General features: G+C 43.0%; 2 protein-coding genes across 2 annotated transcripts; one reads left to right on the plus strand and one right to left on the minus strand.

Annotated features, from left to right (window-relative positions):
- Nucleotides 1–32,746: 32,746 nt before the first annotated feature.
- On the minus strand, nucleotides 32,747–230,343 carry fibcd1b (fibrinogen C domain containing 1b). Its single transcript, XM_077231061.1, has 9 exons — nucleotides 229,468–230,343; nucleotides 175,128–175,211; nucleotides 165,676–166,155; nucleotides 130,410–130,569; nucleotides 129,226–129,362; nucleotides 95,458–95,554; nucleotides 44,560–44,739; nucleotides 35,287–35,551; nucleotides 32,747–35,053 (listed from the first exon to the last, which is right to left on the minus strand). The coding sequence occupies exons 1-9, from the start codon at nucleotides 229,537–229,539 to the stop codon at nucleotides 35,047–35,049; spliced, it is 1,482 nt and encodes a 493-aa protein (XP_077087176.1). The 5' UTR covers nucleotides 229,540–230,343; the 3' UTR covers nucleotides 32,747–35,046.
- On the plus strand, nucleotides 157,196–157,969 carry LOC143738920 (uncharacterized protein C14orf93-like). Its single transcript, XM_077230991.1, has 3 exons — nucleotides 157,196–157,288; nucleotides 157,387–157,505; nucleotides 157,634–157,969. Exons 1-3 carry the CDS (start codon nucleotides 157,240–157,242, stop codon nucleotides 157,931–157,933), a joined length of 468 nt encoding a protein of 155 aa, XP_077087106.1. The 5' UTR covers nucleotides 157,196–157,239; the 3' UTR covers nucleotides 157,934–157,969.
- Nucleotides 230,344–288,358: the final 58,015 nt, after the last annotated feature.

Genomic DNA, 288,358 nt, shown 5'->3' on the forward strand with positions numbered 1-288,358 from the left:
GCTGCACATTTTTCAAATGCTAACACACAGATTAAAAAAAATAATAATACTGATAAAAGCATTCAAATCAGAATGATGGCAAACTTTGTGCATTTCTGTAGGAATTATATTTAAATATAAAATCTTATCACAATAGTTACAATGAAACTAAATGAATGAATATTCCAAACGCAAATATATTGTGACACATTTCTCAAAACTAAAGTCACTTTTTCAAAACTCTCTTCACACAGTGATCACACCATCCGTCTATATGAGCTAAACTGTGGATCACCGATTTGAACAATGTCATCGGATGCATTTTGTTCCATTTACGTCGGTCTTATTATTTTTTGTTGTTAGGTTTTGAAAATAAGTTTAACAGTTTTAAAAAGAGTACGTAAACGTGCAAATTATCCTGTATAGAACATAAAATTCAGTAAGTGTTTGTGTTTAAGTGAGAAAATAATTCATGTAAATGGAACAAAATGCATCCGATGACATCAAAGCAGTGATCCACAGTTTAGCTCATATAGGCAGCCCCGTCTCTGAATCAGAAGGGTTAGATATAAGTACTGAATAATTACATAATTTGATATTTTTAGGTATTTTGCTTGTAGTGAAAACCAACCTGTGCATCTTGTCTAATCTGTGTAGATTTTATAAAGTGCAACCATTTTCTTGGTCATTGAGTCAACATTTTGTAATTTACAAACACAAAAACGCCACACATAGTCTCCATTCAAGGAATTGTGTTGATTTAACACAGCACCTCAATAAACCGAAATCCCATGTGCTTTTGAGGGCCTAAAGCTCTGCAAACATCATTAACACTAAGCAAACCTATAAGAAAAATATCATCCTCTAAAACACACACTTCAGTCAATAGCTCTGGGTCCATGGAGACAAGGAACTCATTTTGCCTCAAAGTGACTGAGCAGTCTACATCAATAGTCATTTTCTTAATAAATAATGAAATGATTGTTGATATAGAGACTGTTTTTGAAGACCTATAATCTCAAACACCTGGACTCTTTGTCTTGGTCTTTCTGACAAACAAAAGTACCTTTGTCGAAACACAATTGTAAATATACAATCCTCTATGATGTCTTATGATTCAGCCTCAATTATGGCCCCTCTAGAACAACTACACCGCTTTACAACTATAGGACAGGAAGAGCTAAATAAACTTATCATTGCATCGAAACCAACAACATGTTTATTAGATCCAATACCCACTAAACTACTGAAAGAAGTGTTACCTGTAGTCGAAGGGACTCTTCTTAATATTATTAACTCGTCTTTATTTTTAGGTCATGTTCCAAAAATATTCAAGCTGGCAGTAATAAAACCTCTCATTAAGAAACCGCAATTAGATCCAAATAACTTAGCAAATTACAGACCCATCTCAAATCTTCCATTTATGTCTAAAATACTAGAAAAAATTGTGTCCGCTCAATTGTGCTCTTTCTTACAAGAAAATGATATCTATGAAAAATTCCAGTCGGGATTCAGACCGCATCATAGCACAGAAACTGCGCTAGTTAAAATTACAAATGATTTACTTTTAGCTTCTGACCAAGGCTGTATCTCAATACTAGTTCTACTCGATCTAAGCGCTGCGTTCGACACTATCGATCATAAAATACTCCTGGATCGACTACAAAACTACACTGGTGTTCAGGGACAGGCATTAAGCTGGTTTAGATCTTACTTATCAGACCGTTACCATTTTGTCTGTCTAAATGGGGAAAAATCAAAGATAACGTCAGTAGACTATGGAGTGCCGCAAGGATCTGTGTTAGGCCCTCTGCTATTCTCAATATACATGCTGCCACTTGGTAATATTATAAGAAAACATGGAATTAATTTCCACTGTTATGCTGATGACACTCAATTATATATCTCATCACGACCAGATGAAAACACTAACTTATCTAAATTGACAGAGTGTCTAAATGATATAAAATGCTGGATGACGTGTAATTTCCTGCTATTAAATTCAGATAAAACGGAGGTACTACTTATTGGTCCAAAAAACTACCCACAAAATCCCTTACAATACAACTTTAATTTAGAAGGATGTCCTGTTACTTTATCCACTACAGTAAAAGACCTGGGTGTTATACTAGACCGCAACTTGACTTTCGAAAATCATATTTCATATATTACAAGAACAGCCTTTTTCCACCTTAGAAACATTGCTAAGCTACGCAACATGCTATCTGTTTCTGATGCAGAAAAGTTAGTTCATGCATTCATGACCTCGAGACTAGATTACTGTAATGCTTTATTAGCTGGTTGTCCTGCATCCTCAATCAACAAGCTACAGTTAGTGCAAAATGCAGCTGCTAGAGTTCTTACTAGATCAAGAAAATATGATCATATAACTCCTATTTTATCATCTCTACACTGGTTACCTATTAAGTTACGTATCAATTACAAAGTATTCCTACTGACCTATAAAGCCCTAAATGGTTTAGCTCCTGCGTATTTAACAGACCTTCTATCGCCATACAATCCATCGCGCTCTTTAAGATCACTAAATTCGAGGCTTCTGGTCATTCCTAGGATATCTAAGTCCACTAAAGGAGGGAGGGCGTTCTCGCATTTAGCTCCTAAACTCTGGAATAGCCTTCCTGATATTGTACGAGACTCAGACTCGCTGTCCCAGTTTAAAACTAGATTAAAGACGCATCTCTTTAACCAAGCATTCACTTAATGCTTAACCTTTGATACTGCTGAATCAGTTTGAATGCATTAACATTATGAACATCAGCTATGCTAATTATTTCCCATCTGCCTTTCTGCTGTTATCTCGGGACGCTAGTCCCGAGGTAAATAGCGTTCGTCAGCTCCAGTTTGTATCCAGCCTCTCACGGAGACTTCAGATGCCCCAACGCCTGTGAAGAGACGACTCGACGCCTGTGAAGAGACAACTCGACGCCGGCGATATGTTATGCCATAAATTAATACTTGATTAACTAACTGTATTTTTCTATGTACATTTCCGAAATGCAATTTCTGTAAAGCTGCTTTGAGACAATGTGTATTGTGAAAAGCGCTATACAAATAAATTTGAATTGAATTGAATTGAATTGAATTGATATGGGAACTAAAGCCTGAGCTGTGGAATGCTGTTGGTGTTGACAGGAGACCATCGGTCTCTCTCTCTCTCTCTCTCTCTCTCTCTCTCTCTCTCTCTCTCTCTCTCTCTCTCTCTCTCTCTGACGGAAAACGTCAGATTTTCATGTCCCATTTAAATGAATCCTCGCTTTTCAGTTAAAAAGGAATGATGGGACACAAAAGCAGATATCTTTTTGTCCGTATAATGAAATTCAGTGGGGTTCAAAAAAACAACAACACTGGGACATTTTTCAAAATATCTTTTTTTGGGCCCCACAGTCATACAGGTTTTTAACAGCATGATTTGTTGGGGGGAACTATCCCTTTAACATTTTAAGTGCTGACAGGCACCCTCTATGCTGATTTTCCACTTTGTGATGCTTATTTACTGAAAGGAGACACAAATGAATGACAGTATGTTAATGATATGATCAAAACCTGACAGCAATCAATCATGCAGTCAAGCACCCATGCTGGCATTACACATCACAAGCTCACGAAGATGGATGAACAGGCGCACTAACCTTTCCACTTTGTTTCCATTCACTTTCCATTTGTAGCTGCCATCGCTATGCTGGTCACGAGGCAAACTCGCTTCCACTCTTCAGTTCTTCCTCTACCAACTGTGAAAAGCCTACAATGTTCCAGCGTTTTAGCTATCGTCCTTCAGGACCTCAGAAACTGACACACATAAACGTGTAACAGAATTAAAGATATTTAGAGCATTCAAGAGTGTAATGCAGAGGGATGGAAGGCGCCCAATAGAGCAGAAAGAATGAATGAGTATTTAGCTTACTATTTAGTCATTTAGCTGGTGCTTTAAACCAAAGCAACACTTATAACCTGTGGCGTCTCCGGCTTTTTTTTTTCTAGTAGAATAGAATCAATCAGTTGACTAACTCATCATGATATCCTGCACAAATAACACTATAGCTAAGTCATATTAAGCAAAAATGTTGGATTAAGCATTGACATTTTTCTCATTGGCCTAAAGTGGTTCATAAGTAAATAATGAGATAACATTATCTTATGAACAAAAGTCTAACAACAATCACAAAGGAAACATACTAAACGTAAATGACTCACCAGTGAAATTCACTATAAATTGCAGTTGTGGCACCAGTAGGCTCAGTCACTTACAGTTTGTTTTGGATTTTCTCACGTGTGTTTCCCTGTCTGTGTTTCCATCCACAATCTGTTCCCATGGACACTGATTACCTCCCTCACACCTATCAATCTTCTCTTTGTATTTAGTTCCTGCCTGTCTTCTGTTCAGTGTCCGGTATTGTTCGTGTGATTCACTCTGTCGTGTTTACACACTGTCTAACCTGTTTGTCTGTCTTCTGTGCATCGATCATTAAAGAAAGTGTTGAAACTACGTTCTTCGTTTGTATTCCCTGAACCACCCCGTGACAAGTTGATTGTTTATTTGTGCAAACTTGGAAATGGTATTGAGATTTGGCAGTTCATGCATGAATTCATTTTCATTTGAAATCATAGGATGTTTAACCTCTCTCTACCCATGGTATTTTATTTAAAAATGGTATTATTTTTCTTTCAAATGAAGCACTTTACCATGTTTACATGCACAATACTCTTAATTAAAATACATTTAAATAAATCAATAGACAGTCAGTAACAGACTAATATTTAAAAAGTTTACTGGCTGACATTTCCAAATTCATTGTTTATCTGCTATTGGTAAAGACATGAATGAGAAGAAGAAAGAATACATTACTGAAATGTACAGTAATAAATGACATAAATGTTCCTTATGTTTCCTTCTTCTTATGATTATTTATATTCATATAATAATGAGGAACGTATTCTTGAGCACCAAATCAGCATTTTAGAATGATTTCTGAAGGATCATGTGACACTGAAGACTGGAGTAATGATGCTGAAAATTAGCTTTGCCATCACAGAAATAAATTGCAGTATTATTGTATTTTTTATCAAATGAATGCAGTCTTGGTGACCATAAGAGACTTTTTCAAAATATTTCCCAAAACCTTTAAATGGTATAGTATGCTGTATAGCCTATAGTTTGCACATATTTGTTCAAATGAACTGATAACCATATGCAATGCATTAACCATTGCACCATCTGCCCTAGTGTAGAGACGCCATTACTTATTACTTTCTAAATTAATTTTGGGTTAAGTGCCCTGTTCACGCCCCCTTGATGAGTTTGAACCTACAACCTTTCAATTACCACCCCAGTTCAATAGGCTACAATACAGCCCAATAATAATAATAATAGTTTTGTGAGGTATTATCAAAAATATGCTGTTCAAATGCATGTAATCCTACACTTGGTCTGTGAGTCACACATCTGCTTATTAACAGGTCTGCATATTTTCACAGTCACACAGCGAATGTTCAGCTAATGACAAGAAAAGCGCATCAGTGGGGTGATGAAAAGAAAGGAGGAAAGAGGATTGGAAAAAGTTGTGATGGACACATTCCTCTCGTTAAAGGAAAACGAAGTGAGCGCAAGCAAGAGAGAGATGGGATTGTGACAGGGGAGATGAAGGGGGGATGTCACCCCAGGAACATCAAACCTGGCCATGACAGCTGGAGACGGATGCTCAAATAGCAGTCGTGTCACACTCACACACACAAATGTATATACACTTCACTTTTCATCTAAAAAGTGCAAGGAAGGTGAAGTCTCAGACATCTTTATGTGCACTTTTTTCCCTCGAACTGTTATACCTGGTGCAGCAGACAGCATTTTATGCCCCATGCAGATAAATCTGTACTGATTTCAATTACTGTAATTAATTTGTGTGGAACAATATTCATTATTACACCTTATTTTCATTTTAGTTTATTTTTGATGAAAATATCCAAATTATTCAATATTTTGTCATGTCGTAATACATTTTTTAGTAAATTCTGCCTCAAAATGAAATCTGCTTTGAAAATAAAGTGCACAAATAAATTAACAACAAATATTTTAAGCTGTACAATAAACTGTAATACACTACAATGGTAAAAAGCAAAAACAAATTTCCATTGTATGGACAGAAAACAATGGAAGTTAATAGAAATCAATACTATTATGTTGCCACTGAACAAATTGTAGACTTGATTTTGGTAACAAATTAAATTTTGAATAATTGTGTTATTGTGGTTCTTGTCTTTGTACAGCGGTTTATTACAGCAGTTATTATAAAGCGAGTCATTTAGCAATAGCATACACTTTTATCTAAAGTGACTTACAGTTCACTTATTACTGGGACAGTCCCATTGGAAGCAACCTGAGGTTAAGCGCCTTTCTCAAGGGCACAACGGTGATTGCTCATGGACTAGTCACTGTGGATCAAATCATCAGCCTTCTCTTTACATTCATTTAACCATTACACAAGACAACACTGTGGCGAGGGGGGCGTGGTTTAGCAAGGTCTGTAGCGGGAGAGAGAGGAGGGAACCGAGTGGTAAGTAGGTCAAGTGCAAATGACGAACACCTGTGTCTGATTAAAGTAATTGGCGTGGAGAGACAGCATAAAAGCCGGCTGGTATGAGAGAGCGAGAGAGAGAGACTGAGGACTCGCCGCTGTCACCAGAGAACCTGTTGCGCTATTCTGCCTGTTCAAATGTCTTTTGTCTGTTGTGTGCTGTGTCGCCAGAGCGGGACGGTGAATGCGCGTTTAGTGCGCCCTTTTGTTTTGTTCTTCTGGGTTTCTTATTTTAATAAAAGTGAGTCCCAGTCGACCCCTGTCTTCTTCCTTCCAAAATCCTGAACCCCATCACACTGGTGCCGAAACCCGGGAAGGAAGAAACACGCCACCGCCGTCATGCAGTCTCCGCCAGGAACGCCATTTGCGGACATTATTCAATCACTCGCGGGACTTCATCAAGAACAACATCAAGCCCTGCTGGCCACGACGGAGGAGCAGGAGCGTCGGTTCGAGGCACTCCTCTGAGCCCAGCTGGATAGACCCGTGGGTTCGGGCCGCCCCATCATCTCCAGCCACGGCCTCGGCACCACCCATGCCTCTCAATAAGATGGGAGTGCCTATATAAGGCCTGGGGCTGGCCGCCCGCGGACTGGCCAATCCGGCTCATACCTTTGCTCTCAGGAGAGGTTCAGGTAGCCGCACAACAACTGCCAGCCCAGAACCTCCTGGTCAATGGAGACCTCAGGTGCGCCATCCTGCAGCGGGTAGGCCGGAGTCCCGAACAACATTGCCAACGGTTCTGATAAATGGACCTCGGGGAATCTGGCGAACCCTTCGTCATGGCACAGCAGCTCTGGGACTCCTGCCGCAAATGGATGATGACCGACGGAAGCGACGTCAAGGGAATCATCAACAAGGTGGTGCTGGAGCGGCTCCCCAGGAAGACCGTGCAATGGGTCCAGTGCCACTGCCCGACGTCACTGAACCAGGCCATCCAACTGGCGGAGGACCAGATGGTGGCATGCCCAGGGGTCTCTCTCTCTCTCTCTCTCTCTCTCTCTCTCTCTCGTCCCATGTTGTGTCCCCTGTGTCTCCCTCTAGACCTCTTCTTCTTCCCAGGTCCCGAGGGGGCTTCCTGCCCAGGCCGGCACCCCGATGAAGGACTGGGCCTGCGGCAGAGCCGGTTCCTGGGCCCAGAGCTCCGCCTAGGGGGTCAACGTCATCCACCGGCAGCGCCTCTTCATCCCCAGTGCCTCCGCTCTCTTCACGGCAATCCCTTGACCCACTTCCCGCCACTAGGGTGGCGGAGAGGACTGGGCCGGCCTGTTGGCAGTTCGGGGACCCTGGGCATTTTGTCGACCGGTGCCCGGTGATGGAGGTGGGGACACTGGTCAGGGTCCCCGACACACCGCAGGCTGCCCTCGATGAAGCTGGCCTGTACCAAATACCAGTGAGTATAAAGGGGGGTACGTATCAGGCTTTGGTGTATTCAGGTTGTAACCAAACCTCCATCCATCGAATCCTGATTTAACCAGAGGCATTGGATAATAGCCGCATGGTTTGGGGTACAGTGTGTGTATTTCCGCCAAGAGCGTGGCGGGCGCACTGTTTCAATTAATCTCCCGGGTGGGAATCCCAAGAGAGATTCTCACCGACCAAGTTCATGTCATGAAATATTTGCGAATTTTATGAATTATTGGGCATTAAATCGATTCACATCAGCATCTATCACCCACAAACAGACGGCCTGGTGGAACGATTTAATCACACGTTAAAAACAATGATTCTAAAGTTTGTGCGGGAAGATGCCAAAAATTGGGATAAGTGGCTAGAACCCCTCTTGTTCACTGTATGCGAGGCCCCCCAAGCCTCCATGGGGTTTTCCCCCTTCGAGCTTCTCCATGGGCATCAGCCCCGCGGGGTGTTGGACGTCCTTAGGGAAACTTGGGAGGAGAGACCTTCGAATAGTAAAAATTAAATTCAATATGTCCTGGACCTGAGAACAAAACTCCACACTTTGGGGCGGCTCTCTATGGAGAATTTGTTACAGGCACAAGACAAACAAAGTTGGCTGTACAACTCGGGGACTAGACTACGCGAATTTGCACCAGGAGATAAAGTGCTTGTATTGTTCCCTACTTCTAGTTCTAAATTACTCGCGAAGTGGCAAGGGTCCTTCGAGGTCACACGGCGAGTTGGAGATCTCAACTAGGGATGGCCCGATACCATTTTTTTTCAAACCGATACAAGTACGAGTATTTACATTTGTGTACTTGCCGATATCGAGTACCGATACCGATATTTCTACCGCAAAAGTAACTATAGGCTCCCAGAAAAGAAGACAGAAGACTATTTTAGAACACAGGTTAGAAGACTGTTTTTATTTTCTTCTCTGCTTGTTTTAACAAGTCTAAAAATAAATAATAATGAGTAAAATAATAAATGTATTAACACACAAACCACTGTTAATTTAACATAAAAGCAAGCAGTTACTGCGTGCATGGTCTGACATGACTGAATGCGCCCAAACTGCGCTCCCTTAATAGTCTAATTCCTGAAAAGCTGACAGTTCATCGTGATCTCACACATCTGTTATTATCAATGAAGCTGACTGCACAATGAATCTTTCATAATATCCACACTTTGTTTGTTATAATTAGAGGATTTGCCAGCATACAGAATTCAGCACTGAACAAAAAAGTTTTGAGCAGTGAGGGGAGTCTATCTTAAATGCTTCTGATTAGCCATTGCGTTCAATAAATCAACACACATGTCTGTGATTGGCTACATCGCTCAACGCTGCAAACATGTTATGAATAGAAACTCTGGCCTGTAAATCGTTTCTATTTTGTTTTAGTTGTTCTTCTTGCTTTTCTGCAACAGATGAATGAAAATCTATTAGTTTTAATATGTTGTATTCATAGATATGTCTAGTTTGCGGGAGTCCCGCGAATCGTTTTATTCTCCCGGAACCCGCACACACAGAGTGAGTGCATTACCGCCCGCGCTCGCGCTCGGCCATCAGATCTAGTGCCGCGCCGCACTCTTTTGCGTTGGGAGTGCACGTCCCTATGCCTCAGTTCACCTCGACAAAGCACTCGCGGCGGCCAGTTTCGTTTCGCAAAATGTACGTGGTATCGGGGCATGGTATCGGCGAATTTTTATGAGTACGAGTACGAGTATATGAGGACAGTATCGACCCGATCCCCGATGCCAGTATCGGGGCCAGATATCCCTAATCTCAACTATGAGGTAGTCCAAAACAGATAGGGATGGGGCACATCAAATTTACCACCTCAACCTCCTTAACCCTTTCACACGTAAGTTTAAAATATTCTAACTGATCCCCCAGCGTGAGTTTTTCAAGGCGGCTGTTATTTAGAACTTTTCGCTTTAATGTTTCCATGGTGACGCGTCATTGCTTGTCACGTGACACCGCACAACCACAACACAGCGCTGAATTAATGATGATCTGCTTTTATGTACTTTTTTCTTTTTTATTAAAAATATTCAAAAATGTATTAGCAATACCATGAAACACTGATATTCCGATTGTCAAATATGTGCAAGTGGATGTGTTTTGCTGTTTAAACACCTTCACAACGGTCGTGTTAGTTGAGCTGTATGCGCGATGGGCGGCGCCATGTAAGTTTGTTTCACAGTTCAGAGAATCGGATCTGTTGGATTTACAACATTTCAATTCCTCCACTTCTCACGAAATACATGAAAGTAAGTGGATGGTGAACTGGGAGAAGAATAGGGTAAAATGTAAAGCTACTTACACAATGTGTATCTGATATGAGTAAAATGTGTCGTCTTATAAATGTCTTAATGGAAAGGATTATTATTGCCACTTCCATAGACATCAGTGTGTATTTTACAGACCCTCCTTTTACAGACTAACCCTAACTCAAAATCATTGTTTTGCAAGTAGTACATATGTGTATTTAAATGTCTGAAACCTAAAATAATTATTATGTGGTTGAAAACACTCAATAGTTGTGATATATGACAGCACTGAGTGCGTCTGTCTCTGGCTCAGCGCCAGCCAATGCGCAAAAGCACGTTTGCATTTAGCAGTTGATCACGTGATGCACTGACTGTTCTAATCACACCGGTGTGATCGTACGCTCCAGGGACCAGCCAAGACTGATCACACCGGTGTGATCGTATGTGGACAGGTGCGTCCCCAAATTGATAAGACGGCAGCAGTTGCAACCTGACCGAGACCCAAGACCAAAAAGAAGGTTAGACAGTTCCCGGGGCTGGCGGGATATTACAGAAGGTTTGTACCGAACTATTCGGACCTGGCCAGGCTGCGGACTGATTTAACTAAAAAGGAAGTACCAGATACGGTCCAGCGGTGAGCGGTGACAGCGGTGACAGCAGGCTTTTACCCAGATAAAGGCTGCTTTATGTGGCGGACCGCTCTTACATGCTCCTAACTTTTCTCTTCCCTTTATCCTGCAGACTGACATGTCAGAGGGATGGGTACAGTCCTTTCCCAGGAGATAGAGGGTGAAGAAGCCGGTGCTGTACATCAGTCGTAAGCTCTCTAAGAGGGAGACTATGTACAGGACCATCGAAAAAGAGTGTTTAGCCATCAGATGGGCCGTTCTCACCCTCCGCTATTATCTCTTGGCACGCCCTCTGTTCGGACCATGCTCCCCTGCAGTGGCTCCACCGCATGAAGGATACCAACACACGGATTAGCCGTTGGTATCTGGCTTTACAGCCTATTAAGTTCCAGGTGGTCCACAGGCTGGGTGCAGAGATGACTGTGGCTGACTTCCTCTCCAGGAGGAACGGGGTGGGGGATCGGTTTAGCGAGGTCTATAGCGGGAGAGAGAGGAGGGAGCTGAGGGGTAAGTAAGTAGCTCAAGTGCAAATGACGAACACCTGTGTCTGCTTGCAGTAATTGGCGTGGAGAGACCGCATAAAAGCCGGCTGGTACAAGAGAGTGAGAGAGAGACTGACTGAGGACTCGCTGCTGTCACCAGAGAACCTGTTGCGCTATTCTTCCTGTTTAAACGTCTTTTGTCTGTTGTGTGCACAGAGCGCCCTTTTGTTTTATTCATTTGGGATTCTTATTATAATAAAAGCGAGTCCCAGTCACGCCAACCCATGTCTTCTTCCTTCCAAAACCCTGAACACATCACAAACACCTTGCATTCTGTTTTGACATTCATAGAAACAAACATATACTATAAAAAAAAAACAAAAATATAAAAAAAACATTACTCTCTCCCAGTAGGGCTGTTGTTGCAATGGTTCTGGTGCGCTGAGGCATAAAAAGGTTCAAGATGGACTAGACTGCTCACTGGAGTGGTAATGACAGCTTTGGTTCTCTGCACCAGCATCAGAGCTGCCAGTGGGTGGCAACGCTCTAAACACATGCAATGCTGCTGACACTGAGAATAAAGCAACTAAATCAAACACGGTTAAGTCTAAGAGTCAAAAAGTTACTGTGCTTGTCTGCACATATACAGTAGATACGCTCACACACATACGCATACAGGAACTAAGGATATTTAGTTTCTAAAACCTGGCCTAGAGCTCACTTCAGTCATTTTTTTGTCCTTAATGACATCCTTCTTATGGAATCGATGAACAACGGAACAAACACCTAAAACTCATTGCACCTAATCTGAATTCTCTGTTCATGCACCAAGAGTCCTCCAGGAATGTTACAACACTGAGCACTGAGATGCCAGTCTCGCATAGTAAGACATTTGTATAAACTGCAAAAGGTCTGACCACACTTCCAATTCGGTTCCACTTTTACCGGCCACAATTTTGAAAGAAACACAGGCTGCATTTATTTAATCAACAATAATATTGTGAAAGATTATTACAATTTGAAACAGTGGTTTCTACTTGAATTTATTCCTGTGATGACAAAGCTGATTTTTCAGAATCATTACAACAGTCTTCAGTGTCACATGATCCTTCAGAAATCATTATAATATACTGATATGGTGCTCAAGAATAATTTCTTCATTATTATATGATTATAAATAATCTTTGTTATAAATGTTGAGAACAGTGCTACTTACTGAAACCATGGTTTTCAGGATACTTTGATGAATATAAAGTTCAAAAGAAAAACATTTATTTGAAATAGAAATCTTTTGTAACATAACTTTATGTATTTTGTAACAACTTTTGTAACATGTCTTTACAGCCACTTTCTATCAATTTAATGCATCATTGCTGAATAAAAGTATTCTTAAAACGTGTTTATCCTTAACTCTGGAAGCTGTTTAAACCCAGCCAAGCAATATTTTTAATGTATTAGATTTACATTCATCACCATTGTATTATTATTAACATTTTGATTATTCAGTTTATTAATCATTTGAATGTGTGAACGAAAGTTTGTTAATAACTCTGTAACCCTGTCAATTTTGCACCAATAAGTCCTGAAATGACCTTTAATGCAAACACTTAAAACTAGAGTAAAATGCAATATCTAGTTCGTCACTAGGTGGCAGTGCACAATGAAACGTTCTTCTTCTGCTGTTTCTGGCATTCACATTGTCTTAAAGAAAAGCCTGGGAAAACAGGAGCCAGAGCAGAAGTAAATATTAAGATTGAAATTGTTTTAGAAAACGAAATATATCCTCGAGGTTGAACTACATTGAAAATTAGACAACACCTGTTGTAAAACAAAGTTATCTCTTGGATTACAGTGGATAAAACAAACAGTCAGGCTATCTACAATAGCAGTGGATGTTACCTAACAGACTGTTTTTTTTTAGCCTTCTTCTGGTCCCGGATCCCTGGTGTTCTTTCCACCGAAGCTGGATTCCTCTCTGCTCGTCCTGGTGCCTGGTTCCCTGGTCCACTGCCTCGACTAACAGCGCTTCAACGGTTCCATTGGGTTGGTTGATATGGACGCTAAGTATTGAAGGGGTGGTTGGACAGTTAAAATATTTGAGTGCAATCAAGGGTAACAAATTTTTCTTTGGAAGATTTTCCCTTTTGTTTTTATTTCATGAGATCTCAAAAACAAATTGTGGCTGATTTGTTAACATCAATGGTACTAATGCCGTGTGAACTAGAAATAAGAAAATAAGAAAAACAATTTAAATAAGAACTACATCCAAACTTTAATTTATTGTCCTGTGCTTCCTTTGGAGTGGAATCTATGGGTCTTTTGACGATATGATTAGTACATAACCGACCTCCACATCGAATCTTGATTTAGATAACTCTCACAATAGGTTCTTAGCCTGCCTATAAGCAGAACTACCACCGGAGAGTTACAGTTGTGGCGAGCCAGAGCCAGGAGGTTGGTAGAGTGTGTAAAATAAACTTCACCCTAAGCTGAAGTACACTAAGATCGTGTTTACTGCAAGATGGATCTTTGCAATCAGTTTAATGTGCATGGGCCTTGTTGTCTATATGTCACAGCCATAGACGAAGCCTAATCTGATGATGACATTACAGAGTTCTTTCCAGTTAACGGGGACATTAAGAAAGTAGTCAGAGTTCCCAACGACCCAGAACAACCCCGAGGCCGTGCACTCATTGAATACACAGCAGAGCGAACAATATCCAGACTCGACCCAGTACAACTAGGTAGCCTGCCCAGTCCCAATGATCCAGCAGTTACCTGGTGTGTCAAGACAGTCTGTGAGTTATGCCAAGAAGAACTAGGACGAGAACTCGCTCAGAAATGTTTAGCTGAATTGAGCTCTCTTGCTGAAATTAGTAAAGCTGGCTTTTGGGAAGCACTTCAAAGTGAACTGCAGATTGTCCAGCCCCAGACAGAACTTGCCCCTCCGCAAAGCCCAGATACTCAGCCACAGCCCTCTGAAAATCCTGTTGCTGTCTCCACAAATGGTAGCAGTGCAGATGGTGATATGCAAACCAACAATGATATTGCTAATTCAATTGATGCAGTCACCCGCAACATCCCAACTACTGCTACAAGGAGTCCATTTCTTGATGAAGGCACAGTTAACCCACCTCATGTCCAAAAAGTTATGGTTGAACATTTAATTCGCAGTGACTCCACACCGTCTAGCTACAGTCAAAGCAGGATCTGCACATTCTCGGGGCGGCTGCCAAAACCAAATGGAGAAGTTGATTATGATTCCTGGTGTACTCAGGTAGACTTACTTTTTAAGGACATGTCTGTCTCTGATTCACAGAAAGTAATGAGAATATTAGAGAGCCTCCTCAGCCCAGCAGCGGACATTGTTAAGCCGCTTGGGACGGATGCAACCCCTCAAGCTTACCTCACCCAGCTCGAGTCAGCATTTGGAGTGGTTGAAGATGGAGAGGAGCTATTTGCTACCTTCCTGGGCTCTAACCAAAACTCAGATGAAAAACCCTCTGTCTATTTGGGCCGTCTCCAGACTCTCCTCACCAAAGCCATAACCGGAGGGGGAGTTTCAGCTGCAGAGTCTGACAAGTACTTACTCCGGCAGTTCTGTAGGGGATGCTGGGACCAGAGTCTGATCATTGGCCTGCAGCTGGAACACAGGAAACCCAATCCCCCCTCATTCCCAGAATTGTTTTTGCTTTTGAGAACGGAGGAGGATAGGAGAGCAGTAAAGATGGATCGCATGTAAAAGCACCTTGGAAGCACGAAAGCCGCTGTACATGTTCATTCAGTTATGAGCATGCCGGTATTTGAACCTGAATCTGCCCCCACTACAACAAAGAAACACGAGACAGATTCTAAACTAGAAAAGGAAGTTGCAGAGTTGAGGATACAGGCTGCAAAGCTAATACAGCAAGGAAAGAAAGGAGAAAGGCATGAGGGAGTCCAGAGCCGTCCAGCCCAAAGTGAACCACCTGCTAAGACTTTAAGACTGAGTTTACTCGCTCAAGTTTCCAATAGAGACCCAAACCCCCAATCTCCGACACCACCTAAGCCCTGGTTCTGTTTTAAATGTGGGGTTGATGGCCACATCACTGCAAAGAGCACTTTTGAACCAAATCCAGGCCTCGTCCGGAAAAAGAATGCAGAGCTCAAAGAAAAACTAAGCAAATTCTGGGCCAAGCACGCAGCCAACAAAACATCTTTAAACTTCTAGAGGCTCCTACCTTGGGGCGACTAGGAGCTGAGGACAAAGAATGTCCCTAGCAATGACTCACAATGAGTGCTCTTCTGAAAGCAGTAGCTCTTCTGGCTGCAAATTGCCACCTAGACTTGTGGGACCTCGTTGCACTTCAAACATCTCTGTTGAAGACATGAAATGTGATGCCATTCTCGACACTGGATCCCAAGTAACAATTTCAGAGAACTTTCATTCTAAGTACATGCCAAACTTACCTCTTCAGTCGATACACAATCTTCTCAAGGTCGAAGGGGCTGGAGGTCAAGCAGTGCCTTACCTGGGGCACGTGGAAGTACACTTAACCTTCCCTGAGAATGTTACTGGAACAGAAGAGCAAATGTCTGTTTTAGCACTCATTGTCCCTGAAAACCAGTTCAATAGCAAGATTCCGGTCTTAATGGGCACAAATGTCTTGCTCAAGTTGTTCCAACATGGAATAAGTTATGACAAATCCAAGTTCCTCAGAAGATCAGACAGTTTTGCAGTACTACTCCAACATGTGGCCCGAGTGCTCAAAAGTGAAGCTAAAGCTTGTCTAGTGAAATTGCACGGAGAAAAGCCCATTACTCTCCGGCAAGACACAAAATGTATCTTTTTGGGGATGTTAGAGTCGGAAAAGCCAATTCCAATTTGACATTTGACGTTAAACCCGCTGCATCTTCCTTCCTGCCGGTTGGGTTGTTCATTCAGTGTGCCCTAATAAACATAAACACAAGAGCTTCAAACAAGATCCCTGTAGTCCTCAGCAACACCACAGATCACGCTGTCACCCTACCTCCAAAGTGTGTTATTGGTTAAGTGTCTGCAGTTCAAAGTGTAATGCCCATGACCTCCTCTGCACAAGTCGATTCACAAACATCAAATGGCAACCATTCATTCAAACTGGATGACTCCTCAATGCCAGAGAAGTGGAAGACACGCATTGGAGATAAACCGAACTCCATCCTTGAGGTTTTTGCGCTTGATGAGCTGTCATTTGGCCATACCATCGCCGTGAAACATACCATCCGTCTGAACGACGAGATGCCCTTCAAAGAAAGATCCAGGCCGATACACCCCAGTGATCGAGAAGCTGTCAGACAACACCTTAGAGAGCTTCTGGATGCTGGTATACTAAGGGAATCCGAGAGTCCCTTTGCATCCCCAGTGGTTATCGTGAAAAATGGAAAGATCAGACTATGCATCGACTACAGGAAGCTTAACAGCCGCACTATTAAGGATGCTTATGCTCTTCCTAACATCGAGGAGACGTTTTCTGCCCTGAGTGGAGCAAGGTGGTTCTCGGTGATGGATCCAAAGTCTGGTTATTACCAGGTGGAAATGGTGGAAGAAGATAAACACAAAACTGCATTCACATGTCCATTAGGTTTCTACGAATTCAATCGTATGCCGCAAGGTGTCACCAACGCACCTATCACCTTTCAACGCCTTATGGAAAAGTGTGTTGGTGACCTACATCTGAGTGAGGTTTTGTTGTTTTTAGACGATGTCATTGTCTTCTCCCAGACTCTAGAAGAGCATGAGGCAAGGCTCCTGAAGGTGCTTCATCGTCTCAAAAGCTATGGCCTAAAACTATCCCCAGAGAAGTGTTAGTTTTTCAAGTCCTCCGTGAAATACCTGGGCCATATTGTTGACGCTCAAGGAGTTCACACAGACCCAGATGAAGTATCAGCTCTGAAAGATTGGCCCCGCCCTGGAGACAGAGAAGAACTGAAACGCTTCCTTGTATTTTCAGGGTATTACAGAAGATTTGTGGAGGGCTACTCAAAAATCGCCAGGCCACTTAACGCTCACACCGCTGGGTATTATACACCTAAAAAGAGGGGTAAAGTTTATAAAACACTGAGACCGCCACAAAGAGCAGCACCCATGGTGAATATTAAAACAACTTACCCGCTAGAGCTTGTTTGCATGGACTACTTGTCCTTTGAACCCGACAACCGTGACATCAGAAACATACTAGTCATCACTGACCATTTCACCTGGTTCGCAGTAGCTGTGCCAACAAAAGACCAAAAGGCCAGAACTGTTGCTAAAGCTCTCTGGGAAAACTTCCTGGTCTGCTATGGGTTCCCTAGTCGCCTTCATAGTGATCAGGGGCGCGACTTTGAATCCCACACAATCAAGGAGCTTTGTTCACTGATAGGGGCCGAGAAAGTGTGCACCACCCCATACCATCCTCATGGGAATCCTGTGGAGCGCTTTAACAGGACCCTTATCAGCATGCTCGGTACTCTTGACGAGAAAGACAAACATCACTGCCGAGACTTTGTGAGGCCTGTTGTACATGCGTACAACTGCACCAGGACTGATGCAACAGGTTACTCACCGTATGAGCTGATGTTCGGCAGGCAGACGACTCTGCCAGTTGACCTCATACTTGGCCTCCTACTGAGACTCATACAACTAACTCAGAATATGTCCAAAACTTGCTCCAGAGAATCAAAGAAAACTATGCACTGGCTGTAGAGAACTTCAAAAAGTCTTGAGAAAGAAATAAGCACAGATTTGATGCCAAAGTGAAAACTGCTGAATTACAAGAAGGGGACCAAGTCTTGGTGAAGAATGTCAACCTCCGTAGCAAACACAAGTTAGCCGATAAATGGGAAAGGCCCATCCACATTGTTGTGAAACGGATTGACGGTGATTCTGTGTATGTAGCAAGGGCGTAGGTTTAGGGGGGGACGCTAAGTACTAGTCCCAATCAATATTTTGAGATGACAAATTTGTCCCCACTAATATTTAGCAAGCTCCTTTGAACTGCTATTTTGATATTTGCGCTGCATTTGGATCTTTGCGCTGCTATTTGGATCGATTCCAACGGCCAGGGCGACGACAGTACAAGATACGCCGTAATTTGATTGGCGGCGGGATATCTGACAGGCAGGCTACACGCGCGGGCCGGGACTACTTTTTGTGCTTGCACTCACTGGCAGCGAGCGGGTGGTGTGTGCGCGTGTGACGATGCTGACGGTAAGTTACCAGGGCTGTCTCTCTGCCTGCCGTATACAAAGGCCAGAGTAAAACATTTTAATATTCCGTTTTTTTGCCCCTTTTTGTACTTGTAGATCAGCTATGTCACCCAAGAAGAAGAAAGGGGACATACGAAGCTTTTTCATAAAGCAGAGTGTAGGTAGGCAAAAATAACTAGCCACACAAATAACTAGCAGTAGTAGTGGCTGGCCAGGCTTTCAAATGCAGATTCTACTGTGGAAAATAGTATTAACTGGTGATCCTGGTTACCCAGGATATTGTTACAGTTAAACCTAGCTTCTGCAATCTTTCAAGGTTAGGAGCATTAATTAGGGGTGTGCAGCACGGATAGACTCATAGAAGTCGCGCTATCATGATAGAATGCTACGTTAGCAAGTCACTGAATGTTAATTAGCCTACCTTAACTTAGAATCTTGCAGTCATAAACAGTGGATCATCTAAGACTTTTTTTCGTTTCTACATTCTGTTTATGTAATGTATTTGTGAGTGTAGCCTACTTGCTAGACACATGTGCTGGAAAAACATGTTGTCAATGTTAAAAAGGCGAAAGTTAACACTGTTGGTTATTCAAATATAATGAATCATTATTTGATTGATAATATCCAAATAACAATATATGGTAGGAGGGTTAAACTTGCTAGGCATAGAATAGACCACAAAATTAATTAACCATTTTGTATGCAGGAAAGACAGCATCAAACCACAACAGATTTACATTTATTCATTTAGCAGACACTTTCTATCCAAAGCGACTTACAATTGAGAACAATAGAAGCAGTAAACCTAGGATAACAATATGCAAGTTTTATGACTCTTCCCAGTTTAATCTAATGCACTTTTTTTTTTTTTAGAATAGAACGGGGGGGGGGGGGGGGGGGGGGGGGGATGTGTCCCCACTAAAGCTGAGACCAAACCTACGCCCATATGTAGTCAAGCCAGAAACAGGAAATGGCCCTCGGCGTACACTTCACAGGGACTTACTTTTACCATGTGGATTTCTGCCAGTTGAGACTACTCCTGATTCCATGCCACACCAAAGCAAACAAACTCAAATGCGCCTGAGGAGTAGACAAAACCAAGAGATGGAATGTGAATATTCAGACAGAGAAGAAGAGGATGATGGCTACTATGTGAATGAACCTCCACAGTTTACCACATGGGGTCCCTATGTGCAAGTTATCCCCGTCAGTCGCTCTCAGTCTTCTCTGAACCCCATGGCTCCTGAGTTCAAATCGCCAGAGCCCCCACCGATTCCTGATCACTTAGTTGCATCTCTTGACACAAATACAGGTGTCCATCAGTTCCCAACCCAAAGTGACCATGTAATCATAGACATTCAAGAAAATGAAATATTGCAAAGCACAGTGGTCACAGACCCGACACCAGTTCATGACACGGACAGTGCTCAGAACAGGTTCCCTGTAACCCCTAAAGGGCACTCAGACGTTACTTGTGGGGAAGAACAAGGTGAGCCCAGACGTTCACACATGAAGAGCTAGGGAAACCCCTAATCCTTGCCCTTAGTGAATTTTTTGGGAAACTCCAAGATATTATTCCTGACCGTCAGAGTCAGATACCTTGTCAGATTTAACACACATGCAGGGACTCATGTGGTTTAGAGGGGGAGGGTGTAACCCTGTAAATTTTGCCTCAATAAGTCCTGAAATGACCTTTAATGCAAACACTTAAAACTAGAGTAAAATGCAATATCTAGTTAGCCACTAGGTGGCAGTGCACAATGAAACGTTCTTCTTCTGCTGTTTCTGGCATTCGCATTGTCTTAAAAAAAAGCCTGGAAAAACGGGAGCCAGAGCAGAAGTAAATATTAAGATTGAAATTGTTTTAGAAAACGAAATATATCCTTGAGGTTGAACTACATTGAAAGTTAGACGACACCTGTTGTAAATCAAAGTTATCTTATGGATTACAGTGGATAAAACAAACAGTCTGGCTATCTACAATAGCAGTGGATGTTACCTAACAGACTGTATTTTTTAGCCTTCTTCTGGTCCCGGATCCCTTGTGTTCTTTCCACCAAAGCTGGATTCCTCTCTGCTCGTCCTGGTGCCCTGTTCCCTGGTCCACTGCCTCAACTAACAGCGCTGCAATGGTTCCATTGGGTTGGTTGATATGGACGCTAAGTATTGAAGGGTTGGTTGGACAGTTAAAATATTTGAGTCAACTCAAGGGTAACTAATTTTTCTTTGGAAGATTTTCCCTTTTGTTTTTGTTTCATGAAATCTCAAAAAAATTTGTGGCTGATTTGTTAACATCAATGGTACTAATGCCGTGTGAACTGAACTAAACATTGAATTTTTGGATAAGAAAATAAGAAAAACAATTTGAATAAGAACTACATCCAAACTTTAATTTATTGTCATGTGCTTCCTTTGGAGTGGAATCTATGGGTCTTTTGACCATATGATTAGTACATAACCGACCTCCACATCAAATCCAGATTTAGATAACTCTCACAATAGGTTCTTAGCCTGCCTATAAGCAGAACTACCACCGGAGGGTTATAACTCCAATAAATTGTTGTAAATATTTGAAATGGCTCAAATCATGCAGTGGATTTATTATTGGCTGTACAATGGTCTTAATCAAACTAATAATGACATACCTGGAAAAACAAAAACAAGTGAATAGGGAGTTCTGAGGAGAAAAAGAAAGACTAGGACAGGGGTTAAAAGTGTCAGAAGTGGGTTCTTAGAAACATAACTATACATGTATAATGATAATTCCCATTGAATGAATATATCTAATGGATATTACTAAACACATTCATGAATATTAAGCATCCTTTTTGAGCTTTCTTGTGAGGGTTCTCAAGATTGTGGCACATGCATCTTAAGCATACAAATGTGATTCACCAATGCCTATGCCCATAACTAATCGTTATGTTTTCTTTAGTCTGGAAATGAGAATTTGTCAAAGTAAGAGAAAGTGGGTATGAGAGGTAGAGAGAGAGGTTAATACATAAAATGTACAGTACACGAACAAAAATCCTTTTCGAATGTGCTCACCATGATTGACTTAATTTACCTCTACCACAGAGACAGCTAGCAGGTAAATTTGAAGCGGATGAAGCCGACACTCAATCTAAAATAATAATAATAATAATAATAATAAATCTGTCTCTTCCTCACTCCCTCTACATGGTGGTATTGATTGTTATGCTAATGTACGTTCCCTCATGCACATGTCTGCAAGACATAAAAGGAGCTGCCATGGCAATAAAATCACTTTAATTTTCCTTTGACATTTCCCTTCCTCTCATCATCCCAACAGCAAAATCACAGATTCATGTGCCAGAGCGAGGCAGACATCAGATGGGATCTTTCACACCCGCAACCTCCTAAACTGGAGTCAAACTACAATAAAACTGGATTCAGTGTGAATATGAAAAGGTCATGAGAGTAAAACAAGGAGACACTGGAAAATAATAATAATACAATAATACAATAATACATAGCGCTTTTCTAGACACTCAAAGACGCTTTACAATTTTGGTTTACATAGTTAAAACAAACTGACAAGGTATATAGACAAGGTTACATAACTGACAAAAAAAGAAAAGAAAACACATAGATGTAAGGAAGTAAAATAATGCCAAATGTTTTTGAAACAAAAAGCATGTTGAATTGTACTACTTGAAAAAAATGTGCATTGCATTAACCCTTCTTGTATTTTAAGGGCTTGCATTTTTATGGGCTGAAATTTAGCATGGTTGAATATTTAAGCTGTGAATATTTAAATTCAAAACATTTCAAACACATTTTCATTAGTAAAATTTCAATAATCCATATTCATCTTTCATATTTGACCTCACCAGCAGGGAGTGCAAGCGCGTGTTGTTGACGAAGAACGAGCAACAGTTAGAGCAAACCATTTATTTGCCATATTTTTAATCAATTTGAATATTTTGGAAGTGAAATATGAAAGGTGAATGTGGATTATTGAAATTTTACTAATGAAAATGTGTTTGAAATGTTTCGAATTTAAATATTCACAGCTTTAATATTCAACCATGCAAAATTTCAGCCCATAAAAATGCAAGCCCTAAAAATACAACACACTGTCAGAGAGCCCTAGCCGCTGTGGGGAATCTGCGGTGCCATCGAGTATGGTGGGCAGAATCCGTTGCCATAGACGCTCGAGGCGGTGTGCTGGAGCGAGTTGCCGGGGGGACAGTCGAGCTCGCTGCCGGCTGCCTGGATGTTGGAGGGGGGGCTGCCGTTCGGGAGGGAGTGACTGAAGTGGTAGAAGACTTGCAATTGTTTATAGAGATGGAATGTTGTCTGTCAGAGAGATAGGAAGCCAGATTGGAATGGTTCATATAGGTTATATTGGAGTTTAGGTGAGTTTGAAGTTGAGTAGCAACAGCTTGTTCCAGGATTTTGGACAGAAATGGGAGATTTGAGATGGGGTGGTAGCTGTTGAGAATGTCTGGGGCCAGACCATGTTTTTTCAATATGGGGGTGATGGCAGCAAGCTTGAGGGGGAGGGGACAATGCCAAAGGCCAGAGAGGAGTTGATTATGCCTTGGCAAGAAATGTTGGGATTGGGTCAAGGGGAGAGGTTGAGGGCTTCATGCTGGAGATTATGGTAGATACATCGGTTTCAGTGATTATAGTGAATGTTGAAAGTGAGTGGGATGGAGCGGAGGGTGGTGGAGGTCTAGGGGTAGGAGTGGGAGCTATGAGCCAGTTGATTATGGATGTTGTCGATCTTTGTTTTGAAGAAGGAGAGGAACAAATCACATTTAGAGGTGGTGAAGGAGTTGGAGATTGTCTCCATGGGTTTCAGAAGTGTGTGTCACAAGTTTGTCCTGTCATATGTAGCACATGTGGTGTTCTGTGTTCCTGTCTCTGTCTTGACTCCTCCTTCCTTGTTATTTGATTATTGGTTAATTTGTCTCACCTGTTTTTCCTCGTTACCTTCCTTGTTTGCTCCCCTATTTAGTCTCCCTGTGTTTGTAGTCCTGTGCTGGTTCGTTGTTATCCTGTTCCTTGTGTTTCCTGCTGATCTGATTTATTCTTTTTCTGTTTTTGTTTGTTAGTTTTTGTACTTATAATTACTTTATTAAATCCTCTTCCTGCACTTGAGTCCTCGATCCTTTCCACTACCCAGCCGTGACAGAACGAACCAGCCCTGATGAGGACTCAGCGGAAGACTTCGGGTCAACCACCAGTCGTGCCGATTGACTGCCCGCACTATGACCGGATCATGAAGGTCTCTGCATTTGGTTTCCTTGCACCAGGAGGGGAGGAATGTGAGAGACTTTGCCCGGGAATTTTTCTCCGCCAGAGAGGGTTTAGGGTTGGGAAAGACGGCTCTTAAGGACCTCTTTAATTATGCCCTGGATAAGCCATTTGATGTGTCGGAGATGGAAGTGCTGAGAGCTTTTGACTTTTGGGCTTTTATTAACGTTTTAGACCCACAAGGGAAACCGCCGTTGTGGCAACAGGCAGCACCTCCGGATGCAGTTCATCCCACACCGTCTCACATTTGTCGGCGGAGGAGAAGGAAGAAACCCTCCGTACCAGTTCCGGTGGTCCCGAGTCCGGTGTCCCGAGGCTGGTGGTCCCAGTTCCGGTGGTCTCGAGCCCGGTGGTACCGAGTCTGGTGGTCCCGAGTCCGGTTGTCCGGAGTAGGAGGAGACATGTCCCGTCTGCCCAGTCAGATACTGTTCAGGTCAGGTCTGCCCAGCCAGAGACTGTTCACGTCCCGTCTGCCCAGACAGAGACTGTTCACGTCCCGTCTGCCCAGTCAGAGACTGTTCACGTCCCGTCTACCCAGTCAGAGACTGTTCACGTGCCCGTGTCTGCTGTTCCAGGGCCGGAGGCAGAGCCAGTGCCCGTTCCAAAGCCGGAGGCAGAGCCAGTGCCCATTCCAGAGCCGGAGGCAGAGCCAGTGCCCGTTCCAGAGCCGGAGGTAGAGCCAGAGTCTGTTCCAGGGCCGGAGGCAGAGCCAGTTTCTGTTCCAGAGCCGGAGGCAGAGCCAGTGCCCGTAGCAGTGTCTGCTGTTCCAGGGCCGGAGCCAGTGTCTGCTGATCCAGGGGCGGAGCCAGTGTCTGCTGTTCCAGGGCTGGAGCCAGTGTCTGCTGTTCCAGGGCCGGAGCCAGTGTCTGCTGTTCCAGGGCCGGAGCCAGTGTCTGCTGTTCCAGGGCCGGAGCCAGTGTCTGCTGTTCCAGGGCCAGAGCCAGTGTCTGCTGTTCCAGGGCCGGAGCCAGTGTCTGTTCCAGGGCCGGAGCCAGTGTCTGTTCCAGGGCCGGAGCCAGTGTCTGTTCCAGGGCCGGAGCCAGTGCCTGTTCCAGGGCTGGAGCCAGTGTCTGCTGTTCCAGAGCCGGAGGCAGAGCCAGTGCCTGTTCCAGAGCCGGAGGCAGAGCCAAGGCCTGTTCCAGAGCTGGAGGCAATGTCTGTTCCAGAGCCAGAGCCAGTGTTTGTTTCTGTGTTTGTGTCTGTTCTTGTGACTGTTACAGCTCTTGTGTCTGTTCCTGAGCCGGTGTCTGTTCCTGAGCCGGTGTCTGTTGTTCCTGAGCCGGTGTCTGCTGTACCTGAACCGGTGTCTGCTGTACCTGAGCCGGTGTCTGCTGTACCTGAGCCGGTGTCTACTGTACCTTAGCCGGTGTCTGCTGTACCTGAGCCGGTGTCTGCTGTACCTGAGCCGGTGTCTGCTGTACCTGAGCCGGTGTCTGCTGTACCTGAGCCGGTGTCTGCTGCACCTGAGCCGGTGTCTGCTGTACCTGAGCCGTTGTCTGCTTTTCCTGAGCCGGTGTCTGCTGTTCCTGAGCCGGTGTCTGCTGTTCCTGAGCCGGTGTCTGCTGGACCTGAGCCGGTGTCTGCTGTTCCTGAGCCGGTGTCTGCTGTTCCTGAGCCGGTGTCTGCTGTTCCTGCGCCTGAGTCCGAGGGGTCTTCACCGCCCTGGCCGCCCGAGGGGTCTTCACCGCCCTGGCAGCCCGAGGGGTCTTCACCGCCCTGGCCGCCCGAGGGGTCTTCACCGCCCTGGCCGCCCGATGGGTCGTCTGCTTCGCCCTGGCCGCCCGATGGGTCGTCTGCTTCGCCCTGGCCGCCCGATGGGTCGTCTGCTTCGCCCTGGCCGCCCGATGGGTCGTTTGCTTCGCCCTGGCCGCCCGATGGGTCGTCTGCTTCGCCCTGGCCGCCCGATGGACTGTCTGCTTCGCCCTGGCCGCCCGATGGACTGTCTGCTTTCGCCCTGGCCGCCGGATTAACCATCATCCCCTGTCTCTGTTCCCTTCCATGGACCTGGCCCCTCATCCCTCCCCCTGATCCTCCACCGTGTCACCTCCCGCCTGGACTCTTGTTTTGTATGTTACGTCTTGGAGCGTCTGGTAGCCGCTACTTAAGGAGGGGGTAATGTCACAAGTCTGTCCTGTCATATGTAGCACATGTGGTGTTCTGTGTTCCTGTCTCTGTCTTGACTTCTCCTTCCTTGTTATCTGATTATTGGTTAATTTGTCTCACCAGTTTTTCCTCGTTACCTTCCTTGTTTGCTCCCCTATTTAGTCTCCCTGTGTTTGTAGTCCTGTGCTGGTTCGTTGTTATCATGTTCCTTGTGTTTCCTGCTGATCTGATTTATTTTTTTCTGTTTTTGTTTGTTAGTTTTTGTACTTATATTTACTTTATTAAATCCTCTTCCTGCACTTGAGTCCTCGATCCTTTCCACTACCCAGCCGTGACAGTTTGTTGATTGTGGAGAAGAGGGTCTTGGGACTATGGGAGCCGGATTGGATGACAGTGGAGTAATGAGAGGAGCGGGCAGAATTGAGGGCGTCTTTGTTTTGTTGTCTGTGAAGTTTGTAGGCTTCCAGGTTGACAGTGAGACCGGTTTTATTGGTGAGTCGTTACAGGTGTTGGTATTTGGCTTTGAGGACACAGACTTGATTAGTGTACCAAGGGGCGGAGTGTGTGAAGGACACAGATTTGGTTTTAAGGGGGGCATTGGTATTGAGACAGGATGAGAGTACATCATTGTAGGCGTTGACAAGGACCGTTGGGGAAGTGTTTACTTACTGTTTAAGATACTTGCAATGACCAGGGGTTTAGTGCCAGACAGTTTGAATGATAAGTGCTCAAATGAAGTAGGAGTGGGGATGAGTACTATGGTGGTTTTGACATCATCTTTGTGTATTATTATTATCATACATCATGTCGTGGCTTGTCTATGTATGAAAATCCAGTAGGTGTAATTTGGTTGAGAGATAAGTATTCAAGTGGTGTTTGCCATGTGGGTAATTCTACAAACTTTTTGCCCTTCTTAACGGGAAATGCTAGCTGGCTCAGCTTTCCGTCGCCACTTAAACCGTCTGCTGCTGTCACCACTTCATCTCCTCCTCCAGTATTGCTACTGTGAAGTAGACCCCTGAACAGTTTGCTGCTGTCCAGGTGCAGATAGGCCTCGTTGCCTGGGACTGCTGCCTCCAGTTAGCATCTGTTAGCTGCAATCAAGTCTGTAGGTGGCTAGCTACTGAACGACAGCTTCGGCTTCGACAGCTTCGGCTACTTGACAGTAGCTGACACTGTTGACTTCTCAATCTCTGTCTCCTTTGCTCATTATCCACGTTCAGTCCCCCAGCACTTAACCATTTCCAAGCTTCTTCCCCCGTGCCTTTCGCCGACTGTCCTGTCGTGTCGAAACTTTCCCATCAGCTAACGAGTGCCTGCAAGCTTTCACCCTCCTCAGCTAATTAAGACATTTACATATTCTATATTACAACTATACAAGCTAAACACCACTATCCCTCCGTTCTGTATTTCTATCATAAAAAAGCTCGGTCTTCTATATCGCCCCCGTTACATTCACCGAAGCTCCTGTAGAATGATTGTATACTTCTGGTTCAATCACAACATTCTGTCGATTAGGTCTAACTCTCACCCTGTTGCTTCTCGTCTACTTCATCTGAGTCATCACAACAAACAGCACGTGCGCTCCGCCTGCCTACAAACACTAGTCAAATCCGATCAGCCTACCCTAAACCAATCACTCCTCAGATTGAACCTTTTAAATACACCCCCCCTAGCAACAAAGGCCCCATCCTCAGTGAACTTATTTTGGAAAATAATATGGATTTCCTCTGCTTAACCGAAACATGGCAAAAACCACTTGAATACCTCTCTCTCAACCAAACTACACCTGCTGGATTTACATACATAGACAAGCCACGACATGAGGGGTGTGGCGGCGGAATTGCAATAATACACAAACATGATATCAAAATTATTTGTTGTCTTTGCTATACCGTATAACTTATTCATGTAGCTTTGATGTATAAGCTTAAGTTTTTATGGGGATAGAAGTGCACGAGTGTGTGCGCTCAGTGTATATACATTTATTTAAGGGATTTTCGTGTTTGAATGATGCATCTGTTCCTTAATGAATGCTGGATCACAACAAACTCTGTGGTATGTCAGGGAGAAAACATGCATATCTTGCAAGAACAAAGAGGTCTGTTGTCTTGTCATGTGTTTTTGACATGCGGCTCATGCAGTTAACAATCCCCAGCTCATCTAAATCGCTGTCATCCCACAAAAATTTAACCCACTACTTTCTTAGACCCATTTTTTATTTACTCCAGTTAAGAAGGTGATATATATACTGTTTACTGGCGCGAGGGCGGGACAACCTGTCACTCACATCAGATTGGAGCAATAGCAAACCCTAGCAGAAGCCACTTCACTCAAATAGGCTATATATATATATATATATATATATATATATATATGTCACAATAGGGAAGAAAAGACAACTTCTGTTTCATGCTGACTTTAAAGATTATCCTTTATACTTAAAGTCCCCCTGTAGTCATCATTTTGTCCCTTAAAACTAATCTTTGATCCCCAAAATGACATATTTAAAAGTTTTTTTTCCCTGAGAATCTTTTTTAATTCATGCCTTAAAATAGCTTGAATGTAACTATATATTTATACACAATCTACACCCTTTCTTCATGTAGTATACATGGATGCATGAATATGCAAATTAGCCCCGTCACCACTCACTCATAACCTGGCTTCTCTTGAGACTCCCCTGCTTAGCAGCATAGTAATTATGATATGTTAAAGCCTGCCCCTGACGTTAACGTGATTGGTTACAAAGTAGTTTGTGACGTAAGAAATACCAGTGATTTCAAACCGTGTTTTTGAGACTTTTTAGTCTTTTTTCACTGCAGTTTAAGGAGAAAATACCCAGCAATGGTGATGACATGAATTTGCAAATTTTTTGTCTTAAAGGAATAGTTCACCCAAAAATGAAAATTACCCCATGATTTACTCACCCTCAAGCCATCCTAGGTGTATATGACATTCTTCTTTCAGACGAATATAATCAGAGTTATTAAACAATGTCCTGGCTCTTCCAAGCTTTATAATGACAGTGAATGGCCGCTTCTGTTTTGAAGTCAATCAAAGAGCATCTATCCATGATAAAAGTGCTCCACATGGCTCTGGGGGGTTAATAATGGCCTTCTGAAGTAAAGTGATGCATTTGTGTAAGAAAAATATCCATTTTTAAAACTTTATTTACTAAAATAACTAGCTTCCAGCAGATGATCTATGCAAGTCATATATGGGCAGCAGCCATATCACCCTGTAGCCCAAGACTAGTTTCCCACTGAAGCTAAGCAGGGCTGAGCCTGATCAGTACCTGGATGGGAGACCTCCTGAGAAAACAATGTTGCTGGTTTGCTGGAAGAGGTGTTACTGAGGCCAGCAGGGGGCGCTCGCCCTGTGGTCTGTGTGGGTCCTAACGCCCCAGTATAGTGACGGGGACACTATACTGTCAAAGAGCACCATCCTTCGGATGAAACGTAAAACCGAGGTCCTGACTCTCTGTGGTCATACAAAATCCCTGATGTCCTTTGAAAAAGAGTAGGGGTGTAACCCCGGCATCCTGGCCAAATTTGCCCCTTGGCCTCTTTCCATCATGGCCTCCTCTTCATCATCATATACTGATTGGCTTCATCACTGTCTCCTCTCCACCAATAAGCTGGTGTGTGGTGGTCTTTCTGGCGTAATATGGCTGCCGTTGTATCATCTAGGTGGATGTTGCACATTGGTGGTGGTTGAGGAGATTACCCCTTCCATGTAAAGTGCTTTGAGAACCCAGAAAAGCAATATATAAATGTAACAAATTATTATTATTATTATTATTATTAAGTCGATTTACGCCAAAAGAGTAACACTTGATGATGTATGATGTAGAAGTAGTGTAAGCTTTGATGCCTCTCGCGGTCAAACAAACAGGGCTGAGCAACAAACTCAAGCTCCTTCGATATTTCTATTTAAAAAATCTCGTTTTAGACTTCTAATTTGTGACAGGTGTTTTGTTTTGCTCTATCCTCTGCGCTTCCGCGTTCGTCAATGGGTAAATGTCAAAGGTTACTCTTTCGTCATAATTATTGATGCGTACGGCGTCTGCCGGAAGCTAGTTATTTTAGTCAATAAAGTTTAAATATGGATATTTTTCTTACACGAACGCATCACTTCACTTCAGAAGGCCTTTATTAACCCCCCATTATTAACCCCCCAGAGCCTCGTGGAGCACTGCCATTATAAAGCTTGCAAGAGCCAGGACATTTTTTTTTTTATATAACTCTGATTGTATTCGTCTGAAAGAAGAATGTCATATACACCTAGGAAGGCTTGGATAAGTAAATCATGGGCAATTTTCATTTTTGCGTGAACTATCCCTTTAAAGTATATTAAAAAGACCGCATAGACATATAAACAACATTAAAAACTTGATTTTCACCAAAAGGGGTCATTCAAAAGGGGACTTTAACTTGTTCTTGAAAAGATAACTTCTTAAAAAAATATCAAAATTGATTTGATTTATGGAATAATTTATTTAAAAGGAACAAATTATAGTAACAGTGTTGACACACAAGCTCAACTTCAAGTCTTTGTAAATATTCTAAACTAAACTAAAAAAATATATAGAGGGAAAACAAAAGCAAAATACCACCATTTCAATTTATTTAGCTTTCATCCAATTTGCTAATACAGCAATGATGGTCACCCTCCTTTGCACTGTTAAGGAAAGATGGCCATTAGGCGGTTACAGTTGTATTGCTCATCTGTGCTGGTGTCTTCCCTGGGGAAATTGCCATTATTGCAAAAATTGGACCAACACATTCAGTAGTGAACTCACACGCAATCCCATGTGCTGCTCTCCATCATTCCCATTCGCACATGCCATGCATTCATCTTTCTCCATCTCTCACTGTAGAGTAGCTCACTCAAAAAACAAACACACACACACACACACACACACACACACACACACACACACACACACACACACACACACAGACCCAGCAATTCACACACAGAAACACACATCATTTTAAAACTGGGAAATGGGAACAGGATGTTCTTTGGCAGTTGCCAATTGCTTTAAACCACACATAACAATTCAGCCAGACATTATTTAGACTTATTTATAGAGCAAAGGTTTGAGGAAATGTGTCCATAGGGAGTAATCACAAACCCTGAGTCTGTGTAAAAAGTGTAATGTGTCAAGAGCAAATGCCCTGTAAGTATTAAAACAGCTGGAGAGGACGATGGAAAGATTTCCTGCTGCAAATGAAGAATTGTACGGTGTAGCAATGTTCAGGGAAGAAGAAGGCGGGAACCGGCGAACAACCAAAATATACTTTATTTAAAATAAAATAAACAAACCAAAATACCGCCAGCAGCCCCTCGCGGACGACTGCTGGCCACCGAAAATAAATAGAAATGCCAGCAGCCCCTCGTGGACGACTGCTGGCTAAAATAAAATACAAAAACAAAACACAACACAACACAACACAACTAAAATACAGGCCTGTTCGTCTCTTGATCATCAACGTCGTCGCTCCTCCTTTATGCTTCCGCTCCTCCGTGAGAGATGCGAGACCGGTACACAGGTGTTGCTCATTAGCAATCGCACCACCGGCCTCGCGCCATTCTCTCACGTCCCTCGGCCGTCCTTCGCCACATACCCCCATCGCCCCTCACAGGCCAGGGGGTACCCACAAGCCTGTGCCTACTCCCCCCCCCCCCCCCCCCGGCGGCAACCCCTGGGGGTATGGACCGACAAGCCGAGGGAAACGGAGACGGAAGCATGAGGAGCGACAGATCGAGAGAGAAAAAAACAACAAAAAAAAAAAACTTGGTCCGGTTCCCACAACGCGCTGCCATCATGGTCCTCCACCAGCTGGGCGATCTCCTCCGTGGTGCCTGGCGGTGACGCTGGGTAGCCCTCGGTGGACGGCTCGACACTCCTCCGTCGCCCAGTGGACGGCGACGGCTCCATGGGCTCTAGGGCAGACGGCAGGAGTCCAAACTGAGTCCTCCGCTCCCTGCTCCTCCCCTTCACTGGTGGACGGCAGCAGGCTCTGGCCCACGGCGAGCGGCGGCGACTCCCCCGCTCCCTCCCGGACGGCAGCCGCCCCTCCAATTCCCAGGCGGCCGGCAGCGAGCTCGGCTGTCCCCCCGGCAACTCACTCCAGCGCACCGCCTCGAGTGTCTATGGCCGCGAGCCCCCCGCTCCCTGCTCCTCCCCTGCCCGGCGGATGGCTGCAGGCTCCGGCCCACGGTGAGCGGCGACGACTTGCGCACCATGCTCGATGGCACCGCGGATTCCCCACAGCGGCGAGGACTCTCTGACAGCGCGTTCCTCCCTCTTCCCGGGCTTCGGCACCAGTGTAGCAATGTTCAGGGAAGAAGGAGGCGGGAACCGGCGAACAATCAAAATATACTTTATTTTAAATAAAATAAACAAACCAAAATACCGCTAGCAGCCCCTCGCGGACGACTGCTGGCTACCGAAAATAAATATAACTGCCAGCAGCCCCTCGCGGACGACTGCTGGCTAAAATAAAATGAAATACAAATACAAATACAGAAACAAAACCCAACACAACTAAAATACAGGCCTGTTCCGCTCTCGATCATCAACGTCGTCGCTCCTCCTTTATGCTTCCGCTCCTCCGTGAGAGATGCGAGACCGGTGTGCTACACAGGTGTTGCTCATTAGCAATCGCACCACCGGTCTCGCGCCGTTCTCTCACGTCCCTCGGCCGTCCTTCGCCACATACGGATGCACAGAAAAGACACACAGGATATCTATCTTAAAATCCATGCAGTGCCATTGCAGAAATCAGTTTATTTATATGTTATTTATTGTTGTTTTTTTATATGCACACAATAAAGAGCCAATGTCATACACAGAAGTAACAATTCACTTTTCTTCTTTATAAGTATATTTTCTGTTTCAGTCATACAGTCACACACACACACATACACACACACACACACACACACACACACACACACACACACACACATACAAACACACACACACACACACACACACACACACACACACACACACACACACACACACACACACACACACACACACACACACACACACACACACACACACACACACACACACACACACACACACACACAATCATAGAGACCCTTAATTACAAATTATTTCAAATTTTTATCTGTCCAGTTATAATGTGCCCTCTTTTTGTCCTTTGTTGACTTCTATTTCCTTCATTCTTTTTTATCAGTCTCCTTATGTTCAGGGGATCATTACCATGGCAACGCACAGTAGAAATGTTATTGACAGCTGAACAGGCAGCATGGTTAACTTTGAAAGAAATGATGACAGAAAAAAGGGGCTGATTGCAACATATTGCCACAGAATGAGAGGTGTGTGTGTAATACACAACAGAGAAACAAACCGACAGAGGTAACTTCGTTAAAGTGGTGCAAACTTCGAGGAGTCTCCAGAGATAAGGACGAGCACTCATTGAAGAGTCTTGACAACATCCTGTAATGTTGCTTTTACAGTCATCTTCCCACATATTTTCTAGAGTAATGTACTCATTATTCGTTGGTATAGATTTAATGGATTTTATCAGCACTTTTGTCAGACCAGAATTTAAAAGAAGTCCATTCAAGAGACTTCAGTCCCGCACAACAGGCCATTCAATCCCCGTCACATGACTACAGGCATGATCAGGCCATTACGAGGATCTTTTCTACCGTACATTGTTTCATTTGTGTGCTTTTGTCAATTTCCCGTAAGAAAACATTTCACATGCGCTAAAAGTCTCTAAAACATACACATTATACATGAAATCTACATATCTTAAAGCTCTTGGTACATTTATAAAGTTCAAGATGAATGTATTCGTGTTCATACTTGCACAAGTTCATTCACAAATCAGCCTGAACACTTATTTTGTCTTTAAACATAAAAAAAACAACAACAATCAAACAGTGGAGGGAACAAAAGTTTTTTTAGTGCGTTAATCATGTTAAATACGTAAATATTTCTTTTCTGAATTCAAAATTACACAATTTAAACAAAGTACAATTAAACTGCCATTATCATGATAATGTTGATTTTTTATTTAAAAAAATAGGTTGAGAAAGGGATGATTTGCGAAACAGAAGCGAGAGAAAATGAGAAAGTCAGAAAAGAGCAAAGAAGAGAGAGCAATGAGCAGAGCAATTGTACTAAATGACACGTTGACCTTTTCCACTTCCAAAGGGGACCAAAGAAAACAAACTGAAGGAGTGAGGGAAGAGCAGAGAAGGAATAAATGAGAAGACCGGGAGGGAAAAAAGAAAGGGCGAGACATGAATGGAGGTGCTTGAGGTACACGAGGGGAAAGGAGCACAATATTCACGTTTAAGATGTCTGACCTTTGGAAAGTGAGTTGAAGAGAGAGACGGTAGTGAATGTGCTGATATACATGTTAGCGCTCACAAATAAAAGACGGCAGGGTGGCTCGTTTAAATTAGCGTTTTGACATGGGTTCTGAAGGCATGCGTGAACAAATGACGTGAATGTGAGTGCTAAGTAAACACAGCCGACCAATCTCGCCGGGCTGATAAAGAGATTTCCATAGAATGCTGAGACAGAAACGCACGCTCGGAAAGAAGACGAGACAATATCACATTTCCTTTTTTATCTCACTCACACACACATAAACAGCCTCCATCTGCCTATGAGCGAGACGAAGAGCCTTGCTGATGATCACTTTGCAATGGCGATCAGACAAAGTGGCCAATATGCTCGCTAATGGCCTGTCAGACAGATGAGAGATGAACTCCCACCAAATTCTTTGCACTCCTCTCCTCCCAGACCACCTCTCTCTCTCATTTCCCTCCCATCTTCCACATTTTCTTCTTTTATACTAACCACCTTCTTCAAGCATAAAAACTTAGCAGAGATTTGGTCTTGGCGTGTGTTCGGTGTAGGTCAGGAATCATTCCAACATTTCATTGTTGTACTTGTTATTTCTCTAACCAGTGGCAACATAATAGTACTCTTGATTCAGTGTCATTCTTATCAGAACCAAAGTATGACACGGAAGAGTAGTTGAGTCATTGCAGGAGTGAGCTGAGATCTGACAGCAGGGGTGTGAAGAAACTTCAAGGCCTGATGATAAAGAGATTGTCACATGAAGGGCAGGACTTACAGCCCAGCCACACGGCAGTGTGACTTTTCAGCCAAATTAATAAACAGGACAACAGAAAGCTCTCTTTCAGATCAGCAATAACAACTGTTCTTGTTGTTTTCCCACATAGTACGTTCCATATTTAAGTCTTTTAAACATTTATTTAAATTTTTTTCACTTCCTCACATTTAAATATTATTTTTTGCACGTTTACTTGCTCTCTCGCTCTTCGCGTGTTGGCCGAATCTTCATTTCTGTGAATTTGAGCGAGTACTGCCACCCGGTCCAGGACGACCACTCGATCCCGTCGGCGTAAGAGGTATGTTGTCCGCGCAGGTATTGGCCATTCAGGTTGGAGGTGTGACAGTTGCGGTACCACCAGGCACCGTGGTAGAACGAAGCGCAGTTGTTCTCTGAATGATCGTTGTCTCTGTCTTTCGTTGTGAACTTCATTCCGTTATGCTTTAGCAAAGAATCTCCTGTATATATCGGCCCATGTAAAAAAGAAGGGAAAAGAGGAGAAAGACAATTAAACTTCTGTTCAATAGTTTGAAGTTACTGTAGTAAGGGTGTACTCATTTGCATGTTACTATCACAGTGCGAGCGCAAACCTGGCGGAAACCGAGGCTAACACGGATATTACGCCATTGACTGGCGACTCCTCACCCCTGCTCACACGCCCCGTTTCCTTGGTTAAAATCGCAATTTTCTCACGATTTAGAAATAGTTGGAAACATTTGTGATATTGTAAGTAATCAACAAAACAAAATATATAGCATTGGCATAGTTTTCTATTTGCATGTGTTTTCTTCAGTGGCAGCATGTTGAGCTCTCTCGGTCACCGCAAAAAACATTAATATTTATGTGTATTATTACTGTTTAACATGTGTTTTGTATTTTAATATATTTTAAAATGTAATTTATTCTTGTGATGGCAAAGCGTATTATATTAATGTTAAAAATATTTGTGATGCTTACTGTTTTTGTGGAAACCTTGATTCCCTTTCAAGGGATCTCGAGCTGCGTTGAGACGCGGTGGGACCGCTCTGCGTGATTGCGTCGTGAAGCACGTGTATAATCAGTCCAATGTAAGAGCGAGACGTCATAGGCGGGTGACGTCATAGACCAGGAAGCTATAAAGCACACCAGAAAACAGACCGCGACAGCTTCTGTGCCTTCAGAAAGCGATCTGTGTATTCTGTCCTTGTCATATTTATTGTTGTCTGTCAAGTTGCAATATATATATATATATTATGGCAAAAGAGAGCAAGCAGGTTTGTGTTGTTCCCTGCCCACGTTATATCACGGGTGGGGACACACACATCAGCTATTTGTTACTATTTGCGAGTGGAGCATGCCACAATCAGTTCTCGAGTGGGCTGACTGTGAGCATTGCGAAAAGCTGTCTGTGAGGACGCTCCGCTCCCGCCGGGCGTTCTTTGAGGAGGACGGTTCGGTTTGCGCTCCCCGCGCGGGTCCCGCGGTTGCCGGGGCACGGCGGCAACTCGCATTTTGGGACGGATATGACAGCGGGGGTTGGGACGGGCTCCGCCCTATCTCAGCTTTCACCTGTCAGATCCAGTGCAGGCGATTTCCGGTTCCGAGGAATTGGTATCGTTAGTGTTTTGTTTAGAAAAAAGAGAACAAAACAGATAAAGATATTAAGAAAAAGGCAGATGTTTGAGTTTTCAATAAATAAATAAATAAGTCAGCTCATAACTCTGTTGAATAAAGAGGAGCTTTACAAGGAGGTTTATCTAGTGCTGTTGCTAGTTAAATATTTACTTGCCAGCTGAACATTATGAGAGTGAAAATAAAAAGTGTTTACTAGATGAAATATATCTAAAAACAGCAAAACTCTGTATCTCAGCCTACTCGTCGGGGACTGCTGTTTTTCCCTATCTCCAGACTGAGGTGTCGAGATTGGAATAAGCCGGTTTCTATTTTATGTGTTTAATGCCCAAACGTCTAACTATAGTAATGCTTTGGGTATTAAGTATCATGGTATGACAGTGCCTCGGGTTAAAGAGACGCTTGCGTGCTTTCTCTCTCCCGAGTCGGCGTCATCGTTTTTAACCCCGACGTTACCCACCAGCCATCTTAAATAAAAAAAATGTATTAGGCAGCACTGGTGGGTAAAGTATAAGGACATGGATGAATGTGAGGATGTCAGCACTGATGGTATTCAAGATTTGCGTCGTGCAAAAACAGATAAACTATACTGGGGAGGGACGGTTTCGAGAAATCGTTTCTCCTCTGCGTCCTCTGGGGGGGGGGCGACTCTCTGAGGAGGGTCGTAGCACGGCCAGTTCGGTTGTTTTCCTGCTGGTGGCATATATATATATAAACGTATGTATATATATATATATATATATATATATATATATATATAGTTTTTCTGATTTAAAAATAAAGAAAAATAAGAAATTATGTCTGTTCTTCTGGACGCTCCGCTTTCAAAAAAACTAAGAAATAAACCATTCAGCGGCGTTCCAGAGGTTTCTTCCTCACCAAACTAATGTTCCAGAGACTGCTGGGCGGGAGCAGTCTCGGTCTACTAAGCTCCTCGCAGCACAGAGTGCAAAACGAGCTTCACCATTTGGGCTCCTCCACAATCGAGGGGGACCTGGGTGGCGGTAGCAGTCTAGCTAGTTAGAGATATGCAAGATCTGAGGACTGTTTTATCTCTAAAATAGCTTGGACAAAGAGGAAGCCCTGACGCCGAGGCTATCAGGCTTCTAAGGGTGGTCCCCCCCGGGGTAGGGATGGTTTTAGAAATCGTTTCGCCTCGGCGCCCTCTGGGGTTCGACTCTCTGAGGAGGGTCGCAGCGCTGCCAGTTTGGTTTTCCTGCTGGTTCGCTGTTCAGGGCACCAAGGTGTCAGTGTCCCCAAACGATCCTCCGAGGGGGGCCGTAGAGCAGTCAGTTCGGTTTCCCTGCCGGGTCGCCGTTTCAGGGTGCCGAGGTGCCTGCTTTTTCCAATGATCCTCTGAGGAGGGTCGTAGGAACTAAGCTATTTAGAGGTAGGCAAGATCTATCGTCATCTCTAATAAAGCTTAGACAGGAAGTCCTGTCACAAAAAACGAGGCTATCAGGCTTCTGAGGGCTCCTCCGGGGGAGGGGCGGTTTTGATGAATCGTTTCTCCTCTGCTCCCTCTGGGGTGCGACTCTCTGAGGAGGGTCGCAGCTCTGCCAGTTCGGTTGTTCCCTGCCGGTTCGCCGTTCAGGGCACCGAGGTGTCAGCGTCCCCATACGATCCTCCTCCGAGGGTCGTAGAACGGTCGGCTCGGTTGTTCCCTGCCGGTTCGAAGCTTCAGGGCACCGTAGTGACTGTTCAAACATTACTTCATTGTTCCGAAACAGGATGAGGAGTTGCGTCCTACTCTAGACCTGCGTCATTTAAACAGCAGGTTTCAGAATCTTAAGTTCAAAGTATGCTTACGCTAAATATAATTGTGTCACAGACTCAGTCCGAGGACTGGTTTGTCACAATAGACTTAAAGGACGCTTACTTATCTATCCATCCTCATCACAGGAGGTTCTTGAGGTTTGCTTTCAGGGGCGAAGCATACCAGTATCGGGTTCTTCCATTCGGCCTAGGTTATCATCCCGTACCTTTACAATATGCGTGGATGCAGCTCTGGCTCCTCTGAGATTCCAGGGGATTCGCGTATTAAATTATATCGACGATTGGTTAATTTTAGCTCAGTCCGAGCTTTTGGCAGTTCAACATCGAGATGTCATTCTGTCCCACATAAGGAGGTTGGGTTTGCGGCTCAACACCAAAAAGTGTACTCCTCCCAGCTCAGAGGACCACTTTTCTAGGTGTAATATGGGATTCGACAACATGCAAGTACGTCTGTCTCCTGCGCGTATTTCTGCGTTTCTCAGCCGTACAGAATGTAAACTAGATCAGTCATTCACTGCAAAACAGTTTCTGAGACTGTTGGGGCTCATGGTAGTTGCGTCCAATGTAGTTACTTTTGGCCTTCTGTACATGAGTCCCCTGCAGTGGTGGCTCGGGACCAAGGGGTTTTCTCCGGGGGGAAATTCGTTTTCGCATGATCAAGGTCACGCGGCTATGCCTTTGTGCCTCGGTCATGTGGAAGTAACCTTGGTTCCTCACCCAGGGCCCAGTGCTGGGGGCTTCTTGTCGACGTGTCACGCTATCGACGGATGCTTCCCTCACAGGATGGGGGGCGGTCATGAGTGGCCGCTCTGTCAAAGGTCATTGGTTGGGGCTCATGGCAGTTGCGTCCAACGTAGTTACTTTTGGCCTTCTGTACTTGAGACCCTGCAGTAGTGGTTTAGGACCAAGGGGTTTTCTCCGAGGGGAAATCCGTTTTCGCATGATCAAGGTCACGTGGCTATTCCTTCGTGCCTCGGTCATGTGGAAGAACCTTGTTCCTCGCCCAGGCCCAGTGTTGGGGGCTTCTTGTCGACGCATAATCGGCCATCGGGTGGTGATGGCGCAGTGGATAAGACACATGCCTGTGGTGTGAGAGACCCGGGTTCGAATCCACTGTGAGACACCAATGTGTCTCTGAGCAAGACACTTAACCCCTAGTTGCTCCTGAGGCGTGCGACCTCTGACATATATAGCAATTGTAAGTCGCCAGCTAAATGAATAAATGTAAATGTAAATGCATAATGCTTTCGACGGATGCTTACCTAACAATTTGGGGGCAATCATGAGTGGTTGCTCGGCGAAGGGTCCGGACAACACACCGATGGTCTCGTATATCAGAGGAGATTTCCTGTTGAGGCAAGGGCCGTGGCCCGGGGAATTGAGACTTCACCCCGAGGTGGTGGAGCTTCTTAGGGAGAACTTCCGTCAACTCAAGTCGACCTTTTGCATCGTTTGTACAATGCATTGCCCTTTGTGGTTCTCCCTCACGCATTCAGCTCCGCTTGGACAGGACGTGATGTATTAGGTGTGGTTGACGCTACACCTGTACGCATTCCCGATATCTTTGCTCCTGGGAGTCTGGAGTTATGGGTACTGTGGGCTCGGCCTCTGAGGGGGCCCAGCTCATAGATTCAGGTCTCTCGACCGAGGTCGTGGAGACCATACTCCAGTCCAGAGCTCCCTCCACGAGAAGACTAAATATGCATTGACATGGAAACTGTTCTCTGCCTGGTGCAGAGAACGCCTTCTGAATCTTGTTTCTGCCCTGTTGGTATAGTACTTGATTTTTGTAATGAATGTTTCTTTGCTGGGTTATCTCTGAGGAGAGATCCTTAATTTCGTCTTCTCCGTGATACATGAGGCTGAGGCCTGCACGTACTTGGATTTGCACCTGGTTTTGTGGTAGTATTTCTTCACCCCAGGTCGGGTTTTATTTCTTAGTTCCCTACTAAATGTGTGGATCATTTGTGCTCTAGGCCTTCTGTCCTCCACCTTTAATACCCCAGATCAGGAAAAACTTAATCTGTTATGCCCTTTCTGGGCTTTGGATGCGTATGTCCACAGAGCTGCTCAGTGGCGTATATTTGAACAATTATTTGTCTGCTTCGGGTAACTTAAGATAGGTTGCCCTGCATCTAAACAGATAATGAGCAAGTGGGTAGTTGAGGCTATCTCACTTGCTTATGAAGCGGCCGGACAGCCTTCACCTATGGCTGTTCAGGCCCATTCTACAAGGAGTATGGCTGCCTCTAGGTTTTAATTTCGGGGGTTTCCCTTCAGGACATTTGTAATGCGGCAGGCTGGTCCTCACCACATACATTTGTCCGATTTTATGACCTAGACCTCTCCACTCCCGGGGCTAGGCTGCTTGCTTCTTAGTGTGCGCAAGGACTTCACACAGAACGGGCATTTCTTATTATGGCGTAGTGGGTATAGGGTTCCCACCGCGTCTCAACGCAGCTCGGAACGAGACGCTGCGTTCTCCTGCCATACTTCCTGCATTCCCTGATCGACTTGCTTCAGGCTTTTTCAGAAGCTGTCGTGGTCTGTTTTCTGGTGTGCTTTATAGCTTCCTGGTCTATGACGTCACCCGCCTATGACGTCTCGCTCTTCCATTGGACTGATTATAAACGTGCTTCACGACGCAATCACGCAGAGCGTTCCCACCGCGACTCAATGCAGCGTCTTGTTCCCTCTCAGGGAACCAGGGTTACATAAGTAACCTGAGACGTTTTCTTTTTCAATATTCTTTGATGAATCGCATATTCAAAAGAACAGCATTTATTTGGAATATAAATCTTTTGTAACATTATAAATATCTTTACTGTCCCTTTTGATCAACTGAATAATTTTGATTGCTGAACAAAAGTATTAATTTCTTTAAAAATTAAAAAAATTAAAAATCTTGAAATTGGATGAGCCTAAAAATAAACATTTTAGTTTATTACAAGTATAGTGCTTTACACAAGTTCCAGAGAAAAGCTGAAATCAACAATGGCAATGATAATCTCCCTACAAAGATACAACACAAATAATAATGCAATTAGGTATGTTGCAAGAAAATAGGGATAATAAAACAGAACTAAAACATTTTTTCCACAAACCAATTTGAACATTTTATATCTATCTTTTATTTCACTGATCCCTCCTGTACTCATATACAATTTTTTGACATTGTTATGCTATACAGAAGATTTCCCCCCAACCCAGTTTTAAAACCCTTGGTGTAAAAAACCCACTGGCATAAAGCACACAGTGGCATTATGTATTATTGTCTTTTCAAACCATTTCCAAAATATTCCACAGATATGCACTGCCTATTCTGTACACAGAGAGTGAAAGCATGCAATTAAATGATTGAACCCTCACCATAGATTGAACCATAATTTATATTTTAGTAAATGGGACTGAATGACCTACAGTGGTACAGTACATACAGCAGTTAAGCATGCATATCTCTGAATGAGAATGGCGTGAATGTGCTGCATATTTATGTTATTTTAAGAAGTATAGAATATTTTTTATATTGTAGCTTCTCTTTGTTTCTGCCACTCTGCCAGGCAAGTGTCTCAAGATCCAAAATACTTTCAGACCTAAATCTAAAGAATCAGCGAGTCAGCGGGGCAAGAGCATTAAAAGGGTCAACTTGTGGGTCAATGACAAGTCGTCTTCTCTCAAGATGTGTCTTGTAGTGTCTGTCTTATCTGATGGCAAAAGGCATTTGGTGTTATTGGCCAACAGAAACAAACCTTCCCTATTTCCACGTCTGAAAAGGAAATTTGGAAAGCCATCCTGCCTGCTGTCCACTTCACTGGATTTTGTTGGCAGGGTGGTGATGTGTCTGTTGCCCTATAAACTGTTTCTGTCAGCTCAACACGAACAGAGAACACATTCCAAACAAGAGCTTGAACACAGTATTCCATGGAGATAGGAGACAGGAAGAAAAAGAAAGTGTACCAGGATGAGTACAATAGAGGTAAATGTCAAGTGGTATTTCTAAACCTCTCTGGGATTTGTTCAGAACCATTTTATGTTTAACCTTTCATCCAGCCTAAAATACAGTGGATGATCCACAGAAGAGGAAAATGCTTCCAGAATGATAGCGCTAAACCTTCATTCCTCTTCTCTAAAAGCACATGACCTTGAAGATCTTCAATCTTCTGTTCCACAATCAGTTTTACTCAATAACGTCAAAGACAATACATCGAGAAACTGATCCCAGACCGGGGCTCAATTTCCCCATGGAAACGTACGTCATTCTAGCTTGACAGCTTTTGTCTGCAGCGATGAGAATAAGCCATTAGTCACACTAGGGTCGCACAAGCCCACAGAAAATGCTTGTATTGCTGCCGATGACATTTCTGCATTTAGAGTGTTATACTCAGACATGTCCTTGCAAACTCTCCGATTCGGTCACCTGCTCTTGGGAATCACGTTTGATTTGTCAAGGGGATATTATCATCTCAAAAAGCCTTCAGGTGATTTGGTAATACCATGCTACACTCTCTAAAAAGGCTTTGTATAAATGTGAAACCTGCATAAAACATACTGTAGGGGTGCAAACTTAAACGTGGTGCTCACATGCCGGCGTGAATAAGGAGTCACCTTGACACGGTCTGTACTTTGAGACGTATTAGGCCCCACCAGGCCGGTCCAGAGCACAAACTGCCTGTCAAAATTCAATGCAAATTATCTCAATAATACTCTCAACACTGTGATTAGGGAGACCTGTCAGGCAGCAAACAGGAAACCCAGCAGCTCAAGGGCATGAAGACTCTGCCCAGCAGAGACCACCTGCTCACTTGACACCAGTACTATAGACACGATCCAATTCGAGCCCAGATATATACATGCTGTCCAGACAGGAGATCTCTCACCTTTCTCTTTTACACTCTCTCCTAAGTGTATTTTCTTCAGCTTCTGCCCTTGAGTTCAAACTCAGAATGCTCTTTCTATTTCTGTTTATCCTGCTGCTCACTTGTTTCTTACCAGACTCTGAGGAGTTTTCCAAATCAGTTTGTGTGTAAGTTCTTGACATTTGACAAAGTCAATGATAGTAATCGACTGAAAGGTGTTTCATTTTCTGGATGTGTGTGTGTGTGTATGTGTGTGTGTGTGTGTGTGTGTGTGTGTGTGTGTGTGTGTGTGTGTGTGTGTGTGTGTGTGTGTGTGTGTGTGTGTGTGTGTGTGTGTGTGTGTGTGTGTGTGTGTGTGTGTGTGTGTGAGTGTGTGTGTGATTGTGAGGACTGGGTAATACAGTAATAACAATTTTTCTGATTAATAATGATAATGATTATTAAAATCATTTTTACTCAAACGCTGCATAAAAGATTACTTGAGATGTGAATGAGTTTGCAATCTTTTCTGAATGTGATGGAATAAAAATACTGCATCACAAAAGAATGACAAGAAACATCTTTCTATTGAGTGTACTAGCAGACTGCACGCAAAAACAACATTCAATATGACCAGTGTGGTCCGATTCACAAACAAATGATACTCATAGGTACTTATAGGTTCTTCTCAGTGAATAAACAACATAGAGTGTGACCAGTATAGTCTAGATCAAAAACAGATGACTTTTATGAGCAGTTCGTTTTAGTGAAATCAAAAAGATATTGTGACAAGTATAATCTGATTCATGAAATCACTCAAATGAGTTGGTTCAAATCGATGTGTTTTTCCAAATGTAATCAATTCTGAATCAAATCAAGAGCTTGTGAATCAGAATCAAATAGTATTAACAAATCCGTATTGATAACCAGTCTTAGTGGTTGTTTATGTGGCGATTTGCAGAGGAAGCATGACATATGCTGTGCTTGCAGCTGATAAGTGACTAAAGAGGGTATTAAGTGCCATGTCTATGCCATCAAGCACTGAAATGGACAAATTATCTGAATGAATAAGCAATTATTACTGTTGATATAGATTTAATCTTGCTAACTGATTTGCATACCAGCTCCAGTTAGTTGAATATTAAGCATGTGATTTAAACAAGGTAATTTAATTGCACAGTATTGAAGATACTGACCCAGGGTCTGTAGCTTTATGTATTTAATGTGTAAATATGTATGTGTACCTGCAGTGCCGGTGTAATCAGCAATGGTGAGGGGGTAACCATCATCCTCAGGATCAACAGAAAACAGCCCGACTCCAAAAACACCATACTGCGCAAAAGCTGTGCTGTTCTCAAAGTCTTCAAGATCTATGCGCAATTCGTAGTTTCCTTGGATAGAGAGAGCATGGATCTGTTTCAAACCTGATGAGAGAAAGAGAGAAATACCAATTCATTTTATGATTATTTTTACTCATAGAAAGTGTCATTGGATTATAAAGGTAACATGAATTAGGGCAGTGAATCGAGTAAAATGAATTAATTGCACAGATTTCTGTAGTTATATAAAATATATTTACACATCAAATCCCCAACTAAATGTAGAATAAGTAGTATATTTTAGTAGTAATAATTGTAAATAATTGTATATTTTGTAGTAGCTTATATTCAAAATAATATTTGTCAAGTATCATTATTAACAAGTACTGACAGGGATATATTCCCAATACCAGTACCATTCTTAAATTGATTTTTTTTAAAGTTTTTGGAGATAAAATGACACAATGATTCAACAATATATTTTAATACTTTTAACATTTAGTAGCAAACTGCAAATTATCCGACTATTGTTTTGTTTATCCTTTACAACAATTACAGAATCAATCTAATAATTTAAATTGAATTACAAGAATCATTGCATAAACCCATTATAATAAAATTCTCATTTAGCTTTGCCTTTAGTTATGAGAAATAACTCCATATGATGTTTCTGTCTTTCAATACTCTTTCTGCTTTACTTTTTAAATTAGGGATATCAGTTAATTTTGTTTCACTTCAAATCTTTTCTAACTATTTATTTGTTAAATAGGCCATGTCATAAAATTACCAGTGAAAACATTATGGGCCATATTTCCTAAACAGGGCAAATTAGCATGAGAGCACAATTCCAAAAAAAAGTTTTGAGTTTGATCTACTGACGATGCCCAAATGAAAGAACACAGCAACCAAGAGCAGCGCAAATGAGCATCTGGTTTGAGACATGCTTTTTCTGGGCGGTAAATAATGGCACAAATACCAGTAAATTGGCTAGTGCAAACTCTTAGTATGATTCATTTAAACACACTCTTATAACTTTTGCTTAGGTAAGGACTCAGACAGGGGAAAACGAAGGCTGCATAAATTATGTTAATTATATTTAACGTTACACAGCCGATCGCAAAAATGAAAACTTCTTTCCCCCATCCCTATAAATGTGTAGTTCGTTCTCACTCTCTGTGGCTTGCATATAAAACAATGTAATAAAACACTGAAATGATCAAACATCTATTATTATGCAGAGCAAATGCATACTTTCAAAATTCATAGACGACTACTATGCATCAAAGCTGCATGTAAAACAAACAGGTCTTAGGGGAGATTCGCTCTTTTTATATTTTGTTGTTTTTGCATCACATATCCAGCACTAGACCCACAAGCACCTGATAGGAAAAGTCTTGCAGCATCAACCTCACGTATAAACACTGAGCTGAATCATCAAAATGAATTTGACATGTATGGCACAGTGCGACTACAAATATATGAGTATACACACAAGGAAAGGGACAAAATTGATAAAGAAACGCAGAATGAAGGAAAAAATTAAGGAAACAGCTTCGAGGCTGGCTTCTATGAGTGCATACAAAACTTGAGCCTTTTTTGCCTTATGCAAAATAAATAAATAAAATGATTTTTTTTTTAAAGAGGAAAAGAAACCTGCTACTTTCACATGCAATTTACATAAATTTAATTCAGGCTTAATTAAAACCCTTGAGATTCTCCCTCGTTTGGAATAATTAAACATTGGGAGTATTTTATGCCCCTCTTGCTTTTCTACCAAAAAAGGGGCCCACAGGCAAGTCTGTGCGCATACAACTCAGGTGTGCCTGAACTTTCAATTAAAAATTATTGTAAAGACATTTCAAACGTAAGATCTAAGCAGCATTTGGTTTTGAATTATCATACTGATTGCTCAATTTACTAGCGAGATTGAATGTGAGTCAGAGTGTGCTGTTGGATGGCTTTATCGGGTAAATGTTTCTTCTTTGATTAATGCGAACTAAAGCAGAATTTTTTATATTTTCATATTTTGAATAGGGTTGGAACCAGTGGTTAAATTGGGCCGGGGCTCTCCGGGGCTCAGCCCCGACACATAAGCCTGCTCATTTGTGTCCTGGTGTGCCTGTTTGCAGTCAGTTGCCTACTGGAAATTAGGGACCGTTCGGTATTTATGGAAAGGGCCACCGGAGAAAAATAGGGGAGGGTCATGTCTTTTCATTCTTTGTTGAGGGGAGGGTCATTCAATTTTTTTTAGCCTAGGGGGAGGGTCACCCAACTTTTGTATTCTTTGAAAACAGCAAAATTCCAAAGTGGCTTGTTTGGTGAATATTTTTTCTATGTAGCTTTATGTAGCTTTCTCGGTCTCGGTCGCCCTATCAGATTGGTCTGACCCAACAAAACGTCTCGGTTACGTATGTAACCCTCGTTCCCTGAGTAGGGAACGGAGACTTTACGTCGGATGACGACAAATGGGGGTTTCGCTTAGAACACCTATCGACTTCGAGTATTACAAAACGAGCCAATGGCGATGAAATGCCATGGGTCTGCGGAATTTGCATAGCGTATCTCCGCCCCACCGCGTGGGTATAAAGGAGGACTCCGGCAACATGCAGGTATGTCTTCGCTGAGGAGCCGAGACTGAACTCAGGCGTCTGCCCAGCGGTACAGCGGAAGTGGCAGGGAGACGTAACCTTTCGTTGTCACTCCGAGTTACATCGGATGACGACGAATGGGGGTCCCCGTGAAATCACGCCACCTTCACAGCTGTCTTTCAGTGCCCTGCGAAAGTCTGATCCCCCTGTCGTGATACTGGCACGGAAGAAGGAGTCCTACTTAACACAGGAATACCAAAGTACACTGGGAAGCATATCTCAGAGGAGATATGCCGCAGCATGCCTACCCGTAGGGAGGACTTAAGAAACACATATGGCCGGAGGGCTTCATATGGAGGAACGCTGGAGTGACCAGCCCGAGGGGTGGCAACTTTCAACTCCAGGAGGGCAAGGTGGCTTGCCAAGGGAAAGACACATGCTCAAGGAGGCTTACAGTGGAAATACACATGTGGGGGTTACTCAGGGAGGAACCATGCACACGGAGGCACCTAGCCGACGCCCAGGCAATTGACACTGGCGCCAGCGTCAACAGTGCTGGAGGAACTCAGGGCTTCAGAGAGGAAGGCTCACCTGAGGAATAATCGCACGTATCCAGTCCGTGGAGTGGAATGGCGAGCAAGCGAAGACACCTGAGCGGGTCCAGTACTAGCTAACTGAAGCGAGTACACGAGAGGACACAGGCTCCACTCGGAGATTATAAAATCTGGCGAATGTGTTGGATGTCGCCCAGCCTGCAGCTCTACAAATGTCTGCCAGCGAGGCACCATGCGCTAGAGCCCAAGAGGAAGCCACACTCCGGGTGGAGTGGGCTGTCACACCAAGGGGGCACGGTCGGCCTTGCTGTTGGTAAGCCAAAGCAATGGCGTCCACTATCCAGTGAGACAACCTCTGCTTTGAGAGAGCCTTTCCCTTCAGTCTCCCACCATAACAGACAAAGAGCTGGTCTGAGGTCCTGAAACACTGCGTTCTGTCTACGTAAGCACGGAGAGCGCGTACTGGACAGAGCAGTGCCAAGGCTGGGTCTGCCTCCTCCCGGGGCAGCGCTTGCAGGTTCACCACCTGGTCCCGGAAGGGAGTGGTGGGAACCTTGGGCACATATCCAGGCCGGGGTCCCAGGATCACGTGAGAGTGACCGGGCCCGAATTCCAGGCACGCTTCGTCAACGGAGAATGCGTGCAGGTCCCCTACCCTCTTGTTAGAGGCCAAAGCAACCAGGAGCGCTGTCTTCATAGACAGGACTTAAGCTCAACTGAATGCAGAGGCTCAAAGGGAGCCTGGCAGATCACTGCGCAAAGATGTCATGCCTTTTTCCAGGGGAGGGTCATGCCTTTTTTCACAATCATTTTGGAGGGTCATAGAAAAATGTATTACTGGCGAAGGGAGGTTCAAGTCTTTTTTGACTACAGATCTCAAAACTCCTCCGGTGGCCGATTAAATAAATAACGAACAGTCCCTTATCTATTATAATTTTAGCTTTGTCCTAATACCTGTTGATACTACAACAGTGCAAAGTATGCTCTTAACCTTGCAGTTTTTTGGCATACCCCCGGACCCCCCTAGGGAGAGCACCTCCACATAATAAATCCCAATTTAACCCCTGGTTGGAACGACGCGTTTAGGTAATTAACTCCGCTGATTGCATAAATTTGTCGTTTTGTGTGGAATGCATTAAATGGTCATCCCCTATGATGGTCGGCTCTGACTCTCTGGTATGCTGAAAATCTGCCGTTATTACAAAAACATGGAGCACGGTCTAAAGTAGGGGAATTTTTTAAAAAGAGACCAAATAAAATGGTTCTCTGCATGCTCTTTAAAGGGTTAGTTAACGTGCGCACTGTTGACGTCGACAGCAGCGCGGATTGATAGAAATGGAAAGAAAATAGTGCCGATTAAAACTGAGGTATGAATTTTGACCAGCGTGTTTTTTGTGTGTTAAAGTAATCAAGCTTTGAAACGCAAATAATTTTTTCACACAAAAACACACAGTTTTGAGGCCCCGGAAACTAACCGGGAATACTTTCTTGAAAAACTTCCAGCGGCCAGAACTCTGACCAGGGAGGTGACTACAGAGTGGGTCAGTGTGTATGCACTATAGTGCTGGTAAGGATTCCATACAACTTCATGTCTTAAATGGGCGAACTAACCCTTTAAAACTGAAATGGCCTACCACACTACAGCAGTACAACTGAAAAGAAAGAAAACATCCTGGGGCTCTCCTACCTCAAAACGATGATAATCATTAGATTATTCGAATCATTGATTGATTAATCTGTTGAAAAAATAATCAGTTGTTCCAGCATGATGTCCTTTATGCATTTTTACCATACAAAATCATTAGACACTGTAAAAAATTATAAGATCAAATTAATTTTTTACATCGTTTTAACTCATCAAAATAAGTTGAACAATTTTCAATTTTTTAAAATAAGTTATACAAGATTCAACTCATTTTTTAAAGTCAGTTTAATGTCATTTAAGTAATTTAAATGACTTAAACATCCAAGTTAATTGTTCTTAAAAATTTTAGGAAACAACTTTTTTGTCTTTATTTATTTACAGTGGATGAAAAGCATAGTGGCCATTACAATCTCTAAGAACACATAATCTCCTGCATAAACACTTCACAATAGCAGTCTAAAGACATAATGTGTTAGACTTTTCAGAAATACAGTAAATTTAAATGTATGCTTTAATGGCATGGTTCAAATCAAATTAAGTAACTTAATTACTTGAGCGAGCTCTAAACGCATTATAGTCCTTCACGTCTATTGCGATCTCAAAGTTCTGGCCAGTTGATAATACCTAGAATATCTAAATCGACTGCTGGCGGTAGATCCTTTTCCTATTTAGCACCAAAACTTTGGAACAATCTTCCTAACATTGTCCGGAAGCAGACACAGTCTGTCAGTTCAAAGCTAGACTAAAAACACATCTCTTTGACCTAGCATTCACATAACACTCTATAGACTTAGATTAGTTCAGCCGGAACTGGGAACACTTCCCTTAAATAATGATGTACTCGTTACATCATAAGAAGAATGGCATCTACGCTAATTTTAGTGTCTTTGTTTATCCCGAGGTTTTCCCGCAGCCTGCCGGATCCAGGCCGTTTCCAGATCTGACGAAGGACTTTCGCCTGGATCTGATGACAATGCAGTGCTGAAGTGCCAACTAGCCTCTCCCTATGGAGGATCCCTATACCACTCTACAGATAAAGCGTTGTGGAATTTTTCGGTTCGCGTACCTACCCAAAGTGATAAGATAAAATAAAATTCTGCATCAAAATTTACAGACAAGACAAGTAGTTTGTTTAGGCATGGTTTGTAAGGAATTACTAACCTGAGCACATATATTCAAACACACATAACTATAGAATCAATTCTTAATGCGCATGTGAACGCCATCAGCGTCTATCACACGTTCACGTTTAAAGTCTGTTTAGAGAGAACGGTGTCGTCTTAGCGGCCCCTAATTTAATAACAAATGATCATTTAGACGGAAGTTAATCAATCAAAACTAACTTTAGCTGGAAAAAAACATTTTTCAAGAACCACTATAAAACCAAACCAATCTGTTACCTTAAATTATATGTTTATCTCTGTAAAGCTGCTTTGAAACAATCAACATTGTTAAAAGCGATATATAAATGAGGATGACTTGACTTGACTACATTATTTATATGTAAGTTATACTTTGTAAAAGAAACAAAAAAAAATTCTGCGCATTGTTTATTTTTGTAAAGCAAGTTATAACTTGTAAATGTAATAAAGGAATTATTCTGTACGTTTATTTTTGTCATGTCAATTCATTTGTAGCCTACATTTGATACAAAATAAATTGCTCTATAAATTTTTACTTACAGTAGCCTACTTTTTGCAACTATTTACAAGATAAGTTACGTTTAAGATAAGAAAAATCAAATAAAAGTTTAAATTAACAGTATAGCCTACATAAAACAGATTGGAGGAAAACATTTTTCTGTAGACTTTTATTGAGCTGAGCAGGAGATGGGCTGCACAATAGAGCCAGCCCCCCCGTATTTCGCACCCTGGTTATAACTGCCTAAAAACAAAATGGGGTTGACAACCTATCTAAAAATGTTCACTATGGTCAATTTATGTACAAAACACGACCATTTTTCAGCAGCAATAATCAGCCAAATATGCAAGTCCGTTCAGTTCAGTGGCATTGTTTACTTTCAGTGCCTCCAAAATGGTCGACTTCGGGATTGATGATGTGTAGTGAAAACCCTCTATATCAGCCTGCATTTTGTTCGCAGATTTAGTCGCACAAACAGCGCAGGCGGCTCGTGACAGAACACAGACCGACTGAATGACACTTTAATTTAAGTAGAAAATCTCAAATGAAGATAGCGGAACACCATCTTACTTGTCTGTGTTTTCAGATCATCCACGCTTCTTCAGCAGTGTAGAAAGCGCGCACACATGGTTGCCAGATACTATTGAAAAGACCAGGTATAAAACGTGCTCTTGTAACAGAAAAGCTCTGACTGGGGTTTATATTATTGAAATCTGGCAACCATAAGCATGAACACTTGTAAAAACAGTATGTAATGTGTTGTTTCCTCCTTTATTCGACAAAATACGTGGTTTTGGTCTAGTTTTTATTTTTTTTAAACACATCTCAGTCTCGTCTTTTTTTGTCAACGATATTGCATGTGTTGATATAGTCACAGTTATCATTTAATGACGTGGGTGTCGTCTCTCATCGTCTTGTCTTAGTCGGGGGAAAAAGGTCATCAACGTACATTTTTTGTCATAGTTTTCGTTAACGGAATTAACACTGGTAACAATAAAAAAAATATATATATATTTTGGACAAAATTTGAGACCCCTTCAAATTTTGCTTTTGAGGCTTTCAGGGGGTCTCATGGGTTAATCGGGGGGTCAAGCCCCCCGCCAGCCCCCCCGTATTTCGCACCCTGGTTATAACTGCCTAAAAACAAAATGGGGTTGACAACCTATCTAAAAATGTTCACTATGGTCAATTTATGTACATAATAAAGTCTAAAGAGTACAAACTAGCCTAAAATCACATAACGTTACTGGTTACAAATAAGTCACCACATGAACCTTTATTGTATTATTATTTTAAATTTTTTTCATTTTTATCATTAGATACATTAGATTACTCGATTAAATTGAAACCCAATACTTACATTAAAAAGTCTAATCTGGCAATTTCATCTATGGCGCGCAATGAACTCGGGGGTAGGCAAGGATGCAAAGGATCCTTCTGATTTATCCTGCATTCACGGGAAAAGAAGGATGCATTTGCAGGACGCATTTTGAAGGAGCCTTCTCAGGACCTTCGAATTGGGACAGCCTTTGTTGTGCCACAATGGCGCAATCGGCTATTCTTTACCCTCGGTGCGTCCTACGAAGGATGCAGCCCATGAATGTGAAGCTAGCGCAAACTTAAGGTTGCATCCTTCGAAGGCCGTGGACTTCGAAGGATGCAGCCTAAGCGTCCTTCGAAGGACGCACCATGTAGCCTTCGTAGGATTTCCTAATTGCGTAACCAGGTGTTCCCGATTACCGCTCCTGGCGCCAAGCAACGGTGCAAGAGTACAACTGCCATCCTGATAATTCATTTGATATAATTGAGTAAACAGCTATGGAGCCAGAATTGGCTATTATCATTTTTATGTTTTATATTTTACTGGAGGACATGGTGAGAAGGTTTCACCCCCGGCGCCACCCGGTCATGTATTTTCGGCTTAGCCAAGACCATAGCCAGAGCTGGTCTGCTGCGTCCCAATTCAGAGGCTGCATCCTGACTCCTGAATTGCCGGATTACACTTTAAACTGTTCAAGTATTGGGTGTTAACTTACGTAAATAATTTAATGAAATATGAAGAGAAAAGAAAACATACGTAGGCATATATATATATATATATATATATATATATATATATATAAGGTTAAAATGTTCACTTATATCTTACCTTGATGCGATTTTGTAGGCAAGTGTATTCTTTTTATTATGTACATAAATGGACCATGGTGACTATATTTACACAGGTTTTCAACCCTATTTGAACATAAAACCCAGTTGAATATAAAAAAGTGCAGTTCAAATGTTACTCCCGCTCGTCATCGGTAGCTGTCACAGTTGCTAGGCGACAAGAAAACTCGTCCGTATTTTTTTAAAATAAAAATGCTGTCGTCACCGGCGCGCAATGACTTTTTGGGTAGGATAAGCCGCTAAGGATCCATTTATGTATCCTTTCTTTCACAGGGAAACGAAGGGTGCATTTGGCGTCGCTTTTGAATCAGGGTAGCCTTTGTCGCACCGCGATGACGCAACCGGCCTTCGAATACGGCCTTCGAAGGGAGAAGAATTGAAATGGGACAGCCTTCATCGCGCCGCAGTGACACAATCGGCCATCAAATGCGGCCAATCGGCCTTCAAATATGGCCTTCGGAGGATGCAGCCTTCGCATTGGGACACAGCTATAGTCTCAACAAGAACAGACAAGAGACTGAACTAAACATGAGGGATAAAACAGGACTAAACAAGTAGGTTAACAATAGGTAGGTGGGCACAATATGTTACTATGGTAACAGATAGGCATACTAGGAAACTAGGTAAACTAAGGCCACATTTACACATAGCCGGGTATTTAGAGAAACAAATATTCCCACCCTCCGTTTTCAATAATAACATTGTGCACACAACATCGTTTTCAAAACAGTTGTCATTTACATCAACCCGCATAAATACGCCGTCGAGAGCCATCATAACTATGCCAAACTGGGCGCTCACATGACGTTAAGCATTTTCTGGCGCATAATGTGACGTTTGAGAACCTAAAACCCCTTTTCTCCCAGTTGACACAGAAACACATAACCGGCGTTATCAGAAATCTCCACTTTGGTTTTTAGAAATAATCGTTTTCCGTGATAAAAACAGGGTTTTCGTATAAATGAGACGCCAAACCGCAGGTAAATATCTGCGTTTTCCCTTTGTGTAAACGGGGCATCAGGAAGATAGAAAATGAACTCAAGAGCACAAAACAGAACATAGCCATAACATATATGCATTTAGTATGCTAGATTATACAAATTTTATAATATATACTTGTTAATATAAATACATGTTTGTGCATTTTTAGAAGTGAAAAAACATTTGTTTCTAACTGATGGCACCCCAAATGTCCCTAAAAGGAGATTTTTTTCATATTTATCTGACCTCTACACACACACACACACACACACACACACACACACACACACACACACACACACACACACACACACACACACACACACACACACACACACACACACACACACACAAAGAGAGAGAAAGTAAGCATGATGGATAATATACAAGCTATCTCTTCTACAGCACACTGCTTGTGCCTTCTGCCAGATGTCCTGCTATTGTGATATGGACAGTCAACACCCGTGAATCGTGGCACTTCCTATCTGCCAGTAAACATAAATAGACACTGATATATTGAGGCAGAAAGAGGATTGTGTGCTACGCACAAATTTAAGATAGCAGCACAGTAAAAAGCCTACGGGCACCGGCACTGACAAAGCACACCTGTGATAAATACCACTCTAAAAATGACATATGCCAGCAATTATGCTGGGAAAAATTGGGTCAGAGCAATCAATAACGTTTCAAAGCTCCTCTGGATTACTTTACACACAAACACACTCTCAACAAATACAGATATGATACTAAAACAGAAATACAAAACATCTCTTCTAGATGTTCATAATAAACGCGTTAAATTGTTACACATTTAAATAATGGTGCAACATTCCATCTTCTACCAGCTAAACAGACAAAAGACTGTCTTCATTTTTATTAATGTGTTAATGTCTTCAATTTGGACCTAATTTGAGTGATACAATTGTCTGACTCATTAACAATTCATACACAGACAGTGCACAGCCGTATTTCTCTTTTTGCCATGGTAAAGGGTTCAAATATTAATGATTTATTTGCTTAGATTTGAGAAGTATGTTGCGAGGGAAATGTTTCGAGTGGTTATAAATATCCCCCAAGCCATTTTCCCACATTCACATGGTTTGACTCCAGGAAACAGAAACAGCACTTGAATCATTACATTTTATCTTTTTCTCTTTCTGTCCTCTTTCAGTGACATTTCTGCGGGTTAAAATATTCATAATGCTTTTCTCTCCGTCTGCCTCAGTGCAAAAGAAAATTAAATAAAGAAGAGGGGAAGGGAAGAGAGAACTCACAGGAAGAAACGTGAAGTGTGTGTTTGGTGGAGAAGAATGAACAGGAGGCATGAATAGTGTGATGGAGAGATGGAGGGCAGTGGAGAGGGTTACTTCTCACACTATACACGCACTGAAGAGGATATACAAGTCGGGCTGACGAGATTCAAAAGTCTATAGTTAAGAATCCACTTCCACACTCACAAAGCGTTGTGCAAATGCCTGTATTTATTTTGGCTAATGTAAAAAAAAAAAAAAAACATATTAAAAATATTCACCATTCACTGAAAATGTATTTGTTGCAAGACATTTTTTTTTTACTAACTTTGTACAAACATAGCAAAACAAAAAAACATCATGGTCTTTGTTTGTATGAGTCTCATAAACTACATTGTGCAATTCATAATGCTGTTGTGTGTTATTGTGATGAACATGATTGAGAATTAATGAGTTGATTAAATTACTGTCAAAATGTACTCAAATTCAGCATAACAAATGAGAAGATCCCCAGTACTTCCAGAAGAGAATAGCAGGGCAAAAATCAGCATGTTTTTGGATAAATCAAAACATACTGATTATATTACACGATACATCATGTTTTAATATGTAAGATGATTAATAATTAATCATTCTTGAGTTGTTTTGTTGTTGTTGCAATAAGCAGTTTTGATGCTTATTAAAAAGACAATCTCAATAAATGAATGAATGAATGAATGAATGAATGAATGAATGAATGAATGAATGAATGAATGACGATACAATACCATTGCAATGTGGAGCATGTAAACTTTTTCAGATTAAAGCTGTAGATAGAATATGGATTGGAAAATGAATTGCAAAATTTTGTGCAAGTAAAGATCGTCATTGAAAATGAATGATTTTGTATTGTTAACAATGAAACCTAAACATAGTGTTGTTTTATTGCTGTAGATTAGTTATGGTGTTGTTAGCCTCAATAAATAGTGTAGCTTTTACTGTATCCTTAGGAACAAAACTAGACTGAGACATTGAATGCCCTGAGGTACATGAGTGAGGTCTGGATCAGTGTGGATGAGGTTTCATCACCTATTTTCACTGTGTTCTAGAAAGGAGCTCAGAGAAAGTGACACCTGAGGGGAAAAAGCAGCTATATAATCTCTTTCTCACTGCCTGACACATAGTATGTGTCACATGTGTGTAGATGTTCAAAAGCAGTGAGCAGAGCCAGAGAAACGACTCACCAGCAGAGCTGTGTATCTAGAGTCAGAAACAGCAAGTCTGATTTGAGACGTAATCTGTCTTTCCGAACATTCCCAATGTAACTGTAGTAGTCATTATACAAAACAACCGAGGAAATTATTATTTTTTTCTGACTAGAAATGAAAACCCCGCCTAACTGCAACTATGATGAAAGCTCAGCATATTTACAGAGAATATGAGTCATTCATAAAACTATATGGTTTATTCAATGTTCATTACAACTGCATTTTGAAAGAGTTTTAAATACATCCATGCTGAAAAAAACTAAACAAAAACAAAGCCTTAAAGGGATAGTTCATCACCAAATAACAATGATGACAGAATTGACTTCTTTCTTCTTTGGACATTCCTCAATATATCTTATTTTGTGTTGAGGGTGAGTAAATGAAGCTGGTTTAAGATGGTCCCCTGGTGTGGAAAATCTGGCCTTTAGTTAGTCTGAAAAGTTCCCAAAACAGCTCTAAAATAACCAAAAGAACAAGGCCAGTAAACCAGCTTAGGCTGGTTTCAGATGGGTTTTTTTGATGGTTTTTTTAGCATTGTGGTTGTTTAAATATAATTCAGACTAATTGAATAAGGCTTTCAGCTACAGATCGTCTGTTGTACTCTAAGCTCCACTTAACATATCTTAACATATTTAAATATTTTCTGCAGACTTGTGCTGATTTTCTCCCACAAAAAGTGCTGAAAACATTACAAAAATGTGCAGATTTCCACCAAGAGTGATCGAAGAGCAAAACAAGATAATTAACAGAGATGATTATTACACTAATGGAGCCTATTAAGGAGAGAGAGAGAGAGAGAGAGAGAGAGAGAGAGAGAGAGAGAGAGAGAGAGAGAGAGAGAGAGAGAGAGAGAGAGAGAGAGAGAGAGAGACAGAGAGAGAGAGAGAGAGAGAGAGAGAGAGAGAGAGAGAAGCACAATGAGAAGGGGATGGGGATTTGAGGGGGAAAAAAGCATTTCAAATGGACAGAAATGACATGCAAGTAAATACAAATGCAATGTCATCCCTTCATTAGAGCTTAGGTCGACTGGATTATGATGAATATTCTCATAACTCCAAGGTCTCAACGAGGTACTTACAAACACACACTTACACAACACATCTATGTTTGAGATCACGTTCACCTCTATGACACTGGAGTCATATTAATGCACTCACTCAATTAAGACTCAACTTCCTCCCTTCGTTCTCCACTTACGTTTTATGTATATCATATTTCATAGCAATATTAAACTCAAATGACACCCATAGTCAGCCTGGGTTAGTGCATTATGGGAAGTGCACTAGTTGTCCTGCTCGAGATTGTGTGTGTCTGTGTGAGAAAGAATTATAGAGGGGCACTCATGACTCGCACAGAAAATGGATGCTCTTCGTTAGGGAGTCATGATTCATATAGTGTTATAATTGTTCAGGGAGTGTGAGAATTTACAACCAGAAGGAAAGAAATAAAACAGAGAGTGCTGATAGTGACAGAAAGAGAACACAGAGTGAAATAGAAAAACAAAGAAAGTGAATGTGTCTAAATAGCACATGATAATGATCTCTCATCTCCTCTGTCATATCTTCTTTGTGAAGGGTGAATGAGCTCTCCAGTGACGATAGAGTCAGTTTAACTCTGTTTGTTTCTGATTAAATCCATTTTGAAGTGAATAAGACAATGTCCCTGGATAATGTTATCAATGACACAGTTCACCTTAAATGTGCTCTGTTTCTCTGTTCCTCAATACTGTTAAAAAATGTGGGGTCAATATGTCTTTTATTCAATACATTAATACTTTTATTCAGCAAGAACACATTAAATGAATCAAAAATTAATGAAGACATTTAATAAACGAATGAAAACTTTTTATTCTTCAAATAATCCAAAACAATAGATTACGGTTTCCACAAAAATATTGAAAATAATAATAAATGTTTATTCAGTATAGCAGAACAGCATATTAGACTGATTTCTGAAGGATCATGTGACACTGAAGACTAGAGTAGTGATGCTGACAATTCAGTTCCCTTTCGTCCTGGGAACTCCGACGTGTCGTCGGGGGAGTTCCCTGATGAATTGGGAACACGCTAGGGAGCCAATTGCCTTCGAGAGAATTAAAAACGAGCCTATGGACATTGGCCTGCAAGATTTGCATTCCGCGACCAGCCTACCAGCGCGGGTATAAAAGGCGGAAGTAAACATTGCGCAATGCTTTTTGCTTCGGAGCCATCCAGTGTATCTCTGTGTGAGCTGCTGTGTTTGCCGAAGAGAAATATATTTAAAGTACGAGTCCTCTTTAGAAGAAAGATCATCCTCTGGTGCTGGTGTGACGGCGCTTCAGTGACCATCGCTTCCTACTGCTGGCCTTTTCCTCTTTAAAAAAAGAGCCGTTTTCACGGCTGGTATTGGGTGAGTGCAGCACACAGGCTTGCAGTTTCCCCTTTGTGTCTGCTGCGGTGGTCCCTCTGTGCCTCAGCACGTGAAAGAACTTTTTCTTTTTTCTAAAAGAGCAACACAGGCGTTTCGCGTCCTTTTCAGGATGTCGTTTCACCCGTGCGTTTCTGGATGCGGTCGACTTCTCCCTCAGGAAGATGGTCATAAACACTGCCTCTCGTGTTTGGGCTTAAAGCACGCTGAGGCAGCTAGGTGAATGAGTCATGTTCTCATTGCGGGAACCTGATTCTGGCGATGCTGCGTTCGAGACTGCGAACCCTGAAACATGGGGGAGTCCCTCCAGAGAATCCCCGATCTAGTTCGTCTGCCGGTTCAGTTTCGGCATACGGGTACTTCGGGGATTCCTGTTGGTGAGCGGATGAGGGTTACCGTGCAGAACGTCCCATCTGGTGAAAGATCCTCACGGGCTTCTCACGCCTCTAGTAGCTCGTTGCCATCGGGTGTCTCGGGGGGGCTTCCGGGACCGCCTCGTGCGGTTCCGTTTGTCTCCTTTGGGGCACTGCCTGAGGATCAGATGTCGATCGCGGCATCGGAGGAAGAGCGGTCATCTTCTTGTCATCTTCAGCGATCGACCTGAAGGACGCGTACTTTCATGTCTCGATTCTCCCTCGACACAGACCGTTTCTTCGGTTTGCTTTCGAGGGTCGGGCGTATCAGTACAAAGTCCTACCCTTCGGGCTGGCCCTGTCACCCCGCGTCTTCACGAAAGTCGCGGAGGCGGCCATTGTTCCCATGAGAGAACAAGGCCTTCGCATTCTCAACTACCTCGACGACTGGCTCATTTTAGCTCACTCGCGAGATGTGTTGTGCGATCACAGGGATATGGTGCTTCGGCACCTCAGCCGGTTGGGGCTTCAGGTCAACTGGGACAAGAGCAAACTTTGCCCCGTGCAGAGGATCTCTTATCTCGGTATGGAACTGGACTCGGTCGCCCGGACTGCGCGCCTCACGGAGGAACGAGTCCAGTCAGTGCTCACCTGCCTCAGGTCTTTTCGAGGCAGGACAGCGGTCCCACTGAAACAATTTCGGAGGCTCCTGGGGCATATGGCAGCCGCAGCCGCAGTAATGCCGCTCGGCCTGTTACATATGAGACCGCTTCAGCGCTGGCTTCACAATCGAGTCCCGAGGTGGGCGTGCCACAGCGGCACGTTCCGGGTCAAAGTGTCCCCGCACTGTCGCCAAACCTTCTCCCCGTAGTCGGATGCTGCGTTTCTACGGGCCAGAGTGGCCTTAGTCCAGGTTTCCAGGCATGCTGTGGTTTTCACAGATGCCTCTGCCACCGGGTGGGGGGCCACGTACAACGGGCATGCAGTTTCAGGTCTGTGGACGGGGCCTCAACTGCATTGGCACATCAACTGCCTAGAGTTGCAAGCAGTACGGTTAGCCTTGCGTCGCCTCAAAGGGGTTCTCAGACACAAGCACGTACTGGTCCGTACGGACAGTACTGAGACCGTTGCGTACATCAACCATCAAGGTGGTCTACGCTCCCGTCGTATGTCGCGACTCGCCTCCCACCTCCTCCTTTGGAGTCAGAAGCATCTGAGGTTGCTTCGTGCCGTTCACGTTCCAGGGGAGCTCAACCACGTGGCACACGAGCTCTCACAGCTGCCTCCCCTGCCAGGAGAATGGCGACTCCATCCCCAGTCGGTCCAGCTGATATGGAGTGTCTTTGGAGTCGCTCAGGTAGACCTGTTTTCCTCTCCGGACACGACCCATAGCCAGTGGTTTTATTCCCTGTCCGAGGGGACCCTCGGCATGGACGCCCTGGCTCACAGCTGGCCCCGGGACCTGCGCAAGTATGCGTTTCCCCCAGTGAGCCTTCTTGCACAGACTCTGTGCAAGGTCAGGGAGGACGAGGAGCAGGTCCTTCTAGTGGCGCCGTATTGGCCCACCAGGACTTAGGTCACGGAGCCCATGCTCCTCGCGACAGCCACTCCTTGGCCGATTCCTCTGAAGAAGGACCTTCTTTCTCAGAGACGGGGCACTCTATGGCACCCGCGTCCAGACCTCTGGAAACTCCATGTCTGGTCCCTGGACGGGACGCGGAGGTTCTAGGTGGTCTACCACAGGCAGTAGTAGACACCATCACTTCCGTTAGAGCCCCCTCTAAAGCCCCCTCTAGAGCCCGCCTCATACTCTATGCGTTGAAGTGGAACCTTTTCGTCGATTGGTGTTCCTCCTGTCAGGAGGACCCCCGAACTTGCCAGATCGAAGTCGTGCTTTCCTTCCTGCAAGACGGGTTGGAGCGAAGGCTGTCTCCCTCCACCTTCAAAGTGTATGTCGCCGCAATAGCCGTGCATCACGATGCAGTAGAAGGTAAGTCCTTGGGGAAACATGACCTGGTCATCAGATTCCTTAAGGGTGCCAGGAGGTTAAATCCACCTCGTGTTTTACACTCTGTACCCTCTTGGGACCTTGCTCTGGTACTTAGAGCTCTTCAAAGTCCTCCCTTTGAGCCTTTGGTGACAGTAGAGCTTAATATCCTGTCCATTTAGACAGCGCTCCTGTTAGCATTGGCCTCCTTCAAGAGGGTCGGGGATCTGCAGGCTTTTTCGGTCGACGAATCGTGCCTAGAGTTCGGGCCAGGCCTTTCTCATTTTGTATTAAGACCCGGCTCGGATATGTGCCCAAGGTTCCTTCCACTCCCTTCGTGGACCAGATAGTGAACCTGCAAGCGCTGCCCCAGGAGGAGGCAGACCCAGCCCTGGCTTTTCTCTGTCCCGTCCGGGCCCTGCGGGTTTATATTGACAGAACGCAAAGCTTCAGAACCTCAGATCAGCTCTTTGTCTGTTACGGAGGCCAGCAGAAGGTGAAGGCCGTCTCCAAGCAGAGGTTAGCCCACTGGTTAGTGGATTCTATCACCCGAGCATATGAGTCTCTGGTTGAGCCTTGTCCTCCCAGGTTGCACGCTCACTCTACTAAAGGTGTTGCCACTTCCTGGGCTTTGGCTCAAGGCCCCTCGCTGACAGACATTTGTAGAGCTGCGGGCTGGGCAACACCGAAAAACACGTTCGCTAGGTTCTATAGCCTTCGTGTGGAACCTGTTTCCTCCCGAGTTCTGGCTACGGCCAGTGGGTCGAGGGAATAGGTTGTGTCGGCTTGCTACGCCACTCCGCCTCGATCAGCGGATACGTGCGTTCTTGCTCCGTTGGCGCTCTACGTTGGTTAGCCTCGTGAGTTCCTCCTTCACCCTTCCGGTGCTGGGCGTGGTGGACCGTGGGAGGACGGTGTATAGATATGTCCGACCGTCGAAGGCGAATCTCAAGAATGGCCTGTGACGCAGGGCTATCGGAATCTGAAAGTATGCATCTTTCTGATCGAGAGAAAGTAACCAGTCTCCTGGGCGAATGTGCGCAAGGATTTGTCTGGTCGTAATCATTTTGAACGGCCGTCTCATGAGAGCTTTGTTCAAATGTCTCAGATCTAAGATAGGTCTTAGAGCTCCGTCCTTCTTGGGTACGAGAAAATAACGGCTGTAGCAGCCTGACTCGCTCTGAGAAGGAGGTACTGGTTCTATGGCCCCTTTGCACAGCAGTTTGGCTATAAGCGCGGGCTCGGGAAACTGTACCGGAGGCGTGAGCGGGGTGCGCACGGGGATCTATTTTCCTCACTAGCGTTGCTAGGAGGGCCTTCTCTGCTCGGGCTTCAGCACAACCCTAGGCCGGGGTCTCTGTCGACGCTGCGGAGGCTGGGGCTGGGCTGGGCGCTGGCTAGTTTGACGTGCAGGCGGCTCACCTGGGCGGCTTGCGGAAGAGCTAGCACGTCACGGCAGGAAAAGGCTCATGGCCTGTGTGGTCTTCTGCACTTTGGAGAAGCGGTCGACGATCCCGTTTACCGCTGGGCCGAAGAGACCAGAAGAGGAGAGCGGCGCGTCGAGGAACTTGGGCCGTTCAGCTTCCCCCATATCCGCCAGCGTCAACCAGAGGTGCCTCTCTGTGACAGTAAGCGAGGCCATGCATCTGCCCATCGCCTGTGCTGCAGATTTAGTGGCGCGAAGAGAGATCCGTCCCGCTCCTCAAATCTGTAATGGGGGCAGATTTGTAAACAGCCGTCGAGCCTGTTGGGTGCGGGCTCCTTTGGCGGTAACCAATCGAGCCCGAGCTCCCCTGAGGAATCGCACGACCAGGTCGTTTTTCCCCAGTGACTGGCCAGACGTCGGTTTTGCAAACGCCGCTATGGCCGCCACGTATACTTTGAGCGTGGATGGGGTTCTGCCCTTATCCAGCAGCTCCTGAAGGAAGGAGAGCACTTCCGTAACCCCACAGTCTGCGGGTGAAAAGCCCTGAGCTTGACACCAGGCAGAGAACACTGACCACTTTGAGGAATAGAGCAGTCTAGTAGACGGGGCTCTAGCCTGCATGATTGTATTCAACACTCCCTCTGGGAGGTTAGCGGGTACCCGTTGATGGCCCATACATGTAGGGACCATAATTCCCGGCGAGGATGCCAAATCGAGCCCTTTGCCTGAGAGAGGAGGTCTCTCCTCACCGGTATCGGCCACGGGGCAGTGCTGGTCCACCGCATTAGGACTGGGAACCAATTCTGGTTTGTCCAGAGCGGAGCCACGAGTAGCACTGGGCATCCGTTTTCCCTGATTCGTTCCAGCACTTGAGGTTGGAGCGAGACGGGGGGAAAAGCAAAGAGGGGAAGCGGGGCCATACGTGGGCCAGCGCATCCCTGCTCTTGGAGAAAAAGTTCGGACAGTGAGCGCTTTCTTGGGACGCGAACAGGTCCACCTGCACTCTGCCGAATGTCTCCCTCAGCAGTTGGATCCTCTGCAGGTGCAGCGACTATTCCCCTGCTGGGACATTGTTTCTGGACAGACGGTCTGGTCCCAGATTCAGGCAACCAGGCACATGCGCTGCTTTCAGTGAAAGCAGGTTGTGCTGAGCCCAGACAAGGAGGCATTCCGTCAGCCTGTAAAGGTTTCGGGACCTGACGCCACCCTGACGCCACCCTGACGCCACTAAGACGTGGCGGCCTTTTATCTGGGGACAAAAGGGCCATAGCGTGTTCTCAACTGCCAGCATTTCTAGACAGTTTATGCGTAGGAGCTTTTCCCGTTCTGACCACTGGCCGAAGAACGGTCTGCCCTCGAGCAGCGCTCCCCATCCCAAGGTGGAGGCGTCCGTGGACACCACCGTCACACTCGAGGGAGTCCCCAGACTCACGTCTGACTGATACCAGTCAGCTATTTTCCAAGGTTCCAGAGCTGAAACTCATTTCATGTCGACCCTGAGGCGAAACAGACCAGAGGTCCATGCCAGGGGTGGAAATCGCACTTTCAGCCATAACTGCAGTGGGCGTATGCAAAGCAGGCCCAGCTGGAGTATTGAAGATGCCGAGGCCATGAGGCCCAGCATTTTCTGAAACCTTTTGAGCGGGACTATAGAGCCTCGGCGAAAGGTTATCGCGGCGCGCTGAATGTCCAGTTCTCACTCTGGCGACAGACGTGCTGTCATAGACAGCGAGTCCCGCACTGTTCCCAGAAAAGAGATTTTCTGGCTGGGAAACAGAAAACTCTTCGCCCAATTGACTGTGAGACACAGATTCCCGAGATGCTCGAGTAATGTGGTTCTGTGTTCTATGAGCTCTGAATGTGATCGAGCTAGAATCAGCCAATCGTCCAAGTAGTTCAAAACTCACATGCCCTGAAGTCTCAGGGGTGCGAGGGCCGCGTCCATGCACTTCGCAAATGTACGGGGTGCTAGGGATAGGCCGAACGGTAGGACTGTGTATTGATATGCCTGGCCCTCGAAGGCGAATCTCAAGAATCGCCTGTGACGTGACGCTATTTGTATTTGGAAATAGGCATTTTTCAGATCTATTGACATAAACCACTCTCCCTGGCGCACTTGCGTGAGGATTTTCCTGGTTGTCAGCATTCTGAACTGGCGCTTCATAAGCACTCTGTTCAGCTGTCGCAGATCTAGAATGGCTCTGAGACCCGCGTCTCAGAAAATACCAGAAAATATCTGCTGTATACCAGAAAATATCTGTATAGCCCCCCTTCGCTCTGAGCCTGAGATAAAGGTTCTATGGCCCCTTTGCTCAGCAGTTTCGCTATTTCGGCTCGAAGTAGATGAAATACTTCGTTGTTTACCGTGGTTTCGACTCGCGCCGTGTAACGGCAGGGACGTCGAGCAAACTGTAGCGAATAGCCTCTTTCTATAGTGTTCAACACCCATTTTGATACCCCGGGAAGCTTTGCCCACGCATCTGCGTGAATAGCTAGGGGTAGAATGAAATCCGGGCTCTGGCCGCGGCATAGCTGCGGCTGCAGAGCTTCGGTGTGCTGAGACATAAACACTGTGTTTATAGTGTGCGAGGCGGGAGGCGCGCCGATCACGGCGGGCAGCCTTGTCACGCTCGAATTCTCTATGACAGGTTGTGGAGAGAGAGCGAGCGGGACAAACCCCTTGGGGTTGAGCGTGTCTGTGAAGGAATGTGGGCGCGGGAGGGCGGGCACATTCACTGCACTGAGAACACCGTCGGCTTGTGTTGACCGAATGTGTGTCGGTTTCGTTTTTACAGAAAACGAGGGACATGCATCGTGTAGTGTTTGTGGGCACTGTGTCGTGGGCACATTCACTACATTTTTGCACAATCGACAATCGGCAAAAGTAGATTTTATTTGTGCTAGCCCTGAACTGTGGCGGGCTGTGTCTGTGTGTGGGAATGGGCACTGAGACGTGGGCATTCTTACAACACTCATAACACCATCGGCCGAGGCCGGAATACCAGAAAATACACTCTTTTGGGATGTATCTGGGTCGCCGTAAAAATGGCATTTGTGTGCAGGCAAGCGGCTGTGGTGCCGGCTTGTTTACTGCGAAATACACTGGAACAGTCACATTGTTTGGAACTGAACGAGCGAGAAGTTTCGGTGGAGTCTGGCCGCGGCGAGACTTAAACACCGTGGGTCTTAGCTGACTGTATGTGTGTTGGTTTCGTTTTACAGAAAACGTGGCACATGCAGTGTGTAGTGTTTGTGGGCAAACACTGCACTGTGGCGGGCTGTGTTTGTGTGTAGACATGAACACTGGGCTGTGGGCATTTTTATTACACTCATAACACCATCGGCTATGGCCGGAATACCAGAAAATACACTGCTTATATGATTTTTCTGGGTCGCCGTGGAAACGGCATTTTTGTCTGGCAAGCGGGCCATGGTACCGGCTTGTTTACTGCAAAATACACTGGAACAGTCGCATTTTCTTGGAACTGAACGAGCGAAAAGTTTCGGTGCAAGTCTGGCTAAATTTTATCTGCTGCGAGACCTGGGATCAAACACGGGTCTCCCGTGCGAAGGCTATCTCGTCGTCATTAACGGCGGAAGCGGCGGCGCGCGGCGGCCGTTGTCCGTGAGCGAGCGACTTGAGTGAAGCTGGTGAAGCTGGCAGGCGAACCGGCGAGCTATCACGGGCTGGAGAAGGCTAGGGGCTGTTTCGTCGACCTCAATGGTGGAAGCGGCGGCAGACGGCGGTCGCTGTCCGTTGGTGAGGGACTTGAGCGTTGCTGGCGAAGCTGGCGGGCGAACCGGCGAGCTTTGGCGGGCAGGATAAGGCTCGGGGCCGCGCTGGGCACAACGCTTTTATGGCGCGGCACTACAGCGGGCTGAAGTGCAGGCTCTGAGAATGATGCCAGGCGAGTCCTCAGAGTCACCATCAGCAGTAGCTCACAGTGAGGGCATCCGCCGTCGACGAGAGCGAGAGCCGCATGATCCTCACCGAGGCAGGAAACGCAGATGACATGGCGATCCTCTTCACTGAGTGTGGCTTGGCACGAGCTGCAGGATCTATGCATCTTGAAAAAGACGCAGCTCTTTTAGGAGAGGGAGAGAGACAGTGAAAAAATGTGTGTCGCAGCGGCGAACACACACACACAATTGCTGAAAAGGATATATAACGGTGGAAAGTGTGGCAGATACGGCGGCTAAAGGCGGCGATGCCAGCGACTTCAGACTCAAAGGCTCGTCCCGCTGTGTGCTTTTCTCAGACGGTGTGGCTTCTCACTCCGGATCCAGCGATGCGGTGATGCTTCGCTGAAGAGATGAAAATCAGTTGTACCAGCCTAATCGAGCTATATTTATAGGGCGAGACCACGCCCTTTCTGGCCGTGACAAAATGGCCGTGAAATGCCCCCATTGGATATCCTTCACGCAGAGCCTCTCTCGATAGGTTGCTGCTGTTGCCGCAGGGCAGCCAATAGGCGCGCAAGCCGTCTTGCCTATGTCTGCATGCTGCTGCACAGCGTTTTACATTAATTCAAAATTAAGGATAATTTTTGGCTTCAATATCCTGTGGAAAAGAGGTTTTCCCCATAGCGTAAGATATTACGCAGTACGAGAGATACTCTCGTAAGAGAACTGTAACTGTGAAAGCGCTGAGGATCTACTTATACCCCTTTTCCACCAAAAAAGAACTGGTTCGGAACTGGTGCTGGTTCAAAGTTAGTTCGGAGTTGGTTCAACTTGCGAACCTTCTCAGAACCGGTTTTTTTTTCCCCACTGACTAGAGCGCCCAGCGAACGACGTCGTTACGTCACTGTGTACGTCGCCATACAGAAACGCTAGCAAGTACATTATTTTGGGATTATCTCTAACTTGTGTACCATGAAGGCTTTAAAAACAATTGAAATAAGTCTTTTAATCTTTTCCTTTGATATGTAATCATTTATGATTAGTTATGTACCTCTGTCTTGTGTCTTTTTTTCTTTCCGTTTATTTGTTCTATATTTTGACTGTTTTCTTCTTTGCTTACATAATGTTTTCAATAAAAAAATAAAATTTAAAAAAAGCTAGAAACGCTTGCGCCAACTTCAAGCATAATAATTACAATGGTGGACTACATCGTGTTTCTGCAAATGTTTCTCCTGGCTTTGCAGTCATAAAATATGTTTAGGACTAATCTAAACCCGCCTCCAGCCCCGCCGTAAGCATGACACGGTGGTAAAAGAACGGTTCTCTGGTTCTAGTCCAGCAAAGAGTTGGTGCCGCTTTGGAACCAGTTTTCCTGGCCGAGAACCGGTTCTTTGGCTGTCGAAACACAAAGAACCGGTTCGCGAGTAGGCACCGGCTCCGAACCGGCTCTCAAAATGCTTTGGTGGAAAAGGGGTGTTAGTGATCTACCAAAGATTGAGAGTGAACAGAAAAAGACTCTGGATGATAACATTACTTTTCAAGAGCTTACAGAGACAATGCAGTAGTTGTCCACGGGTAAATCCCCAGGAATTGATGGATTGTCTACTGAATTCTATCAAAGTTTTTGGGGTATTTTAGGAGAAGACTTTTATGAGGTACTGTCTGAATGTTGTCACAGTAAGATACTTCCCATAAGCTGTAGTCGGGCAGTATTATCATTACTTCCAAAAAAAGGAGATCTGGGACTTCTAAAAAATTGGAGACCAGTGTCATTGTTGTGTGTTGACTACAAAATATTCTCAAAATGTTTGGCTAATCGATTAAAGCGTTATCTGGGTTTTTTGGTGCAGAAGGATCAAACATACTGTATTCCTGAAAGATCTATAATGGACAATATTTAATTACGCGATGTTATTGAAATAAGTCAGATAAATAATTATGAAATTGGTGTTCTTTCTCTAGATCAGGAGAAAGCATTCGATACAGTTGACCATGGGTATCTCTATAATGTTTTACAGCATTTTGGCTTTGGTGATAAATTTATTTAATATATTCAGTTGTTGTATTCTCATGCATTTGTTCTTGTAAAAGCTGGTGGTGGTTTGAGTGCACCAATACCTGTTTCTAGAGGAATTAGGCAAGGCTCTGCACTATCAGGACAGTTATATAGCCTTGTCATTGAACTTCTTTTGTGCAGGTTAAGGAGGAATCTCAATGGGGTCTTAATTCCAAATGGAGACAAAGGTTCTATGGTGTCCGTATCGGCTTATGCTGATGTAGGGTATGAGCGCAGAATCATGGAGTCAGCATGGTTTAACACAATAAACACACGTTAACAGGGGTTTCTAAAGCCCCAACCTATGACTCTTCCAATTCTAAATCTTCCGTTAGCGCCAGCCAGTCTGGAGGGTAGATTAGTTTGTGACACCTTTACAGCGTAATGAGTCCCCACAGAGATCCTCGCGCGATCCTGATTTGTTCGCGAGCCAACATCCAAGAAGACCGTTATCTCCAAACCCCCCCCCCCCCAGCGAGGAAGGAATGCCAGATGCGCAAATGGACAACACACACTCACACACACACACACACACACACACACATATATGCATCTATAACATTAAAACCCAGAAATGAGTGATTATGAAATGTAAACATGATGTATTCCTGTACGTTTGAAGTTTATACTGTATCCTGTCTATCTAGGACTGTTAGTTATGTAGTTGAACCTTGCGGACTTCTATAAAGGTCTAAGAGTTTATATATATCCTTGTATGCGTAACAAACACGGAGTGATGGGTATTAAACGAAATCGCTCAACTTGCTCGAGCCAAATATATGTAAGAAGTTAATGAAAAATATAGTTTACTATGTTTTCCATCTTTGGAGTGAAAAGAGACCAAAACTAACATCACTGGTGTTCTTAGATAACGGCGTTTACGACCCAAAGGAATGTTCACAGAACTGCCACCCTCTCTGAATTCTAACCAAGGAGGAGAAATGAATCCTGTATTCATATATATACAGTATATGCTATTATATATCCACTTGAGAATTGTATGAACAATGTATCTAAGTTCCCTATTTCATGAGTTGCCTTTTTGTGGTTTGGTCTATGTTTCTCGACAACTCTAATGCGATAATGTTTTAAACTTGGCCAACTAATGTTTAACCAAATCCATTTGTGGCAAGTTTGGTCTTGATAAACTCCAATCTTCATTCCCCATTTGTTAATTGACATTACATTTTGCTAAACTTGTGACAGTTTGCTAAACTTGTGAAGATTCTGCTCTTAAACACCCTAATTTCGTCGGTTTCAAATGTCTCTCTCTTAGACAAAGAGCAATAAAAACCAAAGTCCCGCCTGTGAAATTCCAACCCTCTAATTGGCCAAGTCAACAGGAAGAGGCCGGATTTCTCCAAGGTGATAAATGACGCTTCCCCCCTGCGCTCGTCTCTCTGTTACTCTGACTGTCAAAAATGTAGGGTCTCGCCTCCGGGCGAGCTCTTTGCCTTTCTTTTATTTGTTTCTAGTTTAGTTTGTGTTTTTCAGTCTTAGATAAGTCTCCGTGTTTAATTCCAATCGACGAGTGAAAAGAACACCGCGTGACATATCTCTTCAGCAAATCCATCTACAAGGGACCTTTAAACGAGCGCGCGCTCGTTTTGAAGGATAAACACGCGCACGTGACCATGTGGCGAGAGACGCACACACGCTTCTTCACCAGCCATGCGAAGATGTGACGTTAACTCCGCGTGATTTCCCCGTAGAGATCTTTATTTCTTTTCTTTGTTAGTCAAAGTTTTGTTTTCCGTAGTCGACTCTGTTCACTTCCACAAAGTGAAACAAACTTAGCCGAACTATTTTCCTTTGGTAATGTTACCCCAAAGACTTGGAAACTCCGTTCAACGCGCGCCAAGCAGCACCCAGGGACGCTTCCTAAAGGACTCCGCTCACGCACGCGCAGGAATGCCGCGACACAGAGAGACCCAGAAACTTAAGTATATCTCTTTATAGAGCTTCTAAGAAGCATTAAGATGATGTTTTTGTGTTGTCACAGGCAGGGGACTGTCAGGGGAATGTTACCAATGCTCTCTCTCTCTCTCTCTCTCTCTCTCTCTCTCTCTCTCTCTCTCTCTCTCTCTCTCTCTCTCTCCCTTCCCCTCTCACACGTGTTTCCATTGTCCACACTCTATGCATTTCTCATTCATCGATGCCTTATCGTGTATTGTTGTTTATTATGTTTGTAAATACATATATCCCATGTAACCGTAGTAAATACATAAGTAGTTCTGCCTTATTAAATTCATTATATTCATCTGATTGATGTACTACCTTTTTGCTCATTTAAGTCCCTTAAGGGCCAAAAGATCTTATAGCAACAAGCTTACAAATTAAAGATACTTTAAAGAGTATGTGTTTATAGGGCAGGAAACTCAATTCTTGTGGCCACAGAATTGCTTTTCCTGAAATCCTATAAAGTAAGATGATATTGTGGATTCCCACAGATATTAGTCTGACAATTGAGCTAATTAATTTTGCCTGGTTTGTAAAACGTGGTCCGTGCAGGTAATTGCAATCAACTTGTGGTTAAGTGCAAGGATACACAAGCATGCATGCAGGTAAAATTACATATCATCCCTTATCGGGAGTTTTATTAACATGTAAGACTGATCTAATCCAAACATGTATGAATAATTATTAATTACCAATTATTAATTATGATATGCAAATTCCCCACGGATTAGATCCGCCCCAGAGTCTTTACATAATGGTGGAGAATGCAGGCACATTTTAAATTTGTTTTTGAGCAATTCAGTTTCAATCGATGTCTATATTGTGATTTAATAATGTACGCGCGCCTCGAGTGAGCGAACGCAACGCGAACTCACTGGCTGACTGATTAAAGGCACAAAGCCGAGTCCAGTTCAGCACATTAACAGCTGCAAAATAATGTCTAACATTCCTTTTGCCATTGTTAATAACTAAAAGTAAAACTGCAGTTTCATAGTATTAAATTTGTCCAACAAAAGACGAAGAAACCTCTTTTGAATTGTGACATTTTAATGTTAAACTCCCCTGTCCGAACGAGATTCTTCTGTCAGGGTGAAGACTAGATTTAGTGAAACGATGCTCTTTCACTATTCTTAAGAAAGGCCTGATATTATAATCGTTAGATTAACGATGAACTCCTGGTTAAACATTGACGTAGCTACTCAATTGTAAAAAACCTAAAGCATATTTAATCATAAGTGCTATTTGATAATATGTCATGGGAGTCGAAAAAACAGACGAATATTGCCTGTTTTATTTTTGCACGACGCAGCGAAGCAATCCTGCCAGACGTGTTTGTTAAAATATAGCACCAAAAAATCCAAAACCGAAAAACATTTTTAATCATAAGTGATATTTGATAAATGTTATTTGGATCCGAACGACAGACGTATAATTCCTGTTGTCCATATTAGTGTGTGGAAGCGAAGAAATCCTTCCGTGCACACGTGTGTCGAATAGAAAAAACCCGCCGAGGTTTAAAATTCATAAGCGAACACGTGTGAATAATAGCGCTAATTGTTTATGTGGGAATTGAAAAACCGATGCCTAATTCCGGTTGTCCCTATGTGTGTGTGTAGAAAAAATTCCTGCCACGCCGTTTTGTGAAATATAGCTGAAAAAAAAAAAACGCTGAGATTTTATTTTGGATAAGTGTGATCTTACAGAAAACAAAACGTCTGCACGCTCAAATTTGAATCACACATGGAAGCAGGGTGGTTGTTATTCCGCTGACAAACACTAGAGGGCAGCCCTTAGGCCTAAGTGCTTGACAGTTCTCGAATTACGCACCGCCCCCTGACTTTACCCTCCATGAGCGAAATGGCGCCATCTCGTGGACACTAGTAACGAGGCCGTCTTTTCCTAAACAATCTCTCTCATCACAATTTCAGATTTTTCCAGTGAATTTCTGAAATTGTGTTTCTAACTTTCAATGCATGTGCAAGTTCCAGTTTTACTAACATGATTTCACTCCCGACTGTGTACACTTATTTTGAATTTGGTTCAAACCACAGTTGAATTTAAAATTTAAAAGTAAGCAGTTACAGTTTCTGATGACCACTTAGGAGGAATGCGCCCCTTGTGGCCTCCCCCCTCTACGTCAGCTCATCACTTAGTTCCTAACAATCATTCTTTTCTGAAGTGGCTTTCTCCCAGTTGGTTTTATCTTGGTTATTATCATTGATACCTCACCGTAGTCGTGATCATCATCAAATATAATGCCAACCTTTAATTTCCTACACTTAATCAAATTTGGTTTGAAACAAACAAATTTCAAGATCAATTTGAATTAAGTCTCCTTTCCTGTTGGGAATGGTTTTATGGCTTTATTACTATATTTCCTTTTTCAAATTATTTTTAATAATTTTGATTTGATACGTTACGTTATGTATTTGATACGTTATGACAACTGTATCCTTACTATTCTAGAAGTTACTTAACATCTATGCATACGCTTGATTTGAATTGTATTTAAACCAGTTTGAATGCAATTTAAATCAAGTTCTCTGTCAGCCAGGTTGACCACTAGGAGGAAGTGGCCCAAACCCTTAGTGGCCCAAACGCGCCACTACAGCTTGCTTCCTCCTGTGCTCTTCCTGCTGCACTTAATCTCTTCTCTGAATGGAGGCTAGGTTGTTCTGATAATTAAAATTGTCATAATTCCCTTTTTGTTTGTACCATAATTTTAGTAAAACCGTTGCCTTTGATTTTTCTACAAAAAAATAGACACTCAATTTGATTTAGATAGAGAGAGCTTTAATTCACGTTGAGGTTCACTTGTCCTTCATCCTGTTTTGTGTTTGTAGGTAGAAATTTCTCTCGTGCTGTGGTGATTTGACAGTCATCTCTGCTTGGGGTCCAGCTGGCTGGTTCGTCTGACCTGCGTCACCAGCGCTGACTGAGCACGGGTCTCGGACTTTCCTGTATTTCTCCGTTTGTGCAGCCCGCAACACGACATCACCAATTTGGCACTGCCGGTTGTGTTCAAGGTCGGGTTGCGTGAGGGCACACATCGGTACAGATATGCGGAAGGGCCCGGGACACTGCTGTCAAGTGTTTGGGGACGACAGAGAGACCAACCAAAATGCTGACTCCAACCCGAATGACCTCAGTTCACCCCAGGGAAACTAGAAAAGGTATTAAATCCATCACTTAGTATTGGCCACAGAATCTAGAGATTCCCCCGGTCATTGAAGTGTTTGGCTCCCTCCTACTCTCCTAGCCACAAATCGCAGGCTTAGGCCTCCTCTTCCCCTGTAACACTTCCTGTGTACTATTAACGCCATTTCATTACAGACCTTTCCATCTTGGACGGTTGCATGTTACTTAAAACTTTGCTATCTTGCCATTGCTCTTTTCTGTTGTGCTCTGCTCCTTTCAGTTCACTTAGAGACAGAACCTATCTGAGACAACAAGGAACGCTGAATAATAGTTTGACAACCAAGCCGTTAGCATCAACAGGTGACCCCTAAGCTACCGCCCCGTTAAAAATCTTTATTCAGGCCATGCTGACCTACCCAAATTGTCCTACCAAATGATTTAACTGTCGGCATCAGTTAACCAAAATTTTCATACGCGGCATAGCCCGTATTATAGCTTGTTAAACGTAGAACGAACCTGCATACAGATAGCTTTATTAATCCCCAAGGGGCAATTTAGTTCCATTGGTCTCTCTGTGTGTGTGTTGTGTTCCTCTCGCCCACAGTGAAGCCAGTATGTTCCGGTCCTACAGTCCCACAACCCGCTGGGACAACCTGGAGACATGGCTGAGATTCATGAAACCTCCATTCCTGACCAAGGTCGCCAGTGACTCAGAGCCCCGAGCCAAGAGCATCGCAGACGTGGACAGGCTGATGGCGCACAAACCAAGCCAAAGCTCCCACGACAAAGACCGGTCAGATACGTCAACCTCACTTGCCAGCTGATCGCACAAGCACGTCTCCACGAAAGGAGCCGCATCGCCCTGGAGCACGAAGTTGCAACGCTAAGGATGCAAGCCGAGGATGACAACGACCCCGAGCTACAGAAGGAAGTGGAAAGACTTCAAACTGCCCTATCTGATCTTCATCTGCACATAGACCAAAGAGTGCAGTCAGAGAAAAGAACCAGAGAGGAACTCAACGAGAAACTCCGACAAAAGTGAAGCCCCTTGCAAAGAGCAGAGACTGAACTTAAAGAGACTCGAAAGCCACGGCCTGCGAAAGAAACTCGCAAGAGGCCCGTGCTACCATCCACAAGCACGTTCAGCAGAGACAAGATCTCGAACACGAACTTGACACCGTTCACACAGAGTTGAAACCCTCTTATAGACTGCAGAAGGACCGGGAAGGGGAAACGCACATCACAAAGTTTCCCTGACCAGCCAGTCCGCACCTTTCAGCCAAGAACCCAGAGCTGTACAGGGGGGTGAAAGCCCACTGTTCAAAACATCACCAGCCAGCCCACAAGAACCCCCGTCAGCAGCGAGGGGGGAAGAGCCTTTCCAGGAGAGCCCCGGCCACTAACCACGGCATGGCTCCCAAAAGACTTAACAAGCTGGCCAGAAACATCCCTATGTTCACTCCGAACCATGCAGGAGGCCACAACGTGCACGCCATCCGCAGGACATTGACTTTCACTTACAAACTGTTACCAACGTCACCGCGTGGGACAGATTGTACCTGCTCAGAATCACGTCCAGTCGTGATGCGCGCAGCTTCCTCGACCGTCAACCAGAGACAGCCCAGAGCGGAACCCCTCTCGACATGCCACTGGTAAGCACAAGTCTGAACCCACATCAAAAAAAAACAGTGCCGCCACATCTGAGACAGCTGAGACCCTGAAGTCGCTGAAAGAGCTTCTTCACAAAAGACTTTCCAAAGGAGACAAGAGGGACAAGACAGACATCCTATGTCTAAGCGTAAGACCTGAACCAGGCAACCAGAACACTGCTCGTCAGCCTCAGAGCACAGAGCTAACTGTCACATCACAAAATGACAGCATCACCCAGCCACCACAGCTGACAGCTGCACAGCCTGAGCGACACAGCACAGTTTCCCACAGCTGGGTCCAAAAGCCCAAAATACCTAGAAATGCTGCTTGTCTGTCTGTCTCCGCAGAGAACTACACAATACCGGCCCTAACCGCCCATCGATCACCACACCAGCCCCTACGCTAAGACTCCTGGGGAACCTGATCGAAAAAGGGGGTGGCCCGGAAACTCTACCTAGCCATCACTTTGGAAAATGAGGTGAGCTTGGAAGCCCTGGTAGACACCAGCTCAGACCTCACTTTAATGTCAGCTCAGCCCTTTGAAAGACTCGGCACTAAAGCTAAGAGCAAAGATCGAACTCTTATACCCCAGACGTGACAGCTGAACGTGCAGTCGTACAGCCAGAACAACATCCGGCTCGAACAAGTAGTTCCCAGGAACTCCAGCAGCCATCCATGGGTACACAGCCTCAGCACCAAGTCAAGATTCAAGTTCACTACCCTGCACCTTCCAGCTCGCCAGAGACCAAGAAATGCTGCTCAACGATGCGTGAACTGATACAGAAGGCCTCTAACACATAAGGCCTCCTCAGAAAGGGTCCCCTAAGATCCCATTGTTTCCGAACTGCAAAACCAGAAGGCACACAGAATGAACATAATGCAAGACTCTGTAAAAGGGTCCCTGGTCAGCATAAAACATAAAACTTTTAAAGTAGATGAAAATGTGTGCTCGAAGAGAAGCAAGACTCTGCATTAGACAATTTAGAATTTAACTGATTTAAAGAAAATCTTGAATGGACGTGTATGCCTCACCTGCCAACACACTATGCACAACTTTTTCGAAACAAACATTTGCTACATGCTGGTTGAAATGACACTGCTAAACATTAGTTTCCATGACAATAAAGGGTTACAGGATACCCTAGCTCCAAATAAGGCATATGTCACCTTGACGCCATAGTGTAGGAAAACCACCTGAGTTGAAACTACTGTTAACCTACAGGTTTAATTTGATCATTGCAATCCAAACGGAACACAACATGCGATAAGCATTTTGATCACTGGTTGCTGGCTTGTCTAAATGCAGATAAAACAATAGCTGGAATTGACATCTCTACTGTAAGTGAAAGAGTCTTAGATTTCCAACTAATATAAGTAAGTTCAGCAGTAAAGCGTAAGTCTGTTTGACAAAAAAAAAATCTCATCTCAGCAGCTTGTAAACTGTACCGATATCTATCCTGCTTTGGTTAAAGAAATCCAAATTGCAGTATTGCTAAACCTGTTTCTGACAAAGGAAGCTCAGGACATTGTTATATATAAGTAGACCTGGGTGATGCTCCCCTTTCTACAATGTAAAGGCCTTACAAATTATTGTTAGATTGATGTAATTCACCTAAAAATTTTAGCTGCATCTACAAGCAGAGAGCTACCTAGCGATCAAAACTGTTCACTCGCTGAAGAGCCAGCATTTGTGCATGAGAGGGACGTAACTATAGATGCTTAGACAACCTTTGACTTACAGCAAATCTATTTCCTTACTCGGTAAACAAATAGAATAAGTTGTGTTAAGTAAAGAGAAGAGTTACATGAGTAAAACTAGCAAATGCCAAAACACAGTCGCATTTTACTTAATGTAACGTCAAGTTCTCAAAAGACTTTAAAGTATAGGCGCCCCCTTATAACCCTTTTAACCCGTTAAAAGGTGCAGACATTCTTCAGGTACTGTCGAATTGTTCTGACATGCTCTAGTTCCCATGACAATGACTTGTCACAGGAAGTGCTAACTCGTGATGTCACGTTGTAAATAAACCAGCCTAGGTGGCTAAGCTAACCTAGCGTCCATCCAGCTTAGGCTAAGCTAACCTAACCTAGCATCCATCCATCCAGCTTAGGCTAAGCTAACCTAACCTAGCATCCATCGAGCTTAGGCTAGGCTAACCTAACCTAACATCCATCCCGCTTAGGCTAAGCTAAATAATAACTTCTACAGTTAGCATCATTTACTTTAAGCCTTAATTACAGCTGCTGTTTATACAGCCCAAAGTATTCTAGAATACTTTCTTTAACCCCAGTTAGGGTTTGTAATTCTTCACTTTCCGTACTTTCAATTCTGCTCAGCTAAAGTTCACCTTCACTAGTTTAGGCATAGGCCTTGCTGAGCACTGTAGGCTAAATCGCCAATTAAACTTAAGCTTAAGTACATGTAAAATGTGTAGCTAGAGAAGAATCTGTATAGTAATGAGAATTTTCATCAGCATGTTGACTAAACATTTGAAGGGACACACAAAGTGGTTTTGAACACGCAACCGCTGTAACCCACCATCGAGTGTTGGTCCAAGCGAATTCAAAGTTTAGTCACTAGTGCTACTGACTATTCTCACATTCAGATCATTCCCGCTGTTGTGACCACTCACCCACGTTTTATTTTTATTTTTACTTTAATAATAATAGCATTCAGCTATTACCTTGTCTTTTCGGTCATCTATATGATTCAATTCCATTTCCTCTCTTGTTGGAATGTGGTTCCATTTCCCATAGGGCCCAGAAAGGAAACAGAGACACCTTTATTTGTGATTTTGTTTATTTTCAACAAGTGCACTAATTTTTATGACCCTGCAACACAAGTAATTTCAACGATTACTGGGCATAACTATAGTCGTGAGGATTGATAATAAGCCTAATTTGAATAGGAAAGCTGTCCTTTTTCCCCCTATCATTCACTTCGTCAAGCCGTAGTGAACCACTAGTTAAGTCCTGAGAAATAATTTAGTCATAAGAACCATCTTAAGTCAGTTATTTCATCTCGGCTATGCCCTTTCCGGGAAATACTCTCGGAACCACATAAGTCTTAGCCTCCTAACATCCACAGCTAAGATGATAAGGATACAAGACACACTTCACTAGCTAGATACACGTGAAACGCATAGCTTTATGCTACATTCCTAGCGAACCCATTAAACCTTGGTTCTGAACTTTTAGGGTCATGCATTAGTCTCACCCCAAGTGCGACAAAATGTCACAGAGCCTCTGCTTAACCTGACCTTAACGTTCCAGCTTACCAAAGACTATGAAAAACAATGGACACTATGAGAAACCACCTCTCATACCCCTCCAACCACCCACGAACGCCGTCTGCACCCACCGACAACCAATGCCCCAGACAACCGACGTCTACCGGCACATGCTGCGTGCACAAGACAACATTCAGCGTTCTGCACCTGATGCCATCACTGCGCCACAGCTTGTGGTGCCACAGTGCAAAAGGGGGGTCATGCCAATGTATGCCCATGACGCACCATGTGCTGCACACCGCAGCACCAGAGACACTTGCAAGACACCGAACCAAGTGGCATACCGGCGTCCTCAAAAGCGGAAAGACTGTCCTAGCCAACCAAGGACAACACTCGCTGAAATTTTTCCTCCCTTTCTCTTTCTCTCTCCCTTTCACTTTTACCAGGATGCTGCTGTGCCTCCAGCCAACCAGAGAGCAGCCGCAATCGGACATCTCACCAGGTCCGGCATCAGGCATCGTCCTGAGGGAACAACCGGGACTCCTGATCACCAACTGCCGGACCCACACCCAGAAAGTATATGTTCGACTAGACCCGCGTAATGTTTACAGAGCACATTACCCCAGCGCAGTGGCCCAATACAGTTGGGCCGGTGCCCGATGGACAGAGGACTCCCTCACTCACGCTGAGGCCGATGTCAGGCACATGCTCAACCAACTTGAGAAAATGACTGTCACACAAGCGGAGCTAAGTGGACACAACCGCCGCTCCAAACGGTTCCTGGGAGCTTTGCTCGGAGCCGCCGCTGCCGTCGGAACTCTGTTTAACATCGGTATGTCTAGTGTCAACTCAGTGAACTTAGCCACCGTGAGACGGCACGTGGCCGAAATCCGGACTGAAATCCCACAGATAAAAGAGCAACTCAACACACAAAGTGCCTCCCTTCAGACCATCGGCAAGACTTTGAGGGGAACTGTGGTGGTTCTCAACACTCACAGCGTCCTGCTGAACCAGACCGTGAACTCTATGAAACAGCTGTTTACGGTTTTCCAGAATGACTTTGCTCAAACTCAGCTGGTCACAGCCCTGATGGCAGACATGCTGCGGGAGGTGAGCTCTTCCATTGACAGCCTAGCCAGGGGAAGGATTCCACCGTACCTGATACCCTTAAGCCTTGTCCAAACGGTGCTGGCTTCCGCCGTCACCACGCCAACTGACCCTCTACAAATACACCTCACCTGTTGTCCAAGCCTGGACCGCAGCCGACACCGCGCTGTGTATCTCTATGGTAGTCAGCCACATCCTGTCACTAGGCCTGGCCTTCATCCTGTATAGGAGGCTCAACGAGATGCGAACATCGACAGCCAAGCTCACGAAAGCCGTGTCTGGAGGTTTCCGACGGAACCCCCCGGAAAGAGGGGATCACACCAGACACCGCTTTGAATCTCATCGAGCTGAGCCCTCAGCCTCAATAACCACCTGCTACAAAACCCTCATGATTCACCTGCCATCCGCCATTGTGATGATTGTCGTCCGATGATGTCTCCACAGAGACGTCATCCGACGAAAAGGGGGAATGTAGGGTATGAGCGCAGAATCATGGAGTCAGCATGGTTTAACACAATAAACACACGTTAACAGGGGTTTCTAAAGCCCCAACCTATGACTCTTCCAATTCTAAATCTTCCGTTAGCGCCAGCCAGTCTGGAGGGTAGATTAGTTTGTGACACCTTTACAGCGTAATGAGTCCCCACAGAGATCCTCGCGCGATCCTGATTTGTTCGCGAGCCAACATCCAAGAAGACCGTTATCTCCAAACCCCCCCCCCCCCAGCGAGGAAGGAATGCCAGATGCGCAAATGGACAACACACACTCACACACACACACACACACACACACATATATGCATCTATAACATTAAAACCCAGAAATGAGTGATTATGAAATGTAAACATGATGTATTCCTGTACGTTTGAAGTTTATACTGTATCCTGTCTATCTAGGACTGTTAGTTATGTAGTTGAACCTTGCGGACTTCTATAAAGGTCTAAGAGTTTATATATATCCTTGTATGCGTAACAAACACGGAGTGATGGGTATTAAACGAAATCGCTCAACTTGCTCGAGCCAAATATATGTAAGAAGTTAATGAAAAATATAGTTTACTATGTTTTCCATCTTTGGAGTGAAAAGAGACCAAAACTAACATCACTGGTGTTCTTAGATAACGGCGTTTACGACCCAAAGGAATGTTCACAGAACTGCCACCCTCTCTGAATTCTAACCAAGGAGGAGAAATGAATCCTGTATTCATATATATATACAGTATATGCTATTATATATCCACTTGAGAATTGTATGAACAATGTATCTAAGTTCCCTATTTCATGAGTTGCCTTTTTGTGGTTTGGTCTATGTTTCTCGACAACTCTAATGCGATAATGTTTTAAACTTGGCCAACTAATGTTTAACCAAATCCATTTGTGGCAAGTTTGGTCTTGATAAACTCCAATCTTCATTCCCCATTTGTTAATTGACATTACATTTTGCTAAACTTGTGACAGTTTGCTAAACTTGTGAAGATTCTGCTCTTAAACACCCTAATTTCGTCGGTTTCAAATGTCTCTCTCTTAGACAAAGAGCAATAAAAACCAAAGTCCCGCCTGTGAAATTCCAACCCTCTAATTGGCCAAGTCAACAGGAAGAGGCCGGATTTCTCCAAGGTGATAAATGACGCTTCCCCCCTGCGCTCGTCTCTCTGTTACTCTGACTGTCAAAAATGTAGGGTCTCGCCTCCGGGCGAGCTCTTCGCCTTTCTTTTATTTGTTTCTAGTTTAGTTTGTGTTTTTCAGTCTTAGATAAGTCTCCGTGTTTAATTCCAATCGACGAGTGAAAAGAACACCGCGTGACATATCTCTTCAGCAAATCCATCTACAAGGGACCTTTAAACGAGCGCGCGCTCGTTTTGAAGGATAAACACGCGCACGTGACCATGTGGCGAGAGACGCACACACGCTTCTTCACCAGCCATGCGAAGATGTGACGTTAACTCCGCGTGATTTCCCCGTAGAGATCTTTATTTCTTTTCTTTGTTAGTCAAAGTTTTGTTTTCCGTAGTCGACTCTGTTCACTTCCACAAAGTGAAACAAACTTAGCCGAACTATTTTCCTTTGGTAATGTTACCCCAAAGACTTGGAAACTCCGTTCAACGCGCGCCAAGCAGCACCCAGGGACGCTTCCTAAAGGACTCCGCTCACGCACGCGCAGGAATGCCGCGACACAGAGAGACCCAGAAACTTAAGTATATCTCTTTATAGAGCTTCTAAGAAGCATTAAGATGATGTTTTTGTGTTGTCACAGGCAGGGGACTGTCAGGGGAATGTTACCAATGCTCTCTCTCTCTCTCTCTCTCTCTCTCTCTCTCTCTCTCTCTCTCTCTCTCTCTCTCTCTCTCTCTCTCTCTCTCTCTCTCCCTTCCCCTCTCACACGTGTTTCCATTGTCCACACTCTATGCATTTCTCATTCATCGATGCCTTATCGTGTATTGTTGTTTATTATGTTTGTAAATACATATATCCCATGTAACCGTAGTAAATACATAAGTAGTTCTGCCTTATTAAATTCATTATATTCATCTGATTGATGTACTACCTTTTTGCTCATTTAAGTCCCTTAAGTGCCAAAAGATCTTATAGCAACAAGCTTACAAATTAAAGATACTTTAAAGAGTATGTGTTTATAGGGCAGGAAACTCAATTCTTGTGGCCACAGAATTGCTTTTCCTGAAATCCTATAAAGTAAGATGATATTGTGGATTCCCACAGATATTAGTCTGACAATTGAGCTAATTAATTTTGCCTGGTTTGTAAAACGTGGTCCGTGCAGGTAATTGCAATCAACTTGTGGTTAAGTGCAAGGATACACAAGCATGCATGCAGGTAAAATTACATATCATCCCTTATCGGGAGTTTTATTAACATGTAAGACTGATCTAATCCAAACATGTATGAATAATTATTAATTACCAATTATTAATTATGATATGCAAATTCCCCACGGATTAGATCCGCCCCAGAGTCTTTACACTGATGACGTTACTGTTTTTATTTCAGGCCAGGATGATGTTACAGCTTTAACTAAGAACATTGAGCAATATGAGAAGGCATCCACAGCTAGATTAAACTTGGGAAAAAGTGAGAGTTTTCTTATTGGACAGTGGATGGGGAAAAGACCTCCGCTGCTTCCTGGTGGTGTGAAATGGGGTAGGGAAGGGCTGAAAGTTTTAGGTGTATATTTAGGGAACAGTCAATTTCAGATGAAGAATTGGGAGGGAATGCTGGAGAAAGTGATTGCCCGATTGTCTAAATGGAAATCGCTATTACCACAGTTATTGTATAGAGGGCGAGTCTTGGTTATTAATAACCTAACTGCATCTAACCTGTGGCACAGGTTTATTGTCATGGAGCCACCCGATGAACTGATCTGCCGTATACAAAGAGCATTAGTGGATTTCTTCTGGAGTGGGCAGCACTGGATCCGGGCAGCAGCGCTGTATTTACCTGTCCAGGAAGGTGGCCAGGGGTTGGTGGATGTGATGAGTCGTATCAGTGCCTTCAGGATACAAGCTGCACAGAGACTTCTATATCATAAGGAGATGACTTGGGCCCAAACTGCTTGTGCTTTGCTACAAAGAGCAGGTGGACTGGGATTGGATAAACATTTATTCCTAATAAAATTGGAGGAGGTGAGCTTGTCTGAGCTTACACCGTTTTACAAGTCTATGCTGAAGGTCTGGATAACTGTTTTTAAAGTAGAGCGGGACATTGATCCTCAAGGACACTGGGTCACTGAAGAACCCTTGCTTTTTAATCCAATGATCCAGACAAGGATGTTATCTTCTGTGAGTATACGAACATGCATACTAGAGAATAACATTGTAAAACTGGGACACCTCTTGGACAGTAATGGATGGAGATCAGCAGAGACCCTCAGAGAGGTGACAGGATTACGGTCACTTAGAGTTACAGAAAAACTGATGGAGGAAATTTTTAATGTAATACCAAGCAGTTACAGAGAGATCGTCGCAAGGAAGGAAACTGACGAGAAAGGATTCCCGAAGTTAAAAATAGCACCTGCAAGTAAGGAAGATTTGGAAGGTGTGGACGCTTGTTCAATTTTGTCTTTTGAGGTTCTTCAAATAGAACTCTTCGAGTCTACAGCAAAGAAGTCCCTTTATCACATCACGGTGAAGGTCATACATGAGGAATCACTCAGGAGAGTAAAAGCCTCTGGGTGGCCAGGACTGTTGACACCAGAGTTCCTCGTGAGGGACAGATGGAGAGCACTGTATAAACCTCCTGTGGAGAAGTGAACAGCTGATCTACAATGGAGGATTATTCACAGGGCAATAGCTACTCTTTTTAGCGAATCTTTTTAATCTTCTTAAGGAATGGTTCAGGGAATTTAACAAGGATTTTTCAGATAAAGTGTTCATTGGAGGGTTAAAGTATGGATTTTTAATGAGGAAGAAAGTGTGTTTATTGAGTTATTTGATCGGGACTGCAAAATTGGCAGTGTGGAAGACTAGGAAGAACAAAGGCTTAAAATTTGCATCCACGGATCCTGAAGTTATGTTTAGGAAATTAGTGGAAGGAAGGCTTAAAGAGGAGTACGCATATTATAATATTGTAAATTATGTCAGGAGTTTTATTGAAATATGGTGTATTAATGATGTTTTATGCACTATTTATGAGGATCTGATGGTTCTGAATTTTTATTTTTTTCCCCTAATTTTTATGCTCTAATTTTATTTTAGGATGAGTATATGAATGTTTGATGTCAGGTGGTGGTGACGTCAGAAGTGATGTTGTTGTTAGTGCTGAAGCAGGGCCGGTTGACGAGGCTCCGGGTGGGTCACGGACAGGGTTACACGTCTCAGAGGCTAGAAGTGATGTTGTTCCTGTGATTGCTGTAACGGAAGAAACTACGCTTGAAAGTACAGCTTCTGGTGTTACATTAGTTGTGTCTAATGTTCAGGCTGGGGAGCCGTTTTTGAGGCGGAGAAGCATTTAAACGATGCTCTCGATGTTGAGCTGCAACCTACTGTGGGTGACGTCATTCCAATGAAAACGGTGCAGGCAGATTTTAAAGTCCCGTTAAAGAGGAGGAAGCCTGGTAGAACTGGGACTGAGACACGCGAAAAAAATCAGTTACAAGTGATTTGGTCGATGACACGGAAAGTGATAGTGCCTCATGTGATTCAAGTGTTTGTCTTTCTCAGAGTGATTTTTTCTGGTCATTATGAGGTTGACGATATTAAATTGTTTCTTAGAGCTACTGAGAATAAAAGGGGTGTGTGCATTAATGATTTTTTTTTTTTTGTTGAGAATACTAAGGCTTTGTTGATGGAGGGATCCTTTACAAATAAAGAGGTCTACAGGTTAAAAAAAATAGTGAGGAAACTTAACTCTGAGTGTAGTAATGAGGACAGGGGGGAAACCTAATTCCATGACTTTTAGTGGGTCTTTTTTGTGGACATTGTTTTTCTTTTTTTTTCTTTTCTTTAAGTATGTGTCACGCTAATGTTGCTACTCTGAATCTGAATGGTGCCAGAGATATGTATAAAAGAGCAGTATTATTTGAAGTAATTCATCAGAAAAAAAAATGATGTTATGCTGTTACAAGAGACACATACTGATTTTAATAATGCTGCTGATTGGGCAGTGGAATGGAATGGGGTTGCTGTTCTAAGTCACAATACCACAATTAGTGGTGGAGTTGCTGTTCTCTTCGCTAAGGGTTTCAGACCACACTCTTATCAGGTTGAAGAGGTTATTAAAGGTAGACTTTTAAAAGTAAGAGCCTCTTTCGAAAATTTTGTCTTTGTTTTATTTCTGTGTATATACCAACTTCAGTTGTTGAGAGAATGCTTTTTTTAAGTACTTTGTCTTCTGTCTTACAAAATGTTGCTGTTGACGAGTATTTAATTTGGGGTGGTGATTTTAATTGCACAGAGTCTAATATGGACAGGAATCATGTGGAACCTCATGTACCTTGAAGTCGGCGTCTTGTTCATTAAAAAAAAAACACAAGAATTAATTGATATTTGGAGGCAGCTTAATGGAGAACAAAGGCAATACACTTGGTCTCATGTTCGTGGTAATACAATTTCTTTAGCAAGACTGGATAAGTTTTATGTTTTTAAACATCATGGCAGTATTGTTGAGAGCTGTTCTATTATACCATCAGGTCTTTCGGATCATAGTATGGTGCAGTGTGGTATCTGTTTAAATTCTATCAAGCCAAAGAGTGCCTATTGGCACTTAAATACCACTTTATTGGACGACAAGTGTTTTAGGGAAAGTTTTAATTTTTTTGGAGTATGTTTAAAACTACAAATAATTATTTTAGTACACTGCAGCAATGGTGGGACTTTGGGAAGGTCCAGATAAAGCAACTATGTCAGCAATACTCTCAGAATGTCACTAGAGAGGTAACCCTGAGTTTGTGCTCCTTAGAGACTGATATTTTAAATGTGCAAGAATTGGCTCATTTGCCTGAGGTGGAGTCTCTTATAAAAAATAAGAAGACTCAGTTATCTGACCTTTTAGGGGTTAAAACGCAGGGTGCTCTGGTCAGGTCACATTTTCTATAGTCTCAGCCTCAGACGTCACGCCCACGAACCGTTGGCTGAACATCTGATGCATACGGCACACTTTTCTGGAAACACTTCAGGAGTTTCGAAGTCGTGATCTGATTGGTTGAATTCTACAGGATGTCCGGGAGACGTGTGTGTAGCGTTCTTTATCAGTCTGCCTGGAAACAAATGCCGTGACGCCATGACCCCTCGTGGAAGAAGAAGCTTACCAGGATCAACTAAACGCTGGATTTTCAAAAGTATGTGAAGTTTGCAGCTCCACTGTTGCAGTAAACTTGCATAACGTTCTTGAATGAATAATTGATTAGATGCACGCCGGTCTGTTATTGTAGGGACATCGACATTATATCGTCCCGCCCCTAAACATGACGTAGAACGTCCTGGTTGCGTATGCAACCCACCGTTCCCTGAAGGAGGGAACGGAGGACGTAGTCGACGCGACTGAAATGGGATCACGCTAGGGAGCCTATCATCTTCGAGTACTATTGAACGAGCCAATGTAATTGGCGTGCGTGATTCGCATCACACACTCCGCCCCCGCGGCGCGGGTATAAATACGGAAGTGGATGCACGCACTAGTTGCTTTTCGCTGAGGAGCCGAGAGTAACCCGGGGTCAGCGGTGGTCCAGCGGTAGTGGCAAGGGGACTACGTCCTCCGTTCCCTCCTTCAGGGAACGGTGGGTTGCATACGCAACCAGGACGTTCCCTTTCAGTCGATAACGTCGGACGTAGTCGACGCGACTGAAATGGGATCAACCATTGAACACGCCACTAACGCTGCCACCTTCCAGTGCCTAAACCAAAGCCTCCTGATGCCCCCGTAAACTTAACGCGGGGAAGGACAGGGCTTAGGCCAGGGAAGTCACTGCTGTTCCTACAGGACCACTGGGAAAGCGTTCCCCGTACGTTGGAAGGAAGGGACGCTGCGGAAGCCACATCCAACCCGAGGGAGGAAATGTGGAGAATACACATATGAACTGGGCGGAAACCGGGCAGTCTAACATATGGAATGTCACTGGGGTGGCTCCAGCCTAAGACGGGGGGAGACACACCGGACAGTGACGGCAGAGAGACTCTGCCGAGGGAAGACACGGGCTCACCGCAGGGAGCCGTATCGTGGAAGAATACACACATGGGGTCACCGAAGGGACCGCAACATATGGACCCAGCCTAACACAGGTTCCACACTGCTTACGAGTGGTAGGCCTAACACCAGACGTTCCGCACGTCCGACGTCGGAGGGGTGTGGAGGAACTCAACAGGGTTCAATTTTAAGGGAACTCAACTGGAGTAGAAAGGCGCACGTATCCAGTCCATAGGAGGGGAATGGCACAGCAAGCCGACACTTGAACCGGGCTCACGGTGAAACTGGCTTCATGAGAAGGGAGCCCATGGGAAGCAGCGGTTCAACTAGGTGTCGTCCAGCCCCCAACTCTAGAATCTGTTTAGCAAAGTATATCGTCAACGCCCAGGCGGAGCACTTTACACTCATCATAGAGGAGCTCAACACCTAAGTGGACATGTTGCATCTCGGATCTTTGCCGAAATGAAGGCAAGCACTAAGTGCAACTTTGCATGGAAACAGCCTTCCCTCTCTGCTGAATTCCAACAGATATTTGAAGAGCTGGTCTGAGGTCTATGACTTGCATTCTGTACACGTCCAAGCGAACGGACAGAGAAGCCAGGGCTGGATCTGCCTCCTCCAGGGCAGCGCTTGCAGGCTCACCACCTGCTCCTACTACGGGAGAGGTAGGAACCTTGGGCACAATCCGAGCCGGGGTCTCAGCTTGTGAGAGTTAGCCGGCCCAGACTCCAGGCACAATACGTTGACCGAAAGCGAGCAAGTCCCTACCCTCTAGTAGAGACCACGCAAGCAGGAGAACTGATATAACAGAATTTTTAACTCACTACCTGCAGTGGCTCAGGGGCGGTCTCTGCAGTGCAGTCGCACCAGGGACAAGGCCCAAGAGGATAAAGAGGGACACAAGGATTTACAAGACCTTGCTCCTCAGGAACCTGACGATCAGAACGTGCTTCTGCATACTTCTGCAACACGATGAGCGTCGTTTAAACACCGAGGCAACATCATTTTGAGGGTGATTTAGGAAAACAGCCTACTGCAACCCATTTTGCAGGAAAGAGAGCACTGAAGTGATCGAAAGCTTTCAGGATCTCCTCAGGGGAGAAGACGCACTCAACGACTAGGTTCCACTTCTAAAGGCGTAAGCACGCTACCCAATTCTAGGGGGTGCTCGCAGAAGTGATGGTAACTATCACATGTTCTTGTGATAGCCACCTGAACCTCCGCGTTCAGATGTAAGACCGCCCGGAATCTCCGGGGGAAGAACGCGTGTGCCATCGTGCCCCGTCCCCGAAAGAGTTTCCAGGGGAAGTCAGGAAGGCTGTTGAAGGGAACCAGGTCTAGTTGGGCCAATAAGGGGCAACTATGAAGACCTGTTCCTCTCCTGACATGCGTAGGTGCAAGTGACGGGCGCAAAAGACAGGAGCATTGCTCAACACAACATGTGAAGATCACTGGGCTTCAGGAGCATTTTCTGCTCAGCACTTGGGTGTGACAAGTTCACTGAGCTTCAGGAGCATTCCTGCTCAACACCTGAGTGTGATAAACTCACCGAGCTTCAGGAGCATTTCTGCTCAACACTTGAGTACGAAGAACCTCACTGAGCGACAGGAGCATTTCTGCTCAGCACTTGAGTGTGACAAGTTCACTGAGCTTCAGGAGCATTACTGCTCAACACCTGAGTGTGATAAACTCACTGAGCTTCAGGAGCATTTCTGCTCAACACTTGAGTGCGAGGAACTTCACTGAGCACCAGGAGCATTTCTGCTCAGCACTGCGTGTGATGAATTCACTGAGCTACCTGTGATGGACTCACTGAGCTACAGGAGCATTGCTGCTCAACACCAGAGTGCGATGAACTTCACTGAGTTTCAGGAGCAAATCTGCTCAACATGAAGAGTGATGATTTCACTGACTTGCAGGCGCAAGGCGACCATGAGTCGCAGTCACTTTTAGAAGGCTCACTGGGGTTAAACGCATTTCTGCGGGCCCCTGGGGCCGCTGAGTCCCAGTGTTTGTCCAAGGGTAGTCCGCTCGGTTTACCCAAACACTGGCGGAAAAATAAAACCGGGGGGGCAACTGAGCGGCCCCGGAATGGTCATGACCCAGCCGGACCCAGGGGATGGAGTCTCCACTTGCCCTGGCTATAACTGTCGTGAGGCTCGATGGCGGCACGATTGAGTAAGCGGGAGGAGTGGAATAAGGCGCCCTCAGAAGCGTCTGACTCCAAGGAGGAGGTGACGGGTGAGTTTGTGACATGCAGGGGAAGCTTGCGCAACGGTCGCAATGTCTAACAACTCGAGGCACGAATGCCCGTGTAGTCGGGGGTCGCCCAGGCCCCCGTTAAAACACGCCCTTTGTACATGGCCGCTCTGTTGAAGAGGGTTTGGCAGCAGACCGGGATGAACTATAGTCACACAGGGTGAGCTGCTCTGCCACGGTCACCTCGGGACTCGATCGTGAAGCTAGCGCTGAAGCGGTCACATATGGAGGGAGCCAAAGGCTGCGACTACCATATACCCCAGGAGCCTCTGAAAGTTCTTTCAGTGGGACCCTTTCTCACTTCAACACCAGCTGAACACATTCTCATTGGAGAGACATGTTGGACCGAGTACCTCTCCAAAACTAGAAAAGAGATACTCAGCCCGTGGGCGAGATTACTCTCTTCCAGTTGACCTGAAGACCCAACGGGCTCTGGAGCACTCGAGGGGAAGGACACTGTACTGATACTCCACCCTTAGACGCAACACACAGGATGGCCTGCGGTGCAGGAGGTAGAGATCTGAAGCACATGTCTTTCAGGTCAAAGCTGCAGACCAATCTTGGGCCAAGATGGTCACGACCCACCACCTAGTAGCACGAAGAACGAGTTTACAACTGGCCTTCGTACCGGCTGGAGGAGCGGCTATATCAAATCCTTCGCCAGCAGGATAAGATAAGCACGCACAAGTCAGGAGCACTGCTCAACACTCGGTGTGATGAATATCACTGAATTTTCAGGAGCACGTCTGCTCAACACCTAATGTGATGACTATCACTGACTTGAGCGGGGTAGCCGAGCCTGAGGCGGGGCAGCAAAGTAGAGAGAGTGGTGTTAGTGTGCTGTGCAACACTTACCTGTCTCCACAAGCGGCAGGGGGCGCGTGAGAAGGCGGATGACCGGGTCCTCGAACGCACCAAGCTGCCTGCTGGCGACCAAGGGGGAGCTGAGGGGTGTAAGGCTCTGCAGGGTCACACCCGCCAGACTGGCCCTCTTGGGACCCAGGAACAGATGAAATTGCTCTCTCTTTGAAGTGTGGGTACCGCTTGCTCCGGTTTTTTTTTTTTTTTTAGGGAGCCAGCGGCGGAACAGACACACACACAAACAAAGGCTCCACCCGGCCCTCACCCGGGGGGAGGGAGTGATCGTGCCACTCCAAGAGCATCTCATCCATTCCTGGGCGGCCCGCTCCGGAATGCTTTCGCTGTCGCTTGCCACCTGGCTTGGCAGCGCCTGGAGCGGGCTGGGCGTCTCTACTGCGGCCGGCTCCCTGCTGAGGCCTGGGTGGAGGCTGCTGCGGAGGCCCAGCAGGAGCGGCGGCCGGAGAACGCCCACGGCGACGAGCAGGCGGAGGAGCTGCCACCGGCGGCGGGTGGAGGCAGCAGCTGGCCACCGGGGCAGGATGTGCCGGATGACCTCCGTCTGCGCTTGAGCGGCAGAGAACTGTTTGATGCAGTTCTCCACCGCGTCGCCGACCAGCCCAACCTGGGAAATTGGGGAGACCAGGAACCGAACCTTGTCCGCATCCGCCATACCAACCAGGCTGAGCCAACGAAGGCGCTACTGGACCACCAAGGTGGACATCGCCAGACCGATCACGCACGCTACGACACCCGTACCTCGGAGGGTGAGGTCGGATGCAGTGCGGTGCTCACCTATGAGCGCACGGTCTGGATTACCCTCGTGCATGCCATGGGTGCCCTAGCCTGCAGCAACGCCATGGCACGCAAGAGGAAGGGGCTTGCCCACAGGCTTTGTAAGCTCTGCCCGTCGGAACGGACGAAACTCACAGGCCTTAGGGGGGAGACGAGGATCCCCCCAAAAGGCAGCGGCCGCCGGACACAGGTGCACCTGTGTCGACAGACCGCTCCAATGGAGGGACACCTCGCAACCCTTCACCGTTCCTCCATCAAGGGTAATGAGGGGGAAAAGCTATTCAGGCAGTTTCTGGCAGAGAAAGATGCTGTTCACCACCTGATAAGCTCTCCATGCATTTCGGGAAAGAAAGGCACTGGGGCGGCGAGCTGAGAACCAGCGCGGCCCGCCCCAAGATACCAAACTCCAGATTCCAACCGAGACTGAACGGGACACGGTGGAGGTTCTACTCGAGCCCGGCAGCCTCGGCGGCCCGTTTCAGCATAGCTGATAATTCTGGATCCGGCTCGGGCAACATTGAACTCCCGGAGGGAGACAATGCAGCCGAGTCATCATCTCCAGAAGTCAGCTCACCCTCTGATGCTGCAATCGGCGTCCTGTCCTCCAGGGGAGCCCCGAGTGAAACCGCTGGCCCACCCATTACAGATGGACCAGCAGACAACACAGGAGGCTCCAGTGGTTGCAGTGGAAGGGAGGAGTGAGGAGCCCACAGGGAATGGTTACCGGGCGGGACATCCAACACTATCCTCCGGTCACCCATCCCACACAGCACCCGAGGGTGGGGCATGGTAATGGGGACTCGCTCTCCGCGAACGAAGGCGAGTCTCGCCCTCAACACTGCGACAGTCATGTTCCCACAGTGAAAACATGAGCTGTCCACAAAAGCTGTCTCAGCGTGCTGTAAGCCAAACACGTGACACAACAGTTGTGACCATCAGAGAGAGACAGGGAACGACCGCACCCAGAAACGCACGGGCGGAATGACATCTTGAAAAAGACGCAAACGCACCCGTGTTGCTCTTTCAGAAAATAGGACCGTCACCAGTGCCGGAGCACACAGGGAAATGACCGCGGCAACACTGAACAGAGAACTGAAACAGTGAAGCACTCACTTTTCCGCCCTCTAACCAGCCATCAACACACACAAACATTTAGAAATTTGTTGCTGTTAAAACAGCAGTTGAGAGCTCAAAGCTCGCGATCACCGCTGCACTCGCGCTGTAGAACACCAGCACTGGGAGAGTCTTCCTGAAGAACACCGACACACTCGCTCGTTGTAGACAACAGCACTCTCAGAGACATCAAACGATCGGCTCCGAAGCGAAAGGCAACTAGTGCGTGCATCCACTTCCGTATTTATACCCGCGCCGCGGGGGCGGAGTGTGTGATGCGAATCACGCACGCCAATTACATTGGCTCGTTCAATAGTACTCGAAGATGATAGGCTCCCTAGCGTGATCCCATTTCAGTCGCGTCGACTACGTCCGACGTTATCGACTGAAAGGGAACAAAACTAACTGTGATTGATTGCGTTACATGTCAGTCAAACGTCCTCTTGGGCGATCCATGAACAAGAAAAGCTGCGATAGAGTCCAGACCTTCTGCTGTCAGTCTGAAGCTCTGGCCACGCGAGACTACGTTTTCTAAGCATAAATGAAATGGATACACCATCAAGGTTTTTCTTTAGCTTGGAAAGGAAAAATGGGCAGAACAGAGTTATTCATGCCTTACGTTCTGAATCTGGAGCCTTGCTGACTGACCCTAAGGATATCCGTAGGAGAGCAGACAATTTTTATGAGTTTTATATAAAAATTAACTGGGTCCAGATTATAGGTGTGACAGTGCTTTTTTTGAAAATCTTCCTCAAGTGGTAGAGGAAGTGAACTCAGAGATCTCAGGTGCTGTGACCATGGGGGAACTGGTTAAAGCCCTCCAAGGCATGGCGTTAGGAAAAGCACCAGGGATTGATGGTCTGCCTGTTGAGTTTTATAAGTCCCTTTGGTCAGAGATTGGAGAGGACTTGCTAGAGGTACTGAATGACAGTTTAGCCGGGGGGCTTCTGCCGTTGAGTTGCCGCAGAGAGGTTCTGACTCTCCTACCCAAGAAGGGTGATCTGACGGACATCAGGTGCTGGCGGCCGGTCTCCCTTCTGTGCAGTGACTACAAGCTGCTGTCTAAGGTTTTAGGTAATCGATTGGCAGAGGTTATGGACCAGGTAATTCATCCTGACCATTTACATTTTACATTTTTTACATTTTTACACAGTATGACCAGACATACTGCGTCCCCGGGAGGCCAATTTTTGATAATGTTTTTCTGATTTGTGATCTTCTTGATGTCTCTAAGAGGCTAAATTTAGATTATGGCTTAATATCATTAGATCAAGAGAAAGCCTTTGATCGCGTTGAACGCATTTATTTATGGAAAGTTCTGGAACCCTTTGGTTTTTGCAAAACATTTATAGATCAAGTGAAAGTTCTCTATAGTAATTTTCAGAGCATTCTCAAGGTCAACAGTGGTTTGTGTGCTCCCTTTAAAGCCTGCAGAGGTGACAGGGGTGTTACCTCTCTGGTATGCTCTATTCTTTGGCCATAGAGCCTTTATTACAGCAAATTAGGCTGAAACTTGAAGGTATTTCTTTGCCAACGTGTAATTGTAACTTTTCATTATCAGCGTATGCTGATGATTTAGTAGTTATGATTAGTAAGCAAAGAGATGTGCAGGTTTTATTTGAATTGCTTGGAGATTTTAAAACCTTGTCTTCTGCTAATATAAATTGGAATAAGAGTGAAGCCCTTCTGATGGGAAGCTGGGAAAGTGGAAAACCACAAGTCCCTTTCTGGTTTACAGTGGGGAAAAGAATGATTTCGTTATTTGGGTTTTTTTCTGGGTTAGGAGACAGTATTACAGAAAAAACTGGGAAGGTTTAATTGAAAAAGTCAAAGGACGCCTAGACAAGTGTAAGTATTTGGTAATTTTCATATAGAGGATGCATTTTAATTGTTAACAACCTTCCGGTTGCAGTTTGTGCAAAGACTGCTGGATGGACCTTCAGACTGCAACTGGCGCGCTGTTTCATGCCTGATTCTACGGAGTTTTGCAGGTTTGGGACTGGACAAAGCACTTTTTCTAATGGATCCCCTAAAACTGGACACCTCTAAGTTGCCAATTTTTAATAGGAATACCTTTAAAGTTTAGAGTCTTTTTGTTGTTCAACGTCCTGAAAACTTACCTTCTCTTTTCTGGTCCTGGAGGAGCCTTTAATCTATGGTGCTCGGTTGGATTTAACGGACAGATATTTTTTTCCTGGACTCAATAGGGTGCTGGTGGGACATGACGTTATCATTTTGAGTCAGCTACTGAACATTGTACATGAACATGAGACTTTTTCTCTGGAGACGTTCATTTTGGGGTACAAGTATGTGAGGAAAAAAAGTGTTGTCTGTCAGCTTCTGAATTTTGATTTATTTTTTACATATACTTTGGTGTAGAACTCTACGGTAAATACTAGGTAACGTCTTGTATACTGTATTGTAATTAAAGTTTTGTTAAAAACTCTCTCTCTCTCTCTCTCTCTCTCTCTCTCTCTCTCTCTCTCTCTCTCTCTCTCTCTCTCTCTCTCTCTCTCTCTCTCTCTCTCTCTCTCTCTCTCTCTCTCTCTCTCTCTCTCTCTCTCTCTCTCTCTCTCTCTCTCTCTCTCTCTCTCTCTCTCTCTCTCTCTCTCTCTCTCTCAGCAGAGAACAACAAGCTAGTCCCAACTGCTCATTATATACATATATATGGATGGATGGGCAGAGGCAGTCAGTCAGTCAGTACCTGGTGCTGAATTAAACTGCAGTGTGTCCAGGGGTGTAAAAACACCTAAGGGTGTAATCGCCTGTGTTTCTGTGCTTGAGAGGGCGTGCAGTTGTTGGCAGCTTTTTACACTAATCACAGTTTATGCTCACAGGCTTCCTCTCTTTCACATACACAAACAGACAACTTACCAAGCCAGTACTCTCCAGTGATTTTCCCAAATCCTTCTCTGTAGGAGTCCCACTCCCTGAAGAAGTTCACAGACCCATCCTCCCTGCGCTGGATCACCTGACACACACACACAAAGCATAACAGAATGATGCATAACCAATTAACATAGAAAATGTGTGGCCAAAACCTTTTTAGTGGGTTGCAGGGTAGATATTAAGTTTTTTTTTTAATGACTGATCTTAATGTGGCTTCACACAAAGGAAAAGGTTTTTGAATTAAGTACAACTTCTGTATGAATTGAATGCTCTTCCTCAGAGTAAAGCTGTGATAATTGTGGAAGATTAAATCATCTCTAAATCATTAAACTCTCTCAGTAGAGACTGATACGACACCTGAACAAACATGATGATGGAACAGCTCAGCATCTGATCTTATAAGGATAATATTATTTAATGAGGTATGATATCTTGATCCAGTCAAAAGTGACTCAAAAGAGCAGGACTTAAAGAGCGTGTTATCAATTTGCGTACAGACACATCCAAAACACATACTGTGCAGTGCCAAAAGTCTGAGTATCTGTAATCCCTCTAGGTAAGTGGCATGTTTTCAAAACTAATAATTACTTTCATTTGATTTATGCACTGTTTTAAGCCTGATACCAACTTTTCATGGATGGCTCAAAGTGGAAGACAAAGATGAATAAAAAGCAAGATTTATTTAGATAACTCAACATTAGTCCAAAATGTATAACAGGGTGTAAAACACAAGCAACATCAGGCAACTAAAGAGTGCACTGAACGAAACTAAATACTAAGGTAAATGAGGGACACAATGATAAACACCTGATCTGATTAAATTAATTACCATGACAACTGATAAATGGCGGGGAAACTGAACAAAGGAACACACGTGACTGAAAATGACAAACTAAAGTCCATGTAAATGAAACTAAGATTGAGTGTCTGTGAAACCAAACAATTTGCAGCATACTTGGCATTAATTACTGTAATTGTTAATTAATAAATGTAAAACTCTAGAATATACATTGTAGCTGTACATGGTAACCATTCACTGAAGACACACTGCGTATGACACATTGTATTCATAGTAACCTACAACATCTGGTCAGGTGAATATGTAACCAGGTGGACCTCACTTTTTTTAATTCAGTAAAGAAGTAAGACGGAGGGAGGGTTGATCCAGTACAGGATGACAGCTGTCAGTCATCTTAAAGGTTTCGCTCTCTCCCACATCACTCCCGCCCTGTAGCTGCCCTGGAGGCTCCTGGGAGATCAACCCTGCCTGCACTGAACTGAAGCAGACATTGCTGTCAAGGTTGAAATTACACATGCATCCACACACACATACAATCATGCTTGAGTGTTATCTTGCCTTTTTTTCTTCAGATTTAAGGGAGGCGAGTACTGAAGGTCAAAGAGGCATTGCCCATCACTGTCTAACAATAGTGGCAACGAAGGCAGAGAAAGCGAGAGAGAGTGAGACAGGGAGTATTAAAGGTGAAATCAGAATTGGCCAACCTCAATCTCGCTGTCCCTGTCACCTTACAGCTTTCAGGAATGAAGCAATCTCTCTCCAACACATATACATAAAAGAACAGTAGATTTAATTTGTAATGTAGAGGTTTTCCCCAAAAATGTTTATGGTTAGTTTGTTATTCCCCAATGAGAACTGGTCACATATTATAAGGGATAATTCATCCAAAAATGAAAATTCTGTCATATTTTACTCACCCTTACTAAAAATGTTAAATGTGGAACTCAAAAAAATAATGATAAATGTTTCAGCTGTTCTTACGTTGAAAGTCACTAGCAATCTAAACTTTCCAGTTCCTAAAAGGACAGTTAAAATGAATTCCTTACGGCCTGACTGGTATTTAAAATCTTCGAAAGTAACACAATCGATTTTAAATATGAACAGATCAAAAAGCCTTTATTTACTCTCCATAAAAAAAAAAATGATGAATGCACAAATATAGAGACTATGTCAAATATAGCTACATAAACCTCGAATATCACTACGATTGATCATGTGACATGAGAAAACAAATTAGTTTTGACGTTAGTTTGATGTTTATGTTGCCATATTTTATGTAGTTTGTGTAAAGGTATGTACATTTAAATTCTGTTCATCATGCAAAGGTGTTGTCTCAGAAGAGAAGACATATATCAGTTGGATCATATATTATTTGCTTTCTATAGCTTAAAAGCTTTGGATTAATAATATGGACAAGAAATGTATTGGAAACATTATAGATGGGTGAATCCTGTAGGCCTATACACATTAATGTAATTTCACGCTCACCTATTAATATAGGCTAAATAAAATAATTCACACATGAGGAAAATGTTTGTGGTTAATGTGTAGTCTCTATCTATTCTTGAAGGAGGAATAAAGAATAACCAAAATGTTCAAAGAGCGGTTTCATGTCATTCGCACAATCAACAGACTTGATGTCACCGCATATAATAGTAGCCTCTCCACACCCTGGTGTTTACAGTAATTGATCTGAAACCCTTACAGTGCAGTGATCTGTGAATCTCGCCCTGTGGTCTTTGTGTCATGACTGTGCCATTTCACCGCAAATGACAAACTGCATCCAAAATGTCAGTCGCTGCAGACTCGACTAATTAAAGATTCTCTTTTAATTAAAGTCACCACCGGAGGATTATAGCAGCTGAGGGCATCGTTGTGGTTCTTCAGTACAGAACCTTTGTGAAATTGATACCCTTTTCCATCATATGATAAAAAAGTGAAAATGATTTGTCCTCTATGAGAAGGGCTCTGTTGTGTTTGCTAATTGCAGGTTAATTTTTAAGTGCTATTTGACATTTGATGTGTCACTTGGGTTATGCCTTTTACATTCCTCAGGGAATAAGATGAATTATTAAGCCTACATTATTAAAAGTTTGAAGTTTATTCGATTCATTAAATATTTAGAAGACCCAAATTGTGATTTCATGGTTAATATTCTTCATTTGTGTAAGGAGAGTTTAATTTGTGTAAGTTTTAACTAATAGCTGTGTCCAATGGAACTGAGCTTTTGAGAATTTTCTTGGCCTTACATTTAGCCTAGGGATTCATGTAGCAGCCCTTGGCATCAATAAACCAGCGTAGAGTTCGACCGGTGCAAATATCTTTTATTCTTTTGTCACGCACCGTGAAACTAAAACACACAAAGTCACAATAAATCTTACAATACACGCAAAGACACATCTTCCATTGATTTAAAATTACACAATCAAATTTTCACGATCTCAACAACAACAAAAAACACACCCACCTCGCTCCGCTTACCAAGGGTACAAACATCAAACAGAGGGTTGGGAAACTTCATTTAATCCTCGTCATTCCTTTAGACAACATGCTTTACGCGCCAAACACTTCTCGGACGCCAGTGTGTCCGGTTAGGAGCAAGAACCATAACCGGACACACTGGCGTCCGAGAAGTGATGCAGTTCCACTTTCACAACGTTCCCAAAGTTCCGAGGGTGATAACATCGGGGTATGACAATTGCCTTCAACACTTGGAGGCCGGTTTCCCACTCCTCCCATCGTATATTCAAGCCTTCAGGCAGTGGATCATCCCATCCAATGCCTTTGTGGCACAGCTCCTGCAGAATACGCTTTCCATTCAAAGTAAAGGGAGCCATGAACCCAAGTGGGTCATATAAGGAGGCCACAACTGACAGAAGACCTCGTCGTGTTGGAGGGTGGTCTTTTACATTGAGATTGAAGCTGAAGGTATCTGTATCCATGGACCATTGAATACCGAGTACATGTCCCTCTGATGTTAATACCGGATTATGGTCAAGTGGGTCGATGTTTACTGCTCTTTCTGAGGGAGCCACACAGGTAAGAACTTCTTTGTGATTTGAATTGAACTTGTGCAGCCTTAGACCTGCACGTCGACAAAGTTCCTGTGCCTCAATAATCAACTCCTTTGCCTCTTCAACTGTTGCAACACTGATCAATCCATCGTCCACATAGAAATTGTTTTCCACAAAATCCGATGCTACGGGATAATCCACTTGGTATTGCCGTGCCAGATACTTTAACCCAAAATTAGCGCATCCAGGAGAGGAAGCAGCACCAAAGAGATGGACTGTCATTCTATATTCTTTTGGTTCTGTTGTTAATTTTCCGCCCTCCCACCAAAGGAATCTAAGATAATTGCGACTTTCAGGGGAAACATGGAATTGGTGAAACATCCGTTCGATGTCACAAGTCACAGCAACCTCTTGCTTTCTAAAGCGACATAAGACTCCTACGAGAGAGTTAATTAAATCAGGACCAGTCAGCAGATTATCGTTTAACGAAATGCCATGAAATTTTGCAGAACAATCAAACACAACTCTCAGTTTATCAGGTTTCTTGGGATGATACACCCCATGATGAGGGATGTACCAGACAATCTCGTCCTCCCCAGCTGGAGGTGCTAGTTCTGCTTCACCTTTAGATATTGTTTCTTCCATAATAGCCGTATACTCATTATGGTAATTTTTATTTGCCTTTAACTTTCTTTCCAGATGTTGCAACCGAATAGTGGCAACCCTTTTATTGTTGGCCAGTGATGGTAGACTGCTGCTCTTAAACGGGAGGGGCATTTGATAGTGTCCATCATCCTTGTGCATTATATTATCTCCAAGAAAACGTATGAAACAAACATCATCCTGCGAAACATATTTATCCTCGTAGTTCTTTTCATTGAAGTCTGCCTCCAGTACGTTTAATACATCTGTAACGAATGGTGCTGGTGACTCCTTTACTGTGATTCGATGAACATAACTACTACTTCCCTGTCTGTCTAAGTGAGGATTGGCTAGCCCTATAATACTCCAACCAAGCATAGTTCTTTGGGCGGAAGGTTCATTTACAGCACCTATAATGACCTCCAAGGGAGCTAATGCAGAGGGGCAGTCATAGCCAATTAACAATCCCACCTCGCAATCTTGAAGGGAAGGTAACTTGTTACTCAGATGTTTAAGATGAGGCCATTGAAGCGCTATACTTTTAGTAGGGATGTGAGATTTATCAACCGGAATAAAGTCACGTGTATATGCCTGCTTAAGCTGAACAAAGGTTTCTAAGTTGAAACCTCGGACTTGAAGGCCACTAGCAGTTTTACTTGCAATCACGGTATTAACAGCTGTCATCGTGCTTAACTTAAGCTGTACCGGCAGCATATTGACATTCAATTCTAAGGCCAATTCTTCCAAAACAAAGGTGGAATCACTCTGGGTGTCAAGGAGCGCATAAGTAAGAATTTCTTTCTGGGGCTCCGTTGTTGAAGACACAAGAACTGGAACAATGCTGGCGGTAGCAGAAGCACGTTGTGTCAATGCATGGGATATAACCTGTTGGATCCCCGTACTTGAATGTTCTCCTTCTGCTGAATCTTTACTTGCCAAATTCCTTTCAAAATGCATGCAGGTTGGATGCCGCCGGCTACATATGCCACACGTGTGTCGCCTTCTACAGTCTTTGGTAACATGTCCCTTTCCAAGGCAGCCAAAGCACAGCCGATTTTCATAAATAATGGCCCTTTTCTCTTCCATCGTCTTTGTAGCAAAGGTTGGACACTTAGCAACACCATGTGTTTCCCTTTTACACACCAAGCAAGGTGGCTTAGGCCTTAAACATTCCTCAGTCACCGAGCTGGAAGTTTTCATTTGGGTGCTTGTGTTCAATGCTTTAGCTCTCCTTGGAAACCTCTCCTCCGAAGGTTTCGAATTCATCAAAAGGGGGGAGGCAATAGGATTACAAGCTATTCTAGCTTCCCTTTTCATAAACCCTGTAAAGTGCGTAAAGCTTGGATAATCACCAGTTCTATCGAGTTCCTCCACCACAATACGACTCCATCTACGTACCATCCATTCAGGCAGTTTTTTAAGAAGCTTGTGATTTTCCTCACAATCATTGAGAATTGACAAACCCTTAACATGAGGAATGGCTTCCAAACAGCTTTGCAGAAAATCTGCAAACTCTCTAACGGCCTTGGGATCATTCGCTGCTATCTTAGGCCATTTCATGAGTCGCTCTCTAAAAGCCCTTTGGACAATGAATGGACTGCCATATCTGTCTTGTAAGACTTTCCATACACCCTGGTAAGCATCCTCTGAGTTACCGTAGAAAAAACCTTCCACAGCCTTATGTGCCTCACCTGCTAGGTAGCTTTTCAAGTATAGCATTTTCTCACTATCTGGGAGTGGTTTCTGGCCAATGAGGGCCATAAAGGATACCTTGCAATCCACAAACTTTAACGGGTCCCCAGTGAATATTATTGGCTCTGGGACAGGTAGACGGCTTAAAGTAAATGAGCTTGCAATAGCCTGTGTCAAAGTGATTTCCTCTTGCGTCTTTTGCCTTTCAGGTGGGTTATAAGAAGACTCAAAGGGTGCGGCTTGTGGATTCAGACGAGGTTTGTACTCCGTGTATGGGCTGTCAGAAGGAATTTTAGGTTCAGTTTCTTCAACAGAACTTTCTGAACCATCAAAATGAATATACGCTCTTACACAAGCTGCAGCCACCTTTACCTCATTGTCTACTTGAAGCTGGTCTAGCTTTGATTTTTCCTTCTCTAATTTTAACTTCATTTCAGCCTCCTTTTGCTTGATGTCTGCTAGCATTTGCCTTTCCTTGAGTCTCCATTCGTTATCCAATCTGTCAAGCCTTGCTTGTTGAGCGTGTATACCTTGAATAGCTTTGGCCTGTTCCATCTTTGCTGCAAGTTCTGCTTCCGCATCTGCGCGTTTGCTGGAGGAACTGGAGATGGCGCTTGACTGATCATCATGTCCTTGTAACGATCGTAAGGTTACTGTTTCTGTATTTCCAAAGACAGATCCATAATCATTCTTATTTAACACCATCCTCACTCTTTCCTTCTCAAGTTGGTCATTGAAAGGCTGCTCCATATCCTTTATCCTCTTACGAACAAGATCACCAACCTCGGTAGTTAACGTGTTGCAGGCATCCATCTTCTTAACAATCTCTGAATTGGTAGTTTGATTGCGGCGAATAGGCTCATAGTGTTGACACACTTTGGCATGTTTAAATTTAACATCCTTTTCAGCTTCCTCTAGATCCTCAGGTGAACAAAAAGTCTTTAACTTGGCTCTTATCTCCTTTGCTGCCCCCCTCCAGGATTCATATGCTTTATAAAAGGCCTTCTCATTTTTCTTAGCTTCTAACTTATGCAACTCTCTGCCTTTTTCTGTTAAGGTTCGCTCACGAGAGTTAGACCTCACTGGTTGTGCCTTGGGGAGGCTATCTATATTTTCATTTGACATTATACTGTATTGACGTCCTATTTTACACTAAACCCTTAAAAAATGTTATGTACAAGTAACAACTAGTCTTTGACCTTAATGCAACAAACTATGTTACCAATCATATCAAACTTCATACACTTAAAATACACATCAAAGTTAGTAACCAATACAGTACAAATGACCACAAAATACTACAAGTATTTCATAGACAGAAAATAATTATAATTCCCCTTCAGACATTACTAGGTCAGACTTGAAAATACCCAATTACAATTACCTTAAATGCCTTAAACCTTTAACTATTTTCAAACCTCACGTTATTTCAGACCCACATTTATCATTTATTAGGCCTAATATTAAACCCTTTAAATGTTTTAAAGCAATTATCCATATGAGCAGGTAGCTTTTAAGTCATCACACCAGATCAACTTATTAGACAGTTCGTATAGCTGTGGCGATTTCACCTTCCAGCGAGCCAAAGTCTTTTTCTACAGCTGCATCCCCGCGTGTGTGTGCTCAACTTCAGTATACCTTTAACGCCATGACACGCGACGAATGGCTTACGTAGCGTCGAGTTTCACTGTAGCAGCCCTTGGCATCAATAAACCAGCGTAGAGTTCGACCGGTGCAAATATCTTTTATTCTTTTGTCACGCACCGTGAAACTAAAACACACAAAGTCACAATAAATCTTACAATACACGCAAAGACACATCTTCCATTGATTTAAAATTACACAATCAAATTTTCACGATCTCAACAACAACAAAAAACACACCTACCTTGCTCCGCTTACCAAGGGTACAAACATCAAACAGAGGGTTGGGAAACTTCATTTAATCCTCGCCATTCCTTTAGACAACATGCTATACGCGCCAAACACTTCCTGCTCCGGTGTGGATGTCTCTCTAACAAACGGAACCACTAAGCTTGCTTATATCCGGGGGCGCGTCTGTTACCCGGACCTGACTAAATCACACGAACAACACAAGCAAAGCAAACGGCCACTTACAATTCACCTGTCTTTAATAAAAAAATAACTGAAATATGGGCTCTCTTCGTATTGGGCTGTCTGTATGAGAGAGGAAATTTAAATCATTCATCAGTTTGAACCATTTGTCTTTACACCTCCATTTGTCTATTTTTCTCATCTCTATAGTTATTGTAGATTATTAATCAGTCTCATTTGAATTACAAGATTTCAACAGGTTTCAGTAGCAGTATATTGGAAAATTCAGCTTACATACTGCATTTTACATGAGGATATGATTATATGCAGTATTTATTTTCCACCAGTCAATTCTTTATATTCCTAATACAAGTCAACATCATTTCATCACAGAATCAATAAACACGTATTCGGCCAAAACGGGCGCTTCGAGGATATTGACAGGCAAGTACGTCAGTATGTAGCCAAAATAAGAAATTATAAGCCTCGCTGGTGGGTAAGTTCAGCTTTTTGGCGATATCCAGTGCCTTCAGCTGCATGACGGCTCTGGTTATGGGCAGCCCCTCATTTATTTTTCTGCAACGTACTGACACACTTGCCTTGGAAGTGGCAGCTTTTGTTTCTTGAAAGTGGCAGCTTTTAAGACCACGGTAAGCATTTCTTTGACTGTTAGCATTTTTTATTCTGTCTTTTTGGGCTCGCCATCTTCTAACATTACACTCTAAAACACCGTATTTGGCTGCTTAATGAGATTTGTTTGATGACTCAGCTGAGTTTATCAGTCCTGGAGGAAACACTCGTTGACAAGTATTTGGGGTGTATTATTGACACAAAGTTTAGACCCCGAATATAAGACGACCCAATTTTTTCAGATGTATTTCCAAGCAAAAACATTGTTTTATATTCGGAGCAATACGGTAGTTTTTTCAAAAGAACTATAGCACAAGTACAGTTATCAAACAAAAGATTTAACAAATTGAAGTTTACTTAAATGAACAAATCAGTAGATATACATTATTTATTATTTCTGACTATCATATACATACATTAGTAGATGATGAACTATATTATGTGATTAACTATACCTATGGTTACTTTGCTAAGACACCTGTGTGATATTAAGGGAAACTGACTTCAGACATGCACTAAAAATCACCTTAAGATTAGTTGGTTAAAATTCATTGATCAATTGTCTCAGAAAGGTTATTCATGAAAAGCATTATTCTAGCATAATTAAAAGTTTTTATAATAACCTTTTGAAAAAGGAAAAATCAAATGGCTAATAAAAAACTGAACAAGACATTCTGATTTATTGATGTCTCTACAATTGGATTACAAACTGATTTCTACAGACTGTGGTTTTCATCAGTCAACTACCAGCAATATTTCAGTTAAAAGATATTCAGCACTGCTGCTTCTCTCCCTAAGAGCTGAAGTCTTACAAAGTTTCACTGCAGAGTTCTTAAACAAGTGACAAACAACCCTTGGTAGACAGCGGAGGAACACAAGGCATATCTACTGTCATTCATAGGACAAACTCTAGCACAATCAACATGAGGAGTGTTAGTGGGGAGGGTTAATTTTGTTGGTGGTGTTCCTGTCTTGGGTCTTGGATAGGTAGCAGTCATTAAGAGATCAATGTGTCTGTCAATCTGTCAATGAGAAAGTCAATGCATCTGTCTCAAAGCATATGTGTGCATTGCCAGGAGCGTGTCAGCTAAAGGAAGTCAACTGACAGCTGGTTAAACTCTGTACATTTTATTGGTTTAACCCTTCACTGACTTCAACAGAAGCAGCCATAGACATGATCTACACTGGTCCCAAAAAAGTGTTTGGACATGTAAGTTAAAGGTAGGGTAGCACTACACTGTTTGAAACTCTATAACAATCAATAATAGAAGTGGTCTAAATATTAGAAGTGGTCTAAATATTTAAAAATGTACATTTGTTTTCTGTGGAAGCTAAAAAATGTTTGTCCAAGCATTCCATTCAGCCGAATGCAATGATACGATGTCATACCTGTCTGTCAACATATGTATTTCCATACCTCCGCGCACCCTGCTCATGAAGACATCACAAGTCATTAGCGCGTTCCTCAAGACTATGCAGAGTTGTAGACAGAGAATCACAGAGAGCTGCAAACAAACAGCAGCCAACTTTACAGTTCCTCCTGAACCAAAATAAATGAGCGTATGCTGCTTTCACGCCATGTCATAACCGTAATTATGAGATGGCAACCTGTGACATTCTACCTGGAGCTGTTGACATCTTCAGACTCAGATATTATGCATTTTTATGTAAACACTATCAATGCCGAAATGAATCTGCAGCAGTCAGGTGGTACAAGTAAGAGCTCTGTAAGTTGTTTACGTTCATTATTATTGTAATGTTATGTGCTTTGCGACATGAGCCACCAAACAGCTTTCTGTACACCTTGGCCCTTTAGTCACTAATGTCAATACTCAAGTGAGGAACCTTGGAGTAATTTTTGATTCGGAGCTAAAATTTGACAAACTAATTAATCCTGTGGTTAAAATTAGCTTCTTTCAATTGCGGAGCATCGCTAAATTGAAGATAATTCTGTCTTTTCAGGACATGGATCGGTCATTCATGCGTTTATTTAATCCAGATTGGATTACTGTAACACATTATATTTGGGGTTGTCTAGAAACTTGCTCTCAAGGTTGCAGCAAGTGCAAAATGCAGGAGCCAGACTGTTGACAGGCACAAGGAAATGGTCTAGCATTTATCTTGTGATGGCCTCTTTCTACTGGCTTCCTGTTTATTTTGGAGTCCAATATAAAGTTTTTATTATGGTTTAAAGGTTTGCACAGTATGCTTTGGAGTACATGTCATGTCTGTTACAGCATCATTGTTCAGCTAGACCTCTAAGATCTTCCAAGAGTTTGCACTTACATGTTCCCAAATCATGGTTGAAAGGTTAGATTTTGAGACTCTGATCAGTGTTATTGAGTTGTTGTTGTGTGGTTATTGAGTAATTTTTAGACATGTAAAGCACTTTGATCAACTTTTTTAAAAGTTTAAAACTTTTAAATTTGCTCAATAAATAAATGTTGATTGATATTGATTGATGAGGTAATGTGTGAGGACGGCTACCAGTCTCTCGCGATGCTTTACAGAATCTGCTGTGTGAGTTCATGGAGGAAGCATGGCTTTGGAGACACTCTGAAGGGAGGGTGGGGGCTAATGCTTTCAAAGCTAAATGGCCAATGCTTCGCAATTGCCTACCCTACCATTAAGCCACACTAACAATGCATTAGATACAAAATGGCATCTGAAACAAATTATGCTAAAACATTTTCTTCACTCCATCATATTAATAACTATAGACATGTTCCATTAACTTCAAAATGTACAAATACTTTCGTGAAATTTCATAAAGAGTTTTCTTGGTCCAGAGGTGTCATGCCTAAAACAAAAAAGCATGGTGATCGGTCACTTACAGAGTCCCACACATGACATGCGGATGAAAATACAGATATTGTGGCCACACTATTGCTTTGTTGCGCTAATTTGTGGTGACAATGTACCTAAATGAATAAACACATTTTGGGAACTCATTTTTAAATTGTGGCCACATTATCTATTATCCCCCAAATGGCATGTGCAGGGCTCTGCAGTCAAACAATAAATAAACAAATTAATAAAAAAAATGTATGTGTGTGGCTAACAGGGTTCTGATACAGTTCCTGAATTTGAATTACATTTGAGCTGAGGAGGCAAACATGATGCAGAATTGCAAATTGCATTTGAATGTGAGAAAGTAGAATTAAAATGTTAACATTTCAAATAACTTAATTTTCAACTATAAAGTATGTCAAGATAAATATTGAATGTTGGCTTAATATAGCCATGCTTCAAAACTTTGCAAAAATGTAAAAAACATTGTAGACTGATAGACAGAGACAGACAGTTGCCACCAAATGAGCCAGGACTACAAACAAAAGTGAATGATGCCCCTGACTTATAATTAGATGATGACACCTGACTGTACATTGTCTCTGTAACTGTTTGGAGACCTCTACACACAAAAACATATGTGACCTTCTTGCGATCTAAGCGATAAGCTAGCTTTATGTCACGATCAGATGATCAGTGTTTAGTCTAATGGCTGGCAGTGAGACTGATTGCATCATGAGGGCAGGATCCCTTGTCTACAAGACACTCAAAACAGATGTCTGTTTTTAATCAGGATGACGATAGTCATCACACTAACGACTCGTGCAATGAAGACGAGAGAGTGAGAAGTAGAGATGTAGACGGATACAAAAGGAGAATAAATGAATGCAGCAAGGAAATGATAGCTGTAGAGATGCAGCTTAATGTTTCTCTGACAGCATCACATTCTCGGGGAAGTGCGAGAACGCAGCCGGCAGGGATGGGAACATATGCTCTTTCAGCACGCTTCTGAAGCTGGGTCTTAAAAGCCACTATTTGTTCTCGGCCCGCACACCCTTCTTCCCTTGTTCCTATTCTCTTCCTTTCTTTGAGTGTTATCCGTTTTCACTAATGTTCTCTGCCATCGATTCTTACCATTTATCTCTCTCCCTTTGTTCTCCTCCACCATCCTTCTTTTCCTGTTCTGAACAGGGGAATTACTGGATTAGTATATGGAGTGATCAATTGGGAGAGACAGAATCATGTTTAATCTAAAGATTTAGAGACTGTCATTGGCCATCATTACTGCACATATCTCACAGCAAGATAGAGCGTGTGTGTGTGTGTATGTGTGTGTGTGTGTGTGTGTGTGTGCGTGTGTCTACTGGTGTAACATAAGGTAGTATATGTAAACATTAATTAATGTAATAATTTTAATAATCTGATCTTAGTTGATTTCTTTAAATACAAACAAATACATTTTAACAGTCAATATGTTACCCTTAACTGACTGAAGGTTATATTTATAAATTAAAATTAAAATAGATTAATACATGCTGAAAATTAATAAAAAATAAAAATATTTATTATTATAACTGTTCAGTTAAACTAACAAGTTTTACAGCAATTCATCTTAATGTCAATTTCTACATAACTAAGATTAAATAAATGCGTTAAATTAGTTAATAGTTACCAAACAAACATCAAAAAAGTTCATAATTAAAATGGAAATGGTAGGGTATATTTCATCTGTATTTAAAATAATCATAAATTATGTAAATTGTTAATTAACCAATTTAAAAATTAGAAAAGTCAATACATAATAAGACCTATTGTTCATTGATTATTCCCGATCCCTAATACATTCACTAATGTTTACACACAAAACCTTATTGTAAACTGTTATCCTTCGTTCAATTTCTTGGAAGGATGTTTTTATGTGTTCCCAAACAGGAAAACAATGATTTATTTAACAGTTTACACCACACACTTAGCAACCATTAAAGATGGTCATTTCAAAAAGGTCACGCCTGCACAAACGTTTTCAGTTCAAAATAATAAAATAAATCAATGTTCTGACATTTCCCTCCTGCTATGATTTATTTTCCATGTCTATATTGTCTCGATTTCTACACGTCTAGAACTCTAACCCCTCATTTCATCTCAAAACCTAATCTCATAACATAATATGTGTTATGAAAATAGAGGCTTACTCGATCCAATCACAGCTACAACCCTGTGGAACTGCCTTCGCCCTGCACAATTATTTAAAAACACGCATTTGGAAATATACAACCGGGCTATGAAATATGAATGAGTGATAAGAAACAGCCAGACATTGAAAACCTTTTTTCCAGAAAGGGTAGAAAAACAAGTTGCATTCCAAGTGCTGCCCCTCCCCCCAATAGTGTGTCCACAAATTGAGTTTCAATCTAAAACTTTTACATTTCAGGTCTTAGTGCTTTTTTTAATATTTCAGAGAGGAGTTGTTGGTACTTTTGATAAAAGCACCATTTGATAATGCCGGATCACGTAGCACTCTAATAGATCTGCTCCCATAAATTATTTATATAGTGCTCATTTTTAGTCCTCTCCTTTTAGCAGATAAAAAAATAATAGTGGAATACATTATCTCGGGGCAAAGCACAGGTCACAAACGGAATACAGAATATAGCCACCACAGGTGATAATGCACATGAGTGTGTGTGTTTTCTTTGTGCATGCAAGAATACATCAATGTGTGCGAGAGCCAAAGTAATAGAGGGTGAAAGAAAGAGACATACAGAATGAGCCTTCAATGCATGACCAAGTCAAAAGAGAAGATGTGAAACATCTTTCTTGACTGACACCTAAATACTTTCATCTGCCAAAGCCTTAGGTGTGTGTATGCCTGTAATGTTATGCTTGGTTTTACCTGAAGAAAAATCAGCGTAGGAGAAACAATTTTTTTTTTTTTACACCTGTGTGGCTCCCTACATCACCTCTCTGTTTCTCTCTTCCTATTTAGCATTAATGCTGAGGGGGGGAAAAAGTGTCATTCCTATTTAAAGGAGCTCCTGGTGTCTGGCAGAAAGAAGTGTTCTCTCTTTCTTCTGTCATGCTCCCTGCCGAAATGAAAACAAGAAGCAACAAAAGGACAAGGGCAGGAAATACGTAGTAAAGAACGAGAGGATTGAAAGGTCTCATTTTGATATTAAAGCAAAGCTGTAGGTTACAGCACAGGCTCAAAGTAGCTCAGTCTACAGCACCATTTCCATTTGTTGTAGCAGTGGCACACTTTACTGTAAGCTTATGTCATTGGGATAGTGCATGACTTTGCGAACACATGCAATCAATTATTAGATGTCAAAATAAAATGGATTTGAGTGGATGGAATTCATCCTAAACTGTGTAGTGACTATGGACATGCAGTCTGAAATGGGAAGGTGTTGTGTGTTTTTGATGGCTGTTTAAGCTCAAAGCAGTAATAAATGATGATCAATTTTTGTACTGAAAATCACGAATGATAGTGCTGTAAAAAGAGCTGCAAATCAAGCCAGCAGTTATAGCTTATATCTGCATACACAAGGTTATCTAGACAAAAAGTTGTATTCAGAGTTACCGTAAACGAAAGCCGAGGTCACTAAAATAAATAAAGGTCAGTATGAGTTGATAGAACAAAATAGCCAGTTCCCTTTCAGTCGCTCACGTTCAACGTAGTTGACGTGTCAACTGATTGGGATCACGCATATTGGCATGTGTGAAATGCATCACACACTCCGCCCCCGTGGTGCGGATATAAATATGGAAATGGATGCACGCACTAGTTGTCTTTCGCTTCGGAGCCGATCGGTCTTCATGTCGATGTCTCTGAAGAGTGTTGTTATATTACAATGAGCGAGTGTGTCTGTGTTCCTCTGGAAGACTCTCCTAGTGCTGGTTGTTCTACAGCGCGAGTGCAGTGGTGATCGCAAGCTTCTGAGCTCTCAACTGCTCTTTTAACAGCATCATTTTTGTGTGTTTGTTGACGGTTGGTTAGAGGGAAAAGAAGTGAGTGCTTCACTGTTTCAGTTCACTGTTCAGTGTTGCTGCGGTCATTCCCCTGTGTGCTCCGGCACTGGTGAAGGGTCCCATTTGGTGAAAGAGCAACGGGTGCGTTTTTTCAAGATATCATTCCATCCGTGCGTTTCTGGATGTGGTCGTTCCCTGTCACCCACTGACGGTCAAAATGGTTGCATCACGTGTTTAAAAAGAAAAGAAAAAGAGAATGTATTTATATATGTATAATTTTTTAAAATATATTTATGTATTCAGCAAGCTGAAGCAGCTTTTGTGGATGGTTCATGTTCTTATTACGAGAACATGACTATCGCGGTGTTGAGATCGAGACTCGCCTTCATGCGTGAAGGTGGAGTCCCCATTACCCAGTGTGGGATGGGTGATCAGTGGATCATAGTGAGGCTTCCATGTCTGGTAACCCCTGGGGGTCCCTGTGGGCCCCTCACTCCTCTATCACACCGCAGCCGGTGGAGCCCCCGCTGAACGCGCTGGTCCCTCTGTAACGGGGTTCAGTTACATTTACATTTACATTTAGTCATTTAGCAGACGCTTTTATCCAAAGCGACTTACATCTGAGGACTAAAGAAAGCGAGTCATCGTGAAGAGGGAAGAACGACGCAAGAAGTGCTCAAAATACAAAGTTCAGGCATTGCTCAGAGTAGCAAAAGCCAGACAAGGGAAGATTTAAAAGGGAAGGAAAGATTTAAAAGAGAAGATTTTTTAAATTTTTTTTTTATGTTAAGTACTCACGGAAGAGATGAGTTTTCAGATGTCTTTTGAATGCGGTCAGGGATTCTGCATTACGGACAAGGGTGGGGAGATCATTCCACCAGCATGGAACCGTGAATGAGAATGTTCTGGAGAGTGATTTAGTGCCTCGCTGTGATGACACCACGAGCCGTCCCTCCTTGGCCGATCGTAGGCTTCTGGTAAGGACGTAGACTTGTAGTAGGGAGTGAAAGTAGGCCGGAGCTGAGTCTGTGGTAGATCTGTAAGTAAGCGTCAAAGCTTTGAATTTGATGCGAGCAGCGAGTGGTAGCCAATGCAGTGAGATGAACAGAGGAGTGTCGTGAGCCCTTTTGGGCTCGTTGAAGACAAGGCGGGCTGCAGCATTCTGGATCATTTGTAGAGGTTTAGTAACACATGATGGAAGTCCAGCTAGAAGAGCATTGCAGTAATCAAGCCTAGAAATAACCAGGGCCTGGACGAGAAGTTGTGTTGCATGCTCAGTTAGGAAATGCCTGATCTTCCTGATGTTATACATTGCAAACCTGCATGATCGAGCTATCTTTGTAATGTGGTCTGTGAAGGTCAGCTGGTCATCAAATATTTCTCCAAGATTTCTGACCGACCTTGATGGGGTGATTGAGGATGACTCTAGCTGGATAGTGAAGTCGTGCTGTAGAGACGGCTTTGCAGGGAGGACGAGAAGCTCAGTCGTTGCCAGGTTGAGCTGCAGGTGATGTTCCTTCATCCATGCCGAGATGTCCGCCAGACAGCTTGAGATATGTGTAGCTACTGTGGGATCATCTGGTTGAAATGAGAGGTAGAGCTGGGTGTCATCAGCATAGCAATGGTAAGAGAAACCATGTGCCTGTATGATGGGTCCCAATGATGTGGTGTAGATGGAGAAGAGGAGTGGTCCAAGAACTGAACCCTGAGGAACCCCTGTGTTCAGTTGATGTGCTTTGGATACCTCGCCTCTCCATGTAACCCTGAAGGACCTACCTGTGAGATAGGACTCAAACCAGTGGAGGGAAGTTCCTTTGATGCCCAGTGATGAGAGGGTGGACAGAAGGATCTGATGATTCACAGTGTCGAAGGCAGCAGAAAGATCCAGCAGAATGAGAACTGAAGATTTGGAAGCAGCTTTTGCGATCCGCAGGGCTTCTGTGACCGACAGTAGCGCAGTCTCGGTTGAATGGCCTTTCTTGATCCAGATTGGTTGACATCTAGCTGGTTGGTCAGAGACAGGAAAGATGACACTTAGTTGAAAGCAACTCATTCAAGTGTTTTCGCAATGAATGGTAGGAGAGAGACAGGTCTGTAATTCTCTAAAAGTTGTGTTTTAATGTTGTTTTTTTAAGTAGTGGAGTTACCCGAGCCTGCTTGAATGCTGTAGGGAAAATGCCAGTGTGGAGGGATGAGTTGATGATGTGTGTGAGTGCTGGTAGAAGTGTGGGAGAGATGGCTTGTAAAAGGTGTGAGGGGATGGGGTCTAGAGGGCAGGTGGTAGGATGACTGGAGAGGAGAAGTTTAGATACTTCTTCCTCGGTTAGCGGAGAGAAGGTAAAGAGAAGGTTTCTGGTAGTGGGAGAGGATGGTTTGGGTTCCTGTGTTTGTGGAGTTGAGAACTGACTGCTGATAGAGGTTGTTTTGTTGGGGAAGAAGTTAGCAAAGTCATCAGCATTTAAAGAGGAGGTGGGTGATGGTGGACAGAGGAGAGAGTTAAATGTCTTGAAAAGTGTTCGTGTGTTAGAGGCGCTGTTGATCTTGCTGTTGAAATATAAAGATTTTGCAGCCTGAGCATCAGCAGAAAAGGAAGAGAGCAGAGATTGATACATACTCAGGTCAGACGTGTCTATTTGCGCCATTTCCTCTCCATTGCCCTGAGTTTGGTCCGGTGTTCACGAAGAACCTCAGATAACCAGCTGTTAGAGGGAGTAGCGCGTGCTGGCCTGGAGGAGAGAGGGCAGATATTGTCTAAAGAAGAAGTTAAAGTTTAGCATAAGGTATCTGTTGCGGTATTCACATCTAGAGATGAGAATTGTGAGGGTGAGGGAAGTGAAGATGACACAGCAGAGGAAAGATGGGAAGGAGAAAGTGAGTGCAGGTTACGTCTGAAAGTAACTGGTAGGGGAGTTGGTGGAGCATGGGTAGTGAGTTGTAGATTGTATGTAATGAGGAAATGATCTGAAACATGGAGAGGTTTCACCAAAATGTTGTCTGTGATGCAGTTGCGTGTGTAAACCAGGTCCAGTTGGTTGCCTGACTTGTGAGTACCTGTGGTGATGAGCCGTTTGAGATCAAATGAGACTAGAAGAGAGATGAAGTCTGTTGCATACGCCTTTTCTAGATGAATGTTGAAATCACCAAAGACTACGAGTGGGGTGCCATCCTCAGGGAAGGAGGACAGCAGCACATCCAGCTCCTCAACAAAGCTTCCCAGTTGACCTGGGGGGCGATAAATAACTACAATATGGATCCTAATGGGAGTTGTAAGTGTAATTGCATGATATTCAAACGAGTTGTTATTGCATAGAGAAGAGAGAGTTGAGTATATCCAGTTGTTAAAAATGAGAAGACCAGTACCCCCACCCCTCCTAGACTGGCGAGGGGTGTGGGAGAAAGAGAAGTTGTTAGAGAGAGCAGCAGGGGTTGCTGAGTCTTCTGGACGGATACATGTCTCAGTCAAGCCCAATATATTAAGAGTAGAATGAGATGCAAAGGCTGGAATGAAGTCAGCCTTATTGACTGCTGACTGACAATTCCATAGACCCATAGAAAGAGAGAGAGAGGTGTGTGTGTGGATAAGAGAATGGGACGCAGATTAGCAGTATTGCGCTGCCTTCTGTGCGTGATGAGTGTACGTTGTCGAGAGACAACAGGAATGTATTGAAAGCACATGTTGTGAAAGGGAAATATGATAGAAGTGGGAAAGGAAAAGGAGAGAAGACGATACTTAAGTGCCTTGCCGGAGTCCTTGCTCGGTGGAGTCGCACAGGTAGAGTCGATGGTCTTTACCCGAGTCGGTAAGTTACAGTTCTCCTGTAATGGTAAAAACCATCCGTTTCATTCGGGGCTCCTTCAGAGGACAGGATGGCGATTGCAGCATTGGAGGGTGAGCTGACCTCTGGAAATGATGACTCGGCTGCGTTATCTCCCCCTGGGAGTGTAACGTTGCCCGAGCCAGATCCAGGAATGTCAGCTATGCTGAAACGGGCCGCCGAGGGGCCTCACAGTTACATCCCTCCGGACTCATCCCTCCGCCAGTTGTTTTTTTTTCTCCTGTCTAAGTGGACACCCCTCGACACGGAAAGACTCTGGTCACAGCTGGTCCCCGGGGCCCCCACAAAAATGCATTCCCCATTGAGCCTTCTTGCACAAAAATGTGCTAAAGTCAGGGAGGAGATGGAGCAGGTGATGGCACCTGCGTTCAGACCCTGGAGAGTTCCACGTCTGGTTCTAAAAAGAATGGTACGTGGAGGTTCTGGTTACTACTGCAGGAATTTTTATGCCGTAGAGACCATCACTTCTGTGAGAGCACCCTCTCAAATTGAGGCATGTTCCCCCTTAGAAGTGGAACCTATTCGTCGAACTAAGTCTTCTCTCCGTGAGGAGATCCTGAAGGTGTTCGATCACTTCAGTGATTTCTTCTTGCAAGATGGGTTGGAGTGAGGCTTTGTCTTCCACCCCTCAAAAATGTATGTTGCCTCTGCATTGACACACATCATGATGCAGTGGATACAAATCCGTGGGAAGCACGCCTTGATCGTCAGGTTCCTGAGGGGAGCAAGGAGTCTGAATCTGCCTTGCTCCCCATCTTTACTTGGGACTTATCTCTGGTGTTACTGCACTGCAGAGACCTCCCTTGAGCCCTGCAGGCAGTGAGTTAAAAATCCTGTTTTTAAAGAAACAGTTCTCCTGCTTGCTTGGTCTCTATCTAGAGTGTAGGGACTTGCACACATTTTCGGTCAACGAATCGTGCCTGGAATTTGGGCCAGCTGACTCTCCTGACAATCTAAGACCCCAGCCTAGATATGTGCCCAAGGTTCCTACCTCTCCTACGAGACCAGGTGGTGAGCCTGGAGGCAGACACAGCCCTGGCTTTTCTCTGTCCGTCCGCTCCATTGCGGTTATATGTGCTCAGAATGCAAAGCCTGGACCTCAGACCAGCTCTTGTCTGTTACGGAGACCAGCAGAAGGGACGGCAGTTTCCAGGTTGGCCCACTACATGTGGTTGCCTTCATCTTGGTGTTTTCCCAAAATGCACGTGCCCACCTGGGTGGTGAACTCATCCAAAGTGAGAGTGTTGCTCCCTTGTAGGCGTTGACACAGAGTGCCTAGCTGAACAGTTGTTTATAGAGTTGGGGGCTGGGCAACACCTATCACGTTCGCTAGAGAACTAGCCTATGTGTCGAACCGCTGCTTCCTGTGGGCTCCCTTCACATGAAGCCAGTTTCACTGTAAGGCGCCGTGGGGGTGGAGTGTGTGATGCATTTCACGCACGCCAATATGCACTGGCTCGTTTTAACAGTACTAGAAGATGACAGGTTCCCTAAGCATAATCCCAATCAGTCGACACGTCAACTACGTCTCTGTTCCCTCCTTCGAGAACAAGGGTTACATACGTAACCGAGACGTTTCACGTATAGCAGATCATAGATAAATTGGTTTATTTTCAATTTCTAAAGTTTCTAATTAGAGTGCATTAAGAGAACATATCAATTGTCACAATATTGCATAGGCATTTATGTTTGAAGAATAATGTAATTTTTGCTGACTTCACTATTTTGAAGACATCTTCCATAAACCAAATGCTTTGTCTTCTCTTGATCATTTTATTTAATGAATGGACTTTATAAATTCAATCAAATGTTGACATATATATGTTGACATATACACTTCCAAAAGTCTGATACCATGAGTGAAAATACTGTTATTCTGCATCAACTACATACACTACCACTCAAATGTTTGGGGTCAGTAAGATTTTTTAATGATTTTGAAATAAGTATCTCATGCTCACCAAGGCTGCATTTATTTGGATAAAAAAATAAAAAAACAGTAAAAAAAATAAAAGAAAAAATAAATAATTAAACCATTTTACATTTCAATTTTTTTTAAATGTAATTTATTTCTATGATGACAAAGCTGAATTTGGAATATGTTCATTTATAGCTCAAGAAACATTTCTTATTATTATAAATTAAAAAACAGTTTTGTTGCTAATATTGTTTTTGGTTATTTGATAAAAATTCAAAAGGACAGAATTTGTAACATAATAAATGTAATGTGTATTTGCTGAATGTACAATATAATGTGTACTTGCTGAATAAAAAAAATAAAAAACTTTCTGAAATCTTACACACATTTTGAACGGTATAGTATCTAAGTCTCTCAATTATCTCTCGTTGTTCTTCGCCTCTTTGGCTCATTTAATTTTTACATTTCATTAGTCTCCCTTCAATTTACACACACACACACACGCAATACAAATTGATGTGCATGGAGATGTTATTGATCCCTGAGGGAAAGTTCAAGAAAGAACAGCCTCCGTTGTGAGCAGGATTCAATCCTACGCAGGGAGACCCAGTGGATACACAATCTCAAAACCCAGAGTAATCAGAATAACTGGCCACCATCATCATCACAATCATATTGTCATCATCATATCAATCTCACTAAGTGCTTTCACAATACGTTTCATGTTTTTAAGCAGTCAAATATGACAGCGACTTTTAGCGTCATTCTGTTAAGAACCTCAATAAAGATAACAGTATATCTAGTACATGTTATTACCGAACCAGACGGAGGATTAATGCTCCAGTGCATAGTTGTTTAGAGAGATTAGATGCATATGATATCAAAAGTATTTGACTTTTCTTTGTTTTTTTTCTTTGCTTTTAGCCTACTTCAATCCGAGTTTTAAACTGTGATTTAAAATTGAGAGAAAAGAACAGCAGGCAGCTTGAAATGTGATGGATTAAAAAAAGAATGGTCTTTTTTTTGGTTTCTGAAATCTGCATCTACAGCTAAAAAATCAAATCCTGTCATTGTTTACTCACCGTCATGACATTTCAAACCTGGAAGACATTCTTTCTTCTGCAGTCCTTTAAATGGAAAGTTCAATCAAATATATAAAAAATAATTTAAATACATTGAAGATATTTAGAAAAACACTGGGATCCAAAAAAAACACTAGACTCCATTGAAAGTCATACAGGTTTGCAACTACTTGAAGGTGAGTAAATAATGACATAATTTTCGTTTTTGGGCGAACTATCTCTTTAAGTTTGTGTTGGAATAAGATTGCCATTATATATAAAAGGGGTGTAACTGTACATGTATTCGTCCCGAACCGTCACTGTGCCGACGTCACTATTCAGTCCATACAGTCAGACGACAAATACAGTCAGTTACAGGTGATCCAGGTGATACTCCAATCAAGAAGGTGCGTGCGCAGTAATGCAATGCTGGTAACAGCCACAATAGGAAAAACCAGAAGAGTAAGAAGAGACGATCTATGTACCAAGTGTTCACGCAAGAGCTTGCTTGTAGCCTGTAACCGCTGAGTATCGATTAACATTTGTGACGTGCTCCACTAACTTCATGGAAAGGAAACAGGGATGGCAGAAAGCAGCATCCTGTTTGTTTTCTTTATTTTACAAGAGCACAAAGTTTTGTTTCTATAGTGAGTGTACACAAATAAAAATTTAACCTTTACAGTTTTGAATGTAAAAATTATGTCAAAATGCCCGTCTAGGCGAGTATTCTGTTAACTACAGTCAGTTTTGGATCGTAAATAGTTGAGAAAGATAACATGTAGTGTAACAGTATATTGGATCCATGCATACACTCTTAAAGTGAAAGCAGTCTTATATTCCTGCTGCTGTCTGTCATGTTAATTAGGGAACAAAAGACAAAGAAAATCACTCTCTGCTCTAGACTGAATACATTTTGTAACTTTAATTGTACGCATTAATCTGTATGTAATTTTTTCCCTGAAAACTATCTAGTGTTATTTTACAATTGATTTCTATAGTATTTCTTACCTGAATACTAGCCTACTGTTAGACCCACCTGAAAAACGTAAAGATGTGTTTATTTTATTTAGCAATTTGTTGTTTCCAATGTGGGTATTTGTTCTTATTTCGATTACTGATATTTTACTTGTGTGTGTTTTTTTTTTAATGAAAGTAAAATTTTGCATTCAAGAAAAGTAGATTTTTGTCTGTATATGCTGTCAATTATAGTTCTTAGAAAGAAAATCGGAATCAGAAAAACACTTTATTTCGATAGTCCACTTTAGGCACTCAACTAACTATAAATAACTTTGCAAATACATGTCAACTAACTCTCATTAGAGCATTAGTAGACTGTCTGCTTAATATCTGCTAACGCTTTATTTTGTTGGTCCCCCAACAGATATTCTACTAATTGTAAGTAACTTAGCAACTACAAGTCAACTTGTTCTCCTAACCCGAACCCTAACCCTAACACCTAACCCTAACCTAAAAGTCTACTGACAGTCTACTACAGTCTACTAATACTCTAATGACAGTTAGTTGACATGTAGTTGAAAAGTTACTTATAGTTAGTAGAATGTCTAAAGTGACCATCGAAAAAAAGTGTAACCAAAATTGGTATTGGTAGGTCACACTTACAAAAAATCAGGGCCCGTATTCCTAAAGAATCGTAATGCAAAAAGTAGCTCCTAGTGACAAAATTCTAAGAAAATTCTTAGAAATGTAGGCGTTTACTCCTAAAATTAAAGAAAAAAATCCTAGTAAAGAAAAAAGTAATTCAGAAAGCATCTTAACCCTTAAAAGAGGTCTTAAGGTCAAAATTGTTAGGAGCACGGACGAGGACTTTAAAGAGGCTTAAGAGTTTTTTTTTTTTAGCAGAGGAGAAAATGGCAGAAAGACGAAGAGGGAGAAGAAATGCATTGCAGACAATAGATGACAGGGAGTTAATAAGACACTATAGATTAGATCGTGCAGGGATCATGTTTGTGACCGATTTTATTAGAGACAAAATAACATCTCCGACACAGCGCAGGAATGGCATAGTGACAGAAATGAAATCACTACTGTACATTAAGATATTTGGCAGCTGGGAAAATACATCAACGCAGCAGTGATGATTTGGGTCTGTCACAAACTTCTGTAAGCAGAGTGATCACAAACAATTACAGCACTTTCAGAACCTCTTATTGTGTCGCAGTTCATTTAGTTTCCACTGGACATTCCCACATTGCAGGCTCAAAAAAATGCATTTATGAATATAGCAGGCTTCCGCACAAGGAGGGGGGATGAACCGTAAATAATTTATTATTAACCGCTATGAGCTCCCAGGTCTGCTTCTGTGCTGTGACACCCGGCCTGATTTTCCTTTAAGGATGGCCTTGTGTTCATTCACTAACTGGGCTCACAGTAAACACTGTTCCTCTGTCCAGTTGAGCTTTCCTGTTCTTCTTGTTTTTTATTCCATGTTTGTTACATTAAAACCAAAATTCAAACCACCACTTAAATAGACAGTGGAACCATTTTTATCATTCTAATCCAATCAAATACTGTTGCGGCTTTCCTTAAGCCCAGGACAGGTGGTAAGGTGTTCTTCACACATAAAACACTGCACACAGCGATATCCGTTTGAACAGTTGGTTTTGTCCATTTATTGAGATGTTACGGAGGTTTTACATTGCATTGCTTTCTATGTTAAGAACCATAGATTCTATGTTAAGAACCATAGCCACCTGTCCCTTCTGATTCAACCCAACTCAGTTTAAATACCATGTGATGGAACAGGTGTGGCTTTCACCTGCACCACTGATGCACACCGCCATCTAGTGGTGGAACAAATTACATTTGGCTCCTACACACCGGCCCCATAATTGTAATAATACAAATTCACAATTAAACAACATATACATAGGGAGCCATAAATGTCCTTGTAAGTGAATTCCAATTCTGCTTCAGTGCTCAGCTTCTGACTGATCGAACAAATCTTTTTCTATCAGGATAGGTTTTAATTACTCTTCCCATCAACCAGGAGCCGCGAGGAGCTACAGGATCCATGATAGCAACAATATCTCCTACGGTAAAGCTTCTTCGTGGTTTTATCCATTTCTGCCTCTCTTGTAGTAATGGTAAATATTCCCTTACCCATCTTTTCCAGAAGAGATCTGATAAATATTGTACCTGTCTCCATCGTTTCTTGATGTACAAATCTCCTTCATCAAAAACTCCAGGAATCCTCAGTGGTTTAGATTTTAGAAGGAGAATATGATTAGGCGTAAGTGCCTCAAGATCGTTCACATCGTCAGAGGCTTTCGTAATAGGACGGGCATTAAGGATTGCTTCTATCTCACACAGAAGAGTTTGAAAGCTTTCATCATCCATAGATTGTTGTCTAATGGTTGAATGCAACACCTTTTTCACAAGCCGAATAAGCCTCTCCCAAATTCCACCGATGTGAGACCCGGCAGGAGGGTTAAATATCCACTGAAGTCCCCTTGATGATAATGCATGCTGGATCATTTTATGATCTAACCCAGTTACTGCTTCCCTCAGCTCCCGCTCAGCTCCAACAAAATTTGTACCATTATCTGATGTCAACTGGGCGACTTGACCACGACGTCACATAAACCGGCGAATGGCATTAATACAGGAATCTGTATTTAACGTATAGGCCATCTCAAGATGTACAGCCCTGCTTGCCATGCAGGTGAAAATTACCCCATAACGCTTAATTGATCCTCGACCTCTCTTGATTTCAATGGGCCCAAAGTAATCAACACCGACGTTTGTAAATGGGGATAAATCGGGTAAAACTCTCTCTGCTGGCAAGTCAGACATTTTTTGCTCTCCCACCTTTCCTTGAAGGCGACGACATATGACACAGTCAGAGATTATTTTCCGACAAGCAGCATTAGCGTTAGTTATCCAGTAACGCTTACGGAGAAATGACAACATATAATTTCTTCCTGCATGGCCCAGTTGCTGATGCACGTGCTTCAAGATAAGTTGAGAAATAGAATCAAGAATCAAGAATCAAGAATCAAGAATCAAGAATCAATTTTATTGCCAAGTAGTGTTGTGCACATACAAGGAATTTGCTTTGGTAATAAGGTGTTACCGAGGCTGCTATATCAGCGCCAACTTGAGAAAAAAATACAGCATGACATGAGGAGAGGTGAGGAGAAAAAAAAGGCGACCCCCAGACTATGCTCCTGTAAGGAGAACAGTCTGGGAACAGGAAAAAACACCTCAGCAACATTAGCACATAAACAGTACACTCTACAAACAAGACATTGCAACATGGTGGGGAGTGGGGGATGGAGGTAGTCCAGCCCAGGCAAGCAGCATCCGGTCCTGCAGCCATTATGGCGCTGGTCACAGACCCGCCTGTCAGACTGGGGGTACGAAGCGGCGAAGGCGTGGGATGGGGTGTGGGTTAGGTGCATATCTGTGTATGTGTAAGTTCCTGTGTGTGTAGGCCTGGAGAGAGTCGCTAAGCCGGCACCATAATCTAGGAGCCTCAGTCCGCAGGATTGTCATAGCGATACACAGCAAGTTGCCATGGAGACAACCTTGATCATGTCCCAGGCAGAGTCAACAATCACCAGGTGTCTGAGGAGTCGGGGGAGGAACGCAAGAGTGGCTCACTGCAGTGCTCTTCCGGGAGAGTTGTTGTTCCAGCAGCGGCCTTGGCCAAGGCCAGTGCTGGTAGGGGGGTGCCGAAACAGATAAGATTGGGATTGTTTGGTCTTCGGGCGAGTAGCCGCATCCAATTTATACAGGCTATTCTCCTGGTCCGTTTTGGTCTCTGAAACGATCCATTTGCCTTTGCAAAGCTGTGAGCTTCTCCATGATGTTATCCATATTGTGGTTCATAGACCCAGTCTGAGTGCTGACAGCTCTGCCCACCGCTTCAATCATCACGGGCAGCCTTGCGGGGCTTTTGACAGCTGTCACCGTCTGCTTAGTTCCTCGATAAACCAGGGCAATACCTAATCCAATCAGCAGAAGACCTGTTATCATGGTGCCGAATAGGTAGATATCTTCAACGTCCTCCACGGAAAGAGCCGCCAGACACACGACCCGCAACCTCTCCCACGCGTCCATCGTGTAGCCAGCTGCGAACGTCCCGGCAGGGCAGTCAGGTTCCCCCGAACCCAAGCTTCTCGTTGAGAAGATGGTGTCAATTGCGTTGAGAGACCAGTTGATCAAATCCATAATTTCTTGGTTTTGGAGAGCAGTGTAGCGAGAGTCTCTCAAAGTACAAGACAGTAGACGTGACGAGAGAAGCAAAGCAGGAGAGGTGAGGGGAGGGAGAGGGAGAGAAAATGCGACCGCCTTCGTTGAGAGCCAAGAGGGAATGCCTGATCTTTAGACAATATAACTGGGCGTTTTACTTCCTCAGGCATGGCAGCCTTAGCAAGTCTCCCTCCTACTCTCAAAAGACCATTTTCCAGCACTCAATGCGTAATTAGCACAGCTAGGTGAGGACACTGCCCCAAAAAGATGAACTTTCATCCTATATTCCATAGCGTTCTGTGTAACATCACCACTAGGATACCACAAAAAACGCAGAAAGTCCAAATGTTTCTGAGAAACCTTTACCTGATGAAACATGGCTTGTATATCAGCTATCAAAGCAACAGGCTCCCGTCTGAATCTTGTGAGAACTCCCAGCAGAGAATTGGTGAGATAGGGACCCTTCAGCAGCTGACCATTCAGAGAGATTCCTTTAAACACTGCACCACAATCGAACACTAATCTTAGAGTTTTCTTTTTCGGATGATACACACCGTGGTGTGGTATGTACCAAATCTTACCATCTTCTCGTTTCAACTGGTGAGGTGGCACTACCTCTGCATATCCTTTGTCAATAACGTCAGACAGAAAAGATGTATACTCCTGCTGATATTCTCGATTTTTTTTAAACTTCCTTTGTAGACCCAGAACACGCTGTTCTGCAACACTACGGTTGTTTGGCATGATAACATCAGGAGACTTAAAAGGTAAGTCAATACAATAATTATCCTCTTCAAACTTGATTGTGGTTTCCATTATTTCCATGAACTGTTGGTCATTTTTGGACATGATAACATCATTGTCTGACAGTTTCCCATTAAAATCATGATTGTATTGAGCAATCAACAGATCCTCCAGCCTGGCAACAGAGATCCTATTAGCAGTGACTACAGGACAGCCAGTCTCTCCTTTGTCACTACTACCACCTCTTAGTGGCCCATTCACGACCCACCCCAATAGGGTCTTGACAGCATAGGGTCCCCCGCCTTGGCTGTTAATGATTTCCCACGGTTCCATAAGATTTGATGCATAGAGACCAATCAACAGTTCAACCTCTGCATTAATACTGGGAATTCTGATACTCTCCAGATATGGATAATCTTTCAAGTCATCCAGAGTGAGAATGTTATTCTTGCTCACAGGCATTGATGTTTGACTATACAGCTCTGGTAAATCCACAAAGGTCTGTCCATCCAGGCTTGAAATTTGAAGACCACAGAGCATGAACGTGTCTACGGACTTTTCTTGGCCTAAAGTACGGAGCAGTATGGAGCTTCTTGTTCCAGTAAGATTCAGTTTTCTCAAAAGATCTTCTGTGCAGAAACTGGCTGAACTTCCTGGATCCAAAAATGCATAGGTGTTGACAATCTTGCTGCCTGACTTCACCTTGACTTGTACTGGAATGATAGATAGAACACACTCCTTGTTCCCGGCCCCATTTTGACCACACGCCTACAAAGCAGCAAAAGCATTTGTTACTGGTAATGGTGATGGTTCGCCTTTGGTTTCTATGTGAAGCAAGGTGGGATGCTTTTGATTGCAGACATCACAAATGAATGGGTGTCTGCACACTTTACTTACATGTCCAATCTTCAAGCACCCAAAACAGGATCTATTTCCTTTTAAGACGCTCAGTTTTTCTCTGTGTGTCATGTTCTTTAGACGAGAACACCTATCCAATGAATGGCAACCTTTACAGACAATACACATTTTATTGATGTTCTTTTGTTGAGCAAAACTAGTAGAGGTAGTTTGTACTTCAGATGGACACAGCTGTGAAACAGTATGTACAGCCGCAACAGTTGCAAGACCTTTACTAGTAGATTTAGGCTGAGCTTTAGCATGAAATGAAAAGGATGCCTGTCCACTCTGTAGATCTCCGAAGAATGGATCGGAAATAATCTTTACCTGATGCTCAATAAACCTCACCAAATCAGAAAACATGGCCCTGTTGCCACGACGCTCCTGTAACTCACAGGCAGCAGCCCTCCATTTTTCTCGAAACTTGTAAGGCAGCTTCATCACAATGAGTCGAAGGTTAGATGGAACATTAATTTCGTCTATATGCTGTAAGTCTTCCATTACATTACAACAGCTTCTCAGAAAAATTGAAAAAGACTCCAAAGCATCAACATCTTCACCCTTTAACATAGGCCAGCGCATGACCTTCTCCATATATGCTGCTGTTACTTTGATTTCGCTACCAAAATGTTCTTTAAGCAGATTCTTTGTCCGGTCATATCCTTGATCAGCTCTCATATTGTGACAACTACGGACTAACTCTCTTGGCCGTCCTCTTGTATATTGCTCTAGATAGTAAAGGCATTCTTGCTTGTCCTCAGTTTTCTTTTCAATGGCTTGTTCAAAAGCCTGAACAAAAGAGCCATACGGCAATGGATCTCCATCAAACTCCAGTATCCTTCGAGGTGGAAGAGAAACCAATGCTTGCTGTTGCAACAATTGAGCGGTAATGTTAGTTTGCTGTTGTACAACATCGTACAAAGTAGAATTTGGAGTAGAAACTTGAGTGGTAATTTGTTGAGGCAACAAATGTTGTGTCTGAATGTTATCTTCAGGCCTGTAGGAACTTAAATTCTGCTGCTTTGCAGATGAAGGTTTATAGTTCATTGAAGCTGGTACTTGAGTTTGCATGCTTGATCTCTCCTTTGGACGTACAACCAAATTTTCATGTTGAGTACTTCCATTTCTTGGCTGTAAAGACATCTTTGAGTTAGAGCATTTATTTGATGTACATGATTTTACATGCTTCACATAATATGCATTCATTGGATCCTCTTCCTTACTCATTCGTTCAACACTTCCTTCACTCATTTCCAGCACAGACAATTTAGCAGTGGCAGCAGCTAATTTTGATTCCATTTGTAATTGTTCCTTTTCTCTCCGCAGTTTCTCTTTTTGTCTTTGAAGATCTTCCTCTTTGGCCTCAAGAACATGCAATTTTTTCAAAGCGGTTACAGATTGCAAAAGGGCTGCCTTTTCAGCTTTAGCTTTGACATGAGCAGATGCAGTGCTTGAAGCCTTTGAAGAACCTGACGAGGAATGGGGTTTAAAGCGAGATCCTTGCTTTGAAGCATTAGATACACTGTCATCAGGATTTACATTTGTGTCTATTAAAGACATTCCATCATCATATAAAACTCCAGCATCAGATAACCATTGTTTGACATCAGTGATGAACTCATTATTTTCTTTCAATTTGCCAACAAGCCACCTTTGTTGCTGTTCCCACTCAGTTTTAAGCATGGGCATTTTCAGCAATGAATTATGAGTTTCCACGGCATATTTGCACAGTGTTTCATATCTCTTGAAATATTTTTGCACATCAGAAACAGTTTCTTTGGTCACTTTTCCAGAAAGAAGATCGTTGATCCTTTGTTTAATTTGATTTGTTTGAGTGAACTTTGATTTACATTGCTTTTGTAAATTCTCAATAGACAATGAAACACCTATGTCAGTCATTTTCCTGACTCTTTTCTCTGTTCCAACAGCACTGTTTCTCTCAATAACAGCATGGCCATGCACTGAACTACTTTCAATAACATCGACATCATCCTTTTCGCTCGTGAATTCATCATCATCATTCATTTCTCCAATGATGCTTATTACGCACACATGCGCTTCCCTTTAATGCACGTTCAATAAGCCAAAAAGCGAAGATAATAATACTGAACAAAGTGAAATCCACTTCAACACAACAAGCTGAAAGTATCGTTGATTGTAGAAGAACATAATCATTCGAACTCAGGCCGCGATTCAAACTTCTTCCTGTATCAGATCTCATAATGTGATGAATATCGCTCAAAGAAGAAGTTCACTCACCGGCGTTTTGTAGAGCTTCTGAGATTTCTCCGCATGTACAAGCTTGAAGCATAAACACTCTGTTCAGTTTTAGACGATAAGACTCTGCAACACATCAGGTAAGCGATCCACACTCCAGTAGTAGTCACTCACTCTGCCATATGCGCCAGTCAAACCCTTTTCCATTCACAGAATTCCTCCGTCCATTCCAATGCACAAAAACTCAATTCCAAACGATATCTCCTTAATCCGAGAGAGGTTCTTACTTGTGTTGCGGCTTTCCTTAAGCCCAGGACAGGTGGTAAGGTGTTCTTCACACATAAAACACTGCACACAGTGTTCGAGAAAAAATGGGCGTGCCAGATGAAGCCGCGATTCGAGGCTTGTGTTGTTAACGTGAAGATCACGTGACTAATGACAAACGAGGCCTCGGTTTGTGTGGATACGTCATCGGTTCGGTCTGAGTGTCGAAACTCGCGCCACCTTGTGGGTGATATCAGGAGTAGTAAGCACTTGTAGTAGTGTTAGAGAGAGAACTCTCATTGTCGTTATTGTGTCATATATGTGTTAGGGCTGTATATTATTACATTATATCAGGTTAGAATTGTTATTAATAATAATTAATAATTGTTATTATTAATTATAGTAGCTATATTATAGTCTTGTTATATTAATTAGATAAGATTATTTGGATTGCTGGTAGATGTTTGGATCTGGACTTGACTGCTTTTTAATTTGGATTGCCCTTTTGGATTTGTTTGTTTTTTATGACATCTTCCTTTTTCATGGTAATGGAGCCAGCAAGAAAGAGGAGATCCTCCCCTGTCTGGGCTCAACAGAAGCATCAGTATCTTCATTTATACCCACTGGCACTGACATTCCCCTGCATCCTCTGTTCCTTGTGAAAGGACATTTTTCCAAGGCTGGAGAGGTTTTGTCCAAGAAGAGAAATTGTCTAAGCCCCAACACACTTAAAAAAAAATCATTTTCTCAATAAAAATCTAATTGTAATCCTTAATTCCTTCATCCACCCCAAACTGCAGTTTACTTTATTACACTCCCTCGAGTCCCTCCACCATAAGCACTGCACTCAACACAGTCACTTTTGTTGTTCATACTGTCACTATCCAATTTTTTTTTAAATAATTAATTAACTGTGTGTGTGACAGTTGTCTCTGTACAAGTAGATGCAGACAGAGAAAGATACACGTTTTATTTCATACCCAGGCAATGGACAAATGTCTGCACAGATCTCTTTTTATTGCAAATGAAAGACAGAGACATTAACAATGAGAAGAAGATGAATAAATAAAACAGAGCGGGAGGGGGGCGGGTCATTGATTCAGAATGAATTAATTTGCCTGCTATTTCTTTGCACAGTGGCTAGGTGTCGCTAGTGAGCAATGCTGAATGAAGCTTCGAGTAATGAACCTTTGGGTGAAGCATTGGGCTGCGAGGTCTCAGTGGTTCAGGAAGCCTCATCTTGCCATCACTACCTGTCCCTTCTGATTCAACCCAACTCAGTTTAAATACCATGTGATGGAACAGGTGTGGCTTTCACCTGCACCACTGATGCACACCACCATCTAGTGGTGGAACAAATTACATTTGGCTCCTACAAATACCTTATAGGAAATTAACAGTATGGTAAATAAAAAAAAAGGATTTATATACAAAAATATAATGTGTGTGTGTGTGTGTATGAGAATGGTCAAATAGGAAAAATTACGCATGTAATTTCAAAGTGAAGGCTTAGAATAGACCCTAATCACTCTTTTTTTCCTTCTTGGACAACCAACCAATCACAGTCTTCAAAAGATTGCGTCATACATTGCAACGGGGTCAGCCCCGCCTCCTCACTAAGATAAAAGTTTTTGTCTTTTCCTTACTCAGAGTTGCTCTCAGATCGGTCCCGAATCACTCTTAAGCTAAGACACCTACCTAAAAGTTTTTAAGCTAAATTAAGAGTTTTCTAAAAGGATTCTTAGATTCTTTAGGAATACGGGCCCAGATCTCTACAAACAATATTAAATTTCAGTCCACACGATACTCCACACATCTCTCTTTTGTGGTGGATGTTTTGTGTAAATCCACATATAAAGTAAATAATAAGTTGTTTCCAGAACCACAGCCCCCCCCCCCCCCCCCCACTTTGTTGTGATACCACCAATAATCCAATTTAATTACTCTTCAGGCAGTGCATATTAAAACAAACTCACAAGAACAGATATGCAAATGTGTAAATGTGACTCACCGTCCAACCACCTCCATCCGTGCTCATATCACAGTAGACCTGAAAGCCGGCAGGGTAATGAGTGGGAAAAACAGAGTAGATCCCATCTTCCCTCTGACCGCTAGCATATATATCACTACAGTCCCGTGGACGAGAGCCTTGAAAAAGACAGACAGAGCGAGAGAGAGCGAGAGAGAGCGAGAGAGAGAGAGAGAGAGAGAGAGAGAGAGAGAGAGAGAGAGAGAGAGAGAGAGAGAGAGAGAGAGAGAGAGAGAGAGAGAGAGAGAGAGAGAGAGAGAGAGCATCAAACACAAAAACCACAAAGACTAGATCCCTGGATGGTTACAGGATAGCAAATAGCTGACCTAGGCCAAGACTAATTTAATGACCAAAGGAATATTACTATAATAGGTTAGCCAACATGATTTTGTACCCATCTTTCCAAGGCAGCTGGTGCTTCTCAATTTACTGGTCTCTGTTCTCAGAAGAGCGATCATTTTCCCTGATTATAGAAAACACACTCCCCTTGATTGGCACACACTTGCATACAAGTGTCTGCTCCATACAATGTTCATTACAAGCCACACCTGTGGCACCAGCAGACACATCAGGACCTTAAAAGTAAAGTGGTAAAATGCTTTTAGACACATTAGGCCTCCAGAGAGCACAATTTAAGCACAGCCACTTTCCTTCAGCTTCCAGCAACTTGTCTAATGAGAATTCAGATCAGCGGGGCACAAAGAGAAGAAAATAGTTATGTGCGCTTTTTAAACACAGTTTTCCGTGAAATTTTGAGAATCAATGAGTCAACAGTGGGAGCCAGTGGTAAAGCTAGAAATGTGTTCTTCTGTTCTTTGAACTTTCTGTTTATCAAATAACTTAGAACAAAGTGTATAACGGTTTCCACCTAAATGTTTAGCAGCACAACTGTTTTCAACTTTAATAATAATAATAATTATAATGAATGTTTCTTGAGCAGCAAACATAGGGGCAACGTTACTTCTAGTCAAAAGAATGTTTTAAAGGGTCCTCCAAAATAAAGTGAGACCATATTAATATGTCACAATATTACTGTTTTTACTGTATTTTTGATCAAATAAATGCAGCCTTGGTGTTTAGTAGTGTAAAGATGAGCAAATAGACACTTAGGTAAATCCCCAAACATGTTAAACAAAGAAGACGGGCAGGCAAACTGGATCCCCTACCATTAGCACAGCCTTTAAGGCGAACTCCTCTGACTGGTGCCCTCTGCAGGTCAGCCTTCACCCTGGCCTTCAGACCTCCTGTTTCCTTCTGCATGGCATTTAAAGCATCGCTCACAGAGTTAACAACCTTCACCATGTTAATCTGGCTCTCGGACAGCAGCTGCAACACAAACAAAAACTATTAATAATAATAATAATAATAAGTTTATTTTATATAGCGCCTTTCTCAAACCCAAGGTCGCTTTACATAGTGGGAAGGAAAGTATACACAACAGCAACAACCAAAACAATACAACAACGACAAGTTATCAATATGAAGCTACGAGTTTGGTGTGGAGAAATGATGATTAAACAAAAAGGTCTTGAGATGAGCTTTAAAGAGGGGAAGTGAAGGACAGTCACGAAGAGGTTGTGGGAGGTTATTCCAGAGTTTGGGGGCCAAGACACTGAAGGATCTGCCACCCAGGGTGGAAAGTCTGGATCGGGGAATAGCCAAGAGATTTTGGTCAGAAGATCTGAGTGAGCGGGATGGAGTGTACGGGATCAGGAGGTCGCGGATGTAGGGGGGAGAAAGGTTATGGAGCGCTTTGAAGGTGAGTAGTACTACTTTGTATTTGATCCGGGACGGAACTGGTAGCCAGTGGAGTTGGTAGAGAATGGGGGTGATGTGTGCCGATCGTCTGGTATGGGTGAGGAGCCTGGCTGCTGAGTTTTGAATATATTGTAATCTTTGAAGTGATTTGACAGGGAGACCAAGGAAAAGTGAGTTGCAGTAGTCTAGACGGGACATAATGAAGTAGTTAACTAAAGTGTGTGCATCACTAACAGAGAGGAAGGGTTTGAGGCGAGCAATGTTGCGGAGGTGAAAGAAGGCAGTCTTAGTGAGTGATTTGATATGAGGATCAAAGCTAAGGGTGGAGTCAAGCAAAATGCCAAGGTTTTTGACAACAGGGGTAGGGTGGACAGATGAACCATCAATATTGAGAGTGAGACTGGGAGATTTAGAGAGGATGCTTTTAGGGCCAATCAGCAGAATTTCAGTTTTATCTGTAATGAGTTTAAGAAAATTGTTTTGCATCCATAATTTTAGGTCAGAGAGGCAGTCAGTGAGGGAGCACAGTGGTGGATCAGAGGGAGAGTGAGTGGTCAAATAGAGTTGGATATCATCTGCATAACAGTGGAATTTAAGACCGTGGCTGCGTATAATCGGGCCAATAGGGAGGATGTATATGAGAAAGAGGAGGGGCCCAAGTACAGAACCCTGGGGGACACCACGTGTGACAGAGGACTTGGAAGACTGATGAGGATTACACAGAAAGCATGAACTGACAAGGAAACTGTCCAGAATAAACTGCAAGGAATAGACACGAGCAGAGAATATATCAGCAGCTTACTATTATATACTTGAATATTTAAAAGGAAATACAAATCTGTCATAATTTACTCACCCTCATGATTCAAACCTTTATGATTTTTCCTTCTACAGAACGCAAAAGAAGACATCATGGACAAATACTTTTCATTGGACCCTACTGACTTTCATTACATTTATTTTTTGTGATCGACAGAAGAAAGTAAGTAATACAGCTCTGTAATTACAGTGCTCACATCACAGCAAAATTCGGACCCTTATGATATTGAGTGTTTAGTATCTCAAAATAAGTTGATGTAAGATTCCATTTCCCAAAAATATATCAGCCATTGTGGATAACATGCCGTCTCTTGAGATTAATTTTGGTGCCTTGGACAACAAAATGTTCAATTATAGCTCTGCAGCACAACAGAAAACAATTATTGTGCCAAGTGTAGGTCTGTCTGATGGCTTTAACTTATAAGAAGACTATAGGTTTATTTTCTGGACATGTAGAAAGCTTTGAACCATTGAAGCGAACTGCTTATTGTCCAGTGAAAATGAAAATCCCTTGTAGCCCGAATGAGAAGGCAAAATCTGTCTGGGAGACAGGTTCCATAAGGCCAACTGTCATTTTTGCTCAAATACTTGACATGCAATAGAGCTGTAAAGGTCTTTGTGCCAGATTTACAATGTGATTTTCTGCTTGAGAGAGTACGTTGAACCTGCTATATCTTGTCTATCTAGAAATAAGACCATTGTGGGCCTTTTCCCCATAAACGTATGAGATCTGACCCATTTTAGATGGAAAATCATGTGTTCCTGTGAGCATGAGTGCGTGGTTGTGTCATTGTTTGTGAGGCAAATTCAACATAATAAATGAGTGTCCTGTTCTTGCCTGCAGCTCAACAATGTGTCCTATACAGTGTTCTTTAAAGGACACCTACAACTTTGCTCTCAGTATCGGGCCTCTAGCGGAGGCAATAAGACAGGATGTTCAGATTGGGGGGGGGTTGGGATGGAAGATGATGGGGGGAGTTCATAAAATTTCCCTTTTCGCTGATGATATCTTGCTCTTTATTAAACATCCCCTTATTTCAATACCTCGACTAGTGCAATGCCTAAAAGTTTACAAAGTTATTTTTGGATACAAAATTAATCTAAATAAATCAGAGGCAATGATGATATCAGGAATATGGCCTAAACAACAGATGGTGGCAAATTATAATAAGTTAATTAATCAAATAAGGAGTGACCTAGTTCGTTGGGAAGTCCTTCCTTTATCTCTGTTTGGAAGAGTTGAGATTGTAAGGATGAACTTGCTCCCACGTTTCCTATTTCTATTCCAGTTGTTGCCCATAAGAGTTCCAATTTCCATTTTTAAAATGTTAAACAAATTAATTTCTCAATTTATATGGCAACATAAAAGTCCCAGAATTAAACTTAAAACACTTTGTTTGGCTAAAAATAAAGGAGGCTTGGCTTTGCCAAATATAACATTTTATTACTGGGCAGCTCAACTAGCAGCAATTGTGACTTGGATCAGGGGAGATGAGGAAGCGGGAAAGTGGACTCAAATACAGCAGGGGGAAGTTAAGGGTGTACAATTGTCTGTCCTACCCTTTATAGATCTAAAACATGCAAATAAATTGAAAATGAATGGATAAAACATACAATAAGGCTATGGGCAGAGGTAAAGAAAATGCTTAAGGATGTTGGAACAATTTCTCGAGCTATGCCCATAGAGGGTAATGTAGATTTTCCACCTTCAATGTATGATCATGGTTTTAGGAGATGGGCAGTTAAGGACCTCTTTATTTTAAATCAGCTCTTTGAAGAAACACTTTTAAAGTCTTTCACACAACTTCAGGAACAATTTGATCTTCCCTCAAGTGATTTTTACAGATATTTGCAAATTAGTCATTACATTACAAAACATAAGGAAAAAGAAAGAATTGGCAAAATCCCAAATGTTATAGAACAATATTTTTCATCACAATTTCAGAAAAACACCTCCCTGTTGGTAAACATGTTTCTCATCTTTATAAAAGATTGTCAACAGACATGGTGGGAAACACTTACTATATTAAGGAAAAGTGGGAAATAGAAGCTAATATAGTAATAGAGGAGGAGTTATGGGATAAACTTTGTTATAGGTGTCATAAGGGAAATAATAGTCAATAGTGGAAGGAATTTGCCTGGAAAATTAAAATACTCCTCTGGTTATTTCACATTTTGTAAAAGATCCCTCTGTAGCCTTATGTTGGAGACAATGTGGTAAAACAGGTGACCATACACATATATTTTGGGACTGTCCAGTAATCATTGCGTATTGGAAAAATATTAAAGAAGAGATGGAGAAAATTGTAAAAAGAAGTTCCCTCAAATGTACGATTTTTTTTACTGGGTGTTATATCAGATGATGTTTTCAATGCTGACCAAAGATATATTTTATGGGTATTACTACTAATTGCCAAAAAAAAATCAGAAAAAAGTACTTTGGACCACTGAGCAACAGTCCAGTGCTGCTTCTCTGTAGCCCAGGTCAGGCGCTTCTGCCCGCTGTTTCTGGTTCAATAGTGTCTTGACCTGGGGAATGCGGCACCTGTAGCCCATTTCCTGCACACGCCTGTGCACGGTGGCTCTGGATGCTTTTACTCCAGACTCAGTCCACTGCTTCCGCAGGTCCCCCAAGGTCTGGAATCGGTCCTTCTCCACAATCTTCCTCAGGGTCCGGTCACCTCTTCTCGTTGTGCAGCGTTTTTTGCCACACTTTTTCCTTCCCACAGACTTCCCACTGAGGTGCCTTGATACAGCACTCTGGGAACAGCCTATTTGTTCAGAAATTTCTTTCTGTGTCTTACCCTCTTGCTTGAGGGTGTCAATGATGGCCTTCTGGACAGCAGTCAGGTCGGCAGTCTTACCCATGATTGCGGTTTTGAGTAATGAAACAGGCTGGGAGTTTTTAAAAGCCTCAGGAACCTTTTGCAGGTGTTTAGAGTTAATTAATTGATTCAGAATATTAGGTTAATAGCTCGTTTAGAGAACCTTTTCATAATATGCTAATTTTTTGAGATAGGAATTTTGGGTTTTCATGAGCTGTATGCCAAAATCATCAGTATTAAAACAGTAAAAGACCTGAAATATTTCAGTTGGTGTGCAATTAATCTAAAATATATGAAAGTTTAATTTTTATTATTACATTATGGAAAATAATGAACTTTATCACAATATACTAATTTTTTGAGAAGGACCTGTATATATATATATATATATATATATATATATATATATATAATATATTTTTTTATATATATATCATTTATAATGCTGTATATTATTGTTTCATGTTTGTCGATATGAATATTATGATATGAATCTTATGATGAATATTATGAGATATGAATATTCGGTAACACTTTAGAATACGGTTCCTTCGTTAATGAATAACTACACAAGAACCAATGAGTAACACAATATTAACAATCTAGTAACTATTATTAACTAACAAGTAACTCTGATTAACGAATTAGTAAGTAATAGCGCACAGATGAAATTGGTAGTTCACTATTAACTAATCAATAACTACTATTTTTTTATTCTTCCCAGAGAACTACTGAAAAAGTGTATTAACAATCTAGTAACTACTATTAACTATCCAATATTCATATTAAGTGTAACAATATATATATATATATATATATATATATATATATATATATATACAATTTTTATTATTATTATTATGATTTTTCTTTTGTATTACTTTTGTTATTTTACCACTTGTCTTAGATAATGTTTCTTTTGTTATTTTCTGTGAAAAATATAAATAAAAAGTTCTAAAAAAAAAAAAGGACACCTACACATTGAGCAGGACAGACACTGTCTATACCTGCTATAACTGATGAGCTATGAATATAAATTAGGAAACTAATCTCACAAGTTTTATCCACTCTGTACATGGATTTTAGGCAAAGTTTTAAAGGAATGAGAACAGTATAGTCAAAAGTATGGACTCATCATGGTCGTTGAATCATCAGACACATCCTACGCATGTTTAAATTATAGCGAATGTGGTAACACTTTACAATAAGGTTGATTAGTTAACAGTAGTTAACTACCTTAGTTAACATGAACTAAGAATGGACAAGACTTCTTCAGCATTTATTAATCTCAGTTCATATTAATTTCAACATTTACTAATACGTCATTAAAATCAAAGGTTGTATTTGTTAACATTAGTTACTGCACTGTGAACTAACATGAACAAACAATGAACAGCTGGATTTTTATTAAACAAAATTAACAAAGAATAATAAACACTGTAACAAATGTATTGATCATTGTTAGTTCATGTTAGTTAATACATTAACTAATGTTAACTAATGAACCTTATTGTAAAGTGTTTCCGTGAATGTATGAGACGTATGTGGATAGTAAAAATAATGTTTTTTTTTTTTTCAAAACAAAAAATATAAATTCAGTCACAAACCTAGTATCAAGAAATTAAATATTATTTAAAATACCATGAATAAAAAAATACCATGTCGATTAAAAAATACGTGGAAACTATGACCAACCAATACGCTATATGCAAAAGTTTGATTAAGATTTTTTAATGTTTTTGAAATCAGTCTCACCAAGATAATAAATAATAAACAATGCTCACCATGCTGCATTTTTTTGATAAAAAATACAGCAAAATACAGTTCCCTTTCAAGGGAATTCGCGCAGCGTCGATTGACGCTAAGGGAACGCTTCGCATGATGATGTCTTGAAGCACATGTAAAATCAGTCCAACGGTGTGACCGAACGTCAGAGGCGGGTGACGTCATGAACCAGGAAACTATAAAGCCTGTACAAAACAGAGCCGCGCTAGCTTCTGTGTCTTCAGTTGCGCTCATTGTGAAACTGTCCTTGTCATATTTGGTGTTGTTTTGTCTTTATATCTGATATATATCTGATATATATATATATATATATATACATACATAGTCATGGCGAGCAAGCAGTGGTTTAGGATGTGCGTGCACCCCTGCCCGCGTTATTTATCGGGTGGGGACACACACAATTTTTGTTTACCTTGTTTAGGTGAGGAGTATTCGAGGGATGCTGGGTGTGAGCACTGTGATGTGCTTCCAATGTGGACACTCCGATCCCGCCTGGCATTCTTAAGTGAGGACGCTCAGGCTCGCGTTCCCCTTGGCTCTGGTCCCGCTGCTGCCGCAGAAATGCGGCGATCACAGACATGGGGTTCGCAAATAGATCTATCAGCGGGGTAAGAGATGGGCCCAGCCTTATCTCTACATTCACCTGATAGATCCAGTGCCTTCTCTCAGGGTTTGGAAGCACGCATTGTGGTTCCCTCCACTCCGATTGAGGCACAGACACTGCAACTATCTAGTTCTGAGGAACTGGACGTTGTCAGATTCTGCATGAGATTCTGAGCATTCGCCTCCTCAGTCTCATGCATTTGAAGAGCTGGTTGAGGTTGTGACAAGATCGGTTGAAATACTGAGTATTGACTGGCTAGCAGATAAACAGGATGTTCGCTTCATAAGTAAACTGGATGAACACTTCCTACCATCACGGTCACAACCTCAACGCCGGGGCCTACATTTTTCCCAGATTCCACACGAGGTGTCGAGATCGTGGGAGAAACCGGTTTCATACAGAGTGTATAGTGCACAAACATCCAATTATTCCTCTATATCTACAAAGAGCACGGTTATGGGGAAATGCCAAAAGTGGAGGAGACACTTGTGAGCTATCTCTCCTCCGAAGCGGCATCTTCCCTAAAGGTCCCGGCATTTCCCACTAAGCCAGTCAGAACCACATCATCACTAGCAGGTAAAGCCTGTTCAGCCGCTGGTCAGGCTGCAGCATGCCTTCACACAATGTCACTGCTGCAGGCCTACCAACCTGAATTGTTAGGAGACATGGATGAGGGCGGGGGAATTGGCTCTGACGTAGTTTGCGAACTATGTCAAGCCATAGATTTATCTCTTAGGGCCACCAAGGAGATGGTTAAATCCATCAGCCGCTCTATGGCAGCCCTGGTGGCCACTGAGAGGCATCTGTTGTTCAATCTGAGTAATATAAAAGAAAAGGACAAGAATTTTCTTACGGATGCGCCCCTGTCACCTTCTGGCCTCTTCGGCGATGCTCTAAATTCAGTCGTCGAGAGGTTCCAGGTGGCAGCCAAGCAGGCGGCTGCTTTCCAATAAGCTCCTCCCCCATTGCTCTCATGTGTCCAGGGCTGCTGAACGGGAGCAGCCCCAAACTTCAAAAGCCAGCTCTTCATACCGTGCCACCAAGAAGCATAGCGTTGCCTCCCGCGCTCCCCCACATAAAGGCTGAGGATAAGGAGGGCGCTCTCACCCGCAGTCTTCGAAGGGTAAGACGGATCTGAGGACCGTTATTATCTCTAAGAAGTCTGCGGGGAAGAGTTTCTGACACCCGAGGGGTCAGGCCAATTAGGGCAGTCCCCCCCCCGAAGCAGAGCGGTCAACACCTCATTTTACGGTGCCCATCTCCCTTCGGTGCCCGTTCTGCCAACCCTACCACCTCGTGTGCTTCAGGGCGCAGCGGTCTCCGGCGAGCACATATCTTAAGGACCACCCGGAAACATAGTGGCCTTGGGATGCCCGCCACCTCCGAGCAGGGCTCCAGAGCAGTCAGTTCAGTCGTTCCCTGCCGGTTCGCCATTACAAGGCATCGGGCTGATTGCACAACAAAAACCAGAAGCTAGTCTCGAGAGGCTGGTACAACTAGTCGAATTTTTGGCAACATGAAAGCTACTGCCAAATGTTTCTCTTTGGGTCCTGCAGACCATAGAAAAAGGGTATCAAATACAGTTCGGGCCTCGCCCGCCCAGGTTTATGGGGGTCCTATCCACCGTGGTGGGCCCCGAGCAGGTTCTGGTAATGGAACAAGAAGTGGAAACCCGGTTGGAGAAAGGGGCCATAGAATATGTACCTCCCTCCAACAGGGAAACCGGGTTCTACAGCTGGTATTTCATAGTTCCAAAGAAGGATGGGAGGTTGAGTCCCATTTTGGATCTTTGAGTGCTAAACGAGTCTGTCATGCAACTAAAGTTCAAAATGTTAACACTGAGACAAATCGTGCCCCAGATCAGATCTGAGGACTGGATTGTCACGATAGATCTCAAGGACGCATACTTCCATATATCCATCCTTCCATATCACAGGAAGTTCCTGAGGTTCACTTTCGGGGGCAAAGCTTACCAATATTGAGTGCTTCTGTTCGGCCTAACACTATCACCCCCCACTTTCATGAAATGCGTAGATGCAGCTCTGGTGCCTCTGTGCCTGCAGGGTATTCGCATCATGAACTACATCGACAATTGGTTGATTCTGGCTCAGTCGCATCAGTTGGCTGTTCGGCATCGATATGTCGTTCTCGCCCACAAAGAGTTCGGGTTATGGCTAAACGCCCAAAAGAGTGTGCTTTCTCCACTAAAGAGGACCGCTTTTCTAGGCGTGGTGTGGGACTCAATGCTGTCACCGGCATGGCAGAGTCACTCACTGCCAGGGTTTTTCCTACATAGAGAATTATGAGGCGGCCGCCACCGTCAAATTTCATGCCGCCTCCGTCTGTCGACAAATCTCAAGACAGGGAATCACATGATTAGATACACCTTTTCCACCGACACGGTTCCGTTGCGGGTTCACGGCCTGTGTCCATTCTTAAACCGTTCCGTGCATTTCGACTGCATCAAAAAAAAGCACTAAAACTTTCTGGTCTCGAACGGAGCCGGGCCCGGGGCTCAGGGTAAATTTCTGCGAAAGCGCACAAGCCCCTGCCCCTCCCCCTCTTCAACATCTCCTGTCAGTTATCACAACCACCACAGACGCACGCAACGCAAGTCAAGAAGCACCTGATCTGCAGCATCGAAGTGCCTTCACTTGTCACAGCTAGGTACCGATAGTGTTTCCCCTTAGCTACAGCATTGTTGTGAAATTAAACCACTAATGCCGGGCGTACACCAAAGGATTTTCACAGTCCCAGACTAAAGACCTTTAGTCGCTCCCGCCGTCTCGATCGTTAAATGTGAGGTGATAATCTGCAGTCGACGACCCGATTTATGCCAGTCTTTCTCTAGTCTTTCATATCAAACATTATCACAAGTCTTTAGTCTGAGACTAAAAACTGTGAACCCAAGTCTTTAGATGTGAGCTGATAATCTTATAAAGTCTTTTCTAAATCTTTTCAAAGTCTTTAGGTGTACAGAAAGCATAAGTTACTTAAAATACATCCATAGAGCACAGCCTGACTTAGGCTATAGCCCAAAAGTCTTCTGGCGTTTTTATAAAATTGGATCGCGTTATATCCGCGGGTACTGCAGATAATCTGCGGCTCAGGCGGGCCAAGTTATAAAAAAAAACTTTTTTTCATTATTTAAGTCAGGTTAGTAACCAGATCAAAGTGCACCAGATAATTAATTTATCTTTAAAAATGTACAACATTTTCTTCAGGGGGGAGCATGCCCCCGGACCCCACTAGAGGTACCGAGCTCCACCCACTAAAATACTGTGGGAAACACAGTAGGCTATATGATGGTCTACGAAAAATAAAAATTGAATTATCTTATTATTAAAATACATGATCGAGATTTTACCACCTCGGCCTCATTTTGAGCCAGGAAAAACCCTGCTCACTGTAAAACAGTTTCAGAGGCTGTTGGGTCTGATGGCAGCAGCGTCAAACGTGATACCTTTTGGACTGTTGTACATGAGACTCCTGCAGTGGTGGCTCAGGACCAAAGGGTTTTCCCAGAGGGGCAACCTCTTTCGCATGATGCTTTAGGGTTATGCAGCGATGCTTATGTGCCCTGGTTATGTGGAAGAAACCTTAGTTACTGTCCCAGGGTCCCATGTTGGAAGATTCTTGTCGTCGCAAGATGCTAACGACAGATGCCTCTCTCACGGGCTGGGGAGCGATCCTAGAAGGATGCTCGACTCGGGTTCTGTGGAGGGACCACCATTTCTCATGGCACATCAACCGTCTGGAGATGTTGGCTGTATTTCTTGCTCTAAAGAATTCCTCGCAGATCTCACAGACAAAACCTGTCCATGTCTTTGTCTCCTCCAGGCTGGACTATTGCAACGCACTTCTCTATGGGATCCCTAGCAAGAGTTTAAAGAAACTTCAACACATACAGAACAGTGCTTCTAGGATCCTGATGAGAGTGCGGAAATATGAACACATAACCCCCATCCTTCAAGCACTTCACTGGCTCCCCATCTTCGCCAGGATTCACTACAAAATCACTCTCCTCACCCACCAATGCATCTATGGCCATGCTTTGCCCACCCTTAAGGAACTTCTCACCCAGCAAACATCAACCAGAAATCTCCGCTCACAAAATGGCAATCTCCTCCGTCCACCGAGAACCAAGCTCCGGACCATGGGAGACCGTGCTTTCTCCTCTGTTGCCCCGCGACTTTGGAATTCATTGCCAGACCACCTGAGGGTTCCACAGTCAGTTGACCACTTTAAAAAAGGCTTAAATACTTTTCTATTTAAAAATAGCTATAACTAAAGCGGAATTTATCTGCTTTTATGCTTTTTTATTTTTGCCCCTGTTTTTACTCTTGAAATATGTATGCTGTAGCACTTTGAGATTTGTTTGCAAATGAAAAGTTCATTATAAATAAAATGTATTATTATTATTATTATTACTATTATTATTATTATTATTATTATTATTATTATTATTATTATTATTATTATTATTATTATTATTATTACATCATCTCAGGGGTCATCATGTGCATGTCCATACAGACAACACATCGGTGGTCACCTATATAAATCACCAGGGGGGCCAGGGGGGTTTGTGCTCGCTTCCACTCTGCAAACTGGCACACCCGGAGTTACCCGTCAGGAGGGACCTTCTGTCCCTAGCAGGGAACTCAATTGTTCACCCCTGTCCAGAACTGTGGAACCTGTGGGTTTGGCCTCTGAGGGGGCACAGCTCATAGATGCCTACCAAGCTAGAAGCCTATGTCCACAGAGCTGCCCTGTGGAGTAAATCTGAACAGTTGTTTGTATGTTTTGGGCCCCCTAACAAAGGGTCCCCTGCATCTAAGCAGAGAATGAGCAAGTGGGTGGTGTAAGCTTGGCAGGCTTTATAGTTTCCTGGTTCATGACATCACCCGCCTCTGACGTTCCGTTGGACTGATTTTACATGTGCTTCAAGACGTCATCACGCGAAGCGTTCCCTTAGCGTCAATCAACGCAGCGTCTCATTCCCTCTTCAGGGAACCGAGGTTACAGTCGTAACCGAGGCGTATTTTAATATATTTTGAAATGTAATTTATACCTGTGATGCCAAAACTGAATTTTCAACATCATTACTCCCTCTTCAGTGTCACATGATTCTTCAGAAATCATTGCAATATGATTATTTACTCTTCAAGAAACATTTCTTTTTAATATCAATTATGAAAACAATTGTGCTGTTTATATTTTTGTCAGAAATAAGATCAAAAGAACAGCATTTATTTGAAATACTAATTTTTTGTAACTTTATAAATGTCTTTGATGTCATTTTCGACCAATTTAATGCTACCTTTCTGAACAGTAGTCATTTCTTTAAAAAAAGTACTGATGACAAACTTTTGAATAGTAATGTATGTAAATAACAATGCTGATGCTCACATTACTGTTTCATTACTCAAAACCGCAATCATGGGTAAGACTGCCAACCTGACTGCTGTCCAGAAGGCCATCATTGACACCCTCAAGCAAGAGGATAAGACACAGAAAGAAATTTCTGAACAAATAGGCTGTTCCCAGAGTGCTGTATCAAGGCACCTCAGTGGGAAGTCTGTGGGAAGGAAAAAGTGTGGCAAAAAACGCTGCACAACGAGAAGAGGTGACCGGACCCTGAGGAAGATTGTGAGACCTTGGGGGACCTGCGGAAGCAGTGGACTGAGTCTGGAGTAGAAACATCCAGAGCCACCGCGCAAGGCGTGTGCAGGAAATGGGCTACAGGTGCCGCATTCCCCAGGTCAAGACACTTTTGAACCAGAAACAGCGGCAGAAGCGCCTGACCTGGGCTACAGATTAGCAGCACTGGACTGTTGCTCAGTGGTCCAAAGTACTTTTTTCGGATGAAACCAAAGTTTGCATGTCATTCGGAAATCAAGGTGCCAGAGTCTGGAGGAAGACTGGGGAGAAGGAAATGCCAAAATGCCTGAAGTCCAGTGTCAAGGACCCACAGTGTGGACAGACACAGTGATGGTCTGGCGTGCCATGACAGCTGCTGGTGTTGGTCCACTGTGTTTTATCAAGGGCAGGGTCAATGCAGCTAGCTATCAGGAGATTTTGGAGCACTTCATGCTTCCATCTGCTGAAAAGCTTTATGGAGATGAAGATTTCATTTTTCAGCACAACCTGGCACCTGCTCACAGTGCCAAAACCACTGGTAAATGGTTTACTGACCATGGTATTACTGTGCTCAATTGGCCTGCCAACTCTACTGACCTGAACCCCATAGAGAATCTGTGAGATATTGTGAAGAGAAAGTTGAGAGACGCAAGACCCAACACTCTGGATGAGCTTAAGGCCGCTATCGAAGCATCCTGGGCCTCCATAACACCTCAGCAGTGCCACAGGCTGATTGCCTCCATGCCACGCCGTATTGAAGCAGTCATTTCTGCAAAAGGATTCCCGACCAAGTATTGAGTGCATAACTGAACATAATTATTTGAAGGTTGACTTTTTTTGTATTAAAAACACTTCTTTTATTGGTCGGATGAAATATGCAATTTTTTAAAGATAGGAATTTTGGGTTTTCATGAGCTGTATGCCAAAATCATCAGTATTAAAACAATAAAAGACCTGAAATATTTCAGTTGGTGTGCAATGAATTTATAATATATGAAAGTAAAATTTTTATCATTACATTATGGAAAATAATGAACTTTATCACAATATGCTAATTTTTTGAGAAGGACCTGTACATGCTAGCACACTGACAGTGTAATGCCCATAGGAAGTAACCTTTATCTTCACGGCTTTTCCGTGGTTATATTGTAATACTGAGATGACTGAAAGTAGAGAATTACTTCCTTTAATTTCAGGGTGTAAATGGAATAGTCGCTTAAGCTAAAATGCCAGTAGATCTAAAACAACTTCACACAGTGCTTAACGCTTTTATTCCTCACCAGTTTTTCATACTTTTATTATAGGTGATGCTATTTACTCACGGAGGTTTGAGGGGAGAGGGGGAGGCCTATACTGATCGTGTGCGCATATCCTGCTGCTTTATAGAGCATAAGTGCTAAAATGCTATCATGTGTAACCTAAAATCCTACCTCAGTGCACTAACAGAGCTGGACTCACCACAAATTAACAATTAAACTGGCATTACAGTTTAATACAGACTGGGTTTAATCTGTGACAAGGGAACTGTCTGTGCTTCATTTTTCATGTGAAGGGAGATAATTACAGGTATAAGTGCCCTTAATTAATAAGGTTTGATAATTTGGGGATGGCACATTTTTACACTGTTTCTAAGGTAACCGCAAACCCAGCCCTGGCTCTTTTTCATCACTCTTCAGTTGCACTCAGTCTGTGCTGAGTGTAGCTTTCTGTGCTCCATTCCAGATTTAACAAATCCAACTATTCAGTCAAACTGTATCAAAGCTCAACCAAAAAAGTATGAGTATAAAAGCAGAAAGACCCCTCACATTCACACACCACACACACACACACACACACACACACACACACACACACACACACACACACAACACACACACACGCTCACCATTGCTGTCTAAAAGTCATCAGAAAAAGGAGGATTATTTTCTATTCAGGGGGGATTTTGCTAAGACTTTTCTCTGTCGCACAGGTGTTTGGAAGTGATAAACAACTCTCTTTCACTCCTGCCCACTCCTGTGTGTGTGTGTGTGTGTGTGTGTGTGTGTGTGTGTGTGTGTGTGTGTGTGTGTGTGTGTGTGTGTGTGTGTGTGTGTGTGTGTGTGTGTGTGTGTGTGTGTGTGTGTGTGTGTGTGTGTGTGTGTGTGAGAGACAGTTTTGGTGTGTAGGAGCTTGTCAGTAACTCGTGGTTAGATAGAAATGGTGTTAATCCTGAACCTTAAATCTTCGTAATTCAGATAAAAGTCAGGCTTTAACTCTGTGGTAATTCACTTGACCCAGGAAAACAGGCAGCACCTGCTGTTCCCCAGCCCTGAAAGTCTATAGAATATAGCAGTTGCCATCTAGTATCAATGTCCTTTCATATCAGCTTTCTCTTTCCTCAGCTGGCAATAACACAATGTATGTGACTATAACACTAGCATAATGCATTCAGAGTACAATATCATACAGGATGCCAGAGTGAAAGTCAACACACTTATAAAATGCCCTGGAGCAGCAAAAAAATCATGCCTAAAAAGAACCCTGCAGGACAAGGAAATTACAATATATTGGAAATAAACAATCAGTGGCATTCTGACACATGGTGGACCTTGAAACCATATAAAGGTGTCTTACACAGCCGAGAAAATACTGCTCTAAACTCTGTTTGAAGACACAAAGCCGCATAAAAGCCTAAAATATAATATGTGACTCAGCCCCTATTAAATGTTGCTTTTCCTCTCTGTAAATGAAATGCAGCATTAGAGCACCCTTAAACTTTGCCCTGTCATAATGGAGTATATATTTAATAATTTCAAATTTTTATGTAAATAAAAATGATCTCTTTTTCATCCTGCGCCACAGTTTAATTAACAAATGTCTTTGCGCCTATTTGTGCACCCATGGGTGTGCTGGTCTGAAAACGAGGTGTGTTCAGGCGCATTGTTGACGCGTTGCTATTTCAAGGCAACTGAAATTGCACTATTTTTTGTTATTTAAAGGGTGCATTAGTAATGTGCGCCAATAGGTGGGTCCACAACGCGCTTACACTCTGCTTATTATACAGGGATGCGCAGCAATACACAAACACACAAAACATATATTTTTTAAAAAATATATTAAAAAAGGATTACAATGTAAAATTGTGTACAATGTAATATTGTGTACATAAAGATATGTTGGAATCCGGCTTGTCCCGTAGATGGCCTGCTTGCGCGCTCTAACCTTTTCCTCTCTGGAGAACCGTTCAGTCTTTCCGCTTGCAAATTCTGCTATGTAAATATCAATCTGCCATGGCGGGTGCGCAACTGGCTTTTAAAGGGAATGGTAAATGACACTCTGATTGGTTTATTGCACGTTACGCCAAAAACACACCCATTATTCATTAAGATATTAGGGACAACCCTTTTAGACCATGCGCTGGGGCGAATTCTGTGATAGCCTACTGATAGTTATTTACTATTTCTTTAGAAAATTGTTCCAAATAGAACAAATGCTTCAAAGAAATTATGAATTATTAAACCGGGAAGATCACAGCAGGATTAAAAGAGCCAGAAAGCATGAACAATTATGCTACAGTTAGCATTTCAGGCAGGACAGCAGATGTCACCGTTGTGTGTGGGTGAAATATCATCCTCAAGGAGATGATTTTTGGAAAATAATATATCAATGCACAATCGCAGTGTCGCCGAATACTGTATCTGAGAGAAATGTAGCAGCGCGTTGATCTGCCAGTCTCTTCAAAGGATGATTACAAACGGCGAAAGCCATTGATTACACACGTCGACGACTCTGTTATTTTGGTGGTTTGCTTCACGATGTGAGTACAGAACTCTTTTACTTCATTGTCCCTTGTAGGCAGACTTTTTATTTTATTTTTTATTTTTTATTTTAATTTTGTATTATGCCTTAGATCATTAAAGGTGCTCTAAGCGATGTCACACGTTTTTTAGGCCAAAACAGTTTTTGTCACATACAGCAAACATCTCCTCACTATCCGCTAGCTGCCTGTCCCCTGAACACACTGTAAAAAAACGCGGTCTCTGCAGACACCCCAGGCTCCACAAACGGCAACAAAAACAAACTGGGCTAACCTGCACCACAAAACATAACAAACTGTTCCAGTCAGTAACCGACAAGAAGGATTTGGGGGTGGGGTTTGGGGGGTTAGTGCGTGGATGAGGAGGAGATAGGGTCTAGCTAGCCTCTGTTTTGTTTGACAATAGTTTAAACGTCAACAAGAAGTGATTTCACCCGAAATCGCTTAGAGAACCTTTTTTCTGAAAAATATAATATTTTATATGCAAGCTAATTGTAAATATGTAAACAAAGTAGCCTACCACATATCCCCCAAAACACACCATAAATGTATATTTGAGAAGTTAAAAATATATATATAGTTTTATACAATTGCTCTTTAAATGTTTGGGGTCTGATTTTTCACCAAAGACCATAAGGATAAGTGGGAAATGAGGAGAATATGATGGTTAAAACAATTTTATAGACCCCAACAATTTGACCTGTAGAGTACATATAAAAAACATACATAAATTACAATCAATAATGATAAGCAAACCAACCAAACAATTAATCTTCATACAGACAATTTCAAATGTCTCTCTGATGGCTCAATATTCATAATTTCTTTTTTAAAATACTAATGTCAAAATATTATTTCTGTTGTACGTCACTGCTGTACAGCATTAAATGTAAATGCACTGTTCAATCATACATGTCTCTTCATATGCAGCTTATGCACTTTAAAGATGACATACGAGATATACTGATGGATGGGTAGACTTAATGTTCAGTTTCTGATACGCAAGGACAATTCCAGTGAACATTTATCTCCATTACTAACTTTCAGAGTTCAAACTGGCTGGCGATGGTGATAAACAGCTTCCAATGGGTCTCACATTGATGAGAAAAGCATTTTGCAAATGAGCCACAGTTTGAAACAGCATAAAGTGTGAGAACAAACCAGCGGGGTGGCAATTGAACGGAGGCTTAGACTCCGGGAAACATACCAAGTGTTAACGCAGCATTATTCTCCCTGAAATGTCATTTATTATGGATCCTGTCCATTTCCCAGAAGTTCCATGCTCTGACAAAATATACTGCTGAGCTGAAGGCACACCTGCTTCTCAGTGCAGTTCTGCTTATGTGGAGACTGTATTGTAACCGTGATTTCATTCTTTTCATCATTCCAATGGGTAAATGGGTAGTCACTTTGTAAAGAGCTATGCTAATATCTGATACTACTTTTCACATATTTATTGATTAGATGATCTAATTACATTTTCACACTTAATGACCATTTTAATAAACCAGTTAAGAGAAAAAAGTGATGAAAATGGTGAAAAACAAAGATATACACTTAAAAAAACCTCCATGAAGGAGGGAACGGAGACGTAGTCGATGTGTCGACGGATTGGGAAATCACGCTTAGGGAGCCTGTCATCTTCGAGAACCAATGCACACTGGTGTGCGAGATCTGAATCTCACACTCCGCCTCCCGGCGCGGATATAAATATGGAAGTGGATGCACGCACCAGTTGTTTTTCGCTGAGGAGCTGAGCGGAGCCCTCCGTCAGTGGTGGTCCAGCAATAGTGGCAACGGGACTACGTCTCCGTTCCCTCCTTCAGGGAATAAGGGTTACATACGTAACCGAGACTTCCCTTTCAGACGCTCACGTTCGACGTGGTCAACGTGTCGACTGATTGGGATCCCAATTAACACGAACTACCAAGGCGGTCATTTTGACCGTTTTTGAATTGTACAGTGCAATAACTTTGTTAAAATAAAATCCATGTGGCTGTATGACTCTGACTTTTCCTAAATATGTGTATATTTTATTCTGACACTATTATTTTATAAAAATCAGAAAACAAAAAACAGTTCTGAGTATTTCTACCTAGAATGGCCATGGCGGTCATTTTGACAGCACACATTAGATATCATAAAACGTCCGCTACATTTCGCACTTTACACTTTACATTACACTTCGCTATCTTTTTATACTTTGCGAGGCAGACTAGCTCAATAATCGTTGTAACGTAACTTCCTAGTAAAGTTATCCATCTACCTAATGTAGGCTATAACTTTACCGATCGGATCGGTTATCATATTCCTTTTCCCCTCACACACCCACCACTGTTACCAACGCAAAAACGCAACTTTCCTGATGACCGATCCAGTCATTCACATTTTTACGTCAGGCACACACCTCCACCGGCACACACACCTTTTCATTATTATTATTCTATTGCTATTATTATTTGTCAGGCTATTAGAAATCCTATGGGCTAATTAGTCCTATCAAGATTATGATTTCATGAACTAAAAAATAATTAGTCTGCTCTGTTCTTTTTTTCCTTTTTTTTTGGCAATAGTGCAAAATCCTGATCCATCAAATGTGCCTTCTGTGCCAAGACAACGCAGTCCGCCACGAGATGACGAGCCTGACCCAATAAACCCACTTTCAGCCGAAAGGCGTAAACGGCGAAAAACGGCACAGTGTGGACCTATGTAAAGTTGGGTGAAGACAGAGGAAGGCGACAATGCCAAAATGTAATAACAGAAGCGGCTGGCCCCCACAGCGCACGCCAAGCGCAATATTGAAGATCCCCTCACAGCCTTTTTGTGTTTGGTGGATGATGGCATGCTGAAACACATCAGGGACTGCACTGTGGCTGAGGCCCATCGATTCAAGGAGGACAACCTATGTGACATGACAGCTGAAGAGCTAAAAGCCTTCATTAGTTTAATTTACATTCGTGGTGCGCAAGGTGGAAAAGGGATGGATTTGGCGTCCTTTTGGTCAGCCGAGTGGGGCTGCGCTTTTTTCAAGGAGACCATGTCCCGAAACACGTTTCAGGAAATAATGCGATTCCTTTGTTTTAACAGAAGGGAAACCCGACGCACACGCCTGCGAGACAACAAGTTTGTCCTTATGAGTGATGTTTGGAATAATTTTTTCCAAAACTGCATCGCCTGCTACAAGCCTGGTGCCGACATCATTGTGGATGAGCAAACAATAAATCTAGTGTAGGATCTAGCAAAAATCGTATTGTAATTAAACCAGAAAATCTAAATATCAGTGAACAAAAACAATTTCTAAAGCTAGGTCTTCTAAACATTAGATCGCTCAGACCTAAGGCGGTTATTGTAAATGAAATGGTCACAGATAATAGTTTCGATGTACTTTGCCTTACTGAAACCTGGCTTAAACCAAATGATTATTTCGGTCTAAATGAGTCTACTCCACCAGGATACTGTTATAAGCATGAGCCCCGTCTGGTCGTGGCGGCGGTGTTGCAACAATCTATAGAGATATTCTTAATGTTACTCAGAAAACAGGTCACAGGTTTAATTCGTTTGAAGTACTTGTGCTACATGTTACGCTCTTAGATTTAAGAAACAAATCCATATTATCTCTAGCCTTGGCTACCCTATATAGACCTCCAGGGCCCTATGCTGACTTCCTAAAAGAGTTCGCATACTTTCTCTCAGATCTATTGGTCAATGTCGATAAAGCAATAATTGTTGGAGACTTTAACATACACGTAGATAATACAAATGATGCGTTAGAGACTGCGTTTACAGATTTATTAAACTCCTTTGGGGTCACGCAAAACGTCAGTGGTCCCACTCATCGTCTAAATCATACACTAGATTTAATTTTATCATATGGAACCAATCCAACTGATATAAATATTATACCGCAAAGTGATGATCTCACTGATCATTACATGGTATCTTGCGTAATACGTACTGCTGAAATTTGTCAAGTTGCGCCACGTTATCGACCAGGCAGAACAATCCTTCCAACCACTATAGATAGATTCTCAAATAGCTTACCTGATCTATCTCAGCTGCGCAGTGCACCCAAACAAACAGATGAACTAGAGGAAATGACTAGCAGTTTGAGCACCATGTTCTCTAGTACACTAGATATTGTTGCACCAATTAGATTAAAAAAGGTTAGAGAGAAAACTAAAGCACCATGGTACAACAGTGCTACGCATGCAATCAAGAGAGAAACTCGTAACTTAGAGCGTAAATGGAAACAAACTAATTTAGAGGTCTTTAGAATCGCGTGGAAAAGCAGTATGTCACGTTATAAAAAGGCTCTAAAAGCAGCCAGGGCTGAGCATCTCTGCAAACTAATAGAAAATAACCAAAATAATACAAGGTTTTTATTCAACACCGTGGCTAGACTAACAAATAAACAAACATCACCAGAGCAAAATATTCCGTTACAATATAGTAGTAATGATTTTATGAATTACTTCAATGAGAAAATAGAAAGCATCCGAAACACAATTGTAAATATACAATCCTCTATGATGTCTTATGATTCAGCCTCAATTATGGCCCCTCTAGAACAACTACACCGCTTTACAACTATAGGACAGGAAGAGCTAAATAAACTTATCATTGCATCTAAACCAACAACATGTTTATTAGATCCAATACCCACTAAACTACTGAAAGAAGTGTTACCTGTAGTGGAAGAGCCTCTTCTTAATATTATTAACTCGTCTTTATCTTTAGGTCATGTTCCAAAAATATTCAAGCTGGCAGTAATACAACCTCTCATTAAGAAACCGCAATTAGATCCAAATAACTTAGCAAATTACAGACCCATCTCAAATCTTCCATTTATGTCTAAAATACTAGAACAAGTTGTGTCCGCTCAATTGTGCTCTTTCTTGCAAGAAAATTATATCTATGAAAAATTCCAGTTGGGATTCAGACCGCATCATAGCACAGAAACTGCGCTAGTTAAAATAACAAATGATTTACTTTTAGCTTCTGACCAAGGCTGTATCTCAATACTAGTTCTACTCGATCTTAGCACTGCATTCGACACTTTCGATCATAAAATACTCTTGGATCGACTACAAAACTACACTGGTGTTCAGGGACAGGCATTAAGCTGGTTTAGATCGTACTTATCAGACCGTTACCATTTTGTCTGTTTAAATGGGGAAAAATCGAAGATAACGTCAGTAGACTATGGAGTGCCGCAAGGATCGGTGTTAGGCCCTCTGCTATTCTCAATATACATGATGCCACTTGGTAATATTATAAGAAAACATGGAATTAATTTCCACTGTTATGCTCATGACACTCAATTATATATCTCATCACGACCAGATGAAAACACTAACTTATCTAAATTGACAGAGTGTCTAAATGATATAAAATGCTGGATGACGTGTAATTTCCTGCTATTAAATTCAGATAAAACGGAGGTACTACTTATTGGTCCAAAAAACTACCCACAAAATCCCTTACAATACAACTTTAATTTAGAAGGATGTCCTGTTACTTTATCCACTACAGTAAACGACCTGGGTGTTATACTAGACCGCAACTTGACTTTCGAAAATCATATTTCATATATTACAAGAACAGCCTTTTTCCACCTTAGAAACATTGCTAAGCTACGTAACATGCTATCTGTTTCTGATGCAGAAAAGCTAGTTCATGCATTCATGACATCGAGAATAGATTACTGTAATGCTTTATTAGCTGGTTGTCCTGCATCCTCAATAAACAAGCTACAGTTAGTGCAAAATGCAGCCGCTAGAGTTCTTACTAGATCAAGAAAATATGATCATATAACACCTATTTTATCATCTCTACACTGGTTACCTATTAAGTTACGTATCAATTACAAAGTATTCCTACTGACCTATAAAACCCTAAATGGTTTAGCTCCTGTGTATTTAACAGACCTTCTATCGCCATACAATCCATCGCGCTCTTTAAGATCACTAAATTCAAGGCTTCTGGTCATTCCTAGGATATCTAAGTCCACTAAAGGAGGGAGGGCGTTCTCGCATTTAGCTCCTAAACTCTGGAATAGCCTTCCTGATATTGTTCGAGACTCAGACTCGCTGTCCCAGTTTAAAACTAGATTAAAGACGCATCTCTTTAACCAAGCATTCACTTAATGCTTAACCTTTAATACTACTGCTGAATCAGTTCGAATGCATTAACATTATGAACATCAGCTATGCTAATTATTTCCCATCTGCCTTTCTGCTGTTATCTCGGGACGCTAGTCCCGAGGTAAATAGCATTCGTCAGCTCCAGTTTGTATCCAGCCTCTCACGGAGACTTTAGATGCCCCAACGCCTGTGAAGAGACGACTCGACGCCTGTGAAGAGACGACTCAAAGCCGGCGATATGTTATGCCATAAATTAATACATGATTAACTAACTGTATTTTTCTATGTACATTTCCGAAATGCACTTTCTGTAAAGCTGCTTTGAGACAATGTGTATTGTGAAAAGCGCTATACAAATAAATTTGAATTGAAATTGAATTGAATGAGCAGCTATTCCCTACAAAATCAAGGTGCAGTTTCCTACAGTATATTGCAAACAAACCAGACAAATTCGGAATCAAATTCTGGCTTGCTGCGGATGTCGACACCAAATATATGGTAAACGGTGCGCCTTATCTGGGCAAAGACGAGACGAGGAGGCCAGGTCAACGACTTGCAGACAGTGTGGTGCTGAAAATGGTCAAGCTATACCTGGGGAAGGGAAGAAACGTCACAACCGACAATTTTTTTACTTCTTTTGAATTGGCAAAGGCACTTCAGGCCAAGAAAACCAGCATGGTTGGCACGGTAAAAAAGAGCAGACGAGAGCTCCCCCCCGCATAAAGGCGCAAATGCTGCTGGTCAGCACAGAGGTGCTGAAAAGTGGCGATGCAACACTGACCGTGTATCAGGGCAAAAAAGAAAAGAATGTCTGCATCCTCAGCACTGTCCACACAGCTGTTGGCATCACAAGTGGCCAGAAAGAAAGCCAGAGACGGTAACATACTACAACAAGACCAAGGTAGGAGTAGACGTTCTAGATCAAATGGCTAGAAAATATTCAGTAAAAGCCCCCTCCCGTAGATGGCCAGTAGCTGTTTTCCATAACATCCTTGACCTGGCTGCAATCAACGCACACATATTGTTCAAGAAGTGCACAATTGAGCAAGTTTCACGGAGGGACTTCATCATGCGACTGGCGAGCGAACTTCGATCCGACCACATGGGATCAAAAACCTCACAACTGGTTGTGCGAGAGCCAGGACCCGGGCAGGAGCAGCAGCAGATGGAGAAAAAGCGGCAGTGCCAAGTAAGGAGGAACTGCGAACAAAATAAAACCAAAGAGACATGTGCCAAATGTCATAAAGTGGTGTGTGGGAGCTGCACACGAAAGGCGGTGTTTACCTGTGTGGACTGTGCATAAGCATCAGTGAATGATGAGGGGTGTTTGGGCCGTTCAAATGAGCTTTGGGGAAAACTTTTCAACCCGATTTAGTTCGTTAAGTTTATTTATTTATTTTTTTACTGAAACTAATAGTTCTAAAGCAGTTTTCTTTTTTAGCTAATGTTCGTTTTTTCTTAACCTGTTTTTGTGTACTGTATTGTGTTGCATACTGTCCATGAACGCAAAACTTTCCTCACATAGAGAGGCAGCACGTGTCGGGACAATCTTTCTTTCGTGTTTGTTTTAAGCGGTATTAATGGTGATGACGTCATAACATGACGACAGGAATTAAATGTTTCATCGGAAAACTTAAAGAGAAGGTTCAAATGTAGTTGTGGCATGACGAAAATGACGTTTAGTACGGCAATATGAACGTCAAAGTATGAGCGGTCAGAATGACCGCAATGGTCGTTCTAGTAGTTATGGAATTCCGGTAGTTCTAATGTTAAAACGCCACTAGTCTTCCCTTGGCAGAGCCCACTCTGCTGTCACTGACCAGTTGAGTCTCCCCCGTTATAGGCTGGAGCCACCCCAGTTACATTCCATATGTTGCACTGCCCAGTAATCCGCCCAGTCCAAATGTGTATCGTCCACATGTTACCTCCCTACGGGCAGGATGTGGCTTCCGCAGCGTATTCCTTTCGAACGGAAGAGAACTCTTTCCCAGTGGTCTTGTGGAACAGCAGTGACTTCCCTGGCCTAAGCCCTATCCCATCTCTGCCTCAAATAATGCGGGGGGATCCGAAGGCTTTCTTCTAGGCACTGTAGAAAAACATTTATTTCATAATGTGACCCCCCCCCCCCCTCCCCCTTCAATTCTTTTACTTCAATGAAAGGTTAGATTTTTGGCAATTTTTTGAACGAAAGATCAAATAGTTAAACGATGCAGATTTATTTTTTACAGCCAGTTTTGATCATATTTACCAGGGGTGCCATTAGTTCTGAGCACGACTGTATATATATATATATATATATATGACTGTATTTATATATACATAATTTATTTTTCAAACACGTGATGCCACCATTGCGACCACATCTAGAAACTTAAGGATGGAATGACATCTTGAAAAAGACGCAAACGCACCCGTGTTGCTCTTCCAGGAAATGGGACCCGTCAGTGCCAGAGCACAATGGGGAATGACCGCGGCAACACTGAACAGTGAACTAAAACAGTGAAGCACTCACTTGCCCTCTAACCAACCATCAACAACCACACAGAAATGATGCTGTTAAAACAGCAGTTGAGAGCTCAGAAGCTCGCGATCAGCGCTGCACTCTCGCTGTAGGACCACCAGCACTAGGAGAGTCTTCCAGAAGTACACCGACACACTCGCTCATTGAAAACTTCAACATTCTTCAGAGACATCAACACAGATCGGCTCCGAAGCGAAAAACAACTGGTGTGTGCATCCACTTCCGTATTTATACCTGCCGCGAAGTGTGAGATGCATATCTTGCATGCCAATGTGCATTGGCTTGTTTTAACAGTACTTGAAGATGACAGGCTCCCTAAGCGTGATACCAATCAGTCGACACGTCGACTATATCGAACGTGAGCGACTGAAAGGGAACCTGATTACCCTGTCAAGGGTACTCGCGTTGCGTCAACGACGCTTTGGGAATTCACGCCCAGCGTGAATGCGTCTGAAACATCTATGTCAACTAGTCCAATGGAAAGAATGATCGGAATTATTACTGGTATATAAATCATTCATTGGGCTAGGACCTCAATATATTGCAGATATGCTCACTGAATATAAACCAAACAGATCACTTAGATCATTAGGATCACATCAGCTAGAAATATCAAGGGTTCACTCAAAGCATGGCAAGTCCGCTTTTAGCTATTATGCCAGCCGTAGCTGGAACCAGCTTCCAGGAGAGATCAGATGTGCTCCTACAGTCACATTCAAATCCAGACTCAAAACACTTCTGTTTAGCTATGCATTTACTGAATAAGCATTGTGCCACTGTTCGTCCGACTGTTACTGTTTTTTATTTTATTTTATTTCATTCTAAACTGTTTTAATTATTTACTGTATTTTATTTTATTATTCTAAATTGTTTTAATTATTCTGATTTATTTTGATTATTTTAATTTATTCTATGTAAAGGACTTTGAATTACCATTGTGTATGAAATGTGCTATATAAATTAACTTGCCTTGCCTACATTTTAAATGTATATATTTAATGAAAGTATGCTAGATTAATTACTGCATGTCATTAGCAATGGCCAATATTGTGTAAAAAAGATACACAAAACAATTTATTTCAACAATGAATTTTATTCAGGCTTTGCCACAAAGGTAAAATGTGCATTCCATGCAAACAACATCACAGTCTCCAAGAGCTCAACCACTGTGCATAGTGGCATGACTACAGTGACCTTTTCTTTGGTCTTGCTTAAATGCACAGTGAATGTGTTAACCACACATCTCCCAGCAATGCGCTCAACAGGCAGAAATGATGCTGGGTATGACGTGTCTGTTCCCTGCAAGCTCCAAACTTCTATTGGCTTTCCATAAAAAAATGGCTTTCTTTAGTCTTGGGACTTCCATCTTTTAACTGACGGCACCCCGTGACAGTGTTTATATCACAGAGCTTGCTTATAGCACAAGCATGCAAGCTTGTCTCGCGAGTTCTTCCGTATAACAATGACCTCACATGTGATTTTCCTACATTTCCTACGTTTTTGCTGCTTTCCTGTTCTACAATGGCTGGACGGCGTCTTCCCTTCAACTCCCCTTCAACTCCTCTTCATGGATGCGATCATGCCCTTTCAGACAGTCCGCAGACCGGCGAGAAGAAACTGTTAAATGCTATCAGTGGGTTGTAAATGAGCCGTTGTAAATGAGCAGTTCGCAGTAGTAAATTCCAGATTGCTGTCCATGGAGGATAGGTTGGCTGCTTTGGAGTCGAAAAACTGTGTGGAAGAGACTACCTCCAGGAAGAGAAGACGGGTGCACAATCCTAAGATTGCGGTAAGATGCTAACTAAGCTGAAGTACCCTAGAAGCAGCACAAGCTAAAAGTAACTTATCCTTGTAAAAGAACAAGTGTAAGTTGCTTTATAAAAGTGTATTTTTTGGTCTTGTCATTTTCAGGAAGCAGTATGCACAACTCCGAGACAAATTGTAGGCGCTACGAACCGGAGCAAGGGTAAGATTAAAACAAATACTTTCATTCTCCTGAATAAGGAAATAGATCCGTTAATGCCGATCTTAACCGTACATTTTGTTTTCTCAGATTAACCTCGCCTCATAACGAGGCCGTGACCTCATATTTGCTCGGAGCTATGCCTGCAAGTCCAGATTTACATGATGCTGATAATGACGACATTGTGTGTGAGTAACTTTTAATATTTTGTCCTTTATTGTTTAATTTTACTGTGACTTGCATTGTTTTTTTTTATTCATTTCACTCTCATTTAATCATTTTCCAGCTGCCTGTAAAACATATTACGAGACCGTGCGCAGGAGCTTCAGGTACAAACAACCAGATCTTGCATCGCAGGCGGAAGCTGTGAAGAGTTCAGCTCGGAGTCGAGCGAGAAGAAAGAGGGTAAGATTTATTTGATTAGATATGTTTTTGATCAATGTGACTATTTTGCAAGTGCATTAATAGATGTGTTGTGTCCATACGCAGTGCATCGCGCAGTACTAGATTGTCTTTATTGGTTGTTTTCACAGCTGCTAGAAGCGAGACAGAGTGTGCTGGCTGAGGATGAGGTGGGCCTTTGGAAGTGCGCTACCATAGACCTAATGTCGGATGAGGAAGACGGCATCGTTGGCAGGGTGTCTGGATGGATTGTGCGACCTCCGTCTTTTCGCAGCCAGGAGCTCACAGAACTCTGTGCCACACTGCAGTCTAGATTAGAGGCGATGCCAAAATACAGGGCAACGCACCACAGACGTCTGCAAAATGGACCAAATTCGGACAGAATTACCTACAGCTCCGAAGCTGAAAACAGACACTTCATGGTGCTGTAGGATTTTGGGCTTCTCGTGAGCTTCCAATTTGTTGTGTGGGCAAATCTCATATGTTTGTATAGTTTGTATGTTTGTGCAAATACAGCTCTTTCTTTGAATAAACAGCATGTCCCTGCCAATTTATTTTCCTCAAATTCATTCATGTCCTTGATGGTAATAATAATGTATAGTATAGAATAACAATATGAATATACAACATAATAGCATATGATATGAATATATTTATTTATATATAAATAATTATAATTAAATATAAATAATTTATATATATATATATATATATACTTATTATTATAATTTTGGGGTTTAAATTTATAATGAGGCAGGTGTGACCAATAGTAACAGAGCTGCCAACCAATCACGAGTGATTTTTCTTGTTTAAATGTAGTGGTTCAACCAATACTGAGTGAGGAAATTCAAGCCATTCTCTGGCAAGGCCGCGCTGCTATTCATATGCTAAATAGAGCCATTCGCACCTCCCGCGAGCTCTCCACATACGTCATGGTTCGTTTCCGTCAATATGTGGCACAGACGAACGCGACGTTCACATGCTGTAAATTGTCGTTAACTGACGAAAATTATGGAGATTTCCGACCGTTTACGGGGACGGAAATCCCACTTTTCATGCAGTGACGGCTTTACAAGCTCTGTGCTTCTCCCTGCCCGCATTATTTAATGGGTGGGGACCCACAAAAGCTCTGTGTAGTTTGTTTGGGAGTGGAGCATGCGGAATCAGCCTTCGAGGGGGCTGATTGCCAGCATTGCGAGATGCTTCCGCTTCGCATGCTCCGCTCTCGTCTGGTGCTTTTCATGGAAAGTGGCAAGGCTCGCGATCCTCAGGGTGCAGGACCCGCTGTTGCCGAGGCAGCATGGAGAATGCATTCCTGGGGATCCCAAAAGGATCTTTTAGAGGTGTTGGAGACGGCTTATCTCCTTCCTTATCTGGAGGATTCAGTGTTCTCCCTCCGGTGTCGGAAGCCCGCTCTGCGGTTCCTTCTCCCCGGGGAGAGAGCCCGATGCTTCAGTGCTCTAGCTCCGAGGAGTTAGACATGCTGGGCATCGAAAGTGAAAGCACACACACAGGGGAAAGTGATTCGCCACCTCTTTCCCCAGCATATGAGGAGCTGGTGGAAGTGATTACTCGCACTGTTGATAAATACATATTGAGGGGCCAGCCAAGAAAAGAGGCGCTTGTGCCAAAAGCAAATTAGACGAGCGCTTTCTCCCATCTAATATTTTACTCCCACCATGGGGCCTTCCTTTTTTCCCCGATCTGCACAGTGAGCTGTCCAGATCGTGGAATAAACCATACTCATCCCGTGTATTCAAGTTCATATTTATTCAGGAATAAAGGGGTTGAAAGAGTATGGTTATGAGTTGATGCCCTGGGCTGAACAGAGGCTCACGAGCTATCTGTCACCCGGTCCAGCATCGTCTCTAAAGGCCTCGGCTTTGCCCACGAAGCCATTAAAGACAACATCAACTTTAGTGGGAAAAACATATACAGCAGCAGGTCAGGCTGGAGCATGCCTTCACACAATGGCAGTGCTTCAGGCATACCTTGCTGGGGGATTTAGACAGGAGTGAGGGAGTGGGGCCCGATGAGGTTCGAGAACTTTGTCGGGCCACAGATCTGTCTCTCAGGGCTACCATGGACACGCCAGAGCAATTGGGCGGTCTATGGCACCCCTTGTGGCCACTGAGAAGCACGTCTGGTTAAATCTTGCGGAGTAAATGTGGTCGTCAATAGATTCCAGGAGGCTAAAAAACAATCGGAGACATTCAAAAGATTTCTCCCTCGCCGTGTCCAACCCCCTGGGGCTGCTGGTCATGAGCAGCCCCAGCCGTCGAGCTCCTCATATCGCTCACAACAGAAAGAGAGTGTTGCGTCTCGTGCATCTCCACAGAAACACTGGAACACTCTCAGCCGAAGCCTTCTAAGTCTAAGTCGGATCTGAGGACCGTTCTTCAGGCTCAGAAGGCTTCGGCCCAAAAGAAAAGATCCTGACGTCACTGGCATCAGACCTGTGAGGGCAGCCCCAACCGGGGTGGAACGGTACACACCTCAGAATACGGTGCCTGTTCCATCTCGGTGTCCTCACGGGGCCATTCTGCCAACCCCGCCACCCTCGGTACTTCGGGGCGCAGCGGTCTCCAGCGAGCTTCTGGCACAGTGTCAGCTCGACATTGCGTCTGACTCGCACCCTCTGAGGGGGGGTTTGAAAAACAATCAGTTCAGGTCAGTGGTGGGCCGTCAGGGCCAGCAAGGCCTTCTCTGCTGGCCGAAACACTATCAGAATCACTGACTTGCACTTTACTATATTTTTTCCATGAATGAGTATTAAATTATTCTCAATAGTCCATTCTCTTAATTTCATAGCGTTTCTCTTGGTTGCGCTGCTTCCAGTAGTGAATGTTAATGTTAGAGCTTTTATCCAATTATATTTCTGCCATCATGTGTTGCCAGGGTAAAATAAATCTGCCTTGGGGTAGAGTCAATTCTTCAGAATCAATAGTGTGGGCACTGTAGCTTAAAATGTATGGCAATGAAACTGTTGCTTTAACAATCAGATAATCAGTCAGATTTAATCAGCCAATCAGATTTCACTTTGACTGCACTGGGACCATCTAGCAGGCGTACAATAACGTTGGCATTTTCTCATGCTTTGGATGGTCAGAGCGCAGTACGTGTATTTAAAGCTAGCTAACCGCATCTGTAGCGAACTGCATAAACTAAAATATATTCCAGTAGATATAATATATTTTTTCAACCCACAAATGAATGTTTTTTTCCCTCCTCGACCACCAGCAGGTTCAAACCTACTGGGAAAAATCTGTTATTCAGCCTTATCCAGCTTAACGGAACACTGTTCGATCGGTCCGGGTAATAACAGAACTGACTGACTGTAATGTATGCCAGGTCTGATTTTGAAGGCAAAAGTCCCGCTGATCTCATTGATTTTGTTCAAAACTCTGTGAGAACATATCAGCTGTACAAATTGTCATGTGTTGCGGTGACTGTCCCTGTGTCCACTGCTTCTGTCGAGCGGACATTCTCATCCCTAGAGCAAAGAGAAACTTATGCCAAAAATGTGACGGGACAGACTCGACTTTCAGCATTAGCCTTGATGGTGATAGAAAAGGTTGTTGGGACTGAAACGCACAGATAACCTGAACAACAGAGTCATTTAATTATTTTTGAGGAAAGAAATTAGGATATAATTTGTGTAAAAAAATTATCAGTAGTTTTGGTGAGTAGCCTATAATGCTTTTTTGCACCCGTTTTTTTTATCTGATTTTTATCTTAATTTTTCTTGGAAATTTGAAAAATCGAAACTTCACTTTTTTATTTTATTTTTTCAATCATTAATAATATTGTAACGTCTGACAAGGGACTCTAACCTTTGAAGGACAAGACAAGGGTCTTCTGAACTTATTATCAGAACGCAGGAACAACTGAACACTAACGCACAAGCCGAACTCACTCGCTTGTTTCTCTCGACCGGCCTTTTCCGAACTCACCGCATTAACCCTATAACTGCCGGTGCAAAATAAAAACAGCAATTTCACAACAATTATAGAGAGTATGTGCGCTGCTACACTATTAAAAGTTATTAATTCAGGTTGGACACCACTGAAGGCCTAGGTGTAAAATGCACGGCCCGCTACTGGTTCAAGTAGTTCCTCCCGGTATGTTTCAGGCTCCCGAACTGGCTGTCTCTATAAATAGTACGGAGGTTAAGTGACTGCAGTCATGATGCAAAGGTCCCCTTTGGTATGGAAGTACCTTAGGGCCATAGAAATAAATTTATCCTAAGACACAAGTGAGATCACATTTTGTAACTTATATACGCACATTTTTTAAAAATGGCCACCGACCATACTTGAGAGGCCCATATCTTTGCTTCTGTTATAGCTATAATGACAAATTTGGTATTAACGGGTACATTTTTGTGGTCAAGGAGTCCAATAAAATAGATTCCAAGACTAAAAAACAATAATGTTGTCCTTAACATGACAATTGGAGGTGAAGTATGCAATTTTTTTATTAAAAAACGCATGCCAAACACACAGTACATTCACAACTTAATAATTTCTTCGTTTATGTCCCGCTCAAGAGATTTCAGAAAATGCTGGGCCTCATGGCCTAATCATCATCAGTACTCCAGCTGGGTCTGCTTCGCATGCGCCCACTGCAGGGGTGGCTGAAAGCACAAGTGCCGTCTCGAGCTTGGGCCTCCGATCTGTTTCGCCTCAGGGTCAATAAGAAATGCGTCGCAGCTCTGAAACCTTGGAAGGCGACCGACTGGTACTGGAACCACCGCCTCTTCAATCTGACATTCTTCGGATCTGATAGCGAGTCTGACGTGAATCTCCTTTGCCTGGTTAGGGCCCTTAGAATTTATGTGGAACGTTCGGCTGCTTTCGGACGGTCAGGACAGCTATTTGTTTCGTTTGGTGGCCGATCTAAAGGTCTAGCTGCCCATTTTTATATCCCCATATCACATGAACTCTTGGGTCAGTGTTGTGGTAGATTTAGCACGCACAGCGTTTTAAATTGGATTCCCGTAGCGTAAGCTAGCTTACTCAACATGAGAGTACTCTCGTAAGAGAACGTCATGGTTACTAACGTAACCTCGGTTCTCTCTAGAAGAGGGAATGAGTGTTGCGTAACCCTGCCGTGCTTGTGCTACCATCTGGTTTCGCTTCAGTCGATGAAAACCAAGAAGCATCTTATCAAGCTCTGGCTTATATAGGCATAAGCCACGCCCATTCGCCCACACGCCCACTCATTGGTGCTTACGTCACGTGCAGTGCCTCGATAGGTTGCAGCAGTTGCCGCATAGCATCCAATAGGCGCGCGAGCTGCCTCGCCTAGGTCTGCAAGTTGCAGCAAATGTATTTTAAGTTAATACAAATTATAAGGATAATTTTTGGCTTCAGTATTCTTGGGAAAAGAGGTTTTCCCTCTAAGGTTTATTTTACATAGTCAACTAGCTAGCTATTTATTAGTTATCTAACATTAAAAAAAAAATTCTATTTAATGAGAAAGTCATACGAACCTCAAAGTGTTAACCTGTCACCTCTGACCTTCAACAGCTGTCACAGCTCCTGGTGCAGATGGGATGTGTTGTTGCAGCAACTGATATGCTATAGGTTACTCCTGACTGGTTGAAATCTCATGCTACTTAGGACAAATGTAATGTACAGAAGTAGCTGCACAGCTTAAATACAAAATTAAAAAATGTTGAACGAAAAGATAAGTAAAGTCACTCTGATGACAATTTTTATGTGAAATGTGTATATTTACCCCCAATTGTCATGGTATGGGGAAATTTTTTTTTTTTTTTAACTAGAAACCAATTTTATTGGATTCCTTGACCCCAAAAATGTACACTTTGACACCAAATTTGTCATTATAGCGATGACAGAAGCAAAGATATGGGCTCTAGTGTATTTTCGGCGCATTGGTGGCCATTTTTGAAAAAAAAACATGTTTATTTCTGATACAAAGTGTGATCTCACTTGTGTCTTAGGATAAATTTGTATGACCCTAAGGTACTTCCATACCACAGGAGACCTTTGCATCATGACTTGAAGTCAAAGGCCTTTTTTTGGGCTTAACCTCCCTACTAAACACCAGAGGCCAGCCTCGAGAGCGTGGAAGCTACTGCCGAATAAATCTCAGTGGGTCCTGCAGATAGTAGAAAGAGGATACAGAATCCAGTTTGGTTCTCGTCCTTCACACTACAACGGGGTATTACTCACAGTAGTACATCCCGAGCAGGCTCTGGTAATGGAGCAAGAGGTAAAGGCCCTGTTAGCAAATGAAGCTATAAATAGGTGTACTCACCCGACAGAGAGTCGGGTTTTTACAGCCGTTATTTCATTGTACCAAAAAAGGGGGTACGTCCCATAAGAGGGTTGCGTCCCATACTAGATCTTCGTCTGTTGAATCGTTCAGTACAGAAACTCAAGTTCAAGATGCTAACACTCAAACAGATCGTGACTCAAATCAGATCCGAGGACTGGTTTGTCACGATAGATCTGAAAGACGCTTACTTCCATGTCTCCATCCTCCCTCAGCACAGGAGGTTCCTGAGGTTTTCTTTCGAGGGCAAAGAATACCAATATTGGGTACTTCCTTTCGGTCTAGCTTTATCACCCCACACGTTCACGAAATGCGTAGATGCAGCTCTGGCCCCACTCAGGCTGCAGGGCATACATATTTTGAAATACATAGACGACTGGCTGATTCTAGCGGAATCAGAACAGTTAGCGGTTCGGCATCGAGATGTCGTCCTCGCTCATATGCAAATGTTGGGGTTGAGGCTCAATGCCAAGAAGAGTGTGCTTTATCCAATACAGAGAACCACTTTTCTTGGTGTGGTATGGGATTCATAAAAAGAAACCCACCTCGTATGATCAAGATAACGCGGCAGTGTCTCCGCGCCTTGGTTATATGGAGGAAACACTGGTTCTTGTCCCAATAATCTGACCAATTATTGGTCTGCTTTGGATCACCCAAGAAGGGTCTTCCTGCTTCTAAGCAGACAGTAAGCAAGTGGATAGTCGAGGCTATTTCTCTAGCTTATGAGTCCTCTGACCAGCCTTGCCCTTTGGCGGTCAGGGCTCATTCTACTAGGAGTATGGCGGCTTCTAAAGCTCTAGTATCTGGAGTTTCTCTACAAGACGTTTGTGATGCAGCGGGCTGGTCCCCACCGCTAACATTCGTCAGGTTTTATAGCCTGGACCTGGATGCTGCCCCAGGGTCTCAGGTGCTTAGTGCTTAAGTGTGGTGTGATAACAGGCTAACACTAAGGCATTTGAAAGTATGGCGATTTGGGTATTCTCGTTCCCAAAGCATCATTGACGCATCGCGAGTTCCCTCAAAAGGGAACGTCTCAGGTTACGACTGTAACCATAGTTCCCTGAGAAAGGTCGATGCATCGCCCTGCCATTCTTCCTGCATCCCTGTGATCAGCTTGCTTCAGCAATTTTCGAAGCTAATGCCGGTTTGCACCGGATGCGCTTTTATCACTTCCTGGTCATGACATCACCGTCATCATGACGATCATTCTTTCCATTGGACTAGTTGACACAGATGCTTCAGACGCATTCACGCTGGGGGCGTTCCCAAAGCGTCGTTGACGCATCTTCTCGTTCCCTTTCTCAGGGAACTATGGTTACAGTCCTAACCTGAGACGTTCTCCAAGTACAACTTTGCTGATTCTGGAACAACATCCAATCAGATTCGAGGGACAAGTTTGGAGTTTATGTCAAGTTTAGGCTTACAATCAAGGTTTGGTGCTTCTACATCAGTGTTATTCACCCATCATTTACTTCTGATTTTAGGGATAACTTATTAGGTTTAGGGGTACGGATATGGTTAGGACTAAATTTTCAAACAAGAATGTTCAAAGTACATTGAGTGAGCGCAACTGGCTTTTACAGGGAATTGGAGATGAGACTCTGATTGGTTAATTGCACGTTACGCTCAAAACACACCCATTACTCATTAAGAGAATTGGGACAACCCTTTTAGACCATGTGCCAGGTGCGCAACCATTTTGTCTGTCGTTAAACTAGCAAAAGTGGATTCGGACACGACCTAAGTGCACTTGCGCCGTGCACCTTAGACCATGTGCTTAGATCGTTAAAATAGGGCCCACTATGTCAACTACCCACATGCATGTAACTTTCTGTTATATTTGCATATGTGTGTATCAGCACGTCATTACCTGTATAAGTCTGCTCTGTTCAGTTTGCAGTGTGTTCAGGTCCTGTCCCAGGTTGCCTTGTCCTCGTCTAAGAGACTCATAGTCCATCTTTAGCTGGCCCGCATGGGCTGACAGCTTAGCAACTTCCTCTGCCAAGTTGACCAATAGCGCTCGATCCTGACCTTTGACGGACTTAAGATCAGTATCATGGTCGGTGAGCGAGTGCAGCAAAGAGGTCTGCACGCCTTCCAGCCGCAAGAAGTTACTGTTATAATCAGGGCAGTTTGGGTCGATGAAGATATTAATGCGTGATCCATCACCTCTCTCGACTGTCACCAACGCATTTGCTTCATCCTGATTGGTGCTAATATGGGGCGGACCATCCGACATGGGGGGAGCCTGGTAGTGGTTCATAAAAAGAATGGTTCCAGTCACTGTAACTGCGAGCAGAACGGCCACGAAGAGCAGGATGGTACATAGTAGATAGCTACAACTCATCCTCTGCACACAGACAAAGACATAAAAAAAGACAGAGAGACAAAGAGTTAAAGCGTAATAACATCATAATCATCATTAGCATTTTGGCAGAACAGAAAGTGCTTTTTAAAACCTGTCGGGGATAATACTGCAGTCTTAGTGATATAGTTCCTCTTTTCTTGCAAACACACAACAACCCTCTCTTCCCTTCTCAACTATTCATAGGAATCATATTATATAGTGAACAATTTTCTGAGAAAAGTGGTATATACATGTAAGGATGTATTATTATTTGTAAGAATAACAATCATAAATAAGCATAAGAATGAGCTTTATATAGTAATCATGTGTTCTTCATCTGAGAAACGAAATTTACAAATCAGAATCTTAAAACCACACAGATGTAGACACAATGTTGTCACGTGGTGTCATTGTGAATTATCTATTCACTCCACAGTGCTCCCGTAATAGGAAAAAATTAAACCACTTTGATTTTACCATCCATGTGTGTATGTGTAGTCTGGACATGTGTGTGCAGTGATGCACTGGCAGTGTTGGTGTGTTCTCTGTGTAAAATATGTTATTCCCTAAAAAAAGGTGCGTATATTATGTTCTCTTTTTTTCCTTCTTGTTCATAAATATGCAAAACAGCCATGCTGGCAGTGGCCCATGCTGATGGGTGGTTAATGGCTTGCTTTACGAGTTGGCTTTTACGATCAACTCTGGGAATATAAAAAAGATTTCGGGGAAGCACTTCAGTGAACAGTTTACTCAGAGACCAGAGGTCCTCTCTCCTCCATCTCTGAAGGCTAGTGGAACATGTTGAGGCACTAGATGTGATAAGCTCCTGGTATGAATTAAATAGGATCAAACCACACTGTACTTGTTGTATACATTTTGTTGTTATAACTTGGCTTATCATTCAAAGAAATACTTCTGAGTCTGGTTTATGGTTTTGGTATTGGTATTCTGTCACACACACACACACACACACACACACACACACACACACACACACAGACACACGCGCACACACACAGAGACACACGCGCGCGCGCACACACACACACACACACACACACACACACACACACACACACACACACACACACACACACACACACACACATTTACTTGACTGTATGAGTGAGGACATAACATATTTAATTTCAGGTTCATTATAATTAGAATTTCTTAATTAGAAATTTTATATTGCCATGGCCTTACCCTACCCCTACCCCTAAACCCACCCATCACAGAAACATGCACAAAACAGTAGACTTAAATAAAAATATGTTTTGTTTGATTTATACGCCTTTTTAACTAGTGAGGGTCAAGTAAAATGCCTTAACTAGTCGGTTGTCCTAATATTTCACTATACAAGTGAGGACATTTAGCCCACACAAGTATAGCCAAACCTGACACACACACACACACGCACACACACACACACACATGCATTGAAAAAATGTATTTTAAATTAATCAAAATATTTCTTTTACATTTAAATTTACTTTCCAGCTAATTAAAATGCCAGCATGAATGACATAACACATTGGGCATTAGTTAATGTAGTTTTCCAGGTCAACACAATTCATTGATGTCTAATGCTTCATATTTATTCAAGCCAACTGTTCATTCTAAATGAAAAACGTTATATTATTTAACAGGTATGACTGTTAATGCAATTAAATTCTACATGCAATCCAATTGAACTCAATCCAGTGCCCCCTGGACACTTTCGTTTTGAACAGCTGTTCCCTTTCGTAGTCACTCCGAGTTACGTCGGATGACGACGAATGGGGGTTTCGCCTAGAAAACCAATCATCTTCGTGTATTATAAAACGAGCCAATGGCGATGAAATGCCATGGGTCTGCGGAATTTGCATATCGTAACTCCGCCCCACCTCGTGGGTATAAAAGGAGGACGCTTGGCAACATGCAGATATGTTTTCGCTTCGGAGCCAAGAGCTTCTCTTCACTCCACAAGCCAATCCTGACTTCATCTTCTGTGACGAGCGAACTCTCCGGTGTTGGTGTAACGGCGGTACCCAGCGAGTTCACATTGCCTGCGATCTGAGCAGTGATCTGCCAGTCTGTGTGTTTCTCCCTGGTCGCCTCAGCATCGCTGAGTTTTTTCTCTAAAAGAGCTGCACGTGGCACGTCTTTTTAAAGATGTCTCGCCCGTGTTCTTCTGGGTGCGGTCGTTTCCTGTCTTCCTTTGATGGGCACAATCGCTGCTTTGCGTGTTTGGGCTTAGAGCACGCTAAAGCAGCGCTTGTGGATGACTCATGTTCCTTCTGTGGGAACATGGCCATCGCAACACTGAGATCTAGACTCAATGATCTCATTCGGGAGAGAGTCCCCTCATCCACACCCCGATCTACATCCTCCACGAGAGGCTGTACTTCGGCTGGTGGACAGGGTGATCTGAGGGTTACGGTGTGGGACAATCCGACGATGCGTCCTCGGACCACGCCCCCCTCTACAGTGTTGCAACCCGCGAGTGCCGCGGTGATTCTACCGGGTTCATCCTTCGATGCCCCGCGTGTTTCATTCGGCGCTCCAGAGGAAGACTCGATGTCGATCGCGGCATCACAAGGCGGGCAAGAGTCATCGGGAAGTGACGATGCGGCTGCGTTGCCTCCTTCTGGAGCTCCAGCGTTGCCCGTATCAGATCCCGAGATGACGGCCATGCTCTCCCGGGCCGCCGCGAGAATCGGGCTTGAGTGGAACCCTCCGCCCTGCCCTGAGCGCTCGCGGTTGGATGATTGGTTTTTGGGTGCGGCTGCCGCCTCACGGCCACAGCCAACCCCAATGCCATTCTTCCCGGAGGTGCATGAGGAGTTGACGAAATCATGGAAGGCTCCCTTGACCTCCCGTGTACGTTCGTCAGCTTTCTCCGCTTTTCCTCCCCTCGATGGGGCAGCCGCCCATGGGTACACTGGGATTCCCCCGGTTGAACGCTCTGTTGCCATGCAACTATGTCCTCAGAGTGCTTCATCTCGTGGTAGTACTAAGCACCCGTCCAAGGCCTGTAGATTCTCGTCCACCTTAGTGGCGAGGTCTCACAGAGCTGCAGGACAGGCGGCTGCCGCTCTGCATGCGATGAGCACCTTGCAGGTCTACCAGGCCCAGCTGCTCAGAGATATGCACGAGGCGGGGATTGACCCAGGGCTCTTCAATGAGCTGCGTGCCGCCACTGACCTCGCTCTCCGAGCGACGAAAGTGGCCTCACGCTCCCTGGGTCAGGTGATGGCCACCTCTGTGGTCCAGGAGCGTCACCTATGGCTGAACCTGGCTGATATGCGGGACACCGAGCGTACCCGTCTGCTCGACGCCCCCATATCCCAGGCCGGCCTCTTCGGCGGAGCGGTTGAGGACTTTGCCCAGCAGTTCTCAACCGCACAGAAGCAGTCTGAGGCGATTAAACATATTCTGCCCCGACGGCCTGCTGCTGCCTCCACCCAGCCGTCGGTACAGACACCTCAGACTGCTCGCCCCCGAGGGCGCCCTCCTGTGGCTCCTTCCCCTCCCGCACGGCCCCAGCAGCAGCCTTCACCCGGGCCGCGTCGTGGAGGAGGCCGCAGGAAGGCGCCACAGCCCTCTCCAGCCCCGCGCCCCGCTAAACGCCAGGCTAAGCGGCGCTCCTGAGACGGGCTGCTCAGTGATGGTGTCGGTTTTTTCCCAGGAGGTGGTTGCAGGCCCCCTCCTTCCCCCGGCGGAGGGCCGGGGGAGAATCTTTTGTTCCGCTGCAGTACCCTATTATGGTCAAAGAAAGAATCAATACACCCATCACTGAGCACACAGAGCCGGTTGACAGTGCGCGACGCCCCCGGGCCTCGCCGCTCTCATCCCCCTCTGTCACAGAGTTCTCGGACCGCAGTGTGTGCCGCCTCCGGGCCTCGCCACTCCCGTCCCCCTCTGTCCCGGAGGGTGCGGGCGACAGTGTGTGCCGTCTCCGGACCTCACCACTCTCGTCCCCCTCTATCGCCAGACCCCTGGCAGAGCAGACCCCCGTGGAACGCTGGTCCTTCCCTGGTCTCCTCTGTCAGGACGCGGGCATGACCGCGCCCCCGCTCCGGGCCGCTTTGCCACCCTCGCCTGGGCTGGTCACTCCGCTTCGCTGCCCCTCCGGGGGGACGCCTGTGGTTCGTATGACCCCGCTGGTTCAGTATCTGACAGCTTGGTTGGAGCTTCCCAGCCTTTGTCGCTGGGTCGCCCGAACTATCAGGCTCGGCTATGCGATTCAGTTTGCACGGTCTCCTCCCCGCTTCAGGGGAGTTCGCTTCACTATGGTCGGTGGCAATGCCCCTATCATGAGAGCGGAGGCTGCTACCCTGCTGGCGAAGGGTGCAATCGAGACTGTCCCTCCAGCCGAGATGAAGTCAGGGTTTTACAGCCCGTACTTCATTGTCCCCAAGAAATCCGGTGGGTTACGGCCGATCCTGGATCTGCGCGTCTTGAACCGCTCCCTTCACAGGCTGCCGTTCAAGATGCTCACGGCCAAACGCATTTTCGAATGTGTGCGGCCATGGGATTGGTTTGCAGCCATAGACCTGAAGGACGCCTACTTTCATGTCTCCATCTTACCTCGACACAGACCGTTCCTACGGTTTGCTTTCGAGGGGCAGGCATACCAGTACGCGGTTCTCCCCTTCGGGCTAGCCCTGTCTCCTCGCGTCTTCACGAAGATCGTCGAGGCTGCCCTTGTTCCCCTTCGGGAACACGGGGTTCGCATCCTGAACTATCTCGACGACTGGCTGATCCTAGCTCACTCTCGAGACCAGGTTTGCGAACACAGGGATCTTGTGCTTCGGCACCTAGCCCGTCTGGGCCTTCGGGTCAACTGGGAGAAGAGCAAACTCTGCCCCGTGCAGAGGATCTCTTTTCTCGGTATGGAGATCGACTCGGTCGCCATGTCCGCGCAGCTTACGAGCGAGCGCGCACACTCGCTGCTGACTTGCCTTCGACAGTTCGATGGCAAGAGTGCGGTCCCACTGAAATTGTTTCAGAGGCTCCTGGGGCATATGGCATCCGCAGCCGCGGCAACGCCGCTCGGATTGCTTCATATGAGACCGCTTCAGCTGTGGCTTCGCGATCGAGTCCCGAGGTGGGCATGGCATCACGGCACGTTCCGAGTCCCAGTGACTCCGACCTGCCGTCAGTCCTTCACTCCGTGGAGGAACCTCAACTTTCTACGGGCCGGAGTTCCCCTAGAACGAGTTTCCAGGCATGTTGTTGTCTCCACAGATGCCTCTTCCACGGGTTGGGGCGCCATGTGCAACGGACATGCTGCCGCGGGCTCCTGGACAGGACCCCAGCGCCTTTTGCACGTCAATTGCCTCGAGTTGCTGGCAGTACGCCTTGCCCTGCACCGTTTCCTCACGTTGCTCAGGGGTCAACACGTACTAGTCCGTTCAGACAATACCGCGACTGTAGCGTACATCAACCGTCAGGGTGGTCTACGCTCCCGCCGTATGTCGCAACTCGCACGCCTCCTCCTCTTATGGAGTCAGAAGCACCTGAGGTCCCTTCGTGCTATCTACATTCCGGGAGATCGGAACTTTGCAGCCGACGAGCTGTCACGGTTTCGGCCCATCTCCAGCGAATGGAGACTCCATCCCCAGTCGGTTCAGCTGATTTGGGACCAGTTCGGGGACGCACAGATAGATCTGTTTGCCTCTCACGACTCGACCCATTGCGCCCTGTTCTATTCCCTGACCGAGGGCTCTCTCGGCACGGATGCACTGGCGCACAGCTGGCCGCGGAGCCTACGCAAGTATGCGTTTCCCCCAGTGAGCCTTCTCGCACAGACCTTGTGCAAGATCAAGGAGGACGAGGAGCAGCTCATTCTGGTTGCGCCGTATTGGCCCACCCGGACCTGGTTCTCCGAACTGGTGCTCCTCGCGACAACACCTCCTTGGCCAATTCCTCTGAGGAAGGATCTCCTATCTCAGAGACGGGGCACCCTTTGGCACCCTCGACCCGATCTCTGGAGGCTCCACGTGTGGCTCCTGGACGGGACGAGGCAGGTTTGAGTACCCTGCCACCTGCGGTGGCGGCTACCATCACTTCCGCTAGAGCATCGTCCACGAGACATGTCTATGCGTTGAAGTGGAACCTCTTCGTCAACTGGTGCTCTTCTCGTCGAGAAGACCCCAGGAAATGCTCGATCTCTGTCGTGCTTTCCTTCCTGCAAGAGGGGTTGGAGCGAAGGCTGTCTCCCTCCACCCTGAAGGTGTATGTGGCCGCTATCGCCGCATATCACGAAGCAGTTCAAGGTAAGTCTCTGGGGAAGCACGACCTGATCGTCAGGTTCCTGAGAGGAGCGAGGAGACTAAATCCTCCTCGCCCTCCTCTCGTTCCCTCTTGGGACCTCTCAGTGGTCTTAAATGCCCTGCAGAGGGCTCCCTTTGAGCCCCTGCAATCAGTGGAGCTTAAGTTCCTGTCTATGAAGACAGCGCTCCTGGTTGCATTGGCCTCCATCAAGAGGGTAGGGGACCTGCACGCATTCTCCGTTGACGAAGCGTGCCTGGAATTCGGGCCCGGTCACTCTCACGTGATCCTGAGACCCCGGCCTGGATATGTGCCCAAGGTTCCCACCACTCCCTTCCGGGACCAGGTGGTGAACCTGCAAGCGCTGCCCCGGGAGGAGGCAGACCCAGCCTTGGCACTGCTCTGTCCAGTACGCGCTCTCCGCGCTTACGTAGACAGAACGCAGTGTTTCAGGACCTCAGACCAGCTCTTTGTCTGTTATGGTGGGAGACTGAAGGGAAAGGCTCTCTCAAAGCAGAGGTTGTCTCACTGGATAGTGGACGCCATTGCTTTGGCTTACCAACAGCAAGGCCGACCGTGCCCCCTTGGTGTGACAGCCCACTCCACCCGGAGTGTGGCTTCCTCTTGGGCTCTAGCGCATGGCGCCTCGCTGGCAGACATTTGTAGAGCTGCAGGCTGGGCGACACCCAAAACATTCGCCAGATTCTATAATCTCCGAGTAGAGCCTGTGTCCTCTCGTGTACTCGCTTCAGTCAGCTAGTACTGGACCCGCTCAGGTGTCTTCGCTTGCTCGCCTTTCCACTCCACGGACTGGATACGTGCGATTATTCCTCAGGTGAGCCTTCCTCACTGAAGCCCTGAGTTCCTCCAGCACTGTTGATGCTGGCGCCAGTGTCTATTGCCTGGGCGTCGGCTAGGTGCCTCCGTGTGCATGGTTCCTCCCCCAGTAACCCCCACATGTGTATTTCCGCTGTAAGCCTCCTTGAGCATGTGTCTTTCCCTTGGCAAGCCACCTTGCCCTCCTGGAGTTGAAAGTTGCCACCCCTCGGGCTGGTCACTCCAGTGTTCCTCCATATGTAGCCCTCCGGCCATATGCGTATCTTAAGTCCTCCCTGCGGGTAGGCATGCTGCGGCATATCTCCTCTGAGATATGCTTCCCAGTGTACCTTGGTATTCCTGTGTTAAGTAGGACTCCTTCGTCTGTGCCAGTATCACGACAGGGGGATCAGACTTTCGCAGGGCACTGGAAGACAGCTGTGAAGGTGGCGTGATTTCACGGGGACCCCCATTCGTCGTCATCCGACGTAACTCGGAGTGACTACGAAAGGGAACGTCTCGGTTACATATGTAACCCTCGTTCCCTGAGTAGGGAACGGAGACGTTACGTCTCCCTGCCACTTCCGCTGTACCGCTGGGTAGACGCCTGAGTTCAGTCTCGGCTCCTCAGCGAAGACATATCTGCATGTTGCCGAGCGTCCTCCTTTTATACCCACGAGGTGGGGCGGAGTTACGCTATGCAAATTCCGCAGACCCATGGCATTTCATCGCCATTGGCTCGTTTTATAATACACGAAGATGATTGGCTTTCTAGGCGAAACCCCCATTCGTCGTCATCCGACGTAACGTCTCCGTTCCCTACTCAGGGAACGAGGGTTACATATGTAACCGAGACGTTTCATCTAGATGAAAAACTGCTAAAAAGAGATTTATACCTCAAACTCTCAAAAGATTGAAAGCAGTATTGATGGTTGGACTATACAGTATGAGCCAATTTCCCTGCATATTAACCATCATTATGACTGTTTTCTATTCCATGTTATATTGCTGATTCTTTCCAGCAGAGCCTCAGTAGATTGATAGCTATTTTAGCTTGTAGTATTTTATTGAGTGAAAATTGCAACAACTATCTCTCATTAGTCGCTTTTCCAAAACTCTCTCACTCATAGACACATACACGTGTTATTCTAAACACAAACACCAACAACACATCTGTTTTCCCACACATTGGTGCATTCACTTGAATTTAATTGTAACGCTCAGACAGATGCAGGGTGTTTCTGCAAAAACAAAAACAAATATTTTGCATAAAATATTCAGAATGCAACAACACTTCTGTAGATATAAGATCATAAATGAATCCATATAGGAGGGCTGACACGCAGGGAAGAATAATGAAATGCAGAGTATAAGTCAAATGTGAGTTTGCGAGTCTTATATTGACTGACTGCTTACCAGTACAATCACAAATATGCAATTCTAAAAGACAGACATGAAAGGTTTACATATGAAACGCTAGGTGTAATATAGTAAAATCCTTTCCAAGATTCAATCCACCATTTTATATTCATTGATCACTACTGTAAGTGCATGGCGAAGAGGGATTACTAACTGAACATTTGATTTGATTTGATTTATTAGGATCCCCATTAGCTAATGCAACAAGATCCATCCTTCCTGGGGTCCACAGAAAATACATAACACGAAAAAAACGCACTACACAATCAATGCACAGATTAACATATTACAAAATACACACGAAAAAAACGCACTACACAATCAATGCACAGATTAACATATTACAAAATATACACAACCAATGCACAATCATACAATAAAAACAACAAATTCTCTACTCAGACGTTTATACCCCACTTTATATGCTCCAGTAGTTCCAGGAACTAATAATCTATAATGGTGTGAGAGATTGAAGCCCTTACCTTGGGCGGTGTTTGTCTGACTGTGTTTAAGTCTGACCAGCGATGTTTGCGCTGAGAGGAGTTGGAAACATACTCACAGAATGTCTGCATCAAACAAACAAACAAACATAAAACTAAATAAAGATAGGTTTTTCTTTGGCATTTGGTATGTGTGTGTACTGGTTTGGCTAAACTTGTGAAGGCCAGATGTATTCACTAATATAGTGAAATATCATGACAACCGACTTCTGTAATCAGAAGTCAAATCAAGGTTGTATTTTTAATCTAATGTTGTGCACAGGATTCTGTGAGGGTTAGGTTTATAAGATGGAAATATATGAGATGTTCTCCCTATACTCAAACAAACCTGTGTGTGTGTGGCATGAGATTCATCCATTTGCCCTAATAATGCCCTTTCAGAAATATAGCTCCTCTTATCTTGCAAACACATAAGGTCACATATACACTTTCATAACCATATCATCAGATTTTCTTTTTTATGTCCCAGGCAATAACAATATTACATTAGCTATTCGCTATATAGTAACAAAATCAGATCACTGAGACATTAGGAAGGCCTGGAAGGTGCTCTCTGTAATGACACTTTCAGAAGCTCAACAGATGGTCCTGTTTTCCAATCACTCTTACAGATTCAGTGTGTTCAACCAAACAATTCAATTGTGTATGTTATTTTTTGTACTTATGTTTAGACTTTCTTATTTTCCAATCCCTCCTATCCAGCCACCTATAGAGAAACATGCTATAATTAAAGCAATTCACAATGGATAAAATCTTAAAATAAAATCTAAAATATTTCATTTTTACCTCATTGAATATCTGTATTTTTCTCACTGAAATACATCACAATTTGGATGTAAACTGGGTAGTGACTCAACACAATTACCCAAAAAATGTCAACCCTGTGAAAACAAAATACTAAATAGTGTTTACAGCAAGGCACTCACCAACCCTAAACAGAATAAAATGTCAAAATACACAATTTCAAAAGTGTAGCCACATGACGTTATAACTGTTAACATGAGACTAGTGTCATAATCACTAACTAACCATGTCTGTGAAGTTATCCAATATTTCTTCTCCTATCATAACCATGTATAGTAAACACCCAATAACTTTCACATGAAGCATGGATACCGCCGGTTATGAAGAGAGAGATATGGCGCTTTTCCACTGCATGGTACGGCTCGGTACGGCTCAGTACGGTTCGGCTCGGTGCGGCACGGTTCGGCTCGCTTCGCTTTTCCACTGCGTGGTACGTCTCGGCTCGGCGCAGCACGTCTCGGTTCGCTTTAGCTCGGTTGCTTTTCCACTGCAGTTAGTACCGCTTCAAAGTGGGTGGGATTATGACTGATCGTTATAGTTTATCCGCTCCTCTGCAACCAACAAGAGGAACGTCTGCACTTCTCGTCCACTGACCACGATTCAGCCATTTCTTTTTTTTGGAAGTTTTTTTTCTTAAAGCAAGTCAAGCAAGTTTTAAAACAGGTGCTACAGCGGTGGCTGTTATTGGCTATTTAAATCCAGCGGGTTTGATGTCTCGCAAATACAATGATGCTGGTAGTGACGATTCTGTCTGTCTGATCAATCAGTGAACTGCAGTGTTTTCACATCACATTTTAGTATCGGTACGGTACGCTTGGAACCTCAACAGAGGTGGTACCATTTAAAGCGAGCCGAAGCGAGCAGTACCGTACCGTACCATGACAAGGTAACGCTTGAGTAATTAGTGAGGAGTTAGCATGTTTTACGCTTTAAAATAATGGGCCACATCACTAGTAGTTCTTGCGGGATGACAAGGTAACACTTGAGTAATTAGTGAGGAGTTAGCATGTTTTACACTTTAAAATAATGGGCCACATCACTATTAGTTCCTGCGGGATGACATGGTAACGCTTGAGTAATTAGTGAGGAGTTAGCATGTTTTTCACAAGTAATACAAGTTATTTAATTTTATATTTGACACATACTGTAGGCTACAGGCATACATTTCTGTGAGGCACTAGTAATATTCAAACAAACATTGTAATCTGGAAGATGTGATTTTGCGATTATCGCAACATAAATGCAGCCAATTTCTTCATTAAGGATGCAAATTGTTTTTGACAAGAGAACATCAATGTTTATATCCTAAAGAGAAGTCCTCCTCAGGCGGCTACTGTAACATAAAGGTAGGTCGTTGGAGTCTGAGACCTATTGAACTGACACTCAAAAGAGCTCATAATAGTGAACTAATCCAATCATGTCAGCATCACTTCCTAATTATTTAAAATTTTAAACAAATTATCATTATTAGTATTATTCTATGTTTAAGTTTGAATTAAACAGAGAACATACCTCCATCCTTTTGTAAGAGTAGTAGTCACAATCTCAACCTGTAGCGTATGTAATGTATTTGGGGGAATATAATATTCATAAACTGGTTTCCAAAAGAACCCATTTGAGGCAGAAGATTCTGAAATGTTATGACCATGTTAAGAGTAAAAAAAAAACACAATTGTTCACTTTTTAGATACGTTACTTTTGTGATTATTAATTAATTGGTTATTCTTTTTTAGTTCACAAGTAGTTCTCAATGAGGATATATTTCTTTAGCAATAATCAAATACCTACCAAGGAACTACCTTTGTACTAAATTAGATATTACTTACTGCTTAGTTAATATTGCTTCCATATCAGTTAATAGTATTAAGTTCGGTGTTAATGCAGTACTACCTATTACTTCCTGCATAGCTACTTGTTAACTACGGACCATTATTCTAAAGTGTTACCACATTTACAAACTGAATCCGCAGGGCTGCCAACTCTCACTCATTCCGCGTGAGACTCACGTAATTGTCACTTTTTACACGCTCTCACGCAGAGAAAAATCGTGAAGCAAAGAGGACACTGACACTGAGAGACAAGACAGAGAAGGTTACTATTGATATGAAACAAATTCTCAGCTCTCAGATTGTCAATTTAATTACGAAATTCAAAAAATACACAGTTTTGGTGCTTGTAAATGTGACATGACAGATCGCTGACAGATCGCAGTTCAAGCGGCATGTGAACCGATGATCTGTTACTCTGTACTACTAGTTAATAGTAAATAAACACAAATGATCAAGGTAATTTGAAAGATACAGTTCAACTTATCCAAATGTAATAAAATCAATCAATCAGTATTTTTCAATGCAGAAAGCGGTCCATTAAACAGCTAGAGAACACGGAACGTTACATTTACCTCAGGAAAACCATTTAATGACCATAGCATAGTTGGACTTAAATAAATGCTATAGGAGTATTTTGCTAAATATGATAACTATATTACATATTTATTATGTTTACCTAAATCATTAAAATATTATAACGTTGTTATTATAAAAAAACACATTCTTTTTAACCTTTAATAATAATACCAGCTGACAGGGCTTTGTATGTTTAAAGCATTAGGTGATTTTTTTTTTTTTTTTTTGGAGAACAATTAACAACACATTAATGTATCTACTGTACCTAATATTTATCCAAAGGAATCGATACTGAATCAAGATCAGAATCAATTCACAAGAATCAATTTAAATTGTACATTTTTGGTGAAAAAATCTGTGATTTTTTTTAGGCCATATCGCCCAGAACTACTTTTGTGTAAGGGTTATTTTTTAAGGTTAAGGAGATACAAATATCATTAGCTTAGTATGAAAACAACGGAAGTCAATGGAAAGTCTCCATCATGATAGACAAACAAATGTGTGTACAGTATGTGTGTGGTTGGGTGCTCCTTCAACTCTAATCCACCCCAAATGCTATCGGGTGTGAAGTGATGCCCATTACAAATATGAGATAGAAGGGCGAGCAAAGGACAGCATACACAAACACACACAAAAAGATCCACCACTGAGACAGTGGGGGCAACCGAGGCCACAGGCATGTGTGAACTGAATCTTTTGATTTCTGAAGCGAAGAATTAGGGGCATCTTGAAGCATAAATGGGTAAACTGGATTGTCCAGGTTTTCTCTTGCACTCAATAAGATTTATTTACTTTGGAAGAAAAAGAGAAGCTTCACTCCAATATAGGGACATACTCAATGGGCCTCTTTTCAAAAGCCTTTGTATTTTGGAACAATGCAGGACACAGTTCTATCCATACAAGACACTGTTATTGGAAATATGTAAGCAACAATTGACAAACTGTTAACACCATGAACAGTTGGAGAAAGGGGAATTACATTTGTGTGTGAGATGCATTTTCTGTCAAAAATTATGCTTCAAATAATGATCGCTTGATGTGGTTTCAAAATTGTGGTTAGCTGTGTTATCTTTAATCCACTGTGGGCTGATTTCTGTGGCAATCATTGAATGACAGGTGGTCCCGAGCTGAACTGCAGACACCTGCATTCCGGCCCAATGTGTTCAAGCTAATGATATAATCATGTATAGTTAACGGTTATAAAGAAAACAGTTAACAATAATGATAGTTTCACAAGTTCAGACATTATCCTTGATAAACTGATTTGGATTGCAGCCACAACTGAATATTGACTTGAGATTTCCCCTGGTGGACAAACTAACAGATAGTTAAATACTATGTAGAAATTTAGCCAGCAGCCATATCACCCTGTAGCCCAAGACTGGTTGCCCACTAAAGCTAAGCAGGACTGAGCCTGGTTAGTACCTGGATGGGAGACCTCCTGAGAAAACCAGGTTGCTGCTGGAAGAGGTGTTAGTGAGGCCAGCAAGGGGTGCTCACCCTGTCGTCTGTGTGGGTCCTAACGCCCTAGTATAGTGACAGGGACACTATACAGTCAAAGAGCACTGTCCTTCGGATGAGACGTTAAATCGAGGTCCTGACTCTCTGTGGTCATTAAAAATCCCAGGATGTCCTTCGAAAAAGAGTAGGGGTGTAACCCCGGCATCCTGGCCAAATTTGCCCATTGGCCTCTGTCAATCATGGCCTCCTAATCATCCCCATGTACTGATTGGCTTCATCACTCTGTCTCCTCTCCACCAGTATGCTGGTATGTGGTGGGCGTTCTGGCGCAATATGGCTGCCGTCGCATCATCCAGGTGGATGCTGCACATTGGTGGTGGTTGAGGAGATTCCCCCTTCCATGTAAAGCGCTTTGAGTACCTTGAAAAGCGCTATATAAATGTAATGAATTATTATTATTATTATTAATTTCAGAAACAGCTATGACACTGTTTTCAATGAGCTTGCAGCAATTCTTTCATATTATTAACAATAATATCACATAAAATAGAAATGTTATAGCATATATTTTGTTGACTTGTGTACTTACATTAATGAAGTCATATCCACCTTGCACTCAATTTAACCCAGGTTTCACAAACAAAGTTTAAGATAGTCCCAGACTAAAATGCTTGTTTGAACTGTCTTAACTGAAAGCAACTTGCACTGACACATCTTAAAATATGTTTGTGTCATTGTTTCGTCTCTAGCACATCAGTAATGTTTTTTTTTCTAAGTCAAGTTTATAAAAGCTACTCAAATTCCCTAATCCTGGCTTAATCTAAAGATAAATATTTGTAATCAACAGATTGTAAAACATTTTCTCCACCATACAATATAAAAATTAACTGCATGCCATTTATCAACATAAGTCATTGAGCTTTTATTAATATGATATTCTAATATCGATCTAGCATATTGCAATGTGCAACAAGTGTCTCATACCAGCCACCAAGTGAACGCACAGAGCAATGTTATAACTTAACTTTCATCACATTCAAATGTATTTTTACTATGATTGTGTTGAAGAAGTAAAACACCGTATGTAACCCCACAATTTTAATTTACATAAAGCGACCTGTATGTAACTCTAAAAATGTTCAGGGAAGAATGAGGCAGACGGGAAATGAAGCAGTCAGTCAAGTTTACATGATTTACAAGATGGATTTCCACTATAATCAAAAATGATATTAGAAACATGACAAAAATATCAAAAGAAAAAAGAGACACCGTTATATATTTTGTGGCAAGGGTGCCGCCATTGTGCAGTATTATAACCTGTGACGTCACGGGTTTGTTGGCTTTAAAGGCTCTATGCAGAGTTCAGTAAAACAGTGAAAGATGCATGTAAGCTGGTCGAACCAATTAACAACTAACATTAGGTACAGTCATTGTTAGTTTACAGCTGTAAGCATGAACTAGCAAATGCTAACTAGTTTAGCAGTTGAAGTTTATTAGTACCAGAAAAAAAGACGACGTCTAACGTTATATGTTAACAAACTGCACATGGAAACATTGTTCACAATGTCTGTCATCATATCCCTGTCTCTTGTCAACACCATGGTTGCAATACATGGTCAAGATCAGCCGTTTGACAGCATAATGATGGACTCTGACACGGTGGGCATCGCAGTACAACAGCCACTGACACCAGGTAGCGTTGCCAACCCGCTCTTCGCCCCAAACCACCACCAGCTATTCGATATAGCGACGTACCACTGTTCGGTAGTCCCGAAATTTGAAGCTTTGTCCCGCGTCCTGCAAGTTATAAGCAGTTGTAAACACTGAGAAAAAAAATACCACACACACAAACAAAAAAAAGCTCTGGTATCTTTGGCTTTGAACATTCCTGTCACCAACGAGTTCATGGAGAGGGTGTTTTCTCGCTGCGTGGACAGAGACAAGGAAACGCGCAACTGTGGACCTCATAAAAAAAAAAACTCTTGGTGAAAGTGAACTACAGCTACACCTGCCAGGAGTTCTACAGACACATAATGAATAAGAAGGCCCTACTCGAAGCTGCCAGATCAGACAAAAAATATAAATTCAAGATGCACTGAATCCGGTAAGAACGCATTTAATCTTTCTAGTCTTTCCTAATGGAATTTATGTGCTTATTTGGAAATGTGCTTTTTAGCGATTGGATTATTATTTTCACTTCATTATTTAGATTGAATAGACCCATGCTGTTAAAATTAGTTTTATATTATTAGTGACGTTCACAGCGCCGGTCAGCGCAATCATTAACATTTTTATGAAGCCTATTAGCAATTTAAAGCATGTTAACATCACTGCAAAAAGACATCTAATATAAAATCAATATTTATTCACCTAGTATAATAATAGTAAGTTCTCTCCCTCGTGTCCCACAAAATCAGGTCTGCTGACCTGCAACAGAGCAATAGCCAGGTGGTCACCCTAGCTCGGTTCCCACGCCGTATCTGCTCAAATGCATAAGCAATGGGACACACGGGCTCAACAGGTCTTTCAAGTTCGTCTTCCTCCATTACAAATCAAGTGCGTATTCAGTCCGGTCCAGGAACACTTCACTCTCTTCACTCACCAACAGAACCAACCAACCCTGTTACGTAGGCTGTGAAGTCCCTCCAAAATGGCGACTCACAAGCTCGATAGTTAGCTAGAAATTACGAAAACAATTTTGTCATATCTGTGGTTTTAACAACTTTTTAAAATAAAAATTTAGGCAAGGTGATTTTTCTAATATTCGTAGCTACTACCAGTGCCAAAACATGGACATTTCATTTCTCCTTTAAACGTAACTTTAATTGTAAAATCAACATACACAACAAAATGAAAGGAGTGGCAGCGGCCAACTGCGGCATATAAACAAAAATAGCAACGTAAAATGTCCCAGGCCTGATCTCTCACCATTCACTGTCATAATTCCTTTTTAAATTCTTCTGGAGTTCCTCCATGGGACTTGAGGTCGGTGTGTCGCACAGGTTTCTCTCATTAACATTCGCTCCACCAGCCTTGTTCCTCTCCCACGGCTTTCGGCCCCACCCTGCTATATACCAGAGTAATGTTAATAAAACTTTAATACATTAGCTCATCCATGAATATAATTTCTACTTGAGTCCTGTCGGATTGCTCTCTATCGGTTGTGGAGGTGAAGGGGACAACTCACATGATTCCATTCTCTTTCACTGCGTTATCAAGCTACGCCTTTGTTATTGTTTCGAATAAGCGACCTCTAGCGGCAAAACTTACATACTGTGCCTTTAAGTGATGACAACGTCCATTTTTGGGTGAACTAACCCCTAAATTCTTAGATAGGCAGGAATTACACATTAACATACATTTATATTTTTTTCCAAAAATATCCAAAGCAAATGTTTGGACAAACAATGTCTTTAAATGTATGGACAAAGATTTGTTTTGAGGTTTAAACAGGGTTTCATTTGTTGTAGACATGACCTGTTGACCTGTTTGAGTCTGTGTATGTGAGCTGTGTTCAACTATTACTCAGGTAATTTTCCTATGCTGCCTCTATATTTTCCTCACACTTCCTGTCGCTTCAAAACTGCTGTATCAATTGAAATACAGAAAAGCCCTAAAATGCCCAATTAAATAGGTTTGAGGTTTAAGATAAAGTGTATTTAAAACATTCACACAAAAAAGTTTCAAAGCATCTATGGAATCTTTGGCATAATGTTTAATTAAAAAATGTAAATGTCTACAGAGTTCAAGAGTCTTTTTGTAGACCACATATAACACTTAGCATGAAATTACTCCATTAATATGCACAGGAAGCCCTAAAATGCTTCCAAGGAGACAATTACATGACTAAACTGGCTCAAAACACTTAGAAAACAGTGAAGGGAAACACACAAAGCCTTGCTCTCTGAATAAAAGATGAGTGAGAAAAGAGGCTTTCACACTTTCAATTGAACAACAAAGCTTAATTGTCACCTTATATTTCAATATTGTACCTTTCATGTATGTTCTTTTCTCGCCCATCTGTCATACTTCTGTCTCTTTCACTCACCAATCCATCCCAGCTTACTTTCTCTCTCCAGTAGTGAGCATTAAAGAGGACGCCTACCTAACAGTGGGTGGATTAGAGAACTCTCAGAGCCTTGTGTGTGTTTTAGAGTAGCTACTAACCTCCAAAGCTGTGCGTTGATTCACATGCCATCAGAAACTCTTTTCAGGGCAATGCGGGTGGCTAGGCTTCTCCAGAGCCAATTGGAAGGCAGAGATTTTGGAGTACATTATGGTTTCATATCACTAAAAATAAAATAACCTCATTGCGTCATACATTAAATGTAGGTCTTTTGAAGAAAAATAGCTAGACCAAGACAACAGACCTTAATGGTGTCATTTTTTTTCAGCAGCTACAAGGTAGTGATTATGGAGATTGTGATGAAAGCTTCTAAATAATCAAAATATTCTCTCTCAATTTAATTAAATTCAAAATGTGCTTTATTGGCATGACAATTGTATCAATTTTTTAACAAAGCATTTCTAATTTTTATAGTGAATCATCATATGTGTATATACATACATAAAAAGTAAGTAGAACAATCTATCAACATTTTTTAATTCAATGAACAATTTAGAATTCAGTGTGTGTGTGTGTGTGTGTGTGTGTGTGTGTGTGTGTGTGTGTGTGTGTGTGTGTGTGTGTGTGTGTGTGTGTGTGTGTGACCGCATCTATCTCTCTCTCTCAAGAGGGTGTCATGTTTGGGCAACGGTGAGTAATTCAGCCTCTCAGTTGTTCAACAACGCAACTGACAATTTGTGGCATATCAAAATATGTAATTGAATGCATGCTCACAGACTTTGTTTTCAACAGACTCTTATCCCTATGACACACATATATATATATATATATATATATATATATATATATATATATATATATATATATATTTTTTTTACCAATTCAATATACCACATACTGAAACGGGGGTAAACATGGTATTTCCTGTTCGAAAAAAAGCAAAGCATTTCTCAAAGCTGAATTGAGCTCACCATTGTTCATTAACTACAATTCCCGTGAAATCAAGATTATTTTGCTGAAAATGAACAGTTAAATGTAAAAATGTGATTATTTAACAAGAACACCTCTTGCTTTCAAGCGTCATTGCTGTTGTGACAGGTGACACTCTGTTGCTCAATGCTGCAATGCGGTGTGTTTTAATAGGTTTAAAAAAAAAAAAAAGTAATAAATGCAGCACACAACACATAACTCACAGTTAATAACAGCCTATGAGGTTTCAGCTACATTTGAGCTTAATTAGGATCTTTGATGTAATATATGCCTCTATCACCTCCAAGGCCATTTCATAGAAAAACAGATGGTTAACAACATTCAACTACGTTCACACCTGTGAAAGGGAAAAGCCCAGGTTTTGGAAATCACATTTGTTATCTCTGTTAGTGAATACAGACAAGTCTTATCATTTAAAGGCTCTTGTGTTTGGCCCCATGCCCCATTCAATAAGTGGTTTACTACACAATCATATAATTTGATGACAAATAATTAGTAAATTTGCAAAAAAACGAGTTCATCAACCAGCTTGTGTTCTGGAAATGTCTTCCATAGAACATGGTTGTGTATAATTCAGAATTGAATTGTCTTTTAAATTCCTGAATTTGAACTGAAGTTCATTTGAGGTAGCAAAGAAGCAAAATATGAGGAAGCATGACTAAAATGAACTAAACAGAATGAAATAAATTAATATTAAACAGGGTATGTCAAGTATGTCAAAGTATGTCAAGACAAACACTGAATGCTGGCACAGCAAAATCAAAATTGTTCATGTTTAAAATAGCATGAGATGTGGTATAAAAATAGGAATGTTGCATGCAATTTGAAATGTTGCAAACTTAAATTCTTTTAACGTTTTGAGATGGATGGATGGATGGATGGATGGATGGATCTAGTCATCTAGTCGTCTTTATGTCTATAGTGAGTCGAACCTTTTTGCACCTTCAATTCACAGTTATCCATAGGTACAGTGTGAACAAGACATGCAGGGAAAAGGACATCTCCCACTTAGTGAGTCAAGTGAAAAGATAAAAAAAACCTCTAAACTCTGCTAAGGGACTATTAAAAAAGATACAAATTTGCTCAAAAGATTATTTGTATCTAGTTAAACAATTTTGTCTGCCATTTAATAAATGTTCAACACAAAGATACTGTTGGTCAAGTCAAGTCACATTTTTTTATATAGCGCTTTTTACAATATAGATTGTTTAAAAGCTCAGTTCAGTTCTTGTATAATAGTGTAAATGCAGGCAGATATTATTTTTGAATATTAAATTAAATATTTAATTTAATGTCCCCAACTAAGCAAGCCAAGCCAATGGCAAAAAAATGTGGAAAAAGGCAACACAAAAGGAACCAAAATTCCATCAGGTGGCAGAATGGAGAAAAAAACTTTGGGAGAATCCTGGCTCAGTCGGGGGGCCAATTCTACTCTGGCCAATGATGAACAGTGTATGATTATGATTCAGGCAACATTATAGGTCAGAAGTTAAATTTGTTTTGGAACAATCAGAATATTATCCACTTCCATCTGGTTGAAGATCGGAGTCGCGCCAGTATGGAGACGGGTTTGTTGAGGATCAGGGTGCTTTCACACTGGGCTCGTTTGCTGCGGTCCGAGCCTTAGCCCGATTGTTCCTGGCGGCCCCCGCAGCGTTGGTCTGGTTTTACACTCAACTTGATTGTATCGAACCCTGGTGCGTTTGGAGCTCGGTCATTGGCTGTGCTGCGGCAACTTGCTCGAACCAATGACGGGGCGACTCTGAATGCGCGACCAATGAGCGCGCCTCGCGCCCGCCCGCGTCAGAGCCCGCCAAGATGGGCGTGGCCAAGAGGTATATATTGGGCGCCACGTCATGAGAGTTCTTTAGGTTAAAACGACTGAAGCGAACTAACCAAGCACAAGCACGGCAGCTTACGCAATACTCATTCCCTCCTCTCAGGGAACCGAGGTTACTTTAGTAACCGAGTCGTTCCCTTTCGAGAGGTCTCTCCTATTGCGTAAGTAGCTTACACTATGGGAACACCATGCAAAATGCCGTGCGTGCTGAACTTCGCCTTATGATAGCCAGAGACAGGTGCCTGAGCTAAAAAGCAAAGTTATTACCCAACTAGCCGGCAGAGGCGAGCTTTATATGTGGGAAAAAAGTAAAGAGCGGCTAGAAGGCGATCAGTGTGACACAAGCACATACATAATCTAGATACGAACTCATAGTTCTACTAGCATCATGCTGATAGTACATTGGAATGCAATGTGGGGACCTGTAGGTTGTAAAACCTGATAAATGTGGACGGTGAGGCCCAGCCTGCCGCCGCACAAATATCCTCGATCGGTATCCCGCTCGACCACGCCCAGGAAGAAGCCACACTCCTGGTGGAGTGTGCTTTGACTCCCCAGGGGCATTGAAGTCCCTTGGCTTCATAAGCCAGAGCTATAGCCTCAACTATCCAGTGAGAGATTCTCTGCTTTGAAACGGCGGAACCCTTCGTACGGCCGCCAAAGCATACAAACAGTTGTTCTGTCTGTCTGAATAGGGCAGAACGCTCCAAATACACTCTGAGAGCCCTAACGGGGCAGAGTAGGTTAGCGTCGTGTTCGTCTGCTGGAGACGATAGCGCAGTTAGGGAGATAACCTGTGCTCTGAAGGGAGTGGTGAGCACTTTAGGAATATACCCATGTTTTGGCCTGAGGGCGACCTTGCAGTCGTTAGGTCCGAATTCCAAGCAGGCAACGCTTGCCGAAAGTGCGTGCAGATCGCCCACTCTCTTGACCGAGGCAAGTGCCAGCAAGAGCGCAGTTTTGAGCGAGAGCTGCTTAAGGTGCACGGTTCGGAGTGGTTCGAACGGGGGCACTTTAAGAGCGTCTTGGACAGTAGCTAGGTCCCAGATCGGGTCCCAGACCCAGACGATTAGGTCGTTTCTTCCCAATGGACGCTCCATCACAGGGTCGTGTGACGCTGTGATGGCCGCCACATATACTTTGAGCGTGGAGGGGGTGCGGCCCGCCTCCAGAAGCCCTTGTAGAAAAGCGAGTACGTTCGTAATCTTGCATGTTTCAGGGTTCAGGCCCTCGGCGTTACACCAGTCACTGAACACTTCCATTTCTGGGCATATAAGCGTCTCGTGGAGGGCGCCCGCGCCTCAGCGATGGTTTTTAGCGCTCCACTCGTGAGGTTCCTGGGAACCCGTTGAGGGGCCATGCATGAAGGGCCGGCCCACAGATCGGGGCGGGGATGAAATATCATCCCGCTGGCCTGACTGAGGAGGTCTGGCCTCAGTGGAATCGGCCGTGGTGCAGATTGCATTTGCATCAATTATCAGGATCAGAAGAACATGGGTTCCCTTTCGAGAGGTCTCACCTATTGCGTAAGTAGCTTACGCTATGGGAAAACTCCTTTTGTCAAAACTCAGTGACGTCACGCCGAGCCAGTCTCCGCGTGCTTCACCGCCGCTCTTGCCTTCCCCACCGCCGGTTCAGTTCACCCAGCCGGACCCACACCCCTCTAGCAGAGCGGTGGGCCTTGTGACTTTCGGCGCGTCCGAGGACGATGGGGGAATGGATGACAGCTTGTCCATCGACGCTGCATCGGACGACTGGCCGGGCTCCACTCTCGACCCCGCCCCGTCGACGCTAGCTAGCACGAGCGGGGGCTCCACCATGGATACGGAGATTATCCGTGTCCTCTCGAAGGCCGTAGAGGACCTCGGGCTTGATTGGTCTTCTCCCGAAAAACGATCCCGAAGCCGACTGGATGAGTGGTTTCTGCAGGGGCGCCAGCAGGCCCCTCGGCAAAGGCCTTCTCCCTTCTTCCCGGAAGTTCATGACGAACTCACCAAGTCATGGAAAGCCCCCCACTCTGCGCGTCTGAAGCCTTCTTTTTCTTCGTCGCTCTCCTCTGTGGACGGCGCGAAGAAAAGAGACTACGAGGGAACGCCGCCCCTCGAGGAGGCCGTGGCCAATCATCTCTGCCCGCCCTCCACCACCGGATGGAAAGCCAAAGCTTCCCACCCCTCGAAGCCCTGCCGCACTACTTCTGCTCTCGCCGGTCGCACCTACGCCGCCGCCGGCCAAGCTGCATCAGCGCTTCACTCAATGGCGGTACTTCAAGTGTTCCAAGCTAAGCTTCTCCGCTCTATGGACGAGTCTGGCCCCGAACCCGAAGCCTTTAAGGACCTACGCAGCGCAACTGATATAGCTCTGCGAGCCACGAAGGCCACCGCCCAGTCTATTGGCCGCGCAATGGCTAATTTGACTGTTCTCGAGCGCCATCTGTGGCTGACTCTGACGGAGATGAAGGACGCGGATAAGGCGCCGCTTCTCGACGCGCCTATCTCCACCAGCGGGCTGTTTGGACCGGCGGTTTAAAGGTTTCGCCGAACGCTTCACTGAGGCCCAGAACGCTTCACAAGCTATGCGCCATTTCCTGCCCAAGCGCTCCAGCTCATCGCAGAGCAGACAGAGACCGCCACAGCCGCAGCGGGCTAGAACAGCTCCCACCGCCTCTCACCCCGCGCCTCAGGCTGACGCTCGACGCCGCTCGCGCTCCCACAACCGCAAGCCGCCTCCTGAGCGACGGGGTCCTCGGCCCAAGATTGTGCTGAACCCTGAGCCTCGAAAGCCGTCCTAGCCACAGGAATGAGAAGAGAGAGTGCGTGTCTCGCAAAAGCCGGACCACTCTATCTGCAAAAGCTCAAACATTACCCAGTCCCCTTACAGGCGGCTGGAAATGTCCATACATCCAGTCAATGGGCCAGTCACAGAGCTCTCTCACCTGCAAACAAACGCCGTTTTTACGGCGACGCACAGAAAACACAAAAAGAGTATTTTTCTGCCTGTGTCACTGAGGGTTCACATGTCCACAAAGTGTGCATTCCCAGATACTGTCAAAACAGTGCCAAATTCATTCCCAGCTCAGGCTGCGCGCCCCATGAATGTAGATCACGTGCCTACGGTCATGTACGCACCACTACACACAAGCACTGTTCACACAGTTATGAATTCATCCCCAGTAAAAGCGGGAAACATTATAAAAGTGACGCGTGTGCCTACCACTGTTTATGCACCCCCACTTATAAACACTGTCCTTACAGTATCAAACACAACCCCAGCTCAGGCTGCGAGTTTTACAGACATAGCGCGCGCTGTTGTAAGCACACACGCGCCCATTCACTCAGCTGCTCAGCGCGCGCCCGCGCCTCTGAGAGCTACGAGCTCAGGCGATTCGCTGGCCGGGTCCCTACGTCACAGCGGCCCGCCCCTAGCCTGTATTCAGCCCATATCTGTACACGCAGCGGCATGGGAAAACATTCCAGATATGCCGAAATGGGTATTGAATATAGTAAAGCACGGATACTCGCTCCAGTTCGCTCGCAGACCACCACGTTTTACGACTGTGGTCGAGACGAAAGTGAGAAAGGAGTGTTCACATGTTCTACGCACCGAGGTGCGCAAACTAATAGAAAAGGGCGCTGTGGAAACTGTTCCCCCCTCTATGAGCGAGGGAGGTTTTTACAGCCGCTATTTTCTCGTCCCGAAAAAGGATGGCGGTCTCCGCCCCATCCTAGATCTCAGACACCTGAACAAAGCACTAATGATTCGCTCGTTCAGAATGTTAACAACCAAGCATATCCTCGCGCAAGTACGCCCAGGAGATTGGTTTCTCTCAGTGGATCTGAAAGATGCTTAGTTTCACATTCCAATAGCGCCTCATCACAGGCCGTTTCTGAGATTCGCTTTCGAGGGACAGTCTTACCAGTACACAGTACTTCCGTTCGGCCTGTCCCTGGCTCCCCGTACATTCACGAAATGTATGGACGCAGCACTTTCCCCCTTGAGACGAAGGGGAGTGCGAATACTGAATTATCTCGACGATTGGCTGGTCCTAGCACAATCAGAGAGTCAGTTAATAACACACAGATCTTGGATTATCAGCCATTTAGAATGCCTGGGTCTAAGAATCAATTTTGCAAAAAGCATACTATCTCCCAGCCAGAGGATTTCTTTCCTGGGAATAGTTCTAGACTCGATGCAAATGACAGCGCGTCTCTCATCAGAGCGCGCGCTCACCATCCGGCGCCTTGCAACATCATTCAGGGCGGGCGTGCGCGCCCCCGTCAAGCGGTTTCAGAGGATGCTCGGTCTCATGGCCTCAGCATCGGCCGTACTCCAGCTAGGATTGTTGCATATGCGCCCTCTCCAACGCTGGCTCAAGAGCCGCGTCCCTACTCACGCGTGGCGTTCGGGCCACTTTTTAATCAGAGCGAACCACGGCTGTATAAAAGCCCTGACGCACTGGAAAGCCGCCGACTGGTACCAGTCAGGCGTGAGTCTGGGTGTGAACACAAGGAGAAAGATGATAACGACAGATGCCTCCAAAATAGGTTGGGGGGCCCTTTACGAGGGCAGGCCTGTCTCCGGCTTTTGGTCAAACCCGGAGAAGCGCCTACACATAAACTGTCTGGAGATGAAAGCGGTCGCTTTGGCTCTCAGAGCCCTGCTTCCACATCTAAAAAACGAACACGTCCTGGTCCGAACGGACAACATGACGGTAGTGTCGTACATAAATCGCCAGGGTGGACTCAGGTCGAGCTCCATGCATTCAATGGCCAGGAGACTCATTTTATGGTCCCAGCACAACTTGCGCTCGCTGAGAGCAGCGCATGTGCCAGGCGCCCTGAACCAGGGGGCAGACATGCTATCCGGAGACAAGATTCTCCCAGGAGAATGGGCTCTCAACCCGCTGACGATTCAGTGGTTATGGAAAACCTTTGGCAAAGCGGAGATCGACCTCTTCGCCTCCAAGGAGAACGCGCACTGCTCTCTTTTCTTCACGAAGAGCACGGACGCGCTCGCCCAGAGCTGGCCGAGCCGCCCCTTATATGCCTTTCCCCCGATCGCGATGCTGCCACAGGTCATCAGTCGGGTCAGAGAGGAGAAAAACGCAGTGCTTCTGATAGCCCCACTCTGGAAGAACCAAACATGGTTTCCAGATCTGATACAAATGCAATCTGCACCACGGCCGATTCCACTGAGGCCAGACCTCCTCAGTCAGGCCACCGGGATGATATTTCATCCCCGCCCCGATCTGTGGGCCCTTCATGCATGGCCCCTCAACGGGTTCCCAGGAACCTCACGAGCGGAGCGCTAAAAACCATCGCTGAGGCGCGGGCGCCCTCCACGAGACGCTTATATGCCCAGAAATGGAAAGTGTTCAGTGACTGGTGTAATGCCAAGGGCCTGAACCCTGAGACATGCGAGATTACGAACGTACTCGCTTTTCTACAAGGGCTTCTGGAGGCGGGCCGCACCCCCTCCACGCTCAAAGTATATGTGGCGGCCATCACAGCGTCACACAACCCTGAGTGTTTTTGGAGCGTTCTGCCCTATTCAGACAGACAGAACAACTTTTTGTATGCTTTGGCGGCCGTACGAAAGGTTCCGCCGTTTCAAAGCAGAGAATCTCTCACTGGATAGTTGAGGCTATAGCGCTGGCTTATGAAGCTAAGGGACTTCAATGCCCCTTGGGAGTCAAAGCACACTCCACCAGGAGTGTGGCTTCTTCCTGGGCATGGTCGAGCGGGATACCGATCGAGGATATTTGTGCGGCGGCAGGCTGGGCCTCACCGTCCACATTTATCAGGTTCTACAACCTACAGGTCCCGACATTGCATTCCAATGTACTATCAGCATGATACTAGTTGAACTACGAGTTCGTATCTAGATTATGTATGTGCTTGTGTCACACTGAGCGCCTTCTAGCCGCTCTGTATTTTTCCCACATATAAAGCTCGCCTCTGCCGGCTAGTTGGATGATAACTTTGCTTTTCAGCTCAGGCACCTGCCTCTGGCTATCATAAGGCGAAGTTCAGCACGCACGGCGTTTTGCATGGTGTTCCCATAGCGTAAGCTACTTACGCAATAGGAGAGACCTCTCGAAAGGGAACGACTCGGTTACTAACGTAACCTCGGTTCCCTGAGAGGAGGGAATGAGTATTGCGTAAGCTGCCGTGCTTGTGCTTGGTTAGTTCGCTTCAGTCGTTTTAACCTAAAGAACTCTCATGACGGGGCGCCCAATAAATAGCTCTTGGCCACGCCCATCTTGGCGGGCTCTGACGCGCGCGGGCGCGAAGCGCGCTCATTGGTCGCGCATTCAGAGTCGCCCCGTCATTGGTTCGAGCAAGTTGCCGCAGCACAGCCAATGACCGAGCTTCCTTCGTTCATTGCTGTCAGCTGTGCAGCTGCAATGCGTTTTACATAAAGACTTCAATATTCTCGAGAAAAGGAGTTTTCCCATAGCGTAAGCTACTTACGCAATACTCGTTCCCTCCTCTCAGGGAACCGAGGTTACGTTAGTAACCGAGTCATTAAACAGCTTCATTCAAGCCATCTAACTACACTCGTCTCACTTTTCTTTCTTTTTCTTAGTTTCCTTTTCTTTTCCGTTGAGAGTCTCAATTCTAAGTAAGTTTTGCTGCAAAGTTTCGTTTAAACGATTTGACTGCAAAGCCCGCTTTCCAACTTCAAAGACTTTCCCTCCATCGCCAATTTGAGTAAAAATGTGTTTTCTTTACCAAGAAAGTGGAAAGATGAAAACCACTATTTTCTGTTTCAAACCTTCACATAGCATTTGTAGGGTATAATAAAAAAATAATAAAAAAAAATCCAGGTTTTGATTTTCAAAGATTTATTATAAAACGGATTTTCCCCCCCAAAATACAATAAATCCATTATTTATTTATTTTTCAAAATGCAATTAATTCATTGAAGAAATAAAAAAGTTATTTTTCAAATTGAAACTGTTGAAAATACACAACAAAGTAAGTTTATTAGTATAATAATATTAGTTTAATATTTTTAGTAAGTTTTCGCAGACAAAAACACATACTTTCACAAAGATTCACATATTATAGTATAAATTTTATATAACTGTTTCCTGCTCGGTTTTTGTTGACTTAGAATAAAACAATTGAAAGTTTCAATGTGTCAGCGTGACAGAAGTTTGATACTGTCCTTGAGAACAAGCAACAGCCGGCATTTTTCCTCCTCCCGAGTGCCTCATCTTCTTAATCTCCTCACGTAAATGATTCGATTTCGATGCCTTACGTTTCTTACCCACCGCAGAAACAACCACAGGTTCATCAATGCCGTCAAAATTATTCATTTTTTTTGTTTGTTTGTTTGTTGATCGAAAAGTAGGTACAAAATAAATAAGAAAAACTAGGAAGCCAGGTGTATTTAAAGCACTGCCATTACTGTTTGCATTGCGTGGAATGGTGCGTTGTGATTAGTTGAGCGGATGTATCGCATTCTACAGAAAAGGGAGACTGGTGTTTGTTACGGTTTGGAAAGAAAGGGAGAAAACATGACAGAATAACACAGCGGATATCACATTTTACTTAAAATTAAACATTGACTTTTCAATACCGATCAGATACAATACTGATTTTTGCAGTAACTCTTTTTTTTTTAATGGCATTTGTCGCGTTTTGGAACCAAACTCTTCAAATATAACTGTACATTTTAGACAAAATTAACTGTTGGATTCTTTAGTCAATTATTTTGGTATGCTTAACACAAACCATCAATTAAATGATATTCAGAGATTTTATCAAGTGAATAAAGTAATATATTACTGTGATGTACTAAGCCACATAATTATTTTTGTAGGCATTTATAGAGGGGAATGCATTAACGTCACTTTCCCGCCGGAACACGCCCCCTCAGCCGGACTGAGTGGCAGGAGAGCTGCTGCGTGACTGGATTTAATAGGGGAAACTGCGAAAACGCAAGTAAAACAAACGATTATCAGTTTAAACTAAAGATTGGACTCAATATAGTGTTCCTTACAACTTACTAAAGATCCAGTGATCCATGGATATTAACATGCAGCCAGGAATCGTGTTTCCTGACATTTATATGTGCCTGATTTCGACACCAGGGAAATACATACAGCAAATTTGCCTGTGAATGCTTTATGTAAATACAAAATAGGCAGGTCTAAATCCAGGTGATCACTTATCAATGTTATATATATCGTTAGAGTGTGCATCGATCTACACTTCGGAATCTGACCGGAAATAGTAGACCATCCGGGTATCTTTGAAACACTCATTTCAACATACTACGATTTGGGACGTACTAATTCTATTTTAGAATACTATTTAGGACGGATAGTATGCGAATTGGGATGCAGCAATTGTGTAAGATATATTAGCATATACATGTGAATTTGCAGTTTCAAATTTGCAAAGTTTATATCATCATATCGTCTAGAGACTTAAAACTTGTATAGTTTTTTGTCAGTGTTTATTTAAAAATGTCAAATTATACAGAATATACAGTGGTAAATATTTGATTGATGAGTTGTCACTGCAATATATAACAATACAATATATAGAGAATTATTTTACCACTAAATTCAGCATATTGACACAAAAATGATAACTGCAAATCCCCCTTTCGCTGCCTGGAGTCCAGTTGTTTCTATGAATTGCAGCGATCTATTTGCTTCTCTGTTCTGTAGCTTTAGGTAGTCTGTAAAAATATTTCTTGTCAAATCTAGTTGTACAGTCAGTCTCAAAGCTCTTTCCCGTTTTAGACACGTTTTGTGTGTTTTTCCGCAGCATTCACACTGAAAACCAATGCTGCCGCTCAGTCTTTTTGCCACTTGTGGGCGTAACTGCAGTCACTCCGGCCAACGGTGACGTCACATGCATTCCCTCTATTGTCGACAGCAGGTTAGTTCACTAAAGAATTTACCTCTAGAGAGAAGCATTTCATATTATGCAACATTTGTCATGCAATCAAGTTATGACAGTCATGTAAATGATTATATTTAAAAAATGAATCGGAGTAGAAAATGAACTTTATAATTAGATCTATAAGTTATTGAAAAACCTGCCATATGTGCAATTTACAGTACTTGTTTTTTTTAAGTGTTAATTATTATATCTACAAATAAATAGCAACTTAATTTTAAAGGGACAATGTGTATCTAAAATCAATATTTTTTTCATAAAAATGTCCTCAATGGTGTACAAATACCTCTGCCAATGATCTGACTTATCCTCGTAAATGAAGAATTTATTATCTTTAAGAATTTTATTATCCACGGAGGCTTCCATGTCGTTCCACCATCTTGGAAAAACTATAATAGCAGAGAAGGACAAAAAGTACTGGGCCAACGCGTTTCCACAACGCGTTTTTGTTCAGAGCCAGCATCACGTGACTGAAAGCAGCTGAACCGGACAAGAAGATTTGAGAGACTCTTGTCACTGCCCCGGCAAGTTTAAAAGGCTGCACTGTAGGCATGTGCCGGTATCAAATTTTCATGCTGCGATTAATTGATTGAGCTTTTATCACGGTATACGGTATTATCACGATATTTTAATTGCACAAGAGAAACAGACGGATTGGGGGTATCTAAATAAAAACTTGCATCACAATGTGTAATTGTGATTGTCAAAACATTAATTTTATTTTTTAGTGACAACATGTTATAATGTTTACATGGTACAGTTACTGAGGCTACTGTTTGTATTATTGCTTAACACAATTTTCATGATTTCAATTAAATTCTTGGATTTAATTTCAATCTTGATTCAATATTGACTCATTTGGATAAATATTAGGTAGGCTACAGTAGATAGCCTGCATTTAATTTTTTCTCAAGAAAAAATATATCTCACATAATGCTGTAAACATACAGAGAGAAATTAAATATAATGCATACAATATAAATATAATAATAATATAAATATAAAAATGTAATATGCCGTAATTTTCATTATAATAACAATTATATAATGACAAGTAAACATATATTAAAATATGTAATATAGTGCACATATTTAGCAAAATACTCCTCTCTATAGCTATTTTCTTATAGTCAACTAACATTAAATGGCTTTCCTGAGGTAAATGTAACGTTCTGTGACATAATTGTTCTCCTGCAGTGTTATTGACCTCTTTCCGTGGTTGAAAAACACTGATTGATCGAAAGTACGTATACCTTTCGGTGGGTTGTACTGTATCTTTAATAAAAAGTAACAGATGATCTGTTTACTTGAACTGAGGCGCGCGATCTGTCACGTCATTTACAAGCACCAAAACAGTATTTATTGTCTGAATTTCGTTATAAAACCTGAGAGCTGATATTTTTTTCATATCAAAAGTAACCTGCTCTGTCTAGTCTGTCGGTGTCAGTGTCCTCTTTAATCCGCGATTTTTCTCTGCGTGAGAAAATGGATGTGTGGCGCGAGACCGTGTGAAAGTGTCAATTGCGTGAGTCTCAAGCTGCTGAATGCGTGAGAGTTGGCAGCCATGCGGGGGATAAATAGTCGGCAGCGTTCCTCCTTCCGCCGTGTTTCTTTTCCATGTGAGGATTGTTTACATTAGACTAGAGTGCACACTGCATTCACACAGTGCTTATACATGTGATGTGGGGATTGTTTACATCAAAGTGCGCACGTGTTTTGCGCAGCATATACGCATTGTTTTTTTAAGCGGTTGATGGAAAATAAGCTGATGCGCGTTCTAAAAATCTAAATTCGGATCTATTATTTTTCACGGTATTTCGAAGTCCCCGCGATAACAATATCGTGTATATTCATTACCGCGATTTATCGCATTACCGAATACCGGCACATGTCTACTGCACTGCAAGGTTATTTATAATGGAGGACCATACTTATGTGGAGCCACGGGACCGGAGACTGCAAAAAACAAGGTTTAATGTCGGGATAGCTTTTTCCAGGTGGAAAGAGTTGATGCAGGAGAAAGCTTTCAAAAGAGACGCTGAACTTGCCTGTTTTCTTCTCAACAGGTAACGTTAAAACAATGTTACGGTCTAAATTACAAGCTTTTTTTGGTCGCTTCTCTGCCTTTGGAAACTTTCAATTCTATCAAACATCTGTTTGTTCGTTGTTTGTTGCTTATACAGACATTTTATTTCAACATATTTCAGTCTACTTTTACTCATCTTAGTAGGCTATAGCAATATAGTTTGGATGTGTTCATGTAAACATAACTTTTACTAATGTAGGTGCGAGAGTGAATGAACGGCACAGACACTCGCTGTATAACTGTAGTAAACAGTGCACGCGCCTGTGCCATTCATTCATCATTTAGCCTACACACAGACACGCAATTCATATTTAAACAGTCTTTTTGCGGTTTACAGTCAGACATTATTCAATATCGCGATTAGAACAAAGCACTTAAGAATAAATGACTTACTACATCAGCTGGATCCTTTGCCCCTCGAAATTAAACTACCAGCACTTCTGGTACATTTTCCAGGGTTATTAGATAGTATTATTGCTCACAGCGTAGGGATACGCTGTGTACACAGCTGTAGTGAGATACTTACTAACCACGATGTGTTTTATCATCCAGCTGGTGGGCGTTGGCATGTTTGAATGGCTTGCCTTAGATCATTTGCGTTTGAATACCGCGCGCTCTCCGTGGGCGTGGCACATTAACGCGTAATCAGGTATAATGAGCTGGAAAGAAAAAGAGTGACATCTCTCTATTTTCATACAGATTACATAAACTGAGAATATTTGTTTTTTTATATAAATTAATTCATTTAAAAGAAGAGAGTTCAAGCTTCATTATGGAAAAACACTCGTGCCTGTATGACAAGTATTCTCAGAATTACAGTTAATTTTCGGACGCGTTTCAAAATGGACTTAACTGACAGAGAGAAGGCAGAACGTGCATCATGTTTGTTTTTCTTTATTTGGCGAAAAGCACAACACTTTGTTTTTATTGTGAGTATCCACAAAAAAATAGACACTTATTAGGATCTAATGATGTACAACACTTAATATGTAAGATCAAAATCAACAGAGTATTTTGAGTTTCTTTTGCACTGATAAGAAAAAAAGCGAGACTATTGACCTCAGAGGGTTAAAAAACACGGTTTCTGCAGACACCCCAGGCTCCAAAAACGGCAACAAAAACAAACTGGGCTAACCCGCACCACGAAACATAACAAACTGTTCCAGCCAATAACCGACAAGAAGTATTTGGGGGGTTAGTGCGTGGATGAAAAGGAGGGAGGGTCTAGCTAGCCTCCATTTTGTTTGACAATACTTCGAACGTCAACAAGAAGTGACGTCAACCAACATCGCTTAGAGCACCTTTAATAGTAATTACGCGTTTATTGAGGCAAAATTCATAGTTAATATTGAGTCTCCGCAGACACCCCAGGCTCCAAAAACGGCAACAAAAACAAACTGGTCTAACCCGCACCACGAAACATAACAAACTGCTCCAGCCAATAACCGACAAGAAGGATTTGTAGGGTTAGTGCGCGGATGAGGAGGAGGGAGGGTCTAGCTAGCCTCCATTTTGTTTGACAATACTTCGAACGTCAACAAGAAGTGACGTCACCCAACATCGCTTAGAGCACCTTTAATAGTAATTAGGCGTTTATTGAGGCAAAAGTCGTAGTTAATACTGAGAATTGGACCCTAATCTAAAGTGTGACAAACAATCTTAAGAAAAAAGATAATTTATAAGAACAGAATAAGAACATTCTCAAGAAAAGTTTTTTTGGAATAAAAAATAATTATATTTTTTTCTTAAGTTAGAAAACAAGGAGAAAATAGCAGTTTAAAGAAGAAGTTTGTTCTTAAGAATGTTAGTGATTCCGGCCCCGGTTCATGTTGCTACTCAGTGCTAATAAGCCACCTGTGCAATTCACCTGATACCATGGAAACAATTATACTTTGACCTATGTCAAGATACAGTGTGTGACAGCTGATATTTCCGATATTTCCTCAGATTAACAAAGGTGCCTTCACTGGAACAATCAATGTTACAGTCATTATATAAATATCTTGACAATGGTGCTATATAAATTATAATTATTTGGTATTAGTCATGTTCAGTTTGTTATGATTTTCATTCATCACATGTCTCCCTTTGTTGATTTTCCCGCCACAATCTGTCACCATGGACACTAACACCATTCATCACAGCTGTTCATCCTTTTAGTTAATTATCACCATGTATTTAAGTTCTTCCCTTAGTTATGTTCATTATCGGTTGTTGTTTGTGTTTGCCACATGTTGGCATGTTATTCTAGTCTTAAGCAATCTTATGTTAATTCTTCTTCATCATCATCATCATCTTCATTGGATCCTGTTACAGTTTTGTACTCATATCAGTTTTTTGTATCGCTTACATTATTTTAAAGCTTGACTTTACATTAGTATATATTTCTGAATAGAAACACATTCTTAAATATGTAAATTATTCATAGATCATCATCATTGTCACAATATGAGCAAATGTATTCTGATGCCAAGAGTGTAGAGGTCAACAGTTTAAAGGGATAGTTCATCCACAAATGAAAAACCGGTTCTCACCCTCATGACTAGATGATATCTTGAAGGCCGTTGGAGTCCAAAAAACATTGTATCATGCAGATTTGAACTAATAGGAGGGTTAGTAAATGACATTTTTTTTGGATGAAACTCTACACTATTGGCCTTATTATTAAAGTCTACACTCTTGGCCTTAGACTACATTGGTTTATAATGCAACAGTAACGATGAGCTATGAATCTTATAAAAATGCAACAGCATTTTCAGTTGCCTTTATTGCATAGTTTGTTTCACTAATGAAATTAAACTTCCTTGTTTGCAAAATCAAACCAATGCTAAAATGTCTTACAAATCTAACAATGATCATCTACAATTTATGCAAACCTTATTTTGAGCCTGTTTAAAGTGAGTTAGCCTAAAACTCATGATTACCTTGTAGCAATTAGCACCATCTATTCAGAATGTTTCAAAATTAAACCTTTAACAAGAGCTGCGCTAATTTAGTGAATTACTCAGAAGAGCTAATGATAAAAGTGCAATTTCGGCTTCCGTTGCCTTTAATTGGGCTCATTTAAAGGCCTGACAATCTCCACAGTGGCTTTAATGTGGAGCACCTTTAAATCACACTTCATTTGCTGCTATTGCTGAGCCCTTATGCATTTGAAGGTGCCTTACACATCCATTATTTCAGCACCTGTTTTAAACCATCTTTAAAACACAAAACCTCATTATGTGATACTAATGCAGTTAATATTAAAAATCATTAGTAGTATTTGACAGGTAGGCTACATTCCAAATCAGCTTCTCATTTTCTCTCTAAGGGTTTTTCATCATCTGTTAGTGTATGTCTATATATATTTTAGCTGAAGTTTTGAGTGGCATATCTCCAAACCTATCAATCACAGTAGCAGTCAGCCATATCTGAGACACACACGTAGACTCATTATAAAGTACACCTGTGGCCCAAAGTCACTCAGTTGGAGAAAGTCATTATGTTCCTCAAATACTGCTTCAGGTCTGCACCAAACATTTGCTCAGTCAGCGCAAGAATACTGCAGACGAATGGATTTGTGCTCACTGTTTAAAATATGATTCCCATTGAATTATGTGACATTGGTTTTATTATGCATAGTAAAAGCAAGAAGACGAACAGTAATTTTACCTGAACACACTGAAAAGTTTTCTTGTGCTATAAGAAATATCTCCCATAGAAAACCATTAGATTTGGTTCTCTATCTTTCTGTTTTCAAAGAACTGATTTGCTCAGCTAACTAACTGCAATGGTGTATTTTTAGGGATGCATTAATTATAAAATTCCGACCGAGATCAATAAACATAATTATCATGTTATGGTCGATAGAAATAAACATTAAAATTCCATATAAAACTGCAAAAAACTGCATAAAATCTGCAAAAAAACCCCAAATAAAATAGAAAATTTTTATTTTTAAAATGTATATAAAATTACCGATATGGTAGTGATATGTCTTGCAGTTTATTTTCAAAAGGCCATATAACGTTTAAAAAAATATATTAGCAGAGTAAATTAATTTACAGTACTCAATCATAGAATCCAATCACAATTGTAGGTGTGGTTTCTAAAAAAAGTATCTTTCTAACCTGCTAAGATTTTAAAGCACTAATAAAATAACTAAAAACTAAACATGCTGGAGAACAAGAGGGAGTATATACAGTATATATATATATATATGAAGAGTTCAGATGCAAAAGCCTCTAAGTGCCATCTGAAATTTTCTTCTAGAATGATCATTTTTATCAAGCTCGTATATTTAAGTTCAGTAATTTCACTTAAATGGCAATGAAAATGACCTATTAATTGTCATTTAAGTGAAATTACCGAACTTAAATATACGAGCTTGACTTTTTTTTTGTATTTTATTTTTTTTTAAATGGGCTTTTAAACAGTAGATTGTTTTCCAGGAATTTGGGTTTCACATGGCAAAAACACATACTGTAGTACTTCATGGTTTCTGCTGAAGTCACTTTCCTTAATAGTGGATTTTTATAAAATAAGCAGTTACTTGTCATACATTCATATGTTTTATTTATCTAATCCTCTGGCCTCTTTCCCAACGCAACTCATCCGGTTCTCTCACCTCATTTCATCCCCTATGCACTGCCTAAAAATTAAGCAATCTTGCAACTTTCCATTCTCAGCTCTTCAAATTGATTTCAAATGTAAATAATTTAGCATTTGAATAACTTCTTAAATTAATTTATTAATCTGCCCCCTCTCTCCCTCCCACTGCATCCATCCCTTCTTTTTCCTCCCCCGTATGTTGTGCAAAGGAATTGATCTGTGTTCGCCAGATTGAGTTTAGATGCAGTGTAAATAATTAATGTGCTAGATTACTGTTACCATGGGCCTGGATCTTTAGTGTGGAACCTGCAATGTGTCTCTCTTTCTCCCTCCTTTATTTTTCAAATCTTTCATTCAATCTGTCAGTTTATTGGTCTTTCGAAAAACGCTGTGTTACTATCGCCATTAGCAAACTTTAATAGCTGTCGCCCTCATACAGTCGTCATCTGAAGACTGTTTGTGTGCGTCTTTGTCCACAATATATGAGATGTAGTTACAGACTGGTAAATCTTGAAGAGGTGAACTGTCTTTTGCTCTCTCTCGCACTCTTTTCCCCCTCCTTTAATCTCTATCTCTAGGCCGTAATTAGTTCAGTGATTAACCTTGACATTCCTGATCACATCATTCCGCCTTAATGATGCTATTATCACTCTGTGTTAAATCAACTCACACATCCACATCCCCATTTACCGCACGCATAAGCATAAACATACAAACACTGATCAGTGGAGCAAAATAATTCTATATAATCTATCAAAAACCTAGCCTAGAAATCTAGACTGCAAAAATGATTTTGCAGCCAGTGTGGTCTAGCAACTCTCCGTTGACTTTAGAGCTGGAAAAAACAAAAACTGGTCAGGCCAATCAGATCGTGTATAGAGTCGGCGGGCAGGCTTAATGCCATAATGACGACAGTTGCGACGGTTCACTGCTACTTGAAAACAAAGAATGGCTGCTGCTGCTGGCGAACAGCGGTCCTTCGATTCGGCTTTGGCCGCGACTCTAGAGGATTTGAAGTTAAACTTTTCTTTGAAACAAGAACAAAGCAGCTCTGACTCTGACTCCGTCGCTCTGACTACGTCAGCTTCTTCCCTGCTCTGTTTGGTTGTAGCACTATCCTATTGTGTGCAGAGGGAATTTGAAAGACAACCGTTTATCCCGCCACTCGGATTGAGGCATGCCATTGGAGAGTTCCCAGACCTAACATCTTGATGTAGGTCTGCTATGCCAGGCTATCAAAAACCTAATGAATGTGGACAAAAGCCAATTTAGTGTATGACATCAGAAATCTACCAAAGCCCAGAAATGTCACACATCTGACTTTATTTCTCTTATTTCAGGAAAACAAAACATTTATAAGCAAGAATAATGAAGTGATTTTCTCAAGTAATCAGCTCTTTTGAACATTCACTTAATTTCATTGACTTCAAAACATAGGTCCAAAACACAATTGACAGGTCCAGGTTCATTAGGAAATCAGGCTTAAGTGCAGGAGGCCAAAATTATCACTATACACACTATTTACAATGGAACAATACTGAATCCTTGAGTTAGCAGCCAACAACTGCTATATTCATATAATACAGCTTTAATAAATTATTTTGATTTATTCAATTTTAAACTTTAATATCTAAATGACAACTGAGTTCCATATTAGTCGCTCACGTTTGACGTAACATCGACGTGACGAAGTAATTGGGATCACTTCAGGGATCCCTAAAATCTTCGAGTGTCTACAGAACGAGCCAATGAACGTTGGCGTGCGTGAATCGCATCACGCGTCCCACCCCGCAGCGCGGGTAGAAACAGGAAGTGGGTGGACGCACTCATTGTCTTTCACTTCGGAGCTGAGCTTCTGTTTGTCTTCTGATTCTACAAGACTGCTACTGTGTTGGAGACTCCTTCAAGACTCTCTCTTCAGTGTTGGTGTGACAGCGCGATCAGCGAGTGGCCGCGAGCTTAAGCTGCCACAACTGCTGTTCCCTTTCGAGGGAACTCGCGCTGCATCGAGGATCGACACATTGGGGAACGCCTTCAGCGTGACGCGTCTGAGTGTGGAACTAGTCCAATCTTGATTGTTGTTGCGTCATGACGTCACACGTGACGGTGATGCGGAAGCCATAAAAGGACGCCGGAACATAACAGCGTCAGCATTCTGTTCTTCAGCAAGCATTCTGTTCTTCAGCAAGCATTCTGTGTGACTGTGTGTCTTATTTGGTGTTGTATTGTACCTTTTTCCTATATATCATGGCATCTAAGGAGTAACAATTCAGGCAGTGCGTGTCCCCTTGCCCGCGTTATTTGAGCGAGGGTGACACACACTCACCTTGTGTTGTTTGTCTGTTGCATGCACAGGCAGCGCTCGAGGGTGCTGTCTGTGCCAATTGTGATCAAATGCCCCTGAGAATGCTCCGCTCCCGCCTGAGCCTCTTCGATGTATCAGGCCAGGCATTCACTCCCCACGGATCAGGTCCCGCTTCTGTCAAGGCAGCACGGCGTTTGCATTCATGGAGATCGCAGAGGGAGTTGGCTGACTATGTTGAGACGCCTCGGCCCTTTCTCAGCATTCATCGGCCAGCTCCCATGGTCCCACTCACGGATCGGAACCCCTAAGCCCGTGAAGAGGACCCAATGCTCGAACTATCTGGCTCCGAGGAGTTGGATATTTTGAGCATCGAGGCGGGAGAATGTGAGGATTTGCCACCCCATTATACTGCCTTTGAGGAGCTGCTGGAGGTTGTGGCCATGGCAGTGGCCAAGTTAAATATCGATTGGCCACTAGAGAAGCAGGAAGCGACTAGGAAAAAAAAGCTCGATGAGCGCTTCCTGCAAACCCGGTCACAGCTTTCGCGCCAGAGCCTCCCATGTTCCAACGATCTCCATACAGGGCTCGAAATTGCGACCATTTTGGTCGCATATGCTCCTGAAATTTAATCTGTGCGACGTAAAAATATATTTGGGAGTATTTGTGCGAGTGCAAATAATGGTTGGGGTGAGATGAAACAAGGTTTTTCCTGCATTTATTTTTTTTTGGCAACCGCCAAAGCCTTATTTGATCGGTGAGTGATAGATGACTGACTGCTGCGCCTAAGACAGGGCTCATGTTACTGAAAGAACAAGCAAGAGAGAGTGAGACGGTGGTGCGCGCGCACTCTCACAGTCTTCAAACTGTCGTGCTCTCCCTCCCTCGCGCATATTAATTGAAATCAATTGAGAATTGACACGATGGTAAAAGGTAAGAAGAACGAAGTTTCACATGCAGCATTCAGAGATTTTTCTCCTGAATTACCGCAGGGTGTGAATTGTGCAAAAAAAACAAAAAAAACAAATTGCCTTATCTTCTCTGAAAAGAGCAGCTTCACATTCAGCTGACATAAACCACAATTTCAATAAACAAAACAAACTATCCAGTGATGAAATGTTTTCTGTGTTGACACAAATCTTGTGCAATGTCCTAAACTGCTGATGTTATTATGTTGTGATAATCACACAACAATGCGATTGTAGCCTACACGTCCGCAAATGACACGTGGGATTTGCAAACTAATGACTCCTTTGAACTGATTCCATTTAATGAATGGTTAAAACAACTGATCTGTCCAACACTGAACTCACAAGACGTCTGAATCAGTGTATAACAAATCGGTAACACTTTACAATAAAGTTCAATTTATTAAACTCTAGTTAACTACATTAGTTAACATTAACTAATAAACTGCATTTCTACAGCATTTATTAATCTTTGTTAACCTTCTGAGGTCTAGGGTGTTTTGGGGGTCCTTGAGATGTTTTAACATGCCCTGACATTTGTGCTTTTTTCAGTTGCTTATAAACATATTAAAGCAACACTGTCGCTTTTGCGGTTTTTGCGTTCGGGGTCCCCCCTACAGTTGGGAAACAGTATTGTCTTCTACTACTGTCGTAAAATCTGTCATGGTTACACCAGGCGATACACATGTGCATTTGTTGACAAGCCGATACTGTCTTGAGTTCTCGTGGGCAGACTGCGAGCGTTGCGTGTGAAATGTCTTCATCCCAGGTACATTGGCATATATTTCAGCATGTCATATGAATATAATTTCATGGGTTTTATTTTTTTCAAATGTCAAAAGATCGCGTAGCTCACGTTTACAAGACAGTGTCATTATAGAAGCCTATTGTCTACTGTTTTACATAACGGATATGCTAATTCAATTCAATGTTTGTGTGGTAGGTAATAGCCATATATCGTCAATATTATTATATCAAGCTACCATAGATGAATCTGCAAATTTGAAAATCGATTTGCATTATAGCCAGAGGCAAGACACTTTCACCAGAAAAATAAATACACAAACATATCAGCCTGCAGACATTAGGATAGTTATCCTGAAAGATTATTTATTATAACCATCGTAAACTAGCATGTTAGTGTAGCTACCAGATTGATAATTCGCTACTCTACATTACTTGATTCATGAAGATAAATGGAGGACCAGATAGATTCCGTAACATTGCCAGGCCGTGTTATTCAGCCTTTTACATTTCGCGCGATAGTCAGCTCCCTGACTCCCTGATTTATTTATAAATGTATAAACACTTTACAGATGACTGACTGCTGCGCTTGTGACAGGGTGCATGTTACTGAAAGAACGAGCAGAGAGAGCCGGTCGCGCGCACGCACACTCACCGTCTTCAAACTGTCTTGCTCTCCCTCCAATAGTGATCCTCATCCGGTCTTTTAATTTGTCACTCTCCCTTTTTCTTCTTTTAGTCTCCTCTGACAAAACCTTTGCCTTCTTCCTTTTAGTTGTTGCTTCGGTCATGATGACAACAACATACAGACGGGTATCAAACGCTAGTTGGGCTCTCACGTCAGAATCTGAGGAAGTGGGGGAAGTGACGTAAGCCGTAAAGCAGTCGAATTTTTTTTTTTTTTTTTTTTTTTGTGCTTGGGTTCCTACCCACAAACCCGAAGTTACATAGTCCCAGTAAAAGCGATACAGACACTGTCAGGCTATGGCAGACGTGTCATTCAACCTATTGTAAGTCGATGTACCATCACAAGGGTCTTGGAAATATATAATGAAGGTTGAAAAACTACAATGTGTTACTTTAATTGCAAAGGTATAATTACACTATATTTAGCACAAACCGGGCTACAATAATATGTGAGCAAGGTGTATGTACATGTTTGTATTTTTGAGAGAATATTGTTTATGCATGGCTATTGAAAAAACTAAAAGTGTCTGAAATAAGTCCACAAAACTAACATACTAACATACTAAATATGTGACTACAAGACTTTTGACTAATGGGTGTTGTTGCCTAGAATTTTTGCTTCAAAATTATCTGAAAATCATCCTGCCTAATCATTTGCACAAAACAATACATTGATTTAAATTTTATTTATATATATATTACAATTATAAATTGTAACCAATTACAAATAGGTTACAATTACAACAACAATTACAATTTTAACAATATTTCAAGTGGAATTATTTCTTTGTAAAAAGTATACATTTTATCACACGCATTAAAAAATGTAAAAAATGTTCAGTGGTTTAAATATTGGAACAAACACTTTAATAACATCTTAGTTGATAATTCAATATACCTACTTTATTTTTGACAAAACATCCCATACTATAGTATATGAGCAGAAATTGGTAAACAAAAGCTTTCCTATTTAATGTGACAGTAGTCTTTTTTACAGTCATATCTTTATAATCTGTCCAAAACCAATCACGAAATCTTGTCTAAACACTTGCAGTTTGTTGCTAATACAGACATTTTATTTCAACATATTTCAGTCTATTTTTACTCATCTTAGTAGGCTATAGCAATATAGTTTGGATGTGTTCATGTACGTGTTTACTGACACGTGCTGTATAACTGAAGTAAACAACGCGCATGCACGCCTGTGTCATTCATTCATCATTTAGCCTACATACAGACACGCAATTCATATATAAACAGTTTTTTTTTGCGGTTTACAGACAATATTCAATATCGTGATTAGAACAAAGCACTTAAGAATAAATTACTTACTACATCAGCTGGACCCGTTGCTCCTCGACATGAAACTGCCAGCACTTCTGGTACATTTTCCAGGGTTATTAGATAGTATTATTCCTCACAGCGTAGGGATACGCTGTGTAGACAGCGGTAGTAAGATACTTCCTAAACATGATGTGTTTTATAATTCAGCTGGTGGGCGTTGGCATGTTTGAATGGCTTGCCTTAGATCATTTGCGTTAGAATACCGCGCGCTCTCCGTGGGCGTGGCACATTAACGCGTAATCGAGTATAATGAGCTGGAAAGAAAAAGACTGACATCTCTCTCTTTTCATACAGATTACATAAACTGAGAATATTTTTTTTGATGTATAAATTAATTAATTTAAAAAAAGAGAGTTCAAGCTTCATTATGGAAAAACACTCGTCCCTGTATGACAAGTATTCGCGGAATTACAGTTAATTTTCGGACGCGTTTCAGAATGGACTTCACTGACAGAGAGAAAGCAGAACTAGCATCATGTTTATTTTTCTTTATTTGACTAAAAGCACAATACTTTGTTTATATTGTGAGTATACACAAAAAAAGGATTGAATGATGTATAACACTAACACGTAAGATCAAAATCAACAGAGTATTTTGAGTCTCTTTTGCACTGATAAGAAAAAAAGCCAGACTATCGCGCCGGCCCGATAGCCGACCTCAGAGGGTTAATGTTAATTGAATCATTAATAGTAGCCTTATTGAAATCAAAAGATGTATTTGTTAACATTAGTTAGCCTAATGCACTGTGAACTAACATGAACAAACAATGAACAGCTGTATTTTTTTACTAAGATTAACAAAGATTAATAAATACAGTAACAAATGTATTGCTCATGGTTCATGTTAGTTAGCCTAATGCATTAACTAATGTTAACAAATCAAACCACATTTAATCAGAACACCTCTTAAAATGACAATGTAAGTGTGCAAAATGAGAATGTAAGTGTGCTGGGCATTTTAACCTTAATAAACTACAGTATTTTCAGGTTATTTATATGACAATGTGAAGAAAACTTACCAAAAAAAAAAAAACTTTTAGATTAGACTGGAGTGAGGTGAAACCAGAAAAAAAGTGAAAATCAAGTTGTTGTTAGCTAACCGTTAATTGTATTCGATTGTATATTGTAGAAAATTAGTTAAAATAAACTTTTTAATGCTACTTTTTTATTCTAGTTTTTGATATTGATATGACGATATACCAAAATAATTATTAGGTTTAGCAAAGGAGGATTTTATCTTACAAAGTTATCCTTGGTTAAATCACAGCTTAAAAAAAAAAAAAAACGAGAGCAAGAAGGGATGACAGTGTCCATCGGCCACCACCGAAAACCAATACATTTTAAGCGCGAGAGCTTGGTTAAACAAGGAGAGAATGCCAAGCACAAAAAAATGCAGGGACAAGTGTGTGGAAAACAAATCGGGATCAATTATTAAGGTTTTTAATCACCAGAATGCTGCCGGTCGTTCCACTTTACTGGCAGGGCTAAACCATGGTTCCTGTCCCTAGGTCCTGGGTTGGGGGGACCGTGTCAGTTGACCGCGGATGCATCCCTCACTGGCTAGGATGCAGTCATGGAGGGCCGCTAAGCCAGGGGTCTTTGAAAGGACCATCATCTTTCTTGGCACAGCAATTGCCTGGAGATGTTGGAGGTGTGTCTGGCTCTCAGACATTTCCTTCCAGACCTCAGAGGCCATCATGTTCTAGTACGAACAGACAATACATTGGTGGTCTCATATATAAATCGACAGGGGGGCCTGAGATCGTGCCGTCTATGCAGATTGGCACATCAGGTTCTCCTGTGGTCCCAGGGCAAACTTCTCTCAGTCAGAGCAATGTTTATTCCCAGGGACAATAATATGGGAGTAGACATCCTGTTGAGGCAGGGGCTGAGCCTGGGGAATGGAGACTTCACCCCGAGACGGTGGAGTTGATATGGAGGGAGTTTGGTCAGGCGGAAGTGGATCTGTTCGCCTCTCACGAGAACACTCGCTGTCCGCTCTGGTACTCCCTCAAACATTCAGCTCCTCTTGGACTGGATGCCATGGTGCAGACGTGGCCGAGGCTACGTCTGTATGCATTTCCCCCGATCGCTCTGCTCCCAGGGGTTCTAGATAGGGTCCGGTGGTACGGGATCAGCCTGCTCCTAGTAGCCCCGTACTGGCCGGCCCGAGTATGGTTTTCGGACGTCATGGCTCTTCTAGCAGACCCTCCGTGTCAAATCCCGATCAGGAAGGACCTTCTTTCTCAGGCCGAGGGCACAATATTTCACCCTCGGCCGGAAATGTGAAAGCTGTGGGTCTGGCCCATGAGGGGGACCAACTCGTAAATGCTGGTCTCTAAACTGAGGTTGTTGAGACCATCATAAACTCTAGAGCCCCCTCCAAGAGGAAACTTTATGCATTAAAATGGAATGTATTCAACTTATGGTGCAGAGAACATCAGTTGGACTCAGTTAACTGCCCAGTGGCTTCAGTGCTGGAGTTCCTCTAGAGTCGTATCTCTGACGGGCTCTCCCCGTCCACGCTTAAGGTCTATGTGGCGGCCATAGCTGCCTTCCACACACCTCTAGGGGTGAACACCGTGGGGAGACACCCTCTTATAGTACGTTTCCTTCGTGGAGCTAGGAGGATGAGGCCTGCCGTCCAGTCCAGGGTCCACACGTGACGATAGTCTGAGATATCGCCGATGGCAGATGCCTTTGACGATATCAATACGATAATTGGCTCATTTTCCCATTAATGTATTAAATTATTATTATTATTATTTTTTTTTTTTTTAGTATTATTAAATTAATATTAGGAGCTACAATTAATTTACCTTGTCTAAATTCATAACAACATCACCACATAGCCTAACACTAGCGACAACACCGATACGCATGAGGACTCCTCTAAGAAAATGTTTTTAAAACAGAATAAAAAACTACATCCCACATCAAAATTGAATTGCAAGGTGATCCATTCACAAACTGTCAAGAGTGCTTGTTTTAACAGACGCATATCTTCTACAGATCCAAGATGAAAACGGCATCGTTGTTCGTCAGTATTTTGTTTCCATAGCACATAAACAAAACGTTTAATGACACTAATAACACTAAAAACAATAAAATTACTAAATATTAATAATAATAATAATATCACTAAAATTATATAGGCCAGTCTTTAGTTCACGAACACAGCACAAATCTGCCATCTGTGAAAATCAAAAGCAGCTTCAAACACTCGTTTAACAAGAAATATTCTTCTAATTTTTTCACTGTCATTAATGTAGGTCCACAAGAGGAATATTAAGCCAGTAAATTAAGATAGTCGCTATACCGTTATATCCATCGACGTCTCTGACTCTGAGAGAATGCGGCGTTAATGCAGCGACAGATGCCAAAAGCTCAGTCCGTTTTTACTTTCACTTTCAGGGAATGAGCGCGTTTATGCACGTTCTTAACCCGATTATGCTGAATAAACTGACAATGCATGTAGTCATGTAAACACATTAACCCGTTTTCCTTTATGGGAGTCAAGTTTATGTAGTAGCCTATAAACTGATCGACTCAGCCAGATTTCTGCCCGTTACTTTGACTTCTCCCGGCAATTAAAACACATTAATCCGCGTTCTTTGGGCTTATTGAAGTGCCCATATGTGAAGTGCATCCTGACAGAGAGAGCACTGCTAGGAGGACATATATTGCAAACTCCAACTCTTTCTTGACCTAAGAAATTATTAAAACGTGTTCTCATCTTGTGCAGATACAGTCAAAATGCTGCATCTGTAACGGCATGAGGATATTATGTGTTCGTAAATTTCCCGCTGACATGTTGAAATACTTTGAGTCAGATGCAAAAATGATTAGAATATTTTTTACCTCACTACCGGGAAATAACCTGATCTAGCCTACTAATAAACACTACACCTTTGCTAGCAAAATAGAAAAATATTCTCGTATATATAAAATAAAGTAATAAAACAAGCAAATTAATGAGTAAATAATCAAGTTAATAATCAAATAAGTAAGCCCCGCCCCCCTCAAGATAATATAGTGTATCGCCGATCTCACAGGCTGACGATAGGACGATATGAAAATAGAGCATATCGCCCAACACTAATGGCAGCGCTTAGATCGAGATTCGCTAGCGTTGCCCAAAGTCCGATCCAGAAGGGGCGGCTATGCTTTACCGGGCCGCCGAGAAGGTCGGGTTTGCGTGGAACCCTCCACCACGTCCCGAACCTTCCCGGTTCGGATGATTGGTTTCTCGGGGCGGGTCGTGCTGGTTCTCAGCGCGTCGCCCCGATACCATTCTTTCCAAAGTGCATGAGGAGCTCACTAGGACGTGGACGGTACCGTATAGTGCCAGAAGCTGTCCTAGTGGCTCCTTCCTCCTCACTACCCTCGATGGCGGAGCAGCTAAGGGGTATATGGATGTCCTGCCACTGGAGCGTGCCGCTGCGATTGAACTGTGTCCAGCGTCCACCTCTTCCTGGCGGGGCAATCCACGCCTCCCGTCCAAGGCATATAAGTTTTCTTCAAGTCTTACGGCGAAGGCTTACAGAGCCTATGGACAGGCTGCTTCTGCCCCCATTGCCATGGTGCTCCTGCAGGTCCACCAGGCCCAGGCGCTCATGTAAATGAACGAGGGTGGTTCGGACAGAACCACCCTCGTTCATTTACATGAGCGCCTGTGCCTCCGGTTCCTCCGGAAGCTCCGTGTGGCAATTGACCTCGCCCTCCGGGCGACAAAGGAAACGGCACGTTTCATTGGTCAGGCGATGTCCAATTTGGTGGTCCAGGAGCGCCACCTTTGGCTCAACTTGGCCAACATGAGGGACACCGATAAGTATCGGTTCCTGGATACCCCTCTGTCCCAGGTTGGGTTGTTGGGTCGACCCAGAGGTGAATCAAGTTGCTCTTCAGGAGATGGTGAATGCGCCGCTTCTTCCCCCGGTGGAGGGCGGGGCATGGAATCTTTTGTTTCCTTTTCTTTTTGTTCCGCCAGTGGTACCCACAATTTCAATAAAAGAGCAATTTCTGAAACCTCTGGATCCTAAGAGGGCGCGCTTGGCGGTCGACGACGCTATGCCTTGTCACTCTCAAGCCCCTCTTTCATCGCCAGCGAGCAGCAGTGGCTGTATCCCGGACACACTGCCGCCTCCACCCACTCACTCTGCCCTTCGACGGAAGCAGGTACATGTTGCACCACACATTCAGACCCCACTCCGGGTCAACTGGGAAAAGAGCAAACTCACCCCCAGGCAGAGGATCTCTTTTCTCGGAATGGAGCTGGACTCGATCAACATGACAGCGCACCTCAGCGAGGCACAACTGCATTGGCACATCAACTGCCTCGAGTTGTTAGCAGTACATCTTGTGCTGGGCAGCTTTAAAACACTGCTACTAGGCAAGCATGTACTGGTCCGTACGGACAGCACTGCGACCATTGTTTACATCAACCGTCAGGGTGGTCTACACTCCCGCTGCATGTCATAACTCGCCCGCCATCTCCTCCTTTGGAGTCAGAAGCATCTGAGGTCGCTTTGTGCCATTTATATTCCGGGCTTGCTCAACCGTGCAGCTGACAAGGTCTCGCGGCAGCAGGTGCTACCGGGAGAATGGCGACTCCATCCCCAGGTGGTCCAGCTTTTTTTAGGCGCTTCGGGACCACACAGGTAGATCTGTTTGCTGCCCCGGACACGTCTCACTGCCAGTTGTTCTATTCCCTGACCGAGGAGACCCTCGGCACGGATGCTCTGAAACACAGCGGGCCCCCAGGCCTTCGCAAGTATGCGTTTTCCTCAGTGAGCCCCTCTACGAGGCGCCTCTATGCGTTGAAGTGGAACCTCTTAGTTGACTGGTGTTCTTCTCATGTGGAGAACCCCCGAACTTGATTGATCACAGCTGTGCTTTCCTTCCTGCAAGATGGGTTAGAGCGAAGGCTGTCTCCCTCCACCCTTAAAGGGTATGTTGCCGCTATTGCCGCACATCACGATGCAGTTGAAGGTAAGGGTAGGGGAGAGGGTAGGGGACCTGCATGCATTTTTGGTCGACGAATCGCGCCTAGAATTCGGTCCAGCTAACTCTCACGTGAGGCTGAGACCCCGGCCTGGATAGGTGCCCAAGGTTCCCACCACTCCCTTCCGGGACCAGGTGGTGAACCTGCAAGTGCTGCCTTCGGAGGAGGCAGACCCATCCCTGGCTTTTCTCTGTCCCGTCCGTGCTTTGCGCCTTCTTCTTGAGTGCTGGCACACGGCGCCTCGCTGACAGATATCTGTAGAGCTGCGGGCTGGGCGACACCTAACACATTCGCTAGGTTGTATAGCCTACGTGTTGAGCCAGTTTCTTCCTGTGTGCTCGCTTCAACCAGCCGGTAACACTGAAGTTCCCCCTCTAATGTCGGCTTGCTGCGCCACTCCCCTCCACATGGAGCGGATAAGTGCGCTTTTTTGCTCCCTGTAGAGTTCCTCCACACCCCTTCGGCAGTTGGACGTTGCGGTGCGTCCGACGCCAGGCATAGTGCTTGTATGCTTGTGTAACTTGTGCTAGGTTGGGTTCCATATGTGGTGATCCCTGCGGTGATCCCATATGCGTATTCTTCCACGACCAGCTCCCTGTGGTGAGACTGTGCCTTTCCCTTGGCAGAGTCCGCTCTGCCGTCACTGTCCGGTGTAACATCCCCTTTCTCAGGCTGGAGCCACCCCAGTGACACTCCATATGATATCACAATATCACAAAATCTGCCCCTTCCGGCCAGTCCATTTGTGTATTCTCCACGTTACCTCCCTTCGGGCAGGATGTGGCTTCCGGAGCGCCCCTCTCCCCTGGAAAGGCACACCTTCCCAGTGTTATCCAAAGCGTTCCACTCTGTGGGGTATAACGGAACAGCATTTTAACTCTCTCTACGCAGGCCTTCCGCCCCAGCCAGTTGGGGGTCTGAGAGACTTGCGTAGGGTGATGGATGTGGCAGCAACTGTGGCGTTTTCCATAGGGATCCCAATTACGTTGAACGTTAGCGATTGATAGGGAACGTCTCGGTTACTAATGTAACCCTCGTTCCTTGAAGGAGGGAATGGGAGACGTAACGTCCCATCACCACGGTTGCGGACAATCACTGTACGGCCATCATGATCTCGGCACCTCAGTATAAAACAATGAGTGCGTGCAGAGGTGGGTAGTAACAAAGTACATTTACTATGTTACATTTACTTGAGTATTTATTTATTTTTTTGTGGAAAAAATTTACTTTTAAGAGTAAATTTAAATGTGGGTACTTTTACTTTAAAGCTGCAGTAGGGAGTTTTGAGAAAACGTTGACTTAACCTGAAAATTTGAACAAGCACAACTTACAGGTCCCAACCCCTTGCTCTCTGCTGCGTTACAGACCTCCCTCCACAGCTCCTCCCCCACAGCGGAGCCTGCCGTGAACGCACACGCTAGTAAGCAGGGCCACCGATGACGGCACATAAACCGGTATGGCACATTCACTAATAGGGACGAAACATCAACAATATGCTTTACATTGACTATGGCCTGCCCATATTTTGACTATAAACTTGGTCCTCAAATCATTATGTACTTTGCAATACATGTAACTTTATAACGTTGCATTCTTTCTATAAGTTATAAATAGCTAGTAAGATAACATTAATATAACGGTAACTAACGTTACAGTATGCAAGTAATTATTCTAGCGATATGTAATGCTTGATAAGGTTTGCTAGTACATTATTTCAGCAACATGACAAGCCAGTGAATTAGCAGGTTTCAATTGTTGCTTAGCACAGTGCGTGACATTTTATCTAACGTTACATGTTATGCTGCTGGAGTTTTGACACCGAGTCAATGGGCTCTAATTCTTTCTTTTTCGCTTGTTTATCGTCATCTGTCTTTTTCCTTTTACCTCTTTGTTTTATGAGCAGGTGCCACTCGAGAAATTGGCAGTTTAGGTTGTTTCTCCGCCATTAGCTCAGCTGCAGCACACCGGCAATCTTGAGTTTGAACGGCGGTATGTGCTGTGCAAGAGAGGGGTGTGATCAGCGCGTACACAAGCGTGATTGACACTGCTAAGACATTCCTCCTGGCTCTGATTGGTTGTTTCTGACCGGGAGTGGTGTATTTCTGCAAATGGCAATAGGACCACTGGGAGGAGCCAGAGGAGCTTAATTCTTTCACAGATTATCTGTCTCATATTCTACTGTCAGGACATAATGACAGTTTTAACAAGTATGTAAAAAATATTTGTTTATAAAAGTTACCTACAGCAGCTTAAACTCGAGTACATTTCTAATGACAAAACTGTACTTTTACTTCATTACGTTGGGCGACGTGCCTCTTGTTACATTATTTTAATGCAATACATGTTTTTAAATGCGTAGTTTATTCCAAGCGCGCTGTATCTTTTTTCTTGGGCAGGAGCGATGCTCAATTCACAAATGAATCACTCTTTTGAGTCGATTCTGTTCAAAGACTTCATCAAACAAGTTGTCAGATCTGTCTAAATTGGTTCACAAATCAGTTTGAATGATTTGTACAGTTTCCTTCACGCACTGAATCATCTGAAGCAGTTTCACACTCTGAGTCGTAACAGGAAGGTTTAAGAAAATCAAGAGCCTTGGATGAAGTGGCCGTGGACCAACAGTCAAGTGAAAGCAAATCTGCAAATGCATCATATTGTTTGCCAGCGATGAAGATCTTTATTAGTTGAACATCTTCGTATGCTGTCTGTCTATGAATGATTCCACAGGACGATACATTTGATTTCATTTCATTTCATTCAGGTAATACATTTTACAACCAAACAGATTATTACACCACAATAGCACTACTACAAAGTATGACATTACCAGTTTTTTGGACATACACCCTTAATTTATACATTAAATAAGCTACCACTGTTCACAGTTTATGAAATGAACACCCGCCATCCCGCGGTATTTGTGTATTGAGCAGTGGCGTGCAAAATCGTCTTGAAAACGAATGCCTTTGCCTGCCTTAGACACAGTTAACCAGTTTAAACACTCTTGCAGAAATATACATTTGATTACATTTTGAAGAACAGACGGGAGAAGATCCATCGATGTGCATATGAACGTTGTTTGTGTTCAGATGTTCAGTACCGGTCATGAGCGCGAGCAGATATGAAGAGTTTTAACTCTTTCTTCTCTGTGTCAATGGTTCCCTGACTTTTAATGCCTTTAAATGCAAAACTCTGCATATTCACTTTATTTCGACATTGTCTAATAATCCAAATGTAGTTGTCTAATAATCCAAATGTAGTTGTAAGTTACTATTATACAAACCAAAGGACAGGCCATGATTTCTGGGCTATAGATGGCAGAAATAATGCTTGTCTCTTCTGTTTTTGTTGCAAAGATAATTATGATAATAGTAGTCATTTAAATTAAAAATATCTAAATAATATCATGAGATATATATATATACACACACACACACACACACACACACAGGTCCTTCTGAAAAACTTGGCATATTGTGATAAAGTTCATTATTTTCCATAATGTAATGATAAAAATTAAACTTCGATATATTTTAGATTCATTGCACACCAACTGAAATATGTTAGGTCTTTTATTGTTTTAATACTGATGATTTTGGTATACAGCTCATGAAAACCCAAAATTCCTATCACAAAAAATTAGCATATCATGAAAAGGTTCTCTAAACGAGCTATTAACCTAATCATCTGAATCAACTAATTAACTCTAAACACCTGCAAAAGATTCCTGAGGCTTTTAAAAACTCCCAGCCTGTTTCATTACTCAAAACTGCAATCATGGGTAAGACTGCCGACCTGACTGCTGTCCAGATGGCCATCATTGACACCCTCAAGCAAGACAGAAAGAAATTTCTGAGCAAATAGGCTGCTCCCAGAGTGCTGTATCAAGGCACCTCAGTGGGAAGTCTGTGGGAAGGAAAAAGTGTGGCAAAAAACGCTGCACAACGAGAAGAGGTGACCGGACCCTGAGGAAGATTGTCGAGAAGGACTGATTCCAGACCTTGGGGGACCTGCGGAAGAGCCACCGTGCACAGGCGTGTGCAGGAAATGGGCTACAGGTGCCGCATTCCCCAGGTAAAGTCACTTTTGAACCAGAAACAGCGGCAGAAGCACCTGACCTGGGCTACAGAGAAGCAGCACTGGACTGTTGCTCAGTGGTCCAAAGTACTTTTTTCGGATGAAAGCAAATTTTGCATGTCATTCGGAAATCAAGGTGCCAGAGTCTGGAGGAAGACTGGGGAGAAGGAAATGCCAAAATGCCTGAAGTCCAGTGTCAAGTACCCACAGTCAGTGATGGTATGGGGTGCCATGTCAGCTGCTGGTGTTGGTCCACTGTGTTTTATCAAGGGCAGGGTCAATGCAGCTAGCTATCAGGAGATTTTGGAGCACTTCATGCTTCCATCTGCTGAAAAGCTTTATGCAGATGAAGATTTCATTTTTCAGCACGACCTGGCACCTGCTCACAGTGCCAAAACCACTGGTAAATGGTTTACTGACCATGGTATTACTGTGCTCAATTGGCCTGCCAACTCTCCTGACCTGAACCCCATAGAGAATCTGTGGGATATTGTGAAGAGAAAGTTGAGACGCAAGACCCAACACTCTGGATGAGCTTAAGGCCGCTTTCGAAGCATCCTGGGCCTCCATAACACCTCAGCAGTGCCACAGGCTGATTGCCTCCATGCCACGCCGCATTGAAGCAGTCATTTCTGCAAAAGGAGTCCCGACCAAGTATTGAGTGCATAACTGAACATAATTATTTGCAGGTTGACTTTTTTTTTTATTATTAAAAAAAAATATTTTATTGGTCGGATGAAATATGCTAATTGTTTGAGATAGGAATTTGGGGTTTTCATGAGCTGTATGCCAAAATCATCAGTATTAAAACAATAAAAGACCTGAAATATTTCAGTTGGTGTGCAATGAATCTAAAATATATGAAAGTTTAATTTTTATCATTACATTATGGAAAATAATGAATTTATCACAATATGCTAATTTTTTTAGAAGGACCTGTATGTATGCATGTATGTATGTATGTATATATATATATATATATATATATATATATATATATAATCTACACATACATGTATGAATACATACATACATATATACATACAGGCCTATATATATATATGATACGAAGTAACTAGTAACTAGCTACTTGAGTACTTTTTTCCTTGGATACTTTTTACTCTTACAAAAGTAACTATTAAGATTATTACTTTTACTTAAGTAAAAGTACTTATAGAAATATTTACTCAGAGTACAGTTTTTACTTTACCCACCTCTGAGTGCGTGCGCCCACTTCCTGTTTATACACGCGCTGCGGGGCGGGGCGCGTGACGCGATACACACACGCCAATGTTCATTGGCTCATTATGTAGACACTTGAAGATGATAGGGCTCCCTGAAGTGATCCCAATTATGTTGTCACGTTGACGTTACGTCTCCCGTTCCCTCCTTCAGGGAACGAGGGTTACATTAGTAACCGAGACATTTTCTGCAACAACCACACAGTTAATGTTTTTACAAGATTTCACATATTTCACCTTTCCAGCAAGGCTGCAATTTTCTACAGTTACTATGCATTTCATAAGACTGCACTTCTCAAAAAACATGATACCGTAACATGACGCAATGAGATGATTGAGTTCTCTTAACAATCTAAAAGTCTTATTAATTCTCATTAACTCTTTTTTTTTAGCCAATTACATTTTGTTGATTCACTAAATGCAAAATGTCTCATTCAGCCAAGAAATTCTTGTCAAGTAAACAATTAAATATTTATTTGTTTAAATGAAATTAACTGCAGAGATCAATGAAGTTAAATGAAGTTATCTTGCAGAGATGTAGGCTACATAGACATCAAAACACACAAATCTCAATAACGGTGCCAATCTACATTAGTAATAATATAAACTCTTAAAGGGGTGGTTGATTGCGATTTCACTTTTTTCAATTTAAATAGTGTGTAATGTTGCTGTTGGTGCATGAAGAGTATCTGCAAAGTTGCTGCGCTGAAAGTTCAACGTAAGCAGAGATATCGTCTTTTAAAAATCAGGAAGTTTAATACCTACAAAAACGACTTGAATGGGACTACAACGATACTTCCCGGGTTTTATATGCAACTAACCCATAATCAACCCTCCCTCCGGAATATTCAAAAAAGGGGGCATGGCCATATTTCTGCGGCTTTATCGAAGCGGAAGAGTTATAGTGGAGAGCAGTAGCCATGCCGTCGAAAGTGTGTTATTTTCACCCAGCTGTCAGGTCTTCTGTGTTCGGGCTTCCTACGGACGCTGTAGTTCGTCAACAATGGCTACAATTTATGTTTGATTATGTTTCAGAAAATTACAATCCTAATTTAGCTCTCTGTGCTGCGCATTTTAAGGAAGACAGCTTCCAGAATCTCCACAAATTCAATGTCGGATTCAACAACAAACTGTTACTAAAGCATGAAGCAGTTCCAACTTTAAAACCAGAGCCAGCAGTTGTTGGGCCACAACCTGTAAGTAAGACTTAATAATTTTAAATGTATTTGCATGTATAATTTTAGACGTAATGCTTTAGTTTTTATCAAGGACGTAAACAAATGCCAGCGCTGGCTTTAGTAGCCATTTAGTTATGCTATTTCGTGTGTCTATGACAAACGCGTACAAACATTTTGGACCTGAATTTGTAATTATGTACTAATTTTGTAAATGTATTTTCCATGTTTACTTTACGATGTAATTTTTCGATTTGATCAAGAATGTAAACCAATGCCAACGCTGTTTGTAGCTAGTTAGTTCTTTGCTATTTTGTGTGTATAAGACAAACGTGTATAAAGTTCAAAAAATTATATGTAATCGCAACAGCAAACTTCAGCTGCTGTTATTAGATGTTTTCAAGTTCTGTTGGCATTTTAACACAGTTCGATACACCGAGTAAACTAAGTTGTGAATAGATAGACGGTTGTTCATTATATCGACAAAACAATAACTTTGAATAAATGACTGAGTAATACCGTTTTTTTTAGTTATATTAAACATTTAATCAGTTATATTAAACATTTAATCAGGAGAAAACCGTATCTCAAAAGCTAACAAGCAGCAGTAGCATTTTCAAGTAACAGCATATCGAAATTCTTATATAATAATAGTAGAATAGAATAATAATAATGATTCAAAAATGTACCATTCAGAAACATTTTGTAAGAGCCGTGTTTTGGGGGGTTCTGCTTGACTCTCTTCATTGCCGCTTTCTGGGTCTGATTCTGGCTCAAACTGATACGCAGTATTGACACCATTATTTACATTTGACCGGAGCACATGCAGCTTTTGCCTGTAAAGGTAATGGGCGTGAAGTTTCCAGACTACGTGCACTACGCAGTTTAGCCAATTGCAACACACTGGCCCAACTAACCAATCTGAGCCCATTGCCTGTTTCTGAGGGAGTGGTTTCATAGAATCAGGAAGTCAACCGGTCGTTCAAATGACAGAGGAGAATGCGGCTTACAACAAAGGTGAAATTTATGAAAAATAAGGCTTTAAAAAAATAAAAAACACAAAGACATGTTATATTGCACCACAGTCATGCAGAGAAAAAAAGCAGTAAACCACCCCTTTAACATTGGCAAACATCAAAAAAAAAACTAACATGATGACAAACACAACAACAATAACCGCAAAAGTCAACAAACACCAAAACAATAATAGTGCTACACTATTGCATAATTTATTCATGGTACAAAATTGATTGTCCCCCAACATTTGAGGGAATATTGTTGGTCTAACCTGTGTTTTTATGTATACTAACATTATTTATTTCATATTTCTTACCATGTGTGACTCAAAAAGTCCTATAAACTATAAAAAAAAAAAAATTATATATATATATATATATATATATATATATATATATATATATATATATATATATATATATATAATTTGCTTTAGTGAACCCTGAAGTCTGTTTTTGTCTTAATGAATTTTAAATTCATAATAATGCAGAGATTCCAATGTAAAAAGATTCCTGAACTAAAAACAGCCTAAAATTAGAACTGAAAAGTAATCTTCACACTGCACTATGTAACTCTGAATAAAGCACAAGGCTTCACATCTGTAATTTTAAAAGAATGATGGCCTCTTTTAACTCTGGATTATGAAATTGCTCCAGAGCAGAAAACACTGAATTGTGAAGGTAAAATGTGATAGCAAGCTGTTTAGCAGCAATCAACCAATCATTAAATATTCATGCATTGTGCATAGTCAGATAAACTGTCGTGTGGCGTCACTGTGTTTAGTTTCAATTTTAGCATCTGCCAGAAAAATTAAAATGTCAAATGGTGACCGAGAACAAGTTAACCAGATACTGTATTGTTTGTTTTTAAATTTTAGCTGGCTTAAAACAGGAAGAGCAGTCGTCTGTGGCAACACATTCTCAAGTAAATAGAAAAACAGTTATTAAAACAGTAAGTCAAATAGTAAGTAAATGTTATTGATCAGAGATGCAAAAGCGACTCACAGTACAATTATTACAAGAACAGACCACATGAAGCAACCTGAGGTTAAATGTCTTGCACAATATTGATTGCTCATGGCTCAGGTGACAAGCTCTGAACTTTAACCACTAGCCTATACCACACCAGCACAGTGTGGCTGTACATACCCCACTCCCAATACTTTCTATCTCTTCCTTTTGCTTTTTCCTTTTTCCTTTCTAGGCAGATTAACACTTGTTGTTCATTAAAGATTCAGTTACTTTGCTATATTAGCTTCCTATCATTACTGTTCAGGAGAACTTAGCCACCAATCAAACTGTACTCAGACTGTATCTGTGTGTTTTAGTGTTCATCGGCAGTGGGTATGTCAAAAAATTACCATCAGTGTATCATTGCCGAGGATTCTCCCTGCACTGACAGCCCTCTTTGATGGAAACACAGAAGACATGTATCAAAGTATGTATTAAAGTTACTTGCAAATTATTACTGATGACCAGCAATATTCATTTTTTTTTACATAATGAAAATAAAGGCAGTCAGACATGCCACTTCGCTGCAGTAATGCCTCATTATTGGATTCAGTTTGGCCCATGTTCCTTCTTTTAATAATATTGAGGCACCTTTATAGCTGTACTGACTAATTAAAGTTAAATTTAGCTCACTACTATCAGAACACAGTTTAGAGATGTTTTTAAAATAACTCTAGCATCGTTTCACATTAATTACCTAGACTGTGACCCACCATAGTCTAATCTGTGCCGCCACAATATCATAATGAACAGAAAATATTTTAAAACTTATAATATAATAGGTCTCTAACGTTGTTTTGCGCCATTGTTTTGGCAAAGTATCTGTCAAACAAACTAAAATAGGAAGCACATTATGGCTTTGTGAAGTGAGGTGCGCACTTTGCTCACGCAGTCACATCGTGATCAGGTGTTTCCCACGTCTCAGGAACGGCTCAATTCACAGTGAATAAATACAGTGAACTCCATCTCTGCATGTGCTGTAAGTTTAGCATGCATTGTTGGGAAAGTAGCGGGCACCAGTTATGCATTATTTTCACAACTTCCAACAGTTTTGTGAGAAGATAATCACAGCATTTCACAAATTTTTAATGAGAAGTGTTTGTAAATCTGTTTTCACAGTAATTTTCCACCAAAATAAAAACTCAACTGCAGTTTCCGTCAACATATAAACTATAATTTTTATATTCTAATTGTTTGGCTTCCCTAAACAAGTGTGAATTTTATGTAGACCGAGACCCTATATGACAACAAAAAGAGGTTTGAGTTCCCTTTAAAGTTCTGGTGCAAGGCAGTTCACTGAACAACAACAAAAAGTCAATTTACACACTGAACATGGTTGGAGCTCTTAATTTTAAACTCTCAAAGTGTACCAGATTCTGCATTGATTGTGTTGTACCTTTTCAATGCAAATAATGAAGAATTTACGGAGATATTGTCAAATACCCAACTTGGGACATTTCCAAACTTTAGAAGTACTGTACATGGTGAGGTAAAAAGTAAGATACAAAGATTCTGAACATGATTTACAATAGAAAAGGTAATCCTGAATGCAATAATGCATTTTGAAGCCCATCTAACAATGAGTGTAATAACAGCAAAATACATGCCACTAACATAATTTCTCCTCTGCGCAATAAGTGCACTTCAAAAGCATAACCCCACAATTTATGTCTCAGCCTAAATTTATGAAAATTTCCATTTCATAAATTTTTCAGCAATGGCTAATGACTTGAGGCTACTGTCACATGCGGTGCTAAATGCATAACATGAAATGGATAGGATGGTAGAATACAGGTACTAATACAGCACTCACTCTGTGTTTGATAAAGCTGCTGGGCATGTGTTCCATCAGCATGTGAGCGTACAATACTCTGCACAACATGGCCAAGGCAAATCTCGATTCTTCATTGTAGTGGTCTTGAGTGATGATGTGTGCAAGTGTCTGTGTGTATAGCTCCTGCTCCCTTTAGTGTGGAAATACAGTATGTCAAAGGATGCAATAACATGGGTAGGGATGGATGAGAAAGTCAGAGGAGGGTCACGGGAAAGGCAGAACAGGAAAAATTAAAGAAAGAAAACGATCATGCCCCCCTTGGCCTCTATTGACAAAACGGTCTGTGTTTGACCTGATGGAGGGAAAAGAAGTAAAAGGTTGACGGACAGTGTGAGGCAAGGTAAGAGACCGAAGGTGAGAGAGAGGGATAAAGAGAGCAGAGGAGAAATACAAGGCATGGGGATAAAAACAAACAAAGATATTCACAAGGACACATATGGAGAAAGTACTCTGCTTGACACATAGACTGTTAAAGGATGTTAGGCAAATTTAAGAGATGTTAGCATTTCAATTCATGCATAAACAGAGCACTTGTTTCAACAGAAAATCATCCTGTAGAATGCTAATTGAATGCAATTAAACATGTATGTATGTGTTTGCCTTGCAGCTAAAAGATAACAGAAATCCCCAGAACTCCCTTAGTCCAACCTGACATCCCTCACAACTTGTCTCTTCATGTCTCTGTCTCCACCTTTTTTTTTTTTTTTACGTAGAGGGAGAAAGCATTAGTCATTCATAGCTCAATCTGTGAATGGGTGGTGTGATTTGTCACTGCACTTCATTTTTCAGCTGTATATTTAGTTTACCATTGTAAACTGCCCTCTTCATTACAACTGTACAGTGTGTCCTATAATGTTTGTAAATCTGCACATGCTGTTTATGTCCACTGTATTATTCATTTGAGGTTTATCACTGGTCTGTCTAGTCTGCATAGTGCAGTTGTGCAGTATTGCACATTTGCTGATCATTATTTTTCAGGCGTTTTTCAAACGTTTTCTGAAGTCTCCCCAGCTCTGAACATTTTAAAGAGAGACATCCCAAATCCTTGCTATACTTCATTCCAATATGTTTTTTCTTTTTTCTTTTTTTTTTTCTTGTGAGATCGTATGGTATTTAAGGCCATTCATGATAGAGACCAAGCAATCTAACTGTCTAACAATAAGGATTATCCTGACATGAACAGTAGCCAATTGAACATTTCAATTCACGCTTTAAAGGGGGTGTCACAGGGCCCTACAATATATTACCTATAAGCCTATGAGTTCAAAGACTAACTGCATAAATCTTTGTTTCCATTAGAAGTAATTTTCTTGTGGTTATATTGGTTGTAAACACATAGTTCAAGAAGTTAGTCTTCCACAGGTTCTGCCCATGGTTCTGGATGTGACCAGTGGCGATTCTAGGGGATGGCAGGGCCACCCCTGAAAGCTCATTGGCCACCCCAGATCTGATAGGTAGTTGGTCAAGTTCGTCAACACAAGAAACAAGAGAAATGCTGTCAATCAATGATGACAGCTGCCCAACTGATTTAGGGCCAGTTTTACATTTTTAACTAACACTGTAATGGTCGTACTGAGGCTGTGAGAGCTGATTTCTGCTCAGCGGACGTTTGGCCATGCAGGTCAGGTGACCCATGAGATGAGCGCGCTGGCTGCTGCTGCTCCGTGAAACAGGAGGACGGTCGGTCACAGTTACAACAGCAACAATGATAAAAACGCTGGAATCTGTAGATTGAGAGGTATGGTAATTTAATGTTTAGTTATATCGTAGTTCCCTCTGAATGTGTAGGAAAATTGAAAAAGTTGAACTACACTGTACTAGCTAGCTTAGCAGCCTGCAAACCAAGTTAAGAGTGCATAGTGCAGACAGTTGAAGAGGGCGCGCGCAGCTCTTAAAGGGGCCACACCTTATTTCCACACCGCCATGGAATGCTATTTTCTGGACAGAAGACTTGAGGGTGTTTTTTGCAGATGTGTGTGTTCAATAAAGCTAATGTTATATTTTTGGCCAACCCGTGTGTGAAATATAGTGTGACAGTCTAGATTTAAGTTATAACACAAGAACAAACTGTGACTTATTTATTTGCTCTGTTATTTAAGGGCTGTTTTTGTTTGTATCAGTTAGCTCATCTTCACTTAAATTAACTTATTAATGTAAGCTGAATCAAAGCCAATGTTTAAATTTATACCTTCATCGGGGCCTTGGATAGGAGTACTGTCTTAGTTGAAAACCACTTTTTGCACATTTTCATACATCACAAGGCATCCTTAAGGCCTCATTATGCTTCTGCGTCAACTCCCCGGCGTAGCTACGCCGTCACTCCTACGGCGTCGTTGCCGTTTTATGGTTCTGCGTCAGGTTGAGTTGCATCGCCGTGCATCTGACCAATCACAGCCCTTGTGGTCTGCGTTGCCTCGACGCGTAGTTACAATTTTTTGGAGGTGCACGTCGAGCTACGCCGGAGGGGTTCGCGGCGACGCAGAGGGGTCTGCGGGGGTACGCCGTTGATTCGACGCAGAAGCATAAAACAGGCTTTATTATTCAGTCATCAGGCCATCCTCTGTGTTACCTGTTACCCGTGTTTGCTTTACTAGTTTAAGTCCCCTCTTGAGGTTAAATAAAAACACACCTGGCAAAGAACAAATTAAGAAATTCAAATTCCAGTATCTCTAACAAATTATATCTAAGCTAAATAATAACATATACTAAGCATGTAAAGAACAACAAATATGTATGTTTTTTTCTTACAAGGTTAGTTTTTCTTTTGCTTTTACAGGTAAGGTCCTATCTTTAAGCATTTTGGTTTGTCCTGTTGGATTTCTGTGTTTTTATGTAACCACAAGATGGTGCCTCAATTAGTAAAGCAAACTCAGGTAACAATACAGGTGACACAGATGATGAGTTGATGACTGATGCATGTTATTCTATATAGGATGAGTTAAGAGCAGTTTATTTTGCTACTCTAATCTAACTTATGAAGACACAAGTTAATCCACTACAAGAAAATATCTCTGAGAAAATGTTTACCCTACTGACCATAATTACTGATTAAAAATAGACATGTTAAAATAACCAGAGATACTTGAGGACTGTGATAGGTGGTTAGGACTGTTTTTAACAGGATAGTCACCTTTATTTGACAGTTATGAGACAGGAAATCATGGGAGAGAGAGGATGTGACATGCAGCAAAGGACCGGGATTCGAACCATGGTCGGCTGCGTACATATACGCATTAACTTTGCTATGCCATGGCCACCCCACACTAGCTTTGTGTCCCATCTTGGCCACCCCCCAAAAAATGTCCTGGATACGCCACTGGATGTGACACATAACATGCAGTTGTTGCTTATTGCATGTTTGAGTAGACTGTTAGAGATTTCATTTATTTTCATTAATTTTATTCACTGAAAGAAATACCCTGTCTTTACCAATTTAGGACAGCATGAATGTGCAATGGAAACATTTGGGACATTAATGATAAAATGTTCTCTGTAACACTATTCTCATTACTAACCTCCTCAGCTAAAACAAACACAAAATACCCACCAATTTCCAAAGGAACAGTCACTTACAGTCAATAATTTAAAATGCATATGGAGCCCAGCGTGGACTTTTGTCAGCAAAAATTATCTCAATCAATTCCAGTCCACTGTTGCGTATGTGTGTGTGTGTGTGTGTGTGTGTGTGTGTGTGTGTGTGTGTGTGTGTGTGTGTGTGTGTGTGTGTGTGTTGAGAAAATCCTGGGAACTTCTTAATTGATTTAAAATTGTCTTGCAAATCACATATCAAAAGCCTAAAAATAGATCCCAATTTTGTTCTGGCTTTATTCTGTTACTTCTGCACAACATCTAAGCCCAACAGGATAAAAAGACAATTGGCAACCAAAATGACATTAACTAACCTAGACCCCTTTATCAGCTGCTAAAGCAGGCACCAGAAACAAACTAAAAAGTATGTGATGCTAATTTCATAAGACACAACTTAAATCCAAAGACAAGATCATATCAGAGTCCCTTCAGCCACAACAACACTCTTATTCTACTAATACAAATACAGGGAAATACAGAACAGACTATGGTACAGTGGATAAAAATTCTTGGTTTAACCTTTAAAATAATATTTGCAGTATGAATAAACATGGAGATGAATGGAAACTGAAATGAGGGGGGGAAACAGGTTGAATACTAATTACACTGGTTACTCTCTCTCCCTCTACAGTCTGTGTAGTTGATTGTGTAATGGTGTGGGTGTGTACTCAAGCCTTGAGTATTTATTGAGATATATGTTGGTTCTGATATTGCTTTTGATAGCTATGTGTTTTGTTTTTCGTTATGTTTGAATGTGTGTGTACGCTTCAATGGTTATATTTCCTGATTGTTCTCTTGTTCTAGTAATGCCACTGGTAAATAGCCTACATAGACTTAGTCAAAACTGAAACTAGATTGTAAATCACTACTATTCAGTAAGTCCATTAATCACTACGAATCCACAGAGCTGCATATCGCATGACTGGCGCCCTTTTCTTCAGCTACCCGCATAAACGGGAAACAAAATAGCCACTTTCTGCCGCACGCATGATCTACGGGCGCGCTTATGCGGAGTGACAGGAACAAGCCGCACTCAACTCATTGTGCTACTCACTGTTCTCTCTGTACCCACTCGCACACACAGATAGATGAGTAGCTATTTTGTCTCATTCTAATACTACATTCAGTAGCCTATATTATGCGAAGTGTAAGCGATCGGGGGACACACCTGATTTTTGCCCCGCTGTCCGTCTTCGAGTTCCGGTGAGCTGTTCATGATTCCCCATCGATCATTGAGCATTCTCCGGAGAAGAGCCAACACCAAACCCCCTGTCAGTTACAGGCGGTGGAAAAAACAAGACACCTTGTCGTTCAGTCGTTTTCCTGTTCAGTTATTCCATGGATATAGACAAAAAACCTTTGGAGGAAAGAGGAAAAGGATAGTGAGGAGAGTGCGCGAGATCGAGAAGACACTGATCTAGCCTCTACTCCGGGATCATATACTGACTAATTTTGGTCTAAACTGGGCGGCGAAGACTCTCGCACCACACATTGCAATATCATACGTAGGCTACTTTATAAGAAAATAATAATAATAAATAAACTCCTCAAATTTCCACAAAGTTGTTTTTCTTTCCTCCAGGAGCGTTAAATAAAGTCCTCAGATATTCCACACGAAGTAGCAAAAGAGAATGACGGGGGCAATATCCAAGCCAGTGCCACTCAAAAGACGAAAAAATCCAGATGTTTCTGTCAGAAAACGTGTTGAGTCGATTAAAAGTGATACAACTTAATTGTATTCCTGAGCCGATAGCGGGATGAACGTGGCGGTAACGTTGGTTCTTCAAGCACAGCGCACGCTGTCGGTTCGTCTCTCAGGCTGTAGTGTACCGGACAGAGGGCGAGGGGTGTCGTTCTCACAAGACTAGCGCAGATTAACGGGGTTCCTACTCGTGAGTTAAACTCCTCACTCTCCTCGAGCGGGAGCGCGCTCAGGTTTTTTTTTTTGTGTGTGTTTTTTTTTTTTGGTGTTTTTTCGGCTCATTCACCGTCGGCACTGAGATGACTTCTCCAAACCCTCTTGGTCAAGAAACTACTACTTCGAAATGAGCAGCTCAACATATGCAATAAAAGGAGACTGGGTACGCGTCAGAAGTAAAAATTAAGTGCAGCTGCACGCAATAGCCTACAATAGGCTAACCAAAGTTGTTTTAACTTTCCTTCATCTCAGTAACACAATATTTTAAGCCAACCGAAACCGTTACAATCGACGCAGAGATGTTTTTGTCATGTTATCCTTTAGATATTCTACCCTTGCCAATTATGTCTGATAGCACAGAGATTAATCAGGCGATCATTTCAGTGTCAGTCAGTTTAGCAACAATTACATTTTCCCCATAATTAGTGAACACGCACAGGTGCAGTCCACGTGATAACGGGGTCAGTTGCTCTTTCTGCTGGCCAAATGGGTGCCCGAAGTTGTGCCCCATCCCAATAAAATTTTAAGGTCACAAATGATAACAATATTTATTATTACAATAACATGTTTAAAACTATTCACAACATTACTAAAGGTTAATCGACAAAACTTTACTAATCAACAAAATATAACAAAAACTGATAATGAGCACTGCACCTGTATTTACTGGTTGGTCCTGGCTGGAAAACAAACAAACAAATGAAACATTATGGAAATTAACTTACAATGAAGTTACTCAAAATCAACAGACTGAAACTTTCATTGCAAACAAAGGCACAATGTATTATGTATCCTTAAAATCTATATTTAAGAGTTTTCAAGACAATTTTAATTTTACTCTCATCTCATAGGAAGGCACACAGCTAGTTACATATCAGTATAGAATGTTGAGACTACTTGATAGTGGACAGAGAAGAGCTTTTGGATGCGTGTGCGTGCGTGTGTGTGTGTGTGTGTGTGTGTGTGTGTGTGTGTGTGTGTGTGTGTGTGTGTGTGTGTGTGTGTGTGTGTGTGTGTGTGTGTGTGTGTGTGTGTGTGTGTGTGTGTGTGTGTGTTAGGTGGAGCATCCAGTAAGACCTGCATCTCAGCCAGAAGCCTTTGGCAAGGGACTTAAACAGTTTATCCTGAGGCCAAAAGCAGAGATCTGTGAAGAGGCAGTGGCATGCATGTTCTTCTTCAAATGCCAGTCAAAGTTTGTAAAACATTTGAGGGGTGAGGGAGCAGGAGGGAGACAGCTGTTTTGAAAGAATAAAAAAAGCATAAGGGCCAATTATGCTCAATAAGATCTTTCTTTTTTTCTTTTTTTTCAAATCTATTTTAAAACACAAGTTCTTAGAAATGTAGTCTTTGTATTTATGTTGGTATCGGTTCTGAAACATTCATACCATTTTCAAGAAAAGTTTAAAATTAATGTTTCTAAAAAACGTCGTGTAACCAAGTAAATTATTACTTGACATTTTTAAATATTTACAATATTTATATACTTTTAATTTTTAGAAAACCAAACTTTTTTACACAAATATCATTCTAAATATCAAATATCATACATAAATTCACATAAATATAAACAAAATTCATAAATAGTATTCGACCTTTTTAATGTACTAAAGGTTTCAGGGAATCACACCACATTGGATACCCATGCTCTGTTTTTGCACCACATGACTGTGATTTGGCAGACGTTTTAAGCAGTTTTGTATAAATGATTAAGCGAAACTACTTTCTTATTGTCTACTCTTTCTTTTCAAAGAGGCAATGAAAGGCTTATGCGACCCCAAAATACCTAAATTGATCAAAATTAAAACCATGCCATCATATAAAAGGTGTAAAGAATGTCATTGACCTATTATTGAAACAAATGTATTAAAACGAGGAGTAAATTAAGTCAAGAACTGTTTTGCTGTGGTATAAAATTTTTTTTTTAAAAAAAACGAAATCCTATAGTTTTTTAAAAAAAAGGGTAGTAGTTTAACCCGGCATCTTGAACAAATTTGCCCATCAGCTACTATCAATCATGGCCAGTAGGCCATGCTAGAATTAATTTTCTCCATGTACAGTGACTGGCAACCCTTATCTGATGTGATAGGCGTTCTGATGCGCTATAGATGCCAACGTATCATCCAGGTAGATGATACAATGCTGGTAGAGGAAAATCTCCCACTCTCTTTGTAAAATGTGAGAAAATAAACAAATTACATTTTTATTCTCATCACACAGCTCATCCAATTCAGAAAGAGACAGTTAACCAAAGCTTCAAATGATAGTATATGTTTTGTACTATATTAGACATGAAATAAGTCATCCACACACACACAGACATAAAGAAACTGAAAATGTAATTAAACTAGACTGTGCCACACTCGCCTTCAAACAGTGCGGTCCAAAAATCAATAAAAGGTCCAGGTGGACAAAGAAAGCAGTCCTATTAATATAATGATAGTGTGAGGGAGACTGAGAGAGAGGCGGGGGGTGGGGGAGTAGGATGAGCTTTGTATATTGTAAATCTTGATGACCACAAGATATTGTGGAATTGGAGAGGGTGGAGCAAAGAAAGACAAGCAGTGATTTTCCGCCACTGCTTCACAAGATTGGTTGGGAATTAAGATATCTGCAGCAGTAAAGAGAGAATGAGCAAAGTGGAGAGAGAAGGAAATAATCCTTTTATTGATTCGCTCTCACGTTAAATGCTCTCCCCTTCTCTGCAATTCAGCATCTCTATCTCTAGGCTTGTTTGAGATGAGCAAAATCTGCACAGAACCGAACACCGGTGATCAGCGCGTAATGCATGCCGGTTAGAAATGTGTCCGATTGCGGTCCGCCTTAATCTGATGTCATGCTGACGTGTGTCAAAAAGCTCTCGCGAGCGTACGTGTCGGATTCTGCAGTCACGCCCAGTTGCTCTCCACCGACTGCGCTGATCAAAAGCATGATGGGAAACGACTTGCTGACGACACAGCTTGATGTTGATTGGTTTAAACAACCGTGATGTATTGTTCTCTTTTAAAATTTTTGATTTTAAAACTCGGATATCATGTTTTATGTGTATATGTTATGTGTGAATATTCCCAAAATCTTGGACAGTGTGATCTCTGTGGGTTATGCAATACAATTTTATTATATATATATATGTAAACACATAGCCTATGTCTGTATTAAAGAAAAAAAATATATTGATAAACACTTATTTGGAATGGAATTAAATAACAAGTACTTTGGGTGTCTTGTTCATTATATTTATTTTCATATAAAAGCAATAGAACTTAAATTGCATCCAGTTTATTAGCAACACTGCACGAGCGTGAATCCCGCGATATCCATCATTGATCTCGCAGGTGTCAGATCCACTGCGAGAAGCGAGAACCGTCCGGCTTGCCTGAGCTTTTTTCACTCCTCCCCTCACTGCAGCCGCCTACTCTCGACTATGTTTCAGGCGAGGCAAGGCGCATCTCAAACAAACCTTCTCTCATCACACACACACACACACACACACACACACACACACACACACACACACACACACACACACACACACACACACACACACACACACGCACACACAAACACACACAAAGGCAGGAGAGCTTAGCACATAAAATGTGACATTCACTGATGGAGTAATTAGTGGCTAGCGAATCACATGCGGTCAGTGATGTTGATGATGTAGTGATGATGATGTACATGCTAATGATGATGTGAAAATAGTTTAACCTTTATTAATCCCACTGATTATTCTTACAAATAACTGAATGGAGCAGTTGGTCTGCTGAACATCAAATAGAAGGCTAAGGCTTTGCTTTTAAAAGTCATACATTTCTGCCTCTCATAGAAAACAAGTGATGGATAAAAGTGGATATATGGGTAGTTGCTGTCAGAATCAATAAGTAAACTTACATACACTCAAAACGTTGGGATGAGTATTTTTTGTTTTAAGATACAGGATAGATACAAGATACAGTAAAGACATTTATAATGTTATAAAAATATTTTTCAAATAAATGCTGTGTTTGTTCGTTTTCTATTCATTAAATAATAAAGAGTAGCGTGCAACATTGATAATAATAAGACTGTAATGGCTGCTGAAAATTCAGCTTTGTAATCACATGAATAAATTACATTTGAATATATTAAAGAAGAAAACAGTTATTTAAAATTGGAGTAATACTTGTATCACAACAGTATTTTTGATCAAATGAATTCAGCCTTGGTGAGCATAAGATAAGAGACTTTCTGTAACGATTAGCCACACACTCCCTGGGTTATTACGGACTACATTTCCCATCATGCACCTCCCTGGACTGATTACACCAAACACCATACACCCGCACTGCGCTGATTACACGCATCTCATTCACACACACACATAAACCACTTCCACGCACCACACCCGTGCAATGATGCACCTTTTATATTTGATATTTATGAAAATAAACTGATAAATCATATATAAATATTGCTACGATCATACATATTGTGTATGATCCCATACGGTAGTGAAAAAAACCAGTATGTACGTAGTCATATTATATATTGAGTAATTTGAGAAATAATATTTGAGCTATTGTAGCATTGAGTCAAAATATGTAATTACATAAGATGTTCTTTGAGTAAAGAAATTAGTTTGACTTAAAATAACCACATTTTCTGTCTAAAGTTGCTCTGTTAGAAATGGAAAAACAGGTCTTTAAAAATGAAATGTGGTCTGCAGGAAAGTTTGATGTCAGATCGATTCAGTTCTACGTCATTCCAACTATTCACAATTCTCCCAGCTCGATGCTTTCTTTCTTTCTGTCTCTGTGATTCTGCCATTCTTGTATTTCTGTCAGTGCAGGACATCGGTGAGAGTTTTGTAATTATCTGCGACGCTCCCTTGAGCTCTGCTCAGGAACTTCCTGGTGTTCTGGTTCTTTTCTCCATGTCAGGGAACAGGGGAATAGAACCACATTGGAAGCCCCCACTGTAGATAACAGACATCCGTGTCCCCATAGGCTAAAACAGGATTTGTTACCCAGCTTCAAACCATAAGGGAGCGAGAACGAGTATCTAAAGTGGCTTTGTCTGTGTTTTCACACTTGTATTTTTACTGTTGTGTCCGCCATTAATATTCATTCTACTTTTTTTCCGACTTCATTTTTCTTCTCATGAATTTAGCTCACTCACTTGGTGCCTCAGCTGCCCAATGATGTACTGTACAGTTCAAACAAGATATCATCAGTTTGGAGGGACACATTTGGCAATAATGAATCGTAACATTTGAATCCTCACGACAGCCTTTCACCCTTTCAGCCCACTTTTCATCATTCAACTCAGTCGTCTCTGGTCGTTACTCAAACGTATAAAAAGCTGACCTTTTGAATCCATAACAACTATATTTTACATTCATGGCATTCCTCACATTCTACAACCCCCTTTGAAAGCTGTAGGAACAGGCCTTTTTTACATTGCTGCTGGGAAAAATGATTGAGGATGAAACAACAGAGGAGATTCATACATACAAAGTTCTTTTGATTAATTTAGTCATTTTTATTTCATTAATCCCACCTACAACTGGTGGGTGGGAAAAAATGGTGGGTGGGTGAAAAAATCTGCACAGGCTAATTCACTTTGCTTAGTTTCTTTCAGTCAACTTATATTTGACAGTAGACCTCGTTTTCTTCAGATCATCACAGGAGCAGAACTGACCGCTGTTCTCAAAAACCATCTTGTTTAAATGGCACATACTGGGAAACAGCAGTTGTATGTTGAAAAGCACTATTTGATATTAAAGAGCAAGTTCAGATCATCACATCAACTCAGCATAAATGAAGACAACTGAATCTCCAACATATGAGCAGGATGATATAGGATTTGATCAATTGCTTCCTAGGTCTCAATTGGCTGGAAGGTCATGTGGCCTGAAACACAAAGCTAAAACATCTTTTACTTACTGACTCTCAAAAGAACAAGCTATTATTCATACTAAGACTTTAATCGCAACATATCTCAATGGTTCTTCTGCTAGTTCAGTTTTGATCTTAAAAAGAAAAGTGTGTGAGGTAATTCTGATCCCAGATCTTGAGTTGGAACTTCTTCAAGATTCAAGATTCTTGTCTTATTCTAGTCCACTTCAATGTTCTTTATACCACTTTAAATTTTATTTTGGGCTGCAGAAGTTCTGGGGCAGGCTACATCTATTGCCAATATTGTAGCTATGTATGAAGCCCACACAGAAGTCACTTTTAAACCAAACAGTTGCTGTTGGTCAACACAGTGAATTTGCATGACCAACTGAACCCGATGCAAAAACCGGTATCTGGAAAATCTTGTGGATTCCTAATAAAAATAACTAGATTTCACCTGCATAAAATCATCAAACATTGGTAAATGTGACCATACCTTAAGTTATAATTAATAAACTGCTAAATATTTAGTTGATGGACCATTACACTTATATGAAACCATTAAACTTAGTTTAAAAAATATAGTCTCATTTCAAAGTAATGGAATAGTATTAAAATAATGACAAATGTTTTTGAAACAAAAAAGCTTGTTGAATTGCACTATGGGCAGTATTTCAACATGGTTCTATATTTAAGCTGGGAATATTTCAATTCAAAACATTTCACACACATTTTCATTATTAAAAATTCAATAATCGGGTTAGAGAGTCATTCATTCATAAATGGATTTACCAAAATGGAGCAAGTGGTAAGTATTTGTGATGATTATCTCCAGTGCATCAAAACTGGGGATTCCCTCAACATGTCATTCTCCAGGATTCCCCTGCAGTCAGGACACTTAAAGTAACTCAATGGACAAAATACAGTGATATAAAAGACCAAACTCACACCTTATTGGGGATGTAGGCTATACTAGATATAGGAACAGGCAAGCGGACTCAGAATATGAACATAACACGCAAAGTTTCACTAAGTACTGGCATAAAGTTGGCTTGACACTGCATATTCGATATTCCTACATTTGCACATTTAGGGACAGTCTCTAAAGTTACATACAAATAGCATTTGAAGAGAATGACTTCAGTCATAAAACCATCTGTAAAGTGTTCATGTAGGTTAATGTAGGCATGATGCACACCTTTTAGATTTTTGATATTTAATACAATAAACTGTCAAATCATGTAAATATTGCTATTCTTTCAGTAGGCCTACCACAGTATCTCATATTTGTTTTAATATCAATTATCTAAAAAGTGGATTATCTCAAGCGTCATGCCTGACAAATAGCCTACATTAACAATTTACAGTTGGTTTTATGACTGCAAGTCATTCTCTTCAAATTCTATTGAAGTTAGAAATGTGTGTAGACTACCAATGTCGTGTGTAACTTTAGAGACGGCCCCTAAATGTGCGAATATCGAATATGCAGTGTCAAGCCAATTTATGCCAGTATTTCACTGGGAATCGCTTAGCGTGAAACTTTGCTATATTATACCTATTCTGAGTCCGCTTGCCTGTTCATATATTTAGCAGCTCTAGCATCCCCGGTAAGGTGCGAGTTTGGACTTTTATATCACTGTATTAGTCCATTAAGCCTTACACCGGTTTCACACTGCACGCGTTAGCAGAGCGTTAGCAGCGCATATTTTTTTCGGCGCCCATGTTAACAGATTAGAGCATTCACACCGCACGCAGAGGCGGCGCGGCAGCACGTAGCAGGAGCAGAGCAGGAGCAGCAGATAGTTTCGGTTTCCAGTCTATTTTTGCCGCGGCATTTACGCTGAATTAAAGTGACAATGCATTGATCATGGCCAAAAAACACAGCAGTTTTACTCAAAAATCGCATTGATGATATCTATTGTGTTTTAAACAGTCAATCAAATGACATTCATCAATTTAAAAAGAAAACAAATTTCCAAAAACAAACTTGTTGCCCAAACTACAAAAACAAAGATGAACCAAACGTTATATAATATATTAATTAATAAAATAAGCTTCTTGACAAGTCTTTTCTCTTAAATGTATTTGAAAATGAAATAAAGCAATGCCAAGTTACTCATTCTAAAGTACTCTGTCTGTACACACGCCGCGGTTCAGCCGTGCGCGTCAAACGCTGCCAGTGTGAAAGCAAAACGTGCGTGTCTTGCTATCGCTCACCGTATGCACTGCTCCTGCGCTGCTTATGCTTTGCTAATGCTTGCAGTGCGAAACCGGCGTTAACGGCCGTTTCACACTGCAAGCGTAAGCGGCGTGTAAGCAGCGCGTTTTTTTTCCCGGCGTGCATGTTAATCAATGAGTGCATTCACACCGGGAGCAGGAGCAGCACGTGAGCGTCGAGCAGGAGCATCGCGTGAACAGCAGTAAAGCGGGGGTTTCGGCACCAAGGCCCCGTCTCAATGCGCATACTATCCGTCCTAAATAGTATTCGAAAATATAATTAGTACGTCCCAAATCATGGTAAGTTGAAATGAGTGTTCCAAAGATACCCGGACGGTCTACTATTTCCGGTCAGAATCCGAAGTGCAGATCGATGCACACTAACGGCTAATATTGCCCACAACCCATCGCGGGTTGGACGAGGATCCAGTTAGAACTACAAACACGAGTGAAAAGTGTTAAACTACTGACATGGAGGACGCACGAGTCCGCCGGTTATGTAGAGAGAGTTAGATAAAGGGGTTTGAGTGATTAATTAACAGTATTTAACCTGACGAAAATGTATTTATTCAACGTTGTCTTCATTATATTGCAACTGCAGCAGCAATGTGAACTATTTTGAACTCATTACTTTTAAATGCATCATTATATTCAAATTGCAAACACATGAGGAGAGTCTCCGCATGAAAGAACCACGAGTGGCAGATGAACGTGCTCTCCGAAACGGTAGGAAATAAAATTAGATTGAATGGAGGATTTTAACTGCGACAAGATGATTGACAGGGCAGTTTATGGTGACAGGAACACTCGACAGAGCTGTCCGTTAAAGGTGACGTGATAGTATGTCCCAAAGCTTGCCTACTCTTTTGCTACACACTTGAAAGTCAACGCCGTGCGCACCAAGCATCCAAAATGAGTCCCAGGGTTTTCCGGGGAACCCAGATACGTGGGAAATAAGGCGGCCAGCAACGCGGGCCAGCACTTATACATAAGCACTCATAGGGAATACAGAACGGCGACGCCGGTCTGCATAAGCATATAGCACATACCCAATAGTGCAGCTCAACCAGAAGAGCTAGTATATGCGAGAGTAGCCTGCGCACAAATATATCTGGACAGAACGTACCTCTCACTTAAACTGACAGAAGTTTTGCCTGCAGAGCGGGAACTTCTAGGTTATAAAACCGGACAAAGGCTGATGGGGAGGCCCAGCCCGCCGCCACACATATGTCGTGAATAGAAATTCCAATGGACCATGCCCACGATGAGGCCATGCCTCTGGTGGAATGAGCCCTGATGCCCAGGGGGCATTGCAAACCTGTCGATGCGTAAGCGGCTGCTATAGCGTCCACAATCCATCTGGATAGGCTTTGTTTCGAGGCGGCGAGACCCTTGGTGTGCCCACCAAACGAAACGAAAAGCTGCTCCGAGCGCCTGAAAGGGGCGGAGCGTGCAGTGTAAACCCTCAGCGCCCTGACTGGGCAGAGGAGATTAATGTCACTCTCGTTATCGGATGAAGGCAGAGCCGATAGAGAAATTACCTGCGCTCTGAAGGGAGTGCCAATCACTTTAGGAACATAGCCGTGTCTAGGTTTGATGACTTTTGAGTCATTTGGCCCAAACTCAAGACACGCGGCGCTGACAGACAGCGCGTCTAAGTCCCCCACACGTTTCACTGATGACAGGGCTGTCAGAAAAACGGTTTTGAGTGATAGGTACTTTAACTCCACGGAGTGTAGTGGTTCAAAGGGGAAAGCTTTCATGGCCTCGAGGACCAACGAAAGATCCCACACAGGAACCGACGGGGGGCGCGGAGGGTTCATTCTTCTGGCTCCTCTAAGGAAGCGGATGACAAGCTCGTTTTTCTCTAGTGACCGGCCGAGCGTCGACTCAGCGAACGCTGCAACAGCCGCCACATAGACTTTGAGTGTGGATGGGGACCTCCCCTTATCCAACAGCTCTTGTAGGAAACTGAGCAGCCGCAAGGCCCCACACGTCCGTGGGTCCAGGTTTTTGTCGGTGCACCATTTGGAGAACACAGACCATTTAGACGCGCAAAGCTTTCTAGTAGAGCTTTCTTGTCTTTTGACGCCAATAGGTCGACTTCTGCTTTGCCGAATAGGCGCCATAATTTCTGGACTGTTTGGGGGTGCAGGCACCATTCCCCTGGGGGAACGTTGTCCCTGGATAGTTTGTCTGGGCCATTGTTCAGGTGGCCTGGCACATGTGCAGCTCTCAGCGAGCGCAGGTGCTGCTGAGACCACGTGAGGAGGCGCTCTGTCAGATTGCAGAGGTTCCTGGATCTGACGCCGCCCTGAAGGTTCACGTAGGAAACCACTGACATGTTGTCTGTTCAGACTAGAACATGTTGGTCCTGTATGAGCTGGAGGAAGCGCTTCAGTGCGTTCTCAACCGCTATCATTTCCAGACAGTTTATGTTAAGGAGCTTCTCCTGGTCTGACCACAGGCCAAAGACTGGTCTGCTCTTGAAGAGCGCACCCCAACCTGAGTTGGACACATCTGTCGAGATGACCTTTCGGTACGAAACCTCTCCCATCATCACACCCCGCTGATACCAGTCGGCTGTTAACCAGGGCTGCAGAGCCATAATACAGTCTCTGATTCGTTCGCATTCAGCAGCCCAAGCTCGGCGAGACACACAAGCATTGAGCCAGCATTGGAGCGGGCTCATGCGCAGTAAGCCCAGATGAAGCACTGCTGCATCTGAGGCCATACAGCCCAGCATCCTCTGGAATGTCTTCAGAGGGATGATGCTGCCCTTCTGGAAAGACGCGGCTAGGGTTCGAACACGGCGCGCGCGCTGTGTCGATAAACGAGCCGTCATGGCCACAGAGTCCAATTCTATTCCTAGAAAGGAAATTGACTGACTGGGCAGTAATGAGCTCTTGGTCCAGTTGACCGTGAGACCCAAGCTCTCCATGTGACTGAGGAGCACAGTTCTGTGAGAGAACAGTTCTGTCTCTGACTGTGCCAAAATCAGCCAGTCGTCCAGATAGTTCATAATTCGCAAACCCTGATTTCTCAAGGGGGCGAGAGCCACGTGCATGCACTTCGTAAATGTACGGGGTGCCAGGGACAGGCCGAACGGCAGGACGGTGTATTGATAAACCTGACCGTCGAAGGCGAATCTCAAGAATGGCCTGTGACGGGGTATTATCTGAATCTGGAAATAGGCATCCTTCAGATCGAGATAAATAAACCAGTCCCTCGTGCGAACGTGCGCCAGGATTTTTCTGGTTGTAAGCATTTTGAACGGTCTTTGAACGGCCAAAACAGCGTTTGTGTGCAGCCGAGAGGGGGTTTTTCTACCGGCTCGTTGTCTGCTAAATGAACCACTGCAGTAGCCTGCTTGAAGGGGACTGACAGGGAGAAAAGCTTTGACGGCGGTTTGCTGACGCTAGGAAGGCTTCGGGTGCTCGGGCTTCAGCGCAATCCTTTGCCGAGGCCCTCTGGTGGGCGGCGGTCTGTGACGGCTGTCCAAGCGTGACCTACGGCGGCCGCCCTGAAGTCGCTGCGAAGGCTGGCTAGGCTGCGATGGCTGCTGAGTGTTAGCTCGTGCAGGCGGCTGATCACGTGAGCGGCCTGTAGAGGAACTCGAGCGTCGAGGCAGGAAGAGATTCATGGCCTGCATGGTCTTTTGAACCTCCGAGAAACGGTCGACGAGCCCGCTCACTGCTGGGCCGAAGAGACCGGTAGGGGAAAGAGGCCCGTTGAGGAAGGTGGCGCGGTCGGATTCCCTCATGTCGGCAAGCGTCAACCAGAGGTGCCTCTCTGTGACGGTCAACGCGGCCATAGACCTTCCGATGGCTTGAGCTGCGGTCTTGGTAGAGCGGACTGATAGATCCGTCACGCTTCTCAAGTCTGTAACGGCAGCTGGGTCCCGGCCCTTCTCATCCCAGTAACGGAGGAGGTCGGCCTGTAGAATTTGTAGCACAACTATCGAGTGCATACACCGGTGTATACGCGGCCGACAAGGGCGGATGTGGCTCTGCAGGCCTTGGACGGGAGGGCAGACCTTGAGCGCCATCTCGCGGAGGGCGAGCAAAAGTGCGCTACGACCGTCTCTTCCACAGGGGGAATGGCAGAGTATCCTTTTTCAGCTCAGTGTCCACTGCAGCCCGGGTCCGGCCGGATTCTTGGATCGAAGAGGCGGAGGAGTGGTGAGAGCCCGACCATTCCTCGCTGTCCGATGCCAGGATGGAACAGCAGTCCTTTGTGGCCTGTTCCTCTGCCTCGTCATCATAAGCGATGGCAGTGCGGCACGTGGGCGGCAGCTGCGCATCGGTGAGGGGAGGCGGAGAAGGCGAGAGCGAGGCTCGAGGGAGGGAATCCGGCGAGCGTGTCGCAGTGGCCACCGGCATCCTATGGGAACGGCGCTTCTTTTTACGCGGTCCCGCAAAGGGTGGAGTGGGGTTGAATGCTTCGAGTCGAGCCTGCAGGGTCGACATCGGAGCGCGTCGCAGAGCTCGCATCCTCCAGACGAGAGGGCGAGGGCTGCGTCTTCCTGGCCCAGGCAGAGAGTGCAGATCTCGTGGCGGTCTCCGTCGCTGAGCGTGGCTCCACACGAGCTGCAGGAAATGCGAGGCATCTTGAAAAAGACGCTCGTTTTGCAGCACAGTATTGCAATATAAAGTTAACAAAACTAAACAACCGAGAGAAATATATGTCTACTACCTCAGATTTACCGTTTTATCTGTACATCAGCATCGGGGAATAACATTATAGGCGACACGGCTACCGGAGCTGACGCGGCCACATTGCATGTGTTTACACCAGCTGCGACGCAGCGTGTTTCAGAAGCATCCCAGAAGCGGCCGCGTCCAAGCCGCAGTGTAAATACAAAATAAAAGTAAAAAAACACTGTAAATTTCAAAATAAACACCCTGTGCATACTCCCAATTGTATTGCACACCAATATATCCTTGATAGAAGCCATAGACTAAGGTAGAAACCCAAAAATCAAGAAAAAACACGTCGGACAGGCAAATCACGTGGTCTCGCGCATCCAGTTGATTCGCTTCTGAAATGCAATGCATATTTTTTAAAGTAGTGTAAATTCAACAAGCTTTTTCTGTTTCAAAAACATTTGTCATTTTTTTTTTTACTTCCAAACACTTCCATACATGGAAACTGGAATAATGTTTGAAATAAAACACCTCAGTGAGCTCATGTTTTACCAGACAGGCTTCAATCCTTTTTAGACATTGACATTTGCACTTTTTACATTTTTAGCGAACATTATTAAATCAATAAAGATAAACATTATATTTTGTGACTGCACATTATTTTATGAGGAGCTTTATGGCATGTCTTGCCTCAGTCCTTTCCAGTACAATAAAAACAAGACAAGGCACTTTTAAATGATTTCAACGAAAAGTAAATACCAGCTGACATCATATTCATCTCTCTCTGTTTGGAGACGGTATATGTCTGATGTTCTCCACCTTTTCCAACCTTTCTCCTGTAATATGCAATGACTTCAGAAGCCTGGCTGTTTGTAAACCTACAGATTATGAATATTTTTCTTTATGAACAGAACCTAAAGCTTGTTGCGTTGCTGATCTCATTAGAATACTACCTTTTCGTTGTTTTATATACTTTAATAAGTAAACCACTTATGTGCAAGCTATCTTCCTCATCATCTTCCTTTTCATTCTCAATCCGTGACACAAATATATTACAATTAATATCAACTTTTTTCATAATAGTGTACATAACAGTTTAACATTTTAGTGCAATGTATCAAACCATTTTGTAAAATCACCACATCACTTACTGCAATAACAAGTTATGGTATGAGATTCATCACCACTTGCTCATATGACAAAAAATACATGTATCATTAATATAACTCTTTTTGAATTTGACAAAAGCTTATCTTAAGCTTAAGCAATTGTTTTCACTACTGTTTCCCCATTTCATTCTTATTTGATGATGCATGGCACTTTACCATCAAATTAAATGTAGGAGAAAAAACAAGTTACTATTTGAAAGAACTTTGTTTAAAAACACTGTGTTGCTAAGAAACAGTCATCTGAGCAGTTCTGTCTTTCTCTCTTTGGATGAATAAAAGTGTTTTTGTGGAAGGAACTGACCAAATAGCGTTTTGAATCTTTTCTAAACTTTAGGGGAAATTTGAAATATGGCTCATGTCAAAGCTACTAAAAATATAATCTTTATACCTTCTCTATGTAGAATACAATACCGTGGAAAAAATTGTCATGTCTGAATAGCCTATAGCACTATTTATGGATGTATTCTATTTATATCTATGTATGTATTGATGCTCAATATTTCTTAAGTAAGAAGTTTCGGCTGCACTGCCAAGAGAATCTTGCTCCACTGAAACTACTCTGAAGGTAAACTGAGAAACATATTCATTTTCATAATCTCTAGAGCATTTTCTATGCAAATTGTTCCTCAACGTGAAAAAAATCTGAATTCAGGGATATCGCAGGAGGGTGAAGAACCCAAATGAAGGTGTGTGTATGTGCATGTGAGTCCGTTCCATTGAATTATTATACAACTCTTTCATTTCAAGCTATTCTAACAAATTGAAAAAGGAGAAAACCTGCAGAAATGGAGGTGAAAAATGGTTAATCGAGGGGAGGAGTTGAGCAGAAACAAAATATGCATGGCGGGAAGCAAAAGAGAACAGAAAAAAATAACAAAGGCAAAAAATAAGATGGCAGGCTTTGAAAAGTGTTGAGGGGGAATGATTTTGTCTATTGATTTTTAATACTTTTGTTTTCTGTTTTGCCTTCTGTCAGCGTTTTCTCGAAGGGTGGGACTTGAAAAATTAAAGGCATTATTTTTTTTAAAGATTTTCAAATGTCACTGTTTAGGATAAATTTGTTTTACATACTTTGAAAAGAAGGAAAACTTTTCAAACTACTATTTTTAAAATAATAATTATAAAATATAATTATAAACCGATCTCTGTTACCTTAAATTATATGTTCCCTTTCAAGGGAACTCGAGCTGCGTCAAACGCTGTGGGAACGCCCCTGCGTTGTGCGTCATGAAGAACGTATGGAATCAGCCCAATGGAGAGATGGAATGTCATAGGCGGGTGACGTCATCGACCAGGAAACTATAAAGCACCCCATAAACACAAGCGCAACAGCTTTCTGTGCCTTCAGTCGCGCTATATGTGAATCTGTCCCTGTGTGAATATTGTCTGTCTTTACATACTCTGCACCACACAAACAAATTATATATATATATATATATATATATATATATATATATATATATTAAGAGAGATATGGCGAACGAACAGCAGTTTAGGAAGTGTGTCCCTCCCTGCTCGCGTAATTTTACGAGTGGGGATACACACGTTCTTTGTGTTGTTTGTTTGGGAGTGCAGCATGCCCAGTCAGCTCTCGAGGGAGCTGATTGTGAGCATTGCGAGCGTCTGCCATTAAGGACGCTCCGCTCCCGCCGGGCGCTCTTCGAGGAGAGCGGTTCGGTGCGCGCTCCTCGCGGTTCGGGTCCCGCTCTTGCCGAGGAAGAGCGACGACGCGTATCGTGGGGATCGCAGATGGATTTCTCAGCGGGGTTAGAGACGGGCTCTGCCTTATCTCCCCCTTCACCTGTGAGATCCAGTGCCTCAGTCCCGTGTTCGGAAGCACGCGCTGCGGTTTCTTCCGCTCGGGCTGAGGCACCAGTTATAAATGAGGGACATGTGGAGGATTCGCCACCTTACACTCCCGAAAGTGATGAGCTAGTGGAGGTATTAACAAGAGCTGTAGAAAAACTCAGCATTGTATGGCCAGTGACTAGACAGGAGTCTGTTTCTAAATCAAAATTAGATGAGAGATTTTTGCCGTCACGAGTGCAACCTCCACGCCGGTGCTTGCAGTTTTTTCCCGATCTCCACACTGAGTTGTCGAAATGGTGGAAAAAACCGGTGTCATATAGAGTGTTTTGTCCCCAGACTTCAACATATTCTAATATTGTGGGGGCAAAATCATATGGTTATTCGGCTATGCCTCGCGTGGAAGAGACGCTTGCGAGTTTTCTCTCCCTCGAGGCTGCGTCATCTGTTAAGGCACCGGCATTACCCACCAAGCCTCTTAGAAATATTTCGGTTTTTGTGGGTAAAGCGTATTCGGCGGTGGGTCAGGCTGTGTCATGTCTGCATACTATGTCTATTATGCAGGCATACCAGGCTGACCTGCTGAGGGACGTGAGTGACAGTGAGGAGGTCAGTGCTGACGTGGTTCTCGAACTGCGTCAGGCTGCTGATTTATCCCTGCGCGCAACCAGAGAGTTGGCCAAGCTAGTGGGTCGATCTATGACAGCTCTGGTGGCCGCAGAAAGACATATGTGGTTAAATCAGACAAATATAAAAGAAAAAAGAAAAGCTTTCCTTTTAGACGGGTGTGCCGTTACAGGGCGCTGCGTTTGCTGCTCAAGTTACACCAGAGGCCAGTCTCGAGAGACTGGTACCCTTAGTAGAATTTCTGGCAGAGTGGAAAAGCCTTCCAAAAATATCTCATTGGGTCCTGCAGACAATAGAAAGGGATTATGCTATCCAATTCAGGTGTCGTCCACCAAGATTCAGAGGGGTTCTGCCTACAGTGGTGGGCCCCGAGCAGGCTCTGGTTATGGAACAAGAGGTGAAAGCACTCCTTCAAAAGGAGGCTATAGAATGGGTTCCTCCTCCCAGTGTGGAGTCAGGCTATTACAGCCGATATTTCATAGTTCCAAAATAGGATGGGGGGTTGCGTCCAATTTTAGACCTGCGCCTATTGAATCGCTCGGTAGGGAAGCCAAAATTCAAGATGCTCTCTATCTAGCAGATCGTGTCACAAATCAGATCCGAGGACTGGTCTGTCACGATAGATCTAAGGGACGCGTACTTCCACATTTCCATCCTTCCACAACACAGGAAGTTCCTGAGATTCGCCTTCGGGGGCGAGGTGTACCAGCACAGGGTTCTTCCGTTTGGCCTAGCTTTATCTCCCCGCACTTTCACGAAATGCATGGACGCAGCACTAGTGCCCCTGAGGCTTCAGGGTGTTTGTGTCCTCAATTACATCAACGATTGGTTGATTTTAGCTCAGACAGAGCAAATGGCGGTTCGACATAGAGATGTCGTTCTCGTTCATATCAGGAAGTTAGGGTTGAGGCTGAACGCAAAGAAAAGTGTATTATCTCCTCAGAAGACCACTTTTCTGGGTGTCGTTTTGGTTTCGGTTTCGATGCAGGCGCGACTCGCTCCGACCCGCATCGTTTCGATTCTCTCAGCTGTGAAACAAGTAAAGCTAGGCCAGCTACTTACTGTAAAACAGTTTTAGAGACTGTCGGGTCTGATGGCAGCAGGGTCCGACGTTATACCTTGCGGCCTGTTGTACATGAGATCGCTACAGTGGTGGCTCAGGACCAAGGGATTCTCCCCGAGGGGAAATCCGCTCCGCACGGTCAAAGTCACGCGGCGCTGCTTTCGTGCTCTGAGCTATATAAGCTATATTCTTTGGTTGAGTTTCAGTCGCGCCGAGGTGGACCTATTCGCTTACAAGGAGACCACGCATTGTCATCTGTGGTTTTCCATCAGCCATCCAGCCCCTCTGGGGTTGGACGCTATGGTGCAGCCGTGGCCGAGGTCACGTCTGTTCGCCTTTTCCCCGATTGCTCTGCTACCTGGAGTTCTGGAGAGGGTTCGCCGGGACGGGGTCAGCCTACTATTAGTAGCCCCGTTCTGGCCGGCCCGAGTATGGTTTGCGGACCTGATTTCTCTCCTGGACGGCTCTCCCTTGGAGCTCCCGGTCAGGAGGGATCTACTCTCTCAGGCGGGCAGCATGATATTTCACCCCCGCCCAGTATTGTGGGCTTGGCCTCTGAGGGGGCCCAGCTCATGAACTCTGGTCTCTCAACCGAGGTTGTTGAGACCATTCTTCACTCCAGAGCTCCATCCACGAGGAAGCTTTATGCCTTGAAGTGGAAACTCTTCACTTCTTGGTGTGGAGAGCACCTGCAGGACCCAGTTAACTGCCCAGTGGGTGCAGTGCTGGAATTCCTGCAGGAGCGCTTCTCCACAGGGCTATCCCCCTCCACACTAAAGGTATATGTGGCGGCACTGGCTGCTTACCACGTCCCTTTCAGTGGAGTTTCTCTTGGGAGACACCCGCTTATAACTCGTTTCCTTCGTGGCACACTGAGGCTGAGGCCAGCAGTTCGTACGAGGGTGCCGGCCTGGGATCTGGCCATCGTATTAGAAGGTCTTTCCCTAGCTCCTCTTGAACCTATCGAAGAAGTTCCTGAGAAGTTTCTCACGTTTAAGACTATCTTTCTTCTTGCTATCTCCTCACTAAAGAGAATCGGAGATTTGCAGGCTCTGTCGGTTTCACCCTCGTGCCAGGAATTTTCGCCTGCCATGGTTAAGGCTTTTCTGCATCCTAGACCAGGTTACCAAGGTCCCTACTAATGTTGTTAGACCTACAGTTCTGCAGGCCTTTTATCCTCCTCCATTTCTGTCGTCTGACCAGGAGAAACTTAATTTACTCTGCCCTGTTAGGGCGTTAGACGCTTTTATTTTTATTCACAAAAAAATAAAAGCATTTTACATAAATTCAAAACAATATTAACATAAACATGAAAGAGAACATACCTGCATGAATAAAAAGAAATATCACATCAAAAGCGAGTCTGTGGCCTTCTCTCGCGATTCAGCCTGTTAGTGACAGGCATTATTTTAGCCAACAGAGCTTGCACACTCATGCTTAATGAATTCTCTCCGAAAATACATGTTATGACTCATCACGTTATTAACACAAACTCTATACATGTTTGAATAAGATTAAAGTGCATTTTAGAACAAAATTACATGTTGTATTACAATAAACAAAACTCATATCAAACTTTTTAGACGGAGCGTCAGTACAACCCACCTCTCTTCAGTCGCATTTACCGCGAACTGAAAGAGAGCAACCGGAACCGGAACATGAGTCTTAAAGGAGCCACGCACCGCATTTGACAATACTACAAAATGACCATGTAACCATAGAAATATGACATCTCAATTAAATAGAAATCAATATTAGAAGAATAAATGAAATTCCAAAATACAAAATAATGAAAGAAATATAACAAATGATAATAAGAAAGGGAGATTTTGAGTGAAATTATTAAATAAATATTACACCCGTTACATTCACCTCCCCTAATTTCACCAAAATTCTATATGCGCATAAAGAGGATTTCACAAAGAATCACAATGCAAAAATTCCAGAGTTACAGCAATGAAAGCTATCTGTCTTGACAGATACAGAGAAATTTGAGGGTGATCAGGCCTCAAAACCTCTTAGTATCCCTCTTAGTATCCCAAAAAGAAATAGAAAATAAAATTCCTGCCTAATCTAGAATATTAGAATAAGCTTAAAAGGGACTGTGACTTTTTCCGGAACCTGTCTGACAAGCTTGGCATTTTAAATGGCTTTTGAACCATGGTCTCAATCAGACGGTTGACTTTTTTTACTACTCTACCAGCCCGTGTTGTAATTGTGCCTTGCGCTTGTTCAAGACCTGGCATTGACACGTCACATACAGGTAAATCGGAGTCAACGATACTTGAATTAGTAATGTCAAATGTTGCCAATACATTGTCACAATCGGAAGTATCTGTGCTCAAAGTTTTTTCAGGGAGCACCTGGTCTTGGCTGTCTCGACCAGAATTAACACAGTAAGTGTCATCACTTTCCTCTGTATCCTGTTCCATTTGTACATCAAGGGTTCCTGAACTCTTTGAAACATCCTCATTCAATACTAATGAATGTGTTTTGTTTTCAGGATCTTCATCCTCCAAGGAATCAGTGGAATCTGTTGATTGGCTCTCACACTCAGAATCGTTCGAACAATCTGCAACCTTTGATCCACATGTTTCATCCTCAGGACATGTCACTGGTAAGAAACTGATGTCTAAGAGCATGTTCCGATGTACCACTTTAATGTGTCCTTTGTCATCCTTCACTTTGTATATGAGTCTGGGGATCATTATCCACAATGGTGTACACAGTAGGTTCCCACCTATCTGCCAACTTCCTTTTTCCTCTTTCTCCTTTATTGGCAATGAGCACTCTATCTCCATTGTTCAAATGTACTCCCTTGATCTTTCGGTTATACATCTTGGTCTGTTTCCTCTGTTCTTGTACAGCATGTTTTTGAGCAATTTCAGCTGCTTCGTGAAGATGGGACATTAATGTGGCAACATAGCTGCTATAATCAACAATCACTGGATCCTTCGATACTTGCTTGAACATTATGTCAACAGGTAATCGTGGGACACGTCCAAACATGAGTTGGAAAGGTGCGTAACCCGTTGTCTCGTGTGTTGTTGAGTTGTAAGCGAAGGTCAGAGTCTGAATTTGTTGTGGCCACTTATCCTTAGATCTCAGAGGCAAGGAGCGAAGCATACTTCCCAATGTTTGGTTGAACCGCTCTGTGATGCCATTTCCCATAGGATGATAGGCAGTTGTACGAGATTTGGAGACCCCAGTGCTAGCAGTTCAGCAATGAGCTCACTCTCAAAATTTGTTCCTTGATCCGTATGGATCCGCTCAGGAAACCCATACACACAGAACACATGGTCCCATATCTTCCGAGCAACTTGCTTAGCCGTCTGATTGATGCAAGGAAAGGCGTGTGCAAGCTTAGTGAAATGATCCGTCAGGACCAACACATCCACTGAACGCTGTTTGTTATCTTCTGCACTCCAAAAATCAAGACAGACTAACTCCATAGGTGCAGAAGTTTGAATACTTTCCAGTGGAGCTCGAGCAGCTGGCTCAGGTGTTTTTGCCAGAATGCACCGCCTGCAACACTTCACATATTCTCTGATCTCGCGCTCCATCTTGGGCCAAAAGAAGCGCTGTCTTGCCAAGTGAACTGTTCTAGCCTGTCCTTGGTGACCGGCAAGATCGTGAAGACCGTGTAGAGCTTTTTCTACCATGCTCTGAGGCAGAACATACTGATGTCTTCTCTGTCTGCTTATAGGTTCCTTAGTCACCCTGTACATAATCCCATCACACACTTTTAAGTGATCCCATTGCTTGACAAGGGCTAAAGATCTATAGTCGAGCTTTTCCCTCTCTCTTCTTGAAGGGCGTCTTTTACGAAGCACGAAAGGGAGAACCTTGGAAATGGTAAGGTCGAGCTCTTGACTTCTTTCCAACTCTTCATGAGAGAACATAGGCAGAGGCTGTTCACCATGGCTAGTGTCTGCAATCTGCTGAACTAACTGCACCAGCTGAACTGCTCGTGTCACCGTCGCCATTTCCCAGTCATCTTGGACATGGCAAAGTGTCTTGATGGCCACTGGATCACATGACTGCATACTACAGCTCGATTGACATCCAACCAGATCACTTATCTTGTGGCAATCAACCTTCAGACGAAACACATCCTGTATTCCTTCTTCTCCTACAGCATCAGCTTCGGTAAGTAAGCGGTTGTAACTCTCATTCATGAGCCTATGACCAATTGATCTTGCAAATGGATCTCTGCTTAAGGCATCAGCCACAATGTTCTTGACTCCTGCGATATGTTTTATGTCGAAAGAATAAGGGGCTAGCTTTGAAACCCACCTTTGTTCGCAGGCATCGAGTTTCGGCTTGGTCATAATGTGCGTAAGTGGATTGTTGTCAGTCCAAACTGTGAAGCTGTGCCCCTTGAGCCAGTGACTGAACTTTTCGCACACACTCCACTTCAAGGCCAAAAACTCGAGCCTGTGCGCAGGGTACTTCTTCTGTGACACGGTTAGGGTCTTGCTGGCGAAGGCAATTGGCCGAGCAATTTCTTCCCCTGCTGGAACTTGGGATAGCACAGCACCCAACCCATCCAGAGATGCGTCAATTGAAAGAATCAAAGGCCTAGAGAAATCAGGATGTGCAAGCACAGCACAGTTCACCAGCTTCTCCTTGAGTGTATTGAAAGCAATATCGCATTCCTCCGTCCAATCACTTGGATTCAGCTTCCTGAATGTGCCAACAGGCTTCCTTACTTTCTCTTTGCTTCTTCTCTTCTGACCCGCAGTTAGAGCAAATAGAGACTTAGCGATCGAAGAACAATTAGGAATAAAGTGTTGATAGTAGAAAATCATTCCTAAAAATGACTTGATTCTTCGCGCTGATGGAGTGCAACCATCTTCCTCCATAAGTTGCATCTTGGACATTTTGGATATCACATCCACCTTCGTAAAGTCCACAGAGACACCATGGCCAGAAACAATATGGCCCAAGAACTTCACTGAATCACGCAAGAAATGACACTTTTTGGGACTCAGTTTAAGGTGATGTAACCTAAGTCGCTGAAAAACCATTTCAAGCCTGCTCAAAGCCTCTTGCTCTGTGGACGCGAACACAAGTAAATCGTCCAAATAACAGAGTAAGCTGGTAAAGTTCATATCTCCAAAAATGCTAAGCATCATCCGCATGAACGAAGCTGGACTGTTGCACAAGCCTTGTGGCATGCGGTTATACTCATGCAGTCCCATAGGAGTAATGAAAGCGGTGTATTTTTTGTCTTGTTCATGCATGGGCAAATTGTAGAACCCGGAGGTCAAGTCCAAAGTGCTGAAGTAATTGTTTCCTCCTAAAGCAGCAAGGCAGTCGGACTGGTGAGGGAGTGGGTGAGCATCTTTGAGTGTTCTCGCATTAAGCCACCTGAAGTCCGTACAGATGCGGAGGCTTCCATCCTTTTTCCACACAAGTACTAATGGCGATGCATACTCGCTTACAGATTTTCGAATGATACCCTGCTCCTCCATGTCAGTTAACACCTGACGCAACTTCTGGTAGTGAGCAGGAGGGATCCTCCGATATGGCAACCGGAAAGGCCTCTCATCAGTAAGTCGGATGCGGTGTTCAAATTCCTTAGCCTCACCACAGTCTAAGGGATGCTTAGAGAACACATCATTGTAATTCACCAATAACTGTACAAGTTTCTCTTTGGATTCCTCAGTGACTTTGCAGAGATCAATGTCAATTTCGCTTAACCCAACATCTTGCAATCTCAAATCTGAAGCACCATTTGGGGTAGCTTGCATCTCTGAACTAACTTCCTTCATCTTTCCAGTGCCCTGGAAAACTGGGAAATCTTCTACAGCTAGACAAGGTGAAACATCTGCCAATTTCCGATTCTTCCTTAGCGTGACAGGTTGGTCAGACAAATTGGTTATTTTCATAGGTACCCACCGATCACCCCACATAGATGTTATCACACGAGCTACCATGATGTTTCTTGGCATAGTTTTGGAGGTAGTTGGTTCAACGAGAATGGTGCTCCCAAGGGACAATGGAGTGTTGCTGGGCAGTCTTCCCCACACTAAATGCTCTTGTCTAGCAGCAAGAGTGACAGCATGATGGAGCTTTACTGTTCCGATTTTGGTAGGGATCTCATCATGTCGCCAGCGTGTGAGATTTGACATAACATCCAAAAAGTGTTCACCGTCCGGTGATAACTGTGTAGCACGTTGCGATATGAAGTCCCAATACTCATCTGTGTTCTTCATTCGGTTCACAATATGTTTAATCAGGTTGGTGCCCAGAATTAGATCATCGTGTTGTCCTGGAACAACGAGAACTGGAACTCGACAGCTGATGCCATACACTTTCATACTAACTTCGTACAAACATTTTGGCTGTGCGGTCCTACCCCCAACACCGACAAGAACGATATTCTCTGGTAGTGATTTCCTGTCCAAAACAACATTTTCAGCCAACAACTTTTGTTCAGCTGTCTCACTGAGGGTACAAGACATGGAGCCAGTGTCGAGCATTCCTCTCATATGGAACTGACCATTTAAAATCACAGAAGTATAGAAAAGCTCATCAAAAGCCTTTATTGTCTGCATATTTTGTGCGTATATCACGCAAGTACCATCAGATGCAGTTTGGCATGCATTCTCATACTGCAGCTCCAGATCACTTATGAGGGTTTGATCATCACCCACACATCCCCTCTCCAAATGTGGGTCTAATGGTTTAAAGGACCAGCTCCTCGTGGCGAGTAGTTTACCTCCAGACTGTCATGTCTACTCCACTTCGGGCACTCTCTTTTCCTGTGTCCATGTTCGAAACAAAACAAGCATAAACCGTCTCTTCTACAATGTGCAACTGTAGAGTGGTCCATGCCTCTGCACACTTTGCAAAACTTCCTGCTCACATTCCCATGCCTAAATGAATCTACGGGTACAGAGGGGGTTTGCATGCTTTGTTTCAGCACACGATCAAGCAAACTGATAAGGGACTGAGTGCAGCTATCACCTGTCTGAGCTGATGGTGTAACTGGCAACCCACCTTGACCTGCTGACACTTTCGGCTCATTTCCAGACATTCCATCATCTAAATTTGACATTTGGGTATTGGCAGCCACAGTTTTCTCAAAGGCAGAACGATTAGACTGTGCCTTCATTTGTGCTCTTTTCTCAGCTTGATATTCATCAAGACGTTCTTGTATTTCAGCTGCCGTCCACCTATCAGCAGACTTGAACCTCAGGATAGCAGATAGAGATTGATCAGGACAATGTTTAACAAACATTTGTGTCACCTCACGGGTAGGATCTTCAATACTTCTGCCCTGCCTTCTCAAACATTCGTCAGCAACATCAACAGCTTTATTAAGCCGAATCCAATATTCCATTGCATTCTCTCCTGCTACAGGTAAAGTGCAATAAAAGTCAGCAAGTGGCATAGATAAATATGTCAGTTCGCTGAAGTGTTGCTTGAGTATGTCTGTGACAATTCTTGGGTTTGTTTCACGCTTCAGCGATGGATTGCTGCGTAGTGCTATCTTGATCACATCTTTGGCTCTTCCCATTAAGTTCGACATGATCTCATCCGCCTGTTCAGCTAAAGGAACACCTTTCTTCCTCAAATAAACATCCATGAGTTCTTCCCATTCGTGTATTGACAATTTGTCAGATCCATCCCCTCTGAAACAGGGAGGTGCCTTAACATCAGGCTTCATTACTAACTTCATGCCAGTGAAATTAAGAGAAGGTGACTCCATGTGAACCTGGCTCGTCCCCATGCTCTGCGTTTGAATATCAGGGCACTCATTTTTTTCACTGCTTTTTTTCAGCTGATCAGATATTGACTGCCCTATTTGTTGAGCAAGCTGTGTGATTAAACTACTCAAGTCAGCGTTACTGTAGTCTCGGCTGTCTGAAGCAGCACCTTCACACTCTTCTGATTCAGTAGTATGCACTCTACCGGGATTACGGGTAGAACAGAAATCAGGAGAGCCAATATTAACTGTCCTTCTGAGTGGTGTCTGTTCAAGTTCACCAAATATACGGCCCCTAGCAAAACCCAATTCAAACCCATCATTAGGGGAGTAACTTGTCTTCTCACTATTTTGTGACATCATGAGTTTTACAAATCAACAAAAATAAATTAAAACAGATAATGACCACAGAAAAAAAACTGTTCACATGTGTACACACACCTAAGAGTAATACACAATCAAATAATCAAACAAAAATGTCAAATTCAATCTTTTCTTTGTCTCTCTTTTTTTTCTGTAAATATGAAGTTTCAACCTTTTTTTGATACAGTCTAATGTCCAACCTGTCTTTCCTTTGGCACAGATACAGGCAGATTTGGACGTTCCAGAATGCAGCAAACCCCGGCGACCAAGCTGATGTTGATCAAAGGGGATCCACGATGACTTGCATCAAATAAAAGTCACGGCACCAATGTGACCGGTCTTCGTTTAGCCCTGCGTTGTGTTTGTGGATGAACGAGACCGGGCAACAGAAAGTACTCCAGACAGATTTTATTCTGCATGAATAAAAAGAAATATCACATCAAAAGCGAGTCTGTGGCCTTCTCTCGCGATTCAGCCTCTCTTCAGTCGCATTTACCGCGAACTGCAGGACATTTTACACTTTTATAAACATGCATTTCAGTTTCTCATATAATCAAATCTTGTTGGTTCAAAAGATTTCACAAAAAAATAAAAGCATTTTACATAAATTCAAAACAATATTAACATAAACATGAAAGAGAACATACCTGCATGAATAAAAAGAAATATCACATCAAAAGCGAGTCTGTGGCCTTCTCTCGCGATTCAGCCTGTTAGTGACAGGCATTATTTTAGCCAACAGAGCTTGCACACTCATGCTTAATGAATTCTCTCCGAAAATACATGTTATGACTCATCACGTTATTAACACAAACTCTATACATGTTTGAATAAGATTAAAGTGCATTTTAGAACAAAATTACATGTTGTATTACAATAAACAAAACTCATATCAAACTTTTTAGACGGAGCGTCAGTACAACCCACCTCTCTTCAGTCGCATTTACCGCGAACTGAAAGAGAGCAACCGGAACCGGAACATGAGTCTTAAAGGAGCCACGCACCGCATTTAACAATACTACAAAATGACCATGTAACCATAGAAATATGACATCTCAATTAAATAGAAATCAATATTAGAAGAATAAATGAAATTCCAAAATACAAAATAATGAAAGAAATATAACAAATGATAATAAGAAAGGGAGATTTTGAGTGAAATTATTAAATAAATATTACACCCGTTACACTTGACTTGACTTGACATTCTTTATGACCCGCAGAATATGCTGTACAAAGATTTGAATGCCAAGGAAAAAGCATGGGAAGCAATTTCCTCGGCTATTGGTGTCGATGGTAAGTTTTAAAATGTTTGTTTCAAGTGCGATGTTTACATAGGCCTATGTAGGCTATTTAAACTTGCTTTAGTTGACTGAGAATACAAAGATATTATTGCTGTATGTTGTATATTTAAACTGAATACTGTACTTTGTTGCCCTTTTTATCTATTTTGTTGGTCGTTACCTTTCATCTTCATGTCATGCAAATTTATTGAATTATTAAATTTAATGTATGAAGGTCTGAACAGGAAATATAGAAAGTCTGATATATATATATATATATATATATATATATATATATAAATTAACATATGAATATGTAGTTGTAGCCTAAGCCTGAATTCCTAATTAAATCTTATTATATATATATATTTTTTTAATATACAGAAGTTAAGCAGTGTAATTTAAGTTTGTTATAATTATATAGTTATAATTTTAAGTATGTAATTATAAATCAAAATGTAAAAACTTTTGGTGCTACAGCCAGCCTTTGGAAAAACACTTGTTTTGGTGTAGATAAGTGACATGTACTAACAATAATTAATATAGGCTATTACAATATCTGCATTGATACATGTTAACAAGCTTAATCTTTTAATTACAAAGGCAAATTGCAAGAACAGCTGTTTATTGACATGTCTGATAATATATATTTAGATATGCATTTATATATTCTGTATTTATAAATTTATATTCTAATTTAAAGATATCGAATACAAATTATACCTTTATTATATATTTTTTAATTAAACCTGGATCTTCTTTCATTACAGAAAAACTGAGACAAGAAGTGGTTAAATTCTATTTATTTGCTTTTTACTTTATCCAATTTACGACAGGTTTTATTTTCTCAACAAAAAAAAACTATTTACAACTCAAAAACTTCTGTGCAATTTAAAACAGTTGTGTTTTCAGGTCCTTGGAGAAGGTTAATAAAGATCTTAGATCATCTGTTCTTGCCAGGACACTCGGCCTTCTGGGGAGTTGAAAAATGTGCAAAGCCTCTCACGTACGTCATAGGCTTCCCTGCATCCCCTGTTGCCACCCATATTTCTCACACATGGTAGCACTTCCCCTCTTTCTTCTGACTCCTCCAGCCACCTTTGGTTCTCTGAAGGATTCAGGAGGTAGTTGTGGAGGATGCAGGCTGCAGTGACCACAGAATCAGCATTTGACGGCTTCACATTCATCTTTGTGTGGAGCACTCTCCATCTGGATGACAGAATGCCAAAGGCACACTCAATAACCATCCGTGCCCGAGACAATCTGTAATTAAACATTCTGCGGCATTGTGGAATTTGTTTCCCAGGAAATGGCCTCATCATATATGTTTTCAGGGGAAATGCAGCATCTCCCACCATGGTGTATGGCATCGGACCTTGTGCCCCAGACCCTGGCAAAGGGCAGTCTGCAGGCACAGACAGCTTTCTAGCCTCCATCGCTCTTCCAAGTGCTGAACCACTATATACTCCTCCATCACTTGTTCTACCAAAGTCACCCACTTGTAGAAAAGTAAATCGGTATTCAGCATCAGCCAGCGCTAAGAGAACAATAGAGAATGTACCCTTGTAATTAAAATACAAGCTCCCAGAATTTGCTGGTGACACTAAGGTGACATGTTTTCCATCAATTGCACCTAAGCAATTTGGAAAATTCCATTTCTCCCAAAATTTGGTGGCAATATTTTTCCACATTTCCTCAGTTGGTTTAGGGAACTGGGACGCCATCATTTGCCTCTCAATAGCTCTGCATGTCATGTGGACCGATTCAGCCACGGTACTTATCCCAAGCCTATATTGGAAAGCTAGGCTGCTGAAACTCTCCCCTGTGCCAAGGAATCTGTGAACAAAAGAAACAATAATGTATTAAAATATATATGCACTTTTTTTCAGTGACTGAATGCAAGCGGAGATGGAGACTACTGAGAGATGCCTTTGTAAGGAGTAAAAAGCAAAAGAAAATGCCTAGTGGTTCTGCTGGTGGCACTGTCAAGGAGTGGAAATATGAACGAGTGATGTCTTTCCTATTGCCACATATGCAGGCCAGAAGGTTAGTATGTTCGTAATGTTGACAAAATAACTCAATGAATTAGGGGAAACAACAATTGTCTAAAGAAATCTGTATTACTATTTTTTTAATACTGTTATACTGTATGTTTTCAAAATACATAACTAATTTGATGTAATTATATTACATTGTAAATGTACATTAATAGCATCTGCTATTATTTCAGTTCAAAAACAACTTTGCAGCTAGAGGATGAACCAGTGGATATGAGTTTGGCTGAGGAGGATGTGGATCCAGAGATATGCCAGCTAAGCAGACCATACAGTCCCCTTACAGTTTTACAACGGCCTGCAACACCTGCGTTGGAAAATCAAATATCTTCAACCCCCACACCAGCCCCAGCCACCTCTACTCCTCCATTATCAACACAAATAGCTGACACCCCTGCCCATCCCAGAGTTCAGGCAATAATGAATGAAGGTCGACAGAGACAAAAAAGGAGAAGAGTTGCATCACCAAGTCCAACAGAACAACAGCTTCTTGATATCATCACTCAACCTACAACTACAGCTCCACCTCATGTACCAAGAGATGTACTATTTTGCCCTCAGTTTAGTGCCTAAACTAAACAGGCTTCATCCAAGAAACCAAAATAGGGCACACATCCATATCCTCTACTACCTTGCAAATGTGGAATTAGAAGACGAAAATCAACGACATCAAGCCACACAAGCCGGCCCCGTGTTCTCACGTACCCAGCCCCCACAAACAACAGGATTTCAGCCAATCCACCCCAACACCTCCTGCCATGAAGTCCAGACCCATCACCCCCACCATATGACACCTCCCCCAACTACATCCTACCATCAGCATGGATCAGAACAGGACTCATCTCCTGTTTATCATCAGTTCCCTTATGGCGCTTTTCCACTACACAGTACCAGCTCGCCTTGGCTCGGCTCGGCTCGACTCGACTCGCCTTTGTTTGGTTTTCCACTGTGTAAAAGTTGTACCTGTACCTGCTTTCGGGTACTTTTTTTCGTACCACCTCCGGCGAGGTTCTAAGCGAGCTAAGGCGATACTAAAATGTGACGTGAAAACAATGCCGACTGCTGATTGGTCAGAGAGAATCGTCACTATTCACTGCGTCATCATTGCACGCGCCAGATGGAGTATCCAGAATAACCCCGCCTTTTTAAAATAGTTTAGCCAGAGATAGTTACTAAACTTACTACTATTATTATGGCAACTCGGAAGAATACGCCGTGGTCAAACGAGGAGGTGCAGACATGCCTTTGTTTGGTTGACGAAGAGAGGATCCAGCGAGAGCTTGATGGGGCAACGAGGAACGAAAGGCGTCGCTATGACGACCGGGTACTATTTGTGGCGATACTTTCTGCAATGGAAAACGGAACGAAAAGCGAGCCGAGTCGAGGCGAGCCAAGGCGAGTCGAGTCGAGTCGAGCTGGTACTGGTAATGGAAAAGCGCCATTAGTTGTTTAAAGTTTTTAGTTGTACACTAGACTTATATGTTTATTGTTAATTATTATTAGGTTTGCAATATTTGTTCATTTAAATTATGCCAATAAGTTATTACTTGAATGTTCTTTTTAAGGTCTAAAGTGTTTAAGTTCTCTTACTAATATGTACAAAGTTTCCCCATATGCATGCCTGAGTTGTAATGTCTGTATGTTGTACTTAATCGAAATATTTTAATATGTTTTTCTTTATATAATATATATTATATTTGAAAATACTTTTTTAATAAGTACACTATAGAAATTTTCACTTTTGTTGTATTTTGTAAATGTGAACAATAAAATAATTTAAAAAATAATTATACATGTAATTAATGTGTACTTTCTGTCCTGACCTCAGTGTAACAGCAAGCCTCTGCTTGGGTTCGATGGACGCACGATAAGTTGTGGTTTACCTTGTGATGTCTGCTCCAACCAGAGAAAGAACATTATCCATCTGTTCTGCACTCATCCGAAAGTACTTTAGGTGCCGGTCACTGTAAAGTCGAAGTTCTGAGACAAGATGGTAATAAGCACCAAACTGTCTCCTGCCTCTGTTGACTGAGTGAACCCAAATGCGTCTCGTTCTTCTCCTTCTTAGCAACAGATATAGCGCTATAGCTTTTCTTCTGTCAACAACTCGAACTACATGTAAAACAAAGAATCACAATGATTAAAATGAATTTTCATACTGTTTCAATGTCTTAAACAATGTCAAAGTTAACGGTTGGATTTAAAATCAAAATTACTTACCCATTTTTAATTGTGTGCCACACAGAAACGGCGGATCTGTGTATGAAACGGAAACAGCGGATCCGGCGGATGCGCACTGCAAACGCAGCATATGTGAAAGCACTATAGCGTGTGCTGCCCCTGTACCGCATACGCACCGCAACACGCACCGCATACGCACTGCAAACGGAGTATGTGTGAAACGGGCGTTAGAAGTGTAAGCCAGCGCTATGACATCGACTATCCATCTGGATAGGCTCTGTTTTGATGTGGCCAGTCCCTTGGAGCGTCCGCCAAACAAAACGAAGAGCTGCTCAGTCTGTCTGAAGACAGACGAGCGGGACACATAAGCTCTCAGTGCCCTGACAGGGCAGAGGAGACTCGCATCCTCCTCCTCATCATGAACCGGGAGGGCGCACAGGGAAATAACCTGGGCCCTGAACGGTGTTTTGAGGGATTTTGGCACTTATCCATGCCTTGGTTTGAGTATGACTTTTGAGTCATTAGGCCCAAACTCCATGCATGACGTGCCTACTGAAAACGCTTGCAAGGCCCTACACGCTTCACTGAAGCGAGAGCCATAAGAAATACCGTTTTGAGAGACAGATGTTTCATGTCTGACAAATGGATTGGCTCGAATGGGGCGCCTTTCATAGCTTCGAAAACAGTAGAAAGGTCCCACACAGGGACTGAGGGGGGGTCTGGGAGGATTCAGCCTCCAAGCTCCCCTGAGGAATCACACGACCAGGTCGTTCTTCCCCAGTGACTGGCCAGACGTCGGTTTTGCAAACGCCGCTATGGCCGCCACGTATACTTTGAGCGTGGATGGGGTTCTGCCCTTATCCAGCAGCACATAAAGGAAGGAGAGCACTTCCGTAACCCCGCAGTCTGCGGGTGAAAAGCCCTGAGCTTGACACCAGGCAGAGAACACCGACCACTTTGAGGAATAGAGCTGTCTAGTAGACGGGGCTCTAGCCTGCGTGATTGTGTTTAACACTCCCTCTGGGATGTTAGCGGGTGCCCGTTGATGGCCCATGCATGTAGGGACCATAAATCCGGGCGAGGATGCCAAATCAAGCCCTTTGCCTGAGAGAGGAGGTCTCTCCTGACCTGTATCGGCCACGGGGCAGTGCTGGTCAGCCGCATCAGGACTGGGAACCAATTCTGGTTCGTCCAGAGCGGAGCTACGAGTAGCACTGGGCATCCGTTTTCCCTGATTCGTTCAAGCACTTGAGGCAGGAGCGAATGGGGGGAAAAGCATAGAGGGGGCAGCGGGGCCATACATGGGCCAGCGTATCCCTGCTCTTGGAGAAAAAGTTCGGACAGTGAGCGTTTTCTTGGGACGCGAACAGGTCCACCTGCACTCTGCCGAATGTCTCCCACAGCAGTTGGATCGTCTGCGGGTGCAGCGACCATTCCCCTGCTGGGACATTGTTTCTGGACAGACAGTCTGGCCCAGATTCAGGTGACCAGGCACATGCGCTGCTTTCAGTGAAAGAAGGTTGTGCTGAGCCCAGACCAGGAGGCGTTCCGTCAGCCTGTAAAGGTTTCGGGACCTGACGCCACCCTGGCAATTTATGTATGCAACCACTGACATGTTGTCCGACCGGACTAGGACGTGGCGGCCTTTTATCTGGGGACAAACGTGGCGTAGCTTTTCCCGTTCTGACCACTGGCCAAAGAACGGTCTGCCCTTGAGCAGCGCTCCCCATCCCGAGGTGGAGGCGTCAGTGGACACCACCGTCACACTCGAGGGAGTCCACAGACTCACGCCTGACTGACACCAGTCGGCTATTTTCCCAAGGTTCCAGAGCCGAAACGCATTTCATGTTGACCCTGAGGCGAAACAGACCAGAGGTCCATGCCCGGGGTGGAATTCGTGCTTTCAGCCATAACTGCAGTGGGCGTATGCGAAGCAGGCCCAGCTGAAGTACCGAAGATGTCGAGGCCATGAGGCCCAGCATTTTCTGAAACGTTTTGAGCGGGACTATAGAGCCGCGGCGAAAGGATTTCGCGGCGCGCTGAATGTCCAGTTCGCGCTCCGGCGACAGACGTGCTGTCATAGACAGCAAGTCCCGCACTGTTCCCAGGAAAGAGATTTTCTGGCTGGGAAACAGCGAACTCTTCGCCCAATTGACTGTGAGACCCAGATTCTCGAGATGCTCCAGTAATGTGGTTCTGTGTTCTATGAGCTCTGAATGTGATCGAGCTAGAATCAGCCAATCGTCCAAGTAGTTCAAAACTCGCATGCCCTGAAGTTCAGGGGTGCGAGGGCCGCGTCCATGCACTTCGTAAATGTACGGGGTGCTAGGGATAGGCCGAACAGTAGGACTGTGCATTGATATGCCTAGCCCTCGAAGGCGAATTTCAAGAATCGCCTGTGACGTGACGCTATTTGTTTTTGGAAGAAGGCGTCTTTCAGATCTATTGACATAAACCTGTCTACCTGGCGCACTTGCGCAAGGATTTTCCTGGTTGTCAGCATTCTGAACTGGCGCTTCATAAGCACTCTGTTCAGTTGTCGCAGATCTAGAATGGGTCTGAGACCCCCGTCTTTTTTCGGTACCAGAAAATATCTGCTGTATAGCCCCCCTTCGCTCTGAGCCTGAGATAAAGGTTCTATGGCCCCTTTGCTCAGCAGTTTCGCTATTTCGGCTCGAAGTAGACGAGATACTTCATTGTTTACCGTGGTTTCGACTCGCGCGGTGTAACGGCGGGGATGTCGAGCGAACTGTAGCGAATAGCCTCTTTTTATAGTGTTCAACACCCATTCTGATACCCCGGGAAGCTTTGCCCACGCCTCTGCGTGAATAGCTAGAGGTAGAATGAAATCCGGGCTCTGGCCGCGGCATGTTACAGATTGTGGAGGGAGAGCGAGCGGGACAAACCCCAGGGGGTTAAGCGTGTCTGTGAGGGAATGTGGGCACGGGACAGCGGGCACACCCACTGCACTGAAAACACCGTCGGCTTGTGCTGACTGAATGTGTGTCGGTTTCGTTTTTACAGAAACGGAGGGACACGTATCGTGTAGTGTTTGTGGGCACTGTGTCGTGGGCACATTCACTACATTTTTTTTTTTTTTTTCACAATCGTCATGAGTCGATTTTATTTGTGCTAGCCCTGAACTGTGGCGGGCTGTGTCTGTGTGTGGGAATGGGCACTGAGACGTGGGAATTCTTACAACACTCATAACACCATCGGCCGTGGCCGGAATACCAGAAAATACACTATTTTTTGGGATTTATCTTGGTCACCGTAAAAATGGCGTTTGTGTGCAGGCAAGCGGGCTGTGGTACCGGCTTGTTTACTGCGAAATACACTGGAACAGTCACATTGTTTGGAACCTAACGAGCGAGAAGTTTTGGTGGAGTCTGGCCGCGGCGAGACTTAAACACCGTGGATCTTAGCTGACTGTATGTGTGTTGGTTTCATTCTACAGAAACTGTGGTACATGCAGTGTGTAGTGTTTGTGGGCACTGGGTTGTGGGCACATTCACTACATTTAATGCACAATTGACATGAGTCGACCTCATTTGTGCGAGCCCTGCACTGTGGCGGGCTGTGTTTGTTTGTAGAAATGAACACTGGGCTGTGGGCATTTTTATAACACTCATAACACCATCGGCTGTGGCCGGAATACCAGAAAATACACTGCTTATATGATTTTTCTGGGTCGCCGTGGAAACGGCATTTGTGTGCAGGCAAGCGGGCCATGGTACCGGCTTGTTTACTGCAAAATACACTGGAACAGTCACATTTTCTGGAACTGAATGAGCGAAAGTTCGGTGGAAGTCTGGCCGTGGCGAGACTTTAAAAAAAAAATTTATCTGCTGCGAGACCTGGGATCGAACACGGGTCTCTCGTGCAGATAAGAGAGCGTCATCACAGTTTTGTGTGTGTGTTGGCGTTTGTTTGCAGGCGTGCGTGTTATACAACAGGCTCATTGCTGCAATCTTGACATTTTCAGCCGCTCAGACTACGAGAAGCTGAGAAATCTTTGAGAAATGGAGATTGATCCAGCCTCGGCGGGACAAAAACACACTCTTTCCTCATTTCACCGATGACGCGTGCCCACGGGTTGAGAGCGTCATCACAGTTTTGTGTGTTTCGGCGTTTGTTTACAGGCGTGTGTGTTATACAACAGGCTCATTGCAGCAATATTGACATTTTCAGCCGCTCAGATTACGAGGAGCTGAGAAATGTTTGAGAAATGGAGATTGGTCTGGCCTCAGCGGGACCAAAACACACTCTTTCCTCATTTCGCCGGTGACGCGTGTCCACGGGGGGCGGGGTAGCTTTCGTGTAACGTAAAGAAAGCTAGCCGCACCGTTGTTTTGATGCTGGCCCGTTTCCCTGACGACTCGCGGGCATAGGGGGGGGAGGTCCACAGAGCTCGCCCAATCCTCACTGTGCGACGCCAGGATAGAGCAGCTGGCCTTCTCTCCAGATGCAGCTATCTCGTCGTCATTAACGGCGGAAGCAGCGGCGCGCGGCGGCCGTTGTCCGTCAGCGAGCGACTCAAGTGAAGCTGGTGAAGCTGGCGGGCGAACCGGCGAGCTTTCACGGGCCGGAGAAAAAGACGCAGCTCTTTTAGGAGAGAGAGATATACAGTGAGAGTGTGAGTCGAAGCGGCGAACACACACTCTTAGCAGTGAAAGGATATAGATGCCGGAAAAGGTAGCAGGTACGGCGGCTGAAGGCCGTCTTGCCTATGTCTGCATGCTGCCGCACAGCGTTTTACATTAATTCAAAATTAAGGATAATTTTTGGCTTCAATATCTCGTAGAAAAGAGGTTTTCCCCATAGCGTAAGATATTACGCACTACGAGAGATACTCTCGTAAGAGAACATATTTAACTTTTTATCACATATGTTGCAATTTCAATGTGTTAATCATCTCAGCTTAAGTGTAAAAATATTTTTTTGCAAATGAAATGTGAAAAAAAATGAAAATAGAGCAGTGCTGCGTTAATGACATCTTGTGTCGGTAAGGACACAATGTTAAAATCTAGGGTTAAAAAATGGCATGTTTATATATATACTAATATATACTCCAGTACTAATAATATACTCAATATTTGTAATTTAATATACAGTAAACCTTGAATTTGTCTGTACCGCAACACAAGGTCTTTACCACAACACCTAAATTTGCTGCAGTAAACACATGTTGCGGAAATGACATTTTTGCTAATATTTTAGCTAATTGGCAGCTAGCAAGGCCTACCACATTAGTTTTGACTCTTAGCATCTTAATATACATGAATTCAACAGTAATATACATTTATTTTTAAAATGTAGTTCAAAATACACAATTATTAAGCTGAATGGTAAGGATGCACAATAAATACTAGAGCAGAAAAGATGATGTTTACCTTATTTTTTTGGTATCTTGTGAGTGAGGTAGTGTGGTGGCCCAGTCTGTCAGCATTGTAATCAAGTGATAATTTCTGTTTCGATAGAAACTAGACTTGTTTGTGTTCGATACAATTTCATAATAAAGGCTTTTTTTCATTGTTGACGTAAGGATTTAAAAGTGTGAGACAGGCACATTTAGTTAAAAAAAATCATAAAAATGATCAGTAAATAATACAAAAAATTTTAAGATGCTGTAAATGAATCTGTATATTAAACAATTCCATTTGAAATAATATCCAATTGTAATTAAATTAGCTTATTGTATATATCTCAACATTGAGACCCCAGGTGTGGGACATTAACAAAAATGGTATTTTGAGCTATAAATGCTTCATAATATTAGATTTAATCACATTAATCAGTAATTAATTTTTTTGTCAAGGTGTGTAATGGCACTGTGAATATATTTATGAAACATCAAATGACAAATTTTAACATAAATCTAAAATTTCATTACTGGGACTTAAAGTGCCCGTAGTTGCAGAAACACCCATATATATATATATATATATATATATATATATATATATATATATATATATATATATATATAATTAACGCAATAAATCCATTTCAATAGTTTTCAGGGAAATTACATTTTTTACTTAGACCCACACATTTTGTGAATATTTAATTTATCCTGTTAAAATGTTTTTTTGGCTCAGTCTGACAATGTTGAACAATGATTATTAAATCAAACAACAATATTGTTTATGATAAACTAAAAGTTAATTTTATTTTTTTTCAAAACGCTATAAATCCATCCATCACATGCACGCACACATGCATGTGGGCTACACACTAGAGCATGTGAGCAAAGCGGAGCGGTGTGACGTTTAAATATAGGCTAAGTTAAAAAATAAAAACTTAAACATACGTTTCATATATGTTCAATAATATAATGTTATTTTTTAAATTTTATATATGTTGATTACATGAAAAGGGAACCACATGAGATGAGTAAGATAGGATCATAAGATGCCCAATATAGGCTATCGGAAAACATTTGGAAAGGGTCAGACATGATTTTGACCACTTATTAAGTTTTGTTTTGTAGAAAGCCTTGTATCTTCATTTTAATCAATGTTCCATCAACAAATTGACTGGATTCATAAATATGAAGCAAATATAGCAGACAATATAAGCCGGACACGGAGGCGCCGACGCGTGAACTGGACCGGGTCTCATATAGGAACTGAAACAGCGATACTTGCCTCACAGACCTGAGAAGTAAGCTATAGAAAGCTTGAAATGTCTACTTTTAAACAAAACAATTAAAAACGAAAAGAAATTGGCTACTCTCTGCTTATGTAGGCTAATTCGTATGAAGTGTTCATTTATCTCTATGCGCGTTCACTACTGCGAAGATGGCGAGTCAGCATCGTCAACTTTATCTTTGCAGCTGACACTGACAGAAAACACTAGTTTATTAATATACAATTCAAATGTTTCATGCATAATCATTACTTTTGCCGGTTCTTTGTGGCAAGCTTTGTGCGTGCGTTGAGATGCGGAATAGGCAATTAAAAACGCTCATTATATGGTTTCTCTCCCATATATATTTCAGTAATTAAATCAATATATGTGATTAGACTAATGGCTCAAATTAACTACTACTAGTCGACTAGAAAACTAGCACTCATTTTGAGGAATGAATGAACATAAATAAACCTCTGTTCAGAGTACTGCCGTGTTGGATTGCATAGAACGCTCACCGAATTCTGATTAGTCGAGAGGATGTATTGCGTTTAGGCTAAAAATAGGTTCTGCACTTATCGGGGTTTGGAAAGAAACTGCATCTTGTAGTACATTTTAAACAAGGAAATATAGCGATTTGGCATGAAACATTGATGGAGCAGTGAATAGGTTCAGTACACAGAAAAATGACATAACAAATGCCTTTTTTTTTTTAATGGCGTCTATCGCATTTTGGAAAAGAGCTCTTCATATATAAAAAAATTCTACAAGCGGAAACTGAGGATAGCGTAGATATTATATCATTGATACGCAACAATGACAAGGGACGAGCCATTATTTAAAACTGGAATTTGCCTGGATTTGCAAATCCTTGGGAACTTTTGGGATAGTGTAAGTACACAACTGCATGAAATATATCACACTGTGCAAGTGCTTTTTGAATATTTTATTACAAAAATCTTATATATTGTACCTTTAATGAAGCATTTAACCTTTTCTGCTTCATTACCTGCTGAGAATTTGGATGTGCAGACAATCCTGTTAATTTGAGAGCCTCTGTTGAAAAAATCATTGGTCTTTATTAGAGAAAGACACAATGTTCTTTCTTGCTTGCTTGACTAGTGAATTTCTTTCTTTCCGAATGTATGAATTACTGAATAAACGTTTCTTCCTTCTGTCCAACTAACCACCAAAATGATCTCTCCTTCCAGATTGGAGCCTCAAAACAGGCCCCTGGTGTTGAAACACTGCAACATGTGTGTCAATGAGTGATGGATGTTCTCTTGCTCCCTTTCTTTGCAGCTCCAGCGTTTTGAACTCTTTAAATCACAACTGACATTGTTTGTAGAGATTAATAGTTAAAAGTCAAAATCTGTTTGAGTGATTGCTATTGAAACCGAGCAGCTAATGCTCCAAACCAGCAGAAAATTACTGTCACAATTTGATGTACACGTGTCATCTATACAAATATACAATGAAAGCCCATAAATTACATTCTAGCATTATGGGAATAGATTAAGTCTGGCATTTTACATTAGAAGAAGAAGAAAAATCTAAAACAAAATATAAAAAAGTTGACTATGAAGTTTTGAAGTGCATGTGTGGTTGGTTGGATTAGTGGTGGTGTGATTTGAAAGGGTTTTCAGATGGCTGTCCAATGTGTTAAGGTGTTAAGGTGTTTCTTTATTATAACCAGATATCTAAGATCTGTCTAAATCCATGTATAGTTGTCCTTTCTATGCTCTGAAGAAAACTCTACTGCAAATCCTCTTTTTAGGAAGCCTGTTTATCATATGAGGGGAAGAAAAAAACACATTTGAGAATTTCACTTTAGAAAGTTGCTTACACATGAATATCTCTTTGAGCTTGTCTAAGGTTGTGTGGATAAATGTGTGTTTGTGCTGTATTTGAGAAATGTCTCAGGTTACGTATGTAACCCTGGTTCGCTGAAAAGGGAACGTTTTGCAGAGCGACACAGCGTCTCGTTCCCTCTTCAGGGAACCAGGGTTACATACGTATCCTGAGACATTCCCTTTCAAGGAGACTCGAGCTGCGTTGAGACGCTGTGGGAACACTATACCCATGACACCATAATAACCAATGCCTGTCTGTGTGAAGTCATTGCACACACTAAGAAACAAGCACTCTAGACCCTGGAGTGGAGCCTAGATCCAAGTTATAAAATCTCACAAATTATTATGGTGAGGACCAGCCTGCCTCATTACAAATGTCATGAAGAGAGACACCCGACAACAAAGCCTTTGAGGCAGCATACTTCTGGTAGAATGGGCATGGACAGCTATAGGCTGACCCGCCGCTTCAGAAGTAAGTGAGATAGCCTCAATCACCCACTTGATCATTCTCTGCTTAGATGAAGGGTACCCTTTCCTAGGTGACCCGAAACAGACAAATAATTTATCTGACTTTCGCCACAGGCCAGCTCTCTGGACATAGGCATCTAAAGCCCGAACAGGCTATAGCAGATTAAGTTTTTCCTGATCTGATGATAAGAATTGTGAAGGGAAGAAGGGTGGGGCATAATGCAGCATAATGGGGCCCGCAACATTACTAGGGACCATAGGAACATAACCCGGCCTAGGGTGAAATAAGGCTTTCAATATACCAGGTGCAAATTCCAGACACAAAGGAGCAACCGACAAGGCTTGCAAGTCTCCAATTCTCTTGATAGAAGAAATAGCAAAGAGAAAAAGAGAGTTTTTAGTGTGAGGAACTTTTCTGAGACATTCTCAATAGGCTCAAAGGGAGCCAGAGTTAGGCCTTCAAGTACAACGGCCAGATCCCAAGCTGGTGCTCTAGTGTGCAGTGCAGGCCTCAGCCTCAGAGTGCCACGAAGAAAACGAGTAATGAGAGGATCTCTCCCCAATGATGCCCCACCCAAAGGAGTGTGGTAAGCAAATATAGTCGCCACATACACCTTTAAGGTGGAAGAGGATAATCCAGCAGAGAAGTGTTCTTGCAAATAATCAAGTACTGAACCAACAGGGCAGTTTACAGGATCCAATTGACGTTCTCTAGACCAAGATGAGAATAGTCTTCACTTTAGTGCATACAGTCTTCTCGTGGAGGGAGCTCTTGGCTGGAGTATGGTCTCCACGACCTTGGTTAAGAGACCAGATTCTATGAGCTGGGCCTGCTCAGGGGCCAAGCCCACAGTTTCCACAACTCCGGGCGAGGGTGATAAATCATGCCCCCTGCTTGGGACAATAGGTCCCTCCTGATTGGAATCTCCATCGGAGAGCCGTCCAGAAGGGACACCATCTCGAGGTGAAGTCTCCATTCCCCAGGCCTCAGCCCCTGTCTCGACAGGATATCTGCTCCCTGGTTTTGATGCCCCAGAATATACACTCCCCTCAGAGACAGTAATTTCCATTGGGCACATAGGAGAATCTGATGAGCCAGTTTGCGTATGTGACGTGACCTCAGACCCCCTGATGGTTGATGTAATAGACCACCGATGTGTTGTCCGTGCGGACAAGCACATGATAGTCCCTCAGGTCTGGGTGGAAGTGTTTGAGAGCTCGAAACACAGCCTTCATTTCTAGCCGATTTATGTGCCAAGAAAGTAGATGGTCCTGCCACAAACCTTTTGCCGAGCGACCACTCATGATCGCCCCCCAACCTGTGAGGGAAGCATCTCTCGTTAGTGTTACGCAACAACAAGAATCCCCCAGCACTGGGCCTTGGGCGATGAACCAAGGTTTCTTCCACATGACTAAGGCACTTAGGCATCGCCACTTGACTTTGATCATGCAAACGGAATTTCCCTGGGAGAAAACCCCTTGGTTCTGAGCCACCACTGCAGAGGTCTCATGTACAGGAGGCCAAAAGTTATTATGTTGGACACAGCTGCCATGAGACCAAACATTCTCTGAAACTGTTCCACAGTGACTGACTGGCCTAGTTTTACCCCATTTACACACAAGAGAATCGATGCTATACAAGCAGGGGACAGTTGTGCCTGCATCGTTGTCAAATCCCAAACCACGCCTAGAAAAGTGGTCCTCTGAGATGGTAGGAGAACACTCTTCTTGGCGTTGAGCCCCAATCCCAACTTTGTGAGACAGAATGACATCTCGATGCATACTTCCATCTACTCGGATTGAGCAAAAATCAACCAATCGTCAGTTTAATTCAATACGCGAATGCCCTGGAGTCTCAGTGGAGCCAGAGCTGCATCCACGCATTTCGTGAAAGTGCCGGTGATAAATCTGGGCCGAAGGGAAGAACCCGATACTGGTACGCTTCGCCCCCAAAAGCGAACCTCAGGACTTCCTGTGATGAGGATGGATGGCTACATGGAAGTACTCGTCCTTCAAGTCTATCTTGACAAACCAGTCCTCGGACTGAATCTGTGACACGATCTGTTTGAGTGTAAGCATCTTGAACTTGAGTTTCTGAACCCTGTGGTTTAGTTGGCGCTGGTCTAGAATAGGACGCAACCCCCCATCCTTTTTTGGAACAATAAAGTAATGGCTGTAAAACCCTGACTCCCTGCTGGGAGGAGGAACCTGTAGGATTGAAAATAATCCAAGAAATTTGAAATGAACAAAGACATTTGCTTTACTGCTTTCCACCCCCTCTTTCCCCAATGACCATTTGGAGTTGGGGGGATGATAGTGATCAAGGCCTGTAGGCCAAGATGTGTGCACTTTGGGGGTCTATGAATTGTCACACCTTTAGTACAATGGGGGAAGTTGGAACTATTGGTCAGTTTGAATGTCTCACATTTGGGTTTTAGTCACATGGTCAGGGAAAGGATAAAAGAGGATTGTAACTGTTGCTCTGTCTCTTTTTATGCTCTGCTCTTTTTTATGACCCAACCCCCCCTAACTCCCTCCTCCCTCCTCCCTCCTCCCTCTCCCCTCTCTCTCTTTCTTTGTTTATCTCTCAGGTAACATTTTACATATATGCTGGGTACAAAATATATAAGTATTATCCTCTCACACATATATTTTGTAACTATTTTAAGTGTAACCATAACCATATTTTGTCATTTAACCTTTTCAATTACAAATAATGTGCTAACTAGTTTTGATTTGGTACTGGCTTTGAAGTGCTACCCATTGCAATGCAATATTGTCACCCAATATAGCAACGCTCTCCCACATATTAAGCTATTGTAACTGTGCTTATTTCCGTCGTTGGTATAAGTAGCAGTGGGTGTTAATAGACAAGAAATGTACAGTTTTCTACCATCTTGCTGACAACGTTTCTTTAGTCATTGGGCAGTCTTGCAGACTGAACCCCTGCAGGAATTCCACCCTTACAAACCCTTTCCATAGCCTCCTGTCATAGAAGAGTCTGAACTTCTTGCTCCATAACCAGAGCCTGTTTTGGGTCCACCACCGTAGGGAGGACCCCCAGAAATCTGGGTGGAAGAGAACCAAACTGAATTCTGTAACCCTTTTCTATAGTGAGCAGGACCCAACAAGATATATTTGGCAGTAGCTTCCACACTGCCATACAATCTACTAAGGGGACCAGTCTCTCGAGACTGGCCTTTGGTATTGGTCGAACAGCCACTTTGGTGCCCTGTAAGGGTGAAACCAGCAAGAAACAACCGAACTGGTAGCGCTTTGACCCTCCTCAGAGAGTCGCCCCCCAGAGGGCGGCGAGGAGAAACGGGCACTGTGTTTTGATGAGGTGGAAACCGTTTCTCCCCGGAGAGGACTGCCATCAGAAGTCTAACGGCCTCGGCATCAGGACTTCTTCTTAGTCAAAGCCTTCTTGGAGATAATGACAGTCCTCAGATCTTGTCTATCTTTATGGCTTCGACTGTGACCGACACCCAGACCCCCCTGAATGTGGAGGAGCCCAAGTGGCGATGCTTTGTTTTTGTTGCACTCTGTGCTGTGAGGAGCTCGTAGAGAGCCGAAACTGCTCCCGTCCAGTAGTCTCTGGGAGATTAGATCAGCGAGGAAGAAACTTCTGGAACCCTGCTGATTGTTCCTTCGCCGCAGAGGCCAGAAGGCAAGAGCAGAGCGTCCAAAAGAACAGATTTGTCTTTCATGCCCACAAGGGCTGCCATAGACCGGCCTACTGACTTGGCCGTCTCCTTGGTGGCCCGAAGAGACAAATATGTTGCGCTACGCAATTCTCGAATTGTGTCAGCGCTGACTTCCTCACTCTCATCCATGTCCCTTAGCAGGTCAGCCTGATATGCTTGCAAAATAGACATTATATGCAAGAAAGCCGCAGCCTTGACCTGCTGCTGAATATGTTTTACCGACCTGTATTGAAGTGGCTTTTAAAGGCTTGGTGGGTATCGTCGGGGCTTTTAGTGACGATGCTAAATCAGGAGAGAGATAGCTAGCAAGGGTCTCTTCAGCTCGAGGCATCGTCACATAACCATGCTGTTTCAATCCCATAATATTACTATAACAGGAAGTTTGAGGGTTAAAGACACAATATGACACTGGTTTCCTCCATGACCTCTACACCTCAGTGTATAGGTCGGGAACAAAAGACAGTCCCGACGAGGAGGCTGTGATGTAGATGGTAGAAATTGTTCATCTAGTAAACTTTTCTTTTGCACTTCCACTTTTTGACTTATGTAATGTAATATCTGCCATGATTTGGTGGGAGGCAGATACTAGCAGAGCTGGAAAGTAACAAATTACATTTACTCGCATTACGTAATTGAGTCGTTTTTTTGTGTACTTCTACTTTAAGTAGTTTTTAAAATCTGTAATTTTACTTTTACTGAAGTACGTTTTGTTTGAAGTAATATTATTCGCTACATTTGAAATCATATCCTTTACTGAGTAAAAAATAATAATACAAGGGAGAAAAAAAAATCACACTCCGGAAACTACTGCATTGATTGAAGGGCGGGAGAACAAACACGCAAAAAAGGTGACGCAGACCCAGCTGAAGCTGAAAGCGAAGCGCCCTCGAATTTTTATGAAGCGAATTATGGCCAGTATGGAAATACTTTGGATGTAAAAAAGTGTGGTTGTCCTCGAGGATAGATATCCAATTTGCAAAGAATGTGGACACAAAGTGGCTGCAAAAGGAGGATACATAGGACACCATCCCTCCTGCAGATAAAGGTATGTCCTAATTATAACGTAAGGCCGAATGATTTATGTGATGCAAAGGGAATCCCGGAATTCAGTCATGAAAATGGAATTTTCATAAAACAGATGTCACGAAAATCACGCAAAATGATGGATGGATGAATACATGGAAAGTAGAACTGTGCAATAAATCCAATCGCGACATGGTCTGTGAATATTTAAGCGCAAAAATACTGCTATGTAAATATATAACCTGCTTGTTCTGCGTTTCTGTGAATCGGTGTGAATGAGCTGCTCCGCTTTGTCTACTACATACTCAAGTACGCGTGGTGTTTTCAGCATCTCACAAACAATTTGAGTACATGATGAATACATGAACATTTCCAGAGCTGCTTTGAGAGAACGCCTAATGAGCATTTTCATCATTTTATTTGAGAAAAACCATTGTCAAATAGGCTTACACTTTGAAACAGGTCTTCACTACAACCCGTCAAAATAAAAGTTTGGTTTAACTAGGAGAAATTATGACAGAAATATATTACTATTGTGGGCATACAATTGAACGTACTTCTCAAAATAATAATAATAACAACAACAATAATAATACAATTTATTTAAACATTAAGGCATATATTTTTTGTCCATGGTTTAATTTAGTATATCTGTCTTTTGCAGCTCTTCCCCAAAAAATAAAAGGACACAAGTTTAAATTTTCATTTGATTGCCACCGTTTTTGATAATATATTTGGATTAAATCATAAAAAGATAGATTCATTTTCTGAATAAAATACATTTCATAGGACTATATTATTCTTAAAAAAATAATAAATTATTAATGTTAAAAATGAGTTGTTAATCTAATTCATTATCAATTATTGAATTTAATTGATTAGACATGTTCTATTGTATTAATATTCATATTATTATCCATATATTATTAATCATTTTAATAAACAAAACAAACAAATGGTTTCAAGTTTGTTATAATAAAAGCATTTGTACAACCCCCCAAAAAACTGTTTTCTTAAATTTAACTGTCATTTAACTGATGATAATAATAATAAACATAATTTAATAATACCATTTATTTAATAATTGATTAATACTGTAAACCGTGATATTATCTGAGACGTTATCATACTGTAAAAATCCCATACCATTACAACCCTACACGGGAGAGTCCCCCCACCCCACCCCACACACTGTTCACCCACCCCCCACTGTTAAAAAAGTAACTCAGTAACTTTTACTTGGGTAAATTTTAAATGAGTTACTTTTTACTTTTACTTGAGTAGATTTTTAGACCGGTAATTTTGGTGTGACTTATTAATATTAATTAAGTGCCTGATACTCCAAGAAGATTATGAAGCAATGTCAGCATGCATCTTATTTAAATTATAATGAGCTAAACTTTTACCATCATAAGATTGTTCATTTCCCCACCTCCAAAACCGCAGTAGTAGGATACTACTGTAGAACACTACTGTAGAACATCTGGTATTTTTACATTATTTCACTTTTGATATTGAGCTGGTACCAAAGTTCCTGTACTTTTAAAATCCCTTATCCTCACTCACTGTTAGTTGTGCAGCAAAAGGAAATGAAGGATAGTGAATGTCATTATGGTACAGAAAATTGCTTGCACATCTCAAATTCACTGATGATTGATGTTACGCTTCCATATACTGCAGTTGGCCAACTGAACCATGCTTTCCAGCTGCACAACATTAAATACAAGGACACATGTGGTTATAGGATATACTTGGATGCCACGTGTCTCCTACGATTAGTGCTCTAACTTCTCCAAACTGAAGCTGTTCCACCTTACTTCTCTTCCACCATTTTTGCAAGTTTAATTTTTAAACAAATAAACAATGCATCCCCACCATTGACAGAATCTTCTGGCTTTCCATGTTTTCATTGTTATGTGGGCGCTATGTGTACTCACATTCAAGTGTTGATAAAGACAGCATGACGCTAAAATAAAACTTTTTATTGTGTTTTTTTCTTTTGATATATTGCATTATCAGATATTCATACAACATGTATACAGTCAAATATTAATGTACAACAATATTATGTGGGCCATGAAAGTTGTGTGAAAATTATCAAAAATACTTGCGGTGACTGGTCATTTTTTTAAAAAACGCTGGCGGGGAGTTAAGAGTTCAGAAGTTTCCAACTTAAGTCTAATTATCGTAAGTCTCACATAACTTCTGACCTTGCAGTAAGTTATCTTTAAAAACCTAATAAAACGTCAATCTGTCAGCATCTAAAAGGCATCTTTAAGCCTAGTGACAACTCCACAGAATCATCAACCAATCTGTCCCACTGTCCCAAGCATCCTCTCCAAAGTAGGCCATGTTCAGAAATCTCCTGTGATGTGAATCTGCAAATCCTCCTGTAAAAATTTGCTCCTCAATACTCAGTCATTGTTAAACAAGTATCTTTTGCACAGCTTGGTATTGTGATAGAGATTACGCTATTTTTAACAGTACTCCTCCAGGAAATCAGCACTTTGAAAAATGCCCTGCTAAAGTAGGCTATAGCCTGCTGCAATTATACTGTATGGTATTTTTCAGGGACACTGTCAATCCATGTCTGTTTCTTATTCCTCCTACCTTGTTATGCCTTGCCCTGAAACTACACTGGCCCCATCTACTGCTTATCTACTGACCACAAAAAAAAAAAAAAAAATCAAGCACTGGATCAGATCTTTTAGCTTAACTTATTTCCAGCACTAAGCATGACGAGTCTGACTATCCTAAATTCTCTGTTTAACAAATTAATTATAAATGCACTGATATTAAAATTATGCCTGGTATTGATAAGTAAATAATTAAATATATAAAACCAATAACGGATAAATGGCCCATTAAAATTCCATACTATTTTACCTATATGAATTATATTAAAACACGAAATGCTATATTTGGGCATAACAATTTTATGAAGTACAATATGAAAAATGTATATTCATTTTGAGATTTGCTTATGCTAAAGATTACATCTAACAGTGCTATTCAAGTATTAGTGTCTTTAACTTTGCCAGCATCTAATAACATTTAATCTAAATAGTGGGGGGAAAACATGCACAATTTAATATCCATTAAAGTAACACCAGGTAACTTTTGCTCTCGGGGTCCCCCTACAGTTTGGAAACAGTATTGTCCTCTACTACTGTCGTGAACTCTGTCATCGTGCATTTGTTGACAACCATGATAGCCCTGAACACTGTAGGAGGAGGTCACATGCAGGTGTTCTGCTTGCGTCGCGTGTGAAATGTCTTCATCCCAGGTACAGTGGCATATATTTCAGCATGTCATATGAATATAATTTCATAGGTTTTATTTTTTTCTAACGACAAATGATCGCAATGATCACGTTTACTTGCCAGTGTCATTATAGTCTATTGGTTACCGTTTTACTGAATCTATATGATACTTCAATGCAATGTTTGAGTGGTAGATAATAACCATATATCGTCAATATTATAATATCAAGCTACCATAAATAAATCTGCAAATTTTACAAGTCGATTTGCATTATAGTTTTTGGCAAGACAAATAATCATTACCTGATTCATGAAGATAAACGGAGGATAAGATAGCTTCCGTAACATAGTCAGGCAGACAAAAAAAACACCCCAGACTACGGGGTGTCATTGGTTGTTGCGTTAAATGTTACCCAGATACAATAGTGCTATTTTCTGATTGGCTAACAACACCAGACGATCAACACCAGAGGAGACGCGCTTGAATTCATGCCTGTTCCACAGTGACCAGAATAATGGGCGCTGCGGCATATTAAATATATTACAAATAGTTTTTCAGTGTGAGAAATACAATGTGTGGCGGGAGAGCGTGACAAAAGACCGAAATGAGTGACTGTCACACTCAATGCGTCACACTTGATAGCCCTGCGATTTTAAGGAAGTGGGGGTGGTGGTGGAAGTGACGTATATGCCGTAAAGCAGTCGAGTTTTGTAGTTCCCTTACGAAGGGAACTCAACGATGCGTCCATCGACGCCATGGGAACGCCCCCAGCGTGACTGCGTCTGAAGCATCTATGTCAACTAGTCCAATGGAAAGAATGAGCGTCACGGGCGGGTGACGTCATGACCAGGATATGATAAAAGCACATCCGGTGCAAACCGGCATTAGCTTCTGTTGCCTCAGCAAGCGATCTGTGTCAAACTGTCTGTTATATTTACTGTTGTCTGTCTAATATATATATTTATGGAAACTAAACAATTGCACAACTCTGTGTTCTCCCTGCTCGCGCTATTTAACGAGTAGGGACACACACGAGCTTTGTGTGATGTGTTTGGGAGTAGAGCATGCGGTATCAGCCTCCGAGGGGGCTGATTGCCAACATTGTGAGAAGCTTTCGCTTCGCATGCTCCGCTCCCGCCTGTCACTTTTCGAGGAAAGTGGCCGGGCTCGCAATTCTCAGGGTGACAGGTCCCGCGTCTGCCGAGGCAGCGCGGAGAATGCATTCCTGTGGATCGCGAAAAGGATCTCTTTACGGGGTTGGAGACGGGTCCGCGGATCTTATCTCCTCCCTTTCCACGAGGGATCCAGTGCTCTCTCGCCGGTCTCGGAAGCCCGCGCTGCGGTCTCTTCCGCCCGGGGAGAGAGAGAAATCAATGCTTCAGTGCTCTACCTCCGAGGAGGTAGATGTGCTGGGCATTGAAAGTGACACAATCATGGGGGAAGTGAATTTGCCATCTCTTTCCCCAGCGTATGAGAAATATATATAGCCTATATATATATATGATAGTTTATATATTATATATAAAATAAAGTGAATATATATAAAAAATATATATAAAAAATAATAAGCTGGTGGAAGTGTTTACTAAGGCTGTAGATAAATTAAATATTTATGGCCAGCAGAAATAAGGGGGCACTCGTCCTAAAAATAAAATAAATTAAACGAGTTTCCTTCCCTCTATTTTTCCACCTCCATCACGGGGCCTTCCATTTTTCCCGATCTGCACAGCGAGCTGTCTAGATCATGGAAAAAGCCTTACTCCTCTTGTCTTTTAGCCCCCACATTCATGTATATTCAGATATTTGGGGGTTAAGAGGGTATGGCTATGGGGCAATACCCCGGGTAGAACAGACGCTTGCGAGCTATCTGTCTCCCGGTTCAGTATCGTACCTGAAGGCGTCGGCTTCTCTCACTAAACCATTAAAGAAAACTATTTTTTAATCTAGTGGGAAAAGCATATATGGCAGTGGGTCTAGCATGGGCCTGCTTGCACACCATAGCAGTGCTACAAGCATATCAGGCTGACCTGCTGCGGTATTTGGACAGAAGTGAGGGAGTTTGGCCCGATGGGGTTTGAGAACTCCGTCGGGCCACAGATTTATCTCTCAGGGATGGCAGCCCTTGTGGTCACTGAGAGACACCTCTGGCTCAATTTGATGGGAATCATAGAGAAAGATACAAGATAATCTCTCCCTCGCTATGTCCAACCCCCTGGGGCTGCTGGGCGTGAGCAGCTCCAGCCGTCTAGTTTCTCATACACAACACAGCAGCCAAAGCCTTCAAAGCAGAAGCCGGATCCGAGGACCGTTCTTCACGCTGAGAAGGCTGCGGCTCAAAAGAAAAGGTCTGGCGCCACCGGCGTCAGACCGGTGAGGGCAGCCCCAACCGGGGTGGAATGGTGTACACCTCATTATACGGTGCCCTTTCCATCTCGGTGCCCTCAGGGGACCGTTCTGCCAACCCCGCCACCCTTGGTGCTTCGGGGCGCAGCAGTCTCCAGCGAGCTTCTGGCGCAGCGTCAACTCGACATTGCGTCGGAATGCGCCCTCTGAGGGGGGTTCGAAAACAGTCAGTTCGGGTGGTTCCTGCCAGTATGCTTCAGGTCCCCGAACTGGCTGTCTTTATTACACCAGAGGCCAGCCTCGAGGGGCTGGTTCCCTTGGTAGATTTTCTGGCAGCGCGGAAGCTACTGCCAAATATATCTCTATGGGTCCTGCAGTTAGTAGTAAGAGGCAGATTTGGTTCTCGTCCTCCAGGCTACAACGGGGTGTTGCTCACGTTAGTGCATTCCGAGCAGGCTCTGGTAATGGAGCAAGAGGTAAAGGCCCTGTTAGCAAAGAAAGCTATAGAGCAGGTGTACTCACCCGACATTGCGTCGGGTCTTTACAGTCGTTATCTCATTGTTCCAAAAAAGGATGGAGAGCTGCGTCACATACTAGATCTTCGTCTGTTGGAGTGTTTGGTGCTGGAACTCAAGTCCAAAATGCTGACACTCAAACAGATCGTGACTCAAATCAGATCCGAGGACTGGTTTGTCACGATAGATCTAAAAGACGCATACTTCCATATCTCCATCCTCCCTCAGCACAGGAGGTTCCTGAGGGTTTCTTTGGGGCAAAGAACACCAGTATCAGGCACTTCCTTTCGGTCTAGCTCTATCACCCCGCACATTCACGAAGCGTGTAGACGCAGCTCTGGCCCCGCCAGGCTGCAGTGCATATGCATTCTGAATTGCATAGATGACTGGCTGATTCTATCGGAATCAGAACAGTTAGCGGTTCAGCACCGAGGTGTCGTTCTCGCTCCCATGCAGATGTTGGGGTTGAGGCTCAATGCCAAGAAGAGTGTGCTTTCTCCAGTACAGAGAACCACTTTCCTTGGTGTGGTATGGGATTCAGTGACGATGCGGGCCACTCTGTCGCCCGTTCGTGTAGCTGCTATCCTAACAGCCACAAAAGAGCTGAGGCTAGGCCAGTCACGCACTGTAAAACAGTTAGAGAGACTGTTGGGTCTTGTGACAGCAGCGTCCAACGGGATAACTTTTGGCCTGCTGTACATGAGACCTTTACAGTGGTGGCTCAGGACCAGAGGGTTCTCCCCGAGGGGAAACCCACTTCGTATGATCAAGATCACGCGGCGGTGTCTCCGCACCTTGGTTATATGGAGGAAACACTGGTTCTTAACCCAGGGTCCGGTGTTGGGAGCTCTTTGCCATCGAGTTGTGATCTCGACAGATGCTTCCCTCACCGGCTGGGGAGCGGTATTGGAAGGCCGCTCAGCTCAGGGCTTGTGGAGGAGTCATCATCTCTCTTGGCACATGAATTGCCTAGAGATGATGGTCGTCTTCAATGCGTTGAGACATCTCCTCCCAGACCTGAGGGGCCATCATGTGTTGTTCTGGAACAGTGACTGTTAGGCCTCAGGGCAGCAGCGTCCAATGTGATACCCTTTGACCTGCTGTACGTGAGACCTTTACAGAGGTGGCTCAGGACCAGAGGGTTCTCCCTGAGGGGAAACCCACTCCTTACGATCAAGATCACGCGGCAGTATCCCCGCGCCTTGGTTATATGGAGGAAACTCTGGTTCTTGACCCACAGACAACACGTTGGTGGCCTCTTATTTTGGTCCCTCAAGAAATTACGCTGTCTGAGGGCAGTGTATATTCCAGGGGGGGGCAGAATATTGGAGCAGACACCCTGTCGAGGCAGGGGCTGAGGCCAGGGGACTCCACCCCGAGGCGGTGGAGCAAATATGGGAGTTTTACGGCCAGGCAGAAGTGGATTTGTTCTCGTCTCAGCATACGACGCACTGTCCACTCTGGTTATCCCTCACTCAACCAGTCCCCTCGGGGCTGGATGCTATGGTGCAGACGTGGCCGAGGCTACGTCTGTACGCATTTCCCTCCGTTGCTCTGCTCCCAGGAGTTCTGGAGTGAATCCGCCAGGATGGAATAAGCCTATTTAGTAGCACCACCCTGGCCGAGCTGAATTTGGTTTGCGGACCTAATTTTTCTCCTCGACGGACCTCCCTTGGAGGTCCCGATCAGGAGAGACCTTCTGTCTCAGGCAGGGGATGCAATATTGCACCCCCGGCAGGGGATTTGGGAACTGTGGGTTTGGCCTCTGAGGGGGCCCAACTCATAGAGAGTGGTCTCTCAACCGAGGTTGTTTAGACCATTCTAAGCTCCAGAGCTCCCGCTACGAGGAAACTATATTCACTATTTCGAGAGTTTTTCACTTCTTGGTGTTACCAGCGTCAGTGGGATCCGGTTAACTGTTCAGTAAACACAGTATTCGAGTTTCTGCAAGAACGCTTTGTATCAGGTCTATGTCCTTCCACGCTTAAGGTATAATATGTGTGGCGGCCATTGCGGCTTTCCACGCCCTGGTGGGTAGTACATTTTTGGGTCGAGACCCCCTGATCACTCGTTTCCTTCGTGGCACTTTGAGGCTGAGGCATGCAACTTGCACTAAGGTGCTGGCTTGGGACCTTGCAATAGTTCTAGAAGGCCTATCTGGGGCTCCCTTCGAGCCCTTAGATTTGGTCTCAGAGAAGTTCCTTTCTTTTAAGACTATTTTCTGCTAGCTATTTCGTCCCTATAAGAGTCAGACCTTCAGGCCCTTTCGGTCCCCACCTGCCTTGAGTGCACCGGGATGGCCAAGGCAATCTTACCCGAAACATGGATATGTTCCAAAGGAGCCTACCATTATTCCGAGGCCTATTGTGCTGCAGGTTTCTGTCCTCCCCCATTTTTCGGACCAGGAAAAGCTGAACCTCTTGTGCCAGTGCGAGCACTGGACACTTATGTTCATCGGACTTCTCTGTCGAGAAAATCCAACCTATTGAGCATATAGATAGTCGAGACTATTCTTCTTGCTTGTGAGTCTTCTGGCCAACCATTTGGTGGTCAGGGCTCATTCCACTAGGAGTATGGCTTCTAAGCGTATTATCTGGAGTTCTCTCCAAGACGTTTTTGATGCGGCGGGCTGGTCCTCACCGCTCACATTCATGAGGTTTTACAGCTTGGACCTGGATGCTGCCCCAGGTTCTCAGGTGCTTAGTGCTTAGTTACAACAGACTGACACTCAGGTACTTGGAATTCTGGCGCTTTGGGTATTCTCGTTCCCATGGCGTCGATGGACGCATCGTTGAGTTCCCTTCGTAAGGGAACGTCTCAGGTTACTATTGTAACCATAGTTCCCTGAGAACAGGGAACGAGACGATGCGTCACCCTGCCATACTTCCTGCATCCCTGTGATCGGCTTGCTTCGGCAATTTTCGAAGCTAATGCCGGTTTGCACCGGATGTGCTTTTATCATATCCTGGTCATGACGTCACCCGCCCGTGACGCTCATTCTTTCCATTGGACTAGTTGACATAGATGCTTCAGACGCAGTCACGCTGGGGGCGTTCCCATGGCGTCGATTGACGCATCGTCTCGTTCCCTGTTCTCAGGGAACTATGGTTACAATAGTAACCTGAGACGTTCTCTTTGTTCGCCGGTTACTACCCGAAACCCGAAGTTTAAAAGTACGATTAAAAACGCTACAGACCCCGTCAGGCTATGGCAGACGTGTCATTCAACCTATTGTAAGGCGATGTAGCATCATAAGAGACTTGGAAATATATTACGAAGGTTACCTGGTGTTACCTGGTGTTACTTTAACATATATTGGAAAAAAAAATAATTAAATGAAAAACCTCCATTATCGAACGATAAGCATCCCTAAAATATGTAGTCTGTCACATCATCTTATCCACCTGAGACATATTCTAGATCTTAATAATAGCCAATGTAACGAGCCCCACGTGATGGGACTCCACTCTGCGTTGTGTTGATGAACTCAAAGAAGCTTCAACCCTCTTGCTGTTTAGCACGGTCTTTATTTTCTGCACAAATAAGAAATGTTGTAAACATATGTGGCAGGTGAAATACCACTACCGGGCTTAGGCCCAGACAATTAGCAGACTACGCCACGATGGGACTTACACCCAAGGAATTTATTATTTTGTTCTAGCAAGGCACTCAAGTTCGTGGATAAGTCAGCCAGAGACAGTGGTCCAATACAAAAATTTAATTTTATTTGGTTTGCATCAATAAACACACACAATAATTCACTCCCAACATGGAAGCATTTGGATCTCACAAAAACATATAAGAGAAAGTTTCACAACAAACAAGATACACTACACACTAAATCAGACAACGAAACACACCAACGTTACCCTATTCGCCACACACATACACACAACCAAAGGATCGGGCTGAAACCTACCAGCGGGAGACTAGTAGCGCAAGCAATGAGCATCCATGGGAAACACCCCAATTACACGTGCCAGGTTCACACACACCTCGAAGGAAATAATCACACTCGGTGAATGTACAACCACTGCATACATCAAGGGACCCACCACCGCAAAGGGCACTGCTCCCACTGGCAGCTCTCAGCACCTAGACAACGGAAAGAAAATGGGAAGACAATGGGAAGACAAGTAAAAGCTAGAAAAAGTTTCATACATACAACTTACAATAAACAGGGGGCTGGTAAACCACCCAGAGAGAGTACGAGAACTAACAATGAGTATATACCAATCCTCACACAATAAGCAAACATACAACCAAATATGAACAATAATAAACCATACCTAAATGATAAACAAAAAAAGGGAACCTGGCCACACCGAGGATCAGCAACTCCTATGGTCTCCCGTCGGTGTGGACAAATCAAAACAAACAGAATAAATCAAGCAAAAAAACATTAATAATAACCAATGGGCCGATCCCCTTGAATATAAACAGCGGGGGAAAGGCCTCCAGGCAACAGTTTCAGATAACAAACTACAGCTAAAGACTTAACCTACTTAAAGAAAAAGACAAAAAAACACAGCACTCAATTAACGTGATGCCAGTGTTTCAGACACTTAATGCAAAGACATTTACAACAAGGGAAGGTATGCGAAATCCAAATGAGTCCAACAAGCCACAATGGAACGGGCCAGACACTCGCTAGCTTGGGCTAGCCACGAATCATCAGTCCCGTGAAACGAGCAGCCGGGTATGGCGAATGAAGACCGTGAGCAACACGTAACAAAACAATGGTTAAACAAAGCAGCAGGTGTTCACCGATGCCGCCGACTTGCAGCTGTACCCCCGGTCAAATAGCACTCCCTGAAATACACATGATGTCTATTTACAAACGTATCCCACATTAACCATTCAACGGATACACAGTATAGTAACCCACCTATACTTTGATAGCGTTGAGTTACGACCCCAAGCTCTGCTTACTGCCAGCTGGGCCAACACTCAGCTGGTGAAAGGGCTGCTGCAACACCGGGGATTCTACAGCACGAAAACTACTATAAGCCCAAGTCATAAAGTCATTCGAGTGAACAGAGAAAACAAAGCCAATCATACCTGCGGCACTACGGTAAAACGGATAGCCCCGACTCAGACGTCAGGTTGCTGGGCAGGTAACCAAGACAAAAAGTCGCATGCTGGGGACATCAGACGTCAAAAGAAAAGTCCCGATTTATAAAAGGGCTCAGCCCTTGCGATTGGCTTACCCTTAACTGCCCAGTACCAATCCCAGCCCAACAAGTTTAATACCAATAGGGGAGACTTGAGCCAGACAGCTGCATCCTGCTACAACCTACCCCCCCCCCCCCCCCCCCCCTTTCTAAATCGTTGCCCCAACGATTAACAGGAAATACCACTAAAAACTAGGTGGGAAAGTCAACGTGTAGAGACAAAACTACCCTCAGCTTCAAAAACCCAAAGGGCCCCTGTGGCCAGAACCTGTATGGGTTATGGCAGATGATGAATATTAGAATGTTTTCCAGCCGTCGATCGAGAGGTTTTCCGTCTGGTCACATCACCGACATCCGGATTCCCAGAAAGAGGAGCTGTCGAAGAGGTGGACAACTCATCCGTCATCTCATGATGGGATGACTGTGCCACCGAACTAGGCCCTGGGAGGGATATACTTGGAGGTGAATGTTGGAGTGGTAATTCCAAATTGGCTATAGCCCCTGGTCTATTAAACTCTGACGAGCTCAGAACAGCAGAACCTTCACATCTCAAGGCCACCAAGTCGGATTCTAAATAAGGGTCATCTTCAGTAGGCGCAAGCGGGGGATTAGCGGGCAAAGCTTCACTCGGGACAACTGGGGTAGCAGGCAAAACTTCACTCAAGACGACTGGGGCAGACAAGGGGTTCTGCACCACAGCCTTCAGAAGAGAGCGATGCACTTGACGGGCCCTGGTATGGTCGGCTACGGGTGCCACCGTATAAACTGAACCACCATCCCTAGGTGCCCTCAAAATTAGGTGCACCACTGGGCTCCACAGGTCGCAAATCTTATGGCGGCCACGGATGTTGAAGTCCCGCAAAAACACCTGCTGACCCTCCACCAGTGGAGCATCTCGAACATGCTGGTCGTAGTATTTTTTTCGGCGTACAGCCACATGTCCAACCGCTCCCTAGCCCCTTGAAATGCCACCTGAAGTCGAGACTGGTGCTCCTGCACCCACTCATGAACCGTACCGCCAACCGGATCCCGAACCCTACCCAGAAGGAAATCGACTGGCAATCTAGGCTCCTGCCCAAACAGGAGAAAGAATGGAGACTCTCCAGTAGACTGATGGGGAGTAGTATTATAACAATAGAGTACTTGCGGCAAACAGGACGGCCAATCCCGCTTTCTAGAAACGGGCAGAGTCTGCAACAAGTTGTGAAGGGTCCTGTTGAATCTCTCACATTGACCATTGCCAGAGGGATGGTATGGGGTGGTTCGAGTCTTTTTGATGCCATAAAACCCACATAGCTGCTGGATCAGAGAACTCTCAAAGCTGCGGCCCTGATCGGAGTGAATCCGAGCAGGAACCCCAAACTTGGAAAACCATTCGGCCACCAGCACACGTGCTACAGTGGGAGCACGCTGGTCGTGGGTGGGAACTGCCACAGTGTACTTACTGAAAACATCAGTCATCACTAGGACATTCTCCACAACAGTCCTACCAGGCTCCAGAGTGGTGTAGTCAATAGCCAAGATCTCGTTAGGCTGTGAAGCCAACAAATGTCCCATGAAACTTTGGGCCGCAGGTTGAGAGTTCTTGGCCACCTGGCATCGCTCACATGCCTGACACCACTGTGCCACTTCTGCGGACATACCCGGCCAAAAACATCGTTGGCGCAGCAACTCCAGTGTTCTCTACACTCCTTGATGGCCATGCTCTTGGTGAACCTGGGTCAGCACATCCTGTTTTAAGGATACGGGTAACAACACTTGAAGCACTGCCTCTTTTCCATCAGGACGCAATACTTGGTGATATAAGACCTCGCCAGTTTCCAATAACCGATCCCACTGGCGAAACCATGCCAACACCGCTGGGGACATCTGCTTCCGTTCCTCGGAATTAGGCCGCTGCTTACGTCGCCAAACCCCCCAGAGTTCCCGAATGGCGGGGTCGGCCTGTTGGAGGAATGAAATATCAGCGGGCCACCGGCATGGCAAGGTAGTGATGGTTGCCTGCGCCGCCTCCACATTGCCCAGCGACAGTACCTGTTGGAGTGGTGTAGGCAAAGAGGTGCCAGAAAGTATAGCTTGCATTTCCAAAGAGCCTGGGGGATGTTGGCGAGACAAAGCGTCTGCATTCCTATTACTCCTACCTGAACGGTATCTTAACT

Source organism: Siphateles boraxobius, unplaced genomic scaffold, assembly GCF_051911475.1.
Source record: "Siphateles boraxobius isolate OS27281-9 unplaced genomic scaffold, OSU_SipBor_1 16, whole genome shotgun sequence".
NCBI lineage: Eukaryota > Metazoa > Chordata > Actinopteri > Cypriniformes > Leuciscidae > Siphateles > Siphateles boraxobius.

Excerpts from the sequence above, each read along its gene's own strand:
- LOC143738920 (XM_077230991.1), top strand. The coding sequence starts at position 157,240 with ATGCCTGCAAGTCCAGATTTACATGATGCTGATAATGACGACATTGTG. Across the intron at positions 157,289-157,386 it reads TGATAATGACGACATTGTGT|CTGCCTGTAAAACATATTAC; the intron begins GTGAGTAACTTT and ends ATCATTTTCCAG. Across the intron at positions 157,506-157,633 it reads GTCGAGCGAGAAGAAAGAGG|CTGCTAGAAGCGAGACAGAG; the intron begins GTAAGATTTATT and ends TTGTTTTCACAG.
- fibcd1b (XM_077231061.1), bottom strand. The coding sequence starts at position 229,539 with ATGCTCAATGATCGATGGGGAATCATGAACAGCTCACCGGAACTCGAA. Across the intron at positions 175,212-229,467 it reads GACAGCGGGGCAAAAATCAG|ACATTCTGTGAGTATGTTTC; the intron begins GTGTGTCCCCCG and ends TGTTTGATGCAG. Across the intron at positions 130,570-165,675 it reads AACAGAGCAGACTTATACAG|CTGCTGTCCGAGAGCCAGAT; the intron begins GTAATGACGTGC and ends TTTGTGTTGCAG.